The 288,358-nt window shown below is 39.0% G+C and overlaps 1 protein-coding gene across 4 annotated transcripts; it reads right to left on the bottom strand.

The window, feature by feature from the left end:
• Window positions 1-120,796: 120,796 nt before the first annotated feature.
• Window positions 120,797-267,881, bottom strand: ATP6V1H (ATPase H+ transporting V1 subunit H). Of its 4 annotated transcripts, none has more exons than XM_080801765.1 (14): window positions 267,669-267,881; window positions 266,191-266,346; window positions 257,850-257,952; window positions 256,802-256,891; window positions 245,882-245,995; window positions 244,896-245,000; window positions 241,335-241,388; window positions 220,461-220,558; window positions 212,784-212,976; window positions 199,406-199,584; window positions 194,903-195,028; window positions 178,894-178,995; window positions 158,591-158,704; window positions 120,797-121,154 (listed from the first exon to the last, which is right to left on the bottom strand). In XM_080801765.1, exons 2-14 carry the CDS (start codon window positions 266,301-266,303, stop codon window positions 121,094-121,096), a joined length of 1,452 nt encoding a protein of 483 aa, XP_080657891.1. In that variant the 5' UTR covers window positions 266,304-266,346; window positions 267,669-267,881; the 3' UTR covers window positions 120,797-121,093. The 4 variants fall into 4 exon arrangements, with proteins under 4 accessions (XP_080657891.1, XP_080657890.1, XP_080657892.1 ...); XM_080801764.1 differs by lacking the exon at window positions 267,669-267,881 and adding an exon at window positions 267,422-267,469; XM_080801766.1 differs by lacking the exon at window positions 241,335-241,388.
• Window positions 267,882-288,358: the final 20,477 nt, after the last annotated feature.

The following is a 288,358-nucleotide window of genomic DNA, read 5'->3' as shown; positions in this document are numbered from 1 at the left end:
ACCACTAAGGTACCTCACCTTATATCAAGATTCACACATATTCACATGTATATCAAGATTCACACATCTTTGCTTGGTCAAGTTCTGAAAGCATGACAGCGTGTAGCAAAGCTTGGTAACAGTTCCTCAGTATCCATTCTCCCTTTCTGGGCATGAAGATGTCAAAATAGAGACTACATTTCCCAGCCTTACTTTTAGGTAAGTGTGGCCATGTGACTCATGCTTAGCAAATGGAAGCCATGTGCTGCTCCTGCCTCCTATCAGGAAGCTGTTTATCCTCTTAGACCTATGCCGCTTAATTTGCCCAGAGCAGTCTGGCTATGTCGGGACTGTTATGTGAGAGAGAAATAAACTTCTATATTATCAAAAAACTCCCCTAAGTTTCTTTCTGTGCCAAAATTAATGCATAGTTGAAGAGTATTTCTTGATAGCTACTTATTGCTTCTGCTGTATTCACAAGTTCAACCCAGAATTTCAAGAGCTAATTAATCATCAAGAAGTAAAATCAATGGCTATTACAGTCTATCTCAAAGCACTGAGAGGCTGTTGTTCACAGTTCTTCATTTCCAAGTTTGGAGTGCTGTCCAAGAACTGAGCCCACTACTCTACCATAAGTACACATTTTTCCAATAGATACTTCTTCATTTCTCCATGGCATCTTTTGGCTATATAGTTTTCCGAATGCTTTAGGGAATGTAAAATGTGAGTAAGAAATTATTAGTAAGTCCTTAGAGTGTATTATGCTGAAGAAACCCACAATTTTTTATCCATTTCTAAAACTCCAAATCTGGAGGTTTAACTGAAGTACTTAATTTTTTTAACCTTTTCTTTAATTTTATTTATTTATTATTTATTAATAATTATAATAAATAATTATTATTTATTTTATTTATCTATTTAATTATTATTTATTTATTTAAATATATTTATTTATTTTAATTATTAAAATATTTATTTATTTATTTATTTATAAAATTATTTAAATTTATTTATTTATAAATAATTAATTTATTTATAAATTAAATTTATTTATTTATTTTATTAGCAGGAAGCAGACTCCCTGCTAAGCAGAGAGCCCGATGCAGGGCTGAATTCCAGGACCCTGGGATCATGGCCTAGGGCGACGGCAGAGGCTTTAACCCACTGAGCCACCCAGGCACCCCAGAAGTACTTAATTTTTGAAATAAAAACAGTGTTATACAGGAACTAGATATTACTTTGATATTTTTGACAAAGAAAAGCACAAACATTTAAAAATCTGTCAATCAAACTATGATTAAACAAACTATGGTGCAACCACTCTATGGTGTTTTATAGATATGTCAGGAATTAAACCATTAAGAATGTAGAAACATAACATAAACCATTAAGAATGTAGAAACATAAAATGATATACTGAATACAAAGGTAAGTCAGATAAACAGAATAGAAATTTCATTTTTACTATGATGTTATCTATGAAAAATAACACATACCCATTAGGACAAGAAATAGTAAAGAAACAGAAAACTAGAAGATAATGAATTATATGGTTGATACTCTAGGTGATTCTGTTTTCTCTTTTAAATTTTCTGTTACTATTGCTTTGATACTACTTGAGAAATACATGATTTTCCTTTTTAATTTTTTTTTAAATTTCTCTTCTAATTTTTTGAGAACATATGCTTACTGAAGAATACGTCTTTTAGTGGGGCACCACCCGCCTTCCCAATCCCCCCTGCTGGGGAAGCCAATATACATGCAGATAAGGACCCTTCCATGGTTTTCCCCATGTTCAAACAATGCATACCTGGAGTTGGTTGTAGGGAAGCTATGTTGCTGAAAGTTATTTTTACAAAAAAAGAAAAGGGGATAATATGAAATAAATTACCTGCCATGTGTTTGTCTTATTTAATGGCACATCCTTGATATCTCTTTAAATCTCTTTAAGTTTTTTTCTTTTAATAGCTGTATAGTAACATATTCAGTATTTTAAAACAAAAATAAAATAAAAGGCATTGCCCTCCAGTTACTCTTTGTGCCCCTCATCCCACCACCACCATTTTGAGTGAAGTATCACAAAGTGTACATAGCTCTCTTGACCTGCTCTTGAACTTTGCAGAAATCACATCAATAGCCCCAATGCATTTTGAGGATCTCTGTAACCAAGGAGAAATATTCAGTTCAGATATTGGCAGAACCAAGACCAGCTTTTTCCTCCACAGACCCAGGAGAGATATCAACAAGAGTGTCCTCCTGTATTAACAGTCTGCTCTGTGCTGTGACAAGTCTGCAAAGATGCAGGATCTTTGTTCTTGTTTCCGTATCTAGAATATCTACAGCACTTGACAGTGGGGAGAACTTTCAGGGCATCAGTAATTTATTTTTCTTTCCTTCTTCTGGTTTAAAATAGAAGTTTTTGGGACACCTGGGTGGCTCAGTCAGTTAAACGTCTGCCTTCAGCTCAGGTCATGATCCCAGGGTCCTGGGATGGAGTCCCACATTGGGCTCCCTGCTCAGCAGTGATATTGCTTCTCCCTCTGCCTGCATCTTCCCCTGCTTGTGCTTGCTCGCTCGCTCTCTCTCTCACATAAATAAATAGGTAAAATATATTTTTAATTAAAAAAAATAAAATAGAGGTCTTTGATGACTCTTAGATGACAGTCTTTCAATCAAAATCAAATAATTCAGAACTCCAACCTTACAAGCAGGTGATAGACTTTTTTTTTTAATTGCAAGATTCAATTTATCTTTTTACAGTTGAATTAAACTTGGCCATCTCAAATTTTGAATTTGTTTTATGAAATGATTCAGAAGATCTCTCAGATATTTCATTTACTAAGTTTTGTCTTTCTGCATCACCTCATCCAACAGAATTTATCGAGTCTTCAAATACCCCTTGCATGAACATACAAATATCCTTTTTAGGATTATTTCCTTTGTCAGTAAAATATCTCATTTGATTATAAACCATTTCTTTTTTCTCAGCATCATTTATTATTTGGAATTAATAGAATCCGAATTAATTGAATGGATGGATGTGAAGATGAAAGCCCAGAAAATTGGAAAGTAGAATAACCGTTTTCTTACAGTCACATAGTTCATGAACTCAAAGGCTTTGGGTAATGTATCATATAAAGTCACTCCCCCGAGACCAATATGAATAGAGAAAAGGCAAGAGAAATAAGACAGAAGTACCCAGATGCAGTCCATTTCTACCGCTCAAAGGAGCGGAAAAGGTTTTGACTAAAGGCTTTAAACTGTCTGGGCATGAAAGACAATACTTTGTAGAATCATTGATTCAGAAGAAAATTGGCAGAGACCACAAAAGATTATATAGCATGTCCACACAGTACAAAATCACATAGAGAACTACCTGGTTCATTTGATTCACAGAGAATTCCACATGAAAAAAATCTAAGGTTTTCTTTAAACCAGTTGGAGTCTTCCTCATCAATTGTTTTGATATTAGAGGCACCCATTATATCTTGCTCTCAAATCTCACATCTAATTAATGACCTTCTCTTTATCCATGAAGATCAACTAATGTGTTTCACTCAAGTGGATGATGAAATGGAGAAAAACTGAGCAGCCCTGCAAGATTGTGTTAGAGCTCATTCGGTTGTGCAATGTTGTATTGGTATTGGATGGGATGGGAGACAAGGCTGGTCCCCACTCTGTGCACCAATTATGCCCTAAACTGCTCTTACAAGGCCTTGCTCTCCAGCTAGGGACATGTTTCCCCACTCATGTCATGATGCCTGGTGACTTCCCCCACAGAAGCAATCCTTACTCACTTGAGAATTTGGAGAACCTTTGAAGACCTGTGGAAATATTCTCATGCACCCTAAGTACTCACATACATTTTTCATACAGTTTCAGGGATTTAACAGACCCTCTGAAATCCATTCCTAAATCTTTTGTAAGAATCACTGCCAACCTTCAGGATCATTGGGGTGGAAGGCAAACGGTTGACCTTCATATATAAAATTTTCCAGCTCGGGAAGCCCCCGTGTAACACAAAGTTCAGCTAAAGTAAGTACACAAGGAGAGACCTGGATAAGAAGCAAAGGCAGAAAGCAAACGTTGTCAGAGATCATTTCAGACAAACTTATCCACTCCCAGATGGAAACTGAGAGCCAGGACGTCCAGTGAACTGCTGAGGCCACAAGCAAGAAGGAATGGGTAAATAAAGATGGAGACCCAGGCCTCTGAACCTCTTTCTAAAGACTTTGCATCCTGCCACATGCACAGGAATCGCACATGGGTTGATGCTGGCATGTAGGAAACCAATAAAGAGCACTTCTTTTTTCCTTCTTTGCAGGTCATCAACTGAGAAATGAGGCAATGAGGCAACCACTAGATTACAATGTTATTTTTATTTTTGATAAGTCATTTTCAAAATATGGTTCTACACATGTGTCAAAGGGGCCTGCTCACACCCCAACCCACCAGTGAGGCTACAAAGCGTGCGTGCTCAGCCAGGATTTCAGGAAGAGAGAAGAAAATGAATCCCCGGTGCCTTCCTGTTTTTTGTGGATTAGCTCCACCCAGTCAAGGTGGATGGTTAGCTGCCAGTCAGAAAACTCAATAATTCACTGAGGAAGAGAGGGAAAGGAATGGGGCAGCAGACCAAGAGTTCCTTGAGTAGTGCACCCTTCACCTGGAAACACACACAGCTGGACATTGAGTGCATGTGTCTTAGTTACATCTCTAATTCATGGGGCTGGCACACGCCTTACCATGCCAGTGCATGACAGCCGCTTCCCAGTGAGAACTACCTCATCCCACCTGGATCCACATGCTGGGCTGTCTAACACATATATGTGAAACCTGCCATCACTTAGATGTAAGCAGGGACAGCATGTGCACGAACCACACATGGGAGTAATAGAGTAGAGTTTACTCCATATGGGAAACCCTGAGCTTCCATACCACAGCAGCACTGCTCTCCTCATGCCAGTGGTCCATTCTTTGCTAGAGGCCCATCCCTCACTCAGGCAAGTATTCCTGCCTGGGCCCACGGTGCAGTGGTAGTATCTCCTGCCACAAGGAGAGAGTCTCCACTCCCAGAGCCACTTATGGTCCATCAGCAGATAGACACTACCTACAGTTAAGGCCTTAGTTACTATGTGTCTGCCATAAAAGTATGTGTGTTGGGGGCGATGTTATCAATAGGAAGGTCTAGTTGAGATAAATTAGTTTTATATTAGATAATCTTTTGTTTTCAAGTAATTGTATTATAAATATAAATAATTTGAAAAGGCTGCCTCCAGTTGGTTTCTACACTGTTACATCTAAGCCACTGTAAGGAATACACAAATGATTAGCATTGGATTTTGTATTAACCACACTTTCTTATTTTCTGTATTCATGATGCTCTAACATCTGGGGCCTTGCTGACCCTAGATGGGCTGCCCTTCCCAGGGTTACCCAGTTTCTAGAAACAACAAATTCTTTCCTGGGACACCACATGGGATGCACAAATGAATCAACCCACAGCTCACACTCCCAACTACCTCCTTAATCTCACTCTGGGCCACCCTCCCTCTGCCCTAATCATCCCAGGGCCAAGTACTAGACACCTAGAGACATCCTTATGCCCAGAGCCCACTGAAATCATTCAAACTGGCCAGTCCTAAGCCAACTTAGCTAGCTTAGCTTGCTTCCTTCCCACAAAAATCACAATGAAGACTCCTGCTCACTAATAGTTCTCTCTGTGTGTCTGTTTTTCCCATGCTCTTGCTTTCCCACAAGGCCCCATGTGGAACACCATGCTTCCCCATGTCTAGGGGACTTCAAGTAAAATAAAAACATCTTCCTTCTAGGAATCATTTCCATGTCTGCATGTCTTACTATACCTGATTTTTAAAAATCCCAGGTACCATGAAACAGGTTATGACCCCCCTTGCACCCCCTTGCACCCCTGCTGTAGGTTTAACAAAAGGGAAAGGATCCTCCCTCTGCAAACCAGTCCAGGTGAAGAAATAGAGAGGGAAACTGTTAGTAAAGAGGTAAGAACCAGCATCAGGCATCAGAAGGCCTCTGCAAAGCTGGATGGCCTCTAGATGACAGAGAACCATACCAGGAATTAGAAGAGGCACGGTATTAATGAGAAACTGAGTTGTTCGGTCATTATGTTCTTTTAAAGTATAAGAACATCAAGACAATGCATTTCCAAGACACCCTCTAAAAGCAAAGCCTGTCATTAGAAAGTCCTGTCAACAGAGAAAAATGAGAGAGAGAGAGAGAGAACAGGACTGGGGAATAATACTTTACCCATATCTCCTTGTTTGGTTACAACCAACTTCACAATTTAGATAAATTTTTATAAGTTCATGGGTAAATTTTTACAATGTCTCCAACTTACCTAAATACCTGATTTGCTTTTCTCATATAGCACTGGTGGCAGAGATGGCAAGCTGTCCACTTTCAACAAGGTAGAGATGCTTTTGGACAGAAACTATGTTTCCATGCATCCCAGCATCCAGAGGTCAGATGTCAAGGGCTGAGTTCAGGCTTATGGAATATGGTGAAAGTCAAGTGTGCTCCAAATAAGCCTCCCACACGGTTCTCTTAGGCTCTCTCTTTTCCCTCCTTGCCCAGTTGAACATCAATACCAGACTATCTACAGGCACCATGTATGCAAGATGTTGAGCCCTCCATCAGCCTGAATACTTGGACCATGGGTGCATGGAACATCCTTCCTCATCTCCATTGGGCTCCATGTGGAAAATGTGTGAACGGCTAAGAGTGCGGTAGCACTATCGTGGTGGCTAGTGCTCTCTTAATTCATTGAAAAGCACATTAAAGGATTTTGAAGGTTAATACATATTTGAGAACACCATTCAAGTTACTCTTTTTGATAGGCAGCTTCATTTGTGCAAGGATAAAATAAAGGACAAAGTCTTCATTTCTAAATTGACTCATTCATATGTAAGGATGAAATAATCACAGTGATTACTTTGCTCTCAACTTGATCAGTAACTTCAGGAGTCACATATTTATAAAAGGTAAAGAATGACAGGACCAGTTCTGCCATGTTTGCATTGCTAGAGTAACCTTGTAGAATCAATAAAAAGAGCATTTATTATCAGGCATCTTTGTGCAAGCAAAACTGGGATAGGGAGAAAAACCTATTTAAATCTAATGGACCCTTTTCAGATAACAATCATTTACCAATCCTAAAATAATGTATCATTGTCTTACTTCCTCTCCTCCGAATCATTCATCACCAGCAATCACTGGAGATATACAGAGTCCCAGCCAGATGCAGTCCCAACTAGAAGGCAGTAACTCTGCATCCTTAGTTCACTTAGAGCAGCAATGACATTTGTACCATTCTTAAAAATAGTTTGAATCAGGAGCACCTGGGTGGCTCAGTCAGTTAAGCCTCCAGCTCTTGCTTTGGCTCAGGTCATGATCTCATGGGTCGTGATCTCATTGGTTGTGAGATCAAGTCCTATAACAAGCCCCATGTCCAGCTCCACACTTAGGGGGGGGTCTGCTTGAAGATTCTCCCCCTCTACTTCTCCCCCCACACACTCTTTCTCTCTTTCTCCCAAATAAATAAATAAACCTTTTTTTTAATGGTCTAAATCAAAACACTTTGCAACCTCTTATGTGTTATTATGCTACTGGTCACTGTCACCATTTGTATTTCTGGAGCCAGATGTTCCTACAGCACAAAGGAACCACATCATATTTGTGAGGGCAATCTCATATCTGCCTTAAATTCCTTCTCAAAAATCCAGAAGACACACCCTCATAGCACATTTTATTTACAAAATCCATTTAATGATATTTTTGAATTTTATGATTTTTTAAAATTTAATAACCATGTTTTATATCAATTATAGTACAGGGTCTTATGGGCATCACCACCTGCCTCCTCATTCTCTCAAACTCCAAAGACCACTTAGAGTCCCAACCACTAAGGTAGAAGCTGGTCTCTATTCAACAGACAAACTTGGCCTTGATTTCAATATAACTAGTAGAATCATTCATCCAAAATGTCTAATTCCTGACCCAAGATTTCTGGAACTGAGTCCTCTTAACTTCAAAAGAGAACAATGATTTTTTCAAGTAAAAATAAAAATTTTAATTTCAAAAGTTTATTTCTCCAAAAAACCCACGTAAACCTGTGAGATGTTATCACACCCCCCTGCCTTTCTAGACAAAATATGTGGCAACTACCTATGATAACCGGCACTATCCTGAATGTATGATTAGGTAGTTGCCTAAAAAATAACTCTAATAATAAAAATCTTGCACAAAAATCACAAGTCACTTATAATCACTATTCCAAAAAAATATGTTTTTAGAAATAATCTATTATAATTCACTAAAATTCTCTTTCTAATCAGGTGCCATCACAGAGTTGCAGTTTTGCAAGATGGAAAGAAGTCTGGAAATGCATACTGGTGAAGGTTGCACAACAATATGAATGTACTTAACACCACTGAACTGTATGCTTAAAATAGTAAGATTATATATTTTTTTTTCACAATAAAAAAAGCACAAAATCAGGTGTCATGAAATTTCCCAATGTGGGCCCAAATTAGAGCATCATAAAGGCTCAATTAAAAAAAATATACATTGTCAAAACTTTGGCTACAACCACACTTGATGCACTATTGCCACTTTCAACTTGTAAGTTCTAATAGAGTATTTTCCCTTTCCCCAAAACCTTTAGGTTTCCCTCTCTGTTGGTGAATAAGTGATGATCCACCACCCACTCAAGCCAGAGGCCTAGATGTCAGACTCATTTCCTCTCTCTCTTCTATATCCTTTTCATTTAAAAGACTAAACATTTTTTGTTTATGCTATATCCTTAGTATCTTCTTACTCAATATCCTTATCTCCATTTGCACTATAAGTCATCAGTAAATATCAAATATTTATTGAGCATGTAGTAATGTGGTGGGTAGATCCACTATCCAAAAATAAAGTAGATGTAATGTCTAACTTTAGGAAGATTACAACCTACTAAAGGAGAAAAACACACAAACAAAAATAAGCTCAAATGTAATCATCATCATCATCATCTTCACATTTACTATTTATAATATATCAGATTCCCTTACATTAAATCCTTCAAATTACCCTAACAGGTAGGGGCTGTCTTTGCCATCATATATATACAGTCACTGGGACTTAGAGAAGAAAGTTTAATGAGATTACAGAATACAAGAGCAATATATAAAAATAAATTGTGTGTCAGACTATTTCCAGACAACTGGAAATTAATTTTTTAACTTTTTTTTTCTTTTTTAGGAAGCCCAACACACAGTGTGGAGCTCAACTCGGAGCTTGAACTCATGACCCTAAGATGAAGACCTGAGCTGAGATCAAGAGTCAGATGCTTAATGTACTGCACCACCCAGGCACCCCGGACATTAATTTTTTTATTTTATTTATTTATTTATTTATTTGACAGAAAAAGAGGAAGAGAGTAAGCACAAGCAAGGAAGAATGGCAGAGGAAGAGGGAGAATTAGGCTCCCCACCAATGAGGGAGCCTGATGTGTGGTTTGAACCAAAGACCTAATCATGACCTGCAACAAAGGCAGACCGTTAACTGACTGAGCCACTCAGAAGCCCCTCAGGAATTAATTTTTTTTTTTCTTTCTCATTTTTTTTTCCAATTTTTTATTTATTTTCAGCGTAACAGTATTCATAGTTTTTTCACCACACCCAGTGCTCCATGCAATCTGTGCCCTCCCTAATACCCACCACCTGGTTCCCCCACCCTCCCACCCCGCCCCTTCAAAACCCTCAGGTTGTTTTTCAGAGTCCATAGTCTCTCATGGTTCACCTCCCCTTCCAATTTCCCTCAACTCCCTTCTCCTCTCCATCTACCCTTGTCCTCCATATTATTTGTTATGCTCCACCAATAAGTGAAACCATATGATACTTGACTTTCTCTGTTTGACTTATTTCACTCAGCATAATCTCTTCCAGTCCTGTCCATGTTGCTACAAAAGTTGGGTATTCGTCCTTTCTGATGGAGGCATAATACTCCATAGTGTATATGGACCACATCTTCCTTATCCATTCATCCATTGAAGGGCATCTTGGTTCTTTCCACAGTTTGGCGACCGTGGCCATTGCTGCTATAAACATTGGGGTACAGATGGCCCTTCTTTTCACTACATCTGTATCTTTGGGGTAAATACCCAGCAGTGCAATTGCAGGGTCATAGGGAAGCTCTATTTTTAATTTCCTGAGGAATCTCCACACTGTTCTCCAAAGTGGCTGCACCAGTTTGCATTCCCACCAACAGTGTAAGAGGGTTCCCCTTTCTCCACATCCTCTCCAACACACGTTGTTTCCTGTCTTGCTAATTTTGGCCATTCTAACTGGTGTAAGGTGGTATCTCAATGTGGTTTTGATTTGAATCTCCCTGATGGCTAGTGATGATGAACATTTTTTCATGTGTCTGGTAGCCATTTGTATGTCTTCATTGGAGAAGTGTCTGTTCATATCTTCTGCCCATTTTTAATATGATTATCTGTTTTGTGTGTGTTGAGTTTGAGGAGTTCTTTATAGATCCTGGATATCAACCTTTTATCTGTACTGTCATTTGCAAATATCTTCTCCCATTCCGTGGGTTGCCTCTTTGTTTTGATGACTGTTTCTTTTGCTGTGCAGAAGCTTTTTATCTTGATGAAGTCCCAGAAGTTCATCTTTGCCTTTGTTTCCTTCGCCTTTGGAGACATATCTTGAAAGAAGTTGCTGTGGCTGATATCAAAGAGGTTACTCCCTATGTTCTCCTCGAGGATTCTGATGGATTCCTGTCTCACGTTGAGGTCTTTTATCCATTTCGAGTTTATCTTTGTGTACGGTGTAAGAGAATGGTCAAGTTTCATTCTTCTACATATAGCTGTCCAGTTTTCCCAGCACCATTTATTGAAGAGACTGTCTTTTTTCCACTGGATATTTTTTCCTGTTTTGTCAAAGATTATTTGACCATAGAGTTGAGGGTCCATATCTGGGCTCTCTACTCTGTTCCACTGGTCCATGTGTCTGTTTTTATGCCAGTACCATGCTGTCTTGGTGATCACAGCTTTGTAGTAAAGCTTGAAATCAGGTAACGTGATGCCACCAGTTTTATTTTTGTTTTTCAACATTTCCTTAGCAATTCGGGGTCTCTTCTGATTCCATACAAATTTTAGTATTATTTGCTCCAGCTCTTTGAAAAATACTGGTGGAATTTTGATTGGAATGGCATTAAAAGTATAGATTGCTCTGGGCAGTATAGACATTTTAACGATGTTTATTCTTCCGATCCAAGAGCATGGAATGGTCTTCCATCTTTTTGTGTCTTCTTCAATTTCTTTTAGGAGTGTTCTGTAGTCCCTCGAGTACAGATCTTTAACCTCTTTGGTTAGGTTTATTCCGAGGTATCTTATGGTTTTTGGTGCTATAGTAAATGGAATCGATTCTCTAATTTGTCTTTCTGTATTTTCATTGTTAGTGTATAAGAAAGCCACTGATTTCTGGACATTGACTTTGTATCCTGCTACATTACTGAATTGCTGTATGAGTTCTAGTAGTTTGGAGGTGGAGTCTTTCGGGTTTTCCATATAAAGAATCATGTCATCTGCGAAGAGAGAGAGTTTGACTTCTTCCTTGCCAATTTGGATACCTTTTATTTCTCTTTGTTGTCTGATTGCTGTTGCTAGGACTTCTAATACTATGTTGAACAAGAGTGGTGAGAGTGGGCATCCTTGTCGTGTTCCTGATCTCAATGGGAAGGCTGCAAGCTTTTTCCCATTGAGGATGATATTTGCTGTGGGTTTTTCATAGATAGATTTGATGAAGTTCAGGAATGTTCCCTCTATCCCTATACTTTGAAGCGTTTTAATCAGGAACGGATGCTGGATTTTGTCAAAAGCTTTTTCTGCATCAATGGAGAGGATCATGTGGTTCTTCTCTCGTCTCTTATTGATTTGTTCTATCACATTGATTGATTTGCGAATGTTGAACCATCCTTGTAACCCAGGGATGAATCCTACCTGGTCATGGTGGATAATCTTTTTAATGTGCTGTTGGATCCTGTTTGCTAGGATCTTGTTGAGAATCTTAGCATCCATATTCATCAGTGATATCGGTCTGAAATTCTCCTTTTTGGTAGGGTCTTTGCCTGGTTTGGGGATCAGGGTAATGCTGGCTTCAAAAACTAATTTTTTAAATGCCATTTACAATAGCATGTTCAAGATAAGTATGTGAGAGACCTGTTATGATAGGTAGAATTCTAAAATGACCCCCAATGAGCCAAGTCCTTATGTTATTCCTTCCCCCTTGAGTGTGGGTAGGACCTTTAATTTACTTCTAACAAATAAGTACAGTAAAGGTGAAGGTACTTCACAGATATATTTACAATCATTAATCAGTTGACTAAGTTAACCAAAAAGGAAATTATTTCAGGTGGGCCTGAGCTAATCAGGTGAGGAAGAGCTAATAGGGTGACAAATATATTCACTATCTTGATTGTGGATCGTGGTGATGGCATAATAAGTGGTACACATATGTATATCAACTGTAAGCTATCATACGTGCAGCTTATTGCATGACAATTATACCTCAATAAAGTTGCTTTTAAAAAGTTCTACAATGATACTCATCACAGTCCAAATAAAATTCAGTCTCTTTTACTTGGCCCATAAAAGCACTAGGCCTATAAAATCAGGTCCTCAAAGCTCATCTCTCACCATTCTCCCCTTTGCTCATTCTTTTGTGTCACATTGTCCTTCTCCAGATTTTTCAATAGATCAAATTTATTTTCACTTGAAGGCTTTGCTTGGAACACTACTTCCCTGACTCTTCTCCTTCATTGTTCAAATCTCAGCTCTAACATCCTCTTCTCAGAAAATCCTTCTCTTTCTCCATCTAAAGTAGCTTCCTAGACCACCCACCACTGTTTGTTCCCTTTACAACACATGGCCATGCCTGTCCCAGTGTCTATAACATTGTCTATAAGAGTTCTAGGAAAGATCTACAACTCAGCTGAGTCTGGAGAGATTTTTAGGTTAAGAGTTGACAGTGAAGTGATAGGGAGTTAAGTACACATTTTAGATTTAAAAAAAAAAAAAAGCATAAGCAGAGATAGGGAGATGAAAACCAGCATGGCAACTTCCTGGGACTAAAAGCATTATGTGCTTTTGTGAAGCAATAAATGTCAACACAGGGTGACAGACACAAAGCAAGCACTAGATTATACAGAGCCTTATGGACAACGCTTAAGAGAAAAGACATCCCCCTGAAGTATTTTAAGTAGGATGTTTTAAGTAGGAAAATAAACTTTTTTGTTATGCATTCTGATGGCAAATGAGTAAGAAACCCTAGCAACCAGGTTAGAGAAAAGGGAACTATTTAAGATATACTTAAGATTTGAAGTAGACGCATTCAGTGATTAATGTTAAGCTTTGAGAAAACATCACCTCTATTCCCCATGCTGTTAGTTGGTTATTTTACCCTAATATTGGGTATCTGGAATAAGAAATATCCTATTTTTTTTAATTTATGTATATGCATTTGCTTTTAGAGCTTATTGTTTGACATTAAATGAGAGTTGCTAATTATATGGGTAAGGATTGTGTTTTTCCTCTCAAATATATCACTTAATTAACTTAATTAAGAACGTTATGGAGGTCTGCTTCTTAGGAGGACATGTACAAATTACTCTGAGCTTTAACAAATTAAGAATTTGTTCCATGAAGTCAGATTATTACAGAAACATCAAATTAAATTTTGGATGGGTTTGTAGTTTAATCATTCAGTGTGAGTTCATGATGTTTAATTTCTCTTGGGTTTGTTTAATTATGAACTTCTAAAGCATTTATAATTACCATGAATCTCAACTTGGCAATTGTGCATATACTGATTTCTTAAAACATATTACCATAAGGTCAGAGCAGACATTTTCAAAAATATCCATGTTTTCTGAATGGATTTTGGTTTTGTTTACATATCATCTGCTCTCTGCAAAACTATACTCTTATTGGTTGGACTTTACATTCACTATCTCAATCACTCTACAATACCACTTACAGGATTGTGTCATGGTCTACACCTTGTAGGGGTAAAATTAAAAAGGTTAGTGCAATTAGGGAACCTTTTCACATTCAGACACCAGTAATGGTAGAACCAAGATTTGCACTCATGCCTTCTGACTCCAGAAAACATGATTCACAAGTTTTAGTCACTGCTGGGCTGAAAGTATCTTTAGCTAGGTCAACCTGCCTACTTCAACACTGTGCCCTTCACCACTCACAGGACTATATCTGGCAAATAGTGACTGGATAAATGAAAGAGTAAGTAAATGCTTACAAAAAAAATTTATATGGGAACACATAATATAGAAATTCTCAAAACAAACCTGGGATATATATGGAATGATTATCATCCCAATTTTCAAGTGAAGAAACCAAGCCTCAAAAACTAACATGCCTGGGGTGCCTGGGTGGCTCAGTGGGTTAAAGCCTCTGCCTTCAGCTCAGGTCGTGATTCCAGGGTCCTGGAATCGAGCCCCGCATCAGGCTCTCTGCTCAGGGGGGAGCCTGCTTCCTTCTCTCTCTCTGCCTGCTTCTCTGCCTACTTGTAATCTCTATCTGTCAAATAAATAAATAAAATCTTTAAAAAAAAACTAACATGCCTCAGAACAAATTGTAACCAGGAGGTTTGATAATCACACTTGGAATTTTATCCCCACAACCATATCTGTCTACATGGCATCTCACTGGCCCGTGCTCCAGACAGAATAGGTCATAGAGCATGGTTCTGTGCACAGTGGTGATGAGTATGGATTTTGGTGTTAGCACAGACTCTGATCAATATCCAAATCTCCATTTATGGGTTATGGGATCTGGGGTAGTAAGCCTTATATTCCTCATTCGTGAAATGAAAATTATGAAAGTACCTGCATTATGGTATTATTTGGAGTATCATGAGGTATTAATGCACTAGCATCCAAACACACAGTAAGGACTCAATGCACATGACATAGTATTTTATATATTCTTTTTGCTAAAGGACAGAGCCTCCCAGTATAGGAAGCTCATGCCACCAGTAGCACACAAGTTGACTTTGGTTGAAGGAGGAACTTCTGGGCAGAGATCAGGAGACTTGGCTCCAAGTCTTATCTTGTCCCTAACTAGGAATAGGACTGCCACCTCTCTGGGCACTGATTTTCATATCTGTAAAATGAAATGGGTTACTAGGTACTAATTTGTGTCTTCAGTCTGCTGAGATAGGGGAGCAGTATAAGGGCCATCCTGACTTTATGATCATAGTAAACACTGTTGACTACTCTCTAACATTCTCATACTTCACAACAGAACCCAGATTTTAAGTTCTCCACCTCTTTCCCAGTAGCTGTGTTCTTCACAAACAGCTAACTCTGTCCTCACTTACTATGGGTGAGTTTTGGTTATTAAGACTCATGGAAATCCATCCCAGTGGTTGACATGGTAAGTGAACATGGGGTTCAATTTGAGCTAATGAGAAGCAGGAGACTCTGGTAAAGTCTCTTAAAGACAAGAGTCAGGAAAGACATTTTTTTTTTCTGGAACTTGCCCTTATCTGGTTTTGATGCCTAGAATGTTGTGGCCAAACTGAGGAGGAAGCAGAGCCAAGAGAATCTCTAAAAAGCAAATCTAGAGGCCTGAGGAAGCACACCCTACCTTTGGACATCTTGTTATTTGAGTTAATTTTCCTTCTTAGGGAATTTCACTTAGTTGAAACTAGGTATCAACATGAGGGCTCCTCTCTGGACTTGGTGAACAATGGTGTCTTGATTTGGCAATTCAGCTCAGTTCCCTATTTCATCATTGGAGATGTTCCCTTAAAGCTAGGGTTTACATTTCTCTCTGTGACATTCTAAGGTCAAGAGGAAAAAAGAGTAAATATTTATATATGTGGTTGAAACTAATTCATGGGCCAAGATAGACATGTTCTCCAAATCCTGCTGGTAATGAAAGGTTTAATGAGTATAGTTTGGGAGAGATTTTTAAAATTATTGTTCATATCTTGTTATACTAATCTTATAATCTGCAAACCTGGAAGCATTAGAGATGAAATCCTGGAAGCTAAAAGTAGTGTGTATTAGATTCAGGTTTAGCTGTTTCAGGCTTTGAGCCTAAAAGAGCCTTCTTTAGTTTTCTTTCTTTTTTTTTTTTTCCAGATATTTCTTCTTTAGTTTTCTTAATCCCTTTTTAATTAGATTTTGTGTTTAGTGAGCAAATTACTTTGCGTCATTTGTTTTTTCTAAAAGATTTTATTTATTTGTTTGACAGAGAGAGAGGGAACACTGGCAGGGGGAGCAACAGAGGGAGAGGGAGAAGCGGGCTCCCTGCTGAGCAGGGAGCTCCATGTGGGCCTCAGTTCCAGGACCCTGGGATCGTGACCTGAGTCCAAGGCCGATGCTTAACTGACTGAGCCACCCAGGCGTCCCTCCTATGTCATTTTAGACAGCAACTTGAGTCTTCTACAGAGATTTTGGAGAGCATCAGAAGTTTGAAGGTATGTAATCTAACGTGTTTCTTAACATAATGTTTATGAAAGGGGATTTCAGTTGAATAACCTTACTGATTAATGGACTTTAACTTTCACTGTAAAACTTGAACTATTTTTGAAGTGTTATTTTTGCAAACCAGTCAAGAATATGATTCCTTTTTTGATGGGGTCTTTGCCTGGTTTGGGGATCAGGGTAACGCTGACTTCATGAAAGAGTCTGGGTGTTTCCCTTCTGTTTCTATTTTTTGAAACAGCTCCAGGAGAATAGGTAATATTTCTTGTTTGAATGTTTGGTAGAATTCCCCACGGAATCCGTCAGGTCCTGGGCTCTTGTTTTTTGGGAGGTTTTTGATCGCTGCTTCAATCTCGTTACTAGATATTGGTCTATTCGGGTTGTCAGTTTCTTCCTGATTCAGTTTTGGAAGTTTATAGTTTTCCAGGAATGCATCCATTTCATCTAGGTTGCTAAACTTATTGGCATATAACTGTTGATAATAATTTCTGATGATTGTTTCTATTTCCTTGGTCTTAGTTGTGATCTCTCCCCTTTCATTCATAATTTTATTAATTTGGGTCCTCTCTCTTTTCTTTTGGATTAGGTGGGCAATGGTTTCTCGATCTTATTGATTCTTTCAAAGAACCAGCTTCTAGTTTCATTGATGTGTTCTACTGTATCTCTAGTTTCTATCTCATTGATCTCTGTTCTAATATTGATTATTTCCCTTCTTGTGCATGGGGTTGGCTTAATTTGTTGTTGATTTTCCAGTTCTTTAAGGTGTAAAGAGAGCTGGTGTATTCTGGATTTTTCAGAAAACATGAACAGAACTTGAAAGACTGATGGAACTATAACAAAAATCTAACATTTTGTTAAATGTAGAGAACAAACCATGGTTATTTTACCAGAGGGGAAGGGGGTGGGTGATGGGTGAAAAATGTGATGAGGATCAAAGAGTACACTTATCATGAAGAGTACTGAATAATGTATAGTATAAGTATAATGTATAGTATAAGAGGATCAAAGAGTACACTTATCATGAAGAGTACTGAATAATATACAGTATTGTTGAATCATTATATTGTACACCTTAAACTAATGTAACACTGTATGTACATATAATATGTATAATATATATACAATATATATTATTTATAAAATTACACTGGAATTAAAATAAAATAAAATAAAAAGGAAAAATCTCTATCATGAGAGTGTCAGAAGGAGAGGAAAAGGAAGTTAAGGCTGAAAAAATACTCAAAGAAATAATGGCTGAAATTTCCCAAGTTGGCAAAAAATGTAACATTGAATAAGCTGATTGAAAGTGAAACAGGATAAATGCTTTTCCCATAAGATCAGAAACAAGGCAAGCATGTCCACTGTAACTATTGTTACTCTATGTAGTGAAAGTTCTAGTCAGAGCAGGAAAGTAAGAAAGGGAAATAAAATATACACATGTTGGAAAAGAAGAAATAAATTGTCCCTATTTGCAGAAAACATAATGGTCTACACAGACAATACCAAGGAATCAAAAGGAAGGATGGAAGGAAGGAAGAAGAGAAGAAGGAAAGAAGGAAAGAGGAGAAGAAAACCCACACAAAGAACCAAGTAAGTTCAGCAGTCATAGGGCACAAGAGCAATATATAGAAAGCAACTGTATTTCTCTACACCAGCAATGAACACATGGAAACTGGAGTTAAAAGCACAATACCATTTACAGTAACTAAAAAATGAAATCTAATAAGTCATGTATAGAACTTTTGTGCTGAAAACTAATGAAAGAGAATATCTAAATAAATGGAGAGGCATACCATGTTCATTAATTTAAAGACTCAACAAAGTAGAGATGTCAATTTTCCCCAAACTGATACACTAGTTGAACACAATTTCTATCAAAATACCAGGAAGGTGTTTTGGAGACAAAATCATTCTAAAATATATATGGAAGGGCAATGGAACTATTTTAGTTCCAACAGTTCTAAAATTTGAAAATAAAGTGGGAGAAATCAATCTTGTCGATTTCAAGACCTGTAGATCCATAGCAATCAGTGTGGTATTGGCTGAGAAGTAGACATAAAGATAAATAGAACAGAATAAAAAGCCCAGAAATAAAGCCACACAAGTACAATCAACTGATTTTTGACAAAGGCGTAAAAGCAATTCAATGGAAGAAGCAACATCTTTTTAACAAGTGAAGCTAGAGCAGTCAGACATCCACAGGTCAAAACAACAACAACAAAATAACCCTCAAACTACACTTCACAACTTATACAAAAATTAACTTTAAATTGATCATATATTTAAATTTAAGACTATAAAAATTTTAGATAACAATACAGGAGAAAATCTTCAGGACCTAAGACTTTGTTAAGAGTTTTTTGACATAACACCAAAAGCATAGTTCCTAAAATAAAAACATGATAAGTTGGACTTTAAATGGAGAACATTTGCTGTATGAAAGATTCTGTTAAGAGATGAAAGGGCAAGCTGGACACTGGGAAAAAATCTTTAAAAGCCATTTAGCTGACAAATGACTCACATACTGAGACCCTCTCAGTATAATAAAACTATAATCCAATTAGAAAATGGGCAAAAAGCTTACTGTGGCCATTGCTGCTGTGAACATTGGGGTGCATGTGGCCCTTCTTTTCACTACTTTTCACTACTTCTTTATCTTTGAGGTAAATACCCTATAGTGCAATTGCTGGGTAATATAGGGTATCTCTATTTTTAACTTTTTGAGGAAGCTTGATACTGTTTTCCAATGTGGCTATACCAACTTGCATTCTCACCAACAGTGTAAGAGGGTTCCCCTTTCTCCACAACCTCTCTAGCATTTGTTGTTTCTTGCCTTGTTAATTTTTGCCATTCTAACTGGTATCTCAATGTAGTTTTGATTTGAATTTCCCTCATGGCTAATGATGTTGAACATTTTTTCATGTGTCTATTAGCCATTTGTATGCCTTCTTTGAAGTGTCTTCTGCTTATGTTTCGATTTGATTATTTGTTTTGGGGGTGTTGAGTTTGAGAAGTTCTTTGTAGATCTTGGATATCATTCCTTTATCTAAAATGTCATTTGCAAATCTTCTCCCATTCCGTAGATTGCCTCTTAGTTTTTTTTTTTTTTTACTGTTTCCTTTGCTGTGCAGAAGCTTTTTATCTTGATGAAGTCCCAAAGTGTATTTTTGCTTTTGTTTCCCTTGCCTTTGGAGACGTGTCATGAAAGAAGTTGCTATAGCTGATGTCAAAGAAGTTACTCCCCATGCTCTGCTCTAGGATTTTAATGGGTTCCTGTCTTAACATTGAGATCTTTCATCCATTTGGAGTTTATCTTTGTGTATAGTGTAAAAGAATGGTAGAGTTACATTCTTCTTTATAAGCTGTCCAATTTTCCCAGCACCATTTTTTGAAGAGATTGCCTTTTTTCCATCAGATATTTTTTCCTGATTTGTCAAAGATTAGTTGACCATAGAGTTGAGAGTCCATTTCTGGAGACTCTATTATGTTCCATTGAACTATGTGTCTGTTTTTGTGCTAGTACCGTGCTGTCTTGGTGATCACAGCTTTGTAATATAGCATGAAATCAGACAACGTGATATCCCCAGCGTTGTTTTTCTTTTTCAACATTTCCTTGGTGATTCAGGGTCTTTTTTGGTTCCATACAAATTTTAGGATTGTTTGTTCCAGCTCTTTGAAAAATGCCAATGGCATTTTGATAGGGATAGCATTGAAAGTACAGATTGCTCTGAGCAGCGCAGACATTTTATGGTAGTAGTTGAAAAGCCCTCCAACAGATGAATGGATAAAGAAGATGTGGCTCATATAGGCAATGGAATATTACTCAGCCATCAAAAATGATGATGAAAAGGATGAATCACCACCATTTGCATCGACACAGAGACAACTGGAGGGGATTATGTTAAGTGAAATAAGTCAGGCAGAGAAAGACAATTATCATATGGTTTCACCCATATGTGAAACATAAGGAATAGAACAGAGTACATAAGGGAAAGGAAAGGAAAACTGAAGGGGAAAATCAGAGGCGGAGACTAACCAGGAGAGACTATGGACTCTGGGAAATAATCTGAGGATTTCAGAGGGGAGGGGATGGGAGGATGAGTTAGCCTAATGATGGGTATTAAGGAGGGCACATGTTGTAATGAGTACTGGGTGGTATATCATGGAACACTACCTCAAAAACTAACAATGATATACAGTGTGGTGAATAACATAACTTAATAAAAATTAATTAATTAATTAATCAAAAAAGAAAAAAAATTAATGAAATTGATCATTCCCTGACACTTCCTTATTAAAAAAAAGAAGGAAAGAAAATGGGCAAAAGGCATAATAAGATGCCTCACCAAAAATGGCATAGAAATACAACAGAACATAACAGGATGTTCAACATCACTAGCCATTAGGGAAATGAAAATTAAGACCATAATGAAATATCTACTGCACACTCAGAACAGTTAAATAAAAAGTGCTAGCAAATACCAAATGCAGGTAAGATGCAGAGAAATTGGATTTCTCACACATTACTGGGAAGAATGTAAAAAGGTACACAGCCTCAGGAAAACAATTTCACAATTTCTTTAAAAACTAAACATACACTTACCACATAACACGCAATTGCATTCTTGGATATCAATCCCAGAGGTAAAACAAAAACTTTCATCCACACAAAACCTATATATATAATTGTTTATAGCAGTTTTAAATTTAGTGGCTCAAAACTGAAAATAAACAAAATGGTCCTCAGTAGATGAATGGTTAAACAAACTGGGATATCCATATTGTGGAATAGCACCCAGCAATAAGGTGAAACCAACTACTAATACACACAACTTGGATATATTGCAAGAACGATATGCTATTTAAAAAACAAACAAAAACAAAAGCCAATCCAAAAGGTCATATAAGATATAATTCCATTTATATAACATTCCCAAAACAAAAATAGAGATGGAAAACAGATTAGTGGTTGTTAGGGACAAATACTGTGAGAGGAAGAGGTAAGTATAATTATAAAAGATTAGTACAAGGGAGATCATTGTGGATAGAATAGTTCTGTATCTTAATCATGGTGGTAGTTACACAAATCTTCTCATGTAATAAAATAACATAAAACTGCACACATACATTTTACCAATGTCATGTTCCTGGTTTTGATATTCTGCTATGACTATGTAAAATGAACCACAACAAGCTTATGAAATTGCTGTAGATAAGTCATAGTGTCACACTGATCTACTGGTCACTGTTTAACCAGGGAGGCAATTAAGAGAAAGAATAATTATCCCAGCCCTGATTTGTATTTCTTTTTTTTTTTTAAGATTTTATTTATTTATTTGACAGAGGGAGAGATCACAAGTAGGCAGAGAGGCAGACAGAGAGAGAGGGGGAAGCAGGCTCCCTCTTGAGCAGAGAGCCCGATGTGGGACTCGATCCCAGGACCCTGGGATCATGACCTGAGCTGAAGGCAGAGGCTTTAACCCCTGAGACACCCAGGTGCCCCCTGATTTGTATTTCTATAGCAATCTTTCCTCCAAAGGACTTATCTCATTAATGCTCCCCAATTCCCACGAGGCAGGTAAATGATCTTATCTCCTTTCACAATGACATATAAAATTTCAGGTTCCACTGAGTCATTGCTTTAAAATGCAGCCGGTGACTGTGTGCTTCAAACTCCTCATGAATCTCCAGACCATGGAATCTGGTAACTGAGAAGAGCCGTAGGAGTCAGTCCATAAACTGAGGAAATGTGGTCAGCAGGACCCCTGTGTGGACATAAAAAAAAAAAAAAAATAGCAAGTGTGAGCAACATCCCTTATTTTTGCATTGACTGACACCTTCCAGAACTGTGGCCATGTCCCAGGGTGTTTAGCTTAGCCTAACCAGGCAGCGATAACAAAGTCTTCCTAATCACATTTGTTACTTCCCAGCCCAACTTACTCTTCCCCTCTTGCATCACCTATTTTCAAACACACTGACACTACCTCCACCTTTGCCCAGTTGCCACGGATGCATCCACTTCCCCCTGGAGCTCAAGTTTTCTCCAGATGTTGGCAAGCTTACTGAAGGACCTAGTATTGATAAAACTTGGAGCCCAGTTTGGTAATACTAATATGTTGTAGACCTCGTACTCATGTGGAGCACTTCATAATTTTCTGCTATAACAGAACAGCATAGACTGGATGGCTTGAACATTTTATTTCCCACAGTGAAGAAACTGGGAAATCTAAGATCAAGGCACTAGCAGATCCAGTGTCTGGTGAGGGCCCGTTTCCTGGTTATTGTACGTGATCCCTTCTCTCTGTGTCCTCACATGTCCGAGACAGAGAGAGAGAGAAAGGGCTACCTCTCTCCCTTTTCTTCTAAGGATGTGAACCCCATAATGGGGGCTCCACCTTCATGACCCCATCACCCCTTAAAGCCCCACCTCCAAATACATCACACTGGAGCTCCAACATATGACTTAATGGGTGGGAAGGAGTGGATACAAATACTCATTCCATAGCAACTGGTCTCATTGAAAAAATTATAGCAAACACTGTTATTATCCTCCTCATTATTATTGTATGCACACATATAAAAATGTGTATTAGTATTAGACATTATTTAATTCTTAAAAATGGAAACCAGAATCTTCCTGTCTCTTATACTATGTAGGATAGTCTAAACCACCATCTTATGTAGAGTCATTCATTTAATCATTGATTAAGCAAGTACTGTATGCAAGAGGAAACAGCAGTGCATAAGACCTGAAAAGTCCTGCTTTTCTGTATAACATATTAAGAGATAATTATGTTAAACTCTATATTGGTAAAATTTGATTGTACAACTTAATGAGTATGAACCTTAGTTCATTAGCTACAATGTGTGAGAAACATTACACAAATTTCTTTTTCAATAAATGCATTTAATTTCTGTTTTAAGTCCCCATCCCCACCAAGAAGGCAAAAGAAATTAACTTGAGTCATATGAGGAGTTTCTTCCCACCTTTCTGCAGGCTCAAGTCAGGGTTCTGAGGGTTGGGTCAATGAGCTGCCAGCTCACTGCAGGGGCCCAACCAATTCATCCAACCACATACATCACCACTGAAACACCCACTCTCCTATTTCTGTGTATTGATTTTAGGGGTTTTTTTGTATTACATTAAAATGGGATTTATCTTGATGACAGCATTTTTTGGCACTCTCCTTAAGTTTTGCTCTCAAGCGTCTCACTCACCACACCCCAGGCCCTGAAAGCCAACATCTGAAGGTCCTCCAGATTTATGGTTGGCACTTTCTCAGGATCACCGAGGCTCTGGTTGGAGACCCTTGGCTTGAGTAATTTTCTGAGAGTTACTATTTATTTCTCCAAGAGATTTTCTCTCCTTCTAAAGCATCAGTACATTATTTTATTTTTCTCAAATATATGACAGTAACTCACAAAATCATTGCTTCTGAGCAGATCTTTTCTAATTTCTGGTTTACCTGATTAAGATCTGGAGCCAGACTCTCAAGGGGTTCATCTGCATCCCATCCCCCTCCCTACTCCCTCAGCGGGCTGCTCTTTCTCCTGTGTCAAGGGCAATGTTCATGCTTTTTGGCCTATGGAACTGAGTCAAAGCTCAGAGCCAGAGCCAGTTAGCTGTGGATAACAATTTATTTTCATTTCTGAAAGACTGCTAATTGTCCAGCTAACTTCTTCATCCAGAAAATGCTCTTCCTCCAACTAAGCTAACTGCTTCCTGACGGCAGTAAAAATGTTAGAGCCCATCAGTAACATTGGCTGACACTCAGGATCAGTGCCACTTGAAGTTTACATTTTAAAAAGGCTCATGGGGAAAAAAATCATTCCAAAATCACTTAGACCATCAAATGTGTTCACTGCTTTCTAATTACTCTAGCAACTGCTTTGCATATAGAAACTTTTAAAACTTACAAATAAAAAATAAACAAGGACAGGGAATGTACAGCAGTTTCTGTACATTGATGAAACTGAAGAAATTTTATGTTTAGAGCAAGGTATTTTAAAGTAATATATATTTCAAAGAGGGAATACTCTTAATGAAACAAGCTTTTCCTGAAATGAAATATCTTTTTTTTTCCTCCAAGAGATCAGAAAGAGCATTCATAAAACCATACATCCTTTTTTGAGGTCTATAAATATCCGCAGCGGCAATAGCATGTGATTATCCAAATAAAACTAGTTTCAGAAACAGAAAGGAGAAGAGGATGTCCAAGTACAAGTGATCATTCAGCTGTGATCACTTTTATAGAATTTTTAAATTATTTCTTGCCTTGTTCCAGATAAGATTTAAGATGACCTAAAAGGAGGCATTAGATAATATAAATCAAAGGGGGAGGCAAAAAGAGAAAGAAAAACAACACTTCAGACATAAAATAGAGGCAGGAAAGAAATTTAAAAAGGCTTGTAGAAATAACTCATCATGAGCACAAGCATATTAATGTGCTCTGGCTTCACTATTGGCAGAAATGTTTGACTCCTTGGGCTCCTGGGTGGCTCTGTTGGTTAAGCGTCTGCCTTCTGCTCAGGTTGTGATCTCAGGATGCTGAGATGGAGTCCCACATCAGGCTCTCTGTTCAGTGGGGAGACTTTTTCCCTCTCACTCTCCCTCTGTGCTCTCTTTCTCTCACTCTCTCTCAAATAAATAAATAAATAAAATATTTTTTAAAAAAGACTTTTGGAAGTGAGATTTGGAAAGACTCTTAGGAGAGATACATTACTCAATGCTCATGGCATGGAAATTTGGAAGCCCAGAGGAAGCAAATGGTAGAAGTTGACCTTTTCCTCCAGCCTCTCATCCTTTCTCTCCTTTTGCTGCTTCAGACTCAAACCTTGTCTCTTTTTGTCTGGATGAGTCCTCAATGGTTCACCAAAAAGGAACAAGACCATGGATATTTAGAGGCAATGTAACATAACAAAAAGAACCGACAGAAGCTGGTTAACAGTAACTAATCAACAAATACTTTAAACACTTACTGTTCACCATTCACTGCGCTGATCATCAGGTGTGATAAGGATGGTAATACAAAGGAATCCAAAAAGATGTGTGAACGGCAGTAGAACCACTACTTAACTGCTGGTTCGTTCCTATCTCGCTGAACAGACAAAATTTCACAGTCCTTATGGATCCATTGTTGATCTTTTTTTTTTTTTAAAGATTTTTATTTATTTACTTTTTTGAGGGAGAGAGAGAGCACAAGCAGGGGTGGCAGCAGAGGAGAGGGAGAAGCAGGCTCCGCATTGAGCAGGGAGCCCAACATGGGGCTGGACCCCGGGACTCTGGAATCATGACCTGAGCTGAAGGCAATTGCTTAACTGACTGAGCCACCTAAGCACCTCTCCATTGGTGATCTCTGAATGCTGTTAACTTTTTCTTTTATTATCTTAGAAAGAAAATAAAGTATTCAATCTGAGCATTAAATTTTTATAATTACAACTCATATAGTCTTAGCACATTTAGTAAGACATGCTAGATGTGGAGAAGGAAAGTAGATGTTACCATATTTACTCAAGCAGACCACCTGCCTGCATCATGCGATCCCCGCCTGAAAGGGTAGGTGATGAAAGCTTATGTTTTTTAAAGCACCTTACTTTTTCCTTGTAATACATATTCCAAAATTGTAGGAGACCATATATAATCTTGTCCATTTATAGAAGCAGCAATCACCCAGAAAAATAGAAAAATAATCCTCCTGTTGCCATAGTGATCATGACTTACAGAGCCAGGCCACCAAAAATTAATTCAATTGAAAACTGAAGTCCCCAAGCTGAGAAAACTGTAATATCAGGTTCTAAGACACAGCAAGGCCCCTGGACAAGAAGTGAGTGCCTAAACTCCCTCTAACTCTTGTCACAGGTAAGGTGGACACTCTCACAGAAGTCTACCATTAAAAATCAGATAACTTGGGGCGCCTGGGTGGCTCAGTGGGTTAAGGCCGCTGCCTTCGGCTCAGGTCATGATCCCAGCGTCCTGGGATCGAGCCCCGCAACGGGCTCTGCTGCTCAGCGGGGAGCCTGCTTCCTCCTCTCTCTGCCTGCCTCTCTGCCTACTTGTGATCTGTCTGTCAAATAAATAAAATAAATAAAAAATCTTAAAAAAAATAAAAATAAAAATAAAAATCAGATAACTTCTACAGCTGAAAACTGTATCTGCTACATTTTTTAAAAGATAGGTCTCTAGGAAAGTGATGAAAAGACAAAGACATACTGGCATGGCAATGAAGTTGATCTTCTGCAGAACTGACCTTACTTAATTAAATGGTATCACCTCAAAATGTGGACATGATATAATTCATATGGTTAATAGTTGTGGTATATGGATTTATTAATACCAAATAAAGAAGAGGGTATTACCATTCAGGCCGCCACTGTGGACCAAGTGAACGATGCTCCCCAGAGGTATATAGCATGGTGGCCCTTCTGTGGGGCACATCTCCAAGACGTGAGGTTGCTTCCTCACCGCCATGTTGATATCATGTGACTCCCACTCCCTTGGCCCTTGAAGCGTACCTGAGCCTGAAGTATGAGAGTAAGAGTCAGCATATGGCAGAATATTAACACATGGACTTGGAAGCTGCTGGTGAACCTTCCATCCATCAAGTCAACTGAGGAACGGAGTAAGTTCTGCAGTGTAAGACTCCTGAATAAAAGCACAGAAGTAAACAAGAAATGGAGAGCTTTTCATATTTTCTTCACCAGTCTTTCCTGAGGCCCATCTGGGTCCCTGTCTTTGGGTTCCACAAGTCTTCTCTATATTCTTATAGTCAGCCACCTGTTTTATTTACACTAGCTGACACTTGAAATAAAACAGCTTAAACAACAAACTCCATCCACTGCAGAAAAGGCAAGTTCTTCAGCCCACCTCAGCTTAATCTTGGTTTTTTTTAATGTATTTTATTTATTTATTTGAGAGACAGAGGGAGAATGAGCACTGGGGAGAGAAAGGGGAGAGAGAGAGAGAAAGCAGACTCCCCACTGAGCAGGAAGCCTGATGTGGGGCTTGAGTCCTGGGATCATGACCTGAACCAAAATCAAGAGATGGGCACTTAACTGACTAAGCAACCCAGGTACCCCTCGGCTTCATCTTGTTTAAAAAAAAAAAAAAAAGTCTTTATCTCAGAGGGCATGAGTGTGGCTCAGTCAGTTAAGTGTCCAACTCTTGCTTTTGGGTCAGGTCATGATCTCAGGGTCCTGGGATGGAGCCCCACCTCTGGCTCTACTCTCAGCAGGGAGTCTGCTTGAGATTCTCTCTCTCCCTGCCCCTCTGCCTCCCCATCCCCTGCACACACTCTGTCTCTAAAAAAAAAAAATTTTTTTTAATTTTTTTAAGTCCTCATCTCTTCTTCCTTCTTTTTTCCTTTGACCTTAGGGAAGTTCCATAAATGTTGGCATTTTCTATTACCTGGTCACATCTCATGATGGTTCCTGCCTAGTGGAATATATGACATTTCCCTTAGTTACACTTGTCCAGTTTCAGCTTTAACTCTTAATGGCTGGCTGCCCACATCAACTTCCTGATATTTCTCAGTAAAAATAATACTGTCAGCTTATACTGTTGAGCACTTACTATGTGCTGCACACTGTTCCAGGTACTTTATAATTATTAATTGATTCATTCAATTCGTCCTCACAATAACCCTATTACAGCTGGGGGAAGTGAGGAAGTGAGTGGTTAAGCCATTTCCCCCAGGACATATCACAAGTCAGTTGTGGAGCAGATATTTGATTCCAGGCAGTCCGGCTCTGGAGCCCAAGCCCACAATCACAGGCAAGCACAGACTCCTTGCAGATTTAAGCTTGTATGTACTCAGAAAGGCAATCAGCAACATTCCTCAGGAGATGCTACACTTTGATGTGTTCCTGGCTTATGAAGAGGCAACTTGGGACAGTTTTAACTATTTCTAGTGATGTGCAATGCACATGCACACACACATGCACACACAATACACACACATAAGTATGCAAATAAATATGCACACACACACAGAGGCATGCACACACACACACACACACACACACACCCCTCAACACATGGCCAAAGTTGAACTGAGTAGTCACTTCAACTGAGGAAGCCATTAATGCTCTGAGTCTGGAGACTGAGACAAACCCAATCTGGGACAAATTCCTCTACAAACCTTAGTATCAAGGTTAAGTGAACTGCTTTTAACTGCACTAATGAATGGACTGGACCTTGAAGGATGAAAAGAATTCAGGAGGCTTTTTTTTCTTTTTACTTTTCTTTTTTAGCACAAACACATTTATTTCCTCACCAAAGGGATGATCCTAATTAAATCAACACTTTGAAATAGTTGCATGTAAAATGTTTGTTATAAAAATAATTGGACATAGTAAAGAGGAAAAAGCAGTATGGAGATTTGCTCACTGAACTGAGCTCATTCATCCTCACAGCTAATTCCTGTCCAAAAGGATGATGGAATTTTCACTCTGCTTATTCTTAGATCCGAGTATAGGTGACATTGTTCATGACACATTCCACTACTAATTTCCCATTTTCCAATTTTCATGTTATTGTGCTTTCCTTCCCATTCCATTCCTGATATTGAACCAATGCACCATTTTTGAAGTTGCAGAGTCAGTTTTTCTGCCATCAGCTGTAGTTTCTTCAAATTTCCCTTCCAGATTACATGAAAACGATGCTATTTTTAAAGTGCTCTAGTGTTTATGGTGAGTTGTTTGCCATCAAAAGAGATGACACAATCGGTTTGACCATGGCACTCAGTTTTTGCAGAGCCATTCCTACTCCTACTTCCTTCAAAGCCTTTGCTCTCCACTAAGCGCCATCTCCTTACCAATTGCTGAATGGTGGCCACTTTGGACTTGGACAGGAGGGCATTCAGAGCCAGCAGAGCAGAATGGGGCATAGGAAGCATGGCTTATTGCCTTTTTTTTTTTTTTAATGGAGGATTAATCTTATCTCAGAAAAGCCTCTTGCTTCGAAATCAGAGTTGCCAGTTGTTGAGCCTCGTGCCTGTGAAAAAAGGATGATGGAAGGCAGGCTCTAGGAACTGCATGTGTGTTCTGGTATATTCAAGTGCCCACAAAAGCAGTGTAAGTAACTCCAACTCACAGGGAAATACATTGAATTTCAGATGTATCTGGTCTACAGAAATCACAGGTTCATACAGAAATGAGGTTTGCAACCAGAAACATAAAATGTGTAGTAGGAAAAGTGAGTTTTGACAAGGAAGTGTTACATTTTCTCTTTAGAGTATTGGAAATAAACAGCTTCCCATCTAATATAGCATTCTCTTCACCATTACAGAATGCCTCCAATTACTCTTTTGTGCTAATGCTGTTGACATGCTGATATTTTTATTGATGTGTAGTTGACAATAATATATTAGTTTCAGGAGTATAACATAGTAATTCAATATTTATATACATTATGAAGTATAAATGATAAATCTAGCTGCCATCGTGACAAGCTAATTTTCATATCTTGTACAATCTTGAAAATGAGAACATAATATTTACCATCCCCCAAATTCTCTTATTTCCTCAGCCTTATATACAGAGAGTTAAAGAAATAAAATAATTACAAGTTGTTACTTATCCTCAACTCTACTGTTCCTAATTTGTATACCACTTTGAGAATGACTTGTCTAAATTCTTGGATGGGATTAATGCGCCACTAATGGCCAACCAAAGACTTCCAGTAGTCCTTGTTGCCCTCATTGTCTTCTGTCACCTTGTGTACCAGAAATTGAGGATTTTCCTCCAAAGCTGCGGTATTTTTCCAAATGTGCAATGCCAAGGGAGCTTGCCATCCCTGGAATTTTATTTGTGAGCTTGACCAAGAGGATTTCACCAGTTTCCAGACTTTCAAAGTCTAGCTTTCCCTCTCTCTCCCAGATCAACAAATGTGGGCAATTAAGAATAAACAATAAACAGAAAATCCAGAAATGTTAAAGAAGAGGGAAAAAACTGTTTAAAAAATCAACTCTAAATATATGAGAACAGAGATTGCCAAAACTTTACCACCTTCCACAGATTGTGTGGGTTTTACAGATAACCACACATGGGATTTTCACTGGAAAGCCAAGGAGACACTTACGGATCATAGCCCACGTTTCCATCTCTCCCACCATGACAGAAAGTAAATATTGCACAGGAGGCAGCAGAAGGAAGCACCAAAATCTCCAGAGAATGGTGAGTAATCTCTGTCTGAGAGGCTGACAGCAACTGCTTCAAAAGGCTAATCTAAATTTATGAGCCTTCACCCTTTGCCTATTCTCTGAACATTGATTCCAAAAGATGTGCCCCAGAGAAGATGTGTAGTTATTGAGCTTCCTAGATGGGTGTGGAAAGGTTGAAGTACTTATAGCAGGAAAAAGGGTTCTGGGATAAAGTCGACTTAGAAATTACATGTTGGCATTCTTTCCGTTTAGCCAGATAAAAACTTCTAGAATTTGGAAAGAGATGTAGTTCCACCTGGTTTCTTTTTCTAAGCCCCAGTTAATACTTGTAGCCTGAAAAAGGTCATTGGGAGTTATGGAATGTATCAAGCAATTTCCCCTACTAAGTGAATGGGGAGATCATTCTGGAAGAACCACAGAAGGGAGTTTGCAATAATTACAGGGAGGTTTAGGGGATAAAGTACTAAAAAAACAGACCTGATAATTTTCTAATCATTTATAGGAGACAAGAACTTACAGGTAGCTACTGATTATGCAACTTCCCAGGTGAGAAATTGGTGTGTCTGTCTTCCTGCACTTACATAAACCAAGTTGACACACAGACTTCTCATGTGTAGAAAGGACATGAACTAGTCATCCCTCCCACTATATTTTCCATCTCACTAACTTAATTCTCCCTCCAGGTTTTAAGATGAAAAACTTGCCCGGAGTCACCAAGTTAATTTCATTTTCTTAATTTCATTTCATGAATCCCAAAACTCCAAATAATTTTTTTAATTTCTTATGAGAAATATATAATTAGGAATCATCACTGTGATTGTTTTAAGATTATCTGAAAGACCCAAAGACCCTGATTTACATAATGTCATTCTTTATCCTGATTTTATAGAAGAAAAAATAAAACATCAATTTTCAGGCATAAAGAAGTGACTTCAAATCAACTCTAAGTTGTCCAAATAGTGGGATATAGGTTAAGACTCGGAAGATCCAAAATAGCAGATAAGTTTTTTAAATCTATTTACCTTTGTATTTCATTAAGATTAATCATTTTAAATCAATGCATATAACACATGTAATATGATTAAAAAATGCAAATTACATCGTAAATCCCTTAGTATTTACGGGTGAGTTAGTAGGACAACATGAATAAACAGAGAAACGAAAAAAAGTCTCTCAACTTTAGAGAAAACTACACTGAAGAGTTTTTTCTGTATCCAAAACTGAGCATAAGCCGTGGAGAAACTGCTATTAAACAGCAACCCAAAAACTACTAGCAAATACTGTGTCACCACTTCAGAATTTTAGCCAAAAAAAAAAAAGAAGAAAAATTCTTACTAAACATAGCAAAAGTAAAATGTTTTTGCAATTTAGGAAAACAATACTAATATGCTTGCTTGATAGCATAAACCATCGCAGCCTGCAAAGCAATCCTGCGTGAAAGACAGATCCCATAACATCCTCAGAGCATTTGCTGTCTGGCAGGGAGCACAGAGCTCAAAGTGCCCAGGCCAGGATTTAACACCAAAGCCTAAGACTTTGAGTCTGGAGATGGTGTGTTTGCATGATGTCAAGAACATTATCCTTCTCAACAAAGACATTTTTACATAAGAGTGTTAAAAGACTGTGGAGAAGTTAAGGTACTCTGCTGCTTCCTGTTTCATTTCTTTGTCCTGATTATGTTTTCTTCACCTGTGGATCTCAAAAGTAAAACGACCAGTAGTTTCACCAAAAAAGTGGGTTTATTTGGGAACAGTAGAGGAATAGCAATTTAGAACATGCAAGCTATGGCAAGCCTTAGGCAAGTCTGGAAATCAAAGGAAAAAAAAGTGTGTTTTTTTTTTAAGATTTATGTATTTATTTTAGAAAGAGTGCTCATGAGGGGCAGAGGGAGAGAATCTTCAAGCAGGCTCCTCGCTGAGTACAGAGCTCAAACTCACAACTCATGAGATCATGACCTCAGCTGAAACCAAGAGTCAGACTCTTAACTGAGCCACCCAGACACCCTGGAAAGGAACATCATAAAGGAGAAAAAGAAGAATTTGGGAGGCGGTACTTTGAACGGAAGTGCGTTGGAGAAAGGGAGTATTTCAGGTGGTCAAGAATCCTCAGTGGCTGAATTGTGGTATTTTCTTGTTGGCTGAGCCTGTCACTGGGCAGGGAGAAATTCTTCTTTCCTTCTTCTGAAGTAATAAACTAGGTTTCTCCCTGCTGGTAATACAAGGTACATCTGTTCCTGCTGGGGCCTGCAATAGACAGACTGAGCGCTCCCTCTTGAGGCCTCTGGATGCCATTTTAAATGGTTTTCTTTATTCAGTTTAACACATCCAAGCTCTAGGTTCCTGGCGTAAAAATAAATCAAGTGAATAACTTTCACAGAAATTCCAGTGAGATATCCATGAGAGATAACATGTCTCCAAGTCATTAAATATTACCTTAAGTTTGGGTGCATTTCTGAAAGCTTTTGTGAGGTTCAAGGGAGGATTACAAAGTTCTTACCTCAGTTCCCCAAATCAAGACAAACTGTCAGCATAATTCTTCCCCGTAAAAGGTTATATGTGTGGAGTGAATTTGTTGTCACACCCATTTCACTCTGCTGGAACCATTAGTTTCAGATTTCTTTCTGTGTAGTTTCACCCTTGGAGGGCAAAAGACAGAACAAAAGACAAGGCAGATGACGCAAATCCCTAAGATGCCCCAGCATCGTGTACATGTCTGGTGTTCCCTCTTGTGCTCCACCCACGTCATGGGTGAAATGTGCAGTTGTCACTCACCACAGGCCACCAAGTAGATCTCTGTTGTCTGCCAAATTGGCCGACCCTGCCCAGACATGAAGAAAATACAATCAAGACCTTCAAGAAAGTGGGATGGGCAGGAAAGGTCTCATGTATCCCCACAGGGAATTGCAGCCACCACCACCATAGACAGACCTGGAAGAGGTTTGTCTGAAATCAACTAGAAAAGACAGTCAATGAGGTTTTATTGAGATTGGATTAAGCTAGATTTTAGTCCACTCTCAAATACCACTTTGCTTCTGAGTTGACACGAGCACCTCACTCACTACTATTACACAAAATCCTGAGCCCTCTGAAGCGGGAGGAAAGGGAGGGATAGTGAGAGATTGCTTATTATCTCTGTGGGAAAAACAAAGGCAGAAGATGGCTGATGGCCCTTTTCTCCAAGACGGATGGTGGAATCTGTACTCTTCCTCCCCCTCAAGTTCAATCGCTGCAGTAGATAGCATGTGTAATTTATCATTTTTGAACAGCAGTTGTCAGAACACACGCAAGAACACATCTCATAATGCAAATTTGCCTAGGTTCATGACCTCAGCCTCCACATGACCTATTGTTTCAGAAAAACATTTCTCAGCTCTAGAAAAGGGTGATGACTTCACATGTTGCATCCAGATATCTCTCTTTTGTCATTTTTCAGCTTCCTGACCCCAGGGTCAGCCCTGTCCTCAGTCACCATCTCTTCTATCCATAAAGCTGTCTTAACCAGCCAAGCTCTACTTTTGAGGATCTTGCAGGAAAACTCTACTATAGCTGCTTTAAAAGAGGGAAAGGTCAGCAAATCATGACTTAGAGAAAATTTTTAAAGCTTAGGATTGTAGACAGTTTTTGCACCCAGAGATGTTAGGGAAGGAAGGGCAAGAGGGCCCAGAGAAAGAACTGCACGCAGGAAAGGATTTTTCTGGCTGATTCCTCCAAGCCCTTTATTTATTAAACTGGCATTCAACCCAAGCTGTCACACAGACTTGCTCCTTCAGTGTCCATGGGTTCTTGATAATGCTTTCCTGGTACAGGTGCTACTGCAGAAAGCGCAGAGCAATAGCTTCATAAAATCAAGCATTCTAAAGTGAGGAGGGAATTTCAAGATCATCTATTCAAATCCTTCATTGTAGGGCTAGGGAAACTGAGGCCATGAGGGACTCATCCAAAGTCACAGAATTCATTAGAACAGACTACCAACATGCTTTTCACCCTTATTAGAGTTGTTGGAAGAACTCCCTGACCATCTAAACATTGCCAAATAAAATTGATTTCAAGAAAGCTTTAGCTCAGATAGAACTTCCAGCAGCAACATGGTAGCCCCTGGGAGAAACAGAGCAAAACCCAGACACTGTGATCATACCCCTGCTTGTCAAGGTCAACCAGATTTTCAGAAAGCCAGACAAGAGCAGAGCCTGGAAGACTGCCCTTGTTTTTTGTTTTTGTTTTTGACTTTTCATTTTTTTTAGATACCCTCTGTTTGACCTGTTCTCCTGAAATAGGCTGCATTTTACCTCTATCCTTTTTATTTCTCCACAGTGAATTCATTGAGGTCTTTGACTGGATCTCTGTAGCTGTCCTTGAACATTTAACACCGAAGTGTGGTAGAATGAGACAATGTGCTGTTTGTGACTCTGGGACACCTCATCATTGGGCAGTGTCCTGACTCAGGAATCCAAAAATGAGTGACACCTGAAGATTTGAAGCCACTCGAGGAGAGGGACAAATATGACTAGAAGGAAAAATGAGCCATCAGAGAACAACCCAAGAAAATAGTTCTCTGTTGAAATATGGGGCTAAGGAGACTAAAATAGATGTCTCCAAAATGTTTTAAGGCTGGTGATGGGAAGCTATTTCTCATGCTACATACAGAAAGAGATGTGAAAAGAAAAAAGAACCGAGATAAAGAAAGAACAAGGACTGGAGTGGGAGCTTTATGACTTTATCTAATATGGGATTCTTAAAACTGACTACTATCCTGATTTTTAAAAACTTAGAGCTCTTAGAGCTCTATGATCACGGGATCATAGTGTCTCAGAGATGCGAGAAGCCAAGTTCTCAGCCACACTGTTCCCACCTGCACCAGAGATCCTGCCCAGGCTCTGCAGCTCAAGCACAAAGGCTTCTTCTAGAAGCCATGTCAGTTTAACCAGTTCTCTTGTTCATCAGGTGAACTTAGTCTCTCTCTCTCAATCTCTCTCTCTCTCTCTCTCACCCACACTCACATGCGTACCCTATTCCCTGGTGAGAAAACTACTGCATAAGAACAGAATAAACTCTATTTTCCTTAATTACATTTTTTACTGTACAGGGAAAAAAGATAAGATTGGAGCACTTTCACTTCCAATAAGTAGCTTTATAGTCAAAATAAAAATGACATGACTGAAAAAAAAAATGACATGACTGAATGAATGAATTAGAAGTAAACTATCATGATTTAACTAGAAAGATGCCATCCCAAAAATCCAGGAGTCAAGATTATGTGTTTAGATAATTCCATTGGGCATCAATCCACATAGCCACAAGAAAGTATACAGGAATCAAAAACCCAAAATCTCACCAGCCAAGCTGGAATATTTTTGGAGAAATTTAAGCAGTGTTAAGAAGAAAATTTAGATCTGTTAAAGTCCAATCATCCCTGGTTACTTCCCTGAAGAGCTCAATTCACCAAGCTTGCACACCCTCAGGAGGAGCACTGACATCATGCCCAGAACCCAACCAGGGGAAATGCACCAAACAATGTTACTCTGGGCCATTCTCCAGCTTTGTCTGTGCTGAGCTAAATTATACTCACTTCTCCAGTTCTAAAGAAAGTCTCACCTTTTCCAAAAGCGTTTCTGTGTCTGTTAAACCTTCTTTCCTGAAGCCCCTATAAACGTAAGAACTCAGAATACTATTTATGTTTTATGTAGTATTTGTTGTTGGAAATCTCATATCCTAAGAAGCAAGTTCTCTTGAAAGGCAGTAACCAAGTGTTATATGTCTTGTGTATCTCCTACCATACCTAGCATGGCATTGGGCCACAAAGTCTCAGTAAACACAGTAACCAATTGAATTGATTGACCAAAAGGATGAGGAGGCCAAAACAGGAAAGCTTAAAAAGTGAGACACAAAACAGAAGACAGGGGCCATTACAACTAGGAATGGCACTTAGGGGTGCTTGGGAAAGAAATAGAAGGCCCCAGCAAGTAAATGTGGAAGGATTTTGAGAGGAAACATGGCCTACAGGCCAGGTATAGAAGCTTAGTCTGTGCTCAGCACAAGTGCAAAGGCATCATATTTCATAACTCATCTAATCCTCACGCAACTCTATAAGGTGAGTGCACTGAGGCACAGGGAGCTCAATTAGCTTGCATGAGATGGAAAAGCTAAGTGTTGTGAAAGCCACAATTCAAACCCAAGCATTCCTTCTCCAAGGCCCCTGCTTCTTACCAACACGTTCCACCATCCCTTGGGAAAGAATGAGGGAGCGAAGCTGTGAGTATTCAAACCAGTTTTTGCTATAATGTACGATCACTGACGGAGTTTATAGCAAATCTTAAAATATTTTTACTCAGCCAGAAAGATGTACAAGCACAGAGAATCAAATACAGTTTGTTTTTCTTCATTCTCCTCACAAATAGAGAATGGAATGAAAACATGCATGCATGCACAGAAGGGAGGCACAAGTGCTTCCTGAGCCCATGTCACACCCTCTCAACCTTCCTCGGATTTCAGTCACAGCTCCCATGGCACAGATCATATCCCATTTCCAGTCCGCGCTGCAGCGTCCCTCTGCTTTTCTGCCTGAGATCCTCCAAAGCCTTGGAAACCAGTTCAGCAACAACAACAACACACCCCCTGAAAAACTCCCAATTCTGAGATAATTGCCTTCCCCTGCAGGCAAAAGAATCCCAGGGGTTCCATTCTAGGTGTCTTCAGCAATAATCGGCTCAATAATAAACACTTTATTGAATGTATTTCTGTCCCTACTCAATCTCCTTGTCTCTGATGCCTGCTTTCTAGGATGGCTTCCTGAGCTGATAACTATAGCAGACCGAGAAAGCAGAAGCTCAGAATGGGCTTCAGGAACCGGACTGCTCACCAGTCAGTAGGTGACAAGGACCCTATCACTGGTGGTCAACAGCAATAACTCTTAACATTATGGAGCTTGACGATGGCCGAGACTCTCACCTGACAGGACTGGAAGGGGTTCAGGATAAGAGGAAGTGCTGGTCTAGACAGGAACCCTCACACTGGTACAGGAGTAGATGTGTATCTTATGGAACTGACTGGCTTTTGTTACCTGCTGGTAGGGCCGGGATTTGGATTAGGCAGGCTGAAAATTTAAGGGGGAATCAAAATACTCACTAACCAAGTTAAATAATAGTTTCATTCACTTTAATTCTATCATGAATTAACATTTTTATACTTTATTCATTATAAATTGTTTGCATTGATTTTCATTTTTTATGCAGTTGACCCTTGAACAATGCAGGTATTAGAGGTGCCAACCACCCACGGAGTCAAAAATTCATGTATAACTTTTGACTCCCCAAAAACTTCACTACTAATAGCCTATTGTTGATGGGAAACCTTAATGATAACATAAAAAGTCAGTTAACACATGTTTTATATATTATATGTATCATATACTGTATGATATATGATATAATATGATGTATCATATACTGTATGAACCCGTGCTTTGGTTATCTATTGCTATATACCAAACCTCTCAAAAGTAAGGAGCCCAAACTATGCTATTTGTCACAATTCCATGGGTCAGAGTAGTTGATATTTTTGTATGGAGGTTCAGGGTTCCCAAAAGTACAAAGTAGAAGATGATAGGCTCTGATGATCCACATTGCCAGTAAACCCCCTCCCAAGGTATCTAAAAGTTTTAATCCAGACTCAATCTCCAGGTCTGGGATCTCATCATCTAAATTGGGTCCAAGTGAAGAGGAGGCTCTTTAGGAGCAGTTCCTCTTGATTGGAATACCTATGAACTCGAGAGACAAGTTACCCCAAATGCAAAGATGGGGCCAGGAGAGGAGAAAACAAGACACTCCCAAAGCAAAAGAAAGAAAATAGAAGATACGAAGAAGTTACTGCTCATCTATATCCATTGTGAAACCCTTCTGGGCACACAATCTTGGATTAGAGCCATAAGGATGGGCCCTTATGACTTCAGGACACAAGTACGTGGGTCTTTGTGTTCTCGCATCAATGCCCACCAGACAGCACTTGCCTCAGAGGAAAAAGCAACAGGTGGACAGATAACTCACCCAGAGGTGCCAGTTTCCATCCCCAACACCCAGTGCCTAGAAGGTGGCCCGTTAATGGAGCAGACGTTGTGGCAGGAGGGGGACTGCTCATTAGCCCAATTTCATGATCTCTCCTCACTATTGCTTTTCCAGACACCCAGTATGCCAGACCAGCCACTGGTAATTAACCTGCTACTTGGTTAATATGCTGAATTTTTTCCACTTTGGAAGCAATAGCAATGCATCCTTACAAAACTGACTCAAGACATTGGATTCCTTTCCCTGAATCCTGTTCTGTGGGAAGTGCCATGATTTGAAGACTTATGGAGTGCCCATTTATCAGTATCACCTCAGAATTAAGGGTTGGTCCAATTTATGGGGAAATAGGTGTGACAAGAATCTCATAGTGCATCACTCTTAAGCCATCAACTGGACTGGTCTCCCACCTGCATTGATCATATCAATGCCATGTTTTCTTCTAAATAAAAGTCTGATACTTTCCTTTCACAGCCTAAAATGCTTTGATAATTTCCCAAAGATCCCAGGATATGGACCAAACCTCTCAGTATGTTACATAAGGCCTTTGATAACCCAGCACCAAACTCCTTCCCAGCCTCATCTTCTGATGTGTCCACTGCCTTCATTCACCAAAAACCACATTGAACTTACCTTGTTTTCTGAAATCATCTGCCCTCTTAGGCCATAGCATTTGCATTTGCTACTCCTTCTCTGGCATATGCTTACTTTAGCTCTCCTTCTAGAACCACCACCACCACACCTCCCCTAAGATCTGTATGCTGCACCTGTGTACCATGGCCATGTAACAAATCATCACAAATTTAGCAGCTTGAAGGAGCATTTATAAACTCCCAGTTTCTGTGAATAGGAATGCAGGCACAATATACCTATGTACTCTGGCTCAGGGTCTCTCACAGGCTGCAATAAGGTGCCAGCTCTTGGCTCCAGAAAATTCTCCCTAGGAGCAGGAACTGCTCCATCTGGTAGGGTGTTGTGGTCTCAGGTAAACATGCTGAGAGCAGAAACCAGGGGGAAACATGAGAAGCTGGAGAACTGTCACTTATTTTATCAAGAACTCATAAGTACCTAGAAGTTCCTCTAATATCTTAGCTGCCAAATCAATTCTCAAAAGAATATTCATTTGATGGGATTCATTTACTTGCCTCAAAAGCAGTCTCTTGGGTGGGTCAGTTGGTTAAGCGTCTGACTCTTGGTTTTGGCTCAGGTCTTGATTGCAGGGGTGTAAGATCAAGTCCCTCATTTGGCTCAGCATTCAGGATGGAGCCTGCTTGAGATTCTCTCTCTCTCTCCCTCCCCTTCTGTCCCTCCCACTCATGTCCACACACACACACACACACACACACACACACACACACACACACAAATAAATAAGCCTTTTTTTTTTTTTAAAAGGCAGTCTCTTGGGATGCCTGGGTGGCTCAGTCAGTTTAGCATCTGCCTTCAGCTCCCATCATGATCCCAGGGTCTTGGGATCGAGTCCCACATTGGGCTCCTTGCTCAGCAGGGAACCTGCTTCTCCCTCTGCCTACTCTTCCTGTTCTGCCTGCAGCTTTCCATGCTTCTGCTCTCTCTCTCTGACAAATAAATAAATAAAATCTTGGGGGGAAAAAGGCAGTCTCTTGCTACAGAAATGCCTAATTACATGCAAAATTCTGGAACCCACTGACTTAATCTATTCAGCATATGGGGCATGGGATCACTGTAGGGAACAGAAGTAGGGAAGGCAGCCCACACTACTGCTGTGAGGTACATAGTGTTCTGCCTGTAAGTTTTATCCAGTAGAATTGAATGGTTTACCACCATTAGAGGAAAATCTTTGTCATGTAAAATGCCCTCAGGTGTCACTAGATCATTTGTTAAGATTCATTCCTTTCAAACACGTTTACTGAGCACCTGCTTGGTCCAAAGCGGGGGCTCTGTCCTGAACACAGAGCTGGTCTTCTTCAGCTCCCTCTTCATGAAGTGGCATGTGGTGTGAAGCACTAGAAAGTGTTGCTGAGTGCCCACTAACAAATGGCAGGACCCTAATTGGCTTATTTAGTTCCAATAGATGATCCCAGGGTTTGTTTCCACTCCCGAGAGCAAGCAAATTGAATAGTCTTTTTAATCCTTTTTACTATTTTAAAATATGACTATTACTAACTTAGAGCAGGTTAACTCTCTCTAGGCGGTGTTTAAAAGGCAAGCATAATAGCCACTCCAGGCTGGAAGAAACAAGCAAGCTTGCCCTTTCTTCAGAAATGTCATTTCACTGGAAATACCTGAAATTGCTCTCTCCCTCAAGAATTAATAAAATGGATTTGTATGAATTCAAAGAAAGTATCTGGATCTCACCCTGTGGAGAGGGCAAGAGGCACCAGCACAGCACAGTACTCACACCAGAGTGAACTTGAAGATAGGGTAGAAAGGACAGTGCAGGGGACAGTGCCCGGCACAGTTGCCAGACTATGGTGGACACTCAGAAGTGTTCATTGCCCAAGAGACTCGGGCACCAGTGGCATGCACACATCACTGACTTGCTCTCGAGGGAGAATCCCAGCATCACAGGAAGAACCACTGAGCTGGAAGGGGGACCTCCACTCTGTACCTCCAAACCCCCACTGTGCTGCTCTGGAAACATCCATGTAAAAAAGATGAGACTGCTGCGACTAAACCCCTCAATGTTCTGGGAACTTGGCAAGTGTCCATGTGTACACAGTGTATGACAAATGTCAGGCTAACCCTGACTCCCGGGGACCCTGAACTCATCTGCAGCCAAGGGCCCACCCACACCAGCTGAGGCATGAAGGGAGCCCACACAGTCAGGACAAATGAATCTGGGCACATGATGACTTCAGTTTCTGAGAGGGTCAGGAGAGATTCCCAATGTCAAAGCAAGATGCCCTTAAGGCCACTCACCGCAGAGATGACAAAACTTCCATGGCCCTGCTTTGGCTCAGAGGGTACCGGGGAAGCCAGCCTTCTAAGCTTTGTCACTTACTCGCTATAAACATTGGGAAAGTTACTTAGCACTGTGCCTCAGCTTCCACATCTATGAAATGGGAATCTTAACTGTACCTATCTCATTGAACTACTGTGACAGTTAATAAGTTACCACTTGGACGAGAGTCTGGAACATAACCACTGAGAAGTGATTAGTTTGGCTTATCTTCTGCTGGCTTGCCACTCCGTACCCCCCTGGAGTTCTGTAAATTTGTACCTTCTGCACATTGGGTGTCACCCCCATACTTCCACTCCCCAGTAATTTATAATCTCATTTCAGAGGACAAATGTGTTCAGATTTTTTAAACAGAGGTATAGCTTTAAAAGAACTTAAAAACTAACTTAAGGGGTGCCTGGGTGGCTCAGGAAATGATTTCAGGGTTGTGAAATGGAGATCCTCCTCAGACTCTGTGCTCAGCAGGGAGTCTGCTTCTCCCTCCTCCCTCTGTCCCTCCCTGGTACTCATGAGCTCTCTCTCTCTCTCTTTCTCAACTAAATAAATCAATCTTTAAAAAAAGATCTTACTTAGAAAGGATGGGTGGAGATTATACTGTGAGCTTTTATGTGTCTTCTCACACATAATCCCTGGTTATATATTGTATTTTAACTTTATTTTCCATTACAAATTATTTCTGTCTCCCCAAATTTTTTTAAAGATTTTATTTATTTATTTGACAGACAGAGATCCCAAGTTGGCAGAGAGGCAGGCAGAGGTGGGGGCGGGGGGAAGCAGGCTTCATGCTGAGCAGAGAGCCCAATGCGGGGCTCGATCCCAGGACCCTGAGATCATGACCTGAGCCAAAGGCAGAGGCCTAACCCACTGAGCCACCCAGGTGCCTCCCCCCAAATTTTATTCATTCCAAATACCTAGCAAAAATATCAAATACCCATTGGTTTCATTTATTTGAATAATAAATATTTGTTGACTTCCCTGAGGTTGTTAAGGAAACAAATGGCTTAACCTTTTTGCTCAGTAAATAGGATATCTGTATCAGGGGCTAGATACAAGAAGATAAGACTAAAAGTCAGACAACTTTGGACTACAGTTTCCCTGGGATCGAAGGTTGATTTTGGTGCTAGGCTTGCATGGATGTTGGTTCTGTTTCTTTATCTGGAACTTCAGAATTAATGGCTAAGAGGAATTTTAGCTTTCCCAGAGGAGTCTGGGGCATTTTCCTGATGGCTAACTCTTTTTTTTTATGGGAACAGGGTAAGATAAAATCACAGCAGCCCACAGATAAACTGTTTCCACCTCTGAGCAGTGCACAGAGATCCCTCTTCCTGAAGGTTCCTCTTGATAGTTCATGCAAGCATCAGCTAACCTGCATTGAACACTTTCTATGTTCCAGACTCTGGTCCAAGCAGTAAATCTGAATGAATTGCAGGTATATATTCTAGAGTGTGGTCCCCCATGGCTTTTCAATATTTTGCAACAAAACCCTCAAAGTTCAAAAAGCAAAAAAAAAAAATCTTTAAATGAAAATAGAAAAAGCACTGAAGATGGGGAGAGAAAGGAGCCCTCATGCATTGTTGGTGGGGATATGACATGGAGCAGCCACTGTGGAGAACAGTATGGAGGTTCCTCACAAATATTAAACACACAACTACTATATCACCCAACAACTCCATTTCTGAGTATTTACCCAAAAGAATTGGAAGCAGGGACCTGAACAGATGTTTGTACACCCACTTTCATAGCAGCAATATTCACAGTTGCCAAAAGGTGGAAACAACTCAAATGTCCATCAACAGATGAATGGGTAAACAAAATAGAAGATAGGTAGATAGTTATTATAGAGTATTATTCACCTTAAAGAATTCTGACACAAGCTACAACATGGATGAACCTTGAGGATATTATATTAAGTGAAATACACCAGACACAAAGAGACACATACTGTATAATTCCAAATGTATGAGGTATCTAAAGCAGTCAAATCTACAGAGACGGAAAGTAGAATGGTGATTGCCAGGGAATGGGGGAGGGGCTGGAACAAGAAGTTAGGATTCAATGGGTCTAGAATTTCAGTTCGGAAAGTTGGAAAAGTTCCGGACATGGATGCTGGTGATGGTTCCACAACCCTGTGGGTATACTTAATGCCCTCTGAACTGCATGTTTAAATATAGTTAAAATGGCAAATTTTATGTTATATGTTTTACCACAATAATATAAAGAAAAAGAATTACACACCAAAGATCATTAGATACAGCTCAAAAGGTCTTCTAAATGATATGTACTAAGCCAGCTCCCTCACCTGTCTCAAACCTCATGTTATGCCAGCATCAGTAAAAAGTTGGCTGTTTCAATAAAAGTCAAAGAAAGCCATCTTGAAAAAACTTTCTGCTATAATGTAGAATCTTAAAAGTTCTAACAGGGAGAATTATAAAACCCAATATGATGCTAAATATTTGTATAGAGTTTGATTATAGATACTATGTATATGTTTATACTCTATTTCCTGTACATATTATAAAATAAAAATGAAAGTATATTTTTGAGGAGAAAAAAATAAAGAGATGTTAGATATTATACTGGCATTATTTACTGAAGTTGAACTTACCTATACCTAAGATCCTACAAATTCATTCATAAATTTGCCATTTTTAAAAAATTCCAGCCAGAGTCATTGCTGTTCACTGAGAAGAATCATCTAAAAGTAACACTGAGTGCTCCCTCTGGACCATACGCCTGGGATCTGGGACTCCCCCTTCTTCCAGACAGAGGGTGTTGCAGTCAAGCTTAGCTTCCCATATTCTATGGGCTGAATGTTTGTGTTCCCCCAAAATTCATATGTTGACACCAAAGTTCCAATGTGATAGTATTTGAAGGTCCTTTGGAAGATGATTAGGTCATGAGAGTAGAGACCTCATGATGAAATTAATTCTCTTATAAGGAGAAAGGGACATGAGCTGCTCTCACCCAGGTGCTCACGTTCTCTCTCCCTCTCTCTCTCTCTCCCCCAAGTGAGAACACAGCCAGAAGGTAGCTATCTGTGAACCAAGATGGCCTTCCCAAAAACCTGATCATGCAGGCACCATGATCTCAGACTTCCCAGCCTCCAGAACTATACAAAATAAATGCTATTTAAGCCATCCGGTCTATAGTATTTTGTTAGAGCAGCCTGAACTAAGTCACCATAGAACCAGTGGCTTCTTCCCACCAGCAGGAGAGATTGCATGCCCTCATCGACTCAGAGGATCCTGACAGCCCCTGTTAATAACTTGAACCCAGTGGGGGAAGTACATATGCTTCAAGGTTGCCCTATAAAAAAGGAAGAATAAAAGGGACAATCCCTCCACTGATATACAAACGCAGTTTGAGAGATCTACCAGGGCCTGCCTCACAGTGGGTTGAGGGGTAGGGAGGGCTTTTATCTTCTTGACTACCCTTGGTCTGCTTCACAGTCCCTTTCTTTAAGCTGATTTCCTAATCTCTGCCATGAGACTGTGGAACTCTTCAGGCCCTCGTGCACAATACCAGGCTGTTTGGCCCTCGATTCTCTCCTCTTGTCAGTGGTGACAGCTGGGGAGAAGCACCACTTCCTGTGACAGGAAGTCCTGTGAGAAGGCCAAGTCCCTGCCTGCCGATTTCTGAATCCAACACGTACTCACCTGGCATCCCAATCAGTCCAGAACTGATGAGAATATTAATACTCTCTAATTCTGGCATGATTACTGCATGCTCTTCTCCCACTCTCCCTTCATTCATCATCAGACTTTAAATGGAGAATATATTGAAATTAAATATGCCAAGAAAGGGAAACACCAGGACAAGATAATATTTATAATATTGACTGTTAAATATAAGCCAAAAAGTAAACTACATTTTCCTGTTATTTTTTTCTTTTTGTCATTAAATATACATGCAGAAGAGCACATAGCAGAATTACAATTTAAAGAATAATTATATAAAGAATAATTATAAAGCAAACCCTCTGTAATTACCACCCAGGTCAAGTGATTGTGTGCCAGAGCACCGGAAGTCACCCCTCCCTCCTGCGTCCTTCCCAGACCACTACTCTGTCCACCTTAGAGGTCACCTACCCTTTTGTGATGTTAGTTTCCTTGCTGTCTTCCTAGTTTTATCACATCTGTATATATACCCCTACCTAACATACTCTGACTTTGCCTGGTTTTGGAAGTCATGTAAATGGAATCAGTCTTACCATATGATTTTTGTGTGCACATGTGTCTTGCTAGTTTTGTGCAATATCACGTTTGTGAGATTTATCCATTTGCTCATTCTCATTAATGTATAAGATTTCATTGACTGCATTTATTAATGAATTTGATGAGCATTGGTATGGATATGTCCAATTTCAGTAAATAATGCCAAACTAGGAACGTCTGGGTGGCTCAGTCAGTTAGGCATCTGCCTTTGGCTCAGGTCATGATCCCAGAGTCCTGAGATCAAGTCCTACATCGGGTTCCTTGCTCAGCAAGAAGCCTCCTTCTCTGCTTGTGCGCTTGCTCTCTCTCTCTCTCTCTCTCTGACAAATAAATAAAATCTTTAAAAAAAAAATGCCAAACTATTTCCCAACGTGGTTGAATAAGTTCATCTGCCAGCCAGCAGTGTCTGAGAGTTCCTGTTGCTTCATAGTTCATCAACACTTGGTATTATCATTCATTTGTTTTGACCTATCTATCCAATGAGTGTGTAATTGACTCTCATTTGAATTTGCATTTTCCTGATTACCATTGAGTTTGATTATTTTTTCATGTCCATTAGCTATTTACATATCCTCTTTTGTGAAATACCAGTTCAAGCTTTTTGCCCAGTCCTCCTTTGGGTTTTCCATCTACTCATTTGCATATGTCAGTAGCATCTTCTCCTACTAGGTGTAATTGTCTCTTCACTCTCTTTATTAGAGTCTTTAGATGAAATTTGCACTGAAGTATAATGTATCCAATTTTATCAATGTTTTTCCTTTTGGCTAGTGGATTTTGCACCTTTTTATAAAACTTTTCCCTATGCCCCAGGCTATAAAGACTCCATCTTAAGACTGTCTTCTAAGGTATGTGCTATGGTGAGTGCTGTGAAATATGTAAACCTGGCGATTCACAGACATGTACCTCTGGGGCTAATAATACATTATATGTTTATAAAAAAATTTTTTAATTAAAAAAAGAGACTATCTTCTAAATGTTTTTGTTTGCTTTTTACACTTAGGTCTTTTTTCCACCCAGAACTGATTTTTGTGCATTATGTGAGGTCCATTAGGTCCAATTGTCCCAGCATCATTTACTAAAAAGATTCTTCTTTCTCCCCAACTACTTTGTAGTACCAACTCTCTCATATATCAAGTGTCAACATGTGCCTTGGTCTCTAAGTTTTAAGGCCCTCTATTATGAATTTTTAGTCCAAGGTTCCTCTACATGAACATTTCTCTTATTACTTACCATACCTTTATAATGTCTAATACCTGGAAGGACTAGTAATCCCACCGCCTCTGTTTCACCAAGTGTGTCTTGGCTGCTCTTGGTCATCTGCATTTCCATAATAAATCTTCAAATAAGCCTCTCAGAATTTTTTTAATATTCTCCTAGATTTTTATTAGAATTATACAGGCTTGATATATCAATATTGAGTCTTCTAATCCATGACTACAGTATATTTCTCCATGGATTTAAGTCAATTTAAATCATGTTGTATAGTTTTTTGCATAGAGGTCTCAAACATCATTTACTATTTGACTCTTAGATTCTTCACACTCTTCAATGCTTTGAGAAATGGTTCCCTTTTTTATTTTTCTAATTCTTTAATTTGGTAAAAAGAAAAACAATTGCTTTTTATATTTTTTTAATTTTATTTTTTCAGTGTTCCAAAATTCATTGTTTATACACGACACCCAGTGCTCCATGCAATACGTGCCCTCCTTAATACCCACCACCCAGCTCACTCAACTCCCCATCCCCCTCCCCTCCAAAACCCTCAGTTTGTTTCTCAGAGTCCACAGTCTCCCCCTCCGATTTCCCCCAACTCATCTCCCCCTCCTATTTCCCCCAATTCACTTTTCCTTTCCTTCTCCTAATGTCCTCTGTGTTATTCCTTATGCTCCACAAGTAAGTGAAACCATATGATAATTGACTTTCACTGCTTGACTTATTTCCCCATTTCTTAATTGGATTATTTGTTTTGGGGGATGTTGAGTTTTATACATTCTTTATAGATATTGGATAATAACCCTTTATCAGATATGTCATCGGCAAGTATCTTCTTCCATTCTGTAGTCTGCCTTTTAGTTTAGTTGTTTCCTTTTCTGTGCAGAAGTTTTTTATTTTCATGAAGTCCCAGTAGTTTATGTTTGCTTTTGTTTCCCTTGCCTCCAGTGATGTGTCTAGTCAGAAGCTGCTACATCCAATGTCAAAGAGGTTGCTGCCTGTTTTCTCCTCTAGGATTTCAATGGTTTCCCATCTCACATTTAGGCCTTTCATCCATTTTGAATTAATTTTTGTGTATGATATAAGAGAGTGACCCAGTTTCATCTTTTACATCTTTTACATGTCACTGTCCAGTTTTCTCATCACCATTTGTGAAAAGACTATCTTTTATCCATTGGGTATTCTTTCCTGCTTTGTCAAATAGTAATTGACCATATAATTGTGGATCCATTTCTGGGCTCTTTATTCTGTTCCACTGATCTATGTGTCTGTTTTTGTACCAGTACCATACTTTCCTGATAACCACAGCTTTGTAATATAGCTCGAAGTCTGGAATTGTGATGCCGCCAGCTTTGGTTTTCTTTTTCAACATTCCTGTCTACTCAGGGTTTTCTCTGGTTCCACACACACTTTAGGAATTGTGCGTTCTAGTTTTGTGAAAAAAATGCTGGTGGTATTTTGATAAGGATTGCATTAAATATGGAGACTGCTTTGGGTAGTACAAACATTTTAATATAAATATTTGTTCTTCCAACCCATGTGCATGGGATGTTTTCCCATTTCTTTGGGTCCTCTTCAATTTCTTTCATAAGTGTTCTATAGTTTACAGAGCACAGCCATGAGGCTGTAGGATTCACTCAGCTAGTGAGGAACATGGACTTGACTGATAAGTACACCTCAATGTTGGCCCGTTGCTCTTTAAATCACAGACTGAGCAACTCTTGTGACGAGAGATTTGGTTTCTTTAGAAATAGTCTCCAAAAGTAAGTCAACTTTTAGGTTGTTGATGAAAAAGATGAGGTTCTAGTAGTGAGATGATTCGTAGTTTAGAGCAAGAAAATGAAAGTTTTAGATAGACAAATAAAATAGGATTGACACTGACCATGGCTTACATTTCTCCTCTAAACAAATTCACTACATTCCCTGTAAAGACAAGGAAATAGAATTATTGAAAGTGGCTCAAGAAGTCTTCAAGCCAAGGAAAAATCTTCTCATCAAATGAAAGATTAAAACTTCAAAACTTGGAAAGTTGTCCACTGCTGATATAAAGAAGCACATGACTTGTCAACTAGAATGTATTCCTGGAGGAAGTCAAGGACTAGGTGTTCTGAAATGTGGGGTTAATAAGTCTTCAGATGCATTATGATAGGAACTACATACCTGGCACTGTGCTATGGGCTCTCCTTGGACAATCTCATTTAAGCCTCCCAAGACATGCGACAGTTTTGTTACTATCATCATCAACAACAACATCATCATCACTTCTGATGAAGGATCTGAAGCTCAGAGAAATAAGTAATATTTCCAAAATTATGAAACTAATCATTGGTATAGCCAGGATTTCAACCCAGCCGGTCTATACTCTGACCATCACACTGTACTACCTCTTTTCACATATCTTCAAGTATTTCTAATGAATGTCAACTGTAGCTAGCTAGCTTTTTGGTTCATATCTAGTGTTTTTGCTGTAATTGTTAAGTCATTACTATCTTATACCTGAGACGAATATATTTTATGTTGATTATACCTCAATAAAAGAAAAATCCAAAACATTAAGGAAAAAAAGTGATGGAGCCTGTTTCTCCACATTGACTCTGAGCTGACCTTGTGACTTTGGGTCAATAGAAGTAGTGACATTTTACCAGGTCTGGGCCTAAGTCTTAAGAGCCCTTGCATATTTCTACCCACTCTCTTGGAAGCCTGCACCAGCTATCATGTGAACAAACCCAGGCTATCCTGCTAGATGATGGGATGCATCCCCCATCTTTCCAGCTGACAGCCTGACAATGCCAGACATGTAAGTGGGGCCATCCCAAGTCATCCAAGGTTGGCCATAATCCTGACCCACTGGTGGATGCAGGCATATGAGTGTGCCCAAATGAGATCTGCCAGGTGTGACTCAGATTAGCAGAACTTCAAAGCTGACCCATTAAATCCATGAACAATGATATGTAGTTGTTGTTTTCAGACACTTAATTTCAAAGTGATTTGTCACACAACAATGATATTGTGATATAGAAATATAATCAGAACTATTGAAACTGGCTCAAGAATAAAACTCCACTGATGCCACCTCCTCCCTCCTCCCTTTCCATTTTTGGTTTCCCCTCCTGTGGCTCTGGGAAGAGATTTTCAGACACCTTGCAGCCATAAGACAATACACTAGGAATGTAGGAGCAGGCATTGGTGGGGCTCAAGTGTTGAGTTATGTCATCTGCTCTGGACTTCCCACCTCTGAACATTATGTGAGACAAATAAAACCTTTTGTTTATTCAAAAAATGAATGGATAAAGAAGATGTGATGTAACATATATACAATGGAATATTACTCAGCCGTAAAAGAGAATGAGATCCTGCCATTTGTGGCAACATGAATAGACTGAAGGGCATTGTGCTCAGAGAAAGACAAATACCATATGATTTACTTATATGTGGAATCTAAAACCAACAAACAAAAGGAGAAAAACAGAAACAGACCCATAAACAGAGCAAAAAACTGTTGGCTGTTAGAGGGAAGGGGATTGAGGTAATAGGAGAATGGGTAAAAGAAAGTGGGAGGTACAGGCTTCCAGCTATGGAATGAATAAGTCATAAAGATGAAAGGTACAGCACAGGAAATATAGTCAATGGTATTGTAATAGCGTTGTATGGTGACAGATGGTAGCTACACTTGTGGTGAGCATAGTATGACATATAGAGATGTTGAATCACTATGTTATACACCTGAAAATAATGTAACAGTGTGTGTCAACTACGCTTCAGTTAAAAAAATCAAATCAAATCAAAATCATTACAATTAATCATTAATATTTTATGTCAATTATACCAATTTAACTTGTGTTAACTATTTAAGCTTTGATAAATAGATAACCACACAAACTGTGTTATTTTTAAGACTCTAGTCATTTAGGGGCACCTGGGTGGCTCAGTGGGTTAAGCCTCTGCCTTCGGCTCAGGTCATGATCTCAGGGTCCTGGGATCGAGCACCGCATCAGGCTCACTGCTCAGGAGGGAGCCTGCTTCGCCTCCCCTCCGCCCCCGCCGCCTGCCTCTCTGCCTACTTGTGATTTCTGTCTGTCAAATAAATAAATAAAATCTTTAAAAAAAAAAAGACTCTAGTCATTTAGATAGGGTTGCTGGGTTATAAACATTAGGGAGGGTATGTGCTATGGTGAGTGCTATGAATTGTGTAAGACTGATGATTCACAGACCTATACCACTGAAGCAAGCAATACCTTATATGTTAATTAAAAAATTAAAAATTTTGTAAGACTCATTTATGCATCCAGGTTAGTAGCTAAAATCTTTCTCTGGGGAGACTTTATCTTTATCCTGAGAGGGAATACTTCTATGATCAATTTTGCTCATATAGGTATAAGCAGATCCTAAAGTTTGGTGAAGTAATACAAATGCCCAAGCTTCCAACTATGTTCATTTAATTATGCTTAAATATGGAAAAATTTAACCTCTGTTGTGGTGGAATTCATCTCTATAGGGATGAATATGAGGTAAGAAGATTTGGGTTTCCCACTGACAGATGGATAATCAGGGAGTTGGCACCCAAGTGTTCTATGAGGAGGAAAGGTATGATTAGGAGATTACTCCATCCCTGCTACCCAGAGGAGGCATTCAAAGGGGAAAAGGGGCAGGTAGAGAAGGATTCTGAGGGTGCAGGCCATGACTATGAGGACAGAGAGGTGTGAACTATCTCCTCTTCTGGGTTATACTCCCACTGTGTCGTCTCCTAGCCTCAACACCATCCCTGTGCTCATTTACTCTGTCTTGTGGACTAAGGGGGATGGGACTAGTTCCGCACCCGGGGTGGGGATACAATGGATGGAGAGATTCACAGAAACAGTGACACCATGAGTGGCCAGAGATGGAAGGCAAGGCAAACAACTAGAAGTCACTGGAAGCTATAGGGAAAAAAGTAACAACCAGGAAAAAAGCCACACCATGACTTGGGACATTCAGAGACACTGTTTGGGATGGACTGAACTTGCTGCAGTCATGTAGGATGAGGACTGAATTATTTTGTTTAGAAATTAACAGGGCATGTATTGCATGGAGCACTGGGTATGCTGCATAAACAATAAATCTTGGAACACTGAAAAAATAAGGTAAAATTTAAATAAATAAATAGATAAATAAACAAACAAATAAATAAAAAGGAAATTAACAGGGAAGGATTGCCAAGGTAACTCAGTCAGTTAAGTGTCCACCTTCTGCTCTGGTCATGATCCAGAGTCTCAAGATGGAACCCTTCTTCAGGCTTCTTGCTCAGTGGGGAGTCTGCTTCTCCCTCTCCCTCTACCACCCCCCAGCTTGTGCTCTCTCTTTCTCAAATAAATAAATAAAATATTTATGAAAAAAAAAAAGAAATTAACAAGGAAGTTGGCTCCCAAGGGCTGGAGACACAGAGGTACATATAAAGCACAAGTTTGGGGGGGGGGGAGGCTAATAATGATAATAATTAAAAGTTGATTACCAAATTTGAGATTAAAAGTAACAAGTTTCAATATATTTTCAGATGTGTGACTGGGAAATAAGATTTTTAGAATTGAGTTTCTTCTAAAGCAATAATACTATGCCAAAATTCACTGCAATAACAAAATTCTCCTAAGTTATTGTTTTATTAAAGTATAATGTATATCCCTGAGGAGCTCTACAATAGCATTATGGCTAAAATCCCCACTTAGCTCTCATTTTCATTTGGCATTAATGACTACTGCTATGGGATAGATAATTTGTAACTCGAAAATATTATGGTTAGTCATTCTGGATTGTTTTATTAATGCGTCAAGACACTATGTGCAAATAAGAAATTGACTTTTTCTTATTTCCTCCCAAACTAGAATCACTCAAGGCACAGGGTTTTGCTATTGGAAGGATGATTTAAAAAAACAGGCAGGTCACCCAATGTCCTTTCATAGTGGGAGGGTGAGAGTATGAAAACACATACACACACACACACACACACAGAGAGAGAGAGAGAGAGAGAGAGAAATAATTAGAAACAAAACTGTGGAAAAAACCAAGATGCCCTTCAAAGGACGAATGGATAAGGAAGATGTGGTCCATATACACTGTGGAGTATTATGCCTCCATCAGAAAGGATGAATACCCAACTTTTGTAGCAACATGGACAGGACTGGAAGAGATTACGCTGAGTGAAATAAGTCAAGCAGAGAGAGTCAATTATCATATGGTTTCACTTATTTGTGGAGCATAACAAATAACATAGGGAGATGGAGAGAAGGGAGTTGAGGGAAATTGGAAGGGGAGGTGAACCATGAGAGACTATGGACTCTGAAAAACAATCTGAGGGTTTTGAAGGGGCGGGGGTTGGGAGGCCGGAGGAACCAGGTTGTGGGTATTAGGGAGGGCACGTATTGTATGGAGCACTGGGTGTGGTGTATAAACAATGAATTCTGTTATGCTAAAAAGAAATTAAAAAATTTTAAAAAAGAAACAAAACCATTTGTTTTTAGAAAACAATATGAAAGCCTGAATAAATAAACAAATGTCCCCTTCACTGTTCCTGCATAATCACTTGGAACACTTCATATAGTTTTTGAAAAGTGACAAATCTTCATTTAGAAAGGTCTTTGAAATGAAGACAGGACAAGCTATTGGAGGATGTGATCTCGGGCTTCAAATGTAAGAACACAGCTACGCAACTTTTTCCATTTGCTGTTGAACACTTTTCCACATTGTCTCCAAGGCTCCTACTGCCCTTTCTCTGGTTCCATGTTTGCCCCCTTTAAAGCAAACATGGTCTGGACACCTCCTTGCTGAAAACAGCCCTGCAAATCAGAATCTCCTACTAACCCTCTTCCTCGATATGGCAGCCAAGATTTGAGATGGGAGAGAAGGGCCTCCCAGACCATGTCGTGTTTCGGGAGCATCTAGACAGTTTTCATTAGAGACCACCTGATCTGCCCTGGGACACATGCATTGACCAGGCCCATAGGTAATGATTTAACTTCTGCTCCTACTACTTACTGAGAGCTCTCTGAGGGCCTGTCAGCACCAACTTTCAGTTACAAGTGGTGAAATAAAGCAATAACTTAGGAGAATTTTAACTTCATCCCACCACCCCTTGGAATGGGCAGGTCTCATTCCCTTCCTGGTCCTTCTGCAAAGGAGCTGTGAAAGCAATCACTTGCACAGTAAGATAAAAGGGCAAAGGTGGTCATATTTTAAATGCCTATCTCATCGAGAGTGTGCCTTCCTTTCCAAGCTGGGAAGAGATTCATAGATTCAACTGGCAATGTTTGTCATGCCTTCTGAGAGGCAGACAAAAATGAAATCCTGATACCAGATTATATCAGCAAGAATCTTATGAGCAGCCTCTTCTGTTCTTTTACTGTTCCCAAATTTACTTACCACTTGGAAGGTTTTAAATTCTCTTTTTGCCTTCCTCAAGATAGGTCCCAGGCAAGGGGGGGAATAAAGACATTTGCACACAAATCAAAGGAAGCCTAAATTAACCTCACTGGGTACCTAACATACAGGTACATAAAGTATAACTGACCATCTTTTTAGCGGGGGTTGAAGCCACAGAGCATGAAGAAGGTACACTAAAAGGAGAATTAGGGGGGTGCTTGGGTGGCTCAGTGGGTTAAATAAAGCCTCTGCCTTCGGCCCAGGTCATGATCCCAGGGTCCTGGGATTAAGCCCCACATCGGGCTCTCTGCTCCACGGGGAGCCTGCTTCCTCCTCTCTCTCTCTGCCTTGTCTCTCTGCCTACTTATGATCTCTGTCTATCAAATAAATAAATAAAATATTTTTTAAAAAAAAAAGAATTAGGTAAATCATTCTTACAAACAAATTCACTAGAGGAAACATTTACATTTTCTCTATATCGAGCAAGGGCATACTGGCGAAGTTAGAGAGAAGGCAAAAAAATTTAGATGAATGTGAAATAATTGAGAACACAAAGACTTTAACCTTAAAGAGACCCTCATTAGCTTATAATCTGAAAATGCACAGCTGATTTTTTTTCTCAAACATTGTGTTTTATTTTATTGAGGTATAACTGACATATAACATTATATTCATTTCCGGTGTACAGCATAATGTTTTGGTATCTGTATATACTGCAAAATAATCACCACAATAAGTCTAGTAACATCTTTCACTGTATGTACTTATAAATTCTTTTTCCTATGATGAGAACTTAACTTTAAGAAAAGCAAATGAGCCTCCTGCAATAAAGTCCAGGCACCTCTCCCTCAGCTGTTTCTGTGCTGCACCCTGGAGCAGATGAGCCCTTTGGAAGCCATTTCTCAGCTCCATATGGTCCTGTGGGTCTTGTGGACACAGGCCCCATAGATTTTTAAACCTGATATTCTAGGAGCTTGTCTCTCAGATATAGGTCTTAGAAGTTAGACCTTAGTTAGCCCCCAAGGTGTTCATATCCTATTCTCCTTGGGGAGAAGCTCAGGTTTCGAGTTTTCTCCCAACTGTGGGTCGCTGTGCCAGGGGTCCAGTTTATGGTAAGACTGTCAGTTAGCCTCCCCTACCCACTTCGATATTGTACACTAATTAATTCCATTAGTTTCAGGTGTACAACGTAGTGATTCCACAATTCTATACATTATTAATTAATTATTAATGGTCCTCATGATAAATGTGAATATGGATTTTTTTTTCATGTGCCAGATGTGTTGGAGTCACTCAGCTAGCTTTACGATATTTTTTCAGAGGAAATTTTTTTATGTGTATCTGTAGATTCAGTCTGTTCATAGAAGGAGGTGAGTTCAGGATTTTCCTATATGGTCATTTGAACCAGATCTCTGTAACTGATTTTTTACATGAGAACAGCCATCCTTGAGCAAAAAACTTCATTTGGACATCTCAGTAACCCATAAAAGACTGGGAAAATAAACAACAAAAGTTTTGGGAGGAGCCCAGGTGGTTCAGTCAGTTAAGCATCTGCCTTAGGCTCCAGTCATGATCCTGGAGTCTGGGGATCCAGCCCAGAGACTGAGGCTCCCTGCTTTTGCTCCACCCCCTGCTTCTTCTCTCTGGGTCACTTTCCCTCTCAAATAATTAAATAAAATCTTTTTTTAAAAATAAATAAATAAACAGGAAAAGTTTTTAATCCATTTTAATGGGTGTATTTCAAAATCTAATAGGCAAGTAAATGGTGATGTTTTTTAGATTTTAAATTTTAAATTAAATTAATTTTAAATATTCTAGAACCCACATTGAAGTAGGGAAAATAAAACAGCTGAAATTATTTTTAATTATATAGTTTAATTAATTCAATATAATAAAAATATCATTTCAGTGTGTAATTAATATACAAATTATTAATAAGCTATTTTATGCTCTTTCTTCCAAAGTAAGTCTTTGAATTTAGTGCATGTTTTACACTTACAGCACATCTCAGTTTGGTCCAGCCATACCTGTAGTACTCAGTAGGCATATGTGGCCAGTGACTACCCTTTTAGACAGTGTAGCCCAGATGACTAACGCAATCCATAAAATAACGTAGACTCCACTAGGGCTCAATTCTTAGATGCGACTGTTAACTACATTAATTACACAGGTGTGTTGCTTTTGTTTAAAATGAACAGAAATAATGATTCCTGAAATTGTCATTTTGCAAACTGTAATGTACATTTGCTTTGAGAATATTCAATTCCATCAGATGAAGAAATTTATAGATGGTCAAACAGACACAACATTTAAGATGGTTTAAATTGTTAAGCAGCTGATCAGCAACAAGTTCATTGAACATAAACAGAAAGTACAATGTGTGTTACACATAAAACAAGTAGTTAGTAAATAGACCTTGTGTGTTAAACCTAGATAGATGAAATTTCCAAGATATATCTAATATTTGTGAAGCACTTGGATACTAAATAGTCATAATATAGTAAATATACAAGAGTAACTACCAAAACTCCCAGCTAGCAGGATATACTAAATACATATGAGTACTTAATACTCATGAGGTCTCATTTGGTGGTCCGTTAGCAACCTATCCTGGCCCCAGGAGATAAGCACTGAATGCCACAGTATTCCAAGAGTGTGCCCTATCCTAAGTGTGTTAACTTGCCCTTCTCTTTTCCCTTGCTTCTCACTGTGATTTAAATTGATTGAATAAGCCATGTGATGGAGACATTTTAATTTGTTTATGAGCCCTTCTGTTCTGTGACCTCTGGACCAGCTTGTCTGGAAGGACATTTGAGTGATTTTCCACACACCACAAACAACGCTTCTTCAGCCAATACAAGAAGTCAGTGTGCAACACCACTTCTCCATGAAGTGCAGCTGACAAAATACTGTGAGCATTAAATGAGCAAGAAAGATTCATAAGAATTTGGAGGCCTATACACAAATACCTAGAAATTGGTGACAGCCTTATGTAAAAAAACAAAATTTTTTAAAGATGTTATTTGTGTATTTGACAGAGAGAAAGAGAGAGAGAAAAAGTAGGGGGAGCAACAGAGGGAGAAGCAGACTCCCCACTGAGCAGGGAGCCCAATGCTACACTCTATCCCAGGACCTTGGGATCAATGACCTGAGCCGAAGGCAGATGCTTAACCAACTAAGCCACCCAAGCACCCCTGTAAAAAAGAAATTTTGCAGCTTCTTCTCCCCTTCTCTCTTTTTCCTAAACCCCCACCTACCAGCATCTATATGGCATAGTGATTGGGTGCATGAAGATGGTACACAGTATGGACTCACTTTCACAGCAAGCTTTGTAACAGGAAAAACTGCTTTTGTATTCACTCAACAATTCTGACACCAAATGTATGGGTGTTTTTCCCCACACCAACCCATTCTCTAACATCAGCCGGGTGTCTTACAATGCAATTCAATTCTGACACTATCTATGTAGAGTTAGCGTCAAATCCCATGGGCTAAGGGCTCAGCCTCATGAGACTGACCCCAACTTCAGATGCCAATCACAGGGGATGAGTGGCCAGGATAACCACACTTCAGTCCAAACTGGCTGCAGACCAGAGGTTCCCAATTCCCCTTTTCAGTTTTAATAATTTGCTAGAATAATTCACAGAACTCGGGGAAAGCCTTACTTACATTCAATGGGACATTATATAGTAAAGGATACAATAAAGGACAAAAATGAACAACCAGATGAGGAGATAGGGAGCGCTCAGTCCAGAAGGGTTTTGAGCACAAGAGCTTCTGTTCTAATGGAGTTGGGGTGCATCACCCTCCCAGCATATGCATGTGTCCACCAACCCAGAAGTTCTCTGAACCCTGTCCTATAGGGATTTTTAGAGAGGATCCAGCATGCATGTATAAATTGTTATTAACTCATTCTCTAGCTTGTCTCTCCTCCCTCAGGATGAGGGTGAGGCTGAAAGTTCAAAGCTTCTAATCATGGCTTGGACTTTTAGTGGCCAGCCCCCAACAGGAGCCCACCAAGAATTGCCTCATTAGAAAAAGGATGTTTCTATCATTCAAGAAATTCCAACAGATTTAGGAACTCTGTGGAAGATGCTCCTATCACTTCCATCACTCAAGAGATTAAAGAGATTTTAGGGACTGGGATCCACGACTAAATATTAGCAGGAATCAGGGACAGAGACATCATATTTATTTCTTATTTCACCCCGTGAGATCTTCAGCAAGTTTCTTTACTAAGTTTCAGTTTGTGGGTATGAAATGAAAGCAAAGGTAGTAAGAACTTCACAAAATTGTTGGAAAGATTAAATAATGGAATTTGTATGAGCTTCTGGCACTTTAATAAGTGTATTTCTATACAAGAACACAAGTGGGCAACTAACATGTTATCTCTATTACTTGAAGTATTCTTTAGTATATTTCAATAAAGTTTTAAAATTTTATCACTAAAGGGTAAATTGATCCTCAGTATACTCACTAGAACAGCACAAATTTAAGAAGAGAAATATGACTGTATCAAGTTTAGAGAGGACTTAAACAAACCAGGATCCACACATTGCTGGTGGACATTGTGTACATTGCCACATACATTCTGGAAAATAATTTGGGTGTAGTTTTGAAGTTGAACATAAACATGCTGTACAGTCCACCAATTCCAAGTGTGTACCCTTGAGTCATGGTTCTCACTGTGTGCTTTGGCAGACACCAGGGTCACTAAAGATATGTTCAATTAGTCCTCCAAGTTAAACTTATTTCATAGTATTTTAAGACAAGTTTGCCTTTCTCACTGCATTGACTTTTGCACTGCAGCAATGGTGGGGTAATGGCAGATGCTTAGCGCAAATCAAGGCAATGGCACAGCACACACTAGTAGTCGTGTTCATCATGGCCAAGTGCTTGCAGCTAACAAATAGAAAACCAGGTTTACCTAAGCATTTTGCCTCATTGGTGAAGGGGTAAAATTTGTTCATTTTGCTAAATCTCAGCCCTTCGGTGCATGTCTTTTTAATAGTCTGTGTGACTAACTGGGAAGTATAAAGCACTTACGCTGCACGCAATGGTTTCATTAAGGAAAATTTCTTTCAAAATTGAACTAGCTGTTTTCTCATGCAGCACTTATTTCACTTGAAAGCATGTTGGCATCTTTTCAAAAATCACCCAGTGAGCCTGTCACTTAAAAATAAAAGTAACTAACAATATTTGTTACAAATAATCAAATTGGGCCTTTCAAGCAAAAATTAGAAATGTAGAAATTTTGTTTCTGCCACCATGAGCCCCATAGCTCCCCAATATTTAAAGACTTTTCTAGTGAGATTAGGCATGATATAAATTAATATAATTTTTTGGTATTGTTAACAAAATGTGTCAACATTTGGAAGATTTGCATACCTCAGTGAACTAATATTTTCCAAATGACTGATGTGTGAAAATAATGTTTGGGTATAAGATTGACTCAAAACACAATGTACTTTGATGTAATAAGATATAAAAGGTGTTTTTTTTTTTAAAGATATCTAGTTTTGGAGTCCTATCAAAAAATATCCACAATTCTCAAAAAAAGTTTAAGATGTTTTTCTCTTTTCCATGGGAAGCTGGATTTTCTCCATATACTTCAACCAAAACAACAAATTGCAACTGACCGAATACAGAAGAAAATAGGAGAATCCAGCTTACTTCTATTCAGACAGTTATGCAAGAGAGTCATAAAAACATAAAACAATGCCACTTCTCTCACTATTTTTTCGTTTTGAAAAATAGTTATTTTCAGGGTGCCTGGGTGGCTCAGTTGGTTAGACATCTGATTTCGACTCAGGTCATGATCTCAGGGTCCTGGGATTGAGCCCCACATTGGCTCAGTAGGAGGTCTGATCGTCCCTCTGTCCCTCCCCCCACCATGTGTGCATGCACATGCATGCTGTCTCTCTCTCAAATAAATAAATTAAATCTTTTTTAAAAAATTTTTTTACATGAATTCTGTGGGTGTATTTAAATGACATGCATTTACATTTTCATACTAAAGACCTACTCTGAACTGCATTCAGTCAATTTTTTGAAGAAAATAGAACTGTCATTCATAATCAAGGCATAGATGACAAATATTTTATAATTCAGAATGGTGAACATCATAATTATTAACCTTTGGTTTATCTCAGTCCATAATGTATCCTCATTGTGGATACCTGTCCTCACTTTAGGAAAATTCCATGTATAAAACCCAAGTTTCTTTTTTTTTTTATTAACATGCCTATATTATTTGCTTCAGGGGTATAGGTCTGTGAATCATCAGTCTTACACAATTCACAGCTCATCACCCAATCACCCTATCCCTCCTCCCACCCCCCAGCAACCCTCAGTTTGTTTCCTGAGATTAGGAGTCTCTTATGATTAATCTCCCTCCCAATTCCATCTTGTTTCATTTTTTCCCTACCTACCCCCCATGACCCCTGCCCTGCTTATCAAATTCCTCATTTCAGAGAGATCATATGATAACAGTCTTTCTCTGATTGATTTATTTTGCTTAGCATAATACCCTATAGTTCCATCCACATCATTGCAAATGGCAAGATTTTGGTGGTTTTTTTGATGGCTGCATAGTATAGCATTGTGTATATATACCACATCTTCTTTATCCATTCATCTGTTGATGGATGACATCTAGGTTCTTTCCATAGTTTGGCTATTGTGAACATTGCTATAAACATTTGGGTGCACATGCCCTTTCAGATCACCACATTTGTATCTTTAGGGTAAATACCCAGTAGTTGGATTGCTGAGTCATAGGGTAGCTCTATTTTCAACTTTTTGAGGAACCTCCATGCTGTTTTCCAGAGTGGCTGCACCAGCTCGCATTCCCACCAACAGTACAGGAGGGATCCTCTTTCTCTGCAACCTCACCAATATCTGTTGTTTCCTGACTTGTTAATTTCAGCCATTCTGACTGGTGTGAGGTGGTATCTCAATGTGGTTTTGATTTGTATTTCCCTGATGCTGAGGGATGTGGATCACTTTTCCATGTGTCTGTTGGCTATCTGCATGTCTTCTTTGCAGAAATGTATATCCATGTCCTCTGTCCATTTCTTGATTGGATTATTTGTTCTTTGGGTGTTGAGTTTGATACATTCTTTATAGATTTTGGATACTAGCCCTTTATTTGATATGTCATTTGCGAATATAGTTTCCCATTCTGTCAGTTGTCTTTTGGTTTTGTTGACTGTTTCCTTTGCTGTGCAAAAGCTTTTGAACTTGAAGAAGTCCCAGTAGTTCATTTTTGCCCTTGCCTTTGGTGATGTTTCTAGGAAGAAGTTGCTAAGGTTGAAGTCAAAGAGGTTGCTGCCTGTGTTATCCTCAAGGATTTTGATGGATTCCTGCCTCACATTGAGGTTTTTCTTTCATTTTCAGTCCATGTGTGTGTAGTGTAAGGAAATGGTCCAGTTTCATTCTTCTGCATGTGGCTGCCCAGTTTTCCCAACACCATTTGTTGAAGGGACTGTCTTTTTTCCATTGGACATTCTTTCCTGTTTTGTCAAAGATTAGTTGACCATAGAATTGATGTTCCATTTCTGGGCTCTCTATTCTGTTCCATTGATCTACGTACCTGTTTCTGTGCCAGTACCTTGCTGTCTTGATGATGACAGTTTTGTAATAGAGCTTGAAGTCTGGAATTGTGATGCCACCAACTTTAGTTTTCTTTTTCAACATTTCTCTGGCTATTCGGGGTCTTTTCTGGTTCCATATAAATTTTAGGATTATTTGTTCCATTTCCTTGAAAAAATTGATGGCATTTTGATAGGGATTGTATTAAATGTGTAGATTGCTCTAGGTAGCATAGACATTTTCACAATATTTGTTCTTGCAATCCATGAACATGGAACATTTTTCCATTTCTTTGTGTCTTCCTCCATTTCTTTCATGTACTTTATAGTTTTCTGAGTACAGATTCATTGCCTCTTTAGTTAGCTTTATTCCTAGGTATCTTGTGGTTTTGGGTGCAATTATAAATGGGTGTATCTTGGTCTGTTAGAAGAAACTACCTTCCAAAATTTTAAAGAAAGAAAAACTTCATACACACACACACACACACACACACAAGAGTAAACATGATGAAGGGATGGAATATGACTGTAAAGATGAAAATTTTAGAAGATTCTAAATAAGGAATTGATAAGAAGTTGGTTGAAAAAAGAGGAAAAAAAAGAGGAAAGAATGTGATCAGGCTGGAGACTAGAGCAAAGCCTTGTGCTAGATTTAGGGTATATTTTGATCTATTAGAAGAAACTATATCCTAAAACTTTAAAGAAAGAAAACCTATATGTAAACAAATAGGAATAAGAATACGACTATAACAATGAAAATTTGAAAAGATTTTTAAAATGGTATTTATAAAATAAAATACTGTAAAACATTAAAATAAGAAAGGAAATTTTTCAAAAATAGAATAAGAAAAAAATAAAATTAAAAAAATTTAACTTTGAAAGACTAAAGAATCATGGGGAAAAAAGCTATGAATTCTGTGTTGCTTTCCCCTAGCTCTGGAGTTCTGCAGTTCTCATTGAGCAGTGTATTTTGTCTTGGCTGGATATTCTTGCTAATCTTCTGGGGAAGGGGCCTGTTGTTGTGATTCTCAAATCTCTTTGCCAGAGGCAGAGTTGCACCACCCTTGCCAGGGACCAGGCTAAGTAATCTGCTTGGTTTTGGTCTCAGGAGCTTTTGTTCCCTGAACATAGAGCTTTGGAGGACTGGAATGAAAATGGCGGCCTCCCAGTCTCTGGCCCCATAGAATCAAGAGCTCAGGGACCCACTCCTCAGTGCACCCTCAGATAAAAGCTGTCAATCACTCCCATCTCCCTGGTCTCCAGCAGGTCTCCATGTTCACCCACCCTGTGACCAAGCATTTCTAACTCTGGTGCATGGTCCCATCTGGAGTCTCCAAACCCAGCAGATTCCTGCACTGTGCTCCTGCACCACTCCTCCCAGAGCAGGAAGGAGGGGGTCTCCCTAAATCTGCCACTTTTGGGGTCCCTGCTCAAAGAACAGTGGTCCTACTGTGCCTTGGATCATAGTTTAAGGTAATCCTGAGCTGAAAGCCCACTCCTTGGTTCCATCTCTGCAGCCAGCTTTCCCACTCTGAAACCTAGGAGCTCTGCCACATTCAGGCACCCCCAATCTTTCTGTGACCCTGCGGGTCCTGAGACCACACTCTCCCCATCAGGGCTCCACATCCCACTTCCCTGCTTAGCCTCTGGAGCTACATTCCCCAGTGGAACTGACTTCTAAAAGTTCTGATTTTGTGCTCCACTACTGCTCCACCACTTGCTGGGAGCCAGTTCCTTCCCCCCACAGTGTCTCTTCCCATACGTTGCCTCAGATTCACTTTTCCACATGTCTTACCTCCAGAAAGTGGTTGATTTTCTGTTTCCAGAATTGCTGCTCTTCTTCTCTTCAATCTCCCGAGTGGTGAGGATAGATGCCAAATTCCTTCCTGTCCAGCTTCCACAGAGCTAGGGCCAGCTGGAAGGGCTTCCCTCGTGGAGCTGCTGGTCTCCCTCACAAAGTGGTAAAAAATTTTTTTCATCAAAGTGTTATTCATGTTATCATGCAACAGATGTATGATAGTTATTTTAAATGACTTAATATTTCTCAATCATTCACTGTTCATTTTTAGTATGGTAAATACCAACAAATGCAGTATACATAAACAGAAGTCCTTTTAGGAGCATAGAATGGTCCTAGAACAAAATGTTAAAGAGCTGCCACCCTGGAGAAATTGTCACCTTGTGCACAGGAGTTGCAGAAATGTGTCCATGGCTGCCCTGGGTGTAGAAGCAAGAAAATGGAGCCAACCACAATAGCCATCAACCAGAGAAAAGGTAAGTACATTACTGTATAATTGTCCAGTGGGTCCAGTGGATTGTTATGTAGTAGAGGTTAAGAAAGAAGGAACTCAGCTAAAATCATCACTGTGAATCAATCTTTGGAAAATAACACTGGTATCTGAAAAATATGTTGCAGATGAATACTTTCAATGTGATTCCATTTATATAAAATGTAAAAGCAGGCAACATTAAATATACTGACTAGGGAAACTTCTGGAGTAAACCATAAAGAAAAGCAAGAACTGCTAAACACAAAATTCAAACTGGCGGTTGCCTCAAAGACTAGGGAGGAGAAGTGGTTACAGAGAAGCCCAGGGCTCCTTGAAGGGTCTGGTAATCAGCTTTTCCTTAAGCTAATGTGTAAAGTGGGGAAGTGTCCAGGTGTTCTTCTTATTATTATTATATTATTTATGTTTTTAAAATATATGTAAATATATGTTTATTGATACTCAATTTTGATAAACAAAAACATTATAGCTCAAAAACAGAGAGAGATCAGACCCCATGTAGGCAAAGGGGTTATGTTCATTCCCAGAGTGTTAGCTACAATATTAGGAAGGCAGAAAACACTAGTGCCTTCTGCTCAGCTGCCCCGACAGCGGCCTTTTCAGGCCTCTTGTTGTATAGACAAGTGAGATAGGTCAGGTGATCCTCCAGGAACAAGGGTAGCCTTGGGCAACGGATGTAAACCCATCTGACTAGTCACTGAGAACATCTGGAGTAAGCACCCTTTGGTGGCTCCTGATATTGGCCTCCCCTATGGTTTAGAGAAAATAAATAGTAGAACAATTACAACCTCAAAGCAACCTCTTTGCACAGAAAAAGCACTCCCATCAGTGTTCTGGAAGGAGGTGTGGTATGAGGGTGAGCCCCACTCAGCTCTCCTGCAGGCTGGAGTCCCATGGAGTGAGCAGACTCTCACCCACCACTCCCTGCCTGCCAGTAGCTCACTCAGAGTTTGGACAGAACCAAAGACACTCATTGCCTGTAGCATTTGTTTGAGTTCAGGCCACAACAGTTAGTTCCTGGGCTGAAAAGCTTTTCTATAAACTCATCAAATTCCAGAGACTTCTAGGCCAGGAGCCACACCAACAGGATGCCACCCTCCCCTCCCTCCTACTCACTCTAAGGCCAGGGACAGGACAATAGATGTGCAGAGATGGGGTGAGAGGCTAAGGCGGTTCTCAGCATTGCCAAGGTGACAGTACAGCATGTCCCGGGCTGGGCCAATGGATCAGAGCTTCTGCCAAGTCTCCTGTCCATGGAAACAACCTGCCTTCTGGATCCTCACTTGGCTGGCTCTCGCCTGGACCCTCAGAAGCTCAGGGCTTCCAAGAGTATAGGGCTAGGCCCATTTTACCTGCCTCGCCACCCTTTCATGCTCTATTATCACATGCCTTTGTGAACTGTGCCCTGACTGGTTGCAAAGGGGCTCCTTGTATTGAGCTGGATAGTCAGAAGAGCAAAAAAAGAACAAGAAAGTTCAGTAAGTGTTGCTTAGCAACAGAGAATCCAAACAAGCCAGTGTGATTAGAATAAATTATCACAGGAAGGATCATTCCCCGAGATCATGGAGACAAATTACTGATCTCAGATGTGCTAGAGGCAGACAGGCTTGAAAGCAGGAGACAGAATAAAACGGCTGACGGAAATTCTATATGGAAAAAAGGAACAAAACTTTATCTCCAGGTTAAACTCCTCAGATTTTTAGCTGGGGTGCTTTCTCAAATGTCGTGCATGCTGGAAACCTCAGCTGTTATTGATGTTGTGCATTTGGTCACACTTCAAGGAATCCAAAAACTGGCAGGGCTTTCAAGCACTAGGGATGGGATTTAACACTTCTTCAAGCTCTATTTGAAGGTCATATAAATATTATTGCATGTATTCCTAAAAACAGCACTGTGCAGTTGGTACTCTTATTATCACAGAAACTCCAGCACAGAGAGGTTAAGTAGTTTGCCCTAGGTCACAGAGCTAGAGAGCAGCAGAGCCAGGACTTGTGTCCAGGCTAACCAGCTCAACAGCCCAGGCTCTTACCACACCACTTTGGCAAAGGACAGAAAGAAAGTGCAATGATGCATGGTGAGAGTTGGGATGGGAGGTGGGCGGGCAAGCACTTCCCTGGTGCAAAGTCAGATGCCAGCCACCTGCAGGGCATGAGTCCCTGGATGTTAGGATGCCTGGTTGTTGCCCACAAATGCTTCTGATTGTCTCACCAGGTGGTTAACAGTGAGGAACTCCTTGCACAAGGCAAGTAGAGCATATCTGACAAGCTTCACTCATTACTGAACACAAAGACCCTAATCATGAACATACCAGCTGCTGTGACCAGGGAAGGACGCTGGACCTCCACCCTGGCCTTTTGAGCACAGTCATTGCACTCACCCACCCTTGCTGGGAGTCCATAGCAAACTCCAGAGGCAATGCCTGATCCTAGGTACCCTGTGTCTCCTTCCTGATTCTCAGTCTCTGGATTTCAAAAGCTGAATTTTCTATACATGTTTCCCTGGTTCTTTGAAGATCCATTTAGACTGCATTGCCTGGCTTATGTGATCTGTCCCTGGTGTCCTGTCTTTCCCAACTTTTCCTAACCTCTTAATGACAGTGGCACCTGCAGAACACCTCCACCCCTCCCCACTGCTGGCCTGGGGTCCCCAAAGCACATTTAAGGGAATAGAGGAGACAGCTCTGATGCTACTGAAGACACTCCAGGTGCCAAGTCTGGGCATGATGGGGTTATTTTATGTTTATGCTAGAAATTATTACTAGAAGGTAATGTGTACTTACTGACTCATCTTAGTATATCTGTATTATTTGTCAGCATAAATAATTGGTCTTTATGAGTTGTTCGCTTGTGTGTAAAACTGACGAACAGGAGCTATTAGAGCATTTCCAAGAATCTCAAGCCAGAACCAAAGGCTTCGGCCAAGAACCTGTTGTCTTCCCTCCACGTTTGTCTGCCTGTGGTTCTTTCAGCTCAAAACTGGAAGAAGGCAGCATGACCCAGACTCCCACACTCTTCTGTCTGTTTGCCCCACTTTTCCTTCTGTGCTGCTGCCAGCTTTTCTTCCTCTATTGTGAAGATTGACTTGACATTTCAGAAGATGTCGATCTTCAGTGCACCTCTGAAAGTGTAAGAAAGTGCTGCCTTCCACTCTGTTTTCAATGTGTCTAGATGTGCACATAAAAACAAGCAGAAGAGAGTACAAAGTGTCATTTTCACGTTGTCTCCATCCTGAAAGCAAGAGCAGAGACTTTGCTGTGGGTCAAGTTTCTAGAAAGAAACAAACCTGCGACTGGAAATGACATTTCACGATGTCCACGCACAAATCAGTGACCCAAACAAGACCATGATATTCAACTCTAGAAACCCATTTCATTCATGGAAATTTTTTAAAGAATCCATCTGTCTCATTCGTGTAATTAGCGAGCAAAGCAACATAATTACTGAGTGGTATTGAAAAAGTGGATATTGGCAGGTAACTGGAAAACAACCCCTCAGCTTGAAAATTTAGATCATGAGAAAGTGTAGAATAGACAATTATAGACCAGTGAGTGCTTCAGGATAATGGCTCCCAAATGTGATTCTTTTTTTTTTTTTTAAGATTTTACTTACTTATTTGAGAGAGAGAGAGAGAGAGAGAGAGAGAGAATGAGAGTGACAGAGAGAGAGCATGAGAAGGGGAAGGGTCAGAGGGAGAAGCAGACTCCCTGCCAAGCAGGGATCCTGATATGGGACTCGATCCCAGGACTCCAGGATCATGACCTGAGCCGAAGGCAGTCGCTTAACCAACTGAGCCACCCAGGTGCCCCCCAAATGTGATTCTAAACTGAATTGTGTGTGATAGTGGCAGAACACCGTGCAATATTGAAAGCCTCTCTCTTGTAAGGCGCCAACCCCACAAACTTGTTGCTGTTACTGGAGTAAGCGATTGAGCATCAACCATGTCAGAACCTGTTATAAGCCCTTAACTCAAATTCATTATTTGTCTCCATAGCAATGCCATCAAATAGGCATTATTCACAACATCATCTTATATATGGAAATCTCAGCTGGAGAAAGTGTTCTGCCCCTGGAACCACAATGTAAATTTCCATCCTTTATAGGAGGCATGCTACTAACCCAGCTCACACCATCTAGACCACCTGCCTGTAGAAGGAAGAAAGCAACTCATTCCCTACCTCTTGTCTGCTTAAAAAAGAGGCCAACGAGTACCTGGGGGGGCTCAGTCAGTTCAGCAGCAGACTCCTGATTTCAGCTCAGGTCATGATCTCAGAGTTGTGAGATGGAGCCCCTGTCAGGCTCCACACTGGGTGCGGAGTCCGCTTGAGATTCTCTCCTTCTCTGTACCCCTGCTTGCATGCATGCCTGCACATGTGCACGCTCTCTTTCTCTCAAATAAATAAATAAATTCTTAAAAAAAAAAAGGAGGCTGATTTTAATCTCAAAGTATCCCTTCTTTTTCCATGGCTCAACCTCTCTGCCTGCCATTCTGTCCAAGCCCAGGAGCCTTTGGGGCAACAGCAGCAGCCCAGCACAGCCTGCCCCTTCTGCACCTTATGGACACCCTGAAGCCCCCTCTTCAGGGACCACCCCTACCAAGATCTTCCTGAGCTCCTGCAAGGAATCCCTCCCCCCTCTACTAATGCCTCAGTGATGTGGCCTTCCTTTTTTTACGGATTTTCTCTGAATACAAAAGTAATTAATTCTCATTACAGAAAAATTGGATAGAACATCAATGTTTAAATAGGAAATTAAAAATCATCCATAACCCAACCTGTCAGAGATAAATACTGCTGAACAACATGATCATCTCTTCCTTGATAGGCTTTTTTATGGTTCATTATTCCACTTCTTGTATACATCATTCACACATAAATTGGGCACCTAGTGTTTATACCAAGTGCTGTGGGTGGGGCCAGGTGCAGGGCAGTGAGTCGGACATCCTGTGAGCTCTCAGCCTTGGGGAGAACCAAGCAAAATGTCCTAAAAAAAAAAAATAATAATTATAAATTGCCATCAAGTCACTGAGATTACGGTGAAAGTAGAGGGGAATGCACTAATTAAACTGGGGATCAGGGAGGCATCTTTGAGAAAATCAGCTGGCTCTGAGGAACCTAATACCGAGATCAGGATAATGAGTAGTTGTCAACAGGAGAGCAGCGGGAGATACCTAGAAGGAAGCTCTGGGAGTGGGTTGGGACAGGAGGCCAGTATCCAGTCAGGTCAGCTTTGGGACTGGATGCTTGTGGAGCAGTGACTAAGGAAAGCTTAAGCCAGGAGTGACCGCCCAGACAGACCCACACAAATGAAGCAGAGCGATGGAGTGGTAATGGAGATCAAGAGAAGCCACTGATTCAAAAAAGACTTTGTAAGTAAAATTGGAGGAATGTAGAAGCATAGAAAGAGGAGATTGTGTGATACACTTCCTCAGCCTTCGTTAAAGACATCATTAAAACCTGTTAAATTGGGGGGCGCCTGGGTGGCTCAGTGGGTTAAGCCTCTGCCTTCAGCTCAGGTCATGATCTCAGGATCCTGGGATCGAGTCCCACATCGGGCTCTCTGCTCAGCGGGGAGCATGCTTCCCTCTCTCTCTCTCTCTCTGTCCGCCTCTCTGCCTACTTGTGATCTCTGTCAAATAAATAAAATCTTAAAAAAAAAAAAAAACCTGTTAAATTGGTTAAACAAGGAGGTCGTTTGAACAAGATGCCTTAGCAGCCTGTGGTAAGCAAACCACAATCTAAGCCTATAAATGTCTCCGGGTTACAAAATCAAAACCTAGGGACCTAGGCAACAGCCCCTAGGCTTTCCGCTGTAGCCAGCCAATAATTTTCTTTCTTTGCTTTGCTCCTTGTCTATAAAACTCTTTCCCCAGCAACTGCTGGTGGGGCCCTCCTGACCACTTCTGGCTTGGTGCCTGATAACAATAGACTCTTTGCTCAAATAAATTCTTAATATGTTTAGTATGCCTCGGTTTGTCTTTTAACAAATCAAAGGCTGCAAGTTCCAAAATTAGGGTGGATGTCTGTAACCATGAGGGTGCATTGACCTGGCATGTCAGCCTGTTTTCAAGAGAAGGAGAACAGGAACAGCCAGATCCTTCAAACACACCAATAATCGTCAGATGTGCCAAGACCCGGGGTGCTTTGAAATCGCATTTACTTTGTATTTTTTTACTTTTTTACTTTTACTTTTACTTTACTTTTACTTTTGTATTTTTGTATTTTGTATTTTTCACCACAAAACGGAGTGACTTACTTACAATAAATAGAATAAATACTCTTATGAGCTTATAGTCTAGTCAAAATGGTTACTTGTTATATTTGTTATAAAAAATTAGGTCCTGAGACCTGAGACAATAACACCTGTTCTACTTCTGAGGAATTGTGTTTATCATAAAGGTGTCATCAATACTTACAGTTACTTATCAAACATGTGGTAGCTAATTCAATTTTGATTGGCCCAAATAACAGAATAGAACATATAGATAATATTCATATTATATATTCATATTCATAATTCATTCATATTCATAATTCTCTGAATTATGAAAAATAACTTCTTTCTCCCTGACATTGGTTGTATAAGTAAAAATAAATTGTGACAATAGCAGTTCCAAATTTCAAATACAATGCAAAATCTGGACCTGTTCTTTCCTATAAATACATGTATATAGACACACATAAATGAAGATACATATAGACACATAATTGGAATTACAATGTACAAGAATAAATGTACAATTGTACAATGTTCAAGAATAAAAATATATTCTTTTTTTACCTAAAATATCGTCAAAATTGCCTTATGTCATTAGGAATTCTTCAACAAATTTCTGTGTAGTATCCCAGCATGTAGATGTCTCTTGAATGATGTATTAATTTTCCTATTATTTGGATTTTTCTCAGTCTATTAGGATAGTTATTCCATGAACAGCTACGATGAATCTCTGTAAGCATCAATTAAAAATTTCTTTAAAATAGACTCCTATAAATGCAGTTACAAGCAAATGCTGTATGTATTTTTAAAGATCTGGAAATATATTGCTCAATTGTCTTCTAAGACGGGATCACTAATCACCCCCCACCCCAGCGGGCAGTCAGTCCCCTGTTCTCCTAACTTCTCTGCATTTCTCCCCTGGTCCTGTACTACTGGTCCATCTCTGAGAAGAAGGAGGCATGCTCTTCATCTTGTGTCTTGTAACAATTTTTTATAATCACACTGAATCCTGAATGGCATCATCTCTCCCGCATCATCAGTTACTCTTATGCCAGCAGCAGACAGACTGGCCAGTCTGCCCTGGTCATCCCATTTTAGGGGCCCCACTCCAGCTGCACTCAAACATGTGAAGTCTAGCTACCTTCTTTCACACCTACTCTAGCTTCTTTCCTGAGGTGATATCAACCATCTATCCTTCTCTGGAATAAATTACTCCATGTCCTGAGGCAGGAGTTAGGGATGGTTTCTGAGGCTGCTGAAGCACACCTCTCCAGCACTGCAGCAGTTTTGGGGGTGCTGGAGTCCCTCCCCCTGAAACAGCGACCACATGCTGGAGTTAGCACATGACATCGCCAACCCGTGGAGACCAGGCCCAGTTCCATAGTGACCCTGACCACAGGAGAAGCCAGGACCTTCCCAGGAGCACCCCACCCCATTCCTGTTGTCATTTTCCCAACAGAACTGGACAGGAGAAGTTTCTGATCCTGACTGGTCTGTGGGCCTTGACTTGTCTTCGGATGTTCCAGATATGCCGACACCAAAACCTTTCAGCGCCCACCACACCTCACATTATTCTCAGTGGCAGATATAGGGAACTTTGCCAACTTCTGCAAATACATCCTTGTTCACTGGGGGCAGTGGCTGATCCTGGGGCCTGGAGGGTCCCAGTCTTTTTCCACAGAGATATTCCGATGTCTCTTGCCTACCTGTGAATACAAACGGCCAGGAAAAGCATCCCCAACCTGACAAGGACCCAGGTCCCCTGGAGAGGAGCACCTGGGTCATATAACCAGGCATGCAGCTGAGGCCAGTAGGGGTGGCCCTTGAGTGTAAGAATCATCTCGGACGGGTAATGGAGGAAGAAGGTGACCACTATCAATTGTGCTCCATGGCCAACCACAGCGGCAGGGGCTCTCATCTGTCTGTCTTATGTACCTCTTTTGTTTCTTCTCAGCAAGAGAGATCCATGGGAATTCTGCTCCCTACACACACATATGGGAACATGGATCTGACTGTCCCAGGTTGGTCTGCAACAGACCCAGATGAACTGCCTGGTTTTTCTCCAGAGACAGCATGCAGCCCAGCTTCAGGAAGTGGGGTGAGCAGACAGCATCCAATTCTCTCTGTCAAGTCCTGGATCAGCCACAGACAGCCAGTGTCACAGTCCTCTGCAGGACCCACAGAGTGATGCAGAGGTGTAAGGGCCCAGGCATTTGGGGCTCTGCTTCCTTCTGCTGCTCTGGTAGGCAGGCAGGCTGTGAGGGGCCTACGTCACCACCCAGTTTTCTCCACTGCCCTGGTGGCCCTGTCTCTTCCCTTCATAGCTGTAGCTCCATAATAAATATCTTTCACCCCAAAATCTGTCTCAGTTACTACTCCCAGAAAATCTGACCTACAATGGTGAAACATGACCCAAACAAGAATTACACTCTTCTTATGGAGACTGGACAAAGGAAAGAAAGAGAAAAGAAAAGCAAGAAAGCGAGAGACAGAAGCAGAGAAGAAAAGAAAGGGAGAAAGGAAAAGAAAAAGAATGAGAGAAAGATATCAAGAAAACAAAAAAGCAAGCAAGAAAAAAAAAGAGAGAAAGAAAGAATAGAGAAAGAAAGAAGAAGGAGGAAGGAAGGAAGGAAGGAAGGAAGGAAGGAAGGAAGGAAGGAAGGAAGAAGTGGAGGAGAAGGAGGAAGGGAGGGAGGGAGGAAGGGAGGAATGAAGCAGGAAAGAAAAAAAGAAAGAAAAGAGAAAAGAAAGACAGAGGGAGGAAGGAGGGTGGGAGAAAAGGAAATAGTTCGTTAGTTAGTTCTGGTCTTACTTCTCGGATTAGAGAGAGTAACCAATAACTTAAGCAAGTAACCAGTCCAAGTGAACTAGTTCCAAGCAGGCAAGCCCCATCCATCTGGCAGGAGACCGTGCCATCCCTACCTGGAGACTGCTGTGTGGCCCAAACTGTACCGTTAGCATGCAGGACTTGTGACAGGAGCTGGAACACAGCATCCTTCCCCTGGGGCAGACATCTCTTGCTTTGGGCTTCAGTTTCTTTATCATCGAAATGAAGGCATCTAGAAGTCTATCCTATTACTTTCTGTTCTAATGCTCTATGAGTCTAATGCACTGCCATTTTCAGTACATTCTATTTTAAAGGGCCTTTTGTGTTCAGGACATTCGGGTAATGAAATTTCTGCCTGATGCATGATCAAGCCCAGCGACTACCATCAAGGACAAGGAAATGCTCAGTTTCAAAAGTCCGTAAAAACCCCCCAAATAGTGGGTAAGATTGTGAGCATGCGATTCCTTTGCACTTTCTGTGGAAAAGATCCTGAAGTTCATGAAATTCTTAAAGGGGTCTACATAACCACAAAACACTGAGAATCCCTGACTTAGAGCCACACATTCTACATCTTTACTAAATGGGAGGAATTGCCTTCGATAATGTGTACATAAACAACAGATGTAGGCAGCGTAGATCAAAAGACAGATGTAAAGGCTTTGCAAAGTGGGAAAGAAAAATCAGAAGGGAATGGAACAGCTGAGGCCAGAGGGACCCCTATCCTCTCAGCTACAACCCCAGAGTGACAGGAAAGTACCCAACCTTCTCACAAGCCCTCTCTGACCCTAGAGGGAAAGTTCATTTATTCAGCAAATAATTTTTGAAGTGTGTTGTGTGCCAAGTGGTGAAGAAAAAAGTGAGCACAAAATGAGGCTCCATCACAAGGACTTAGTAAGGGCGGCTGTCCAGGTGGCCTCCTTATCTGGACAAAGAGGACAAAGAGTGATGGTGCGAGGTACTGGGCAGAGACAGGAGGGTTGCAGGCTCATTTCAGCAGATGGCAGCACGGATAGGAAAAGGCATCCAAGCAACAGCAACTCCAGGAGAAAGAGAAGAGGAAACCCTGAACTGACCCAGAAAAGCATCAATTAACTGATTTAACCCAAATTCAACTTTCTGTCATCAGTAGAAGGTCTCAAAACAGAACTGAGTCAGGTTCTTTTAAAAATGCAGAATTTGTGCCTTCAAGGGACCTAATTGGTGCAGACCTTCACCCTGCTGCCTGTCCCATCTTTACAGAACTAAACTTTTAGCAACCTGAATCTAAATCAAAGATCCTCATTGCACAAGAGAAAGGTGAGTCCCAGGAATGTCAAATGATTTGCCCAAGGTACTTTTAGTGATGTACCAAGAGCCTTTCATTCAAAATGCATGAGAGGGGCACCTGGGTGTATCAGATGGTTAAGCATCTGCCTTCAGCTCAGATCATGATTCTGGGATCCTGGGATTGAGCCCCGCATCAGGCTCCCTGCTCAGCGGGAAGTCTGCTTCTCCCTTTCCCTCTGCTGTTGCCTCATTCTCTCTGTAAAATAAATAAATGAAATCTTTACCAAAAAATGCATGAGAAACTATGGACTCCGGGAAACAAACTGAGGGTTTCAGAAGGAAGGGGAGTTAGGGAGAAAGGTTGAGCGCAGTGATGGGTATTAAAGAGGGCATGGATCACATGGAGCACTGGGTGTTATACACAAACAATGAACCATGGAACACTACATCAAAAACTAATGATGTACTATATATGGTGACTAACATAACATAGTAAAAAAAAATGTATAGTATTTGCAGGACAATTTATATCCTCCCCATCACACACAAAACATAGCCTACCTCCTAATTCAGAGATGTGCCTCATACCGTGCTTCTCTCCACACCGTGAACAAGACCAAAACCTAACAATGATATTCACTTCTCAGATTGTGATCTAATGGTCTATCAAAGTCTGCCATTAAGCAGACATTTAATAACTGTTAATGAACAAGTGAATGAATTTCATACAAAGTATGTTACTTTTCCACTCTTCAACCTTTATTCCATACACAGCACTGATAGCTGAGTGTCAGTCTACACTACAACTGACTAATTTCCAAATCAACTGATTTTTCTGCCTCACTCTACAATATGTCTGAATTCAGAGCAGCCCAATAGTGACCAAAGTACTGTTTCTTATGTCATCTTCACTCTTCAGGGAAATATATGTGAGAAAGGAATGTCAAAAATCCTTACATGAGTTTATGGAACTTTGATGAGAAGAGCTTCACCAACACCAACATCTCAGATTGTTTCTGTGTTTCATGACATAGTTGAAAGGGGCAGTGAGGAAGAATGGTCATGACTTCCAAGGTGTAGTGCATGTGAAGGGAGCTGTGTACAGACAAAAGTGGATGGTTTGCTTCCTCCTTACTGCAAACTGCTGATGATCTTTCATCTGATGCTGTGCCGGCCTGGTCTGGATTCTCTTCTGTGGGTTCCATGGTGTCCTGCCCAGACAGTCTGCTCTTCTCTGGAATGCCCATTTCTAAGTGATGTATTTTTTTCAAGGCACCATTTTTTTAGTAGTTACATCTTTGCTAGATGATCCCAAGAGTGGTTGTGCAGGGTGACGATGTTAGCTAGTTCTTGCTCCCAAGTGGGTAGGCAAGGTCTCATCCTTCTGAGATCAGAGTTAAAGCTGAAAATGGATCCTCTTCAAAGAAAGCCAGGTAAGTAAGAATGAGAAGTGCTATGAATTCTGTTTAGATATGAATGGACAAGAACCTGTTCCATTTAGCAACAAGAGTGTCATTGGTAAAGTAATTGACAGCAGTTATGTTGAGAGGAGTGCAGGAGAAAGCCAAGTAACAATGAGCTGAGATCTTAGAAAAAGTCTCAAGGAAAAGCTACAGACCTCAAATCTCATCATTTTCTCTGTAATGCTTTTCCCAGTTTCTCCAAACCAAAGTAATACATCATTCCTGGAAACCACATGAAACATTTAAAAATTTTCTTGTAGTATTCATGACATTTGCCTTAGATTAAAGCATGACTCATCTCTCTTCCTATATCATAAACTCTCTGAAGAAAGAAAGTGGCATCTCTCACACATTCTCTTATTTGCCCACCACACACACACACACACACACACACCTATGCACAATAACTGCTTAGACCAGCCCTGCACATAGTAGTTTTTAATAACTGTTAGTTGATTTGAATTAAACTAATGTACTACACCTCAGAAATCTTACTAACATTTTTAAAATATTCTATTCCACTGATTTATTGTCAGATTATATGGTGATAACAGAAACTCTGTTCTTAATCATCTGATTTATTTCCATCTCAGTGTTATGTTTTCACCTCAAAATAAAACTTAAATTGACTAAATCTGCTCCAAACATTAATCATATGCTTATTAAATATACCTCTGAGGCTTGGATATGCATGACATGTCTTTTAGAGCTCAATGCTTGGGTCAGTTTTTACTTGGAATGTCAAATTAACTTTAATATGTTTGGCAAATAGGGATTTTGGATATAATGTAAAAATTTATCACACATGTCTCAGCTTCAAGCAATGCTTATTAAGGCAGATGGGCCTCTCATAAGTACACCTCTCTTGTGTACCAATGTTCTGAGATCCGTTCCTCAACTTTTTAGACCACAATTTTAGCAAAACACTGAAAGCCAATTAGACTTTTGGATGCTTGCACGTAAGCAAAATGCCAATTCACCAATTTAGAAAGCTGAGTGTCTAGGACTCAGACACCCATGATACCAGACCAGCACACTTTCTTCTTTGCACTATCATGTAACTCAATAGTTTTTCCATGACCTACACCAGAATTTCTCTTCCTCCTGGCATGGGACTGGGAGTAAGGAAAACCTAGCAGCAACCTCTCCCTAAAATTGGAGTGTGCAGTATCCTTGCCAGCAGACTGAAAAGTTGGTCTAGTGTCTGGTCAGGTGATGAAGCTACTCTCCCCTGGGCATTGCTGAGTAAGACATCCCTGTAAGGCATCCTAAAGTCTGTTCATTTATTCTCTCTGCAGATGCATTCAGACAAGTTCTATGCAGAGAACAACCCTAAGGTCAGCCAAGACTATATCTTGAACACTTTATTTTAGGACCAGTTATACATTATTTTCAAAATGTGGGGCTCTTTGTTTCTCTTTTTGTTTCCAATATGATTTTTAAAATTCATAAAATAATAATTATAAATTGTATGTTAATTAGCATACAATGTACAAAGATAGAATTTGTGATAACAACATAAAGGGGAGGTGGATGAAGCTCTAGAGGAGTAGTTTTGTTTTGTTTTGTTTTTACTATTGAAGATTAATTGGTATCAATGCAAACTACATTGCTATAAATTTAAGATATTAATTGTAATCCCCAGAGTAACCACTGAAAAACAAAGGAAATGAGGAGGGAGTCAAAATGATACACTACAAAAAAATCAATCAAACCCAAAAGGCTATATGAAGAAGTTGAGGAACTAAAAGATATAAGATATACAGAAAATAAGCCACAAAATATCAGAAATAAGTCCTTCCTTATCAACAATTCCTTTAAGTATAAATGATTTAGACTCTGCAGTTAGAAGAAAGAGATTGGCAGAATGGATGAAAACCATGATTCAAATATATGCCATCTACAAGAGATTCACCTTAAATCCAAAGAAGCAAACAGGTTGAAAGTCAAAAGATAGGGAAAATTTTTACATACAATCAGTACTATTTTTAGGATTTTATTTATTTATTTATTTATTTATTTAAGATTTTATTTATTGATTTGACAGAGAGACAGAGAGAGATGAAGTACAAACAGGGGGAGTGGGAGAGGGAGAAGCAGGCTTCCTGCTGAGCAGGGAGCCTGAGGCAAGGCTCCATCCCAGGACCCTGGGATCATGAGCTGAGCTGAAGGCATATGCTTAACAACTGAGCATCCCAGGCGTTCCAAGATTTTATTTATTTTTTTTAAGAGAGAGAGAAAGAGGGTGGGGAGGGGCAGAGAGAGAGGGAGAAGAAGACCCCTTGTTGAGCACACAGCCCAATGTAGGGTTCCATCCCAGGACCCCAAGATTATGACCTGAGTTGAAGTAGACACTTAACTGACTGAGCCACCCAGGTGCCCTAGTACTATTTCTTACCAGGCAAACAGAAACAAAAGAGAGCTGGGGGAGCTGTACTTTTATTAGACAAAATAGGCTTTTAATAAAAAATGTGAAAAAATGCATTATATGTTGATAATTATAAATATATACATCAAATAGTATAGCCCCAAAATACATGAAGCAGATATTGATAGAATCGATGGGAAAAAATAGACAATTCTAAAATAATAGTTGAAGACTTTGATACATCATTGTCAATATATGTAGAGAACATTTAAATTAAAGGTCAATAAGGATACTGAGTACTTGAAAAACATGCTAAACCAATGAGATATAACAGACAGTTATAAGGAAGTCCACCCAACAACAGCAGAACAAACATTCTTTTCCAGTGCACATGGAATGTTCTGCAGGATAAATCATGTTAATCTACAAAACAAGTCTCAATAAGATTTTAAACACTACAGTCATGCAAAGTATGTTCTCCAACGACAATGGAATAAACCTAAAAATCAATAACCATAGGAAAACTGGAAAATTCACAAATATGTAGAAATGTAACAACATACCCTAAATAATCAATGGGTCAAAGAAGAAATCAAAAAGGAAATTAGAAAATACTTACAGATTAATGAAAATAAAAGCACAACATAAGCACTAAATCTATAGGATGCAGCAAAAGCAGTGTTCAGAGGGAAAATTATAGCTGTAAACATAAACATTAAAAAAAGAAAGATCTGGGACGCCTGGGTGGCTCAGTTGGTTAAGCGGCTGCCTTCGGCTCAGGTCATGATCCCAGCGTCCTGGGATCGAGTCCCACATCGGGCTCCTTGCTTGGTGGGGAGCCTGCTTCTCCCTCTGCCTCTGCCTACCACTCTGTCTGCCTGTGTTCGCTCGCTCTCTCTTTCTAACAAATAAATAAATTTTAAAAAAATTTTTTAAATAAAAAATTGAAAAAAAAGAAAAGAAAGATCTGAGAGCATAACCTACCTTCACAACTTAAGGCAACTACAAAAACAGAGCAAACTAAAGGCAGAGTCAGAAAAAAGAAGAAAATAATGAAGATAAGAGTAGTAATAAATGAAATAGAGTATTGATGAAACCAAAAGTTGGTTCCTTGAGAGGACCAACAAAATTGACAAAACTTTAGTTAAACTGACTAAGAAAAAAGAGAGGATACAAATTAACAAAATCGGAAATTAAAGGCATTACTATCAGCATTATGGATATAAAAAAGTTAATAAAGAATACTATGAAAAATGTTACAACAACAAATGGGATAACCTAGATGAAAGGAACAAATTCCTAGAAATACATAAATTACTGAAACTGACACAAAAAGAAATAAAAACTCTCAACAAACCTATAACAAGTAAAGAGGTTGAATCATTCAAAAATTTCCCAATAGGACCAGATGGCTTCACTTATAAAGTCTGCAAAACCTTTAAAGATTCTCACTAATCCTCAAACTCTTCAAAAAAAAAAAAAAGAAAGAATAGGAAGGAATGTGTCTTAATCTACTCTATGAGGCCAATACTACCTTTATATCAAAGGCAAAGATACCACAAGAAAAGAAAACTAAAGACCAATGCCCCTTATGAAGGTGGATGTAATTATCCACAACAAAACATTAGCAAACTAAATCCAACACTATATTAAAAGGATCATACATACACTATATTAAAAGGATCATTATATTAAAAGGAACATGACTATGTGAGATTTATCCCCAGAATACAAGGGTGGTTCAACACTTGAAAATCAATAAATGTAATATACCACATTAATGGAATGAAAGAGAAGAAAACACATGATCTTCTCAATTGATACAGAAAAGACATTTGATTAGGTTTTCCTAATAAAAGCACTCAGAAAACTAATAGAAAATATCTTTATCATGATAAGATCATTTAAGACAAACCCATAACTAATATCACACTCAGTGGTAAAGACTGAAAGCTTCCCTCCTAAGGTCAAGGACAAGACAAGGATGTTCCCTTTCACCACTTCTAGTCAAAATTGTAGCAGAAGTTCTAGCCAGAGCAATGAGACAAGAAAAAGGAATATAAGGTATTCAGACTGGGAAGAAAGAAATGAAACCATCTCTTCACAGCTGACAGACCCTATATATAAAAAATCCTTGGGGCGTCTGGGTGGCTCAGTGGGTTAAAGCTTCTGCTTTCAGCTCAGGTCATGATCCCAGGGTCCTGGGATTGAGCCCCACATCAGGCTCTCTGCTCAGCGGGGAGCCTGCTTCCTCCTCTCTCTTTGCCTGCCTCTCTGCCTACTTGTGATCTCTGTCAAATAAATAAATAAAATCTTTTTAAAAAATCCTTTAGAATTCACACAAAAAAATTATTAGAGCTAATAAATGAATTCAACAAAGTTACAGACTACAAGAGCAACACATGAAAATAAGTTGTGTTTCTACACATTTGCAGTGAACAATCCAAAAAGAAAATTAGGAAAGTAATTGCATTTATAGTGACGTCAAAAAGAAGAAGGGGGGTGGGAGGGATGGGGTGGCTGGGAGATGGACATTGGGGAGGGTATGTGCTATGGTGAGTGCTGTGAATTGTGTAAGACTGATGAATCACAGACCTGTATCCCTGAAACAAATAATACATTATATGTTAATTTAAAAAGAAGATGAAGAAGAAAATAGCTAGGAATAAATTTAAACAAAACCATGCAAGACTTACACCCTGAAAACTACAACACATTGAGGAAATTAAAGAAAATCTAAATAAATGGAAAGACAGCCCATTTTCATGAACTAGAAGAATAAATATTGTTAAAATGGCAATATCCCCCAAAGCAGACCTACAAATCTAATGCAATCCCCATTAAAATCCCAATGACCTTTTTTGTGTAAATGGAAAAGCTGATCCTAAAATTCATACAAGATTATAAGGAATCTATAATGTATTATTTGTTTCAGGGATACAGGTCTGCGATTCATCAGTCTTACAAAATTCACAGCACTCACCAAGTGCAGATAAAAAATAAAAACAAACCAATGAGCAGAAAAACAAGAAAGAAAAATACACGAATTTTAAAAAGCTCACAGACACACACACACACACACACACACACACCATTATAAGGGACCCAAATAACCAAAAGAATCATGAGAAAACATTGAAGTTCTAACACTTCCCATTTTCAAAACTTAGTATAAATCAATAATAATCACAACAACGTGGAACTGACATTTGAATAAACATATAGATCAATGGAATAGAATGGAGAGTCTAAAAGTAAAACCATACATATATGATCAATTAATTGTCAATAGGAGTGCAAAGAGCATTCAGTGCAGAAAGAATAGAGAATAGTCTCTTCCACAAATGGTACTGAGATAACTGGATATCCACACACCAAAGAATAAAGTGGGACTTTATGTCACATAATATATAAAAATTAACTCAAAATGGACATATAAGAGATAAAATCATGGATTTGACAATGGTTTTTTAGATACAATAGCAAAAGTATAAGCAAAAAATGACAAAATAGATAAATTGAACTTCACTAAAATTAAAAACTATTTTGTATCAAGTGATTCTTTAAAAAATTATCAAAGACAAGTTAAGTTATACAAAAAAAACCCTACAATGCTTTATGAAGTGAGCAAACTCCTTTTGAATAACTGCAAAATGGGGCAGAAGGTCCCATTGACTTTTTATAGGATAAAGATTAAAGAATAAGGGAGACACCTGAGTGGCTCAGTCGGTTAAACATCCAACTCTTGGTTTGGGCTCAGGTCATGATCTCAGGTGTCATGAGGTCAAGCCCCATGGCAGGCTGTGTGCTCAGCACAGAGTCTGCTTGAGATTCTCTCTCCCTCTCCTTCTGCCCCTCCCCCAACTTGCATGCTCATGTTCTCTCTCTCTCTCTCTCTAAAAATAAATAAATAAATCTTTTAGAAAAAAACAGATCATAGAACAAGAAAGAAGAAAATAGGAAAGTTGAATTGGTTGGAGCCACAGAGTCAAACTTGCTTGGGATAAGAAGAAACAAGGAAATAAGTATAAAATCCAGAATTGGCTTGGTGTTTGGGAATTGACCAACTTGATGTATGGAGAATTGTGCTTAGTGGAAAAAGGCAAGCTCAATAGATTACATACTATATTATTCCATTTATACAACATTCCTGAAATGCAAAGTAATAGGAATGGAGGAGAGATTCATGATTGCCAGCAGTTAAGGAGGGAGTGAATAGAAATGAGTGTGGCTATTCAAAGGCAACATAGGAGACTCTTGTGATGAAAATGTTCTTGATCAACATTGGTCTCCTGGTTTTGATATTGTACTCTAAATTTGGAAGATGTTGGCCTTAGGAGAACTGAGCAAAAAGGACACAGCATCTCTCTATATTATTTCTCACAACTGTATTTGAATTCATAATTACCTAAAAATTAGAAGTTTAATTTAAAACAGCAGCCTTCCCTGCATGGGCCATTGGATTCTGACCAAAGCAGCTGCCTTTCAGCTTTCTCATGCTTGAGCCCCACTGCACCACTTCTCATCCCCTGACCATAGGATCATTCAAAATCATCTCATCCCAAAGCCTTTCAAGCCCTGCTTCATTGAGTCCCAAGAAATTATGAAGGTGCAGGAGGTTCAGCCAGCTTGGGTAGTCCAGGAAAGAAGGGGTACTGATATATTTCCACTTTAATACAGAGCAAATCCACTTCTGCCTGTAATAAATACTGGGATTCTATTCATTTTAAATAGGGTTCCACTACATGGTAGCATTTTTAAGTTGTTCATCTTATAAAATCTAAGAATTGTTTTGACTTTAGAACACCTTTGAGATGTGGCTATCCCTGGTCTCAACCAAGTAGTTGTTAAAGATGAGTTCAAATTCCATTGCTTTGGGTAAGTAACCTAACTGCTCTCAGTCCCATTTCCTCATCTCTGAAAGAAAAGTAACAACTGTATCCTCACAATAGGGCTATTCTATGCTTTAGATGAGATGAATAGAGCATTTAAAGTACTTAACATGGTGCCTTCCACAATGTAGGACTCACTGCTTTATAGATAACTTTAGAATTTCTACATCTCAGCAATATTTCATTCTATCTAACTCTAATAGAAAAATCTTTTGTTTATAAAGAGCCAAAAATCTATCACTTGACAACACAGGATGGGTCCAACTCACCCCAGTTTCTCTGATGTCTTTTCTTATGACCTACTTTTAGGTGCTGTTCACACATCACTAGATGTTCTCTGCTTTTCCATTTTTTCTCACAAGCCTGAACACAATGCTCTCTATGTCTCTGTGCCAGTATTCAAGAGGCTGGCTACCTCACCTTTCTCTGCAGCATGACTGTAACTCAGAAGGCACGGTAGTTGACAGCCTTGTGTCCTATTGACTCACAGTGGGAATGTTTGTGAAAGTCCCCAAGCCTGTTTCACACATCTTATTGTCAGCTGTCAATATCTATCCGGTGAGTGAAGCCATTGGGACTTGGGGGGCAATGAGTCTCAAATGGTAGCAATGGTTGCCTTGGAAAACAAACCGCATTCCACGAGTTTGCCTCTCTGACCTCATCTCACATACTTCCCTGTTCCACTTCATTCTCTAGAAATCTTGCATTATTTGTTCCTCACACAAACAGTACTGCTTCTTGACTCCAGACCTCTACCTAATAATGCTCTCTCAGACAGTCTTCACACACTCTGTTCCTGGGACACCTTTCCTTGAAATATCTTCCCTGGGCCCCAGTCTAGGTTAGGGGCCTCATCTCAGTGCTCCCATTCTTTCTGTTCTCACTGTGAATTATCTTTATCTATGAGGACTCTGATGAATGATACCTCTTTTTCCCTACCTGGTCCCAAAATAAAATCCCTGAAAATAAGGCCAAGTAGCATCTTTATTACTGACAGCTGCTGTTGGAGGGTACAGCGAGCAAGTTTCACAATACCAAATCCCAAATCTTGGCAGACTTGCCCACCATTCATGGCAGTGATGGACACCAACAGAGGCAGACTTCCCAACAGGTAGCTTAAATGGGGAGGAAGGATCTGGGATCCACAGGCCAAGTTACTCCTCCCAAATTCACCATTAGCTAAATCACTCCCTCTCCTGGACAAAGTGAGTGAGGGTTTGGGCCAGATGGGTTGTACTGCCAGAGCTCTCTTTACACACAAGGACACATCAAGAAACAGGAGGAATGTGGAATGGTGGTCCTGCTTCACTCTCCTCTAGCACTTAGCAAAATGGGTAAGCTTCACCTAATGCTAGTTCTCATCTCACTGAACTGTAAGCTACTTAAAGACAGTGTATCCATTGTCTAGAGTGGGACACACATAGGGAAGTTGCTCAGTAAAGATATCCTGAGCTTAACAAGCCTAGATTCACCCCCCCTGAGATTGGTCTCCATGCCACAACTCAACAGATACTGTCTGACTAGGGTCCTGGGTGAGACCACCCACAAAGAAAGAAGTTCATTAGCCTAATACATACCCTCTTGGAAGAGCCTTTGTCCACTATTTCTCTGAAAAATGTAACAAAATAAATAGATATTTATATATAATAGTGAAAGTAAAAATATCTGTTGACAAACAATATTAATTGCGATTGTAAGGTCAACAAATAATGTCAAGGTGGGATTCTATAGGCATGAAATGTCAATGGCCATTGAGATGTTATTTACGTTAATTCATTGTGCTAAAAATAAAACACCATTTAATGAAAACTTTGTAAATGTATTCATTGTGTTCCATATAAAGGGAGAAATGTATGAAATTCCTCTTACAGTTGAAATAAGATAAAATAGCTATGTGAGAGAACCATGAGTTCAAGAGAAGCTTTTTTATATTAAAGCTTAAATATGCTGAAAAGGGAAAGATAAAACAGTATTTCCAGAAATGGGGAAAAGTCATTTTTAACAAATTAGATTATGTTAAATTAGCACAGAATTTTAGAATGATGAATTGACCTCAATATTTAATGATGACATTAAGGAATTTCTTTTGCAATGTTCTGCATTAAAGGATGAAAAAAATATTGCTTGCGACACTATTTGGGGCTAAGAGCACACCCAGAGACCATATACATCATTGTACTTCTCAGCCATCTCTCCTTCCTGTGCCAAGATTCTGGATGTCAGAGGTCCTCCTTTTTCTCTTATTTACCACCTTCTAAGGTCCCAGGGGGAAAGGTAGGAACAAATTCAGGGACATAAGCACTGAGTCTAACTCCCTCTGAAATACTATGAGAAGTAGCAAGGAACACAAGTGAAGAACCCACGGTATGGACTATCAGAAAAAAACAAATCAGATTTTAAACATTCATTTAGAAATTTGTTGGTTTTAGGTTTTATTATTTTTTTTAGTATGTTATGTTAATCACCATATGGTACATCATTAGTTTTTTTTTATTTTATTTTATTTTTTCCGTGTCCCAAGATTCATTGTTTATGCACCACACCCAGTGCTCCATGCAATACATGCCCTCCTTAATACCCATCACCAGGCTCACCCATCTCTCCACTCCCTTCCATCTAAAACTCAGTTTTTTTCCCATAGGCCATAGTCTTTCATGGTTCCTCTCCCACTCTAACTTCTCCCCCTTCATTTTTCCCTTCCTTCTCCTAAAGTTCGCCATGCTATTCCTTGTGTTCCTCAGATAAGTGAAACCATATGATAACTGACTTTCTCTGCTTGACTTATTTCACTTAGCATAATCTCCTGCACTCCCATCCATGTTGATACAAAAGTTGGGTATTCCCCATTTCTGATGGATGAGTAATATTCCATTGTATAAATGGGCCACATCTTCTTCATCCATTCATCTGTTGAAGGGCATTTCAGCTCTTTCCACAGTTTGACTGTTGTGGACACTGCTGCTGTGAACATTGGGATGCATGTGGCCCTTCTTTTCACTACATCTGTATCTTTGGGATAAAACCCAGTAGTGCAATTGCTGGGTCATCGGGTAGCTCTATTTTTAATTTTTTGAGGAACCTCCACACTGTTTTCCAAAGTGGCCCTACCAATCTTCATTCCCACCAACAGTGTAAGAGGGTTCCCCTCTCTCCACAATTTCTCCAACATTTGTTGTTTCTTGCCTTGTCAAGTTTTGCCATTCTAACTGGTGTAAGGTAGTATCTCAATGTGGTTTTGACTTGAATTTCCCTGATGGCTAATGATGATGAGCATTTTATTCATGTGTCTGCAAGCCATTCATACATCTTCTTTTGAGAAATGTCTGCTCATGTCTTCTGCCCATTTTTTGACTTGATCTGTTTTTTGGGTGTTGAGTTTGAGGAGTTCTTTATAGATCTTGGATATCAGCCCTTTGTCTGTACTGTCATTTGCAAATATCTTCTCCCATTCTGTGGGTTGCCTTTCTGTTTTGTTGACTATTTCCTTTGCTGTGCAGAAGCTTTTGATCTTGATGAAGTCCCAAAAGTTCATTTACACTTTTGTTTCCTTTGCCTTTGGAGACATATCTTGAAAGAAATTGCTGTGGCCAATGTCAAAGAGGTTACTGCCTACATTTTCCTCTAGGATTTTGATGGTTTCCTGTCATGCAATGAGGTCTTTCATCCATTTAGAGTTTATTTTTGTGTATGATGTAAGAGAATAGTCCAGTTTAATTTTTCTGTATAGAGCTGTCCAATTTTCCCAACACCATTTACCGAAGACACTGTCTTTTTTTTCCATTGGATATTTTTTCCTGCTTTGTCAAAAATTAGTTGACCATAGAGTTGAGAGTCCATATCTGGGCTCTCTATTCTGTTCCATTGATCTATGTGTCTGTTTTTGTGCCAGTACCATGCTGTCTTCATGATCACAAGTTTGTAATATACCTTGAAATCAGGCAATGTGATGTCCCTAGCTTTGTTTTTCTTTTTCAACATTTCCTTGCCCATTCAGGGTCTTTTCTAGTTCCACACAAATTTTAGGGTTGTTTGTTCCAGAACTTTGAAAAATACCATTGGTATTTCAGGATCAGGATGGCATTGAAAGTATAGATTGCTCTGGGAAGCATAGACATTTTAACAAATTACTAGAACTCATACAGCAATTCAGTAATGTGGCAGGATACAAAATCAGTGTACAGAAATCAGTTGCTTTCTTACACACTAACAATGTAACTGTAGAAAGAGAAATTAGAGAATCTATTCCATTTACAGTAGCACCAAAAACCATAAGATACCTTGGAATAAACCTAGCCAAAGAGGTAAAGGATCTATATTCTAGGACCTACAAAACAGTCATGAAAGAAATTAAAGAAGACACAAAAAGATGGAAAAACATTCCATGCTCATGGATTGAAAGAATAAACATTTTTAAAATGTCTGTGCTGCCCAGGTTTTATTATTTAGGTATATGATCTAGTTTGGATCCATCTTTTTATATGATACAAGGTTTAGATGGAAGTTCATTTTTTTGCATATGGATATTTGATTCCTTCAGTAATATTTGTTGAAATCCTTTCTCCACTGGATCGTCTTTGCACTTTGGCAAGCAATTGTACTGTATATGAGGTATATGAGGTCTATTTCTGTACTAACTCTAAGAATAGCGATTTCTAATCCCATTGATTTCGATGTTTATTCTTATGCCCAGACCACCCCTACATGGTTATTCTACAATAAGTCTTTAGTTCAGGGACAGTCCATCTCCACATTTGTCTTCCTTTTCAAAATTATTTTGGTTGCTCTAAGGCCTTTACATTACCAAATATGCTTTAGAATCAGATAAACATGAATTTAGTCTATTTTAGTCTAATTTTTCCCTAATTCAATATATTCCATTTCTGAACCCTAACTTTCATACACAGTTTCATTAAGTGCTAATATGTGGACATGAATGATATCAAGGAGCTGACAAACTCTGAGGCCGTGTTCCACCATCCAAGATGCTGTACATACAGTATTTTCATTTAAGTGTCCTGAATTCAAAATCCAGGTGTCTGTTCAATCCAGACATTTTGCTGCTTTCATCTCCTCTGAAGCTCAGAATAACCATGAGCAGCTAGCATTGAGGGCATTGCTTGCTCAAAGGTGATGCTGCAAACCTAGGTACACTACATCTGTGTTGGTGCAGAGCTGGCCCCAGTGACTCCCTCTAGGGGACTTTATTATTTTTAATTTTTTTAATAACATATAATGTATTATTAGCCCCAGAGGTACAGACCTGTGAATTGACGGGTTTGCACACTTCACAGCACTCACCATAGCACATATCCTCCCCAATGTCCATAACCCAATCACCCTCTCCCTACCCCTCTCCCCCCAGCAACCCTCAGTTTGTTTTTGAGATTAAGAGTCTCTTATGGTTTGTCTCCCTCTGATCCCATCTTGTTTCATTTCTTTCCTTACACCCCAAACCCCCAATGTTGCCTCTCAAATTTTTCATGTCAGGGAGATCATATGATAATTGTCTTTCTCTGATTGACTTATTTCGTTCAGCATAATACCCTCTAGTTCCATCCACGTCATTGCAAAAGGCAAAATTTCATTTCTTTTGATGGCTGCATTGTATTCCGTTGCATATATATATCACATCTTCTTTATCCATTCATCTGTTGATGGACATCTAGGTTCTTTCCATAGTTTGGCTATTGTGGACATTGCTGCTATAAATATTCGGGTGCACATGCCCCTTCAGATCACTACATTTGTATCTTTAGGGTAAATACCCAGTAGTGCCATTGCTGGGTCGAAGAGTAGCTCTATTTTCAACTTTTTGAGGAACCTCCATACTATTTTCCAGCATAGTTTCACTAGCTTGCATTCCCACTGACAGTGTAGGAGGGTTCCCCTTTCTCTGCATCGTCGCCGGTATCTATCATTTTCTGACTTGTTACATTTAGCCATTCTGACTGGTTTGAGGTGGTATCTCATTGTGGTTTTGATTTGTATTTCCCTGATGCCGAGTGATGTGGAGCACTTTTTCATGACTCTGTTGGCCATCTAGATGTCTTCTTCGCAGAAATGTATATTCATGTCCTCTGTTCATTTCTTGGTTGGATCATTTGTTCTTTGGGTGTTAAGTTTGATAAGCTCTTTATAGATTTTGGATACTAGCCCTTTATCTGATATGTCATTTGCAAATACCTTCTCCCATTCTGTCAGTTGTCTTTTGGTTTTGTTGACTGTTTCCTTTGCTGTGCAAAAACTTTGGATCTTGATGAAGTCCCAATAGTTCATTTTTGGCCTTGCTTCCCTTGCCTTGGCGATGTTTCTAGGAAGAAGTTGCTGAGGCTGAGGTCAAAGAGGTTGCTGCCTGTGTTTGCCTCAAGGATTTTGATGGGTTTCTTTCTGACATTGAGGTCCTTCAACCATTTGAGTCTATTTTTGTGTGTGGTGTGAGGAAATAGTCCAGTTTCATTTTTCTGCATGTGGCTCTCCAATTTTCCCAGCACCATTTGTTGAAGGGACTGTCTTTTTTCCATTGGACATTCCTTCCTGCTTTGTCAAAGATTAGTTGACCATAGAGTTGAGGGTCTATTTCTGGGCTCTCTATTCTGTTCCACTTATCTATGTGTTTGTTTTTGTGCCAGTACCATACTGTCTTGATGATGACAGCTTTGTAATAGAGTTTGAAGTCTGGAATTGTGATGCCACCAACTTTGGCTTTCTTTTGCAACATTCCTCTGGCTATTCGGAGTCTTTTCTGGTTCCATATAAATTTTAGGATTATTTGTTCCATTTCTTGGAAAAAATGGATGGGATGTTGATAGAGATTGCATTGAACGTGTAGATTGCTTTAGGTAGAATAGACATTTTCACAATATTTGTTCTTGCAATCCATGAGCATGGAACATTTTTCCATTTCTTTGTGTCTTCCTCCATTTCTTTCATGAGTACTTTATAGTTTTCTGAGTATAGATTCATTGCCTTTTTGGTTAGGTTTATTCCTAGGTATCTTATGGTTTTGGGTGCAATTGTAAATGGGATTGACTCCGTAATTTTTCCTTCTTCTGTCTTCTTGTTGGTGTATAGAAATGCAACTGATTTCTGTGCACTGATTTTATATCCTGACATTTTACTGAATTCCTGTACAAGTTCTAGCAGATTTGGAGTGGAGTCTTTTGGATTTTCCACATATAGTATCATATCATCTGCAAAGAGTCATAGTTTGGCTTCTTTGCCATTTTGGATGCCTTTAATTTCTTTTTGTTGTCTGATTGCTGAGTCTAGGACTTCTAGTACTGTGTTGAATAGCAGTGGTGATAGTGGACATCCCTGCCATGATCCTGACCTTAGTGGAAAAGCTCTCAGTTTTTCTCCATTGAGAATAATATTCGCTGTGGGTTTTTCATAGATGCTTTGGTGATATTGAGGTATGTACCTTCTACCCCTACACTTAGAAGAGTTTTGATCAAGAACGGATGCTATACTTTGTCAAATGATTTTCAGCATCTATTGAGAGTATCATATGGTTCTTATTCTTCCTTTTATTGATGTATTGTATCACACTAATTGATTTGTGGATGTTGAACCAACCTTGGAGCCCAGGAGTAAATCTCACTTGGTTGTGGTGAATAATCCTTTTAATGTACTGTTGGATCCTATTCCCTAGTACTTTGGTGAGAATTTTTGCATCTGTGTTCATCAAGGATATTGGTCTATAATTCTCTTTTTTGATAAGGCCATTGAATGGTATTGGGATCAAGGTAATACTGGCCTCATAAAATGAGTTTGGAAGTTTCCCTTCCACTTCTATTTTTTGGAACAGTTTCAGGAGAATAGGTATTTGGTAGAATTCCTCTGGGAAGCCATCTGGCCCTGGGCTCTTGTTTGTTGGGAGATTTTGATGACTGCTTCAATATCCTTATGGTAATGGGTCTGTTCAGGTTTTCTATTTCTTCCTAGTTCAGTTTACGTCATTTATATGTCTCTAGAAATGCATCCATTTCTTCCAGATTGTCAAATTTGCTGGCATACAGTTGCTCATAATATATTCTTATAATTGTATTTCTTTGGTGTTGGTTGTGATCTCTCCTCTTTCATTCATGATTTTACTAATTTAGGTCCTTTCTCTTTTCTTCTTGTTAAGTCTGGCCAGGTTTTTATCAATCTTATTAATTCTTTCAAAGAACCAGCTCCTAGTTTTGTTGATCAGTTCTACTATTCCTTTGTTTCTATTTCATTGATTTCTGCTCTGATCTTTATTATTTCTCTTCTCCTGCTGGGTTTAGGCTTTCTTTGTTGTTCTTTCTCCAGCTCCTTTAGGTGTAGGGTTAGGTTGTGTATTTGAGTCCTTTCTTGTTTCTTGAGAAAGGCTTGTATCACCATATATTTTCCTCTCAGGACTGCCTTTGCTGTGTCCCAAATATTTTTGAGCAGTTCTGTTTTCTTTTCATTTGTTTTCATGAATTTTTTCAATTCTTCTTTAATTTCCTGGTTGACCAATTCATTCTTTAGTAGGCTGCTCTTTGGACTCCATGTATTTGGGTTCTTTCCAAATTTCCTCTTGTGAATGAGTTCTAGCTTCAGAGCATTGTGGTCTGAAAATATGCAGGGAATGATCCCAATCCTTTGGTACCAGCTGATTCGTGACCCAGGATGTGATCTATTCTGGAGAATGTTCCATGTGCACTAGAAAAGAATGTTTATTCTGATGCTTTGGGATGGAATGTTCTGAATATATCTGTGATGTCCATCTGGTCCAGTGTGTCGTTTAAGGCCTTTATTTCCTTATTGATCTTTTGCTTGGATGATCTGTCCATTTCAGTGAGGGGGAGTGTTAAATTCCCCTGCTATTACTGTATTATTGTCAATGTGTTTCTTTGATTTTGTTATTAACTGGTTTATATAGTTCAAAATTGTTAGATCTTCTTGTTGGACAGACACTTTTCTTATTAATTGGTTTATATAGTTCAAAAGTGTTAGACTTTCTTGTTGGACAGACCCTTTGAGTATGATATAGTGTTCTTCCTCATCTCTTATTATAGTCTTTGGCTTAAAATCTAATTGATCTGATATAAGGATTGCCACCCCAGCTTTCTTTTGATGTCCATTAGCATGGTAAATTGTTTTCCAACCCCTCATTTTAAATTTGGAGGTGTCTTTGGGTTTAAAATGAGTTTCTTGTAGACAGCATATTGATGGGTTTTGTTTTTTTATCCATTCTGATACCCTGTCTTTTGATTGGGGCACTTAGCCCATTTATATTCAGGGTAACTATTGAGATATTAATTTAGTGCCATTGTATTGTCTGTAAGGTGACTGTTACTGTATATTTTCTCTGTTCCTTTCTTTCTGGTCTACTACTTTTAGGCTCTCTCTTTGCTTAGAGGACCCCTTTCAATATTTCCTGTAGAGCTGGTTTGGTGTTTACAAATTCTTTTAGTTTTTGTTTGTCCTGGAAGCTTTTTTTTTTTTTTAAGATTATTTATTTATTTATTTGACAAACAGAGATCACAAGTAGGCAGAGAGGCAAGCAGGGGGGGTGGGGGAGCAGGCTCCATGCTGAGCTGAGCCCAATGCAGGGCTTAATCCCGGGATTCTAAGACCATGACCCGAGCCGAAAGTAGAAGCCCAACCCACTGAGCACCCAAGTGCCCCTCCTGGAAGCTTTTTATCTCTCCTTCTATTTTCAGTGATAGCCTAGCTGAATGTAGTATTCTTGGATGCATGTTTTTCTCATTTAGTGCTCTGAATATATCATGCCAGTCCTTTCGGGCCTGCCAGGTCTCTGTGGATAAGTCTGCTGCCAATTTAATATTTTTATCATTGTATGTTACAGACTTCTTGTCCCGGGCTTCTTTCAGGATTTTCTCTTTGTCACTAAGACTTGTAAGTTTTACTATTAAATGACACGGTGTGGACCTAATCTTAATGATTTTGAGGGGGGTTCTCTGTGCCTACTGGATTTTGATGTTTGTTTCCTTTGCCATATTGGGGAAATTCTCTACAATAATTCACTCCAATATACCTTCTGCCCCCTCTCTCTTTCTTCTTCTTCTGGAATCCCAATTATTCTAATATTGTTTTGTCTTATGGTATCACTTATCTCTTGAATTCTCCTCTCATGGTCCAGTAGTCGTTTGTTTCTCTTTTGCTCAGCTTCCTTATTCTCCATCACTTGGTCTTCTATATCACTAATTCTCTCTTCTGCCTCATTTATCCTAGCAGTAAGAGCCTCCATTTTTTATTGCACCTCAATAATAGCTTTTTTTATTTCAGCTTGGTTAGATTTCAGTTCTTTTATTTCTCCAGAAAGGGCTTTTATTTCTCCAGACAGGGTTTCTCTAATATCTCCCATGCCTTTTTTGAGCCCAGCTAGCACCTTGAGAATCGTCATTCTGAATGCTAGATCTGATGTATTACCAACGTCCTTATTGATTAGGTCCCTAACCCTCAGTACTGCCTCTTGTTCTTTTTTTTTCTTTTTTGTGGTGAGTTTTTCCACCTTGTCATTTTATCCAGATAAGAATATATGAACGAGATGGGGTGCCTGGGTGGCTCAGTGGGTTAAAGCTTCTGTCTTCGGCTCAGGTCATGATCCCAGGGTCCTGGGATCGGGCCCCACGTCAGGCTCTCTGCTCAGCAGGGAGCCTGTTTCCTCCTCTCTCTCTCTCTCCCTGCCTACCTCTCTGCCTACTTGTGATCTCTGTCAAATAAATAAATAAAATCTTTTAAAAAAAAGAGAGAGAGAATTATGAACGAGAGAATAAAATACTAAAAGGGTGGAAAAGACCCCAGAAAAATGTGCATTAACCAAATCAGAAGAGACCCCAAATTGTGGGAAGAAAGGGGGTAAAAAAGAAGTTCAAAAAAAAGAAGAAAAAGAAAATATATATATTAGGCTGGTGAATAAAACAGAACCACCCACTTGATTTTGGGTGTATTTTGATCTCTTAGAAGAAAGTACCTCCCAAAATTTTAAATATACACACACACACACACACACACACAATAAGGGCAAACATGATGAAGGGATGGAATATGACTGTAAAGATGAAAATTTTTTAAAAAAATCTAAAAAAGGAGTTGATAAGGTAAGTTGGTTGGGAAAAAAAAGAAAAAGAAAGTGAAGAGAATTTGCTCAGGCTAGAGACTAGAACACAGCCCTGTGCTAGATTTAGGGTATATTTTGATCCATTAGAAGAAGTTGTACCCCAAAATTCTTTAGAAGAAAAAACCCTGTGTGTATACAAAAAATAAAGTTAGATACAATGAAGGATAAAATATGACTATAATAATGAAGGTTCAAAAATATTTTTAAGAAAGGTATTTTTAAGATAAACTAGTTAAAAAACATTAAAAGAAGAAAGAGCAAAATTAAAAAATTAGAATAAGAAAAAAATAAAATTTAAAAAATTTAATAAACTTTGTAAGACTTAAGAATCATGGGGAGAAAGCGATGAATTCCTTGCTTTGCTTTCTTCTCCTCTGGAATTCCACTGTTCACTCAGTGAGCTTGGTCTTGGCTGGATGTTCTTGCTGATCTTCTGGGGAAGGGGCCTGTTGTAGTGATTCTCAAATGTCTTTGGCTGAGGCAGAATTGCACCACACTTGCCAGGGGCTAGGCTGAGTAATTTACTCAGGTTCACTCTTGGGAGTTTTTGTTCCATGAACACTTTTCATAGAGCTCTGGAGGATGAGAATGAAAATGGAAGCCTCCCAATCTCCAGCCCAGAGGAGCTGAGAGCTCAGGGACCCACTGCTCAGTCCACCCTTGGAGAAAAGTGCTCAATCACTCCCGTCTCCCTGGTCTCCGGCCGTGCTCCAAGCTCACTTGGCCTGTGAAAGTTTCTGTCTCTGTCACACAGTCCCATTTGGAGTGTCCAAACCCAGCAGATTCCTGCTTCCAGAGAAGGAAGGTGAGTCTCCCCAGATCTGCCACTTGTGGAGTCCCTTCTCAAAGAGCAGTGGACTGACTGTGTCACAGATCACGGTTTAAGGTAACCCTGAGTTGAGAGCTCACTCCTCAGCTCTGTCTCTGTAGCTGGCTTCCCCGCTCTAATACCTGCGAGCTCTGCTACACTCAGACACCCCTGATCCTTCTGTGACTCCATTGAACCTGAGACCACGCTGTCCCCGTAAGGGCACCACCCCTGCTTAGCTTTTGGAGTGATGTCCCTCAGTGAAGCAGACTTTTAAAAATTCTAATTTTGTGCTCCATTGCTCCGTCGCTTGCAGGGAGCCAGCCCCTCCCCCATGGTCTATCTTCCAAGGCTTCGGATTCACTTCTCCGCATGTCCTACCTTTTCAGAAAGTGGTCAATTTTCTGTTTCTTGAATTACTGTTCTTCTCCTTTGATTCCCTGGTGTTCAAAATGGTTTGGTAACTATCTAGCTGAACTCCTGCGACCTGATGTCAACTCAGCCTGCTACTCCTCCGCCATCTTGACTCATCTCCTCCCTCTAAGGGACTTTAAAGAATGCAATCAAATTTGTTCAGAGCTAGTAATTGGCTTTCAATAGTATTCTTCATGCTCCACAGCGAGAGTCAGGCTTGCTGTCTGTGGCAATGCATATCTCACTTTCTTTTCCAGAAACTGCTGGAAGGTTGTAATCACCCAGCAAGTCTAAATGACAACAACAAAACAAAAAACAGAAACCCAGCCTCCCAGGCCTGAGACCAAATCTGTTAAATCTGAGTTTTGGAGGATAGTATCTAAGACCCTATTTTTAAATATGTTCGAGCCCTTTAGGAATGACTGTTCCAGTCACCAGAGGGAATAATTCACCAGAGGGAATAATATAAACTTGTTTTCTTGTATTCTAATCCCTTTTTATGCCAAGATAGCAAATTTTAGACAGAATTCTATGCCCTAAATCTTGAATAATCATGGATTTAATTTTTAAATTAAAAAAAAATAGTCATTTGTTTCTCTCCATAGTTTTTTTTTTAATTAAAAGAAATTGACATGCCAACAAAAAGCAATTCCTGATCTTAATCTAGATTTGGTACTGAAGGGGGAAAGTTGCAATATAGGACATTAAGTCAACAAAAAATATTGGGGTATGGACAGTAAATAAGAGAAAAGTAAATGTACACTTACTTAATTGATAAGTGTACTGTGGTTTTATAAGGAAAAAGTCCCTTTTAGGAAATACACATTTTAATATTTATGGACAAGGAGACATGTATGTAACTTACCATCAAATGGTTCAAAAAAACAAATGTGTATGTTTGTGTGTGTATCCATTTGTGAAGAGAGACAGAGAGAGAAAAGGCACAAGGAAATAATGAAAAAGCAAATGGGATAAAATATTAGCTAAAGGTGCATCTATCTATAAAGTTCTTCACATTATTTTTGTTTCTGCAACATTTTGAAAACATGAAATTATTTCCAAACAAATATTAAAGAAAAAGTTTTTAATTATATGTTGATTTTTAACAGCCTTTTGCCTTAGTCGGACTCTTTACTTTGTAACTCAGACTCCCTGGGACTTCTCTGCATCCTAAAGGAACAGCACAGAACCACAGACTCCCAGGCATGTGCTGTATAAATAGGATGGTGTGAGGTTACTAAGCAACTCAAGGCACCTTTCACTGCCTCTATTTAAAGAAGATTTCTTTTTAAAGTCAGATTCCTTTTTAAAACTGATTTAAATAGAAATCCAACTGCTTCATGCACTTCATTTTTTTTCTTATTTTCAAATCCTCTAAAACCCTTAGAGAGGACTGACTGACAGATAAGCATAACCAGCAGTATTTATCAAGCCACTACTATATGTAGAAGACACTGTTAGGTGTTGGGGCTGGAACCTGTCAATGGTTCTCCTGTGTGCTCTATGGGGAATGAATGCAGTTTGCTGTCTGCCAGATGCAACAGCTGTGCCAGGAGTGACAGGAATGTGGGTGCACACACACACACAGAGACAGACACACACACACCAGGCAGTAAATATTTGGTAAAGCTGGAGAATTAGCACTCTGCTTTCATCTACCAAAGAATCCTGGAAGGACCCCGGTGACTCAGAAAGCAGCCTGTGCAAAGAAAGCCACAGATAACACCAGGAAACTGGCCAGAGGGTCAGCATTTACTGGACACTGAGCATGAGGCAGATTCTGACCTAAACCCTCCCCCTCAGGTGATCTCACAGAACCTTCAACAGCCTATGAAATAAGCACCAATACACATGCAGATGCTAAGACACAACATGTATATGTGACAGAGGTTGGGTTTCAACTTACCTCCCTCTCATCTCTACATCATGGTTTGATTATTCTAAGAGTTACTCTAGGGGCACCTGAGTGGCTCAGTCAGTTCAGCATCTGCTTTCAGCTTGGGTCATGATCCCAGGGTCCTGGGATCAAGCCCCACATTAGGATCCCTGCCCATTGGGAACCTGTTTCTCCCTCTCCCTCTGCCTGTCACTGCCCTCAGTTTGTGGTCCTCTCTCTCTCTCTTTCAAATAAATAAATAGAATCTTAAAAGAGAGAGAGAGAGAGGGTTACAATATATATTTCACCAGGAATACTTAACTTATAAAACTCAAAATTAAGCAGTATCTTTCCCCTCCTCCCAAGTAAAGCAAGGACCTTAGAACACAAACTCATATCATGACCCACACAAACCACACTCTGCCACACCTGATATTTTCATTGTGTCTTGCTTTTATTTTAATCTCCCAAAGAAGGCATCGTTTGTTTAGTTTTGTTAACCTTCACAATAAAACAGTCCACTATTTTACCAGCAAAAATAAGTTTTTCAGGAATAGCAGAGAATTGCAATTCAGGTTATGGAAGCCACAGCAAAATCATAGACAAGTCCAACAAACAAAGGAGAGGAACATTTTATGGAGAAGAAGGAGGAAGTTAGGAAGGTTTATTCTGAAAGAAAATCCCTTAGAGAAAAGCAAGAGTTCAGGATGATGACGGTTTCTCATTGGCTGAGTTGCTGGGGTAGGAGAAGCAGTGTACACCTTTTCCTGTTGGGAGCTCTAAATGGTGATTCCTTCCTGTTGATTATTCTGTGGGAGTCTATAACTGGCAATAGGTCCTATCATGGACATTAGGTGATATGACTCCCCCCTCTGCCCTCCCAACTTCATTTTTTTTAATTAAATTTTTTATTTATTTTCAGCGTAACAGTATTCATTGTTTTTTCGACACACCCAGTGCTCCATGCAATCTGTGCCCTCCCCAATACCCACCACCTGGTTCCCCCACCCTCCCACCCCCCACCCCTTCAAAACCCTCAGGTTGTTTTTCAGAGTCCATAGTCTCTCGTGGTTCACCTCCCCTTCCAATTTCCCTCAACTCCCTTCTCCTCTCCATCTACCCTTGTCCTCTATATTATTTGTTATGCTCCACAAATAAGTGAAACCATATGATACTTGACTCTCTCTGTTTGACTTATTTCACTCAGCATAATCTCTTCCAGTCCTGTCCATGTTGCTACAAAAGTTGGGTATTCGTCCTTTCTGATGGAGGCATAATACTCCATAGTGTATATGGACCACATCTTCCTTATCCATTCATCCGTCGAAGGGCATCTTGGTTCTTTCCACAGTTTGGCGACCGTGGCCATTGCTGCTATAAACATTGGGGTACAGATGGCCCTCCTTTTCACTACATCTGTATCTTTGGGGTAAATACCCAGCAGTGCAATTGCAGGGTCATAGGGAAGCTCTATAATAAATGGTGCTGGGAAAACTGGACAGCTATATGTAGAAGAATGAAACTTGACCATTCTCTTACACCGTACACAAAGATAAACTCGAAATGGATAAAAGACCTCAACGTGAGACAGGAATCCATCAGAATCCTCGAGGAGAACATAGGCAGTAACCTCTTTGATATCAGCCACAGCAACTTCTTTCAAGATATGTCTCCAAAGGCGAAGGAAACAAAGGCAAAGATGAACTTTTGGGACTTCATCAAGATCAAAAGCTTCTGCACAGCAAAAGAAACAGTCAACAAAACAAAGAGGCAACCCACGGAATGGGAGAAGATATTTGCAAATGACAGTACAGACAAAAGGTTGATATCCAGGATCTATAAAGAACTCCTCAAACTCCACACACACAAAACAGATGATCATATTAAAAAATGGGCAGAAGATATGAACAGACACTTCTCCAATGAAGACATACAAATGGCTACCAGACACATGAAAAAATGTTCATCATCACTAGCCATCAGGGAGATTCAAATCAAAACCACATTGAGATACCACCTTATACCAGTTAGAGTGGCCAAAATTAGCAAGACAGGAAACAACGTGTGTTGGAGAGGATGTGGAGAAAGGGGAACCCTCTTACACTGTTGGTGGGAATGCAAACTGGTGCAGCCACTTTGGAGAACAGTGTAGAGACTCCCAACTTCATTTTAGTGACATTGCCCTTCATTAATTCTCACAGTAGTATTTAGCCAAGCTCTATTTCTGGACTGTATTCTGTCTTCCTGGTTGTCCAGTGATTTTCACATGAGTACAACACTGATTTGGTTATTGTCTTTAAACCATGTACTGGTGGGGCACATGGGTGGCTCAGTTGGTTAAGTGAGCCTTTGGTTCAGGTCATGATCCCAGGATCCTGTGGTCAAGCCCCACGTCAGGATCCCTGCTCAGAAAGAAGCCTGTTTCTCCCTCTCCCATTTCCTCTGCTTGTGTTCCCTCTCTCACCGTCTCTCTCTCTCTGTGTCAAATAAATAAACAAAACCCTTTAAAAAAAAACTTTTAATAAATAAATAAACCAAGTACTGTTAAGTCCTCCAACTTGGTTCATTCTCTCAAAATTGTTTCTGTTCTTCTAGGTCCTTTACATGTACATTTTTAATTTAAATTGAATTATCTAACATATAATAAATCATTAGTTTTTGATGTAATGTTCAATGACTCATTACTTATGTATAACACCCAGTGCTCATTTTAAAATCAGCTTGTCGGGGCACTAGGGCAGCTTAGTCATGTAAGTGTTCAACTCTTCATTTCAGCTTAAGTCATGATCTCAGGGTCATGGAATCGAACCCCACATGGGGCACGGAGCCTGCTTAAGATTCTCTCCCTCTCCCTCTGCCCCTCCTCAACCCCCCATCCCGAGATAGACAGATAGATAGGTAATTAAATAAATAAATAAATATCAGCTTATCAATTTCTACAACAAAGCTTGATGGCATTTCTACTGTGATCATATTGAATTTATGGATCAATTGGGGAGAATTAGTATCTGAATCTCCCTATCCATGATCATGGTATATTTCTTCATTAATTTTGTATTCTTTCATTTTTTTTCACAGCGTTTTTTGGTTTTGTGTACAGTCTTAAACATATTTTGTCGAGCTTTTAAAGTATTTTTACACTATTTTAAATTTCATTTTTCAATTGTTGGTTACTAGCAAAGAGAAATGTATTTTTATATTGACCTTGTATACTGAGATCTTATTAGTCTCATTGATTAATTCTAGGGGTTTTTATACATTTCTTCCAATTTTCTACATGGTGATGGTGGTGTCATCTGTGAATAACTAAAATTTTACATTGTGTTTTTCAACCTATATACTTTCTTTTTTCTTGCCATAGTGTGTGGACTGGGACTCTGTTACAATGTTGAATAGAACAGAAGTCAGTGTTTCCTTCCTAATCTTATGGGAAAAGCATTCTATTTGTCATCATTTAATATAGTGTCAATGGAAAGTTTTTAATAAGTATCCCTTACCAAACTGAGGAAGTTTCCATCCTAGTTTGCCAGGGATTTTTATGTGAGTAGGCACTGGGTTTTGTCAGGTTCTTTCTTTGCATATATTGAATGATGTTTTTTGCATATAATGAAAATATGTTTTTCATTCATCCTCTTTTAGTCTTTTAGTCTGTAAATTCGGTGAATTCCATTGATTGATTTTTGAATCTTAAATCCACTTAGAATTTCTGCAATAAACCACACTTGGATGTGTTATGTTATCCTTCTTATATATTGTTGGATTCAGTTTGCTAAAATTTTGTTAACAGGTTTACATCCATGTATGTGAAGGACATTGGGCAATAGTTGTCTTTCCTTTTCTTTTCTCCTCATAATACTTTCTCTGGTTGTGGTGTCATGGTAATTCTGTCCTCTGAAAATGAGTTGGAAGGAACAGGTATACCTTGATATTTTTTTGCCCTTAAATTTTGGTATATTTCACCACTAAATCTTGTTGGATGGAGAGTTTCCTATTCTCTATTGGAATGCTTTCATCTATAAATTCAATTTCTTTCAGAGGTGAAAGGCTATTTGTGGCTTTTTTTTTCTGTCAAGGTTCACTGGGTTTCTTGGGTTCATGGTTTTATGGTTTTCATCAAGTGTGGAAAATGTGTAGCCATTGTTTCTTATTTGGTAGTCCTTCTCTTCGTATTTTAATTGCCCATATGTTAGTGCACTTGATATTATCCCACAAATTTCTGAGACTTTTTTCAGTTTTTTCTCTCTGTGTGCTTCATTTTGCATAGTTTCTATTGCTGTGTACTCAGGATTCCTGTTATTTTTCCTATTATTCCTTCTAAAGTATCTAATGTGCTGGTAATCCAATCAAGTGTGTATTCCATTTCCAATATTATTATTTTTTAATCTCTAGAAGTTCCATCTGGGTCTTTTTTAATATTTTTGATTTCTCTCCTCATCACATCCATGTTTTTGTCTACGTTCTGAGCATTAGAGCATATTATAATAGCTGCTTTAAGATCTTCATCTGCTAATACTTTCATTTTATCATTTCTGGTTTGTTTTCATTAAATGGATTTTTCCCTGGTTTTGGGTCATTTTTTTTTTGTCTTTGCGTGTTTTATGATTTTTTTTTAATTGGATGCCAGATGTTGTGACTTTAATGTTGCCATTTACTGAATTTCACTGCATTCTTTCAAACGAAGTGGGCACACAGGTTACCTAGGAAATTTTAAAGCTTGATTTAAGCCTTGTTAGGGCAATCTGGAGCAACCTTTAGTCTAGAGCCAAGTTTAGTCAACTAGCTTAGTTCAGTCAACAAAGGTGTGACACTGCTTAGGACTCTGTCTGATTTTCTGTGTATTATGAGCTCTCTCCCTCCTGCAAGAGGGAACACAGACTCTTCCTGGTCCTGTGTAAGCTCTGAGAATTGTTTAGCTAGTTGCTTTTCAGCCCTTTGGACAGGTACACTGTGCCCACACAAGCCAGTATTCAGCCTAAGACTTGAAGGGATTCCTTTTTAGATCCTCAGAGTTTGCTCTGTGTAAGTCCCTCCTCTTTGGTACTTAGCCCACAAACCCTAGCAGCTTTGGTCCCTACAAATGTTCATCTTTCTCTTCAACTGAGTAGAATGACTCATCTATCCACTGTTCTGGCAACTACCTCTAGGCAGTCAGCCAAGACGACCACAGGGTGTACCTTTTTCCTTTGTCCCAGGGGATCATACTCTTGCGCTAGCTGTTGTCCAATGTCTGAAAGAGCTGGTCCCTATAGTTGTCTATGGTGGGAAAGTGTGGCAGCAGGACTCTCAGATGGCCTCCATGACTCCCACATCATCCCATGACTCCCCGGGTGTTCGTGCCCTTGAGTGTAGATAGCTCCTGTGACTTCCTTCTAACCAGCAGAATGTAGCAAAGATGACAGGCTGTATGCAATTACATGTGTATGTTACATAAGATTGTAATACTCATGTCCCTGGGGTGCTTGGGTGGTTCAGTAGGTTAAGCCTCTGCCTTCCACTCGGGTCATGATCCCGGAGTCCTGGGATCGAGTCCCGCATCAGGCTCTCTGCTCGGCGGGGAGCCTGCTTCCTCCTCTGTCTCTGCCTGCCTCTCTGCCTACTTGTGATCTCTGTCCAATAAATAAATAAAATCTAAAAAAAAAAAAAAAAACTCATGTCCCTAAGAAACCCTGATGGCTTTGCCAAAATAAGTTGCTATATTGTGATCTACCAGTTGGAGAGGACCTCATGTCAAGGAGCTGGGGATGGCCTCTGGCCAAAAGCCAACAAGAAATTGAAGGACTCGAGTCAGCAGCATGCAAGGAATTGGACTTTTCAAAAAATCATGTGAGTTTAAAAGTGGATAGTTCCCTGGTCAGACTTCAGATGAGACAACTGGTCTGGCCAACAGCCAATTGCAACTTTGTAAAACTCTAAAGCAGAAGGCCCAGCTAAGCCCTGCCCAGACACCTGACCAACCCACAGAAACTGAGATGTAATAAAGGTGTTATTTCAGCCTGCCAAGTTTATGGTAATATTGTTGCACAGCAATAGGTAATTAATATAAAATTCAATTCCCATATCAACATTTCAGAGACAGAAGTAGAACTCCTACTCTACTTTTAAGAGGAAAGGAAGTATATTTGATTTTTATTTCATCTAAAATAATCCAATAATTTAAAAATGTAATTTTTCCAGAGAAAATGTAATGAATCTCATTAAAATAAAAACGGTAAGAATGAGAAAGTGATTGATGAATACTCCAGATATAAAGAGGGGATTAAGAGCCTAGGGACTTGAGTTTAAATCCTGAACTTGCCCTTATGACTTGCTACATCCTTACCTCAATTAGCTCTACTTCTCTCATCTGTAAGGTAAGACTCACTCCTGCCTCAGCATTCTTGTGGGATATAGTTGGGTCAGTTCTCATAAGGCACCTATCACGGTGCATTTTAGTTTCTATTTTTGTTGTTTCCAATGAAGTTAACAAAACTGTTTATCCATTTTCATAATTGTAGTAATCAATAGTAGGGATAGGAAAGATCCAGAGGAGAATTTCATAGCATTTATGTAGCAAATATGTATCAGGTTTCACCTAGTACCAGTACTGGCTGAGACTTAGATATACTTTAGTGAATAAAACAGACTGTCCTTTAATCTCAGGATGCTTACACTCTACTGCAGAGAATATTGAACAGATAGATAGATGATAGTTAGATAGACAGATGATAGGTAGATAGATAGATAATAGATAGACGGATAATAGATCGATAAAACAAGTAATTTGTTTGATTGGAGAATCCCATTGAAATACATAGGTAGCTGATATTTTTCCAGAAATTGTTCTTACATTAATTTGTTCCATCAAGTTCCCCCTTTCTCTCCAATATTTCCCTTATTGGGGTTTCAGTATGATTATCTATTTTTAGTCACTTTTAACTATTGAAACAATCTGACCAACATGTCAATCTCATAGTCCATTAAAATGACCCTCTGTTCTTCCCAGCACTGCCCTGCTGCGTGCACAGCTCCTGTTGCTGGAGGGGCAGGCATGCAGAGTTTCTGGTACATCACCCCTTTCAACTGCTTGCCCCTCTGTAGTTGAAAAGAGGAGGAAGAGGTTGAAAAATGATATTTCCTTACCTGATTCTGCTCATGTTGAGTGTGCTGTGTTAGTTATACTGTCTAATCCATTATATAAGCAAGAACATGGTGAGGGAGAGACACTTGCTGTGTTTTTATTGATTATAATTGTCTGAAATTAGTTAATTTTCTGTAGAATTGATGAGGACGGGTCCCCAACGAGACCCACTGACAACTGAATGCTCGGCAGCTACCCTATGTATAAAGTGGTCCCTTGTAAGATATGATGTGCCCTTCAGCCGTCTCTGCCTGGTGGCACCTCGCAAAAATGCTCTACTTTTGGATCTACCTTCTTTCCCATCACTGAGGTGATCATCAGCAAACCTGCAATCTCATCTCACCTGCCTCCATGACTCCAGCTCCCTTACTCCGAGGAAGACCCTTGCTCCTCTTCCTCCTAAGCCAAATTATCACTCCCATCTCTCATCAAGCCCTTTTCTCAGGTCCAATAGCAAAAGGGCAAATCAGTTAGTGCGACAGTTCAGGGAATATCCAAATGGGAAATAAAAATATTCCCTTCTTCCAGCATGCACATATTTTGGAGCTTTATCTAACTTGGCTTTAGGAAAGGGAACAAGTAGAGGGATCTTCTCAGCGGTTCTATGAGTTACCCTGTATTCATAAACATGGAAATCTTCCTAAAGGCCACCTTGTGTCCTGTGTCTTCCTGTCCCCTTGTGTCCTCTTCCAGACCCCCATTTTTATCTCTCATTTCTAAGAGCTATAATGTGGCCTTCTTGGTGCCAAGATAAGGGAAGTGAGACTAGAGAATCCACTATGGGCTTTGTACATTCTCAGCCTGGGAACTGAAATGCCTCACTTCCTCTCAGCCCATTTCCCTGAACTCTCTTAGGATAGGCAGTCTTCCCTGTGCCCGGAATCAAAGAATAGTATCCTCCTCTACCTCCCACTTCTTCTTCTTCTTCTTCTTCTTCTTCTTCTTCTTCTTCTTCTTCTTCTTCTTCTTCTTCTTCTTCTTCTTCTTCTTCTTTCTTCTTTCTTCTTCTTCTTCTTCTTCTTCTTCTTCTTCTTCTTCTTCTTCTTCTTCTTCTCTTCTTCTTTCTTCTTCTTCTTCTTCTTCTTTTCTTCTTCTTTCTTCTTCTTCTTCTTCTTCTTCTTCTTCTTCTTCTTCTTCTTTTCTTCTTCTTTCTTCTTCTTCTTCTTCTTCTTCTTCTTCTTCTTCTTCTTCTTCTTCTTCTTCTTCTTCTTCTTTTTTTGGTTGTGTATAATTTTTTTTATTTATTTTATTTTATTTTTTCAGTGTTCCAAGATTCATTGTTTATGCACCACGAGTGTAAGTAAGTCTTTCAGGGAGTATTTTTTATAAAAGAAAGCTAAGAAATTTGGTGGTTATTGGTGAAAAAATGGGTTCAAGGATACATGGGTTCTTTATTTATTTGAAGACAAGACTTTTTTTCCCAGCAATTAAAAGTATTCAAACGTGTTTTTCTACATAACTTGTTGTAAGGTGATCAGTGTTAAATAAAATATTAATCGTCAAAAAAAAAAGTGTCCACCTCTAAAAGGAGAAGAAAGTGAGATTTTCATGTTAAAGGCCCTGGATTGGTCAGTCTATAATTTAGGTAGCACTGACTGATATTCCTAAACTCTAATAATTGATTTCTGACATTGTAGACTATTTTTCCAGACTATTTGCTAGGATTCCAGAAATAGATAATTACATACTTTCACAGAGTTCAATCATTTTCACAGAGACAGATTGCTTATTTTTCTTTGTGGGTAGTTAATTTCTCATAATATAAATGTTCACAACATCCTAACAGGTAAGAGTCATTGATCCCCTTGTTGAGGAGGATGCCCAAGTGTCCACCAGAGTTGAGACCCAGCATGGTAGGCAGACCCTAGATACAAAAAAAGTCAAGAATGTGAGATCCAGAAAAAGGGATGGATCAAAGAAAGTGTGGAGGTAGGGGACTTTCTCAGTGTTCACTGTCGATGAGGCACTTCTAGTAACTTCCAAGAGTGGTAGCATCCAGAAAGTTGAGTCATACACACAAGGGGAGGTCTCTAAATGTCTCACAAGAGAATGACCCAGGTTTTTTTAAAGCCCTGGTCAATAACCTCTTACTTTCTTTAATCCATGGCTTTTCTTCTGGAAAACCATGGATCTGAGGTGCATGCACACTCTCAGTGTCAGTGCTTCCAGAACACCTAACAGCCTTGAAACAGGAGTTGGGCATAAGCTTTTTGACAGTACCCTGGACTCTGGTCCAGCCATCTGCATGTCACACCTGGACTACCTTCAATGTTTCTTCACCTGTCCATCTGTGTATATCACACCTAGACTCCTCAGGTGCCTCCTCACTGTCTCTCTAACAAAAAGGTGCTATCTAAAAAACTGTTATTCTTGACCACAGTCCCTGCTACAGGGCTGCATTTGAAATATGTTACATTTCCCTGTGTTCACACCCCCCACCCACCCATCCTTGCACCACTGATTTTTCCCCGACTCCCAACCCTCCTCCAGCTGATTCTACACAATCTCATGTATAGCATGCCCGCAGCCCTAGTCAAGAGCCACACGCTCCACTACCATGATCTTGTGGAATATCCCAACAATTCTGCCCTGACGGGTCTTCTTGGGTGGGTTCCAGCATATACATAGCCCCTACAGAGATGCAGGTTTGCTCTCCCTTACATTGGAAATGCGTCTACAAGTTGTCTATCGCTGTTCCTTTAAATGTCACTGAAACTCTAAATCCCCTGAAAATATGCCCCATACTCTTTTTTTCTTAATTTTACTAGTGCTTTTTAATTTTTTTAATTAACATAAGTGTATTATTTGTTTCAGGGATACAGGTCTGTGGATCATCAGCACAACACAATCATCAACACAATTCACAGCACTCACCCAACCACCTTATCCTTCCCCCCACCCCCTAGCAACCCTCAGTTTGTTTCCTGAGATTGAGTCTCTTATGATTTATCTCCCTCCCAATTCCATCTTGTGAACGCAGTCCTGCGTGGAGGAGTTTGGGTATAGTCAGAACACATGCAAGTGCATACAGATGCAAACAACCACAACATCAATCCCCTGCCAACCTCTGAGCTCGAGTTCCTGAAACACTGTGACACAAACGTTAACTGGTAAGATGTATGTTTTAAAGAAAGGGAGGTTGGGGCACCTGGGTGGCTCAGTCGGTTGAACATCTGACTCTTGGTTTCCGCTCAGGCTGTTATCTTGGGGTCATGAGACCGAGGCCCCCACCTCCATCACCTTGGCTCTGCACTCAGCAGAGAATCTGCTTGGGATTCTCCCCACTCTGCCCCTCACATTGTAAGCACACTCTCTCTCTGAAAATGAATAAGTAGGGTAGGGACAAATTTTATATTATATCACATATACACATACTTTACATATGGCAAATTAGATTTGCCAGTTCATGAATATTTGAACTGGTACTATCTGTAGAGCACATGCTAGCAAATACACCAAGAGGCATTTCTGTCATCTATGAAACCCATTCTTGTAATGGTAATAGTAATTCTTGTCCTGCATTAAATCTGTCAAATCTCCCAGAACATGGGAGAAGGGATGACTCCCTCCCAGCTTCTCTTCGATGTAGACCTTTTTGGAAAGTCTCTCCACCAAATCTTTGTTTGAAATTTCATTTCTTTTGCCCTTTTGTTCTATTTTGTTTCTTTTCCCAAATATTTCCAAAGTGACTGTCAAAATGGAGAGTCCAAATGACTCTCCAAAATGATGCCCTGGAGGAATGTCCTGGGCTGTGGGCAGCTTGGACAAATAGCCTCTTTCTTCACTGTCCTCAGACCTGCAATGTGTGGCAAGGAGGAGCCCTGACCCAGGAGGGCAGTAATGTGACTTACACAAACAAAAATCTCTGAAGTTCACATTTTGGCATGCAAATCCTTCAAACCTGCAAAATTCAAGGACAGGCACTGGGGGCTCAGAAGTGTTCCAGAGAGACGAGTCAACATGCACCAGACGTGTGTGTGTGTGTGTGTGTGTGTGTGTGTGTGTGTGTGTGTGTGTGGTTAGGGGACACAGAAGGCTCAGCAAGGAACATGAAGTTCAACGGCCCCCACAGTCCACCCAAATATCAACACAAAGCAAAATCAACATTGAGACTAGTGTATGTAGTATTTAATGGAAGAGAGCAATAATGTCATCATACACATGGGGGGAAAAACATGATTTCATTTCTGAAGTCAGCTTAACATTTCCAGCTGAATGGGTGCCCCCAACTCTGAAAAGTTGAGTACTCTGAAAAGTACACTAAGGTAATTCATTGCCTTTTTCTCTTCCCTGCCTCCTGAGGGTAAGGTTGGGGGGAGTAGGATTGAGGGGATGGAGAGGATGTGGTTATAGTTTTCTTAAAGAAATGGTTGTTTTCTCAATTTTTTCTCTTTTCATTTATTATTATTTTTATTGAAGTATAGCTGACATACAATGTTATATTTGTTTCAGGTGTACAACATAGCAGTTTGAAGATTCTATTCATTACTCAGCGCTCACCACAATAAGTGTAGTCACCAATCTATCAACAAAGTTATTACAATATTAATGACTATATTGCTCATGCTGTACTTTTCAACCCCATGACTTATTTACTTTATGGTGGGAGTGTGTCCCTCTTACTCCCCTTCACTGATTTCACCCATCCCCCTCCACCCTATCTCCCTCTGGCAACCACCACTCTGTTCTCTAGTGTTTTGTCTGGGTGTTCATTTGCTTTCTGAATTTCTTTATATGCCATGTGGTTTTCGGCACAATGAGGCAGTGGGGGAGTTTCTGAAACTGAAGCCCCACTTTCAGAAAGCCACTGCTGACTATGGATGACTCGGCTTCAAAAGTCAAAGTACAGGATGGGAAAATGGCCCAGTGGTCATCCTCTATGGACGAGCCCATGCCCATTCTCTTCTCAGGCCATCGGCACATATCAGGGCAACCCTAGGCTCACCCAGAACTTGTAGGCTTGGCAGCACCCAGCTCTCCCCTGGGAGCCAGTTTCAACACCTCTCCTGAACTCTAAGCAGGGTACTTCTGGCAAGGGAACCTATATAGGTGCCAACAGATACTCATGAAAGTCATCTTTTATGGCCTTCCTCATTCATCTCATCTTTAGGAAAAATGTCTGAACATGCCTGGTATTTTGGGAGGCTAAACACAACCAATTTTAGGTTCATCAGTATTGGAAAGAATTTCCAGCCTCTTTGTGTGGTTTTTCCTGTCCAGCCTCAGCGTAATGCCTAGCATATCATACATATTCATTCCTTGGTAGTCATTTATATTTAGCAGCAACTTAGTAGGAAAAAATAAGATAAGCGGGAGTTTAGGAGACTTATTTCTTACAAATTTTGTTCTAAATTTAAATGCACCAATAAAAACTTCACGGTAACTGCATAATTTGAATATGTAGAGTCACTCAGACAACCTTCCTCTCAGAACAATTTTTATTAAAATGCCATTTTGTAAAATTGGATTTTTATACATAAGTGTGGCTCTAGCATTTATATTCTAAGGGAGTGATTTTTGAAGGACTGTTTTTTTATTCACATAGTCTTATTAGAAAGCCTGTAGCCCCTGTGGAAGGAGACCAAGCTCACACACCTCTCTGGTCCCTGGGCATCGTGCTGTGGCCCTGGGGGTGTCTGCTCACTGTGGCACAAGGCAAACATCTGAGAACAGTATCCAGGGCAGTAAGGAGGAGGGATCCATTTAGAAGAAATCCATCAAAGTCATACCTTCCAAGGACATTATGTGCTCTCTTTGCAGCTACAGATACTAAGAGCCAAATCTGGTGAAACACCTTCATGTCCAAGGATTAAATTCCCCAAGCTTGAAATATACCTCTGAGTTCTTCCCCAAAAGCCAGGGAATAGGTTTCCCTCCGTGGATATGTAGTATGTCAAAGACCAAAAGTTTAAACTAGTGCTTACAATGCAAAGCCTCTAGGCTCAGCCACCCCTCAAAGACCAGACTCATGGACCGTCCTCTGGAGCTGCCTACTGTGGGAAGATGCATTTGGCTGAGAAGAGCAGGGCCCATGGCATCCGCTTCTAGGACTGTGGCATCGGGTTCTGATGCTGGTGAGGAGGGTACTTGGTATCCCCAGGCCAGGTTGGCTGCAGTCTACACTCACTTTCAGGATAAGCTTTCTCTATGGCCTGATCCACTTTCATTTGAGGCTCCAACTTCTCAGGGCACTTGGCTTATTCAATCACTGGTTCCCCGTAACTCTTCCTGAGAGAAACTCATGATGGAAAGTAGCTGTTGGAAAGCGCAAGTCACCAGTCTGATGGGTTGTTCCTTACACCAGTAGTGGTAAAAACTAAAATTCCAAGCTTATGAGCATAACCCCAACAAGGGTCCTGATTCCTCCCTATCCTCTAAGGGTTTTGTGGGGATCACTCTCCCTTGCCTTTCACAATCAGAAGTCCCGCTTTACCATTCATGGTACAGTGGACATGGGGGCTAGCTCCATTCCCCCTACTCTCCTTTGCCAGTGGAAGCCCCATTGTGTTCAGCCTCCTCCCTCCTCTTTAGGAGAAGATGGTGGTTATAAAGCAAGCAAGGTCATCCCAGTTGACCCTCCTGCCCAGCCCTTGGCTCTGCACTGCTTTTGACCATGAGAGGTGTGAGGATGTCTGCTAGGGACTTCTAACGTGTGGAAAGCGAGTCTGGTATGAGGCCTGGGGAGCCCAGCCTAAGGGTGAGCAGATACATAGCAAGGGATAGAACTCAGAGAGCTAGGGAACAGGATTTCCCTATGCTTCTCACATGGGACACGGACACTGATTTAAAGCTAGCATGAGGCAAGTTTTATTTTACTTGCAGCCAGAGCCAAAGGACACACTGTGTAAGGTCTCTGTATGATTAAGCCTCATCACTCAACACTGAACACTTTCGCAGGGCAAAGTCATTCAAACTAAAGTTCCAAGTCTATTCACTATGACCTTTCAGTTACTAAAGTGAGCAACATGGAGTAATCAACCATAGAGCTGAGGTTTCGAATGGAATTTGGGGTTCCTTCAATCCATTTCCAGGATCTCAACCTGATCGTGGTCTGAGCATCACTTTTATCAAACACTAGCATGAGGACATAACGTTATAGTTATGAAATTCTTAGGTGGCCAAAGCCAAGAGGAATTGCTAATAAACTAAATAACAGGTGAAGGATTCAAAAATATGAACGTCATTTACTTGCATATTAAAGAATAATTTGCCATGACCAATCCTGAACTACAAAGACATTTTAGCTTTGAGAAATCCATAGATTAATTTGGGGGTGACCTTAGAAGATCACATCCATAGGTCAAATACAAACTTTCATGGGTTGAGTCCAATAGCTGACACGAAGGTACGGACAAAATTCAACATCTACCACTGACTGGGGAAATCTTGGAGCAGACCAGCAACATGTGTCTCTCCTGATTGATTGATTTATTGATTGATTGATTTGCAGGAGAGAGACTGACCGAGAAGACAAGCAGGGAGAGTAGCAGGCAGAGGGAGAAGCAGGCTCCCCGCTGAGCAAGGAGACTGATGCAGCACTGGATCCCAGGACCCGGGATCATGACCTGAGCTGAAGGCAGCTGCTTAACTGACTGAGCCACCCAGGTATCCCAACACGTGTCTCTTCTGAACATGGCAATCCTCCCAGGCCAACAAATGAATGTCGCATAAGATAGAAATACTGGAGATATTACCTTAAAAATTAAGATCTGCCAAGAATACCCTATTAAGTAGTACTGTCCTGTGAGTTCAACCAACACAATAACTAAAAAGGAGCATTTTAAGTGCTCAGTATATACAGGCTCACACATTCTCTCCTTTAACCCTTGTGACTCCATCAAGCAGATACTACCAGTTATCTATTTTACAGGAAACAAAACCAAAGCCTAAAGAAGTTTGATAGTATTTAATTGAGAGTATGAAGCAGAGCTTATTTTTAACCTTGATCTCCCCTTTACAGATGTGGAATAGAAAGGGCCTGCACAGCTACTGGAAAGGATAAAATTGTCATTACATGTGATTATACCCAGAAAAACTATAGGACTGAAAGATTGTTAAAGTTCATAACAACATGGTGAAGCAACTAAACACAGGATAATGATATACATTCATAAATTATGTCCCTATATACTAGCAATAGTGGTTAGAAAAGATAATGGGAGAAAAACCCTTTTCACAAAAATTAAATTAAAAAAATAGGTGGAAATAATTTAACAGAATTTGTAGGCTCTGTATGTTGAAGCTATCATCGCTTTAGACACACTGACTAAATGGAGAGAGCGTTTAATTTTTTTGGATGGGACAAGTTAGTGTGACAAGAGCCTTCCCAAATTAATATGTAGATTAAAATAAATTACATAAAAATCTCAATGGTCTCTTTTGAATCTAAAGAAGTGATTTAAATCTCATCTAGAAAAATCTAGGGAAAATCTAGAGAAATCTAAGGAAAAAGGAAAAACCTACAAAGTGAGCGGAGGAAAGCATCACTCACCTGCCAGTACCAGATATTACAGTGTATTTTAAAACATCAATAGTCAAGCCAGCATGAACTGGAGCTGAGACATAAGAGAGCTCTTTGTACTATTCTTGCTACTTTTCTGTATGTGTGAAATTACATAAAAATAATGAATAGTATTATGTCAAAATAAGTCAGCACCTGAGCTTGTTATGCTTCCAAGACTAATCGGCTATGTCCGCATGTATTCCAACTCCATGGTCCCTGGGAGGGGATCCCATTGGAGCCAGGCTACCTCTGGGAGGGAACAGGAATGTGGAGTGTCCACTTGGAGGCCAGTGGTCCTTTGCTGGGTCAGGTGGGAGACTGTTCCTGGAGGATGAAGCTGGAAGCCATTGCAACAGCGTATTTGATGAGTCAAGTAGACTGAACACTCACTGCCACAGAGCTCTGTATTCAGGAGTTTCAGCATCTGCTGTGGAGAATGGAGGCCAACAAGTCCATCTTCATAATCACTGCCAAGTCTTGGAAGCACTTAGGTCTCAGTGGAAACAAACCTCAGTAAGATGATTCAAGTGATGGATGGGTAGACGGACAGATAGGGAGAGAGAAAGATGGATGGACATGGGAATAAACCTCCCTTGATGGCAAGGAAGAGTTCTGAACTTTCTACCATGCCCCTAAAAAGTTCCCTTTCCTTCAAAATCATCCTGACTCTGCAAGTGACACGTTGCAAGTGACAGAAACCTGTTTGCCCAGGCAAGTTCATCCCATCATGCAAACCTGACTGCACCAGCCTTTTGTCCACCTAATATGGATTGAGACCACAAACAAGACACTTCGAGGGCATCCTCCAGTGTGTGCTTCAGCCTCCTTCAGAAGGAATGCTCAGGTTAACCAGCCAATGAGAACAGGTAAGTATACTCTGGGGAGCAAGGGAGGCAGAAGCTCTTCCAGCACATAAGAAGGACCCTGTGCCAGCAGTGCTCCAGGTCCCCAGGGCCGCCGGTTTTCAGCCAGGCGAAGAAAGGGCCACCTCTCTGCCTCCCTGCTGCTCCCACCTAGCTGTCACCCAACTCACCTGTCCACTCTTCACCCCCTCTATCTTCCTAACTCTTCTGTCTGTATCATCTCACTGCCTGTTACTTCTATCCATCCTACATGCCATTGGCTCAAAAGAGAGGTCTGAGTCAGCCGTGATGGTCCTGCTGGGCCCCACACCTGGACTGGGCTGCCCCAGCCCCCACCACCATCTCCCTACTTGCTGCTTGTGGGTCCAGTCAGCTGTGCTGATGCACAGGGCGCCTGAGCACCACCAAGGCAACATCCCTGCACAAAGCCCCTGTCCAGACCACTCCTTTTGTAGTGACTAAGGGCACAGCCCAGCTGCTCTCTAGAGGACTACCTCTAACACTTGCAAATGCCTTCCTTTAATGTGGTTTTGGGATAACCAACCAACTCAAAACTTCACTTCTGCAATGGTTTCTCCAGACAGTTCCTGATGTCTAGGCTGCTGGGAGAAGGGCCACATGACACCTGTTTTCTTCAACTTTCTACATCAAAACATGATCCAGAATGTTTAGCATTCAAATAGAAACATTTTACATGACAAGGAGTTATTATTTTAGAATGAATGCTTTTAGAAGAAAGTTGAGGGGCACCTGGGTGGCTCAGTGGGTTAAGGCCTCTGCCTTCGGCTCGGGTCATGATCCCAGGGTCCTGGGATTGAGCCCCGCATGGGGCTCTCCGCTCAGTGGAGAGCCTGCTTCCTCCTCTCTCTGCCTGCCTCTCTGCCTACCTGTGATCTCCGTCTGTCAAATAAATAAATACTTAAAAAAAAAAAAAAAAGAAAGTTGAACCTGAAAGATCAGACTTGTTCTATTATTCCAAATACTTGGCTCAAATGTTGAGAATTACTACAAACTGATACTGGCTCAGACGGAGAAAATACTCTAACTAGAGCTGTTTGCAATAAAGCAGGTTGCCTGTTGCTGGTATTAATCACGAAGAGGCAGGATATCCATCTGTCTATGATGCCAGCTAAAATAATCCCATGTAGTGATTACAATGTTTTCAATCCTTTACACTAACACAAATTTGAATTCTCACTTCAGATAGTAAGCGTTGTTGGAACAGACTCTAAAATCCTTCCAGCTCTGAGCTATACACTCTGGCAAATCTGCCCTCTCACTCCCAAATTTAATCTGTCTATTCTCAAATGAACTTTACACGTCAACTGTGATTAAAAAATACCACTTTAGGGACTTTAGGTTAAATATAGTGAATGTTCTAAACACACACATTTGGGTGCCTGGGTGGCTCAGTCAGGGGTAAGAATCTTCCACTAGATACTTGATCCCGCAGTCCCAGGATCAAGCCCAGCATCAGCTGCCTGCTCAGCGGTGAAACTGCTCCTCCCTCTCCCTCTGCCTGCCACTCCCCCAGCTTGTGCTCTTTCCCTCTCTCTCTCTCTCTCTAATAAATGAATAAAATCTTAAAAAATAGATAAACACATACATTTATCTCTGCTTCTTCCCCAACCTGGGCAAACAGGTTTCTGTCACAAAACAGGTTTCTGTAGCAAAAGGCTACAAAGGATCAAAAAAGGAATAAAAAAAAATAAATCAAAAGGAATAAACCCACAAAGAGACAACAAAAGAGATCATAGCCAACTCTATCATGAAAATTTTGGAAGCTGTACAAATGGTAACTAACTTCAGTGTCTGCTTTTCTACTCCCCTAACCGCCTGCAAAGGGGTAGATGAGAGGAGGTGATAGCAACCAGCCACACAGCACTCTAGGACACACCCTCTTCTCAAATCTTGGGAACTGGAAGCAGTGGGGCTTCCTGCACGTAGTAGCGCTAAAGAGTTAAAATTCTGGAGGTATATAGAGGGGTGGGAGACCCAGACTCCTTCTGTGAATGTAGTTATTGTTGGGTTAAATCCGTTTTCTTGCTGTTTACATTCTGTGTCCCTTCCTTGTTCCTCCTCTCCTGACATCTTTTGGGTTAATCAAGTATTTTTTTTTAAGATTTTATTTATCTATTTGACAGATAGAGATCGCAAGTAGGCAGAGAGGCAGGCAGAGAGAGAGGAGGAAGCAGGCTCCCTGCTGAGCAGAGAGCCTGATGTGGGGCTCGATCCCAGAACCCTGGGATCATGACCTGAGCCGAAGGCTGAGGCTTTAACCCACTGAGCCACCCAGGTGCCCCTAATCAACTATTTTGAGTATTCCATTTTATCTTCACTAATGGCTCCTTAGCTATACCTCTTAGCTTATTGTTTCAGTGGTTGTTCTAAGGAATTATATATGCATCCTTAATTCATCATGGTCTATATTCATGTTACACCACCTCACGTGTAATGTAAGAACCTTACAAAAGCGTAATTCAATTTCCACCGCCCTCATATTTTCTTTCTATCTGTTATTCAGTAATCTTTGTGCATTGGTTCTTTCAACCAAATTCCCTGATACTTTCTTCCTTTGAGAGGGAAAAAAGACAATGACATAGATGGTTACTGGAAGGTAAAGTATCTAGAACCAGTATTCCTCAGTCATAAAAGTGGCTATTCCACTTTTATTCCATTTTTGGAAAAGTAGTCAACATTCTCTTCTAAAATCTGAAAGAGAATGTAAATTCCATGTCAGCTTTGCATCTATGAAGTAACATTATTTGTAGCTCATTCATCTTTCTGACTTTTCCATTGGGACCTTGTTTGGAAAGTTCAAGGAGCCACATCTCTTAACCAGAACAGAACATTTTGTACAGCAAAACAAAAGAGAACTTTGAAACTAAAAAGTGATTTCATCAGAAGGTTTAGATTTGGAAAATAACTTTGACACCTACTAACATTGAATGGTTTCAAAATTCAGTCTCAAATATTCTCTATTTTCAAAGGCAAAGATAAGAAGAGAGAAACTTTTAGGTGATTATAAAATAAATCAAAAGCATTAAAACTTGGCTCTGAGCTTTCCAAGATTTGACAGCTAGAGGTTACAAAATTATTTAAATTTTAATTACATGAAAGTTAACTTCAATTATTCTGCTGTGGCTAAACAGGAAGGAAAGGAGTTTTTTCTAATTGGACATATTCTATCAATCTGATACGTGGCCTGGTACAATGTGTAGAACCACGCTTCACCTGTCAATGGGAAGGCTTTTCCCAAATTTTAAAATATAAGGGTCAACAAGATCCCCACAAGAGGAATTTTCCAGAAGAACAAGATATTATTTCATTCTCCCTTTAATGTGAATGTCTATATACCTCTTGAGATCTGAAAATCAGGTCTTTTTTTTTTTAATTACTGTGCATACCTACTCAGGTTAAATTTACTATAAATGATGAATGTATGATAGTTTAGAAATTTATTGAGTTTTCTCTCAAAACTTTGTAGAACCTACTGTGCCCTCAACAAGAAAACCAGTAATACCTGAATTCTATACCAACTTTTTTCCAATATATTTTACTTTTAGTAAAATTATTTTTCACAAGTTGAGAACAGACTGATAGCCAATGAAACACAAAAGAATTTTTAAAACTACATAAAAATAAGTACAGAGAAACTGATGAAATTATTCAATCCTGTATTTGATGACATTGTGTAAACTGTGTTTATTTAGATGGATTAACAAATTCTATAATCATCATGCTTTTGTTTAGGCTATTTTTAAAGATGTTTAAAAACGCTTAACAAAATTCGTTCTACTAAATGTATGCCTGATTAGATTTATAAGCATTAACTACTATCTGTTTGTCACATTTATAAGTCTACCCTGTCAGGTGTTTGCAGTTTTGTTGAACATACAAGTGGTATTAAAATTTTAGGTGGATTTAGTCAATGAATGTTAAAAGCCTTAAGCAAAGAAAAAAAATGTTTTGTAATTCTTAGAAATAAGTTCTATAAGCTGAATGTAAAGATATGAAGGAGAAAAAGGTGCCTAGAGATCATTTAAATACATGGGATAATAATTAAAATATGAGGACATGGGAGTATTGCTTCCCATGTCCAAAATCATTTCTTGGGAATTAAAGCATTAACAATTTCCATCAGAATGACTGTCATTGAATCTACTTTAGAATTTATGCAAAATGAAACTAAAATCAGAATGTATGCATTGAACAATGTGCTCTTATGAAATTCAGAAAACTGTACTGTCTCATTACCAGAACTTCTGAAAACTGAATGCTTTCAAAACCTAATAATGTTACAGACCATTATGTTAATATGAAAACTGATCTGCTGCTGATGCAAAATCTTTAATTACTACATAGAAAAAATTTTTCTCTTGTTTTTCCATGTTTGGGGAAGTAAAAATATCTAGGTCAAAGCAATTTAGAAAACTTTCAGTCAAAAAAATTGGTTTGGGGTGCCTGGGTGGCTCAATTGGTTAAGCATCTGCCCTTGACTCAGGTCATGATCCCAGGATCCTGGGATCAAGCTCCGCCCTGGGCCCCCGGCTCAGCAGAGTCTGTTTCTTCTTCCTCTCCCTCTGCCCCTCTCTCACTCTTCTCTCCCTCAGATGAATAAAATGTTGAAGGGAGGGTGGAAGGGAGGGAAGGAAGGAGGGGAAAGGACTGGTTCAATCAGACTACCTATTTTCTTGGCAAATATGAAGTCAACTCTCAAAGAAAACCCTTTCATCTTCTTTATCCATTCATCTGTTGAATCTTGGCTCTTTCCACAGTTTGGCTATTGTGGACATTGCTGCTATGAACACTGGGGTACATATGGCCCTTCTTTTCACAACATCTGTGTCTTTGGGGAAAAAATGTGTCCATATATACAATGGATATATACAATATATATATATATATATATATATATATATATATATATATATATATATACACACACACACACACAAAGCCATCACAAAGGATGAATATCCAACTTTTGCATCAACATGGATGGGACTGGAAGAGATTATGCTGAGTGAAATAAGTCAAGTAGAGAAAGTCAATTATCATATGGTTTCACTTATTTGTGGAACATAAGGAATAACATGGAGGACATTAGGAGAAGGAAGGGAAAGTGAAGAGGGGTAAAATCAGAGGGGGCGATGAACTATGAGAGACTGTGGACTCTGAGAAACAAACTGAGGGTTTTAGAGGGGAGGGGAGGTGGAGGGGGATGGGTAAGACTGGTGGTGGGTAGCACTGGTGGTAGGAAGAGCACGTATTGCATGGAGCACTGGGTGTGATGCATAAACAATGAATCAAGGAACACTACATCAAAAACTAATGATGTGGACGCCTGGGTGGCTCAGTTGGTTAGGTGACTGCCTTTGGCTTGGGTCATGATCCTGGCGTCCCAGGATTGAGTCCCGCATTGGGCTCCCTGCTTGTTGGGGAGTCTGCTTCTCCCTCTGACCTTCCCCCTCTCATGCTCACTCTCTTATTCTCTACCTCTCTTTCAAATAAATAAACAAAATCTTTAATAAAAGAAAAACACTAATGATGTACTGTATGGTGACTAACATAATAAATAAAATAAAGTTCTTCTCACTAAAAAAAAAAGAAGAAGAAGAAAAGAAAAACCATTCTGGCACACGAAATCACTAACCAAGAAAAACATCCATTATTTTAACTAACTTTTCCCATAGGATCTCTATGCTGAAAAGAAAGCAATATTCAATCGTTGAACACTACATCAAAAACTAAAGATGTACTATATGTTGGCTAACTGAACATAATAATAATAAAAAAAGAATAAACACAAAAGAATAAATTAATTAGTTGATTAAAGACAAAAGGCTCAGGTTTGGGGGTGGGGGGGGGACGTGTATGCTAGGCATGCCCTGCTCAAGGCCTGTGGTTCCAGAGTAAAGAGGGAAGAGGACAGAAATAAATATCTACTGGCAATATTGAAACCAAAAAGTATTAAAAGAAAACAGACTTGAGGGGCGCCTGGGTGGCTCAGTGGGTTAAAGCCTCTGCCTTCGGCTCAGGTCGTGATCCCAGGGTCCTGGGATCTAGCCCCCAATTGGGCTCTCTGCCCAGTGGGGAGCCTGCTTCTTCCTCTCTCTCTCCGCCTGCTTGTGATCTCTCTCTGTCAAATGAATAAATAAAATCTTAAAAAAAAAAGACAGACCTGAGGTACTAAAACCCAAGAATGAAAGTACAGGAAATCAATGAAATAAAAATAACTCTAGGGGCACCTGGGTGGCTCAGTGGGTTAAAGCCTCTGCCTTCAGCTCGGGTCATGATCTCAGGGTCCTGGGATCGAGCCCCGCATGGGGCTCTCTGCTCAGCGGGTAGCCTGTTTCCCCCTCTTTTTCTGCCTGCCTCTCTGCCTACTTGTGATCTCTCTCTCTGTCAAAAAAATAAATAAAATCTTTTAAAAATAACTCTAAAGCTCAAATTCTTCACTGAGCTCCACTGGCAAATCTTTTGGACCACAGCATTGTGTTAAAAATGTATTTAAAATTTTAAAGTTCTTTAAATATTAGCAGAGGATTGCTGTAACGTGTATGTGCACATGGACAGATGGGCAGATGGATGGGTAGATGGACACAGATATGCAGAATTTCAGAATATTTACTTACCATTTGCTACCTTACAACAATTCTCCCAATTTGGCTAGGAAAATAGATGCTTTTGTTATAGTTCGAGTAAGGAATAAGTAAGTAGCAAAACCTTTTTGAAGCAAGAATCCTTTAATAACTATACTCATTTCCAGAGAACAATAAATACAGAAATTACAAGCGGTACATGTAACAGTAATCTTTTCCTTAGCAACAGAAAGCACCTACTTTTATACAACTTACAGGGCAAACACGTTTAATGAAAATCAGCACTGGGAAAAGCGACACAACAGAAGAAAATTGCAAGTAAAATGAAAAATTACTTGTTCTTGACACTAACTAGTGAGATTCATACTCAGGTACTCCATCCCAGGTGAAACAGGAAGGCTGGAGATTCTGAGGTTGGAGGGCATGTTCAGCTTCGGGCAGCAGCAGTCTGGGGCTGCTCAGATTGGAGCTGTTTACCAAGATATTCCCTAAAACAGTAGAAATAAAAAAACAAAGTTGTTTAACAAAGCTTAAACAAAGTTTAAACAAAGTTTCGAAATCAAAGCACAATACACCATGTCATCTATACTTACTTTAACATCTAAAAATTAGTGAAATATCTCCAGAAAACTAAACTTTTCCAGATCTGAAAGGTACCTGTACTGTATGAATCTGAAACACTCTCTTTACCATGCATAAGTCATTACACACACAAACAGGTGATTCTGCATGCAACTACAAGGTAGTGTCTACCTCCCTGTCTGGGTCAAGTTTTGTTTACTGCAGTCATACTTTTGCAATCGAAGAAGTTCAAAATCAACTGAAGTAGGATTCCAAGTAAGTGGACTGATACATGAAAAACACATTTCCTGATACTAGTGAGTGAATATTAAGTATCTAGACCTCTGGATGAAAATAAATCACTAAAAAATACCAACCAAATTGACAACACGTAACGAAACTTCTTGTTACTGAGCACTTTCTCTGCACCAACGTAGTCTAAAACCTTCACAAAGATGGTCATACTGAATCCACAAACAATCCCAAGAGCAGAGAAGTAGTATTCTCATTGTACAGGTAAGGCAACTGAGGCTTAGAGCAGAGGTTTCCAAACTACTTAGGTCACATTTTCCTTTAAGAAATGAACATCTGCCCAGAGAACATGTATACTTAGCTCTAAATTACACACAGGTTTCATTGTTAATTCCAGGAAAAAAAAATAATCTCTTTCCTATTTTCCTGTGAATGACTTGCCCAAACGTTTGTTTCTGAACAAAAGAAGAGATTTTGTGAATAACATTTTAAAAAGTCCCCACTATGAAAAGGAAAGAGCATGAGTTTTGGATAGAGACCTGGATTTACATTCTGGGTGCATGGCCTCCCGTGGACATACCGGTTCCAGAGGCTGTGGGATGAGGGCACCTGCTGGGGACGAGCAGCAGGCACACACAGGCACACTGTCATCTTTTCTCCTCATCAGCTGACATTCAACCTCTCCTTGTCTAAGCACCTCCAGGAAATGACCTGTGGGCCACCAGCATGGACCAGTAATGTGACCTTACCTTTCTCCACAGAGGTCCAGAGAAAGGGCCGAGAGGTGGTCCAAGGATTTTACTATGTTGCTCTACTTCCACTATCATGGCCTTAGTCCAAAGCTATCAAAGATATGAAGCAAGACTGAGAAAAGGAAGACGTGTTTGACATAGGAACCAGACATAGGAATTCTGTGGACTTGGGCCAGTGAGGGTTTAGGGACCCCCCCAGCTCACGAAGGTAAACTAGGACTGAAAATACTGAGGGACTGACTGAAACCTCCTATAGCATGAACATGATTTATGTGGGGTATTTTTAACCCTTATACTGACTTATTAGTTTTGGATGTCATACTAAAGCATATAACATATTTTTGTGTCAACTAGGAGCTACACAAACATAATCTAGACAATGGTTGTGGATCTTACCTTCAACCAACAGTAAGGAAGTAGTTCTGTCTAACTCACGCAAGGGCAAAAAGAGAAACCACCTATAAAGTTTATTAGGAAAAAAGTAAGTTTATTGTCACTATAAATGCCACCACTCTGGGGAGGCCTGCAACTATGGAGTATGTGTGACTGCATAAGTTTAATGTGCTGTGCTATATTGCTGTTCTTGGGGGGTGAGGGAAGATGAGAGGTAGGGTATAACAACATTTACCACAAAATTTCCAGATCTTATACATATATTATACATGCATATATAATATATACATGTGTTTGTTTTTTCCTATATGTATCTAAAAAATCAAGCCTGAAATTAGACAGGCTTCATTACAAGAGGGCCCTCTAATATGCCAATTTTAAAAGTTAGACTCTTTAGCGTAAAGGATGAGCAGAATATGCCACCCCAAAATATGCCACTTTGGTGTACTATTGTGAACTGTAGATACTTGAAAATAGCCAAGTGCAGAGAGAGGCTTTCTCTGAACTCCCCTTATCTACCTAAAGACAGGTCCTCCAAAAGGAACTCAGTTGTCCTAACTCCTCTCCCTGGGAGTTTCATCAAAAAGGGAGGACTGACTCTTATCACAAGAGAACAGTCTTAAAGTCCACATTACATCCAGAGAGACTTGACAGACCATGTCACAGTCTTGTATCTCCCACCTACTCTGCTATGGGCCCAGCCATCATTCCTAAAAATCACATACTCTCTTATAAGAGGCCTACATCCCCATTCCTTGTTCCCTATTAAGATGGAATTTAATCTTAAATTCTAAAGCTACAACTTTAAGTTACCCATTTTTTCCTGGGTATCTCCCATGTGTACCTGAGGTATACATATTAATCAATAACTTTTTTCATGTTCATCTGTCATTTACTACAGGGTCTCAGCTAAGAACTCAAGAGGATAGAAGGAAGTTTTCCTGCCTTCTTAGAAAACATTTAAAAAGTGTACCTAAAGATACCATGCCACCCTTCAATTATAATAAGCTGTGGTACTTTCAATAAGGACTAGTGCAAAGGGCCATGTTCTAAAAAGAAGTTTCCAAGACAAATCACGAGAGAACAGAACAATGCCTTCCAGAGCTCAGTGCTCTGAACTGCCAAGAGATGGAAAAGGGTCTCGCTGGATCTGGTCACACACAAAGGCTCCCATCTGCTCCACACCTTAGAGAGACATGAAGGGTGGTTCATTTCCCATACCAGATTTAACTGATACTCAGGGATGAGAGTGAACACTTGGGAGGTGAAAAAGCTAACTGATTTCTTCACAAAAAAAGACATCGTTGCAGTAAGGGTCGAAGAGGAATAACAGAACAAAACAAAGATGAGCTGCTCTGGCAGAGAATATAAAACATGTCCAACCATGGCTTTTTGCCCACTGGTTTTCTGCTTCTTTGTTTTTCCTGGTCAAAGGTCTTTATTATGGATGACATGCTCTACTATACTTTCATTTTTTTCCTACATACAAAGTGGCCCTGAGGCATCTACTTCTTTTTTACAACCTTAGTGCCTGGGATGCAGAAAACACAAGCCTTCCTTTGTGTCTGTTAAATAGAGTTTATGCAACTTAAAGATTCAGACAAAGGACAAGAAAGAACACACATAAAGGGGTTCAACTGTGAATGTGTACATCAAGAGTCGCAGAGGAAACTCTGTGAGCCTAACTTGTAGGTCACAAAATGCTGAAAGTCTAATAGGGGAAGAACCCAAATGGGACCCAGGGAGAGAAGAATCAAATCTCCTCAGGCTTTTCTGAAATTACTGTTTACAATGGCTTACTGAGTTGTTAAAATACCTGAGAGAGCTGACTTGAGGCCCAACTGAAAAAGATACTAACTGTAGAAAAAGGACCTAGCATACCCAAAGCTTTGGCAAACATCTACTCCTTTGAACTTAGCTTATAAAATGTTATAGTGTGTTTCCCTCATGTCAATTGGCAATGTGCAGTCCATTAAAATATTCCCCAAGATTCATCTAAGCCTGCCTGTGAATTCCCCATGACCCCCCAGCCATAGGGAAGTCTTGGCACTAAGTGCCTGGGGCAGAGAACACAGGACGGTTGTCACATTCCACACATTATTACAGCAATCATGGACACTTGCTCATAGGTATACCCACACATTATCCTCCTATGTTTAAAGCATCCGTGTGAGATGAGTGTTATCTCCACTTACAGCGAATCAAATGGAGCCTCAGAAAACTTCAAGTAACAGGCTCAAGGACAAACTGAGCAAATGGCCTGGACAGGGCTCAGATCCTATTCTCTTTAATACCGTGAAGCTGCCGGGCCCCCAGAAAGAGCCCCAAAAGGTGTGAAAAGCAGCCACTATTCCTAATTTTACACATTAGAGAATAACAAGAGGGTATGAATAATTTCTTCAGGTTAAGGTAACATTACTGTCAGGCAAAAGGTAAAATAATTATGGATTTTACTTCAAGGGATTATAATGGGTCCATAACAAAGGACTCAAGAAGAGTTATTTAAAGTGAATTATCTATGTATTGAGTTGGTCTTTCTCTCTGTACCTGAAAATCAATACAAAAATAAAATTCAACTTATAATTTGTTCAGAAAGTACCCAATTTGTACCAGCAATCCACAGGAGTTTGACATTAAATCTTTACTTCTACTAAGAAGCAAAATTTGAGAAGTATAATATTTTCTCCTCTTTAACTTCATCCATAATTTACATCATTTGGGATTCTAAATCTCTGAAACTGAAAAAAGAAAGGATCTGAAGACCTACTCCCCTTTTTAAAAATCCAAGTACAAAATTTCTCACAAAAGAAACCATGCTGCATGCTGGGAAAGCATTGACATCTGATTAAGAAATACCTATTTTAAGGGGCACCTGGGTGGCTCAGTCGGTTAAACATCTGACTCTTCATTTTGACTCAGGTCATAATCTCACGGTTGTGGGATTGAGCCCTGGGTGAGGCTCCATGCCCAGTAGGGAGTCTGCTTGAGACTCTCTCTCTCTCTGCCCCTTCTCCCAAGGGTGCCCAGGCACACGCACATGCTCTCTCTAAAATAAACAAATCTTTACCCCCTCCCCCCAAAAAGGAGGGGCACTTGTGTGGCTCAGTCAGTTAAGTGTCCCAACTCTTAATTTTGGCTCAGGTCATGATCTCAGAGTTGTGAGACTGAGCCAGTGTGGTGCTCCATGCTCAGAAGGGTGCCTGCTTCAGGCTCTCTCTCCCTCTCCCTCTGTATCTACCCCTGCTAACACTTGCTCACATGCATGCTCTCTCGCTCTCTCTCTAAAATAAATAAATAAAATCTTTAAATTAAAAAAAAAGAAACACCTATTTTATTCTCTTGTCAATGGCCATAAAAGATCTATACTTTGGCACCGACCATAATACTGAAAAATCACTTTCCAATTCCTGAGAAAGCTACATAGGGCTTGAAAGAGGCAGTCTAAAGATGACATTAGCTACCTAGGTTCCAAGCTGTTAGCAGCTAGCATATCAAGAAGTGTTTACCTGGTGTATTTTTAACTCTTAGAAGAGAAAGGCCTTCACCATATTATAATCTTCACTATACTTAGGGCTGTGTAAGTAGTAGAACATTTTTATTCTTTCTTTAAAACTATAGTTGAAAAAAAAAACCCATAGTTGAAGACACTATGATATCATCCAATATGCTTCACCTATATATAATTAAACTAACAGTGACTTCACCCATACAATTTTGTGCCCAGAAAAAAGAGAATTTTCTCCTGACAAACATATTAATCTGTGAAAACTACAATCTCCCCTTTTTTCCCTTTTTCCCTTGGTCGCCAAAAAGCTCAGTAGAAATTCCACGGTTACTATCATTTTTACATTATTTTTTTTAGTCTCCATTTGATGTGTAAGCTTTCATTACTAAAATTATGAAGGACGTACAATTCTATATCCCACATCCTTCTGTGAGTTTATTACAATAATTATTAAAACTACAACTGTGAATGATAATCCTTCTGCTGTGTAGCTGCTACAGAACATCACTCAACACAAATAACTATCCAGCCCCAACTGTGAAGTGTGAGAAGGAGAGGCCCAAAGATGGCGGAGGAGTAGGGGATCCTATCTCAACCAGTCCCCTGAGTTGAGCTGAATATCTACCAGACCATTCCAAACACCTATGAAATCAGCCTGTGATGTAAGAAGATATATCTGGATTCCTACAGAGTATCTCCAAGGTTGTTCTAGAGATACAAAACAGGGAGCCAAGATTCTGCAGGCAGATATCAGAAGATAAACAGAAGGAAGAGGGAGCCTCCAGGATTCCTGTGCCGCTGGAGCACAAAAGCCTCCTGTGCTGGGGACCAGGTACAGACTGGCAGACTGGTAGCAGTGGGGAAAGGACTTTAGGTCAGCTACCCAGCCTTCCAGTCTGAAACCTGGAGATTGTGAACTGGGGGGCGGCTGGCGGTTTTAGAAGCATAAAGGGCAGAGATGTGCCTGGACCTGGAAGCGAGGGCTGATAATGCTACCGTGGGGCGCACAACCCAGGATCCTGCCATTTTTAGCAGCACAGACAAAAATGGAGACAGTGTGGCCTGGAGAGCTCACTGAAGAACAGACTGTGATCTCTCTGTTCTGAAGAGGTTTGGATACAATCACTTCTGCTCTGACTCTCAAAAGAGATAGGGAAAGCTGCCAGAGAACAGACGTCCCAGAAAAACTGTTTTCACTGACCCCATCGCCCCCCGCAGAGGAGGCAGGGCAACTCTGCCCAAACAGAGTTGCCTGAGTAACAGTGCTGCAGGCCCCTCCCCCAGAAGACAGGGTGGAAGTACAAGAGGCTGACAACCCTAAAGTCCCTATAAAACAGGTGCATCTTGCTTCTGTTGTGGTCAATAATCTGGAATCTATACATTCTCTCAATCACCCCTCAACAGAGTAAGAGGAGGAACCCCCAATGTGACCTCTGCCACAGAACTAACTAATATGGATATAAGCAAGATGTTGGAAGCAGACTTCAGGGTTCTGAAGACAATAGCTAAGATGGAGAAAACTATTAATGGCAACATAGATTTTCTAAGGGCAGAAATGAGAGCTGATCTGGCAGAACTTAAAAATGCTATCAATGAGATGCAATCTAACCTAGATACTCTAACAGACAGTGTAAACAAGGCAGAAGAACAAATTAGTGATCTAGAAGACAAACTGACAGAAAAGAAGGAACAGGAGGAGGCCTGGAACAAACAGCTTAAAATCCATGAAAACAGAATTAGAGAAATAAATGATGCCATGAAACCTTCCAATGTCAGAATTACTGGGATCCCTGAGGGGGTACAAAGGAGGGGGGTGAGGATCATTAGATATATTTGACCAAATCACAGCTGAGAATGTCCCTAATCTGGGGACTAAAACAAGCATCCATGTCCTAGAGGCAGAGAGGACGCCTCCCAAGATCAAGGAGAACAGACCAATACCCTGGCATGTAATAGTAAAACTTACAAATCTTAGAACCAAGGAAACCATCTTAAGGGTAGTTAGGGGGCAGAGATTCTTTACATACAGAGGGAGGAACATCAGAATAACACCAGACCTGTCCACAGAGACCTGGCAAGCCAGAAGGGGCTGGCTGGCTAGATATATTCAGGGTACTAAATGAGAAGAACATGCAACCAAGACTTCTTTACATGGAAAGGCTGTCATTCAGAATGGATGGAGAGATAAAGAGTTTCCAGGACTGGCAGAAACTTGAAGAACAGGTAACCACTAAGCCGGCACTATAAGAAATATTAAGGGAGGTTCTATAAAAGGAGAAAAACCCCAAGAGTAATACAGAAGAGAAATCTACAGAGACAGTCTACAGAAACAAGGACCTCACAGGAAACATGATGACAATAAAATAGTATCTCTCAATAATCACTCTCAACGTGAATGGCCTAAATGCTCCCATAAAGTGGTACAGGGCTGCAGATCGGTTAGAAAGACAGGACCCATTGATATGCTGTCTACAAGAGACTGATTTTGAACCTAAAGATAGATCCAGACTGAAAGTGAAGGGATGGAGAACTATCTTTCATGCCAAGGGACCAAAAAAGAAAGTTGGGATAGCAATTCTCCTAACAGACAAATTAGATTTTAAGTTGAAGACTGTAGGTAGATACACAGAAGGACACTATATCATTCTTAAAGGATCTATCCAACAAGATCTAACAATTGTAAATATCTGTGTCCCCAACATGGGAGCAGCCAACTACATATGCCAACTATTTACCAAAATAAAGAGACAAACTGGTAAGAATTCATTAACTATAGGGGATCTTAACACTCTACTCTCAGCAAGAGACAGATCATCTAAACAGAAAATCAACAAAGAAACAAGAGCTTTGAATGACATACTGGACCAGATAGACCACATAGACATATACAGATACATACATAGATATATACACATAGATATATACAGTCCACCCTGAAACAACAGAATACTCATTCTTTTCAAGCACACATGGAACTTTCTCCAGAATAGACCACACTGGGTCACAAATCAGGTCTCAACTGATACCAAAAGATGGAGATCATTCTCTGCATATTCTCAGACCAAAATGCTTCAAAACTGTAATTCAATCACAAGAAAAAGTTTGGAAGAAATTCAACCACTTGGAAGCTAAAGACCATCCTGCTCAAGAATGTCTGGGTCAACCAGGAAACCAAAGAAGAAATTATACAATTCATGGAAACCAAAGAGAACAAAAACACATTGGTCTGAAACCTATGGGATACAGCAAAGGCGGTCCTAAGGGGGAAGTATATAGCATCCAAGCGTCACTCAAAAAAATAGAAAAATCCTGAATACACAAACTATCTTTACACCTTAAAGAACTGGAGAATCAACAACAAATTAAACCTAATCTATGCACAAGAAGGGAAATAATTAAGATTAGACCAGAGATCAATGAATTAGAAACCAGAAATATAATAGAACATATCTATGAAACTAGAAGCTGGTTCTTTGAAAGAATTAATAAGATCGATAAACCACTGGCCAGATTTACCAAAAAAAAAAAAAAAAAAGAAAGAGAGAACGGACCCAAATTAATAAAATTATGAATGAAGCGGGGGAGAGCACGACTAACACCAAGGAAATAGAAATCATCATCAGAAATTAGAAGCAACAGCTATATGCCAATAAGTTAAGCAACCTAGAAGAAATGGATGCATTCCTGGAAACCTATAAACTTCCAAAACTGAATCAGGAAGAAACTGACAACCTGAATAGACCAGTAACTAGAACAAGATTGAAGCAGTAATCAAAAACCTCCCAAAAAACAAAAGCCCAGAACCTGACGGATTCCCTGGGGAATTCTACCAAACTTTCAAAGAAGAAATAATACCTATTCTCCTGAAGCTCTTTCAAAAAATAGAAACAGAAGGAAAACTTCCAGACTCTTTCTATGAGGCCAGCATTACCTGATCCCCAAACCAGGCAAAGACCCCATCAAAAAGGAGAATTTCAGGCCAATATCCCTGATGAATATGGATGCCAAGATTCTCAACAAGATACTAGCTAATAGGACCCAACAGTATATTAAAAACATTATCCACCATGACCAGGTGGGATTTATCCCTGCAATGCAGTGGTGGTTCAACATTTGCAAATCAATCAATGTGATAGAACAAATTAATAAGAGAAGAGAGAAGAACCACATGGTCCTCTCAATGCCGAAAAAGCCTTTGACAAAATACAACATCCTTTCCTGATTAAAATTCTTCATAGTATAGGGATAGAGGGAATATTCCTCAATTACATAAAATCCATCTATGAAAAACCCATAGCGAATATCATTCTCAATGGGAAAAGCTGAGAGCCTTAAGATCAGGAACACAACAAGGATGCCTACTCTCACCACTATTGTTCAACATAGTATTAGAAGTCCTAGCAAAAGCAATCAGACAACAAAAAGAAATAAAAGGTATTCAAACTGGCAAAGAAGAAGTCAAACTCTCTCTATTCGCAGATGGAAAACCCAAAAGACTCCACACCTCCAAATTACTAGAACTCATACAACAATTCAGTAATGTGGCAGGATACAAAAATCAATGCACAGAAATCAGCTGCTTTCTTATAGACTAACAATGAAACTGTAGAAAGAGAAATTAGAGACTCGATTCCATTTACAATAGCACCAAAAACCATAAGATAACTGGGAATAAACCTCACCAAAGAGGTAAAGGATCCATACTCTAGGAACTACAGAACACTCATGAAAGAAATCGAAGAAGACACAAAAAGATGGAAAAACATCTCATGCTCATGGATCAGAAGAGTAAACACTGTTAAAATGTCTATGCTGCCCAGAACAATCTATATTTTCAACACCAATCAAAATACCATCCCAATCAAAATACCAATGGCAGGGAGCCTGGGTAGCTCAGCTGGTTAAGCAACTGCCTTCAGCTCCTTCAGTCCTGGGATCAAGTCCCACATCAGGCTTCCTCTGCTCTGTGGGGAGCCTGCTTCTCTCTCTCCCTCTCCCTCTGCCTGCCACTCTCCCTGCTTGTGCATATTCTCTCTCTCTCTCTCAATCTGTAAAATAAACAAATAAAATGTTTAAAAGAAAAATACCAATGGCGTTTTTCAAAGTGCTGGAACAAACAATCCCAAAATTTGTATGGAACCAGAAAAGACCCCAAATCACCAAGGAAATGTTGAAAAAGAAAAACAAAGCTGTGGGCATCATGTTGTCTGATTTCAAGCTATATTATAAAGCTGTGATCAGTAAGACAGCATGGTACTGGCACATAAACTGATGCACAGACCAATGGAACAGAAGATAGAGCCCAGATACGGACCCTCAACTCTATGGTCAACTAATCTTTGATAAAGCAGGAAAAAATGCCCAATGGAAAAACAACCGTCTCTTCAATAAATGGTGCTGGGAAAATTGGGACAGCTCTATACAGAAAAATGAAACTGAACCACTCTCTTACACCATATACAAAGATAAGCTCTAAATGATTGAAAGACTTCAATGTGAGACAGGAATCCATCAACATCCTAGAGGACAACATAGGCAGCAACCTCTTCAACATCAGCCACAGCAACTTCTTTCAAGACATGTCTCCAAAGGCAAGGGAAACAAAAGTGAAAATGAACTTTTGGGACTTCATCAAGATAAAATCTTCTGCACAGCAAAGGAAACAGTCAAGGAACAAAGAAGGAATCCATGGAATGGGAGAAGATATTTGCAAATGACAATATGGATAAAGCGCTGATATCCAAGATCTATAAAGAATTTCTCAAACTCAACACCCAAAAAATAAGTAATAAGTCAAAACATGGACAGAAGGCATGAACAGCCACTTCTCCAAAGAAAACATACAAATGGCTGACAGACGCATGAAAAAAATGTTCATCATCATTAGCTCCTAGGGAAATTCAAATCAAAACCACATTGAGATTCTACCTTACACCAATCAGAATGGCAAAACTTGACAAGGCAAGAAACAATAAATGTTTGAGAAGTTGCAGAGAAAGGGGAACCCTCACACTGTTGGGAATGCAAGTTGGTGCAGCCACTTTGGAAAACAGTGTGGAGGTTCCTCAAAAAATTAAAAATAGAACTACCCTATGACCCAGCAATTGCATTACTGGGTATTTAACCCAAGGATACAGATGTAGTGAAACAAAGGACCATATGCACTATGTCCACAATACCCAAACTGTGGAAAGAGCCAAGATGCCCTTCAACGGGTGAATGGATAAAGAAGTTGTGGTCTTCTCTGGAATACAATGGAATATTACTCAGCCATCAGAAAGGATGACTACCCAACTTCTGCATCAGCATGAATGGGACTGGAGGAGATTATGCTAAGTGAAACAAGTCAAGCAGAGAAAGTAATTTATCATATGGTTTCACTTATTTATGGAACATAAAGAATAGCATGGAGGACATTAGGAAAAAGAAGGGTAAAATGAAGGGGGAAAAATTGGAGGGGGAGGCGAACCATGAGAGACTATGAACTCCAGGGAACAAGCTGAAGGTTTTGGAGGGGATGAGGTTAGGGGAATGGGTTAGCCCAGTGATGGGTTTTAAGGAGGGCATGGATTGCATGCAGCACTGGGTGTTACATGCAAATAATGAATCATGGGACACTACATCAAAAACTAATGATGTACTGTATGGTGATTAATATAACAAAATAAAAAAATACTAAAACAAAAAAATAGAAAAATAAAGCTACAACTGAGCCATAATTGTATTCCTCCTAACCTCTGCATATCCCATCAGAAAACAAATGGGTATAATACAAATAAAAAATGATATTAAAATTTTAAAAATGAAATATCTTTCTCTGGATGTATAAAAACAATTTTTTTAAATATTAACTTTATATTGGCTTACAACACAGATTTCTATTGGGTAAAGAGTAAACAATATTTAAATATTTTATACAGACCTGGGTTTTTTAATGCTAGTTCACTATAGTTATAAGTTGAGTTATTCCTCCAGCTTTTATCATGATTTTCCGTATCATACACAAAGCAAATTTTGTGTTTACAAATCAGTTTTCCTATGTAACTACTGAACTATGTAAAAAATCACAGTGCTCTCTCCCATCTGCATCTGATTTACATAGTTAGAGACACAGAGTCAAACTGTTTCCACAATACTTTAAAAATCTCAACCTAGGAATAGTGACCACGATGATGTGCACCATTTCCTAGTGCCTGCTATTTACTTAGCACTGCACTAACAGCTCGATGTACATTTTCTTATTTACTCTCCACCATAATATTCATAAAAGCTGTGGATGAGCCCCATTTTTATAAATAAAGAACAGGAATTTAGCAATGAAAATGACACGCTGTAATGTTAGGGTAACTAGTTAATGGCTGGAGGGCATTTGTATCCACGTCTGTCTGATTTAAAAACTCAAAGTCTTAATCAATATATAGTACCGCCTCTTGGTACACTATTTTACCTCCCACTGACTGAGGCCATATTACTGTGTAGATGTGAGAGTAAAGAGCTTAAGAACATCACAATGTGAGTCCTCAAATTTATTTCTCAAATATATTTTCCTAACCACCAGCCATTTTATTTCCTAACGGCATCTAAAATCAAAGATTAATAGATTAGCAGTATCTCTAAAGAGGTCAGTGATTCTAAAAGTAGAATCTGTTTATGTGAATTCTGGTCCTAAGAAACAAAGATGTACATTTTAAAATCAATTGCATTAGAGTCTATTACAAAAGCAATTTAGGCAAAGTTTGCAATAACAAAGTTATTTTTCACAGAGGAATTCCAACAATCATTTTAAACTAGCTATTTAATCTAAAACATCCAGCCATAAAATCTATAAAATCTAAATATCCAGAGTTTCTTTAGCTCCAGCTTATTTTCAGACCAGTTCCTCTTTACCTATTACCACCAGCTTTATCATTAGATCAGCAATGTCTTTCATACTTTATCATTTTTCCAACATATGGCAACTATATGCAATGCACTGAGCCACTCAAAGTATCAGAGTTGGCAGCAGACACTTCTTTTCCTTTTATCTTTCTTTTTAAGACTTGTTTTAATAGAGCAGTTTTAGGTTCGCAACAAAACTAAGAGGATGAGACAGAGATTTCCCATATACACCCAGCCCCAACGCGTGCACAGCCTCTCCTACTATCACATCCCACACCACACTGGTACATTTTTTTTACCAAGGATGAACCTGCATTGACACATTATAACCACCCAAAGTCCAAAGTTTACTACAGGGTTCATTCTTGATGCTGTCTACTTTATGCCCTTGGGTGACTGTATAATGACATATATCATCATACCAAACAGTATTTTTAGTGCCCTCAAAACCTTCTATAGTCCAGCTATTCATCCCTTCCTCCTTCCCCACACAATTGATCTTTGTCTAGTCTCCACAGTTTTGTCTTTTTGGATGTCACATGGCTGATTTATACAGCATGTAGACTTTTCACTTTGGCTTCTTCCACTTAGTATGCGTTTCAGGTTCCCTCATACCTTTTCATGGCTTGACAACTCATTTCTCTTTCATGCTGAGTAATATTCCATTGCCCTGATGGACCCAAGTTTGTTTATGCACTCACCTACTGAAGGACAGCTGGGTAGCATCCAAATTTTGGCAATTATGAGTAAAGCTTCTATAAACATCCCTGTGCAGTTTTTCGTGTGGATGTAAGTTTTCAACCCCTTTGGGTAAATACTAAGATGCATAATTGCTGGATCATAAGAATACATTTAGTTTGATAAGAAACCACCAAATAGTCTTCCAAAGTGGCTGTACTATTTTGCATTCCTACCAGCAATAAATGAGACTTCCTATTACTGCACACCCTGGCCAGTATTTGGTTTTTGTCAGTGTTCCAGATTTTGGCTAATCTAATAGGTATATAGTGGTATCTCGTTTTTGTTTTAATTTGCATTTTCCTGATGACATATGACATGCATCTTTTCATATATTTATTTACCAACAGTGTATCTTCTTTGGTGAGGTGTCTGTTAAGGTCTTCGGCTCATTTCTTACTGAGGCTGTTTTCTTATTGTTGAGTTGTAAGAGCTCTTTGTATATTGCAGATAATAGTCCTTTATCAAACGTGTCTTTTGCAAATAAATATTTTCTCCCAGTATGTAGCCTGCCTTCTAATTCTCTTGACATTGTTTTTCATAGAGAAGAAGTTTTTAAATTTCATGAAACCCAACTTCTCAATTATTTCCTTCACAAATCATGCATGCCTTTACCATTGTATCTAAAAACGCATCACTATACCCAAGGTCATCTAGGCTTTCTCCCATATCAGGTTCAAGTAGTTTTGTAATTGCACATCCTGCATTTAGGTCTATGATCCATTTTAATTAATGGAGTTAATTTTTGTGAAGGGTGTAGGGTCTATGCCAGATTCATTTTTGCATGTGGACATCCAGTTGTTCCAGTACTGAGACTATCTTTGCTGTACTGTATTGCTTTGCTTCTTTGTCAAAGGTCATTTACCTATATTGGTGGGGGTCTATTTCTAGGTTCTCTATTCTGTTCCATTGCCCTACTTGTCTGTTCTTTCATCAATACCACGCTGTCTTGTGTACTGTAAGTTCATACGAAGTCTTGAAGTCAAGTAATGTCAATCCTCTTAACTTCATCCTTCCCCTTTAATACTGTGTTGGCTATTTGGGTGTTTTGTTCTGCATATAAATTTTTGTATCAGTTGGCTGAAATCCACAAAATAACTTTCTGGGATTTTAACTGAAGTTGCACTGACTCTACAGATCAAGCTGAGAAGAACTAACATCTTGATAATATTGAATCTTCCCATTCATGAACACAGGGTCTCTCTCCATTTACTTAGTTCTTTGATTTCATTCATAGAGTTTAGTAGTTTAGTAGTTTTCTTCATGATATAGCTTATATAGATATATATTTTTTGTTAGATTTATACCTAAGTACTTCATTTTGGGGGAGGGAATGGCTTTTTAATTTCAAATTCCACTTTTTCATTGCGTGTATATAGAAAAGTGATTTACTTCTGTATACTAACCTCGTACCCTGCAATCTTATTGTAATCATTTATTAGTTACAGGAAAGTTTTTCTGTCAAATCTTTAGGATTTCCTACATAGACAATACTGCCATCTGCAAACAAAGTTTTATGTCTCCCTTCCCAATCTGTATACCTTTCTTCCCAATATTAGTTCCAGGAAAGTTTTTCTGTCAAATCTTTAGGATTTCCTACATAGACAGTCATGTCATCTGCAAACAAAGTTTTATGTCTCCCTTCCCAATCTGTATACCTTTCTTCCCAATCTGTATATCTTTCCTTTCCTTTTCTTGCCTTATTGCATTAAGCAAGAATTTCAAGTTTGATGTCAAAAACGGAGCCACACGTGAGAGGGGATATCCTTCTTTGCACTTGATCTTTGTGGGAAAGCTTCCAGTTTCTCAATATTAAGTAAGATGTTAGCTATAGGGTATTTTTTTAAGATTTTATTTATTCCTTTGAGAGAGAGGGAGAAAAAGCAGGAGCAGGGAGAGACGCAGAGGGTGAAGCAGATTCCCTGCTGAGCTGGGAACCTAATGCAGGGATCTATTCTGGGACCTAGAGACTGTGATCTGAGCCAAAGGCAGAGGCTTAACCATCTGAGTCACCCAGGCACCCCTATAGGGTTTTTTAATAGATATTTTTTATTAAGTTGAGAAAATTCATCTCTATTCCTAGTCCACTGAGAGTTTTTATCACGAATGCGTGGTCGATTTTGGTGAATGCTTTTTCTGCATCTATTGATAAGATAATGTGATTTTTCTTCTTTAGTTTGATGTGATGGATTGCAGTAATTGTTTTTGTTCTACTGTGTTACGTTAGTCACCATACATCATTCGTTTTTGGTGTAGTGTTCCATGATTCATTGTTTGCGTATAACACCCAGTGCTCCAAGCAATCCGTGCCCTTCTCAATAGGGAGGCTCACCCAACCTTTCCCCCCCCTTCTAAATCCTTCCGTTTTAGAAGGTTCATCTCCCACTCCAATTTCTTCCCCTTCATTTTTCCCTTCTCCTAATGTCTTCCATGCTCTTCCTTATATTCCATAAATAACTAAACCATATGGTAAATGACTTTCTCTGTTTGACTTATTTCACTTAGCACAGTCTCCTCTAGTCCTATCCATGTTGATGTAAAAGTTGGGTATTCATTCTTTCTGATGGTTGAGTAATATTCCATTGTATATATAGACCACCTCTTCTTTTTTTTTTTTTTTTAATTTTCAGCGTAAGAGTATTCATTGTTTTTGCACCACACCCAGTGTTCCATGGACCATATCTTCTTTATCCATTCATCTGTTGAAGGGCATCTTGGCTCTTTCCACAGTTTGGCTACTGAGAACACTGCTGCTATGAACATTGGGGTGCATATGGCCCTTTTCACTCTATCTGTATCCTTGGGGTAAATACCCAGTAATGCAATTGCTGGGTGATAGGGTAGCTCTATTTCTCAATTTTTGAGGAACCTCCGCACTGTTTTCCAAAGTGGCTGTATTCCCACCAGCAGTGTAAGAGGGTTCCCCTCCCTCCACAACTTCTCCAACATTTGTTGTTTCTTGCCTTATCAAATTTTGCTATTCTAACTGGTGTAAGATGGTATCTCAATGTGGTTTTGATTTGAATCTCCCTGATGGCTAATGATGATGAACATTTTTTCATGTGTCTGTTAGCCATTTGTATGTCTTCTTTGGAAAAGAGTCTGCTCATGTCTTCTGCCCATTTTTTTACTTGATTATCTGTTTTTTGGGTGTTGAGTTTGAGAAGTTCTTTATAGATCTTGGATATCAGCCCTTTGTCTGTAGTGTCATTTGCAAATATCTTCTCCAATTCCATGGGTTCCCTCTTTGTTTTGTTGACTGTTTCCTTTGCTGTGCAGAAGATTTTATTTTGATGAAGTCCCAAAAGTTCATTTTCACTTTTGTTTCCCTTGCCTTTGGAGACATGTCTTGAAAGAAATTGCTATGGCCAATGTCGAAGAGGTTACTGCCTATGTTGTCCTCTAGGATGTTGATGGATTCCTGTCTCACATTGAAGTCTTTCAACTATTTAGAGCTTATCTTTGTATATGGTGTAAGAGAATGGTCCAGTTTCATTTTTCTGTATAGAGCTGTCCAATTTTTCCAGCACCATTTATTGAAGAGACTGCCATTTTTACACTGGATATTTTTTCCTGCTTTGTTGAAGATTAGTTGACCACTGAGTTGAGAGTCCATATCTGGGCTCATTAATTGATTTTTTAACATTGAACTTTTTAACATTGAACGTTGAATTTATCTGGGATAAATCTTACTTAGTTGTGGTACAGAATTCTTTTTACACAAACTTTTAGATTCAATTTTTGTTGAGGATTTTTTGCATCTATGTTCATGAAAAATACTGGTCTTTAGTTTTCTTGTAATGTCTTTGTCTTTGGTTCCAGTATTTAGGTAATGCTGGCCTCATAGAATGAGTTATGAAGTATTTGCTCTACTTACATCCTCTGAAAGAGACTGTGGAAAGCTGGTCTAATTTCTTCCTTAAATGTTTGGTAGAATACAACAGTAATCCCACATGGGCCTGGTGCTTTCTTGTTTTGGAAGATTATTAATTGTGGATTCAATTTCTTTTAGTAAAGGCCTATTCAGATCATCTGTCTCTTCTTCTGTGAGTTTTGGCAGATCGTGTTTTTCAAGGAATTTGAAATTTCATCTAGGTTATCAAATTTGTGTGCACCAGCTATTCACAGTATTCATTTATTATCCTTTTAATTGCCATGAGATCTGTTGTGCTGTCCCCTCTTTTGCCTCTGATATTAATTTGTGCCTTCTCTTTTTTTCCTTACATAGCCTGGCTGGAGGCTTATTAATATTATTGCTTTTTTCAGAGAACTAGTTTTTGGTTTAATTGGTTTTTTCTATTTGCTGTTTTCAATTTCTTTGATTTATTCATATTATTTCTTTTCTTCTACTTATTCTAGATTTAATTTTCTTTTCTTTTTCTCATTTCCTAAGTTGGAAACAAGATTATTGAGTTTTCTTCTTTTCTAATATATGCATTCGATGCTATATATTTTCCTCTAAGCACTGCTCTCAGTGTATCCTACAAATTTGGTCAGTTATATTTTCATTTTCATTTAGTTAAAAATATTTTTTAATTTCTCTTGTGATTTCTTCTTTGACCCATACATTATTTTAGAAGTATGTTGTTTAATCCCCATGTTTGGTAATTTTCCAGTTATCTTTCTTTTACTGATTTCTAGTTTAACTCCACTGTAGTCTGAAAACAGACAATGAGTGACTTCTAGTCTTTTAAATTTGTTAAGGGGGGTTTTATGTCCCAGAATGAGTCTTACTGATTGTTCCCTTAGCTTGAGAGAAATGTATATTCTGTTCTTGGTGGGTGAAGTAATCTATAGATGTCCATTATATCCAGCTGACAGTGTTGTTGAGTTTAACTATGTCCTTAGTGATTTTCTGCCTGCTGGATCCATCCATGTCTGAGAGGGATGTTGAAGTCTCCAACTATAAGTGTAAAATTCATCTGTTTTTCCTTATAGCTCTATCAGTTTTTGTCTTGCATAGTTTGATGCTGTTGTTAGGTGTATACATGTTAACAATTACATTATCTTCTTGGAGAACCCACCCCTTTATCATTTGTAAAGCCCTTCTTTATCCCTGATAAACTTTCCTTAATTTGAAGTCTGCTTTGTCTGAAATCAATACCCAACTCCTGCTTTCTTTTGATTACTGTTAGCATGGTATATTTTTCTCCATCTATTTACTTCTAATCTATATTTGTCTTTATATTTGAAGTGGATTTCTTATAGACAATATAAAGTTGGATCATAATTTTTGATCCCCTCTGACAATCTCTTTGGTACAGTTAGACCACTGACATTCAAACTGATCACTGAGACAGCTGGATGAATATCTACCATATTCATTACTGTTTTCTATGTGTTGCTCTTGTTTTTTGCTGCTCCTAGTTTTGTCTTCCACTCTATTTTTTTTTTTTTGCCTTTTGTGGTTTTAACTGAGCATTTTGTAAGATTCCACTTTCTTTCCTTTCTTACCATTATCAGTTTTATATATATTTATATATATAAATATATATATATATATTTTTTTTTTTTTACTTTTTTAATGGCTGCCCTAGAGTTTGCAACACACATTTACAATTAATCCATGTCCATTTTTAAATAACACTATATCACTTCATGGGTAGTGTGAAAACATTGCTGTCATCTATTTCATTTATGTATAAGGGTACATAAGCATATACAGACACAAACACATAATCAAATACAATGTCGCTATTAGTATTTTTGAACAAACTGCTGTTGCATCAATTAAAAAGTAACATTTTTATTTTACCTTCAGCTATTCCTTCTTTGATGTACTTCCTTTCTCTACGTAGATCTGAATTTCTGACCTCTAATATTTTCCTTCTCTCTAAAGAACTTCTTTCCATATTCCTTGCAAGGAAGATCTACTAGCAACAAATACCTACAATTTTTGCCTGAAAAAAATCTTTACTTCTCCTTTACTCCGGATAACTTAGAACACAGAATTCTAAGGCGGTAGGCTTTTTCTCTCAACACTTCAAATATTACACTCCACTCTCTTCTTCCTTGCATGGCTTCTGAGAAGTTTTGTTCCTCTATAGGTAAAATGTTTCCACCACCGCGCTGCCACCCCCACCCCAGCAACTTTTTTTTTTCATTGACTTCGATTTTCTATAATTTGAAAATTATATGCCTCAGTGTAGGTTTTTGGCAATTATCCTGCCTGGTGTTCTCTGAACTTTGTCGATCCATGGTTTGGGGTCTGCGATTAATTTGAGGGAACTTCTCAGTCATTACTATTTGAGCATTTCTTCTGTTCCTTTCTTTCTTCCCCTTCTGACGTTCCCATTACATGTATTTTACACCTTTTGTAGATGTCCCACAGTCCTTGGTTATTCTGTTTCTTTCAGTCTTTGTTTTCTTTGCTTTTAGGGTTTGGAGGTTTCTACTGATATTTTTTCTAGCTCAGAGATTCTCTCCTCGGCCATGTTCAGTACATTAATAAAGTCATCAAAGGCATTTTTCACTTCTATTATGGTGTTTTTTTTAACTACAGCATTTCTTTGTGGTTCTTTCTTAGGACTTCTAGCTTCCTGCTTACACTCTTCACCTGTTCTTGCATGCTGTTTATTTTATCTATTAGAACCATTAGAGTCCTTAGCATAGTAATCATAGTTTTTTAAAATCCCCCGCCTGATAATTCCAACATCACCACCATGATTGGTTCTGATACTTATTGCTTCTCCAAACTGTGCTTCTTGCCTTTTGGTATGACTTGTAATATTTTCTCGGTAGCTGAACATGATGTTCTAGGTAAAAAGAACTGCTACAAATAAACCTTCAGCAATGTGGTGGTGAGATGGAGGGAGGGGAAGCATTCTATTGTCCTATGATTAGGTCTCGGTCTTTTAGTGAGCCATGGCCTCTGGACTGTGAACTTTGCAAGTATTTCTCAGGGGTTTTTCTCTCCACTTGGGTGGGACAGGATGGCTGGAGTAAGCTAAAGTTGGTTATTTCCCCTCCCCAGGCCAAACAGACTCTGATAATATCCCAGCAGATAAAGCTCTAGTTAGCTAGTTTCCCCTCAGGATAGGCTTTGTTAAGAAAAACAGGGTACTCAGGCATATTTCAAGATGGTCCTTTCCCCCTGCTTCTGCCAGAAGCATAAGGGGATTTTTCTCAGATATCTACTGTGGGAACCTGTTCTAACTTCTGGAGACAAATCTCACTGTATGGTAAGGACTTACTATGACTGGGTCCCCCTGGAGTTTTTAACTCTCAGACCTGCCCACACTGAGCCTCCTGAAATTCAGTACAGTTCAGGTTTTCCAAATCAGGCACTGGTTCCCTCACCGGTTTCTGCTTATGGGTCTGCTCCAATATGCTTAAACTCTGTATGTTACCTATTTGTCTCTCCAGTCTTGAGAGCTTCTGCTAGCCCTATGTCTGCCTCTCTCTTACGTATCCAAGAAGAGTTGGTTTTTCAATCTGTTCAGCTTTTTACTTGTTAGGATGGAGTGGCAACTTCCAAGCACCCTACATGCAGAACCAGAAATCAGAAGTCCTTCCTTTTCCTTTTAAATGCTGGTCCGAATCAGCACGTGGTTATAACCAAAAGTAATCTGTGCAATGCAGAGTATATACCCTAAATGACCTTAATACATACAAATCTAGTTATGCACCATGCAATGTGGGAGAAATGTCTGTGTTGATATAGGCACTTTTAAGAGAAAAGTTTATTTTTTTATTAGTTATCAAAATAGTATGTAGCAAAGTCCTTATTTAAGGCTTATTACAGACTCTTTTTTCTTGAATTATATTTAGAATGTCAAGACTTTTAAGTACATGACAGTAGAGAAAGTGTCCTTAGTCAGTACCTGGCATACTCTAAGAGGTCAAAACTGTTGAATGAAAATAGCTGAGGAAACCCTACAGGGAAGTTAGAACCTGAAAAAGAATGCCTTTTTCTCATAACAAGAAAATATTCTGAAACACGAGATGAGACAAAGATGCCAGCAGTTAAACCTACCAAATACTTCATAACCTAAACCAGTTCATTACTAGCAGAAACCTCAAACAAAATTTAAGACTTTTAGAATCTGCTTAAAATACAAGAAGGCTCAACTAAATCCACAGTAAAGAAACAATATTTTAGAAGGCAAGTTCAATGTTTTAATGGTATGTAGCGGAAAATGTATTAAATTAGCTTTATAATTAAGCTTAAAAGATCCTCTAAACCTAGAGAATTATTCTTTAGAGAAGCATTTCCCTGCAATATATGCAAAAACGAAAATAAACCAAAACATGTGGGCCAGTTGTTCCTCCAATATGAATTTATAATCACCTGAAATGAATCTCAGAACTATTTAGAGAATAAAGTAGATTATGCAAATTTGGAAAACAACATTCACGGAAATAAGAGGTTTTTGATTTGCTTGTCTGTTTCATAACTAAGAATATCAACTATAAACCTTTAGTGTCACGGGTCTCCTCCCTCTTTTTCCCCCATATCCAACTTACCTCTAGGTTTTCTAGATTCTATTCTCTCCAACCCCTGACCTGCCTTACTAAATGGACATCTTTATAACCCACCACCTGGCTTGAATCTGTAGTCTCCTTACTGATGTTTTTCCCTCCAGCCTTACCCTTTCAATTCCACCAGTCCCTGCTGTCTCTAAAATGGTCTTTCTAAAATGACAGTGTGATTATTTTTACTAACCTCTGTCATTTTCCACAGTCTTCAGAAAAGAGTCCAAACCTAGCACAGCAAAGATAACCATCATCTGGCCACTACTGTCTCCAACTATATTTTCGGCTTCATAACCAGACTCCAGTTGTCTGGAACCAGTGGAAATTCCCCAAATGGGTCAGGATCTCAATGTAAATGCACACATAACTCTCTCCCTAGAATCCACCACACACATCCTGCTCTCCCCCTCCCCTTCATTAGCTACCACCTCTTCATCTAAGACCTTCCCAGGCCTGGACTAGGGCCACTCTCCACATGGCTACACAGCCTTTCCCCACATTGCTACAATGAAGCATGTACCTGTCACACTTTATACACAGGAGTGGCATTACATTACTGTTCAATGAACAGTCTAACTTCCCTTGAAAAATACCTGTAAAGTTAGCTTTCTTCAAATTCAGAAGTCCAGTATAAATTTTTTAAGTATAAGATTAATGGAGTTGCCAATTATCATCATCAACCTTCTCTGTCAAAAACTAGCTTTCAAATTAAAGTAAAACGAATTTCATTTAAATAAAAACTACAACAAGCTAATTTTTTCGTTAATAAATCAGTAGTGGTAGTATAACTACTTCAGTGGTTTTAATTTCATAAACATTTCAAACATCAAATTGTAAGTTCTGGCAATGCCTATTACCATAAGTATTCCCAAACATTAACTTTCAAGGGATTACAAATAATTTTTCTAAAACCCTTAAAGGAAGAAGGGATTTTAAAAGAACATCAACCCCAAACATAATCACAGCTTCCTCAATTAGCTATGACAATGGAGGTAGGTCATATGGGTCCCAAAACCTAATAATCCATAACAAAGCACATACTTATCATTTTAACACATAAGATTATATAAGTAGATTTAACTTTTTGGAGTTAAACTTCTTGTTCTCCAGCAGCCTTTTTCTCTCCTTCTTCCTCAAAAATAGAACCAATGAAGTTTTTTAGTAGGACATGTGACTTTAGCAAAGCCTTCATTTTCCAGTACCTTGGCCACATAACTAAGTACTAACCAATAAGGAGAAGTGTTGGGAGTGCAAATTCTAGGAGACTCCCCGTTGCCTGGCCCATCCAACACCACCCACAGTGATGAGAATGAGGGCCACACCCTCAGAATGGCAGCATGCAGAGCAATACCTCTGAACTATCAGTACTGGACTACCTAGCCCTACCCTTTTTTTTTTTTTTTAAGATTTTACTTATTTATTTGACAGACAGAGATCACACATAGGCAAAGAGGCAGACAGAGAGAGGAGGAAGCAGGCCCCCCGCTGAGCAGAGAGCCCGATGCGATGCGGGGCTTGATCCCCAGGACCCTGGGATCATGACCTGAGCTGAAGGCAGAGGCTTTAACCCACTGAGCCACCCAGGTGCCCCTAGCCCTACCCTTTCATGAGAGACAGTTTAGAACAAACATCTATCATGTTTCAACTACTGTTATTTTGGGTCTCTGTCATATCATTAGCTTATCATTAACTTATCCTTCCCATTATTTTTCTTCTTGAATAAAAATATGATTTTCTATACTAGATACACACTGGCTTTAACACAAGTGTATGTGACTAGGTCAATTAACCTGGCATGTAAAATATGTTAAAATAACAGTTCACAGTGTGAACTGTTATTTTAACATAAATCCAGACAGGGGCGCCTGGGTGGCTCAGTGGGTTAAATAAATCCGGACAGATGGCAGAACTCAGATTTTTTCCAAATACTGAAATTCTGACATTTTCTTCAGTGTCCTGCTTCAATACATAGTGGTCTCTGACACCATTTCCACCTGATAGCTCATCATTTATGTGTTGCCTGTCCTAATTCTCACCCATGCAGAGATGAACACAAAGGCTGACTGAGATATCAAGCCAGAACTAACAAAAAAAGATTTAACAACAAACAAGTTAGAAAGCCTTAAGCACCACAGAAAATAGCAAATTATGACCATATAATATGATCATCTATCCCAACTGAGAAACTAGCACATTATTCAAGACTAGTTAAGCAAAGAGACAGAAAAGCAGGAATCAAACAAAAATAGCTACAAAAAAACGCCAGAGTGCGATGACTTGCTTTTATATTATCCTTTGGGAAAAGTTCAAGGTTTCAAGTTGAATATTAATGATGTTTCTAAAAACATGATATTACAAGCATCTTGGTCTGAAGAGCATTAATCACTGATAAGAAATAATTTAGTGGAGAAAACACAAAGTAAATTATTCATTAGCAAAATGAAGGGGAAATCAAAATTCTTTGTTTTAAACATTTCAGGCCACAAATTATATTCAAAACTGTGCCAAAAATCATTCAAGTAAAAAAACAGCAGCTACTCTAATAGCTACCTATTTTCTAGTGCTCTGCCACAAATACTTTTGGCAGTAAACATTCCATTCTACAGACAGACCTATTTGTTTGTTTTTATTTATTTGTTGACTTTAAAGATTTATTTATTTGAGAGAGAAAGAGAGAGGGCAGGGGGAGGGGAAGAGAAGGAGAGAGAGAGAGAAAGAATCTCAAGCAGACTCCCTGCTAAGTGCAGAGCCTAACTCAGGGCTCAATCTAATGACCCTAAGATCATGACCTGAGCTGAAATCAAGAGCAAGACACTCAACTGACTGAGCCACCCAAGCACCCCTACATTTGCTTTTATATTTAATAATCAACCTAATGCCTACTATTTATTACACTCACCCTAATTTAACATGATATTAAGGTAAAATAACTTCTCCTAACAATTTTCTCCAAGTTGGGAGCTTTGTTCTAAAGCTTCAACTTAAAAACTGATTTCAGGAAAGTAATTGGTCTCTTTTGTCACAATATAAGAAGTCTATTCTTACAGTCCCAATTTTTTAAAGTATATATTTAATAGTTTAAATCTAAGGTACTTAAATTTTTTTATTTCTACAGGGTTAAAAAATCAACAACTTTAACCTTGTTAAAGTAAATCATGGCTACCAAACAGTAAATAGATACTATTCCATCATGATACCTAGAGGAACCTCAGAATATTATTTAGGAACAAAGGCCCAAACAACTAACGTGTTCTGCTATCACCCAACAAATAACTTCTGTATTCTTGGAATCCTCAAGCATTAAGAGAAGCATAAAAAACATTACTTCAAAGAGACTATAAATGATAAAAAGGTGTTCCAAAAATGTATGCTAAGAGGGGCGCCTGGGCAGCTCAGTTGGTTGGGCATCTGACTCTTGATTTCAGCTCAGGTCACGATCTCAGGGTCATGAGATCAAGCCCTGTATTGGGCATTGCTATGGGCATGAAGCTTCCTTGGGATTCTCTCACTCTCCCTCTGCCCCTCTCCTCCTGCTTCTGTGCATGTTCCCTAAGGAAGGAAGATAGGAAGGAAGGAAAAATGGGAGGGAGGGAGGAAAATGTATGCTGATATATAATAAAACACACACAGTTACTTGGGGGAAGAAAAATCAGGTCCTGAAATGGCTACTGGGGCTGATCCATGAGTTCCTGTGTGTAGGAAAGGAGTGTCTCATTGCTGGGCGAGATCTACACACTGCTAGCCTTTCTGCACAAAAGACAGGGTGTGGAAGGAACAAAAGGAATGAAGAGATTCCTGTAATTAAGTCAGTCAGCAAACAGACCTGGTTTCTGCAGTCGAGCCAAACATAGCAAGGACTTGGGGGCAATGGGACAGGGGCGGGGGGGGGGGGGTGCGGGGAATGATCAATACTGACAATGTTGATTGTCAATGACATTGATCAATGAAATAGACAATAACAATGAACAGGCAGAGAGGAGACAGAAGGTGGGCTAGTGGTACAGCAATGTCACCTGAACACCAAAGCAAAGCCCTGCCAAGTGTCTTAAAAAGTGTCTTACTGTGTAGATGTAATGGGTAAGTGTACACTCATTAGGCCCCCAAGTATGCTTTACACAACAGAATGACAACTTGGAATTTGAATTATACAGATGCATGTTCAAATCTAACTCCATAAATGGGAGAACCTGGAAAATCACTTAACCATCCTTATGCACTGGACTTCACATCTGTAAAACTGAGAACAGAAATGTCCATCTTGCAGAAATGTGTGAAGACTATGTACATCCCTGGCTACTGCCTTCAGAGTATTAATTCTCTTCTCTCTCACAGTTGGGAATAGGACTGTTTCACTCCACCTTCATCTATTATCTATAAAGCACACCCAATAACTGGTAAGAGTGGGAAATATTCTGAACACTTAAACAATTGTGTTGCTTCCTAGCCACTTCCTAGTGCCCCCTTAAAATATAAAGTCTAAAACATTCAAAGTGAAATCTTTAGCTAGGAGGAAAACGTGTGCTTGGCACAAACTGGACACCTACCCTCCCCAATTTACCAATTCATTTCAATAAATATTTATTTGCTAAATGGTTCGGACAAGGGTTTTAATCTCACCAAGAGAAGAGGTACTGGCAGGGAGGTTTGTCTACACAGTTAGGAGTAGACAATCCCCACCGAATTACCTTTCCAAGTAACAATCCCATCCTGCCTCTTCAGGGCCTTCCCTTTATCAGTTTCTCCCAATCTAACTCCCCCCTCCCCACCACCACCAATTGCATTTAAACATTTCTTGATACAGAAACAAGTGATGACAGCAAACATCCACTGTCTACCTCAGGCCCCCCACAAAACGCTGTCTTTCCTCCTCTGTCTCCTAGAGGGAATGACCACTGTGACTTGCTTTAATTCTTCACCATCTCTGGGGCAATTTGCCTGCTCATGGCCACCAAGTGCCCTGGCCCAGGGCACGAATGATTTTCTTGCTGTCACATCCAAGATGCATGTTCATGCCTCCTTGCCCTGGTCCCCTTGGTGGTATTTTACACTGCCTAAAACTAACCCAGTCTTGCTTGAAATATACTTTCTTTTTCTTCCCTAACAGCATATGTTCCTGGTTTTCTCCTAACCCCACTTCTCATTAGAATCAGTCTTTCTCCCATTCCCACCCTCCTTGTGTAAAATCTATTGCTATTCTGTCGACACCTTAATACTTTTGTCTCAGTCTCTAACAGTGGTTCTTAACCTCTTCTGACCCCAGACCCCTTTGCAAATTTGAGGAAAAGCATGTACCCTGCCCACAGAAAGTATTTATACACAGGCTTTTGCATACAATTTCAGGGAGTTAATCCAAAACACCTCCCAGAGAAGAGTCCCACTCTTACATATGTTTTGGGGGTAATCTCATCTACTGCCATGACTTCAATGCTCTAATGACTGCTTTAGCTCTATAAACTCTAGCTCACATCTTGCTCTGGAACTCCAAACCTGTATTTCTATCTTTTGAATTTGTCCTTGGATATAATACAGGGACATCAAATTTGTGGGTCCAAAAAATCAACTCTTCACTGCCATTCATGAATCCTATTCCTCCTTCATCAGGTACAGAAGAAACAAGTGACCAAGGAACAGGCCCAGTAGGAAGCAGGGAATCTGGAAGGGCATACATATAGTCAGCTCACTACAGGAAGCTCAAGTAGACAATTATGAAGACACTGAGGGGTTAGCCTGCAACCGTGGAGAAACCCTGAGAGGACCCTAGGCAGAAAAGCCAGCCTACAGAAAACAACTAAGCAGATGGGCTACAGATGTGAGGATCCATGTGGCCAGAAGCAAAAGGAGGTAGAAAAACTTGCTGCCTTGCCCCTCCCCCACTGAAACTGGTTCCCAGTTTTAGTGAAACTGTGTGACTTCACCTACTACTGGATTCCGTGCGCTAAGCCGTCATCCCTCCAATAGTTTCTTTTATTTTTTTTTTTTTTTAAAGATTTTATTTATTTATTTGTCGGAGAGAGTGAGCACAGGCAGACAGAGAGGCAGGCAGAGGCAGAGGGAGAAGCAGGCTCCCTGCTGAGCAAGGAGCCCGATATGGGACTCGATCCCAGGACCCTGGGATCATGACCTGAGCCGAAGGCAGCTGCTTAACCAACTGAGCCACCCAGGCGTCCCATAGTTTCTTATATTTATACTAACTTGAGTAGATTTTTGTTTCCTGTAAATAAACCACTCCTGGTGAAGTAAAGCACACATACACAGAAGTTCAGATCATAGTTTACAAAGGTACTCTCACTAGTGTACTAGAACCAATCACATTCTTATTTTGCTCTCACAGAAACTTCTAGTGGCTAATTTGTTTCTATAATTTTATCATTTATATTACTTCTTGTGCAGCTCCTATTTAAATGTGCGACCTCTATTGGCAATCCACAAAAACACTGCAAATATTTTTCATTGTCATCTAAGAATAAATTTTTACCACCCTTCAATTTTATCAGAAATATAAGTTAACAAGTTAGCACACATATTCTTACTTAAAATAACTTTAAAAAATAGTAAAATTGCTGTAGGTTGTCAAAACATAATAAACTGGTATACTTGATTCTGAACATGCAGAATATACAGAAAATATCCTAGAAAGTAGGTGTATATGATACATCTATACACACATACATATACACACAATTCTCTTATGTAGGCAAAACAAAATTAGACAAATGAAAAAGTAGTCTCAAAATAATGTTTTGGGGCACCTGGGTGGCTCATAAGCCTCTGCCTTCGGCTCAGGTCATGATCCCAGGGTCCTGGGATCGAGCCCCACATTGGGCTCTCTGCTCAGCAGGGAGCGTGCTTCCCTTCCTCTCTCTGCTTGCCTCTCTGCCTACTTGTGATCTCTGTCTGTCAAATAAATAAATAAAATTTTTTTAAAAAATGATGCTTTACTAACATTATTAACACACTAACCATCAACATATAACCACCTTATCAAATAAGACATCTCATTAATTTATATGTCTAATATGTCTGAAGAAAAGAGATGTCTGCTGTCATCTAAATACCTTATGACTAAACTTTCTTAAAACTGTGTTAATGTTTGAGTACATTAAAACAACACATCACTCGGTGTGCCAAATAAAACGTCTACTACTAACATCTGATGAAAGGTATGGTTAGGAAATGTTTTTTGAACAGCTTTGCAATGTCTATTATAAAAACACTCCTGAAGAGATCAAAGACATAATGTCATTTTCAGAAAGTAATAACTAAGATAGGAAGCTGTTATCAAGTCACATTTCTCTCAAGATCACTACCTGAAGGGAAACTTATCAAATAGTACTCAGGTGCTAGGAAAGAAGCACTAGATATAACACAAAATTCTTCCTGGCTCAGGAGTGCTAACTTCTGGAATGTCAAGTGCCTGACTATATTCTCTCCTGCTACTCCAGTGTCCCAGCACAACCCACACAAGATCCTCATTGATTGTTACATTATCGTTTCTCCAGATTCAGTGTCCTACACACTGATGAATAAGACAGACTGCTGGCTCCAGAGGCATTACATTACACCTATAAAAAATAAAATCCCAAAATGCATTTTGCAATTACAACAGTAATACTTGACTCTTGCAAGAAGCACCACTGGATGCTAAAAAAAAATGAGTGAAAGTTTGCTGGGAAACAGAACCAGTATTTACAGTCTCCAAGTACTTCCCCAAAGATTACTTACTAATTACAAGAGGGAGAGAAGCTCAATATAGTAGAGAAACCTTATGCCACTTTAAGCAGGTGGAAATTAACACTACCAATAGTAGGGTAAATTGACTCAAGTGCTTCCTTATGAAAACACTAAGAAGAACATGACATCACCTCTGTGGTGTTCCTGAGAAAAATGCATACCCTAAAGCTAATCGGGAAGAAAGAGCAAACTGAAATTGAGGGATATTCTACAAAACAACTGGCCCTGTAGTCATTAAAAATACCGATGCTAAAAAAGACAAAGAAACAACAAAGAACTACTCTATTTAAATGACACTAAAGAGACAGAATAATTCAATGCAATGTATGATCCTAGACTGGACAAAACATATTTGCTACAGACAACAGTGCAAACAATAGACAAGCAAATGTGAATATCAACTATGGATTACAGAAGCATATCATTGTGCTATGGTGATATAAAAAATCCAGGTCCTAGGACTTATGTGCTGAAGCATTTAAGGCTAAAGGATCATAATGTCTGTCACTTAGTCTCAAATACTTCAGAGAGAGAGACAGGGAGACAGAGACAGAGACAGAAATAGAACATACAAATGCAGCAAAAAGTCAACAAGTGGTGAACCTAGAGAAAACAGCACTAGTTCACTGCATTGTTCCTTAACTTTTCAGTAGTTTAAATTCTTTCCAATTAAAATGTTTTAAAAAAATAGAAGTTTTTTTTCGTATCTCCCTTCTCCTTTGCAACTGGGGGGGTGAAAACTACATCCGAGGGATAGGGGAGCAGGAAGCTGAACAATCCTGGTTCTTTTATGACCTCGTTCACTCACTCAGTGATTATACCAGCTCTGGATTTGCCTTGCCAACAAGTACAGTTCACATTCCACGAGAAAGATAAATCCCTGATGTAATCCCTTCTGTAGGTACAGAGAATTACAGGGAAATGTTCTAGAACTCTGATACTGTGTATGTCTAAGGAACCTGAAGAAATAAAATTGGTATTCAGATTACTGTGGTTGCATTAAATCTTCCTGCAATACTAAGGCATATGACCTCAAAGGTGACCTTTTAGCAAAAGCTCAGCCACTCCCAAGCTCCCAATTTCCTTTCTGGTGACACAGCTGGGGCTTCCCATATGCAGCATGCTGACAGAGTGCCTCTGCCTAGAAGTGCTCCCTATCTAGACTCATCTTCACCAGCTAACTCCTTCTTGATCCTTAAGAATAAGCCCGGGCATCATCTCCTCAGGAAAACTTCCCTTTTGAAGGCCCGGGAAGAATGAGCCACAGTTCCCCAGCTCCGATGGCACCTACTCATACTTCTGCCCCAGCCCTCATGACACTGCACTGAAGGGGTGCTATGTCATGTGTGCTATGCCCTTATTTTCTACTTCCTATCTATTTTAGCACATATCCAATCATCTAATAAGTATTCCTGTCCATGTCTAAATCAGAGACAAGAGTAATAACTACAGAGATAACAGTAAACACTCCCTCAACTGGGAAAGTAACTGCTACAAATAGAATAGCACAGTGTTTAACCAAATGCTAAAATATTTTCTCATAAGATATTTCTGGGCTGTTTAGCAAGGCAGAGGAAACTGTCATTCAAGACACTATTTTTGTTCAGGCATCTCGAAAAACCTGCCCTTAAGGAAAGTGGGGCAAAAAGCTTCTGTAGGTGCAGAGAATTACAGGGAAATGTTCTAGAACTCTGATACTGTGTATGTCTAAGGAACCTGGTCTTTTAGGAACACCACTGGCTCCTATACTAACTCTTTTTACTGAATTCATTTTTAAAAATAACAAGTGAGGGGGCGCCTGGGTGGCTCAGTCATTAAGCGTTTGACTTCGCTCAGGTTATGATCCCAGGGTCCTGGGATTGAGCCTCACATTGGGCTCCTTGCTCGGTGGAAAGTCTGCTTCTCCCTCTCCCTCTGCTTGTATTCCCTCTGTTGCTGTCTCCGTCAAATAAATAAATAAAAAATCTTAAAAACATTTTTTTAAAAAGTGAGGACTGGTGATGAACATTATATAATTCACGGTGAGGGTTAGATATATAGTAGGTACCTAATGCATCACTGTATAATTCTTTTAAAAAGTAAATCTAATAAAAATTTAATTAAAGGAAATTTACATCAAAAGCTGTCTTTGTTTAGACGACAGACTTATCACCATCTTTTAAATGTATACCTCAAAATTTCAGTGGTGATGAAAACTTACCAATTCATTTGTTACCCATAAGATTTTGTTCCCCATCAAGAGAACATCTGGATGATATACTTAAATGGAAACTAAGAAAATAATTCAAAAATTTAATTAAATCTCTAAGATGAATAAATATAAAGTTTGCTAAGTCTTTATCTAATTTTTAGCATACTCTATTCTATGGAGCTTTGATTATTTAACACACACACACAAAGCCCATGAAACATTCATGTGACCACAAACTAACTGCCCCACCGGCTGAAAGAGAAAGGAGAAAAAGCATTTAAAAGCCAAGCATATTAGTTCATTTTTCTCTGCCTTCCCTTACTAGACAAGACTTTTCTTTTCTCCACACTTAACTGATCCTTCAAAACCCCAATCAGGTGTCTGTCTGTCTGAAAAGCCAAGCCTAATGGAACAAAACAACAACATGAATTTGATCCACAGATACACTAGTCACATGCCCTTAAATGTGAAATCTGTACTTGATTTTACACTTAATTATAAAGTACAGCGACTCCATTGTCTATCAGTGGTTTCATACTCTTTACTGTCTAAATGTTCATTGTCTACCTCTTCTAAATGTTTACTTAGGCTGGTACTTTGCAACAATTTAGGATTTATGTTATGCTGCCATCTCCAAAGCAATTGTAATTAAGTGGTACATAGTGTCCAGACAAATTAGTACAGCCTCAAAACATCTCTAACTAGCAAAGCAGAAGCAATTTTAGCCACCAACTTCACGGTGAGAAAACAGGCTATATAGAATTCTTCTTTACTTGGAATTGGTTTTGATATATTTTCTAATTGAGTTATATTTGTTTTTGAAAAATACACAAACGTGATACTGAAGACATTTTCAAAGATTCTTCCACTAAAAATGTTGTATGAATAATGTGGAAAATTCCAGCACCCAAAGGGTGGCCACAATTTTCTGAATTAATCCTGGAAAATGTTAAATCTGGAAATGTTTTATGCTTATTAAAAATCTCATGGAATATTTTAGTAACATGATTATTAATGCTAAAAAGCTAATGTAGATTTTTTTTTCCTTCAGTTCAGTTCAGTTCATAAGTAACTATTTTAATCACTGTATTTATGGCTATGTACTTACAGAATAATATTCTAAGCAGACATAGACATTAGAGAACAAAGTTGTATCACTCATACACTTGGCTTGGTGACGTCTCTGTTACATTATTTACCTACACATAAAATAACTGGAGGGAACAACGCTCTTATAACTTATTATTCAGCTAAAAAAAAAAAAAAGACTGAAAAATAATCTAGAAACAAATGGAAAATTCTACACAAGATCCTCTACCTACAAAATTCAGTGTTTCTTTCCTGAAGTCCTGAGCTGTCCATATGCACACACTGTTGCTTCTGAATTAGAGGCTGATTACATTTAAAATCATTCTGTAGGAGAAAAATGATGACATTTTATGATATTGAATTATAAAGTATAAACTGAGGGTATATATAAAAGTTCTCTAGAGTATGTTGTTACTGTTTATATATTTTGGCAAATTTATTAATATAAAAATCTGGAGCTGTTCAAAGAATAAGAGGCACAGAACGAATGCACAGTGGGTATGGGAAGAACATTTAGAAGGAAGGCTGTTCAGTGGGATTCACCTGCTCAAGACCTCCTAAACTGAGGAGACATGGGTATATGCCTACCATCCCCTGCCTCCCTGGCAACTCGATTCCAGCCCCCATCCACTCCCCAACCACATCAATGAGCGTTTTTGTATTCCATCCTTCTAAGTAAACACAGGATAAGGGGAGAAACACCAGCAACGCTAAGAACTGCAATTCATGATACTTTTGAAATCAACCATAAAATCGTGAAAAAGAATTAAGAATTTTCCCATGATATACAACTCTATATAGTCCCTGTTACATAAACTCAAATCCATCCCTATATTATCAAAAACTTATATTTAACTCCTTAAAATTAAGAATCAAAACCAAAATCCATAGACAGCTCAGTTCTATAATTTCAAAAGTATCCAATTTATACTTAAAATGTAATTTTAAACATATTTAAAACCAAAAAAATTCCATGTAGTAAAAAGTAAATATTATTTTACCATATCCAAAATTATGATTTAGTCTCATAAACAGAAGCTTTAGAAGGAATGCAACATCAAAAAAAAATCTAAAAATCACATAGGGTAGAAAAGTGAAAGAAAATCCAGAGTGTGTGGGAAATCTGAAAGTGTGGCCTAGGAGCAAACAATGAGTACAAATAAACATGCAAAAATGTCATGAAAAGCTGCTATTGCCATTGAGGCAGATTTCCATTCTACCTTGATCTATGATTATATTTTAATTATGCTCAACTAATTTCTTTCACTACACAGTACTAACATAAATCATTTATAAAACGCATTTTAATTAAAACAAACAAAATGCCAGAAGGAAACAAAATCAACTCATTTTTCATGTTTGTATCTGTGTGAAAATAAAACAATTCCAAGAGAATTTTGTAAGATTCAATCAATAAACATCTTTAAGACACCAGTGCCATATTTTCAGGCAGAAAAAAATCATTTACTTTAGGCAAGTAGAAAGGCAGTCTCCACCAGCATGATTTAATGAAGACAAATTAGATACCTGCATAAAGGCATAAGCTCAAAATCCTTTTTACACCTGGGGATATACTTTGTGGAAGATTTACTTTCCAACCTGCATTCTATTTGATCTCATGTTAATCTGACATTTAAATAAACTGCTATTACTTGAGCAATTTTCATACTTTGGCACAAAGAGACATGGAAATGTATATGTCACAACAAAATACATGTCACAAAAAAAATTTTCTTCATATGAAAATTTTTTTCAAAAAGAAAAGTGTAGGAAAATACTGACATTAAGCTTCTCCATCAAAGGAGATTTGTCATAATTAAAACAAAGTTAAAAGAGCTTAGCACATAATTAGAGAGGAGGAAAAAGGATATTCTCTCATCAGCTAGTCAGTGATACAGAGCAAATAACCAGTTTCTGGCTATAAAGACATTTATTTTTTTCTTTTGTAATCATACACTGAAAAATGTACCAAGAAACTAAATCAAGTTCCTAAATTCAAGGAAAATATTCCAATTGCACATGTCATCTTCAATGCATGATCATTTAAACAACAAAAATTTTCAACCAAAAAATTTTCTCCACTAGTAAAGAAAAGAGGTTAACTAACATCTTATCTCATATCCATCTTTTCTTCCACATCAGAAGCATATATCAAAAAAAAAAAGATAAACCCAACAATAAATCCTTCATGAGAAAAACTATTAAAATAAATTTTTCTTATTGGCAAAGCAGGATTTATACTTCAGCAACCTTAAATTCACCAAAAAGAGAAAGTAAAATTGTGTTTTACAGAAGGCAAATATAACTTTGCTGGTTGCAAAAGCCTCAAATTCTACTAAATGCAAACATTCTTTAAACTAATTTAAAGAAAGAGGCACAAAGAAACCAAGAGATATAAAATTACTAATGAATTCATTTTTGTTGAAAATGTGGCCCATGGTAAAGTGAAACAAGGAGAGAAATCCAATGGAGTATTCTGTTTTTACTGATAGCCTTGAAAAGTTTTTTCCTCCTGCTAAAGAGATAAAAACCATTTCTAGTGCCCTCTGCCTTGATTCCCTTCTTCTTGCACTGAGTATATGAAAACAAGTAAAAACACCTTCAGTCCATCAAGTGCAGATAGCACTAGCTCTGAAATCTTTCCAAGTTCACCCACTTGTTATCTCAACTTTCAGTGTTCTAGTCCAAGCCACTAGTCATCTCTACTTTCAACCACAATGAGAACCTACTAAAATAGCCCTTTGCTTTCACACCTACCCATGTATAATCCACTCACCAGAGAGTAGCCTAAGTGATCTTTTTAAAACATATATCAAATATTCTCATTCTCCCATTTTAAAATTTTTCAATGGCTTTCAACTCATCTTGTAAAAGGAAGAGCCAAATGGTAGCCCACAAGACCTACATGATCGGTTCCCTGACAGCATCTTCTTTCCCATCTTGTTCCATGCTGGCCCTCATACCACCCTCAAATTAAAGTCTCTCACGCCTGGCACTGTTGACAGATTGGGCAGGACACTTCTTTGTGATGGGGGCTGTCCATGCATTTTAGGATATTTAGCAGCACCCCTGGCCTCTCCCCACTTATACCTGTAGTACCAGCACCCCCCATTGTCTCTGGACAACCAAATATGTCCCCAGACATTGCTTTTAAAGAAGCCAAGCTTCATGGACCTTTCCCTCTCATCCCCTTTACCTGAAATGTTACCCCTAAGACCTGGATTGTATGGCTAGTTCCTTATCATTACAGTGTCAGCTTAGCTGTTTTGGCCTACGCGGAGAGGCCTTCTCTATTCATCCTACGTAAAGCTGCACCTATTTCCATCATATCTATAGCCCAGCATTTCATACAGGGTACAAAGTCCTCAAAAGGTGGTTATTGAAAAAATGCAAAATGTATTTATGAAAAAAAGTACTTAAGTGGCAACATCTTAATATTTCATGTGTGATGCCACAGCAGCGCTCCTGGATAGTCCCCTATACTGTATTGCCTGCATCTTTCAAATGTATGTCTTCCAAAGCACCATTAATTCTTTCCTTGGAGGTACTGGTAGTGTTACTGCCAGTTACAAGGAATGTGTATTTGTTCACTGTGCCTTAACAAAACAGCCCAGCCCTAAAGCATCCTTCCAAATGGTGAAGAACAGAAAGGTACATGACCTCTTCAGTAGAGCACTGGAAGCACTCAACACCCAACTCACAGTGAAAAATAGCCACAGCAAAGGGCATTCTGGTTTGTTCCATCACGGACACAAAAGGCTCACCACTGTATCTAAACAATCACTCTTCAATTTATCTTATTTTAGGTAGGTACAAAAGGTCCATAACTTTTATTTGGAAAATAAAAACAAATGAGAGGAAACACATGACTTCCATTACTTCAAAAGCAAAAGGCTATAATGAATGAGATGTGAGAGAGAGGAATCTTAGTTGATCTATCAGCTTTTAGTGTTTTCTTTAGTGTTTTCACATGAACCAGTAAAAACCATTCAGGTTAACCATATGCTGAATAGTTACACCGTGCAAAACTGTAAAGCCTCTGATTAGTAATCCAACTGGATTCCATTCAACTCCAAAAAAGGTGGATTCCCTTAAGCCACAAATATCCTTTTAGTTAATTCTAGAATTGTTTTTGATATTAGTACTGTGAATACACATTTTTTGAGAACACCAATGCAGTTAGTCTTCCCAAAACATTATCATTGCTCTTGATTACTAAAATATATTTCTAGATATTTCATCAGAACTGTTGATTTAAAAAACTATCATTCGTCAGTGCATTTATCAGAGAACTTTTCAAAGGGACAAGTGAGAGCTTGCAGATCAGTATGGGAGAGGAAAGAAAAAGCCAGCACATACCAGTTGTGCACCATGAGTTTCTGCACAGCCAGAAGAGCATTGTAGCGAACCTGCTGGTCCTCGTGGTGCATGTGGTTCATGACCAGCTGCTTCCCACCAAGCTGTTCAATGACCCTGTGGAATAGAAGCCACTTTGTGAAGATGCTGCAATTCCTTGCTAACTCACATTGTTAGTCAGCAGAGAGCCCATATACCAGAGTGCCAAGGGATTTTAAAGAGAAAAGTTCCAATATAGGTGAGTAAACCAACACGTCTTTTTCAATATCATTTTTCCTAACTCACAGATTTAACATATTCAAGTACTTACTCTTTTGAATTCTTACTGGGGAATCCAGCTGTTATTCTCATTTCCTAATCCAGGCAAGTATCCTCTACCTACTACTCACAAACTACTGTAGTATTCTAGAGTACAGTTTTCTAAGTTGTTGAGTATTAAAACTGATTACCAATATTTCTGGCCTGCTTAAAAGCAGTATACTGAACACCACCTAATGTCTGTAACAGTATCAGATCAGCATTAAATCCACCAGTTGCCGTGCTGTGAGCGAGGCTCAGATGACAACTGCAGGGAACACAGGGTTAAAAAACACCTAGCAGAAGTCGTGTTAATTTCCTAAAAAAGACTTGATTTATAAGATATCTGCCCTTTCTTATAATGATGAAATATGCCACATGACCTCCTGGCCAGTGAAACAGAGGAGAAAATTCCTACTGTCAAGAGCACCAAGGTGATTGACAACTGACACTGCTTTTTATCACTGTGTCCTGTAACACCCTGAAAAATCTAGTTATCACAGATGCAAATATGAAGCGAAAATGGTGATTTGCTTCATGAAAAGAGGTTCTCTGTTCGTTGCAAGGGTGCAGCTGCGGCTAGAGCTGTGGAGGCTTTTAACCCAGCCCAACAGTGTGGAGTCTTCAGCCCACACCCTCTAATGGGCACCACCATCACTACCACACAGTGAGCAATAATGCAGGCGGGGCTTTGGTGGTTGCAGACAGTCTCAAGGACAGGTGGATGGCAGTCAAGAGTGTGAGAGAGAGGCTTTTGTCTGTAAAGCTTTTTATACTTTATTATTAAAGCATCTTTAAAAAAAAAATACATTGAATTGAGGGGGAAAATACAGTATAAGTATACCCGAACATCAGTTGAGTGCTTGTTATGCACCAAGTACTATGCTTTAAAACGTTACTTATCTAACACCAGCTCTGCTCATTATTGGATAGATTACATTAAGTCATTTAACCTAGTGAACTCCTTCCTGCCAAGTGAGGGGAACAAAGACACCTCTTTCATGGCATTTCTGTGAAGACCAAAGGCCATAAAGCCCTGGTCCCTGCAATATGGTATGCCCATGTCTGTTGTTAAATGACACTGGAGATGGTGATGGTGGTAATAAGGACATGGGCTGCTTCCCTTCAATCCATTCTCCTCCAAGCAATCTTTCCAAAAATCTGAATTATCATTTTCCCTGCTTAAAACAATGCCTGACTGGGTCCTTCACAGTCTGACTTGGAGTCACAGTCACACACCTTTGTTCTCTGCACTGACTCCCAGGCCTTCTTCCAGGTCCTTCAACCACAGGCTCTTGGTACATGCCGTTTTCTCTCCCAGAAGCTTTCCCACTTCATATAACATCCCACTATATAAAGATAACTTCTACGCACCTATAAGATCTTGCCTCAATTGCCACTTACTCAGAGAAGTCTTCTCTCTGCCCATATTAATCCCTCGAATACGCCCTTTCATGGCGCTATGTATCTTTCCTTGTACTCATCTGAGTTGCAATTTTACACCTGAATGACTTTATAAACTATTAAATTTGTCTTCCTCATTATACAAGAAGATCCATGAAGGACAAAATATGCATGGTGTTGCTTACCCTTTGTTCCCAGGGCTCAAGACAGAAAGTCCTCATCAAATATCTATTAACTAGATTATTGTATTTTTTTAATATGTACTACATTAATAACAATATCTGTTATCATCCAGTTTATTTTTGTCAAAATGACATCATTAAAGGACAAATAAGCCTTCAAAAAAGATAGCCTTTTATTGTAGCAAAACTGCCTAATGATAACCCTCCCTCAATTGCATACTATTACCAGAATCCCAACAGCGAACATTTACGCAGCACTTACTATCTGCCAGTTATTCATCTTTGCACTTTCCATTATTAACTCTTCCAAGAGTTTTAAGTAGCCTAGGATGGCAATTGGGATTACTGATGGAAAACAGAAATTTAAAAGAAAAACATACAAATCAGGAGTAACATTCAGGAAAAAAGTCACAAGGTCCAATATGCCTTTTTCTCGCATGTGCTTAGAATTATCCATTGCCACACTAGAAAATATTGATCTCCCTAAGGGGATGATTTAACTAGACATCAGTTTACCTAACATTTTTGTAATCACGTTAACTTTGTGGAACTGCTAAAACTCATAGGTATACATGTACACATGGGATGATGATAATAATATGGAATTCCTTCTGCCTCAATATCACTGAGATGCCAAATCAGTAGATATCAGACACTAAAGTGAATCTGTGAGAGAACATCACATACAGAATTCATAAAGAACTCTAATAATTTTTAATCCCCTTGGGGAATTCTATGTCAAATATTAAAGGATCCAGGAAGGAGAAGGGTGATTTGTATGTGCTCTGTGGAACGTGATGAACCACATGGTAAGTCCCTCCCCAGCAGAAAAGAAAAAGGTGATGATGGCTTCTAACCCCATGCCAAGGAAGCCACACAGAGACAGGCACATATTCCCTGCAGTGGCCCAAGCCTGAGAGGTCACGGTAACCCACAGCAGCAAAGTAGAGGGAGCAGCGTCAGGATCAGCCAACATTCCCAGAGCCTGGGGGTACAAAGAAGTTTGAGTGGCACCACGAGCCAGATGAAACACAACAATGGCTCACCCCAGCCTAGGAGAGCTGTGGTGAATGGCCCAGAAGAGGTACCTCCAATATACCCAAAAATGTGCTCCAAAGAGAAATTATCAGCTTCAGACATCCACCAAGGTGGAAAAACATAAAGCAGCCATCAATAATACCAAGTAAAAAAATCCCTGCTTCTTCCTGTTGCCTCCTCCTTCCCCATTCACAGCCTCAGGAAGACTGAGGCAGCAGTAGGTAAGCTCAGAGTAACAGAGCCAGGGGGCGCCTGGGTGGCTTGGTGGGCTGGGCCTCTGCCTTCGGCTTGGGTCATGGTCTCGGGGTCCTGGGATCGAGCCCCATGTCGGGCTCCCTGCTCAGTGGGGAGCCTGCTTCCCCCTCTCTCCCTGCCTACTTGTGATCTCTCTCTCTCTGTCAAATAAATAAATAAATCTTAAGGAAAAAAAAAAAAAAGAGCCAGGAAGAAAAAGGACTGTGGGCCTGCACCTGTGTGGGCATCACAGATAAAACAGAGAAGTACTACTTTTGAACAAGTAGTGTGAAGGGCTACCAAATGTCTTCAACCAAATCATTTTTGTGATTTAAAATGATCATGGGGCTGTGAGGGGAAAAGTCATAACCCACCTAGGTTTTCATCCAAAGGCATGAAAAGATTATCGTCCCTGAATAAGTTTTTAAAGGGGTTTGGGGGAACAAATGTGAAGACATTCTTATTTCACCACAACCTCTTATTAGTATGTATGAGCTACTTTGGGGGGGGGGGGCTGGTATAGCTGGCTTCTTACTCCCCCTAGTTAAGGTAATGCCCCTGTCTTCCCCTGCCTGTGCCTACTCCTTCCAGGGGATACTTCTGTGCGTGGTGATTTTGCAAGCAGGAATCCATGACACACAAATCCACTCTCTTTTCTTTTCCACGCTGGCTCAGTGCCACCTAGGGCTAACGGGTCCAGTAATAGGAAGGCCATCTGTCTATTATTGACTTTCTCAGGGAAGATTCTATTTTGGCTCTATCTGTTATCTCCTTTGTCAAGTTTCTCAATAGTCTGGAATTCAGACAAGTAGGAAGGGAATTATTTATTGGGCCCCATCTGGATCCTCCAACACATGGAAAATAAGCCGATTCTCATTATTTATGGAGGTTGTGTTCTGTAAAGTCACCATGAATGCTGATTTAGTGAATACTGAGATTCTTAGGGGAAATACAGGATTATGGTCTTGCAAGCCTCTGGTCATGACATTCCACCAATTTATCAATACATAGCCTTGTTTTACACGTTTCTGTTTAGAGACAACTTAACATCTATTGTTGATTCATCAACAATGAACTCATAGCCAAGAGCACCATAACTCACGCTGGAATGAGCCTTATCTAACACATGTACTTCCTCCCTAAGGTACACCCCAGCCTTCATGTGCTCAGGACACCAGACAGCACTTTAGCTTGGAGGCCATTTTACACAGTCACCAAAAAAAAGCACAAAAATGCAAAAAACATGGCACTAAACAAATCTCAAAAAGGGCACCAGTTTATAGTATAAGAGCTAAGACAAGAAGGCTGAGCATTGCCTTCTTGGACTTTAGTTGTGTGCCCAGCAACTCAAACTTTCCTCTGCCCTGCATGTGTCTACAAATGATCTTGAAAGCATGAATATTAATTTAGGGATTATCCATAAATTTTATTTTTTTTCAGTGTTCCAAAATTCATTGTTTATGCACCACACCCAGTGCTCCATGCAATACAAGCCCTCCATAATACCCACTGCCAGACTCACGCAACCTCCTACCCCCCTTCCCTCCAAAACCCTCAGTTTGTTTCTCAGAGTCCACAGTCTCTCATGGTTTGTCTCCCCCTCCAGTTTCCCCCAACTCACTTCTCTCCATCTCCCAAAGTCTTCCATGTTATTCCTTATGCTGCCTAACCCTCTATACACTGGTGTTTTTGACATTTTAAACCCTTGCCCTTTATACCATCTTCTCATATTACCAGCAGCAAGTAAATTTTTAAGAATTTTGCTTTTAATAATTTACATTATTATATTTATTCATTAAGCCTTCATTTCCAAACTCCAGAGATTCCAACAGATCTCACAGAGGGATGGACAATCTCCACTCCATGGAAATTCAGTGCTATAAAATGAAGACATTTCCTGTCTTCTAAATTTAATTGAAACACCAATTACTTTCAGATTATACAGATGTCCAAAATCATTGATACATGAAAAAATAGTGAGAAAAGAATATTCCCAGTTAGTATATTAATACAAGACATCATTAACACAAGACACCATTAAAAAGACAGGATAGTTGAATGATTTAATTTAGGACTTAGATCCAAGTACCTTATTCACAAGGTATTATCTAATAACGGAAAACTTGCTAACTGTATTCTGAAGCAAGTCGAGTCACTAGCACATTAGGCTTTAAAGACTTGCAGTATTTAACAAATTCAGTACTGGCAAGAATTTTTTTTTTTTTAAGCAACTGAGAGAGGGGTTGGATAGAGAGAGAGAGAACACACACAAGTGCATGAGTAAAGGAGGGGAGGATCAGAGGGAGAAGCAGACTCTCCACTGAGCAGGGAGCCTGATGTGGGGCTGATCCCAGGACCCCAGGATCATGACCTGAGCCAAAAGCAGATGCCTAACTGACTTAGTCACCCATATGCCCCCCTGGCAAGAACTCTTAAGAAATGTGCAGCTGGTGAACAGAGAAATGTAATTTTACAGTAAACTTTAAATATCCTAAAAAGCATAGCACTATTTTTGTTTGTTCTAAAGATCTTTTCCCCTCTTAATGTAGTTCTACAATATATAATAGAGTTACATAAAATATCTTGATAAGGATTCTACTGTTCAGTATACTACTCATGGTTAATGAAGTTATATCACACTATAACATATTATGATTCCACAACATATTGCCAAAAATGGTTAAGTTGCATGTTTACACACAAGTAGATACTTGCGTATCTATGAAAATAATGCACCCTCTAGAGTTTGTAAGTTTAATAACACAGAAATCACTATTTTGTTCACTATGCTGTATTATTCCATTTTGTTCCCCTTAAAGAAGATCATTAACATTTCTAAAAATAAAAATAATTTAGGTAAATATTTACCAGGTTTCTAAATGGGAACATTCCTTCGAAGCTTAAAAGTGGAAGAAAACACAAAGATTTTTCACTGCAATGTAAGCTCCATGAAACAGTACTGAGAATGGTGTCCAGCACACAACTGATGTCAAATAAAGCCTTAATGCCTAGTGAATTAATGAATTTCACCATATGGCAACTGACATTTACATGATAAAAATTTTATGAAAAAAAAATGAGGTAAACAGCAAACTTTGAAAATCTCTATCTCAAATGTAGCAGCTAAATTCCCAATAAGTCACATAAATAATTAAAGTACAAATTAAAAGCACCAGGTACTGGTTTCCCCCATGAGAGCTTAAAGAGAAATGGTTAACACTCATTGATGCAGAGAAGGTGGTAGAGATGCTATTCTCACACACTGCTGCTTGGAGCTTGAAGTCCTCTCTATTTAACAATGTTTTTAAAATCTCAGGGCGCCTGGGTGGCTCAGCCATTAAGCGTCTGCCTTCGACTCAGGTCATGATCACAGGGTCCTGAGATAGAGCCCCAAATCGGGCTCCTTGCTCAGCAGGAAGCCTGCTTCTCCCTCTCACACTCCCCTTGCTTGTGTTCCCTCTCTTGCTGTGACTCTCTCTGTCAAATACATTAAAAAAAAAACTTTAAAAAAAAAGTAAAATAAAATAAAATTTCAGAAGTACTTATATACTTTCTCTCAGTGAAATGTATTTAAGGGACCAGAAAAAAAAATAAATAATCAGAAATGTCTGCAAAGACGTTCACTCTGTTTTTATAATAATGAAAAATTGGAAACATACCAAATGGCCACTAGTAAAATTTAAGCACACTGGAATAAATTTATCTATAGGCAGCATTAATATATATGTTTTAAAATTTGTAGATGGGAAATTCCCATGAAAAATGAATAAAAATAGGAGATAAAATAGGAGATATAACATGATCAATATTCTGGAAGGAAAAAAATGTACGTATAGAGGAAAAAAACCTGAAAATAAATAAACTATTACTTTTACCTCAAAACTACAGTCTTGTTTTTTTATTATTCTTTTCTGTATTTTTCAAGTTTTCTATAGAAAGCTTGTTACTTTTCATGATAACTCTAACGTAGAAAAGATAAATGAACAAGTTATTAATTTTTATTTGTATATACTATGCTAGGTTTTGTACAAAGGGAAACAGAGCTATTTACCTCATATAAAAGTGTGCATTTTAAGAAAACAAGCAGGAGTTCTTTTGATAGCTCTTTCTCTCAACATTTACTCAGCCCTACTATGGTCAACAATATGCCTCATCAGATATAGTTCCTCTTTTTGAGAGCTCAAGACCAGTTTCAGTGGGGAGAGGGGAGATAACGAGGCGATCATTATGTATAAGCTGAAAAGGGCTATGGACATATATACCGAACACCGGAAGCACAGAAAATTGGACAGATACTGTGTTTTGTTTTAATGGCAATATACTAGTTTGCCAGATTAAAAAGAGAAGAATTTTTTTATCAGTCAGTATTTTTACTTGAAGAGATAGAAACTTGCCTACCTAATTAAGACAGTGAAAGAATCCCTGAAAGGCAAGTACAGCTTGGAAAGCTGGGGAGCCAAGCGTGAAGGCTGCCCAGACTGATTCACAAGCAAGCGACCAAATTAGCAGTCCAGCAAGTGTGGTACTGGGGCGAGGCACAGAACCTTGAGTTTCCTCTGCTCATCCCCAGACACCAGGTGCTATGGTCTCCCATCTTCATGGAGCCCAGCCACAGCTGCTGCCTGAAGGCAATGCCTGCCGTACCCACTTCCCTCCACTCCTCATTCCTGCCAGAAGTCTGGGGCAGCAAGATCTGATTTGCTGACTGAGGCCATAAGCATGTGGCTGGAAGCAGAGGAGTTTAGAAAAGCATGCTGTTGGCATTTTTATCTTCTACAACGAAAGGGAGCACATGCTTTGGAAGGTGGGAATTCCTTGAATATAGGAAAACTATTTAGATGTTGTACTACTTAAAAGGAAAAAAACAAACAAACATTCACTATAGTATTCGAGGCAGAGAGAGGGGAGTGCACTTGCACAAGCCCCAGGAGGGTTTGATGGGGCTCTGGGTTGCTGTTGCAATGTTCTGCTGCCTGGAAAGATGTTCACCACACCAATTGCACCAGTGAATTATGCATGCAAAGAGGGAACACTCTCTTCGGGACAACTCTCAGGTGCTAGTCATCAAAGTGTGATTTCTGGGTGTTCAGCAGGGCCACAGGTGGTCTTGTGCTTTTCAAGGACAAAGCAATGGAACAGTTTTATTCACATCCCATCATACATACACATTTGAAAAATAAGATTAATGAGTGGTGTTTGTTTCCTGGAAATTGTATCACAGTCTTAAAGGCTGTGGGTCCTTCATAACAACTGAACTAACAAGTACAGTTGACAGAATAAATTCATTTGGATAGTTTACTTTCATCTTATTTGCATTTATTGAGGGCACTTATTAAATTTGTGGTTTGGGGGGAAGTTATGTTCTCCACCTGAATTTACAAAAACAAGTTACTGAATTGAAAGGGTTTCTTTAAACTACAAAAGGAGTCATGAAAATAACAACAAATAGGTAAAACAACAGTAAATAGAACTCCATTTTGAATATCTCATGTAAATCTGCACGCCAAGACAAATCTCAGTGTGATGAAAGAGAATGACAGATAGGAAATACGGCTGTATTGCTACCTAAATATTCATCACTGGACCAGCAATATATTCACCTATAGTCTCCAAAACACTTTTGATATGAAACTTTGTCAACTGATCGATTTTACTGTTTGAGATGGAGAAAGGGACAAAATTCAAAAGGAAACAATGCCTGCTTTGTGATGAGGAGTACAAATCATTCCCAAGAAACTTGTAAAAAGAAAAAAGTCCACCACAAGAATACTATACTCTTAGAGAAAGCCAAATTTCCTTATTAAGTAATGTTTAAAATCACATGGTATCAAAAACATACAGTGGAAAAGAGTACAGTTGAACTTTGAACAACATTGGAATGGAGGAGGTTAGGGACACCAACCTCTCACACAGTTAAAATCCACATATAATTTTTAACTCCCCTATAAGTTAAGTACTAATAGCCTACTGTTGAACAGAAGTTTTACCAGTAACATAAAGAGTCAATTAGCACATATTTTGTGTGATACACCATATACTACATTCTTACAATAAAGTAAGCTAAAGAAAAGGAACTGTTACTAAGAAAATCATAAGACAAAATACATTTACAGTACTGTATTATAAAAAATCCACATATAAGTGGACCTACACAGTTCAAATCAATGTTGTTCAAGGATCAACTGCAATTGCTATCGTGCAGGATAGCAGATACTTAACAAATGGACAAAATTACTCATTTAACTGGTACTTACTATGTGGTAAGTGGTGTTTAAAGCACATTACATATGAACTCATTTAGTTCTCATATTTACAGAGGAGGAAACTGGCACAAAGAGGCTATATGCCAAGGTCGTACAGTTACCAGGTGGCAGGGCTGAGATCTGAACCTAAGCAGACAAGTTTAGTCTGTGCACTTAACCACCGGTAATTCAGTACAGATGACTGTGGTGCCCATTAGCTATTAGCATATGTACTGTGCATGTATGGAGGAGATACTCCTGATTTCTCTGGAGGGTATAATGTGGACAAGAAGTTGTTGGACTTAGTACTGACAGAGGACTAGTTAGGTTTACCAGGGAGAATTAGTGCTACATGGACAAAGAGATTAACTCAGTTGGACCTTGCCTGCCTACTAATCTTGTTAGTGTTAAAAGAAATGCAAGTGCGAATTTGATCAAGTTATAAGAACTGAGTGAAGAAAAACATGGGGGAGCATAAGACTGCCTTTCCAAACATAAATATGTCATTCTTTTTTTCTGGGGGTGGGGAACTTACTTTCTTTGCTCGTATTATTTTTCCTCAAGAAGTAGTAAAGGATAATTATTGGTTTCCTCAGTATGTGATACATAAGACAGCACTTTCAGTGATAAATACCAGTAAAAATCCTTTCCATTATTCTAAGCAACTTAGCAATGTAGTAGTCATCATCTGAATAGGTTAAAAAATATCAACATCAGAGTGCCAGGGTGGCTTAGTCGGTTAAGCATCTGACTCTTGATTTCAGCTCAGATCAAGATCTCAGAGTCCTGAGATGAAGCTCCACATCAGGCTCTGCACTCAACGCAGTCTTGCTTCTTCCTCTCTCTTTGCTCTTAGCCCGCCTGCATTCTCTCCCTCCCACCCCTCTCTCTAATACATAAATAATCTTAAAAAAAAAAAAAAAAGGAATATTGGGATATCTGGGTGGCTCAGTCAGTTAAGCATCTGCCTTTGGCTCAGGTCATGATCCCAGGACCCTTGGATCAAGTCCCACATCTGGCTCCTTGCTCAGTGGGAAAGCCTACTTCTCCGTCTGCCTGCCACTCCCCCTGCTTGAGCTCTCTCTGTCCCTCACTCTCTCTCTCTGACAAATAAATAAAATCTTTAAAAAAAAAAAAAAAGAGAGTATCGACATCAAATTTAAGATACCAATGTAATTATTTTAGGGTGACTGATTTGTAATGAAAATGGATATATCATTGAAAGTTTGAATTTTTCCAAATCTAAATGTTTTTATTTTATTCATGAAGGGAAAAAAATGAGGACTATAGTTAAAAACGACATCTACAAGCTACAACTGAATTTAAAGAGATACTTTTATATGGCCAACTGCAACCACAAAGTAGACTGGGAATTGTTTCGCCTCTGTCTCACAAGTAGCAACATTCAATTTCCCTGCTTTTACATGGAATGGACCAGTCAACTTAATATATGATGAACTGTTAAAGCATGTTTCAGGGAGAAGTCCTTTGAGTCCACATATGATCTGAATATCCAGAACTATCTGCAAGAGGCTTTAAACTGTTGTAGCCATTCCTGCCAACTTACTCTAATGAGTTAACATTTTTTTAAATTTAGTAGCAATAAAAAAGAGGAAGTGAATAGAGAACTTGACTTATGCACAACTCAAGCATTCTATTCTTGATACCTTGGTAAAAGATCATGAACAAATAATTCCTATAACTGACAAGAAAGAGTTATCAGTACTTTAAACTATAATCACATTTTTTGAGTATTGATTAATTTTATTACTGTTTATTTCAAAATGTGGGTCTGCAAAACCACCAACAGTCTATTTATTACGTTTGAGAAACATTCCTATGTAGGAAGATGTGGGAACGACTTCACAGAGAGAATGAGTCTTCAAGGGACTATGTGATAAGGAGAAAATAATTTGAAAATATGTTTCAAGGAAGGAGGAACAGAAAACTGTACAGAAATTAAGTTACTCTGAGATAATCCTGGTGAGTGACTTCAAAAAAGAATGAATATACTGGTCCATGGATCCATATAAGCCACTGGAAGGACAAAGAAAAATAGTAGCATTGCCAGAGTTGCAGGCAGGCAGGCAGGCAGGCATGAATGAATGAGTAACTGTTTTAGGAAGTGTTTTAGCACTGAGGATTGATGCAATGTATGATACCAGTGATATGTAGTCTGAAGAAGTTAAGCATGGTGTCCAAGATAATCCTTAACTGGGGGAGACACTTGGAAGGGGAGAAAAGAAGGGATGTGGTAGAACTGGATGATGTGAAGGCATAACAGGTTTCTGATTAGCAGTAGATACGGTGTAAACAGTGCATCCATAAGACACATTTGAAGCCCTAGGGTTCAAGATGTTGGTAACAAGTCAGTACTGTAAGAAAGAAAGTTCTTAAATAAGCTTTTCACCAGTTTTATGATTTTAGAATGAGGATATTTTATCTATATTTGCTTTTTCCCTTTCTAAAAGTACTGTAAGTAAGCGATTACATGATTATGAAGGATTCACCTATCCTCTCTCTGTTTTTCATGTTAAACACATCTTAGGTGTGCCTGGATGGCTCAGTGGGTTAAAGCCACTGCCTTCGGCTCAGGTCAAGATCCCGGGGTCCTGGGATCTAGCCCCACGTCAGGCTCTCTCCTCAGCGGGGAGCCTGCTTCCTCCTCTCTCTCTAGCCTGCCTCTCTGCCGACTTGTGATCTCTGTCTGTCAAATAAATAAATAAAATCTTAAAACACACACACACACACACACACATCTTAGATGGGCTAGGGACCTGGGTTATTAGCTATATTTATATAAAAGTAAAGTTCATCTTTGTCTTATCTGAAAATTCTCAACTTTTCATAATAAAATGGGCTATTTTAAAGTGGTATTAATGTTAGATAGTTCTTAAAATCAAAGTGTCAAGAACTACAAAAGGTCTTAGCTTTCATCCCACTTGCAAGCTAGCAAGTAAAGCTGCCATAGTTTCATGGAGACCTGTAGAAGACACTGAGACTCCTGGGTCAAAGATAAATGCTAGTTTGTTACTCAAGGCAATTGCAGTAGCAAGAATATTAGAACTTTGCGCTGGTTCCCCAAACCACAATTTCACAGGAAAACATGAAGAGAGTTCAATGAGCCCTGTACATACAGTGTAAAGAAGAGGAACCCTAAACTTAAGGAACCCAAATCTCTCCTAATGGACAGTAAGCATCCTGCCCTTTGCTCCCAGGAAGACATCTATTTGAAAAGAGCATTCAACGTGCAAGAAGGACAGAAAGCTGAGAGAAATATATCCCCACATATAAAATCTTCATTTATACTTTACCTTGCTTTCTGGCAAGTTTACCTATGAATATACATCACTACACTGGTCACTGTGATTAATCTGGCTGATGCAGGCTGGAATCAAATCCATAGCACCAGGATAAAGCACAATGATCTTATCCAAGTTCCCCAAGGTCCTGGATCTAATCAGCTGGAAAAATGCCATAAACCACCAGGGTCTACTTAAAATTCACAGGCTTTCCCCTTAAGTTTCTGTAGTGACCTTTACACTTGGCATTAATTCAAGTATAGATGGATACTTTATAAAGAATGTGCAGATTCTTCCTTGGCGCAAGAAGGAAGTCTAGGGCAATTCTGTCAACTATAACAAATGCTGGCCAGTGAGTTGAGGCTAACTTGAATGTCTTCCAGGGTTAAGGTATCACTAATCACTTGAATGTCTTCCAGGGTTAAGGTATCACTAATCACTTCTTTTTGGGAAACACCACCAAATCACCAAAGGTAGTTCCTTTTATAGAGATCTCCATGTTCACCTGAGGACTGTATGATCTACTGGTAGTGTTTCCTTAAATACACAGAGGCTACTTATAATGTGTAAGTTACCACTCCTAATGTGTAAGTTACTATGGTTTGGGGAGGGAAGCAAGTTCATGCCTGGCCTTCATACAGAAGGTCAAGGACATACCAAGGACACTCACAGCCCCTGGAAAGAAAGTGAGATCTTCATCAGTGGTGGTGGTGGGACAGGGGGGAGGGCAGACAAGTTGACAGTGCCCTCATTGTCACTTCCCAGATGGATGGGTGAACCTTAGGGGTCTCAGTTCAAGTTAAATACCTGAGTCTAGTCCCGGTTTTAGGAAAGAATGACCTATTTGTCTATGGTACCAGATAGGTAATATTTGTCTGCCCTGTGGAATGGTTAAGGGAGGCTCCAGGATGGAGGGTGTGGCAGACAAAAAGAGCTACTGACAGGTATTTTGCATGGAAGGTGCAAAAGCTATTATTATCCCTTCTGTTTCCAACAGACTTCTCAAGAGGTTAAAGGGAATGGCCATCAAATTGTGGCAGTACTCTCTGGAGGTAGATGACAGACCCAGCAGTCAATTAAATATAAAGTGTCCAACAGTGGAGAGATCTCTTGTGTCTTTCTCCATGAGAAAAGCCACAGGGACAATTCACTGAAAAACAAAGATCATTAATATTCTCCCTCTCCTGTGTCTCTATTTTTCTCTTTGCACGTGCTAAAGTTGTTACCCTTCACTGCTACAAAATCAGCAACTATAACTTCACCTGTTTTACAGTCATTGACTGAATGTATCCAGACCTCAGTTCACAAGAAGGGCAAGAGCACTGCTATAAAACTTGCAGAGATGGGCTACGGGAGTGACGTCTGCAAGATGGCTGAATAAGACATCCTTCACATGTATCTCTCCTCCTCAAAAGCAGTAATTTTCTATCCATCCATGGAAAACTGCCTTCCTGGGAACTCTGGGATACAGGTAGGGACTGGGAAACCCTGGTACTCTCTCCAACTGAAGAAAGACATTTTGAGACGGCAGGATCACACCCAGGCAGCTGATTCACTGACTGTGGCCCTGGCTACAAACCCAGAAACAGCTCTAGAACCCTGAGAATTCTACCATCCCCACTGGCTCTGATTCTGCCAAAATGAGGAAACTTGAAAGAGTCACACCTACCCATCCATCAGCTAGTAGGCACAGAGACCTCAGTCCCAGTTGTGTGGACCCTGAAAGAGCCCTTGAACAGGCTCCAGCATCTCTCTGCTGAGTTCTGGGAGTCCCTCCCTTACCCAAGAAGTAAAGCCTGATAAACTCTGTCAAACTGCAGATTCTGAAAGGGCCCTATAACTGGTCTCCAGCTCATTCTGGCCAGTCCCCAAACATACTTGCTGGCACAGAGACCCAGCAGGAAACTTCTGGCTGCACTCTTATAGATTCTGAGGGGTCCTACACATGGCTCTAGCTCCATCATAGATGGCCTGCCAGCAGGCCAGCCAGCTTCAGGGACCTAGCAAGAGATGCTCTGACAATACCCCAGAGATGTTAGAAAGGGCCCTATATTCAGGTCCATCCCTTCCCAGCCAGTCTATAAGCAGTACTGCTGGCCCAGAAAACCAGTGGGAGACACTCCCATCTGCACCCCAAGATCCTGGAAGGGTCCTATACTTGCTTCAATTCTCTTCAACCTGCAGTTACAGGCAGTCCTCCAACATAGGGACCTGGTGGAGGACACTAACATCTGTGCCTCAGGATATCTTTTTTTTTTTTTTTTAGATTTTTTATTTATTTATTTGACGGAGAGAGATCACAAGCAGGCAGAGAGCTAGGCAGAGAGAGAGGAGGAAGCAGGCTCCCTGCTGAGCAGAGAGCCCGATGTGGGGCTCGATCCCAGGACCCTGAGATCATGACCTGAGCCAAAGGCAGAGGCTTAACCCACTGAGCCACCCAGGTGCCCCTGTGCTTCAGGATATCTTGAAACGATCCTATACTCAGCTTCAGTTCCTCCAGCCAAAGTCAGGGAGTAGTTCCACCTGCCCAGGGACCTGTGGCACAAATACCCATCTGTACCTCTAAAACCAGATATGCAGACTTCAGCTGTGGCTGGGACACCTGAATCAGCCCTGGAGCTTGGTTCTAGTCCCTCTCAGCCATGGCCCAGGGCCTATCCTGCCCACCCAGGGACCCATCAGTGACCAGGTAGCCGTGCTCCCTGGGACCTGCAGGAGCTACACCCATCCATACACCTGGTAAGGGGATAGCTAAGGACACAACTGTGGAGCCTGAAATGGACCCTTGTCCCAACACGACCCTACTAAACAAGGTGCTTGAGGCAGTCCCAGCCATCTGAAGACCAGACAGGAAACACACCTACCTAAGACCCCAGTAACAAACCTGCCAACCACGGACACCCCTGCAAACTCATATCCGTGCATAACCCACTCCAACTCAGCATGAATGTAATTTCAGAGGCAATGCCACCCATTATCCCAGGCGACAGAGAAGAGTCCATTATCTGCTGAAAATGGTCTTAAAGACTAGATGAGGTATTTACTTCTTCAAATGCACAGACATCGATGTGAGGCTACACAGACCACAAAGAATCAGGTAAATATAACACTACCAAATGAAAATTAATAAAGCTCCAGTAACCAATCCTATAAAAAATATATCTAAAATTTGCCTAATAAAGGATCAAAATAATCATCTTACAGAAACTTAATGACATGAAAGAGAACACAGACAACTAAACAAAATTAGAAAAACAACACATGAACAAAATGACAATAAAGAAAGAGAAATAAATAGAACCAAACAGAAATCTTGGAGCTGAAGAATACAAGGACAAAACTAAAAAATAAAACAGAGATCTTGCACACACAGACTTACAAATCTGCTGTATCTGTGCCATTTGCTTCTGACATGCATCCGGAATAAAGTTCTATGTAAGACCAGTAACAGCTCTATACAGAAGAATGAAACTGAACCACTCTCTTACACCAAACACAAAGATAAACTCTAAATGGATGAAAGACCTCAATCCATCAAAGACAGAAATCCATCAAAATCTTAGATGACAACATAGGCAGTAACCTCAACACTGGCTACAGCAATTTCTTTCAAGACATGTCTCCAAAGGCAAGGGAAACAAAAGCAAAAATGAACTTTTGGGACTTCGTCAAGATAAAAAGCTTCTGAACAGCAAAGGAAACAGTCAACAAAACAAAGAAGCAACCCACGGAATGGGAGAAGATATTTGCAAATGACACTACAGATAAACGGCTGATATCCAAGATCTACAAAGAACTTCTCAAACTCAACACCTAAAGAACAAATAATCAAGTCAAAACATGGGCAGAAGACATGAACAGACACTTCTCCAAAGAAGACATAGAAATAGCTAGCAGACACATGAAAAAGTACTCATCATCATTAGCCATCAAGGAAATTCAAATCAAAACCACACTGAGATACCAACTTATACCAGTTAGAATGGTAAAAATCAACAAGGCAAGAAACAACAAATGTTGGAGAAGGTGTGGAGAGAGGGGAACCTACTTACACTGTTGGTGGGAATGCAAGTTGGTGCAGCCACTTTAGAAAACAGTGTGGAGGTTCCTCAAGAAGTTAAAAATAGAGCTACCCTATGAACCGGCAATTGCACTACTAGGTATTTACCCCAAAGATACAGATGCAGTGATAAGATGGGCAACATGCACCCCAGTGTTCATAGCAGCAATGTCCACAACAGTCAAACTGTGGAAAGAGCTGAGATGCCCTTCAACAGATGAATGAATAAAGATGTGGTCCATCTATGTAATGGAATATTACTCAGCCATCAAAAAGGATGAATACCCAAACTTTTGCATCAACATGGATGGGACTGGAGGAGATTATAATGAGTGAAATAAGTCAAGCAGAGAAAATCTATTACCATATGGTTTCACTTACTTGTGAAACATAAGGAATAGCATGGAGGACATTAGGAGGAAGGGAAAAATGAAGCAGGGAAAACCAGAGGGGGAGACAAACCATGAGAGACTACGGTCTCCAAGAAACAGACTGAGGGTCTGGGAGTGGAGAGGGGTGGGGGGATGGATTAGCCTGGTGAAAGGTATGAAGGAGGGCACGTACTGCATCAAGCACTGGGTGTTATACACAATGAATCCTGGAACACTACATCAAAAACTAATGATATACTGTACGGTGACTAACATAACATTAAAAAAAAAAAAAACAGTAATGAAGGCTTGTTGGGTCAGAATGAAAACATCCTGCAGTTCAAACACTGAGTGATTCAGTAGCTACACTCAAGAATCTTCTATTTTTCCTAAAGTAGATATCAATATCTTGAGTAGTTTCCCATGACATTTGCCTAATGTTCTCTCATTTACCCTCCATAAAAGAGGCATTTTGCACATTTACCCATCATATGGAGTTCAGAGATGTTCATGCTCATTATTCCCACCCAGAAAAAGTGCAAGAGAAACTCTTCACTCCAAATGGACATGAACAACCTCTTCTCATTTCTGAGAGCAAAGGTAGGCTGTCCCCTACTAACCTCAAGCCTACTTCTCCATATAGCAATGTCAATCCTCACAACTCAGTACATGATCCATGTGATATCCCACAGCCCTGGCAAATTCTGCTCCAGATGAAACTGTCATAATTTTGGAAATGGACTTTACCAAGGTCCAATACAAAGCAACCTGAGCAGCCAAATCAGATCTAGATAAAAACAAGGTGAAGATCAAAAATAATATAGGTCAGAGACACTTGGAGAGAAAAGATAATTTCTCTCATCTGGATCCAGTCACTGACATGATGTTTTATAATGCTTAAATATTTATACACTATAAGGAGAAGAGAAATTATGAAGTAATTGTGGAACGTTAAACTATGCAATTACTTCTGTGGCTCTGCCAATTTTTCCTCACATTCTAAGATGTTCTGAGCTTACTTGACACTGTTTTATAATAAATAAGATTAATACTGTCATGTCTTCCTTATAGATAGTTTTGATGAATATAAAATATCCATATTAGTAATAGTAAAAGTAGCTAATACTTACTGAGTACTTGCTGTGTATCTGCTGGCACAACTCTGATCACTGTATTGGGTTAACTCATTTAATCCTTACATCAGCCTCATGAAAAAGGACTATGACTATTGTCCCAATTTTACTCATTAGGAAACAAACTAGCAAGTGAAACAGCAACAATTCACACCAAGGCACCATGCATTTCTGCTTTTCCAAATAACAGAAAACACCCCTTTCCTACCTTAAATGTTTTCTCCCTTGATATAATATTGGTACCCTGATTTCTTATTTTTCCCAGAAAAAGCCTAACTTTTCATTGTTGATATATCTAAATGATTTTAAATTCTGTGGCTACCATCACCACCTCTGTAAAGTCTTATCTATCTCATCCCACATGGAATTCCTCTCTTCTCAATACTCTGAAATACATAATTTTATCACTATACACCTACTATAACTTTCTTTACAGGTATTATATTTTCTTCAATATCGTGAATCTAAGAAGAGAACCTAAGACCTTCTCTCTCACTCTCTCTCTCTGCCCCTCCCCACCATGCACATGTATGCACTCTCTATCTTTCTCTCTCCGAAGGAAGGAAGTAAATTTTTTTTAAAAGATTTTATTTATTTATTAGACAGACAGAGATCACAGGTAGGCAGAGAGGCAGACAGAGGGGGAGGGAAGCAGGCTCCCTACTAAGCAGAGAGCCTGATGTGGGGCTCAATCACAGGACCCTGAGATCATGACCTGAGCCGAAGGTAGAGGCTTAACCCACTGAGCCAGGTGCCCCAGTAAGTAAGTAAATCTTTAAAAAATAATAACAATAGGGGTGCTTGAGTGGCTCAGTCGGTTGGGCTCTGCCTTTGAATCAGGTTGTGGTTGTGGTCTCCCGGTCCTGGGATTGGCATCAGGCTCCCTGCTCAGCGGGGAGCCTGCTTCTCCCTCTCCCTCTTTCCCTCCCTGCTCAGCTTGTGCTTGATTTCTCTCTCTCTCTCAAATAAATAAAATCTTTTTAAAAGATTAAAAATAATAATAATAATAATGTCTCATCGTCTCTGTAACTAGCAAGACAGGAAACAACGTGTGTTGGAGAGGATGTGGAGAAAGGGGAACCCTCTTCCACTGTTGGTGGGAATGCAAGTTGGTGCAGCCACTTTGGAGAACAGTGTGGAGATTCCTCAAGAAATTAAAAATAGATCTTCCCTATGACCCTGCAATTGCACTACTGGGTATTTACCCCAAAGATACAGATATACTGAAAAGATGGGCCATCTGCACCCCAATGTTTATAGCAGCAATGGCCATGGTCGCCAAACTGTGGAAAGAACCAAGATGCCCTTCAATGGACAAATGGGTAAGGAAGATGTGGTCCATATACACTATGGAGTATTATGCCTCCATCAGAAAGGATGAATGCCCAACTTTTGTAGCAACATGGACGGGACTAGAAGAGATTATGCTGAGTGAAATAAGTCAAGCAGAGAGAGTCAAGTATCATATGGTTTCACTTATTTGTGGAGCATAACAAATAACATGGAGGACATAGGGAGATGGAGAGGAGAAGGGAGTTGAGGGAAATTGGAAGGGGAAATGAACCATGAGAGACTATGGACTCTGAAAAACAATCTGAAGGTTTTGAAGGGGTTGGGGGTAGGAGGCTGGGGGAGCCAGGTGGTGGTTATTATGGAGGGCATGTATTGCATGGAGCACTGGGTGTGGTGTATAAACAATGAATTCTGTTATGTTGAAAAGAAATTTTAAAAAAATAATAAAAAGGAAAAAAATTAAAAATAATAATAATAATGTCTCATCGTCTCTGTAACTACTAGTAGTAGTTGAAAAATAACGAGTACTCACAAAATGGCTACTAAATTAAAATCATAAAAACCAAAGAAAATCATGAATGTGAAATTTCTAATGTGATCTCTGCTAGCCACCACACAATAGTGTTATAGCTGTACTGATACTTTTATACTACCCATTTTTAATTAGGTTTATTATAATTCCCCATATTAATTGGGCATCTTGATTTCACTTACCGCATTAGTTTCTCTGCTAAACTACTTTTCCCTTACCGTTTGCCTCGTGGATAATGCCGCACATATTCTCCAACATCATGAGCAGCAACAGCTAAGACTTGTGGATCATCCGACACCTCCAGAAGTTTTGTCAAAATTCTGAAATAAATTTAATCCAAAGAGAGACTGATTTCTAGTTGTTCTAGAGCGCACAACAGAGCACAGTGTATTTTCAGGTATCTCCTGAAAATAGACATTTACAAAAGGATTTTCTACAGCTCTTACTATTACACATATTACATATGAGTTAGCAGTTTTCAAATCTTTACACATTATTATATCAGGTTACTTTCAAATTCATAATGTATACCACACACAATCCCCAAAATAACTTTCCTGCTCTCTCAAAAAAGACAACTAGAATGTGAGTTAATATTATTTTAATATACAGTTACCAGTGAATCCTTGCCAACTATATTTTGAAGACTAATCATTTGTAAGCCTTTTGTTAGTATTAAGAAGTTGCTTTAAGTTGTGATCAAGATGGAACATGAGCCCTCAGCATAGACATTCCCTGCGCCCCTCTCTCCTGCCTTCTTTCTCACTACAAGTCTCAGGAAGAACTTGAACCTGAACTTCACAAGTAAAACAATGCAAAACAGCAAGTGAATGTTTCTGAGAAGATGGGCACCCAAATTCATAATCCTGGTTCCCTTGCTGTCCTTTCTCCCCAGCAACTGCACAGGCAGAGTGAAACCACTGCAGGAGCCTGACGGTGTTTCTGAGAACAGGAGCCAACCAGACACAGAGAAGGCTCCCTTCTGCTGGGAGCTGGAGCCTTGACCACAGATTTCTGCTTCCCCAAGGACCTTCAGGAGAAGGGTTCATCTCACCCAGGAGATGTTTCTGGGTGCATGTTTCCTCAGGAGTGAAGGGAAAGAGGGAAATGCGCTACCCAGAACCCAATCCAGTGGGAGAGAGAGTCTTCAGCATGAGTGTGAGGGAGATCACTCAAGGAATAGATCATTCCTGTGTTACTGAAACTACTCAAGGGCACAGAAATGGAAAGAAAACTCAACTCATTCCACAAACAGAACATACTGGGATAATCAATCAGAATCTGTAATTATTTTAATTGCCAGGCAGAAGACCAACATATTAAAAAACCTGCTTTCTAATATGCCAGCAACAGTCACTCCCTTAGACACAGATACACGAAAACCTTACAGAACTAGCTAATTGAACCAGTAGAATACTGAGAGAGTATCTTTTCAGTTCTCAGCTCAAATATCACCTCTTGCTTAAGAGTCTCTGATCCCAAAATAATACCCTTCCCCTCATCATTTTCTGTCCTCATTTCTTGATTTATTTTTCTTCACAGGACTCATCACCACCAGCTATGGTATTATGTAGTTTCTTGACTATCTGTTTAGTCTCTTTCTCTACAAAATACAATATAAGCCTAATGACAATAAGAAATTAATTTTATTTGCCATTGTGTTTGCAACACCTAGAAAAGTACTGACCATACAACAGATGCTCAATACATACTTGCTGGAAAATATGAATACACAATTTAAGTATAAAATGGTGATGCCGCCAACTAGGGAAACAATGTGACAGCTCCTAATGGAATTTAAAATGCACAGACCCTTTGATCCAGCAATTCTACTTCTAGGAATCTAACCTACAGAAATGCCTTCACATTTCTCCAAAGATAACTATGTACACTAGCTTAAAAAATGACTAAGAGAAAAGGTTAGGGGGTAGAGTCCACATGCAAGAGTTAGGCTTTTCCCTCCATTTTTTCTTCCGTGCTGGTGGCACCTGCTTTGTCCTCTGTAAACCAACTATATCAAGTACAAAGCAGTTTCACATTCACCATTTTATCAAAATCTCTACAACTTAGGATTATTGATTCTTCCTATTTTACAGAGAGGTAACACCAGAGGCTCAGTGGAATAAAGTGGCTCAATTAAAAAGAAAATAGATTTCAAATTTTAAAAAATAATAAAACTAAGTCATTTTACCAGACCCGAAGCCATAATTAGTGAAAAACATAAGTCACAGACTAACATATTTAGATGGAACACATATAAATAACTCTACATAAAGATACAGATACAGCTATGTCTATGAATGAGAGAACACTGGAGAGTATATCACCTGACTCTGGTTACCACTGGGGAAGACTATGAGAGAGAACAGCAGTGAAGAAACCTTTTCACTTTACTTCTGTATGCCTTCAAGAGTACTTAAATGACTTGGCCCAGGCTGTTCTATATAACTTAGAATTCAAAAATTCAGCACACACATTTTTTTAAAAAGTTACTTTATTTTACTAAGATGCTCAAGAGGTTACTATCCCTTAGAATTTCTAATTTTTTTTTATTTAAACTCAATTACCCAACAGATAGTACATCATTAGTTTCAGATGTAGTGTTCAATAATTCATCAGTTGTGCATAACACCCAGTGCTCATCACATCACATGCCCTCCTTAATGCCCATCACGCAAGTACCCTGTCCTCCCCAACCCTCCTTCCCTCTAGCAACCCTCAGTTTCTTTCCTATAGTTAAGAGTCTCTCATGGTTTTTCTCCCTCTCTGATGACTTCCCATTCAGTTTTCCCTTCCTCCCTATGATCCTCTGGGCTGTTTCTTATATTTCACATATGAGTGAAACCATATGATAATTGGTTTTCTCTCACTGACTTGTTTTGCATAATACCCCCCAGTTCCCTCCACACTGATGTAAATGGTAAGTATCCATCCTTTCTGATGGTTGAGTAATATTCCATTGTATATATATACCACATCTTCTTTATCCATTCATCTGTGGATGGGTATCACTTGGCATCAGGGAAATCAAATCAAAACCATAATGATATACCACCTCACTCAGTCAGAATGGCTAAAATTGTCATGTCAGGAAACAACAATTGTTGCTGAGGACGTGGAGAAAGGGGAACCCTCTTACACTGTTGGTAGGAATGCAAGCTGGTACAGCCACTCTGGAAACACTATGGCAGTTCTTCAAGAAGTTAAAAATAGAGCTACCCTATGGTCTAGCAATTGCACTACTGGGTATTTACCCCAAAGTAAAATGTATTGATCTGAAGGAGCACCTGCAGCCCAATGTCCACAACAGCCAAACTACAGAATTGCAAATTTAAAGTTCAAAATATTTAACATTAAAAGTTTTGAAACTATTTAATTGCCTGTTTGCATACAAACTCTTCAATTACAAAATACAAACCGTATTACTTAAGATCTGTATTAGAAAACATCTTGAATCACGATATCTGCTCATATCATTTGCATTAAAACAAATACTTAAATACTTAAAATACTTAAAGTAATAAAAATCTACTTTAATAGTTCAAAAACCTGTACAAGTCTATGAAGCTTGTGTACTTCAGTTTCTGCAGCTCATTTATTTGGTAACATCTCCTAAGAGAATGGCTCATTTCTTTGCCTACCTTTTTCTATCATCATCTCAGCATGTCACATATCTAACTCTATAAACAACAGGAAACACTAATAAAAAACCTAACTGTAAATCAGGGAATTATTTCTTTAGAAAGTACTTACATGCCTTTTTTCTTCCAGACTAACTGAGATATCTGCATTTCCAAATAATAGAAGAGATAAAATGAAGATTTATTACATGCATATATGTTCCAAATTCGATGTAAACATATACCTCACAACAAGAACCCGTAAATGAGAAAATGAGACCCAGAGAAGTTCCACAGTTTGCCTACGGACACAACAAATATTGAAACAGATTTGAATCACTAGCTGTTGTTGACTCTAGTCCACACTAAGCACAACTGCACCATGATGGCAGTTCACTGAACTCAAGCACATGAAAACCCACAAAGAAAAAGCAAGACATATAGTCAATCTCCCATACATTTACTTTTTTTCATTTCAAACTTGCTCTTTTTAAAAGGCCAATTTGCAAAGTATTCTAAAATTACATTTAATTCAACTGAAACATTTTAATAATTTCAAAAGGTTGAAGTACTTTGATGTTATTTTTATTATTTTGAATTTTTACTAAGATATCATTTTAGGAAATAAGAAAATATCAACATAAGAGTCCTTAAAAGCATAACAGAATATTTGTTCTGAGTACCTTAAACCAGAAACTAGCAAATTATAGCTGAAGTCCAAAGCCAGCAGCTTCCTGTTTTTGTACATAAAGTTTCATCAGAACAAAATCACACTCATTAGTTTACATACTGTCCACAGTTGCCTTAGCACTTCAGTACTGATGCTCAGTAGTTCTGACAGAGAACAAATGGCTCACAGAGTCTCCACTGTTCACTTTCTGGGCCTTTACAGAAAAAAGTTTGCCAATGCCTGCCTTATACAACATTCAGTGACCTGAGCCATTCTTCATATAGCAGAGACCTTTGATACTCAAAATATGGCCTGCAAACTCACAGCATTGGTATCAGCTTAGAAGTGCTGAATTACAGACCAAATCCTGGATCTCCAGAGCTAGAATATGCATTTTTTTTTCCAATTTTTTATTTATTTTCAGCGTAACAGTATTCATTGTTTTTTCGACACACCCAGTGCTCCATGCAATCTGTGCCCTCCCTAATACCCACCACCTGGTTCCCCCACCCTCCCACCCCGCCCCTTCAAAACCCTCAGGTTGTTTTTCAGAGTCCATAGTCTCTCATGGTTCACCTCCCCTTCCAATTTCCCTCAACTTTCTTCTCCTCTCCATCTACCCTTGTCCTCTATATTATTTGTTATGCTCCACCAATAAGTGAAACCATATGATACTTGACTTTCTCTGTTTGACTTATTTCACTCAGCATAATCTCTTCCAGTCCTGTCCATGTTGCTACAAAAGTTGGGTATTCGTCCTTTCTGATGGAGGCATAATACTCCATAGTGTATATGGACCACATCTTCCTTACCCATTCATCCGTTGAAGGGCATCTTGGTTCTTTCCACAGTTTGGCGACCGTGGCCATTGCTGCTATAAACATTGGGGTACAGATGGCCCTTCTTTTCACTACATCTGTATCTTTGGGGTAAATACCCAGCAGTGCAATTGCAGGGTCATAGGGAAGATCTATTTTTAATTTCCTGAGGAATCTCCACACTGTTCTCCAAAGTGGCTGCACCAGTTTGCATTCCCACCAACAGTGTAAGAGGGTTCCCCTTTCTCCACATCCTCTCCAACACACGTTGTTTCCTGTCTTGCTAATTTTGGCCATTCTAACTGGTGTAAGGTGGTATCTCAATGTGGTTTTGATTTGAATCTCCCTGATGGCTAGTGATGATGAACATTTTTTCATGTGTCTGGTAGCCATTTGTATGTCTTCATTGGAGAAGTGTCTGTTCATATCTTCTGCCCATTTTTTAATATGATCATCTGTTTTGTGTGTGTTGAGTTTGAGGAGTTCTTTATGCATTTTAACAAGATCTCCATTAACATTTGAAAAATATAGTCTTAGGGGTGCCCGGGTGGCTCAGTGGGTTAAAGCCTCTGCCTTGATCTCAGGTCATGATCCCAGGGTCCTGGGATTGAGCTCCACATCATCAGCTCTCTGCTCAGCGGGGAGCCTGCTTCCTCCTCTCTCTCTGCCTGCCTCTCTGCCTACTTGTGATCTCTGTCTGTCAAATAAATAAATAAAATATTTAAAAAAAAAAAAGAAAAGAAAAATATAGTCTTAGACTCAAAAAAATGGTGAAGGAACTAAAATTAAATCTAGAATATACAGAAATGATTTTAATGGCTATCCTTTAGGACCATTTAGGCCACTGAATATGTTCATCAACAATGAAAATATTTTTGTATTATTATCTGTAAACTGAGCATGCTTTCCATTTCTATATTCAAGTCATCAATGAAAATTTTCAAAAGAATAGGTTCAAAAAAAGAGATTCTGTGGTAAGCAAAGAAAGAGCTCCCTCCAACTCTTCTCTGAATACAGTTTTTTTAATTGTATTTTTTTACATTTTTAAAATTTTTTATTATGTTATGTTAGTCTCCATATGTTACATAATTAGTTTTTTTTTATTTAATTTTTTTTCAGTGTTCCATAATTCATTGTGTATGCACCACACACAGTGCTCCATGCAATACGTGCCCACCTCAATACCCACAACCTGGCTCACCCAACCCCACACCCCTTCCTCTCCAAAACCCTCAGTTTGTTTCTCAGAGTCCACAGTCTCTCACGGTCTGTTTCCCCTCTGATTTCCCACAAATCACTTCTCCTCTCCATCTCCCCATATCCTCCGTATTATTCCTTCTGCTCCAAAAGTAAGTGAAACCATATGATAATTGACTCTCTCCACAAGTAAGTGAAACCATATGATAATTGACTTATTTCACTCAGCATAATCTCTTCCACTCCCGTCCATGTTGATACAAAAGTTGGGTATTTATCCTCTCTAATGGCTGCATAATATTCCATGTATATATGGACCACATATTCTTTTTTTTTTAATTTCTTTTCAGTGTAACAGAATTCATCGTTTATGCACCACACCCAGTGCTCCATGCAATATGTACCCTCCTTAATACCCACCACCTGGCTCCCCCAACCTCCCACCCCCTGCCCCTTCAAAACCCTCAGATTGTTTTTCAGAGTCCATAGTCTCTCCTGGTTCATCTCCCCCTCCAATTTCCCTCAACTCCCTTCTCCTCTCCATCTCCCCTTGTCCTCCATGTTATTTGTTATGCTCCACAAATAAGTGAAACCATATGATACTTGACTCTCTCTGCTTGACTTATTCCACTCAGCATAATCTCTTCCAGTCCCGTCCATGTTGCTACAAAAGTTGGGTATACATCCTTTCTGATGGAGGCATAATACTCCATAGTGGGGGGAGGGGGACATTTTCCTTATCCATTTGTCCATTGAAGGGCATCTTGGTTCTTTCCACAGTTTGGCGACCATGGCCATTGCTGCTATAAACATTGAGGTACAGATGGCCTTTCTTTTCACTACATCTGTATCTTTGGGGTAAATACCCAGTAGTGCAATTGCAGGGTCATAGGGAAGCTCTATTTTTAATTTCTTGAGGAATCTCCACACTGTTCTCCAAAGTGGCTGCACCAACTTGCATTCCCACCAACAGTGGAAGAGGGTTCCCCTTTCTCCACATCCTCTCCAACACACGTTGTTTCCTGTCTTGCTAATTTTGGCCATTCTAACTGGTGTAAGGTGGTATCTCAATGTGGTTTTGATTTGAATCTCCCTGATGGCTAGTGATGATGAACATTTTTTCATGTGTCTGGTAGCCATTTGTATGTCTTCATTGGAGAAGTGTCTGTTCCTGTCTTCTGCCCATTTTTTGATATGATTATCAGTTTTGTGTGTGTTGACTTTGAGAAGTTCTTTATAGATCCTGGATATCAGCCTTTTGTCTGTACTGTCATTTGCAAATATCTTCTCCCATTCCTTGGGTTGCCTCTTTGTTTTGTTGACTGTTTCTTTTGCTGTGCAGAAGCTTTTGATCTTGATGAAGTCCCAAAAGTTCATTTTCACTTTTGTTTCCTCTGCCTTTGGAGACATATCTTGAAAGAAGCTGCTGTGGCTGATATCAAAGAGGTTACTGCCTATGTTCTCCTCAGGATTCTGATGGATTCCTGTCTCACGTTGAGGTCTTTTATCCATTTCGAGTTTATCTTTGTGTACGATGTAAGAGAATGGTCGAGTTCCATTCTTCTACATATGGCTGTCCAATTTTCCCAGCACCATTTATTGAAGAGACTGTCTTTTTTCCACTGGATATTTTTTCCTGCTTTGTCGAAGATTATTTGACCATAGAGTTGAGGGTCCATATCTGGGCTCTCTATTCTGTTCCACTGGTCTATGTGTCTGTTTTTATGCCAGTACCATGCTGTCTTGGTGATCACAGCTTTGTAGTAAAGCTTGAAATCAGGTAACGTGATGCCGCCAGTTTTGTTTTTGTTTTTCAACATTTCCTTAGCGATTCAGGGTCTCTTCTGATTCCATACAAATTTTAGGATTATTTGCTCTAGCTCTTTGAAAAATACCGGTGGAATTTTGATCAGAATGGCATTCAAAGTATAGATTGCTCTAGGCAGCATAGACATTTTGACAATGTTTATTCTTCCGATCCAAGAGCATGGAATGGTCTTCCATCTTTTTGTGTCTTCTTCAATTTCTTTCATGAGTGTTCTGTAGTTCCTCGAGTACAGATCCTTTACCTCTTTGGTTAGGTTTATTCCCAGGTATCTTATGGTTCTCGGTGCTATAGTAAATGGAATCGATTCTCTAATTTCCCTTTCTGTGTTTTCATTGTTAGTGTATAAGAAAGCCACTGATTTCTGCACATTGACTTTGTATCCTGCCACGTTACTGAATTGCTGTATGAGTTCTAGTAGTTTGGGGGTGGAGTCTTTTGGGTTTTCCATATAAAGAATCATGTCATCTGCGAAGAGAGAGAGTTTGACTTCTTCCTTGCCAATTTGGATACCTTTTATTTCTCTTTGTTGTCTGATTGCTGTTGCTAGGACTTCTAATACTATGTTGAACAAGAGTGGTGAGAGTGGGCATCTTTGTCGTGTTCCTGATCTCAGCAGGAAGGCTGTGAGCTTTTTCCCACTGAGGATGATATTTGCTGTGGGTCTTTCCTAGATAGATTTTATGAAGTTCAGGAATGTTCCCTCTATCCCTGTACTTTGAAGCGTTTTAATCAGGAATGGATGCTGGATTTTGTCAAATGCTTTTTCTGCATCAATTGAGAGGACCATGTGGTTCTTCTCTCGTCTCTTATTGATTTGTTCTATCACATTGATTGGTTTGCGAATGTTGAACCATCCTTGCAACCCAGGGATGAATCCCACCTGGTCATGGTGGATAATCTTTTTAATGTGCTGTTGGGTCCTGTTTGCTAGGATCTTGTTGAGAATCTTAGCATCCATATTCATCAGTGATACATCTGGTCTGAAATTCTCCTTTTTGGTGTGGTCTTTGCCTGGTTTGGGGATCAGGGTAATGCTGGCTTCATAAAAAGAGTCTGGAAGTTTTCCTTCTGCTTCAGTTTTTTGAAACAGCTTCAGGAGAATAGGTGTTATTTCTTCTTTGAAAGTTTGGTAGAACTCCCCAGGGAATCTGTCAGGTCCTGGGCTCTTGTTTTTTGGGAGGTTTTTGATCACTGCTTCAATCTTGTTATTAGATATCGGTCTATTCAGGTTGTCAATTTCTTCCTGCTTCAACTTTGGGAGTTTATAGTTTTCCAGGAATGCATCCATTTCATCTAGGTTGCTTAGCTTACTGGTATATAACTGTTGATAATAACTTCTGATGATTGTTTCTATTTCCTTGGTGTTAGTTGTGATCTCTCCCTTTTCATTCATAATTTTATTAATTTGGGCCTTCTCTCCTTTCTTTTGGATGAGTGTGGCCAATGGTTTATCAATCTTATTGATTCTTTCAAAAAACCAGCTTCCAGTTTCATTGATGCGTCCTATTGTATCTCTAGTTTCTATTTCATTGATCTCTGCTTTAATCTTGATTATTTCCTTTCTTGTGTGTGGAGTTGGCTTAATTTGTTGTTGATTCTCCAGTTCTTTAAGGTATAGAGACAGTTGGTGTATTCTGGATTTTTCGATTTTTTTGAGGGAGGCTTGGATGGCTATGTATTTCCCCCTTAAGACCGCCTTTGCTGTATCCCATAGGTTTTGGACCGAAGTGTCTTCATTCTCATTGGTTTCCATGAATTGTTTAAGTTCTTCTTTGATCTCCTGGTTGATCCAAGCATTCTTAAGCAAGGTGGTCTTTAGCTTCCAGGTGTTTGAGTTCCTTCCGAACTTTTCTGTGACTGAGCTCCAGTTTCAAAGCATTGTGATCTGAGAATATGCAGGGAATAATCCCAGTCTTTTGGTATTGGTTGAGCCCTGATTTGTGACCCAGTATGTGGTCTATTCTGGTTCCATGTGCACTTGAGAAGAATGAGTATTCTGTTGTTTTAGGGTGGAATGTTCTGTATATATCTATGAGGTCCATCTGGTCCAATGTGTCATTCAATGCTCTTGTTTCTTGATTGATTTTCTGCTTGGATGATCTGTCTGTTACTGAGAGAGGCGTGTTAAGATCTCTTACTATTAATGTATTCATATCAATATGACTCTTTATCTTGGTTAATAGTTTTCTTATGTAATTGGCTGCTCCCATATTGGGGGTATAGATATTTACAATTGTTAGATCATCTTGGTGGACAGTCCCTTTAAGAATTATGTAGTGTCCTTCTATATCTCTGACTACAGTCTTCAGTTTAAAATCTAATTTATCTGATATGAGAATCACTACCCCAGCCTTCTTTTGAGGCCCATTGGCATGAAAGAGGCTTCTCCATCCTTTCACTTTCAGTCTAGGTGTATGCTTAGGTTCAAAATGGGTCTCTTGTAAACAACATATGGATGGGTCCTGTTGTTTTATCCAATCTGCAACCCTGTGTCGCTTTATGGGTGCATTTAGGCCATTCACATTGAGAGTGATTATTGATAGATACGTTTTTATTGAAATCGTGTTACCCGTGAAGTCTTTGTTTCTATAGATTGTCTCCATATATTTCTGTTCAATGATATTCTTAGGATTTTTCCTCTTTTATAGAACCCCTCTTAATATTTCCTGCAGTGTCGGCTTGGTGGTCGCATACTCTTTTAAACCTTGCTGGTCGAGGAAGCTCTTTATCTCTCTATCCATTTTGAATGTCAGTCTTGCGGGATAAAGTATTCTTGGCTGCATGTTCTTCTCATTTAGTGCCCTGAATATGTCTTGCCACCCTTTTCTGGCTTGCCAGGTTTCTGTGGACAGGTCTGATGTTATTCTGATGGGCTTTCCTCTGTATGTCAGGAACTTCTTTGTCCTAGCTGCTTTCAAGAGCTCCTGTCTATAATTATGATTCATCATTTTCACTATTAGGTGTCTTGAGGTCTTTTTAGATTATATAATCTTGGTGGGAAACCATTCTGCTTCTAGTACATGAACGCTGGTTCCATTCACGAGACTGGGGAAATTTTCATGGAGAATTTGTCCAACTATATCTTCTAGTCTTCTTTCTTTCTCCTCCCCCTCAGGGATTCCAGTAATTCTGACATTGGAATGTTTCATGGCCGTCATTTATTTCCCTGATTCTGTTTTCGTGGCTTCTAAGCTGTTTGTTCCAGGCTTCCTCCTGATCCTTTTTCTCTGTTTGTCCTGCAGATCACTAATTCTGTCTTCTGTCTCAGTTACCCTAGCTTTTAGAGAATTTAGATTAGATTGGAACTCATTAAGAACATTGTGAACATCATCCCTGGTGGCTTTCACTTCTGCCCTAATCAATTCCATTTTGTCATCCATGGCTTCTACAACCTAGCTATTGCCTGGATAACTGTTAGCCTGAATTCCCTTTCCAACATATTGTCTATGTCGATAGCCATTGGCTCTGTTGCAGAAGGCCCAGTCTCTGAATTTTTCTTCTGTTGGGCATTCCTCCTCCTAGTCATTTTGGTGAGAGATGGCTGAATGGATGTAGCTGAATGTATCGACCGTGGTGCAGGCAAGATGCACCCTGGAATGCTTCTGAGCAACCAAGAGTCCCCACCAAAAAGAAAGAAAAAAAAAGAGCGAGAGAGAGAGACAGGAAAAAAAAGAAAGATAAAATAAAAGAGAAGGCCCAGCCCAAATGGGCCCCAAGGTAAGATTTATGAAGTATACAAACAAAAACAGACAAACAAAAAGACTGATAAAAGTAGATGAGAAGAGATAAAAAATAAATATATAAAAACAAAACAAAACAAAATAACCTCATCAAAAAGAACCCAAAAGAATACACAGAAATACTGGAGGAAGAAAAAGATGGAAGAGTGGTTATAAATTCTCAGTGTGGGCAAGGAAGGTTATTTTGATTCTTCCTGGATGTATCTTGATATCTTTGTTAAAGGACTCAACTTTCCTAAGATAAAGGGGGATTAAAAACTGGTTTACCTATAGGGGTAGCATTGATTGGGGCAAGGGGATTACCTTGAAGTTTAAATCTATATGAATATTAAAAAATAAAAATAAAAAAAAGAATAAACTAATAAAATTAAATTAAATTTTAAAAAATTTAAAAATAGAAAAGCAAAAGAAAAACACAGGTATATTTATCAAAAAGTTCAAGTTAAAAGGTTATTATGGAATTTGATGTACCGGAATTTGATGTAGATAATTAAAGAATTATCTATTAAAAAAAATGAACCAGAATAGTGGGAACGAATTAAAAATAAAAGTTGTATCTATGAAGTAGTGGTGGTTGTTCTCTTGTCTTTTGTTGTTGTTGTTGTTGTTGTTGTTGGCTTTCTGGGGGAGGGGCCTGCCATGTGGGTTTTCAGGCAGTGTTCCCTGAGTTAAGTCCTCCTGCCCCCATCAAGGGGGTGGGCTCTGAGGAAACCGGTTTTTCAGGCTTTTGTTCTCTGGAGGTTTTTTTGTTTGTTTGTTTGTTTGTTTTCTCTCCCCTTGGCAGCTTTTGATGGTTTTTGGAGGTTTAAAGGAAAGTAAGCTGCCCCCAGACCTCCCTCTCAGAGAGAAGCCTCAGTCTGTTCCCCTCTGGGTGCTCCAGAGCACATAAATTCCCCCTCAGCCGCTGGCAGAGCACGTTCCCAGTCACGGTCCCTGGGGACACAGGAACTCCTGCTTGTACCCAAAACCATGATAGCCGTGGCTGTCTGGGCAGCTCCAGACTGCCAGAGAGGTTCCAAGCAGCAATCACACACTGAGATTTTCCCAATGGCCCGGGTTGGGAGTGCTCAGACTCTCCGGATCTGAAAGAGTGCAGGCTGGTGCCCGCACACACCTCTCTCAGGGGAGGGTGTGGGGCGCAACTCAGACTCTGGTAGCACAGCGAGCAGAGAGTGCAAAAGGCTGTGGTTTTGCCGGATGGCGAGACTCCCTGAACCTCACAGGAGCTGCCACCCAGACGCTCGCTCTCAGGTGTGCTGGCGTCTCAGGGACCAAGACCTGGTTTCTTCACCGCACTCTCTCTGGCTCAGCGCCAGGGGTGGCTGTCCTGGGTCTGGGGGACTTAAGCCCCTGTCCCTAACCACCTCGATTCCCACAATTCCCCCCCATGATCCTTTGCTCTTTTTGAGTGCTTTCAACCAGACTCCAAGTTAATGCTGGTCCCCAGTCGCAGGGCACTCTCATACTTGGGGATTACTTTCCAATGGGTCGCTTCTGGTGGCTCCCTCCCCCTTTTGTTTATCTTCTGATATCAGTCCAATGTTCCCACTCCGCTTTACCTGCCCACTGCCATCTTCTGCCCCTGCAGAGATCCAGAAGTGTATAATTCCAATCTCAGGCTGATTTCATGGGGGATCGGAGTTCTTTGGTAGGTAATCAGCTCACTTTAGGGTACAGGTTGAAATGGCGCCTCCTCCTACTTCCCCGCCGTCTTGTCTCCCCTCCCCCAATACAGTTGTTAAGTCAATGATAGATTCATTAATCATGAGCCAAATCTCAATTACCATATTAACCACAGCTGAGATTCTTTCAGACATTCCAATGGGACCAAGACAGCAACATAGCTTTGGAGTTAGAAGAAATGTGAATTCTGACTCTGGCATTTGCTCAAAATGTAATCTTGGAAAGTAGGCTAGTTCAAATCCAAAACAGAATTTATATTATTATTCTGACTGATCACTCCACCAATTTGTTCTTGTTCACTTTCACAATGTTTTTCCTCTGTTTTAAAAACTTGTTTGCTTCCTCAGATTCTGCTTTTATTTTTTAACATCTTAATTTTATTTTTTTCAGTGTTCCAAGAGTCATTGTTTATGCACCACACCCAGTGCTCCATGCAATACATGGCCTCCTTAATACCCACCACCAGGCTCACCCATCCCCCACCCTCAATCCCTCCAAACCCTCAGTTTTTTTTTCAGAGTCCACAGTCTCTCATGCTTCCCCTCCGATTTACCCCACTTCACTTTTCCTTTCCTTCTCTTAATGCCCTCCATGTTATTCCTTACGCTCCACAAGTAAGTGAAACCATATGATAATTACCATCTGCATGGTTTCTTATATTTCAGAATATTTCCTTATTCAAAATACATAATTATTGGGGCACCTGGGTGGCTCAGGGGGTTAAAGCCTCTGCCTTCGGCTCAGGTCATGATCCCAGGGTCCTGGGATCGAGCCCCGCGTCGGACTCTCTGCTCGGCAGGGAGCCTGCTTCCCCCTCTCTCTGCCTGCCTCTCTGCCTACTTGTGATCTCTCTCTCTGTCAAATAAATAAATAAAATCTTTTTTAAAAAAAACAATTATTTCAAAATTATAACATGGAAGATTACAAAGTACTTTCTGTATACTATCATACTAAAATTGATGGAGGAAAAATGAATTTACACTGTATACTTGCTAAGTTTGGAATTACCTGGAAAAAATAGGTCAGAGCCTCAGGCAAGTACAGTTCTCCACAGATAAAAAGAAGGCTAGTATTCACTGTTTTCTTTTTTTTAATAACAGAATGAAGATTTCTTCTGTATGTATTTTATCAGCTAGTTTGAAGGGTGGCACTAGCATGCCCCTCCTTGCCAATCATCTCCATGCAGACAACTTATAAGAACAGAAGCTGAGGGGGTGCTGGGTGGCTCAGTCAGTTAAGTGTCTGACTCCTGATTTCAGCTCAGGTCATGATCTCAGGGTCATGTTAAGCCCCATATCAGGAGTCTGCTTGTCCCTCCTCCGTCCCCCCCACACCCTCCCAACTCACACAAATATACTCATGCTTTCTTTAAAATAAATAAATTTTTAAAATCTTTAAAAGAAAAAAAGAATGGAAACTAAGAACAAACAATGACTTCAAATTTCTCTAAAACTAAAGTGCAACATGTCATTGTTTCTGGTTATTTAGAAAAATCATGAAGGCTCGTAAGAAGGTAAAGAGTACTATGAAGGAACCACAAAATTTAAAACCTAATGACAGAAAACAGAACATGCAAAAGGCTCTTTAAGGGTATCATAATAAAAATACATGTAATGCTTTAGTAATAATTTATAAAACAGCTCCCCTCTGTTATATTCAAGTTCTCCAGAAACTAGATTTAAAAGGCATTATTCAAGCTCATTTAGCTACTTTTAAAAACTCAAAGGAGCACAACAATGCTGAAAAGATAATCCACTTCTCCCCCTATCTATTCTCCATCAGTCGCCAACATCTATCAATCACTTACTTTGGTTTGCCAAATGTTTAAATAAGCATAATGTATCCTTTTTGGTAATACATGGAAAATAAGTATAAACAATAAGGATAGGTCTATGTAAGGTCTACATAAAACTGCCCACTGGACACTTGTATATATTTCGTCTCCTCCTTCTAGATATCTCATTAAAATGACAATAAAAGAATTTTCTTTTTTTTTTTTTCTTCAAGTTTTTATTTCAATTCCAGAGGAGAGTATGCTTATCTTGAAAGGTCCTAGGGGTACCTTTTTGGCTCAATGGTTATGTGTTTTGCTCTTGGTTTTGGCTCAGGTCATGATCTCAGGGTCTTGAGATGGAGCCCTGCATCAGGCTCCAAGCTCAGAGTGGAGTGGGCTTAATATTCTTTCTCCCCTCTCTCCCTCCTCCTCTGAGCTCCCCCACCCTGCTTGCAGGAACACTGTCTCTCTCATTCTCTCTTTCAAATAAATAAATAAATAAATAAAACCCTTTAAAAAGGGTTTTTTTTTTAAGATTTTATTTATTTATTTGAGAGAGAGAGTGCCCACAAGAAAAAAGAATGAGCAAGGGAGAGGGACAATCAGGCTCCCCACTGAGCAGTGTTCATGACCTGAGCTGAAGGCAGATGCTTAACTGACTGAGCTACCCAGGTGCCCCTAAAAAAATTTTTTAGGTGCTTGAACAGTCGATTCTGGAAAAACATATATCCAAATGACCAATAAGAATATGACAATGTATCCAACCACAAAAGGAAGCAAGAAAATACAAATTAAAATCATGAAATGGCTAAAAATTTTTAAAGACTAACAAAATCATGTTGGCAAGGATGTGGTACAACAGGTATTAAACAGTGTAAACTGGAATTTAAGACTTACTTTAAGAGCTCATAATTCTTCTCATTTAACCTCACAGCATTTTCTCTCCAAAATTTCTCAGATTTGTGCACAGGACTCCACTCCAATCTTCCAGATTTAAGTTCTGAACTGTATTCATCAAATGAGCTAAAAAAATTTTTAAAGAATTCAAAGTTTAGGAGAATCTAAGAGTTACTCGAAACTTAAGCAAAATAAAACATTTTACCATGTCAACTATACCTCAGTAGGAAAAAAAAAATCTTCACTGATGATTTAACTGCAAGGACTGGCAAACCTTTGTACATTAACAAACTACCACTAAACAGTTTCAACAGCCTGAGTAATCTTTAATAAATCATGTGAAATTTACTCAAGGTCCTAATGTCCAATACTCCAGTCAATTTGAATGCTCATCATGAGATATTAAAGGGAGCACCTGCTTTCAAATCTTTATCCTAATAAATAAATGTATACCAGCAAAGTATCTGATAATCTAGCAGTTTCCACCATGCCACTTAAAATACTGTATCTGCCAGCCCACTAGATACATTAATGGAAATTTATATAAAAGTACATTACCTAAGTATAAAATAAAATAGCATTTTCTTATACTACAAATGTCATAAACCATACACCACACTATACAAATAAAAATACACATATGAATATAATATTGCATGATGTGATTACATACACCGCAAAGGTAATTCACTAAATTAACACATTACAAACACATTTGTTTTTTGTTTTTGTTTTTGTTTTTATTTTCAGCATAACAGTATTCATTGTTTTTTCACCACACCCAGTGCTCCATGCAATCTGTGCCCTCCCTAATACCCACCACCTGGTTCCCCCAACCTCCCACCCCCTACCCCTTCAAAACCCTCAGGTTGTTTTTCAGAGTCTGTAGTCTCTCATGGTTCACCTCCCCTTCCAATTTCCCTCAACTCCCTTCTCCTCTCCATCTCCCCTTGTCCTCTATATTGTTTGTTATGCTCCACAAATAAGTGAAACCATATGATACTTGACTCTCTCTGCTTGACTTATTTCACTCAGCATAATCTCTTCCAGTCCTGTCCATGTTGCTACAAAAGTTGGGTATTCGTCCTTTCTGATGGAGGCATAATACTCCATAGTGTATATGGACCACATCTTCCTTATCCATTCATCCGTTGAAGGGCATCTTGGTTCTTTCCACAGTTTGGCGACCGTCGCCATTGCTGCTATAAACATTGAGGTACAGATGGCCCTTCCTTTCACTACATCTGTATCTTTGGGGTAAATACCCAGTAGTGCAATTGCAGGGTCATAGGGAAGCTCTATTTTTAATTTCCTGAGGAATCTCCACACTGTTCTCCAAAGTGGCTACACCAGTTTGCATTCCCACCAACAGTGGAAGAGGGTTCCCCTTTCTCCACATCCTCTCCAACACACGTTGTTTCCTGTCTTGCTAATTTTGGCCATTCTAACTGGTGTAAGGTGGTATCTCAATGTGGTTTTGATTTGAATCTCCCTGATGGCTAGTGATGATGAACATTTTTTCATGTGTCTGGTAGCCATTTGTATGTCTTCATTGGAGAAGTGTCTGTTCCTGTCTTCTGCCCATTTTTTGATATGATTATCAGTTTTGTGTGTGTTGACTTTGAGAAGTTCTTTATAGATCCTGGATATCAGCCTTTTGTCTGTACTGTCATTTGCAAATATCTTCTCCCATTCCGTGGGTTGCCTCTTTGTTTTGTTGACTGTTTCTTTTGCTGTGCAGAAGCTTTTGAACTTGATGAAGTCCCAAAAGTTCATTTTCACTTTTGTTTCCTTTGCCTTTGGAGACATATCTTGAAAGAAGCTGCTGTGGCTGATATCAAAGAGGTTAGTGCCTATGTTCTCCTCGAGGATTCTGATGGATTCCTGTCTCACGTTGAGATCTTTTATCCATTTCGAGTTTATCTTTGTGTATGGTGTAAGAGAATGGTCAAGTTTCATTCTTCTACATATGGCTGTCCCGTTTTCCCAGCACCATTTATTGAAGAGACTGTCTTTTTTCCACTGGATATTTTTTCCTGTTTTGTCGAAGATTATTTGACCATACAGTTGAGGGTCCATATCTGGGCTCTCTACTCTGTTCCACTGGTCCATGTGTCTGTTTTTATGCCAGTACCATGCTGTCTTGGTGATCACAGCTTTGTAGTAAAGCTTGAAATCAGGTAACGTGATGCCACCAGTTTTGTTTTTGTTTTTCAACATTTCCTTAGCAATTCGGGGTCTCTTCTGATTCCATACAAATTTTAGGATTATTTGCTCCAGCTCTTTGAAAAATACTGGTAGAATTTTGATTGGAATGGCATTAAAAGTATAGATTGCTCTGGGCAGTATAGACATTTTAACAATGTTTATTCTTCTGATCCAAGAGCATGGAATGGTCTTCCATCTTTTTGTGTCTTCTTCAATTTCTTTTAGGAGTGTTCTGTAGTTCCTCGAGTACAGATCTTTAACCTCTTTGGTTAGGTTTATTTGTTTTTAATTAAAAACAAAACCCCTGTGCATATGGCAAACTGCAATGCAATTTAACTCAAAAATCATTCACTATGTATCAAGCAACTTAACTACTCAAAATTTTATAATATAAAAAATGTTCAATGTTGTTAGCCAGTGGACAGTGACAGGACAAGCTTGAATATCCTTTCAAGTGAAAACTTAAAAAAGAATTAGCCATTTCAATACTGATTGGTAATTCGTAATAACCAGGATTTTACTGGTCAAGTTGAACAGAGTGTCTTGTTGAATAAAGTAGTAATTTACTTTAATGTAAAGCCAGTCAGTGTAAGAAGTAAGATAATATCATTTAACATCAATATCCTAAACCTATAACAGCAAACCAGAGACAAAGCACTTTCACCTGCTCCCATCACCCTACTGGCATTAATGTAAATACCAGTATTTTTCAAATTATCAAATTCAACATGAGAAATCAGTAAGTATTAATAATCGGGTAACATTGACTAAATAATTTAGAAAGCTAAGTATCACTAATATTATTTATTTTTAAAAGAGATCTTAAATCATTATTATAGGAGAACTGATAATAAATTTTTTAAATGAACTTATAAAATATAATTTATAAAAACTGCAAGTCTACTGCTGGCCGGACTACTTTATTACAATCAATTTATTCATATTTAAAATTATAGACAAACAAAAAATCATTTGCTTCTCTCCACAAAACTCATTACAAATCACTGATGTGAGTGATACTCCCCTCTCCATAAAAGCATTTGGGCCTTGGGATTACAAACTGTATTGAATTATCTGGTAAATTTACATTTCTGGAACATATACTATACTGAAGTCATTTGCTAGACACTTGAAAACTCACAACAAATCCAAGGTTAGAATTTTTATTGCTATTTTACCAAAAGGAAAACTGACACTTTATAAAGTCAAGAAGCCTGTGAAGGCTACACATGAAGAAAGTAGTCAAACAATTCAAACTTGGCTCAGCCTCACTCCCAAACCCAAATCACCTACAAAGAAAGATCTACTTCTAGATAGTCATTCCCTTCTAAAGATGTATCGATAGTTTAAAAACAAAGAATACATAGGTTTATGGGAAAGACCACCAATACATTATGAAATAAAAAGGAACAAGGTCCAGAAGAATATACAGAACTCCATTTGTATGTGTGTTTATCATGCTGGAGGGGCAGGGCTAGGTTTTTTGGAAGCAAACATAGGAAATGAGGCTGGGGACAACTACGTGGAAGAGACATGAAGTCCCTTCTGAACTAAACCAGGATTCTTTCTTTTTCTTATTGTATTGTACATCATTTGAATAATTTTTAATATAAAAAATAAATAGAGGCACCTGGGTAGCTCAGTTGTTTAGGCGTCCAACTCTTGATTTCCACTCAGGTCATGATCTCAGGGTCTTGAGATCAAGCATCATACTGGGCTCATGCTGGGAATGCAGCCTGCTTAAGGTTCTTTCTCTCCCTCTCCATTTGCCCCTCCTACCCAACCACCCCCACAACTGCCCCCACACACACAAACACAAACACACTGCGTGCCCTCCCTCTCTCTAAAAATAAAAAATAAAGGATACCAACAGGAACTTACAAAAGCAGGGGAAAAAATACTCATTTCATTTATGGCCAAACGTCCTCCACAAATTAATAACCAGTACTGCTTAAAAAGATTCTAAACCAGGGGGAGATTCTTAAGGGGTTCTAGAGTGACACCAACATCCTGTGGGAGTACAACCAGTCAGATTTCAGATAAGAGAATGGTGGGAATTTCCCCAAAAGAGAAGAGATAATACATAGCTATAATTAACTGCTACCATATAGTGATGATCCAGTCTGCTGTGAGTTTTTGTCCCTCATATCCCCCAATCCTTAACAGAAGACACAATGTTTTAGTGAAATCTTTTGAGTTTATGGTTAGTAACAAATTTAGACTTTCTTAAAATACTAGGAAAGTCAAACAAGGCTCAATATATCCAGCCTGCAAGAATTTTTAAAAATTACATACCTCAGATCTTGGACACTCTCACCAAGTTTTTCCAAAAGAAATTTTATATCTTCACTGATATCTTCATCATCATACTTCTGCTGTTCCAAGTTCTCCAACTGTTTCAGAACTTTGCACTGAATCATAGCCAGAGCATATTCTTGGCGAGTTTCTCTTTCAGTCGATTTTTCCAAAAAATTCTGAGTTAGACAAAGACATGAAAAACTGTATAATTTCTTATATGTGATAGTCTCAGGCCTCTGAACTTTCTCTTGCACCTTCTCTCCTCCTCCATTCTCAAGTTAACTATCACCTTTACGCAATGAATATATCACAGATCCTTATTTCTTTGCTGTACACTTGTCCCGTAACAGAATCGAACTTCTGATTCCTTGCTTACTTCCCGGCTTAACTAAACATTTTAAATTACTGACCCAGACAAGTCTCAAAACACTGAACATGTTTACAATTAAATCCATCAAAGCCTTTCTCACAGCCTGTTCCTGAGCTCCTGAGAGTTCCCAGTGAACTCTCTGTTTGTTCATTAGCCACTTAGAGTACTCAGGATACTAAGAGAGTTTCTTCAAGTATCTCTATTAGAGGTTCTCAGTCAGTCACCCTTTTTTCCCTTCCAATCAACCTAAAAGGCACAAAGGCAGTAATAAAAAAAAATAAATAAATAAAATTAAAAAATAAAAAAACCTCTCTTGCTTGAATAATTATCAGAAGAGTTTTGTGACATCCTAGAAAATCCCCTAGTTTTCTTCTGTGATTTTGCTATTTATTAAGTACTTACAAAAAGAGCAAAAGAATCCTCAATACACTTGACCCAAAACAACATGGTTTTGTCTTGTGCAGGCCCACTTATATGAGGATGTTTTCAATAATTACAGTACAGTACTGGAAATGTATTTTCTCTTCCTCATGATTTTCTTAACACTTTCTTCTTTTTAGTTTACTTTATTGTAAGAATACAGTAATATAGTACATATAATACACAAAATATGTATACTTGGCCATTTATTTTATTGGTAAGGCTTCCAGTCAACAGTAGGCTATTCATTATTAAGTTTTGGGGGAAGTCTAAAGTTATACATGGATTTTTAACACCACAGGGAGTCAGCACTCTTACCTCTACATTGTATAACTGTATTTATACAAATAAACTGTTCATTAAATTGACCAGTATTTCTAAGCGAAGGCCATGCTCAGGCTTAGGGACAAAAACAAGCTCTGAAGAAAGCTACTTTCACCAAGATGGTAAAGAAGACCTGTCAAATGCCTCCCCTCAACCCCACCAAAAAAATCCTATAATAACAATTTCAAGTCAACAATACCAAAATATGAAATTTTTTAAATTTATTTTTGTAGGCAAATTATATTCCTAATAAATATACTAAATAAACGCAGAAGAAGATTTAACTTAGCATATGGAAATTAGTGAAGTCAATCCTTACCAAAATTCCGATGATGTTTTTCCTAGGAGTAGAAAAAACAATCCTAAAATTTGTGTGGAATCACAAAGGACCCTGAATAGCCAAAGCAGTCTTGAGAAAGAACAACGAAACTGGAAGCATAACACTTCCTGATTTAACTAAACTACAAAGCTATATTGATCAATACAGTATAGCAGTAGCATAAAATAGACACACAGACTAGATGAACAGAATAGAGAACCCAAATAAAAAAAACCCATGTATAAAGTCAGCTAATATTTGACATGGGAGCCAAGAATACTCAATGTGGAAAGGATAGTCTTTGCAACAGCATTAGGAAAACTGGATAACAACATGCAGAAAAATGAAAATGGAGCCCTATCTCACACTACTCACAAAAATTAACTCAAAATGGATTTAAAGACTTAACCATAAGATCTGAAGCTATCAAATTCCTAAAAGAATACATAGGGGGAAAGCTCCCTGACCTTGGTCTTGGCAGCAATCTTTTATATATGACACTAAAGCACAGACAACAAAAGCAAAAATCAAGAAGTAGGTAACATCAAACTAAAAAGATCTGCATAGTCTCCTGGATCCACTACATTTAAGAGATTCTGCACAGGGGAAAAAAAAAAAAACAATAAACAAAATGAAAAGGTATCCTATAGGATGGGAGAAAATATTTGCAAAATATGTATCTGACAAGAGATTAATATATGAAAACTCCTACAACTCAATAACAACAACAAAATTTTAAAATGGGCAGAGTATCTGAACAGACATTTTTTCAAAGAAGGCACACAAATGACCAAAAGATACATAAGAATATCACCAGTCATCTGAGAAATACAAATCAAAACCACAATGAAATATCACTTCACAGGGTGGCCTGGATGGCTCAGTCATTAAGTGTCTGTTTTCCACTCAGGTCCTGATCCCACAGTCCTGGGACGGAGCCCTGCACCAGGCTCCCGCTCAGCAGGAAACCTGCTTCTCTCTCTCCCACAACCCCTGCTTCTGTTCCCTCTTTCACTGTGTCTCTGTCAAATACATAAATAAAATCTTTAAAAAAAAAAAAAAGCAAGAAATACCACATCACATATGTTAGGATGACTATTATCAAAAAAAACAAAAAACAGGTGTTGTCAAGGTTATGGAGAAAAGTACACACTTGTGCACTGTTGATAAGAATACAAACTGGTACAGCCACTGTGGAATACAATATGCAGGTGCCTCAAAAAATTAAGAACAGAACTACCATATGCTCCAGCCATTCTACTCCTAGATATTTATCCAAAAAAAGTGAGAACAGAGTATATTTGTATTATTATCTGCAGAGATTATCTGCATTCCCATGTTTATTTCACCATTATTCACAATAGCCAAGATTTGGGAATAATCTAACTCCCCATGGAAGAAGGATGAGTGGATAAAGAAAATGGGGTGTATGAGTGTATATATATATATACACAAATGGAATATTATCCAGCCATTAAAAAAAAAAGGAAATATTGCCATTTGTGACATCATGGATAGACTTTCAGGGCATTATGTAAGTGAAATGTCAGAGGAAGACAAATGCTGTATGATCTCATTTATATGTGGAAGGTTAAAAAAAAAAAAAAACTATAGTTAAAAAAAAAAACAAACTCAAAGTTACAGAAAACAGATTGGTGATTGCCAGATTGGGGCTGGGGCGGTAGGGGGAGAAGGGATGCAAACTAAGTGAAGGGGATTAAAAGGTACAAATTTCCAGTCACAAAATAAGTCCTGGGTGCCTGTGTGGCTCAGTTAGTTGGGTATCTGCCTTTGGCTCACAACCCACTTCAGGCTCTCTGTGTGGCAAAGAGCCTGCTTCTCCCTCTCCCTCTGCCTGCCACTCCCCCTGCTTGTGTACCTGCACGCACTCTATCAAATAAGTAAATAAAATCTTTTGAAAAATAAAATAAAATAAGCAAGTCTGGGGATATAATATACAGCATGACAACTGTAGTTAATAATACTATATGTATTCCCATATACTATATGTATATAGCACCGAAAGGTGCTAAGAAAGTAGATCCTAAAAGTTCTCATCACAAGAAAAAAATGTTTAACTATGTGTGGTAATAGATGTTGTTAATTATTAATTAGACTTATTGTGGTGATCATTTTACAATATATATAAATATCAAATTATTATTTGATAATAAAAAGTTGTATGTCAATTATATCTCAATTTTTAAAGAATAAAGGTAAATAAACAATTTTTAGATATTGAAATTAAGATAACTGGTCACTAGCAGACCAGTTCTACCAGTGGTAGAAGACATGCTAAAGCATGGGTGGGCAAACTTTCTAAGAACGGCCAAATAGTCAATATTTTAGGTGTTGAGGTCTCTATCACAGCTATTCAATTCTGCAATTACAGTGCAGAAGCTGGCATACAAAAGATAAAAAATAAATAAATAAATAAATAAATAAGCACAGCAGTGTTTCAACAAAACTTTATTTATAAAAACCGGTGGTGGGCCAGATTTGGCCCATGAGCTACTATAGACTGATAAGCTCTGAGCTAAGGGAAATTCTGCAGGTGGCAGAAAATGACACTGTAAAATGGAAAGATGAATCGACAGGAAAGAAAGAAAGAACCGCAGATATGGTAAACAGCTGAATAAATATAAAAAACGATTTTTCCCTCTTCACTTGGTACATTCACCATGAAAGACCATAAGATGAGCCATAAAACAAGTCTCAAATTTCCAAGAATTGAAACTTATTAGAATATGTTCCCTGGCCATAATGAAATTCAATTAAAGACCTTATTCTGTGGGGAGCCCTAAATTCTGATACCTTCTCCCTCTATGAAACTCTTCCCTTCTTCCTTTGCTTTTAAGACTTTACCATTATTTTACTGAATTTTCTGTTACTTGTTCAAGTTATTTTTCTTACTACTTTCTTCTAACTTTAGAAACATACCAAAACTCTTGCTCATATGATCCTTTGTTATTTTTACTATCTACCTGCTGACTAGAGAATTAAATTTCATATTTGAGGTATTATCATAACTAGTGATTTCAACTCTAACCTCAACACAGTCAATACAATAACTAACATAGAACACCACTATTATATTCTTCTAAAACCACCTCTTCTCTCAATTCTTCAAAATAATAGTACTCTACAACTTAGTTGTACTTGATTCTCCCCTTTTCTTCAACCCTATGTCGAATCAGTCAATAAGCCTTATCATTTTCCCTTTATGTTTTAATTTCATCTTTCGATCTCATTGTAAAGAATGAAAAGGATTGAATGAATTATGAAAAGCACTTAAGAAACTGAACTTGCCAAAAACAAACCTAGATAATCCAGCAGCAATGTACTCTTTAAAGGCCCTAAAATTCAATGTCATCTTCACCTTAACAAACTCAAAAGTATAAATATATCATTTTTATCTTTTTGTCCAAGTAAAGGTGCAGAAATCTTCCCTAAGAGCACAGAGGAATCATGTGACAATTCAGCTCTTTCCTTCACCAGAACCGCTAGCCTTGTGAAATTATATAAAACAGGGCTTATATATTATATTATATTATATTATATCATATCATATCATATCATATCATAACAGGACTTCTCAAACCATCTGTGGTGAAAACCAGTTGTGTTTGTTTTTTAACTTCCAATTAGTCATGAACAAATACTTTTATAAAATACAATAAAAATTACTTTCTAGGAAAATGCATTTTAAAATACACACAAAATATAAGCTCAAATTTCATATTATTAAATTTGACAGATATGCAACTATTCCATCAAGTTACTGTAAGCTTCTAACAGCTTACTCTTACCTTCTATACGTACCCACTGCAGACTGCTAACAGTTCACAGCACTGCACTGACATGCACACCACACTTGAAGTATCACTGTATAAACAGTTACCCTGAGATTAAAAATTGTCTCAGTATTACTATAACTCATTCGAACTTGGTACCTAATGAGCAAGATAGATAAATCCCTGAAATAAGGAATGAGGTACAGACTTGGGAGTAAAATTTTTTGATAGCAATACTTCCATGCTAAAGCAGTAGGCAAAACAGCACCCACACACTTGAACTAGGGTGGACCTACCTGAAAGGGCGACAACTATAAACAGCCTGCACAGAAAGATATAGGTAAGTACAGGTCTGTGTCTGCATGTTCACGTGTGTGGGTGTAAATTAAATATCATGACTACTATAGCCAATAAAAATCCAAGTCCAATTTGGTGGTATTTCTTTTGAACTAAGCCTTTCTGCTGAAAACCACTGAGTTGTAAAAATACAATTTATCTTATTATCTGACGTATTACATAGGCTCTTGACTAAGTGGAGCCAGAAAGAGAAATAATATTCACAACCGATATAAAACTCTAGACAACAACAAATATGATCTTCGATGTCTCTTTCAGCCACAGGCTCAAAACATACTAATTTATTTTAGGAACTAAAGATTGACAAATCAATTTAACCAACAGAATAACATTTGCAGAGACCTGGAGTCCAGCACCTGCTATGAATAAGTGAGACTGACATTTTCAAAAATAAAATTCACCAAGCCAAATGGAAAAAAAAAATAATTAGCCATTTTTTCAGCTCACAGCAACTCTGCAAGCTTCCTAAAGTCTTCAGCACAAAAATTTCCTTCCTGAGTTAAGATGTGGGAAAAAATACATGACTAGACCATCCTTAAACAACCTCATCAGTGAATCTTCTTTAACAGTTACAGGAATGTGAGAATGATAAAGAAAAAAAAAGACACATCTTATTTTCACCTACTGATGGTCTAAGTCAAACGACTTAATTTTAACTTAGTTGTGTACATTAAAGTTACGGATGTCTGAAGATATTCTTCTGATTTTCGGCCCTTAGAATATTCCCCTAATGATTGTACTGTCCCAAATTTAGCACAGCAGAGTCTAAAAAACCAATATTCTTGCCAAGAGATTGAGTCTATTTTACATAATCTGAAATCCAAATTAGATAATAGAAGCCCAGGAATTAGCCTAATAATTAGTTCCATGTGCTGTGAGTACAAAATTGAAACTGTAAATAAAGTTTAAATAAGGTTTTTAAATCTTGTTACTAGCAACTGATTTCTTACTATAAACTCACAGAAGTTACTATGTTACCTAAATAATATTTTATTAGAAAATACAAGTTTATTGGGGCACCTAAGTGGCTCAGTCGGTTAAGCATCTGCCTTCAGCTCACATCATGATCTCAGTGAGGGTCCTGGACTCAAGCCCCACCTCCGGGTCCCTGCTCAGTGGGGTGTCTGCTTCTCCTTCTTCCTCTGCCTCTCCCTCCTCTTGTGCTCTCTCTCAAATAAATAAAAAAAAATTTTTTTAAACAAAGTGTAAATTTATGAAAACTGAGGGGAAAAAGTTAAAAGTGTAGAGATCTACTCTTTCAAACAACAGAAGAGCTAATAAATTAAGACCCTGACTTTTAGACCATTCTCTCTTCCACATCTTACCTTTAAAAAACAAGTTACCTTATTATCAAATTATAGGAAGAAATAACTTTGGATAAATGTTTACAATCATCAACATTTAGAACAAACATTTTAACTTAAAATATATAACTAACATACAAAAAAGGGTAAGTAGACATAAACTGAAAAATACTACTCATTTGCAAGTTAATTACTTAGATAACTGTTGATTTATTTCCCAGAAAAGAAAGTCATACAAAGAAAAAAGTAAATAATAATGATCCAAGTCATCTTTCTAGGATAATCTAATTGCAGACATTGAGCTAAGGGTAACTAACTTTCTGAGCAATTTAGCAATTACTAAATATATCTCATTTTCAAAAACAGTTTTCATGACAACTTAGGAAGAGTTTCCAATTTAGAAAAAAGTCTGTGCACTAACAGAAAATAGGGACTCTCTCCCTCCAGTCTTGCTTTCCACGGTAAGTTTTATTAAGTAGATTATTTTAATAAAATTCTTTTTTTTTTCAATAAAATTCTAACATATCAGTAATCTTAACATACTCATGAACACTAGAGTAGGAGACTCATGGGTAGATTCATTCTCAGTGCAAAAGTATTTGCAAGTAGATATTCTGTCACTGAATTTTATTATCATATTTTTAAACATGAGAACCAAGCAAAGCAGCCAAAAATTTAAAAAGGAATTTAACTCAGTCAATAAAGAAAAAATAACAATAAAAATACCAATAAATTCAGGCGCCTGGGTGGCTCAGTGGGTTAAACCTCTGCCTTCGGCTCAGGTCATGATCTCAGGGTCCTGGGATCAAGGCCCGCATCAGGCTCTCTGCTCAGCGGGGAGCCTGCTTCCCCACCGCCCCCCGCTCTGTCTGCCTCTCTGCCTGCTTGTGATCTCTGTCAAATAAATAAATAAAATCTTTAAAAAAAAAAAAACCAATAAAAACCCACTCTTTATACTCATACAGTCACAGATACTTGTAATACTTATCGAGGGCCTACTATGTGCCAAGTACTCATTTAGCCCACATTTATTTTTTCAAAGGGCATTATCATATGAGCATAAAGTCCAATGAGAGACTTAAGACAGATGATATTACTCTCATCAGACACATGAAAAAACCTGAAGCATGGAGAGGCTAAGCGAATTTGCCAAAGGCACAGAAGCCAGCCCAAGAGCCCAATGAACATGAACAAGAACCCACTGTGCATGCTGGGCATACACACTACCACCAATCTGAGTGCACACACTCTTCGTAGAAACTGACACCCAGCGTGTTCTGCCCAAGTGTGATCTGTGAAGAGATGATAATTCAGACCCCCTCTTAACCATTGTTTTCAGTGCCCACTACAATTCATCCAAAGTTGATCCACCATGTAGAAAGGGAACAAAGATCATAAATTACAGGTATTAAAATACCAATAGGCTTAGGTGCCTGCGTGGCTCAGTGGGTTAAGCCTCTGCCTTTGGCTCAGGTCATGATCTCAGATTCCTGGGATCGAGTCCCACATCAGGCTCTCTGCTCAGCAGGAAGCCTGCTTCCCCACCACCCGCCTTTCTCTGCCTGTCTCTCTGCCTACTTGTGATCTCTCTCTGTCAAATAAATAAATAAAATCTTGAAATATATATATACATAGATAGATAGATAGATATATCAATAGGCTTCCATTTCTGGGAGTGAGACTATGTTTAATTTTTATAATTTTTCTTAATATTTTTCTACATTACCTTTTTTTAACCATAGAGCATATTATTTTCATAAATAGGAAAAAATCAATTTTTTTCATTTTCTTAATTACAGGTGCTTAATTTGGAACAGGAAGTTTTAATAAATTAAAGACTCCTATAACTACCACAGGACAGAAAGGAAGAGAAACAAGGGAGAAACTCAAAACAAAGACAAACAGAGGAGCTTTAAGCCTTCAGAAAATAAATACATGGAGTTGAAAAGATATAATCCGTATTCAGCCACAATGAATAGAGTTTAAAAATGCAATCAGCTCTGCCTCATGTCCATCAGAGTAGGCACAATATACAATAAAGTAGCACGAGCAGATCTGACAGAGCCTTGTTCAGACGCACTGGGCTTTGGTGCGTAATGCTCCAGAGCATGAATACACCTTAGGGTGATGAAGTGACAGGATGGCTGAAGGATTTACGTTGGCCCCACCAGTTCAATGCCCAGAAAGGTAATACAGATCAGCAAAGCAAATGCTCCATTTTACAGAGCACGTCTGTTCCTTCAGAAAGCAAATGGTCACAAATCAGGATTGTATCTTCAACGGCCAGACTTATGTGCTCCATTTATTCCCTTAATATTCACTTCAAGGTGGGGACAGGGGGCGATCAATAATCAATCTACAAGAACAAATTACTGACAATTCCAGAAGTCAGCCTCTTTATTTTTTAACATTCATCAACCTCTCTCCACCTTTGCACTTAAAACATCCTTCCAAAATCTCTAGGAGCCTTCTCTTCTCCGAAGCTTCTCCTCAAACCCACCATTCTCACCCTCCACCTTTTTTTTTTTTTTAAGATTTTATTTGACAGAGAGAAACACAGCGAGAGAGGGAACACAAGCAGGGGGAGTGAGAGATGGAGAAGCAGGCTTTCCTGCCAAGAAGGGAGCCCGATGTGGGGCTCAATCCCAGGACCCTAGGATCATGACCTGAGCCGAAGGCACACACTTAACCGACTGAGCCACCCAGGTGCCCCCCCCCACCTCTTTTACATTACTTTTTTTCTTGTACGTTACTTGATGCTCCATTAAACTGACATTATTTATTTACATATTCTGTCTTCACTAAACTACAAGCCTTCCAGTATCAAGCTATATCTCAGGCCTTTGTGTTCCCTATTAATTATATAATGGCTGAAATATAAAAGGTACTCAAAACTTGGTTTTTGTGAATTAAATTGAGCTCTAGCAATGAAAGGAGACTGTTGGAAGATCCTAATTCTAGAATTCTTCATCTTTATTAAATAAATAAGACCATGAATAATGAAACACTCAAGTAGAAAAAAGAAGTATATTCAACTTAGCGACTAAAATACTTCAGGGTGGAGTCTTATTAATACACCTACTCTGATTTAAAACTGATTATTACCTTATCTGGACTTAACTGAAATTTACCTTGACAATTCACATAGTTTGCTAGACAATCTAAAGGCAGAGCCAGTATGGTGAGGCACAGGAGGTACCACATTTACCTATTTAAGAGTAAACTACAGAACAATTTCTACATGAAAAAGAATGTATTTTCTTTTTTTTTTTTAAGATTTTATTTATTTATTTGACAGACAGAGATCACAAGTAGGCAGAGAGGCAGGCAGAGTGAGAGAGAGGAGGAAGCAGGCTCCCTGCTAAGCAGAGAGCCCAATGCGGGACTCGATCCCAGAACCCTGAGATCATGACCTGAGCTGAAGGCAGAGGCCCAACCCACTGAGCCACCCAGGTACCCCAAAAAAGAATGTATTTTCAAGTAAGCAATCTGAATTCCTCTCTCAGCAGGACCTACAGTTCTCCTTTTCATGGTTTCCCTCCCTTTTAATGCCACTCTTAAGATTCCTGAGAAAATGCACCAAGAAAAGAAACAAAAGAGATGACAGAGTTCTTAAGATGGTGGCTTTGGAGCCAGACAGCACTCACTGAAACCTCAAATTCCAATCCTACTGCTTCCTAACTGAGGAATCAATCTGCAAGTCTTGGTTTCCTGATCTATAACATTAAAATAATCACAGAACGTATTGGATGATCATGAAGATTAAATAAGGCAATTCATGAAAATCATTAATAAATTACAACAGTTATTATTCTCAGCATCAAAGACAGGTTAGCATGACGGTTGAGAGCATGAGTCATACTGCCTGAGACTTAATTCCTGCTCTGCCACTTCCTAGCTATTTTGGCAAATTACTTAACCTCTTGAGGCCTAATGCCCATTACATGGAGTTCTTGGAAGATTAAATGAGTAACACACTTAAGGCAATTAGAACAGCGCCTGACATTGAATAAGCTCTCAATAAACATTAGTTATTATTGCTATTAACTATAAACATCTAGAAAAGAGTTCTTACACATCAAATTTTAAAATTTTAAAGGTGACAAATGCTATGAGTAAGCAATTTATAGGAAGAACAGAAATAGCTGATAAAGATATTAAACAATGCTCAGCTTCATTCATTATTAACAGAATACAAATTTAAAATAATTATTTCATTTTTCAGCTCATCTTTTGCAACAATTAAAAGAAATGCAAGTGAAAGAAAGGAAAAGCATGCACTCTCAATATGTAGCTAATGGAAACGTAAATTTGCACATTAATGAAAGGTGATTTGATGTTACCCTAACAAAACTGTAAACGTTTATTACTTAATTCAGCAATTCCATCTACAGAACTATATCTCAACAGAAATATTCATCAAAGTGGGTAGACATGTAGAAGAAACTGGAAACACCCCACATGCCCATCAATAGGACACTGGTTAAAGAAACCACATTATATCAACATAGAAGAATGCAAACATTTAAAAAATGATGTGGAGAAAGGGGAACCCTCTTACACTGTTGGTGGGAATGCAAACTGGTGCAGCCACTTTGGAGAACAGTGTGGAGATTCCTCAGGAAATTAAAAATAGATCTTCCCTATGACCCTGCAATTGCACTGCTGGGTATTTACCCCAAAGATACAGATGTAGTGAAAAGAAGGGCCATCTGTACCCCAATGTTTATAGCAGCAATAGCCACGGTCGCCAAACTGTGGAAAGAACCAAGATGCCCTTCAACGGATGAATGGGTAAGGAAGATGTGGTCCATATACACTATGGAGTATTATGCCTCCATCAGAAAGGACGAATACCCAACTTTTGTAGCAACATGGACAGGACTGGAAGAGATTATGCTGAGTGAAATAAGTCAAACAGAGAAAGTCAAGTATCATATGGTTTCACTTATTGGTGGAGCATAACAAATAATATAGAGGACAAGGGTAGATGGAGAGGAGAAGGGAGTTGAGGGAAATTGGAAGGGGAGGTGGACCATGAGAGACTGTGGACTCTGAAAAACAACCTGAGGGTTTTGAAGGGGCGGGGTGGGAGGGTGGGGGAACCAGGTGGTGGGTATTAGGGAGGGCACAGATTGCATGGAGCACTGGGTGTGGTGAAAAAACAATGAATACTGTTACGCTGAAAATAAATAAAAAATTTAAAAAAAAAAATTCAAAAAAAAAAAAAAAAGACCCACATATATGAAAATGAACACATATTCATTATATATTGTTAAGAATAAAGTTATGGAACAGTATTTATAATATGATGTCATTTTATTTTTAAATACAAAATAAAATTACACACCTATTTATATATTTATCTCTATGTGCTTAGAAAAATCTGGAAGATGTTAGTCACTATGTTCGGCAAATGTGACGTCTATGCTATTTAAATTTCTGCAACACATCTGTACTACTTTCTAGTTTTGATTTGCTGTTGTTTATTTAAAGAAAGAATAAAGAGCAAATAATAGTTAAAAGCAGACTGTGAAGCCATTAACTTGGATTTGCATGTCTATCAGCAATGTGCCTTCTCTGTCTCAGTATCCCCATTTTTAAAATGAGAAGACCAATACTAATACTAATGATATCAATATACTAACAATAACAACGATAATCATCATGTTATAGGGCAGTGGTAAGCATTAAATGAGTTAACAAATGGAAAGCCTTAAAACGGTGCATTGCACAGAGTAAGCACTCTCTGAACTGCCCACTATTATTACTCTTGGGTAGCATCCTTAAAAGACACTAGGTCAGCCAAGTCATCCCTCAGAAACCCAATTAAATCCTAAGGTGACCAACAAAATAATCAACACACAACTGCTACAGCAAATACACTGGGTCTGGACAACCGATTAACAATACTTTATTTCTGTGTTATAGCTTCATGGCAGCCAGAAGACCTAGAATTCCGATTCTAACTCTGGTCCCCCTCTTGTCCTCAACTCCCTCAACTGTTCAAGAGAGGAAGCTGACACCCAAATTCTAATATCCTAACAGGAAAACTTTACTAAACAAAATGATTACAGATCTTTGGAGTTGCTTCAGAAATATACTCATCAGCTCATCAGCAGATCCAGAATCTGAAATACAACTCTATATTAAAACAAGGGCCCCTTAAAAGAAAAGCTTCCATAACAGCGTCTTGGAACACACTGCAATGAAAAAGAATTTCCTCTATGTGAACATCATACAATTACATACAATTACATCTCCTACACATTTTATCCACTTAAATGGCTATGCCCCAATCCCACTCCCCAATGCCACAATGAATTAGTGAGATTTTACTCTGTGTTCACCAAGGCCCCATAGTTTCATAACTACATGGAGAACAAGCAATTTTTTCCTACCTGCTAAAAGCCCTCAAATGTACTTCACAGGAAAAATGCCACACACACACAACTTAAAAAAGAAAAAAACACAATAAAACACTTACACGGAATGCTGCAAGAATAATTCTTGTCACTTTCTCTTTGACAGATTCTTGAAGAATATCAGACAGGACAGGAATGATATTATAGCGCCGCAGGTGTTCACACATTTGAGGACTGAATGCCAGGAGCCATATTGAAAAAATCATTTGATACTGGAGTTGAAAGCCACACTTGTTACTCAAAACTCCCATGATGCTGAAAAGGAAAACACATTAAGAAGACATTTACTATAACAGTGCAATAAGAAAGAAAAAATAATTGCTTATTCTCTTTCTGCACTAACAGAACAAGTCTCTCTGAATTACGTCCTCAGTTTCTTTTCTGCCAGATATAAGCAAGAAGGTCCCTACTTATAGAGGCCCATTTCCAGTACAGCCTCACTTAAATCTCTCTCCAAAAATCACAGGACTTCAGTGTTCAGCAGCAGCTGCTGCAGGGAAGCAATGAGAAAGGAAACATAGACTTGTAATACAGTGGAAGAAATGGTAAGACAGACATTTAAAAAAAATACATAAGGATTTGTTAACACAAATGGATACACACCTTGATGAAGTCAGAAGGTATATCAAGATTTTGAGTCTGGATAACCAAGAGGATCATTTGTAGACTTAAAAATACTTAGGAACCTCCCACAGAAAAAAGGGGATGATTGGGGGAAAAACCTGTCATGAATCTGAACTGGACACAGCCAATCTTTAACTCTGGGGGTTAAAACCTCAGAAGCTTCTAGATGAGCCTCCCATTTTACTGATAAGGAAACTGGGAAAGCCATATGGAAATGGTTACATCAAGGAAGAAGACTAAGGAAATTTCCCTGGGGAATGCCTACATTCAAATAAAAAAGAAGATAAACCACTAAAAAATGACCACTGACATTAGTGAATCCTAATGTAAATATGGACCTTAGTTAATAAGAATATATCAATACTGGCTCATCAAGTGAAAGAAATGTACCATACTAATGTAAAACGTTAATACAGGAGAACTATGGGAGGGTAAGTATATATGGGAATTCTGACTTCTGACTTCTAAACATAAAACTTCTCTTTAAAAAGTCTAGTAAGGGCACCTGGGTGTCTCAGTTGGTTAAGCAACTGCCTTCAGCTCAGATCATGATCCTGCAGTTGCAGGATCAAGTTCTGACTCTCTGCTTCTCCCTCTGACCCTCCCCCTTCTCATGCTCTCTTTCTCTCTCATTCTCTCTCTCAAATTAAAAAAAAAATTAAAAAATTTAAAAAATAAATAAAAAGTAAAAAATAAATTAAAAGTTTATTAATATAGCTACCCTACGACCCAGCAATTGCACTACTGCGTATTTACCCAAAGACACAAATGTAGTGATCCGAAGGGGCACCTGTACCCTAATGTTTATAGCAGCAATGTCTACAATTGCCAAACTATACAAAGAGCCCAGATGTCCATCAACAGATAAACAGATAAAGAAGATGTGATAGATATTTACCATGGAATATTACACGGCCATCAAAAAAATGAAATCTTGCCATTTGCAACAACATGGATGGAACTAGAGGGTATTATGCTAAGTGAAATAAGTCAGTCAGAGAAAGACAATTACTATATTGCTCTCACTGATACGTGGAACTTAATAAACAGGGCAGATCAAGGGAAAGAAAAGAAAAAATGAAACAAGATGAAACCAGAGAGGGAGACAAAGCCTAGAGATTTTTTTTTTTTAATTTTCTTTCAGTGTTCCAGAATTCATAGTTTATGCACCACACCCAGTGCTCCATGCAATACATGCCCTCCACAATACCCACCACCAGGCTCACCCAACCTCCCACCCCCTTCCCCTCCAAAATCCTCAGTTAGTTCCTCAGAGTCCACAGTCAACCCTAGAGACTCTTAATCTTAGGAAACAAACTGAGGGTTGCTGGAGGGCAGGCTGGTGGGGGGGAATGGGGTAACTGGGTGAGGGACACTGGGGAGGGTATGTGCTATGGGGACCACTGGGTATTGTAGAAGACTGATGAATCACAGACCTGTACCCCTAAAACAAACAATATATTATATGTTAATAAAATAAATGAATTTTTAAAAATAAATAAAAATAATAAAGTCTATTAATAAAAATAGATTTTTAAATCTAATCTTACAATCTACAACTACTAACTTATCGGAAGGCTTATATTTGTGCCATTTCTCCATTTTTGTGATTTGTATACAGTTACAAATCTACTGAATCGCCCTTAATTTTCTCAGGCTTAATTTTTCCCTTACCTCTTTTCTATTTGGGGTTGTTATTTAAGACTTGCTTTTACTTAATATTGATGTCAGTGTTTCAAAAACTGTAAAATCAAGTCATTTTATACTATTAATACCCTAGTACCTAATTTCCTTTTGCTCTCTGACTGTTCCACTTATTAAGGTAAGCCTTCTACACTTTGCTTTGTGACAATGTGGCTGAGACTTTAAGCCACAGTTCTGCTCTGCCAGCTGGCTCTGCCAACAGAAGCAGCTAGAAGCTGACTGCCAAGATGGAAGAAGAAGAGGCTTTGTCTGTCAGCTTCCTGCTCCTGTGGGTATCACTCCAGCAACAGTCCTGCACTTCCACAGCAGCGACTGCTTTCCCATGGCAGCAGCTGAATTCAGTCTGCAACAGCGCTGGCTGAACAGCCTCACTGCACACGCTCAGAGAGAGCAGCACCAGCCGAGGCTCTTCCTCTGACTTCAGGAACACAAGCCCTGGATTAAATCTCAGTTGAATACACATGTCTTGAAGCAGGTAAACTTTAGTAATTCCAATCTCTTACCTTTGCTCCCCAACTGTAGGGGAAGCATCTCTACTTGCTACCTCTCTTGACACTTGAGAGTACTTTTGTTTTCAGAAACCTAGTTAATAAATTTATACCTAGTTAACTGTTCTTTATATTAAATTATCTCTGTTAACAAACCAAGTAAATGTCCAGAGGGGTTATACGGAGCTCTGGATCAATACACTATTGCTGAAACCAAAACAGAAAGATTCCAAAGGAAGCAGCAGTCAACAATGATGAACACTGCAGAGAAATTTCAGGGTTCAAAATTTGTCTACAATATATATGATTCTACTGAAAAAATAAGGAAGTCTTCTATACCCAAATATTAACCACAAGAAAAATCCTAATGAAGCAAAATAAAGTTCCTAGTTAACAGAAAAAGGAAGGGTTTCCCCTAGGGGTAGGAACCCTAACTCTGAAGATAGTGGAGCATGAATATGCGCTAAGGGGATACAAAGGACACAAAGGCCCAAGATAAACCTAATTTAGTAATTTAACAACTATTTGTTGAAGATCTGTATGGCAGGTACAGTGCAAGGCACAGGGGACATAATGGTGGGCAAAAATAGACACTGCCCATGTTCTCAAGGAACTTACAATCTAGCAGAGTAGGAGGGAAGGATTCTTAAAGGAAGTAACCCTTAAGCTGAGACCTGAAGAATGAGTCGGTATCCAGTCCCATTTAGGTCTCCACTATCCTTCTTAAACTGATGAGTTTAGTGTTATTTTTAGTCATTGAAAAAGCTACCAAATGATGCTACAGAATCCTGAATGCTACCTTTGTTAGCTATGCAATACTTTCTAACTAGATTATAATTTTTTAAAGGAAAGGGACCATATGTTTCTTTGTATTTCCTATAATATATAGTACAACATTAATCAGAGAGCTCAAAAAATACAAAAAGTCAAATCCAAAATTTGAAGGCTAAGGTCCATGTGCCAAAATAATTATTTAGTGTTCTATTTTGTTTTTAATTGAGGTTTAAAAAGAAAATCAAACCAATGAAGAGCATAGGGAGACAAAATACCTGATGTACTGGTTGACTGATACACTTCTAGCTAACTGCTGCTCTTCAAACCTATGAGTACCTTGCACCTCATCACACAGTATCACCCAATATTATTAATGATGGTATTTTGATTATTTCGATGCTTAAAATAAATCTTACCTTTCATCTACATACTACTTACATTATATACTTACTTTATACTTCCAAATACTTCAATCCCAATTGAATCTGTGGAGGCAATTATCCCAGAAAAGCCTCCTTTGTGCCAGTATTTAATGAATCAATGCTAACTTTCAGACTTTCTAGAAAGGTCAATATGCAAGACAATGCAAAGTACATTTTTGGTGTTATATAGGTATATAAGCATTCAGAAATAGTATTGTATCGTTCACATAAAAGGCTTTTTTCTTAAGACTTTATTTATTTAGCGAGAGAGAGAGAGAGAGAGAGCAAGCACAAGTGGGGGAAGGAGCGAAGAGAGGATCTTAAGCAGACTCCCTGCTTCATCCCAGGACCCTGAGATCACAACCTGAGCTGAAATCAAGAGTCAGATACTCATCTGACTGAGTCACCTGGGTGACCCCACCTAACAGACTTTTTAACAAAAAAAAAAAAAATATGTTACCTAAAAATGTTCTAGAGTTTTTAAAATAGCAGTTCCATTCTCTTCAAAAAGCCTATTACTTGAGTTTTTCCCTCCTCACACGATTCCTGCTTGTGATTTAAGGAATACCAAAAAGAAAGAAACAAAGGAAACTTTCAATCCTAAACAAAAGAAATGGACAAGTAGAAAGTACACGTTTTGCTTCTTCAAAAACGAAAATATTAAAAGAGCTTTTTGATTGTGACAGTAAGTTACCATACCCTTATTTATGCCTGCTCTCAACCTAAAGGTCTCTATTTTTTTTATCACTGTTAATCTAATTAGCAGTCGTTAGTATACTGAAATGTATAGGTTGAACATGAGTATTCTAAACTACATTTGTCCCTGTGTTCGTTGCTAAACTGAACAGTTAATACTGCTTCCTGTCCTCCAAAATACTAAGTGCCAGTAACTAGAAGAGCTGCATTTGGTTAACTTCAGTATACCATTAGGGTCCACAGGACCAAATTTTAGTATTTGAGTTTATTTTTTGACCAATTCTAACTATTTGTAGAAATTGCTGATTCATGACTTTTATTCTCTTTACAGGTCTTCCAAAGAACAAAATAAAGTGTACATTTTGTGTAATAGAATGAAATTCAATTTATTTTGCAATTACTATACAGGTCTATTGGATCCATTCATAAACCTAAGATATACTATGGGATTTCAGTGATTTTATATTATCCATAATTTGAAGAATTACGCTACTTCATTATCCAAGATATTATTTCATCAGTATACATTCATTATTCCCAACTATGCTAAAAAAATTAAAGACTAAAATTATAAGAAAACTGGAGAATAATGGAATCATCTAGGAAGATGATATAATAATGAAACATATAATTACCCTTTCTTATTGTACTGCCCAAAATATTGCATCATTTTTACAAATATGCATGTCATCCTTGCTCAAGGGCCATGCTATTTTTCTCTGTATTGTTCCATTTTTAGAATATGTGCTGCCGAAGCGAGCAGTGCATCATTATTAAAAAATGTAAAAAGGCTGGAAACATCAACTCTGTAGTCTACCTTTAGATTTCTGTGCAATAAAATAATTAACATACAGTCAGTCCTGAAGCCACTGTTCTTAGAAAAGTTACAAAGTGAGCCTTTGGCTGGCTTCTGAGTATCTGAGCAGTAAACAGTCCCCTATACTGATATAAAACTTTCCCTAAATGATAAAGGTGGCTCACTATATCTATACTGTACGCTCAAATAATATGCTTATGTTTATACTGAACACATGCTGTCCTTCTAGAGTCTGGAATTCTCCTGTATGCGAGGCAAAGGGTCCCTACCTGACAAACTTCCAATAAAAACCATGGGTGGTGGATCTCCAGGGAGATGCCTGAGCAGAAAAAAAATCACACAAATGTTGCTACATTCTCACTATTGGTGAAAAAGTACATTGTGTGACCCCCCACAGGAGGGATACAACATAAGGAAGCCTAACATGGATTCCTCCAGATCTACTGTATCTCTGAAATAAATCCCAGCCATGAGAATGATTACATGCTGAGTCCCATGAGTCCTTATGCTGAGTCTTCTGACACTTCCGTGAACACAGAAATTCAAAGAATTCAGAACTTCTTATTTTCCATCCATAATGGCAATTACCTGAGGAAGGCACTTCATAATTATTAGAAGAATCAGAAGTTGAAAGCAAAGAGAGAGCATTCTGTTCTAAAAAATAATGATGAAATTGGTCATATAAGTGAAATCTCAAACTGTAAGTCTTCAGATGACTGTATCATAAATGCATTTTGCCAAATTCAAGAATCAGTAAGTGAAAATATATCTCTAAGGACAAAAAAAAAAAGGAAATACAGTATTCTCACTTATTTAGCTGTTCAACATGAAGGCCTTCAACACAGTATTTTGCAAAAAGAACCTGGACCATTCCATTTTGCTAAAAGAACATATGATGGTTTTCCTTCATCTTTTAGGATGTTTGTGCACCAAAATTCACTTACTACAGAAATATTTATCATGAAAAACTTATTTTTATTTGAGAGAGAGTGTACATGCGAGTTGGGGGAGTGGAAGATGCGGGAGACAGAGATGCAAAGAATCTCAAGCAGACTCCCTGCTGAACATGGAGCCTGACACAGGACTCAATCTCATAACCCTGAGATAATGACCTGAGCAGAAATCAAGAGTCAGATGCTTAATCAATTAAGCCACCCAGGTGCCCTTACCATTAAAAATTCTTACTAGAATTTCTAGTGGTTGTTTTCACTATTTCTTTTTTCATAATTCTGTTAATTATACATAAAATGGCCAAATATATGTTTTCCAAAAGATCCATGTGGCAAATTGTCATGACTATTTTTCCTGACAAACTGAAGGTTAAGTAAGTATAAACAGATTGAAATTTTGCACAAGAAATACAAGATTACTAATTTACTGAGTCAACAGTAATTGAGTATTTCATTACAATTCTATGAAAGTCATAAGAAAAGCCATTTGCAGAAGTAACCCAGCTGAGGAAGTTGCATGCAAATACTGGCTGAGGAAATCCCTCTGGCAGATGTATCCCTACACTGGAGATGGAGGAATCAGCCTAGTGGAGTCTGATGACACAGAATCAGGGCTCTTCAATCAACTCTTTTGGCTCACCAAGCAATTTTCTGTTGACGAACTAATTTCCTGTATAGGTTTTCCAACAGATAAACAACGTCTTCACTAACCAAAAAGACTATTTGGTTTAAGACTAGAAAGATCTCTCATTATGAATAAATAAGTTGGCTTTCTGGTAACAGAGAATTTTGTTTGTTTGGGGTGGGGGGAGTTGTTTGTTCTGTAAGTACATTTGTTGACCTCAGAGGGTAGCTCCTCAAAGTTTCTGGACCTGAAAATTAGGACTCCACAGAGAATGGTCTAATTACATTATGAAGAGTGGATTATATTTATTCTTGTGGATAAGAACTTGTTGATTTCTGCCTACATTTACCACAAGATACTTTTATAATTGTTCTTCTATTCTGAATACCTAGAATTTGTTCTATCAAGCGTTAGGCCTTTCAGAGTTCTTAACCTCTTAAATAGCACAGGCCAAGTGAGGTTAAGGGGAAACATTCCATTTAGTAGTTACTGACTTCCATGAAGGTTAGCATAATCTATGGTTAAACAGACATGAAAAAAATATATATTTTAGATGATTAAATGTATTAACTTCCTTGAAAATGTCAAGGAGAGATGCATTCAAATGTTACTCTACATTAAAAGTAAAAGGGCACTCACCAGTTTACCCCATCTGCTTCTACCCAGGCAAAGCGGTACTCATTGACCCGAAGCATCAATTGCAGACACCCAGCAACACACTGCACATACTGAGAACTCTATGCAAGAAGAAGCACAAGGTTTTTAAAATTGGAAAGCATTTAAAGACATGAGATCATGCATATACAAAAAGTCTGCATTTTTTTTACTGAGTTTCTTATCATAAGACATTCCAAAAGTTCCCGCTACTTTTTCAAAATTAAACTCCACTTTTGTTTTCCTCTCCACCTCTTAGAAATGCAGTTGACTTTCTCTGTCAAATTAAACCTACACAGTTCAAGACTACTTAACACACAGGGAAATCAAGCAACAAAGTAACTATATCCTTGATAATGGCTTGATAAATGTTATCATCTTGCAATGTTTCACTTAGTCCTGAACAGAGGCACTACAGAGATAATACTGCTCTCCATAACTACAGAATATCAAAGAATGACAATAAAATTAAAAAGATAAAACTGTATGCTTTGAGATGAGTCTGTATTTAAATGGTCTAAGGTTAAGTCTCTGATCCTTTCCAATACTCAATTTCTTTGTCCATAACAAGGGTGATGCCCCCCAAATATCCCAAAGGGGTACTGTTAGGATTAAGTAAAGTCATTCATTTAGCACACAGCTAGCTACATTTTGTAGAAATTCAATAAATAGGAATTTAGAAATATATATATAAAGCATATAGGAAGTCTAATTAAATATTTGAAAAAGATCTTTGCTCTAGAATTTTTAACAACTATTAGTTCAATAGTACCATTCTAGGGAAACTGTGGTTAAGTCTGGAACCTGAAATAAACAGGAATAATATTCCCAGGAATAATGCAGACACCTCCATTTTAGCAAAGCTAATAGCAACACCTGGCCTGGGCTCTTCTCTAAATGTTTACCATGAGCCTAACATCTATAAGAACAGAAACAAGAGGGATTTTCAGATTCTAGCCTTAAAGAACATGAAAATAAATTTTAATTTAATTTAATCTAAAAAATAAAATGAAAAGGAAGGAAGGAAAAGAAAGAAGAGAAGAGAGGAGAGGCAAGAAAGAAAGAATAAGTAAGTAGGGAGGGAGATAATCAAGAATGTTATAAAAATTCACAACACCTAAAGTATACGATGATATTAAGTTCTTTGTTTTAACTCAAAGTTCATTAAAACCTAACACTTCAGGGAAATTCTAGGCACTCAATTACAAAACACAATGATATAAGTACATTTGGTGGAATTATCAAAAGTTATCAAGAAAAGGTTATCTTAGATTTTACCTAGAAACTAGTAAACATAGATTCCCAAAAGCATTATGTATCCAGTAATATAACTTCTCTAAAAACTCAAAACATTAGCAGAAATGACCAAAAAAAAAAGTGAATTTTCAGCTCTAAAACAACCTTCCATTATGGGAAAAATAACGTTATTTTTCCAATTACATCAGCAGGTTGTAATCCTTTGTGAAAGAGGAATTCCATTCTTTCTTGTTTAGAGAGATAACCTAAGCAAGGTTTCTACATATAATGAATAAAAATGCAACCTAGGGCACTCTCTCCTCTTCCATTTATCATCAATTTCCTCTCAACACAAAAATATCTTCGTTCACTGGAAGTTTTTCTCTTCTCTGTCCATTTTACTACATTACATTGAAATACACGATACATTTCAAATATGGATTATTCACTGTCACAGAGCTTCCAGATTTGCATTATAACTGTGCATGTTAAAGATCCTGGTTCTAGGGGCACCTGGGTGGCTCGGTGGGTTAAAGCCTCTGCCTTCGGCTCAGGTCATGATCCCAGGGTCCTGGGATTGAGCCCCACATCGGGCTCTCTGCTCAGCGGGGAGCTGGCTTCCTCCTCTCTCTCTGCCTGACTCTCTGCCTACTTGTGATCTGTCTGTCAAATAAACAGATAAAATCTTTAAAAAAAAAAAAGATCCTGGTTCTAAAATTGTATTTGCACCTATTATACATAATGAAGTAGTCCAAATACCATCCCAGAAATCACTTTCAAAGTATACAGGGATAGCAACACTGGCAAATGTTGAATTATTGCCTTCAATTAAACAAAGTAAATCATATCACTTCATTATCTTTCACTCACATGTGTCCTATTACTCTCACGTATAAAATTACTCAACAATTTTTTTTCTAAAAAATCAGTCTTCAATCAAGCCATCTCTACTCCCAGACTAAGGTAATTCAATACTGCTAAATTATACAATCCTGCAAAGCCTTCAAGCAATTCTGGTCTGTTCTCTCTGCCATTCCCCAGGCACCCATACTCACCACTATCCTCCTGTCCTACACTGTTCCCTCCCTCTCAACAGTTTGAGAAAATATACATACCATTAGTTCGAGATTTGCCAGCGGCCAGCATCTCACCCCTAAACCAAACCACATTTATAGCCATTCTTGCCTCTCTCTCACCTAGGAGACCAGCAAACTTACTCCTGTCCATGACCCTCAGCCCCAGAAAAGTCTTAATCCCATTTCTCCTACATGATGCTCTGTCCATCAGACCCCTCTCTACATCCTCAGTCTCTGTTTGATAGGTTTCCTCTCCTCAGCCTCCAAATATATTCAAACCTTTCCCACCTTAAAACTGTCCCTAAACCTTGTACCGATCTCTGCATCTTTCTTCCACCCAATACATGAAGTTTCTTGAAGGAGTTATCACCAAACTTTTACCTCTTTTGTATCGTATCAACCCATTAGTATGGCAAATTCTAGGATCACCACTGAATTTAATATGTCAGTTCCAAAAGTTATTTTCAACTGAGAACCAGACCTCTATCTCCAACTACTAACTGAACAACTCTGCCCCATTCTCTTCACTTTCTGAATGGACTTACCTGCTGCAAGTTTTACTTAGACCAATTGTTAACTCCCCCACCATGAAAGAAAGGCAGTAGTACGTAGTACGGTAATCATATAGTAGTATATAGTATATAATCTTTAGGAACAAAGGCTCCGGAACCAGCCTCCACACTCAGCCACTTGCAAACTATATAACCTTGAATGAGCTTCCTATCTATAAAATGGGGATAACAGGACAAATCCCATGGACGTTGGTATAATTTCATTAGTTAATGTATGAAAGAGTTTTCAATGGTACCTATCATACAATATTCAACAAATGTTTGCTGCTGCAACTACTACCGTATTCTGATTTCTCCATATGGAATTAATCACTTCCATGTGTCACATATAAATCTCTATTTGTAAATCCCTTTGCCTAAGTGAGTGTGTGTGTGTCTCAGTCATCTTCATTCAACCAGAGAGCAAAAGAGGAGTCTTTCTTAATCTCAGCATTTAAGCATAGTCCCTGGCAAAAGGAAAAAAAAAAAAATCAACAACAAAAATCCAGCACTTTAAAAACGTTTGTTGGCTAAATGAATAATGAAATATTCATTCCATTCATTTGGGTTCTTTTTATCATGCCATGTGGTTTCAGGAAGAAAAAAGTAAAACTTAAAAAGTTTTAAGATATATTTAGTGATCAGGAGGACAAACAGATAGAGAGAAAGGATCAGGAGGAAGCCTGGAACAAACAACTTAGAAGCCACGAAAACAGAATCAGGGAAATAAATGATGCCATGAAACGTTCCAACATCAGAATTATTGGAATCCCTGAAGGGGAGGAGAAAGAAAGAAGACTAAAAGATATAGTGGAACAAGTTCTCCATGAAAAATTTTCCCAATCTCGCGAATGGAACCAGCGTTCATGTACTAGAGGCAGAACGGTCTCCCCCCAAGATTATAGATTCTTGAAAGTCCTCAAGACACCTAATAGTAAGAATGAAGAATTATAATTGTAGGCAGGCCCTCTTGAAGGCAGCTAGGACAAAGAAGCTCCTTACATACAGAGGAAAGCCCATCAGAATAACATCAGACCTGTCCACAGAAACCTGGCAAGCCAGAAAGGGCTGGCAAGGTATATTCAGGGCACTAAATGAGAAGAACATGCAGCCAAGAATACTTTAGATGGAGAAGATAAAGAGTTCGAAATAAAGACATTCGAAATAGATGGAGAGATAAAGAGTTTCCAAGACCGGCAAGGCTTAAAAGAGTATGTGACCACCAAGCTGACACTGCAGGAAATATTAAGGGGGGTTCTATAAAAGAGGAAAAATCCTAAGAATAGCATTGAACAGAAATACAGAGACAATCTACAGAAAGAAAGACTTCAAAGGTAACATGATGTCAATAAAAACGTATCTATCAATAATCACTCTCAATGTGAATGGCCGAAATGCGCCCATAAAACGACACAGGGTTGCAGATAGGATAAAACAACAGGACCCGTCCATATGGTGTCTACAAGAGACCCATTTTGAACCTAAGGATACAACCAGACTGAAAGTGAAAGGATGGAGAAGCATCTTTCATGCCAATGGGCCTCAAACGAAGGCTGGGGTAGCGATTCTCATATCAGATAAATTAGATTTTAAACTAAAGACGGTAGTCAGAGATATAGAAGGACACTACATAATTCTTAAAGGGACTGTCCACCAAGATGATCTAACAATTGTAAATATCTATACCCCCAATATGGGAGCAGCCAATTACATAAGAAAACTATTAATCAAGATAAAGAGTCATATTGATAAGAATACATTAATAGTAGGAGATCTTAACATGCCTCTCTCAGTAATAGACAGATCATCCAAGCAGAAAATCAATCAAGAAACAAGAGCATTGAATGACACACTGGACCAGATGGACCTCATAGATATATACAGAACATTCCACCCTAAAACAACAGAATACTCATTCTTCTCAAGTGCACATAGAACCAGAATAGACCACATACTGGGTCAAAAATCAGGGCTCAACCAATACCAAAAGACTGAGATTATTCCCTGCATTTTCTCAGATCACAATGCTTTGAAACTGGAGCTCAATCACAAGGAAAAGTTTGGAAGGAACTCAAACACCTGGAAGCTAAAGACCACCTAGGCGGTCCTAAGGGGGAAATACATAGCCATCCAAGCCTCCCTCAAAAAAAATTGAAAAATCCAGAATACACCAGCTGTCTCTACACCTTAAAGAACTGGAGAATCAACAACAAATCAAACCAACTCCACATGTAAGAAGGGAAATAATCAAGATTAGAGCAGAGATCAATGAGGTAGAAACCAGAGATACAGTAGAACGTATCAATGAAACTAGAAGTTGGTTTTTTGAAAGAATCAATAAGATTGATAAACCATTGGCCACACTCATCCAAAAGAAAAGAGAGAAAGCCCAAATTAATAAAATTATGAATGAAAAGGGAGAGATCACAACTAACACCAAGGAAGTAGAAACAATCATCAGAAATTATTATCAACAGTTATATGCCAATAAGCTAAGCAACCTAGATGAAATGGATGCATTCCTGGAAAACTATAAACTCCCAAAGTTGAAGCAGGAAGAAATTGACAACCTGAATAGACCGATATCTAATAACAAGATTGAAGCAGTGATCAAAAACCTCCCAAAAAACAAGAGCCCAGGACCTGACGGATTCCCTGGGGAGTTTTACCAAACTTTCAAAGAAGAAATAACACCTATTCTCCTGAAGCTGTTTCAAAAAACTGAAGCAGAAGGAAAACTTCCAGACTCTTTTTATGAAGCCAGCATTACCCTGATCCCCAAACCAGGCAAAGACCACACCAAAAAGGAGAATTTCAGACCAGATGTATCACTGATGAATATGGATGCCAAGATTCTCAACAAGATCCTAGCAAACAGGACCCAACAGCACATTAAAAAGATTATCCACCATGACCAGGTGGGATTCATCCCTGGGTTGCAAGGATGGTTCAACATTCGCAAACCAATCAATGTGATAGAACAAATCAATAAGAGACGAGAGAAGAACCACATGGTCCTCTCAATTGATGCAGAAAAAGCATTTGACAAAATCCAGCATCCATTCCTGATTAAAACGCTTCAAAGTACAGGGATAGAGGGAACATTCCTGAACTTCATAAAATCTATCTAGGAAAGACCCACAGCAAATATCATCCTCAGTGGGAAAAAGCTCACAGCCTTCCTGCTGAGATCAGGAACACGACAAAGATGCCCACTCTCACCACTCTTGTTCAACATAGTATTAGAAGTCCTAGCAACAGCAATCAGACAACAAAGAGAAATAAAAGGTATCCAAATTGGCAAGGAAGAAGTCAAACTCTCTCTCTTCGCAGATGACATGATTCTTTATATGGAAAACCCAAAAGACTCCACCCCCAAACTACTAGAACTCATACAGCAATTCAGTAACGTGGCAGGATACAAAGTCAATGTGCAGAAATCAGTGGCTTTCTTATACACTAACAATGAAAACACAGAAAGGGAAATTAGAGAATCGATTCCATTTACTATAGCACCGAGAACCATAAGATACCTGGGAATAAACCTAACCAAAGAGGTAAAGGATCTGTACTCGAGGAACTACAGAACACTCATGAAAGAAATTGAAGAAGACACAAAAAGATGGAAGACCATTCCATGCTCTTGGATCGGAAGAATAAACATCGTTAAAATGTCTATACTGCCCAGAGCAATCTATACTTTTAATGCCATTCCAATCAAAATTCCACCAGTATTTTTCAAAGAGCTGGAGCAAATAATACTAAAATTTGTATGGAATCAGAAGAGACCCCGAATTGCTAAGGAAATGTTGAAAAACAAAAATAAAACTGGTGGCATCACGTTACCTGATTTCAAGCTTTACTACAAAGCTGTGATCACCAAGACAGCATGGTACTGGCATAAAAACAGACACATGGACCAGTGGAACAGAGTAGAGAGCCCAGATATGGACCCTCAACTCTATGGTCAAATAATCTTTGACAAAACAGGAAAAAATATCCAGTGGAAAAAAGACAGTCTCTTCAATAAATGGTGTTGGGAAAACTGGACAGCTATATGTAGAAGAATGAAACTTGACCATTCTCTTACACCGTACACAAAGATAAACTCGAAATGGATAAAAGACCTCAACGTGAGACAGGAATCCATCAGAATCCTCGAGGAGAACATAGGGAGTAACCTCTTTGATATCAGCCATAGCAACTTCTTTCAAGATATGTCTCCAAAGGCGAAGGAAATAAAGGCAAAGATGAACTTCTGGGACTTCATCAAGATAAAAAGCTTCTGCACAGCAAAAGAAACAGTCATCAAAACAAAGAGGCAACCCACGGAATGGGAGAAGATATTTGCAAATGACAGTACAGATAAAAGGTTGATATCCAGGATCTATAAAGAACTCCTCAAACTCAACACACACAAAACAGATAATCATATCAAAAAATGGGCAGAAGATATGAACAGACACTTCTCCAATGAAGACATACAAATGGCTACCAGACACATGAAAAAATGTTCATCATCACTAGCCATCAGGGAGATTCAAATCAAAACCACATTGAGATACCACCTTACACCAGTTAGAATGGCCAAAATTAGCAAGACAGGAAACAACGTGTGTTGGAGAGGATGTGGAGAAAGGGGAACCCTCTTACACTGTTGGTGGGAATGCAAACTGGTGCAGCCACTTTGGAGAACAGTGTGGAGATTCCTCAGGAAATTAAAAATAGATCTTCCCTATGACCCTGCAATTGCACTGCTGGGTATTTACCCCAAAGATACAGATGTAGGGAAAAGAAGGGCCATCTGTACCCCAATGTTTATAGCAGCAATGGCCACGGTCGCCAAACTGTGGAAAGAACCAAGATGCCCTTCAACGGATGAATGGATAAGGAAGATGTGGTCCATATACACTATGGAGTATTATGCCTCCATCAGAAAGGACGAATACCCAACTTTTGTAGCAACATGGATGGGGCTGGAAGAGATTATGTTGAGTGAAATAAGTCAAGCAGAGAAAGTCAAGTATCATATGGTTTCACTTATTGGTGGAGCATGACAAATAATATAGAGGACAAGGGTAGATGGAGAGGAGAAGGGAGTTGAGGGAAATTGGAAGGGGAGGTGAACCATGAGAGACTATGGACTCTGAAAAACAACCTGAGGGTTTTGAAGGGGCGGGGTGGGAGGGTGGGGGAACCAGGTGGTGGGTATTAGGGAGGGCACAGATTGCATGGAGCACTGGGTGTGGTGAAAAAACAATGAATACTGTTACGCTGAAAATAAATAAAAAATTAAAAAAAAAAATGTCTATGCTGCCTAGAGCAATCTATACTTAGAATGCCATTCCGATCAAAATTCCACCAGTATTTTTCAAAGAGCTGGAGCAAATAATCCTAAAATTTGTATGGAATCAGAAGAGACCCTGAATCGCTAAGGAAATGTTGAAAAACAAAAACAAAACTGGCGGCATCACGTTACCTGATTTCAAGCTTTACTACAAAGCTGTGATCACCAAGACAGCATGGTACTGGCATAAAAACAGACACATAGACCAGTGGAACAGAATAGAGAGCCCAGATATGGACCCTCAACTCTATGGTCAAATAATCTTCGACAAAGCAGGAAAAAATATCCAGTGGAAAAAAGACAGTCTCTTCCATAAATGGTGCTGGGAAAATTGGACAGCTATATGTAGAAGAATGAAACTCGACCATTCTCTTACACTGTACACAAAGATAAACTCGAAATGGATAAAAGATCTCAACGTGAGACAGGAATCTATCAGAATCCTGAGGAGAACATAGGCAGTAACCTCTTTGATATCAGCCACAGCAGCTTCTTTCAAGATATGTCTCCAAAGGCAAAGGAAACAAAAGCGAAAATGAACTTTTGGGACTTCATCAAGTTCAAAAGCTTCTGCACAGCAAAAGAAACAGTCAACAAAACAAAGAGGCAACCCACGGAATGGGAGAAGATATTTGCAAATGACAGTACAGACAAAAGGTTGATCTCCAGGATCTATAAAGAACTCCTCAAAGTCAACACACACAAAACTGATAATCATATCAAAAAACGGGCAGAAGACAGGAACAGACACTTCTCCAATGAAGACATACAAATGGCTACCAGACACATGAAAAAATGTTCATCATCACTAGCCATCAGGGAGATTCAAATCAAAACCACATTGAGATACCACTTTACACCAGTTAGAATGGCCCAAATTAGCAAGACAGGAAACAACGTGTGTTGGAGAGGATGTGGAGAAAGGGGAACCCTCTTCCACTGTTGGTGGGAATGCAAGTTGGTGCAGCCACTTTGGAGAACAGTGTGGAGATTCCTCAAGAAATTAAAAATAGATCTTCCCTATGACCCTGCAATTGCACTACTGGGTATTTACCCCAAAGATACAGATGTAGTGAAAAGAAGGGCCATCTGCACCCCAATGTTTACAGCAGCAATGGCCATGGTCGCCAAACTGTGGAAAGAACCAAGATGCCCTTCAACAGATGAATGGATAAGGAAGATGTGGTCCATATACACTATGGAGTATTATGCCTCCATCAGAAAGGACGAATACCCAACTTTTGTAGCAACATGGACAGGACTGGAAGAGATTATGTTGAGTGAAATAAGTCAAGCAGAGAAAGTCAAGTATCATATGGTTTCACTTATTGGTGGAGCATAACAAATAATATAGAGGACAAGGGTAGATGGAGAGGAGAAGGGAGTTGAGGGAAATTGGAAGGGGAGGTGAACCATGAGAGACTATGGACTCTGAAAAACAACCTGAGGGTTTTGAAGGGGCGGGGTGGGAGGGTGGGGGAACCAGGTGGTGGGTATTAGGGAGGGCACAGATTGCATGGAGCACTGGGTGTGGTGAAAAAACAATGAATACTGTTACGCTGAAAATAAATAAAAAATTTAAAAAAAAAAAAAAAGAAAGAAAGGACGAATGCCCAACTTTTGTAGCAACATGGATGGGACTGGAAGAGATTATGCTGAGTGAAATAAGTCAAGCAGAGAGAGTCAAGTATCATATGGTTTCACTTATTTGCAGAGCATAACAAATAACATGGAGGACATGGGGAGATAGAGAGGAGAAGGGAGTTGAGGGAAATTGGAAGGGGAGGAGAACCATGAGAGACTATGGACTCTGAAAAACAATCTGAGGGTTTTGAAGGGGCGGGGGGTGGGAGGTTGGGGGAGCCAGGTCGTGGGTATTAAGGAGGGCACGTATTGCATGGAGCACTGGGTGTGGTGCATAAACAATGAATTCTGTTACGCTGAAAAGAAATTTAAAAAAAAAAAAAGATATATTTTGTCCAAGCAAAGTGATTTTTGTTTTCTACCTTGTGAAATACGGTTTCTTTTTTCAAAAAAAAAAAAAAAAGGACAAAATATAGAAGCCCCCAAATTCCGTATTATCCATTCCCTTAAGCTCATTTCCATGAGAATAATATAAAAATGTATTACTATCCTCCACATTGTTCAATGTAAACACATTCTTGATCTTTTCCTGCTGCATGTATTTTTCTTTTTGCTAGAATTTCCTATTCTATTAGGACTTTTAAAAGCATTCTTGAAATAGTTGTAATTGCTAATAGAAAATCCTGAAATCTTACAAGATTTCAAAGACAAACTGAACAAGAAGTGAATGACAGAGAAACAGTCTATCATACAGGACAATATCAAAAACTGCCAAACTGATGAAGTAGTATTTGAGATAATCAAATCCTGCTCCTTCCAAACAGAAATGTCACAACAAAGAATCAAATAAGGAAGAAAAAAATCTCTGTGCCTTCCCTTGGAGCTGTACTGGAGCCTCACCTTTTCCAGCTGACTCCCCTTGACTCCTATGAGTCTCTGAGTCTCCCTGACTCCTATGCTCAGAACTCCAAAGGACATCGCCCATGCTCAGCTTCTGGGTCCTAAGTATAGTTATGAACTAGAAGTATGACTTGACAAGTAGTATGGAACCTCATTAATATTTGTGTACATGAATTTTACTGACCTTAATTCTACATGAAATTCTTTGTACATATTTATGACAAAATCAATGGGCACACAGGTGGTGCAGTCGGTTAAGCACATGACCCTTGGTTTCAGCTCAGGTCATGGTCTCAGGATTGTGAAATCAAGCCCTGCGTCAGGCTCAGTGCTCAGCAGGGAGTCTACTTGAGATTCTCTCACCCTCCTCCCACTTTCTCTATAGAATAAATAAATCTTTTCTAAATAAATAAGTAAATAAAAATAAAATAGAGTCTTTTTAAAAAAATAGCCAATCAATATAGAATGACATAAAATAAAACCTCCCAGTTATCACCCCTCAGTACCACTGTGTAAAATGCAGATTCTATGCATTATATGTACATCTTTTTTCAAAAAATACAAAGATTATACCCTAACTTTCACTTGTAATTTTCTTTTTCCATTTAAGAAATCTTATACTTAGAGATCTGCCACATTTTTAATCATCAATATAAGGATTTTAAATCCACTGTGCTCTCTCAACTTTGAAGAAGAATTCCTTCATTCAACAACATTTACTCTGTTGCTTACATTATCTGGTATGCGGAAGGAACTCCACTTTATTTTCAAATATATTTGTAGTTGGAATCCAACCGAAGATGAGGAAGCCCATTTGCCCTTGCAGTTCTAATAAACTGTTCGACAGCTACAACCCCAGACTGCCTGGAATGTCAGAAACTAATAAGGAACATAAGGCATCCGTCATTCTAAGTTCTCAACTTTTCCCCAGAAAGGTTCTACTAGTCTGTATTCAGCATTGATTCAACAAATATTTACTGAGTGACTGCTATGTGTAAGACACTGTACTTGCACTGAACACACAACCATGCAAACAAACCTCAATCCCTTCCATCAGGGATCTTACAGTCTAATGGAGAAAGAGGAAAAGCACTGAATTACAGAGCGTACTGGAGTTTGACATTGAACTGGAGTGCAATACAACAAAAATACCATTAAGAAAGGGAGCAGGAAATGCGGAGGAGATGGGTGCTCTTTTAAATAGGATCCTTGGAGAGGAACTCACTGCTAAAGAGACAAGTGACAGAATCCCAGAAAAGTAAAAAAGTAAGCCATGCAGCAATTTGAAGGGAACAGCACTAATGCTGCAAGATGGCAGAACGAGGGCCATGCACTTATAAATGCTGCCCTCCTTCCCGTGGCTGCTCTATGCCATGTGACTCCTTAATATTCTTAATATTCTTCAATGGCTTCCCCCTGCCAAGGAAAAGTCCTAAAACCCTATGTGATCTCTAAGGTCCTGAATACCCTGGGCCTGCCTGTCTTACTTCCTCACTCTCCCCACACCTGCACCCCTACAGCACCACTCGCTCTCCTTTCTCTGCCCATGCTCTCCAAACACTTCCCTATAGTGGAGGCACAGGCCTCATCCCTCTGCTTCCTCAGTAAAGCTGAGAAAACTTGCCCACATGAGACCCCTAACTGTAAAGGACCTGTGCTTCTCTCTTACAAGCACTGCCAGAAGGGTACTAAAATAATCACAGTGTGTAATTACCTATCTAATGTTGTCCTAAGATGAAGCCCTGCCCATCCCATTCAGTGCTTTTGGCACCATGCACTGTTCCTGGTAGGTACTCAATATATATTTCTTGACTGAATGAGCAAACAAAAGAAATACAACCAAATTTCATTATATCTTACACAAATTCCAAATTGAGTGGGACTTTAATAGATATGGTCCCATAATTAACATTTTTATCCCCGTAACAATCAATACTGCAGATATATATACAATACAGCACCATTATCTTATTTCTTTTTGGAGCTGAAACTAAATCTGTCTGGTAGTATGGATTTTATGTAACTGTCTAGTACTTTCTTTTAATTTACCTCAATTTGAAAACTACTATAAGGGGTGCCTGAGTGGCTCAGGTCCTGATCTCAGGGTCCTGGGATCAAGCCCCACCTCGGGCTCTCTGCTCAGCAGGGAACCTACTTTCACCTCTCTCTCTGCCTGCCTCTCTGCCTACTTGTGATCTCTCTCTCTCTGTCAAATAAATTTTAAAAAATTAAAAAATAAGAAATAAAAAAATAAGCCAGTCATAAAGAGACAAATACTGTATGATTCCAATTATATGAGGTAGCTAAAGTAGTTAAATTTACAGAAACAGGAAGTAGAATGGTGGTGACCAGTGGCTGGGGAGAGAGAAAAAAAGGAAGTTATATAATGGATATAGAATTTCAGATTTCCAAGAAGAAAAAAAGGCCTATAGATCTGCTTCACAGTAATATGAATATATTTTACACTACTTATTTAATTATACACTAAAAAAAGGGGGTTATGATAAATTTCGTAGGTTTTTTTTTTACATTATTCATTTATAAGGAGTTATACACCATGGCCAATAATGTAATCTGCCATATTAACAAGCAAAAGATGAAAAATGCCATAATCTTATTAACTTGTTTAGAAATAGCATTTGACCAAACAATACCCATTCACAGGGAGCCTGCTTCCCACCCCCCCACTCTGCCTGCCTCTCTGCCTACTTGAGATCTCTGTCAAAGAAATAAATAAAATCTTAAAAAAATAAAAGCTCACCATCTTTAAAAAAAATTTTTTTAAAAAGAAAACTAATATAAATTGCTAGTCAATTCTGGCTGTACCTCATATCGCCCTATTTTACTAGAAAATATTTACGGTAAAAGAGCTCACTTAAGCCAGATGATAATTTTCATTTAAATTACTAAAGTAGGGATGCCTGAGTGGCTCAATCCATTAAGCATCTGCCTTTGGCTCAGGTCATGATCCTAGGATCCTGGGGTCCTAGGGTAGAGCCCTGCATCAAGCTCTTTGTTCAGCAGGGAGTCTGCTTCTCCCTCTCTCTCTCTGCTCCTCCCCACTACCCCCCCACCCCCATGCTCATGCTCTCTCTCTCTCTGAAGTAAATAAAATCTTTTTTATAAATAAATAAATAAACAAACAAACTGCTAAAATAATTCACTTCTCCACTAACAAAAGTATCACCCATATGGGCAATTTGGACTGACTTAATAACAACAACAAAATACATACACACAAAAAAGATATTTTAGGTACTCATTGCATTGTTTCCTAAATTCTATTTGTTTAAATGTCATCCAACCAGAGTTCTTCCTTAAGGTAAACTTTGTTTTTTCAAGAGTCAAAATGTATCTTCTAACCTTCACAACTAATCAAAAAACCGTCAAAAAAGAAATTTAAAACGTTTTATAAAAATAATTTATTAACATTTTTCAAAGGATTTTTAAACAATTAAAATTAAAAATAAAAGGGAAATATTATGATACCCAATTTTTCAGATGAGCCTTAAAAAGGAGATGTAATTTGCTGAAATTAAAAGAGTGAGTTAATCTTGGACTAGTCCTAGGAATCCACTCTTTTCATGGTTGAGCCAGAGTTCTCTGTGCTGTACCAGACATCCTGGGCTGAGAATTGGCCACAAGATGACCTCTCACTGCAGCAAAACTCACTGGTAAAGAAAAACTATTTTTACTTCTCAATACATCTAAGAGAAATTTTCCAGTGTTGCTGAAATGCAAACTCTCCTACTTTATGGTGGAATAATCACATCACAGGAAAAATAGCAATCGGTAAAATTCCCCTTCGTGGCAAATATGATCTCAGAGATCCATATGCTGCAGAATTACAAAGTAATTCAAGAACTAAGGAATCAGAAAGCAGGCAGGCAACAAAAGATAAACATAAAAAATAGTGATATTGTACCAAAATAAAACTAATGTTATAAAAATATTTATAGACATCATTTTCAATATTCACCTTCATAATGCTGGGATTTAAGTACAAACTAAATGAGAAAGAGCAAAGATAATATTCATTTAAACTTTGAAATCGTGGGCACTTGAAAAGACATGTCTGCATTACAATAAAATCACCTGTCCCACAGAGTAAAAATGCACAGTATAGTGGAATTGGTGAAGCACCAAGTTGAACTTTTCAAACACATATGTGACTAAAATAGACTCCAGAAGCCAGGTTTACATGAAATGGAGGGCTGCTGATTTTAACAGTCCCAAAAGTATTTAATGTTTCATGAATATTGTACAAATATTTTCTTGTAGAACTAAAAAGTGAGTGTGAGCATATATGTGTGTCATTCTTAATTCTATCACAGACATTCACTTTAAAAAATAACACAAGACAGAAAAAATTACACAAAACAATGCAAGTGTCAGTCGGGACTGGAACAACTGAAATTCTCCATAGTTTGTTGAGGGACACATAAATTGATTGAGAACAATGATTTGTAGTATCTACTAAATTTACATATACCTTACAACCCAGCAATTCCATTCTAGAATTAAGTGCCCCAGACACAAGTGATTACAGTGATCACATCTATCCAAAGACAGGTACAAGAATGTTCATAGCAAGATTATACATAATAGACAAAAACTAGAAGTAACCCAAAATATCCACTAATAACAGAATAGAGAATATTCATTTAATGGATTACTACTACTACGGCAATAAAAAGAATGAATTTCTGTTAAATGCAACATGAATGAATCTCACTAGCACAATACTGGCAAGAGAATTCATATACATAAGAGCATACTGTATATGATTCCACTACAATGAAGCTCAAGATTAGGCAAAACTAATCACTGGTAATAGATACCATGAAAACAATAACCTTGGTGAGAGTTTAGTCAAAGGGACGTATTGAGCAGGAGGACACAGGACATGTAAATTCATTTAGCTGAACAGTTAAAATCTGAGCATTTTACTTTGTGTGAGTTAAGACGTAATTATAAAAACACAACACAGTGGCTAACTGAAGATAATAAAAAAATTAAATTAAAAAAAATTTTAAAAAAACAAGAAAGAAAAGAAAAAGAAAAAAGACAAAGGAAGGAAGGGAAAAGAGAAGAGGCTTTGCCTATCAGGAGTTTTGCCAAATTATCTTTGGCAAATCACTCAAAATCTTTAAAACTGTTCTATCATCAATAAAGGGAAATACCAGCCCCAACAAATTAAAGGGAGAAAATCTCCTCAAATCTGAACTCTAATCAGTTCTACAAAGCACAAAAAAACCATAAGGTATATTATTATTACCTCATATGCAGGAACTAAAATACATATATAAGCTCAAGAATTCTCTTGAATTTGGCTCACTCAAAGAGATCTAGTCAATACTCATAAAATACTAAGATTAAGTTAATGCCTAAATTAAGATAATTTAGTCTTACACTTGTTTTACCCCAAAAAAAGTAATTTCATTATTAATTTACAAATTTCTAAATCTCCTTCAAGCAATGCTTTCAACCTAATTGGCTCAGTCACGTAACAAGATTCTTTACTATACAGAAAAATTGTGAACTTGAGAAAATATTACTTACTTTATAAATTATTGCTTTGTATACAACTTCAAAGAACACATCTAATGCACCATATTAGATTACTTATTGTTATTATCAGTTCTGTGCTTTGGCAATGATTTGTAAAAGAAAATCTTATACTGAAATACCTTATCACTTAAATTTCTTTTGTATTGCCAGAATATACCTCCAGACAGTCCTCCCAAAAAATCTGATCAGAAAAACAAAACTCACAGATTCTTATCTTCCTCCTTAATGTTCATTCTGTGCATTTATTTTAATGATCCCCAATATTTAAAATGCATTAATTTTGTGGCAAGAAGATGAAAGGCAATTAAAAATGAAAATCCTCCAGGAACTGCTTTAGGTAAATGACAATGCTCCTGAAACTTACACAGACGCCTGATTGTGAATTACTTTGAGTCGTCACAGACTTCACAGTTCACCAGCCAGAGCAGACCACAGTTAAATAACAGGCCTGAGCTGTATGAATTCCTGACACAGCCTACTTATTTCTGCTACCTGGGCATCACTTTCAATGTAGTTAACAATGAACTAGTAAAGAACTAAATCATTAAAGTACTCTAACTCTTCCAGAAGACTGAAAAGTGCTGTATCAGTGCAGCATTAAATTAAAAACAAAGTCAAAACAGTAAAACTATCTTCATATTAACAAGGATATTAGAACTGCCACAGAAAACAATTTAAGAAATTTGGCCAAAAGCCAAAAAGACTATCATTTCTCTTATTCTAAAATGCCATTATGTGCTAAAACATGCATGAATCCTAAAGACATTATGCTGAGTGAAAGAAGACAGTCAAAGTCAGGAAATGACAGATGCTGGCAAGGATGCGGGAATGGAGAACCCTCCTACACTGTTGGAGGAAACACAAGCTGGTGCAACCACTCTGGAAAACAGCATGGAGTTTCCTCAAAAAGTTGAAAATAGAGCTACCCTATGACCCAGCAATCACACTACTGGGTATTTACCCTAAAGATACAAATGTAGTGATCCGAAGGGGCATGTGCACCCAAATGTTTATAGCAGCAATGCCCACAACAGCCAAACTATGGAAAGAACCTAGATGTCCATCAACAGATGAATGGATAAAGAAGATGTGGTATATATATATACAATGGAACACTATGCAGCCATCAAAAGAAACGAAATCTTGCCTTTTGCAACCAAGTGGATGGAACTAGAGGGAATTATACCCAGCGAAGTAAGTCAATCAGAGAAAGACAATTATCATATGATCTCCCTGATATGAAGAATCTGAGAAGCAACATGGGGGGCTTAGGGGGCAGGGAAGGAAAAAATGAAACAAGATGGGATCAAGAGGGAGACAAACCATAAGAGACTCTTAATCTCACAAAACAAATTGAGGGTTGCTGGGGAAGGGGGGTAGGGAGAAGGTGACTGGGTTATGGACACTGGGGAGGGTATATACTATGGTGAGTGCTGTGAAGTGTGTAAACCTGGTGATCCACAGACCTGTACCCCTGGGGCTAATAATACATTACATGTTAATTAAAAATTAAAAAAAAAAAAAAAGAAGCCAGTCATAGACAACCACCACACACCATGTGCTTTGCTTTTATGAAGTGGTCAGAAGAGACAGAAAAAGAAAAAGAGACAGAAGACCAGTGGTTGCCAATTGGGAGTGGGGAGCAGGAATGAGGAATAACTGTTAATGTGTACAAGGTATCTTTCTGAGGTGTTAAAAATGTTATAAAATTAGATTGTGATAATGGCTGCACAAGTCTGTAAATATACTAAAACCTACTGAACTGCAAATGAATGGATTTTATGGTGTGTGACATACATTTTGATTTTAAAAAAACTTACAATTTAAAAAACTAAACAAAACTGAAAATTTATTTCCTCACTTGCCACCTTTCCAAGTCCTCAATAGCCACACAGTGGCTACCACAATGGAAAGTTCCAACATTATGGAAAGTTCTGATGGATGGAACTGCTCCAGAACATTAAAATGCAAGAAGAAATAATAAGGAGAACCTGGCAACTTCATCAACTTACTTACTATCAATGAAACAATGTTTATCTAGTAGTAACTAATGCCAAACTGTATCCACAACAAAACAGCCAGAGATCAGGAAACAGTCAGATGGGGAATCACCTTGGTCCCTCCTACACAAGTATAAGTGAAGCTGGACAGAAGAAAAAGAAAAGAAACAAACAAGAAATTCCCAGATTCTTTCAAAATGCTGCAAAGATTCTGAGAGATCACCGTATTCATCTTCTTATCAGGGCATCAGCACTAATCAATGTCCACAGCTGTGCAGCTTTCTCAGAAGACTTGAGTACTAACATTAGACAGTTAGTAAAGAACTGAACAGCTTAAGGCAAGTGTGTTAAGATTTGGTATCATTTATTATTTTTATCTCCAGGCAAAGACAACATAATACATGCTAAGGAAAAGTCTACTTATATAACATCACTTAAATAAAAACGTTTTTAATGATCCACTCATAACTTACAATGGTGCTTCTGTGGCCATTTTAAAGGTAAGACTGTTGAATCATTCTTATTTCACATTTTGCAGTATAAAACTTGTGTTTGTTTTACACTGACATCAAGTGGCAATATCGTGTAATGCAACTTCCCAAACTGCTTTTCTATGCTCTTGGAAAACTGAAAGGGATTTTTAAAATATAATACCAATATTTTTACATGGCTGAGCAGGCTATGCGACTTGGAGAATGCCTAAAGACCCACCTACAACTTCTATTGCCTCAAAAGGAATTCTCTTGGCAAACAATTCCTTCCTTTGGGGTTTTTGCCACTCATTAATTGAATGACTTCATGAAAACTGGTATTGCCATTCTGTGCAGCCTCACTGCCCACATCTATACAATGTGGCTTACAGTAAGACCTAAGTCAGAGAGGCAGTATGAATATTTCAAGGAGATGTAAATGAATAAACCTGTGCCAAGCACATAGTAAGAGCTCAATATTAGTTACCAACTCAGATTCCCCTATTAAATCATATCAGAGCAGAAGCTACCACATTACACTCAACTTATTAAAGTCTGCTTTCCAAGTTGAGAGCCATCTGAAAAAGTAAGAACCTTCAGGACGAGGCAGCAAGCATGTTTAAAGTTTGAAGGGTATGAAAGGGAAGAAGGTCAAAAATCAAAGGTCATCTTTTCCTTACCCACTATTACCTCTGATGCTAATTCTGTTTGGGATGTATGTGCAGGAGTCTAACAGGTAAACCACTTTGACTAATGTATGCCAATTCAATTAATTAGTTTTATTCTTCGAATACACTGGACGGACAAGAACATCATGTCACCAGAGCTTACAACTCATTATGTAAGCTTTAATAATTTACAAACATGTTAATCACTCAAATAAGTTTATAAGATATATAATTCTGTAAACATCTTTTTAAAAATTTATCAATAACTCCAAAACATGAATTAAATAATTTTTCAGAATTTCAAACCCGTAAAAATTCAAGTCATGAAATAAAAGATTCTCAATTTAAACATGTGCTTATGACTGAATATCTAGACTTCCAACCTGTCACCTCTGACCCCAAGATTGCTCATCTAGTTCTACACCTTGTTGTGATTCCTTTTCAGAAGGTTAACAGCCATTTTCTGGCCTAACACACTATTTGTGAAGTCCTTCAACACCTGCCCCAAGAGAAGCCCTGCTCTTGGCTTTGAAAATGGGTTCTGCTGTCACCTCCAGTGTCAGACCACACAAACAGATATATTCCATGCTGATTACAAAAGTACTGTTAATTAATATGGATATGAAATGGCTCCTACACAGCTTCATTTAGGTCTACCACACAGGCGGGTGGGAGACACCACCCTCTGAAGATGCCTTCCAGTTTCCCAGAGATATTTCCCAGTAATGAAGATAGATGCACCTCACCAACATTTCTAACTTTCTTTTTTCCCTATCTTATTCTCAATTAGCTCTAATCATGCCAACCCTTACTTGTCCAAACTTATTGCCAGTTCTTGAAGTATTCAGAATATAACAAAGATAAACTGCTCTCAAATGGGGAAGATAAGTCCAACCAAGAAGGAAACCTGGGGAGACGTGATTAATTTTAACCTTTACCCTACAAAATGTGGGGAGAGTTTGGCCAAAAAAAAGGGCAGGTAGGGGTTCCGCCCAATATATATCCCCACATAAAGCCTTGAACAACACTGTGCAAGTAACCAGCTTTATCCCATCAGGAAACTGAAATGTTTTCAACTCCTTGACACACTGTTCACATATCTGTTAAGCAGATGTTGGACAGGTTATCAAACAACGAAAGCGTGAAGAGAGTAACTTTATGATTTTTCACTCCAGCTGTATATCTGAATTCAGACTCTTGCCTTGATTCTCAGGTCTAAGATAAAGGGACCTGAAAAGAAGAGCAACAGGGAAGAGCAAGTCTCCTGTCTACCAATAGACCATAAATATTTATATATACATAAATATAGAGTTTTTACAATGCTATTAACCTAACTGAAGGTTAATATGGATTTACATTTGGGGAACTAGTAAACATCTTTAAAATTTTAAATGACTCAAAATAACTTATACTCATGGTGTTAGGAGGCCAGTGAATTAAGAAGGAATATACTTACATCACTTGAAGAGACTGTTCCTGTTTCAACAGCGACACCGCTACCACGCAGTTTCTATTACGAAATAAATAACTTATTACTTAGTTTTGTTTTTAATTTTATCCTAATTTATCAGCTTATGAAAGGGAGCTAAGCAAATTTTATAATTTTTTTTCCTAATCCTACTTAATGGAGTATCATCAACTAATAAAAAGCATGGGGATGACACAAAATATTCTAAATATTACACTCTTCCAGACAACTTAATTAAAAATGGAACAATAATAAACTGAATACTAAGCTCCACTAAATTTCATAAGTGAAGCTGGTACAAATTTCCAAGTCTCAGAATTTACTTACTGAATTGTTTTTCAAGTAAGAGGACTATCTTAAACTGAACCATCTACAATATATTATGTGGCAAAGCTTTTAAAATAGGTGTCTAGTAATGGGAAGATTCTACACAGAACTTAGATTATCGACAGCAATCCTAGCAAGTTATAATGACAATCAGAATTTCACATGTTATATAATGTCTAAATGATACATAAAAATGACTGAAGAAAAGTTAAGGTAGAAAGCCAAAGGTTGAATGTACAAGAGAAAAGCAGTAACGAATTTCTGAAAGGAAATTTTTATTTAGTTTTATTCAAGCTGATTTTATTTACTATCTACTAATTGCCAGGCATGAGGCCACCTGCAACCCATATAGAATGCTTAAACTACCAAAAAAGGAAAAGCTCTTAAATGTCACTACAAAGTCAACAAAATATCCAAACTTGCAACTAATTTGGACTTTTGAAAGTTTATTTCTATTAAAATTATGAAATTGTGGTTCTTGTTATGAGGGAGAAAACACTAACAATAGAGAAAAAGAGATCTAGTGCCATCACATGACACTTAAGCAAAACAGCAAACAGAATGCCAAATAATCCTAGGTTTCATTCCTTAAACAAGAAGTCTGTAATTTGATCCTGATAGAAAGCTATGGAATAAGTGTCTGCCCACAGCAAAAGAGACAGTGCAATTCAGATCCTAGTAGAAGCAGTGACCAGACTCTGAAAGGCAAAGCCAGAAGGGGCCTAAGCATCCTGAAGAGTCACTTTGTAGCAGGACTTGCAAAGCAGAAACACAGAACCAGAACTACTTAAAGCCAAAGACTTGGTGATAAAAAGAATGCACCAGAAAGATAAAGAAAAGGTCTTTTAAAGCACTTATCTAATACTAAGAAGCTCAGTTCTAATGAAGACTGTTCTAGACACTGAAATATTTTGTTTCCACTAGTGATGATAAGGATATTTCCCCCAATTCTTGGACAGAGTTATAACCATAGTTAATCATTCCAAAAGTAATAAGTCATCTGCAAGGCACAATATAAATGTTATTCTTGTGAGGTAAAATCTAAGATGAAACAACCCAAAATGTTAGTGGCAAACTACAGCATACATTCTTTCCTACCCATTTTCATTTTATGAATCCAGTTACAATACAGCCTCACTACCATTACCATAAAGCTAATGCTAAAACAGACTGAAGTGGTCCAAAGGAAGAACTAATTTCAAAAAAGGAAAAAAAAAAGGGGGGGAGGGAGGGGGAAGGGAAGGTTAAGCATTCTGACCCTAAATGATACACACCTAGAAATTTAAAAGCTCATCTTCACACACCTATTTTTCATGTTCTAAATATGTTTTTTAAATACCTCACAAATTCAGTAAAATCCACAAATTTGTGGCTCTTGTAAAAATACCTTTGAAAACTACGCCATGGGCGCCTAGGTGTCTCAAGTCAGTTAAGCATCCAACTCTTGGTTTCAGCTCAGATTGTCAGATCGAGTTCTGCAACAGGCTCCATGCTCAACAGAGTTTGCTTCTCAACAGAGTCTGCTTCTCCTCTCCTTCTCCCTCTGCCCCTCCCCCTGCTCTCAAGTTCTCTTTCTCTAAAATAAATAAATCTTAAAAAAAAAAAAATTAAGCCATACAGACTGTTAAAATTTATGCTATTGACATAAAAAATAATAATATTCAATACACTCCAAAATATCCCTATCCAAATATAAAAGACAATTAGATTTCCCCAAAAAGGCAAGCAACGATAAGACAAAAAGTAAACCCAGGTAAATGTCATGGTGTCTCTCCTATGTCTCAAATTAAAATCGATTAAAATGTCACCTGAAATCTGAATTACAAAAATTTATTTCAAATAGACATTTATTTGAGGCGCCTGGGTGGCTCAGTGGGTTAAAGCCTCTGCCTCCGGCTCGGGTCGTGGTCTCAGGGTCCTGGGATCGAGCCCCGCATCGGGCTCTCTGCTCAGCAGGGAGCCTGCTTCCCTTCCTCTCTCTCTGCCTGCCTCTCTGCCTACTTGTGATCTCTGTCTGTCAAATAAATAATAAATAAAATCTTTTAACAAAAACAGACATTTATTTGTAATCAAACACTATTATAATGCACTAAGTACCTATATTATTTTCCTGGTCCCATTCCTCACATAAGACATTCCCACACCAAAATCTCATTCTCTTTTATGCTTTCTTCCCCAGAATACTCCTTCCCCACCCACCTTCATTTCACTCCCTTTCTGAGGATCACTCCCAGTCTCCCCCTTACCACTAATATCAGTCACTGGAAGCCTAAAGGAAAGAACCACTGAGCCGCCATAAGTGTCCTATCTTTTGCCTGTCCTAGGGAACCAGGAAGACAAAAACAGAAAACCTGTCATTTTCCCCATCATTTAACCAGCAAGTTATTTTCTTCATGGAGAAGTAGAGCTAGAGAGGTCTGAAGGCAACCAAGATGACCACTAAGCAGGCTTCATGTTTACCAGTGACAGTAAATCCTGGGAAGGTGCCACTGTGCAATGGTTACCTCGCAGCTGTACCCAGCAGCTCCAGGCTTACCTGGGGGCACCTGGAAGCCTGGTATGGACTCTTGAGAAAGACCAGAATAACTGGATTGATTGATCAATGATCTGTGTAATGTGCTGTCTGTAAAACTCCCCTGACAGTACCCAAAGACAGTTTGTTTACTGGTGTAACAAGTCAGACAGCTTGGCCTGGTTTTGTGACCAGAAGGACATAAACGATCCCACTAGAAACTTACGAAGAGCTCTCCCCAAACCCAAGATTTCCTGCACAAATCCTGAAAGTTCAGAGTCTCCAAGGCAGACATGGGAGCTGCACCTGAAGTCTCTCAGTCTGAAGTTTGCCTACACTCTGTATTCTGCTATGCTGTTTCCTTTTCTCTTCTTACAAGCCTTCCATGAGTATGCTGTCTGGAATGTGCCAACTCCTCTCAGTTCTTCCACCTATGTGAGCTTGGTAGCCACCTGGAAGGAAGAGACTCCTTGCCCACTGAAAAGCATGAAAGGAAAATCCCAAGTGGCAGAAGGACAGAAAGGTTTGAGTTGAAGCTAGTCAATGAAAGAAAAAGTGAAGCATACTACCATACCTGAGAGTAGTTTGACTTACTTATCAAGTTCAAAACGGCATAATTTTAATATAACCTTTTTTGTAATTTCACTAATAGCTTAATATGGGTGTCACATTCCCTTCAAAGATACTAAAAAAAAAAAAGTGTCTTTTACCTGTGAACTCAGCTGAGTTTTTATCCAATTGAAATAGTAATTTAAGTCACTGCCTTCCATTAGTTCTTTCCCCCAAGCTGCTAACTTTGCAATAATTCTTGCTGCCTGAAAAATAAGAAATGTATTTGAATATTACATTGATTCTAAAAGCACATCATATACCTTTAAAAGCAGGACTCAAAACCACTTTGCTGTGATTTTTTTTTCAATACTCAACTCCTCCCAAATAAGTTTGTATTTCATTTTTAAAAATATATTTTGCAATACAGTCAAAATGTATTTTTAAATAGTTCCTTTCGCATGCTCAAAAATGTTTTACTAACAGCAGTTCTTGATTTGAAAAGTTTAAAGACATCTACTGAAATGAACAGCCTCAGGAGCTCCACTACTACAGCCCACTCCATGCTGGGAATAGAAAAGGCTTGTACAAAGATTTACTCTCTCAACTCTCCTCTCATACCTCCTCTATACTCCATAAAAGACTGTTCAGTGTTAAGGCTTCCAAAGACAGTCTTTCAGGGTAAGTTTAAAACGGGAGTGTGTTTAAGATATTAAAAAAACAAAACAAAAACAAAAACAAAAACAAAAAAAAGATATTAAAAAACAAGTAATTACTAAATTAAAATAAAAATTAAGCACAGAAAAAAAATTAAGCACAGTGGCTACTTCTAAACAAAATTTTATTTCTATAGCAAAACATGGGTTAATCCTATCACAATCTAAAGCTCTTTTTGCATGCAATCTAGCAAAGACTTTTATGCTAATGAACTCTACAAATACTCTACAAAACTTAAACTGTATCAAAGCAACTCTATCTCCTTTGTCTTCCCAATATCCCCACATTACTAACCATCAATAAGGAAACACTGCTTTGAAAAATTAACATTACAGCCTTTACTCCTCTGGGAACTGGGACATTACCAAGTCATAAACAGCCCAAATGTGTTTCTTTCCCAAATCAGAAATTTGATCAATTCAAAATTTACCATATGAACAGTAAAGAGATCCTGCCGATTCAACATTGGCAGAAAGTAGGACCAGGCAGTGTTCTTGTTGCGTTTAGCATAGTCAAAGAAAATACTAACCCGCTGGTGATTTTCCTAAAAAAGAAAAGAGGTATCATTAATCGGAATGCATTTTACTACTGTGCACTGCTTCTCAACCTTCCATTCTGTGTCCCATCAGTCAGTGTGATTTTCTTCCTCCAGTTGTTATTATGGGTCCAGGGTGATGAGGGGGGCAGGCATACGTACTTTAAAAATAAAATCACCTTTGGGAGGGGCCTAGGTGGCTCAGTCAGTTAAGCACCTGACTCTTGATTTTGGCTCAGGTCATAATCTCAGGGTTGTGAGATCGAGCCCTACGTTGGGCTCCACTCTCAGTGGGGAGTCTGCTTGAGATTCTCTCTCTCTCTCTCCCTACAGCCCTCCCCACCAGCACAAGCACATGTACAGGTGCATGCTATCTCTCCTTCTCTAATAAACAAATAAAACTTTAAAAATATAAAATAAAATAAAATCACCTTTAATTATTGTGATTAGCTTTAAGTCAAGTGAGCCAAGCTAGCAGATCCCAACCCTGCAGGATGTAGCAATCTAAGTTACATTTAATCTGAGCCTGCACCTCTGACCTAACCCTTCCCAATGTTTTTTCCACACAAATAAAATCAGGTTACTCCTAAATATTATGATAGAAAAATCAGGGCAGATAAAGATATCAAAAAAAACAGCATATAACACAAGCAGAAAGACAGAGGATTTGAAAAACAATTAATTCTTAGCTCAAAACAAGCATACTCTACCTCTCACCTAAATTTTACCTGCATTTCACTGGCTCAAATATACTTTCTGATTCACTAAATGAATATGGTTCTAAGTAGCAGTATTTGGTAAAAGCACAAAAAAAAAACCCACATAAACAATAATTTTTCAGATCAACACTTAATTCTTTTTAAATACATTGTTTTTAATCTTGGTCTGCTAACAGTTACTTATTTGAGGAAGAGACTAACATCTCTAAGTAATGAATCATTCATAGTTCAAAATAACAATTGCAAGTTACAATGATTTTATCCAGGACTCAAAATTTGGATAGGTCATTTACTCCATTGGCGGGTTATTTCCCAAGCTAAAACTGTAATATCATTTAAATGAACAAAGTAGACTACATACAGAAAGAACAGAAAATATTTTTGCATTTTAAATAAGTTTAAAATTCATCTCCCTTGAGGTGTCTGGGTGGTTCAGTCAATTAAGTCTCTGACTCTTGGGGCGCCTGAGTGGCTCAGTCATTAAGCATCTGCCTTCAGCTCAGGTCATAATTTCAGGGTCCGGGCATCAAGCCCCACATTGGGCTCCCCACTTAGCGGGAAGCCTGCTTCTCCCACTCCCCCTATTTGTGTTCTCTCTCTCGCTCTGTCTCTGTCAAATAAATAAATAAAAACTTTTTTTTAAAAAAGCCTCTGACTCTTGATTTCAGCTCAGGTCATGATTTCAGAGTTGTGAGATCGAGCCCCACGCGGTGCTCCCCACTCAGCAGGGACTCTGCTTGAGATTCTCTCTCTCCTTCCCCCTCCGCCCCTCCCCCTGCTCTCTCTTGCTCGCTCTCTCAAATAAGTAAATAAAATCTTTCTTTTAAAGATTTTATTAATTTATTTGACACAGAGAGATCACAAGTAGACAGAGAGGCAGGCAGGGTGGGGAGGGGAAAGCAAGCTCCCTGCTGAGCAGGACTCGATCCCAGGACCCTGAGATCATGACCTTAGCTGAAGGCAGAGGCTTAACCCACTGAGCCATCCAGACGCCCAGTAAATAAAATCTTTAAAAAAAATTCTTCTTTCTTGACTTTGTGGTCAAGAAAGATGTTTTGTAGTTTCAATTCCTTTGTGGTTTCAATTCCTGCTTTAAAACGTATCACAGCAACTTCTTTCAAGATATGTCTCCAAAGGCAAAGGAAACAAAAGCGAAAATGAACTTTTGGGACTTCATCAAGATCAAAAGCTTCTGCACAGCAAAGGAAACAGTCAACAAAACAGAGGCAACCCACAGAATGGGAGAAGATATTTGCAAATGACACTACAGCCAAAAGGTTGATATCCAGGATCTATAAAGAACTCCTCAAACACAACACACACAAAAAAGACAATCATATCAAAAAATGGGCAGAAGACAGGAACAGACACTTCTCCAATGAAGACATACAAATGGCTATCAGACACATGAAAAAATGTTCATCATCACTAGCCATCAGGGAGATTCAAATTAAAACCACATTGAGATACCACCTTACACCAGTTAGAACGGCCAAAATTAGCAAGACAGGAAACAACGTGTGTTGGAGAGGATGTGGAGAAAGGGGAACCCTCTTCCACTGTTGGTGGGAATGCAAGTTGGTGCAGCCACTTTGGAGAACAGTGTGGAGATTCCTCAAGAAATTAAAAATAGAGCTTCCCTATGACCCTGCAATTGCACTACTGGGTATTTACCCCAAAGATACAGATGTACTGAAAAGAAGGGCCATCTGCACCCCAATGTTTACAGCAGCAATGGCCACGGTCGCCAAACTGTGGAAAGAACCAAGATGCCCTTCAACGAACGAATGGATAAGGAAGATGTGGTCCATATACACCATGGAGTATTATGCCTCCATCAGAAAGGATGAATACCCAACTTTTGTAGCAACATGGACGGGACTGGAAGAGATTATGCTGAGTGAAATAAGTCAAGCAGAGAGAGTCGATTATCATATTGTTTCACTTATTTGTGGAGCATAACAAATAACATGGAGGACAAGGGGAGATGGAGAGGAGAAGGGAGTTGAGGGAAATTGGAAGAGGAGGTGAACCATGAGAGACTATGGACTCTGAAAAACAACCTGAGGGTTTTGAAGGGCCAGGGGGTGGGAGGTTGGGGGAACCAGGTGGTGGGTATTAGGGAGGGCACGGATTGCATGGAGCACTGGGTGTGATGCAAAAACAATGAATACTGTTATGCTGAAAAGAAATAAAAAATTTAAAAAATAAATAAATAAAACAAAAATACTGGATGAGTTAAAAAAAAACAACATATCTTACAGAGGAGGAGTTAAGATGGAAGAGCAGCAGGGCACTCTGAGCTAGCCTCACAGCTCAAACACAGCTGAATCAACCAAATCATTTTGATCTGAGGATTAAGAAAATCTGCACAACTTAAATTTTTTTTTAAGATTTTATTTATTTATTTGAGAGAGTACAAGAGAGAGCATGAGGCAGGGATGGAGGGAGAGGGAGAAACAGGTTCCTTGGCCGAGCAGGGAACCTGATGTGGGGCTCCAAACCAGGACCCTAGGATCAGGACCTGAGCCCAAGGCAGATGCTTCGTCAACAGAGCCACCCAGGTGCCCCCAGGACTCTGTGATTTAGAGTATTTTAGAAATGGAAACTATAACTGAAGGAAACACAAACACTAAATTTTGGGATATTTAAAGACCAACCCTACCAATTTTCTCTCCTCCCGATCAATACCCTCTTTGCTGATTCCCTTGGTGACAGATTTAAGGCTCCCAACCCTTGAGACTGGGGTTTTAAGGTTCTGTCATTTTAAATTGTATCGAATAATTTATAATTAGTTACGAATAATTTGGTGGGAGGTAGCTCCTACACCCTCTTCAGTTGTAGAACTCTTCAGACAGAACATGGCTGATGCAAAGTTCAAAGACATGAATTAGGGGAGAGAAAAGCCATGGTCCCCTGAAGGGGAGGCAGCCCTTTTAGTATAGGGAAGTCAGAGCAGGGGAGCAAGCAGTGTGTAGGGTTTGCAAAAGATGCTGCAGTGTGGGGATCCCCTGGGTTGCACTAAGAGAGAATACTCCCCATCCTGAGTACACTTGGAAGAGGCTATGTATTGACTCTAAAGAGGAAAGGCCTACCAAGCAACACTCATCAGGCAGACAGATGTGTACAAAGAGGACAGAAAACCTGGTCTTCAGCTTTTCCTGGGGCGCAACAGATTCCAGCCACCCTGCATAAGCCCTGAGACTGCTTTTCTGGGACAGAATGGAACAAGGCGTACCAGGAAGCTCTCTACTGTGGGGTAAGGGAGAGGGTCTGAGTCTTGCCTGGCCCTTTAAGATTTGGAGTTTTGAATCCCAGTCCCTGGCCAGAGCTAAAACACAGAACCATGATACCAGGCATGCCCGAGCACAGACAGGTTGAGGGCAGGGGTCTGACAAAAGCCAGGGACACACAAGGAGAGGCTGTTCACTTCGTAAACTTCAGTGGCTTCGTAAACAACGGTGGCTGTGAGTTCCCCTTCTGGGGGACAAGAGGGTGGGGTAGCACCATTTTTCCAAACATATACACTTACACACACCCAGCCCACCAGCACCATAGGACTTCAGAGAGAAACACACTGCCTCCAGTGGAGGCCGGAGTCCCCTACAACAAACCCCACACCCCTGCGCCCAGCAAGGGCATCCTTATAATGGCAAATCTGACTGTGAGCCAGCCCACCAGGCCTCTCTCTCAGAAGACTAACACGGGCCCTGGTGTGTGACAAGCCTACCAGTCACAGAGTACTCCAAAGAATCAGCTTCAGTTCTGGTGGAAACAGAACAAGGCTTTCTTTTTATTTTTTTATTTTTTTACTTACTTTACTTTTTATTTTTTATTTATTTTTTTCTTCATTTTCTTTTCTTCTTTTTTCTTTGATATCGGGTTTAGGTTTTTTGGTTCATTTGTTGGTTTGTTTCTTCCCTTTTCTCATCTTTTGGATCATGTTTCTTTCTTTTTCTTTTTCTTTTCTTTTTCCTTCTTTCTTATTCCTTAGAATCAGGCTTATGGTTTCTATTTGTCTGTTTGCTTTTTTGTTCCTTTTCCTTTTCTCTCTTCTTGAATCAGAATCCTTTTTTTTAAATCAGACTTAACAAACAAATCAAAGCACACCTAGTTAAAGGTCCAAGCAGGAGGAACTCTACTGAGTACCAACCTGTGGTATAGAGCTACCAAAAGACAACATCAGAGTCCACACAGCATACACCAGAATCACCTCCTGAAGCTCCAGGCCCTCAACGGTGTATGACTCCTTTCTAATACAGTATTACTCTCATGAGCAGGAAACATAACAAGCTTTCATAATATGCAAAAGACAGAAACCTAGACATAATGACAAGATGGAGAATTCTCCCCAACAGAAAGATCAAGAAGAAATCACAGCCATGGAATTGCTCAAAACAGATATAATCAATATATCCGAACAAGAATTTAGAACAACAGTCATAAGGATACTAGCAGGGTTTTAAAGAAGCATAGAAGACACCAGAAAAACCCTGGCTTCAGAGATAAAAGACCTAAAAACCGGTCAGGCAGATATAAATGCTATCACTGAGATACAGAACCAACTAGATGTAATCACAATGAGGATGGAAGAAGCAGAGGATCAAATAGATAATACAGAAGATGAAATTAAGGAAAATAATGAAGATGAAAAGAAGAGGGAAAGAAAACCATTAGATCAAAAATATAGACTTAGGGAACTCGGAGATTCCTCAAAGCACAGTAATATCTATATCTGTATCACAGGAGTCCCAGAAGAACAAGAAAAAGGGATAGGTTTATTTGAACAAATCACGGCTGAGAACTTCCCTAATCTGGGGAAGGAAATAGTCATTCAAGTTGAAGAAGCACAGAGAACTCCCCTCAAAACAAACAAAAACAGGTCAACACCAAGATACATCATAGTAAAGCTTGCAAAATACAAAGATAAAGAGAGAATTCTGGAAATCAGTTAGAGACAGAAGGTCCTTATAACTGACAAAGTTGGACACATAAGGTTAGCAGAGACCTATCCATGGAAATCTGGCAGGCCAGAAAGCAATGGCATGATATATTCAATGTGCTGAATGGGAAAAGTATGCAGCCAAGAATACTTTATCCAGCAAGGCTGTCATTCGCAATAGGAGAAATACAGAGTTTCCAAGACATGCAAAAACTGAAGGAGTTCATGAACACTAAAGCAGCTCTGCAAGAAATATTAAAGGGAGCCCTTTGAGTGAACAAGAGAGACCAAAAGCAACAAATACTAGAAAGGAACAGACAAAATCCACAGGAACAGCAACTTTACAGGTGGCACTAACTTTATATCTATCAATAACTACCCTGAATGTAAACTGACTCAGTGCTCCAATCAAAAGATACAGGGTATCAGAATGGATTAAAAAAAAACAAGACCTATCAAAATACTGCTTACAAGAGATCTCATTTTAGACCCAAAGACACCTCCAGGTGAAAGTGAAAGGGTGAACAACAATCTATCATGCTAATGAATATCAAGAGAAAGCTGGGCTAGTCATACTTTTAGCAGACAAACTAGATTTGTAAATCAAAAACTGTACCAAGAGATGAAGAAGAGCACTGTATCATAATAAAAGGTTCTATCCTTCAAGAAGATCTAACAATAGTAAATATTTATTCCCCCAACTTGTGAGCAGCTAAATACAGAAATAAATTAATAACAAACATAAAGAAACTCACTGATAACAATATAATAATACTAGGGTACTTTAACACCCCACTCACAGGAATGGACAAATCATCTAAGCAGAAAATCAACAAGGAATCTATCTATGGCTTTCAATGACACACTGGACCAGATAGACTGAACAGATATACTCAGGGTATTTCATTCTACAGCAGCAGAATACACATTCTCCTTGAGTGCACGTGGAACATTCTCCAGGACAGATCACATACACATCTGGGTCACAGATGAGGTCTCAACCAGTACAAAAAGACTGAGATCACGCCATGCATATTTTCAGACCACAACTCTGTGAAACTTGAAGTTCAACCACAAGAAAAAATTTGGAAAGACTACAAATACATAGAGGTTAAAGAATAACCTACTAAGGAATGAATGGGTTCACCAGAAAATTAAAGAAGAAATAAAAAAAAAACACATGTAAGCAAATGAAAATGAACACACAACAGTCCAAAAGCTTTGGGACATAGCAAAAGCAGTCATAAGAGAAAAGTATATATAGCAATAAAGGCCTTCCTCAAGAAGCAAGAAAAGTCTCAAATACACAAGCTAACATTACAACTAAAAGAGCAGGAAAAAAGAACAGGAAATAAAGCCTAAAACCAGCAGAAGAAGGGAAATAATTAAGATGAAAGCAGAAACCACTGATATAGGAATCAGAAAAACAGTAGAACAGATCAATGAAATCAGGAGCTAGTTCTTTGAAAGAATTAACAAAACTGATAAACCCCTAGCCAGCCTTATCAAAAAGAGAAAAGAAAGGATGCAAATAAATAAAATAACAAATGAGAGAGGAGAAAGATCACAACCAATAGCACAGAAATGCAAACAATTGTAAGAGTATATTATGAGCAGTAATATGCCAACAAATTAGGCAATCTGGAAAAAAAATGGATAAATTCCTAGAAGAAACAGAAAATTTGAATAGACCATTAATCAGCAAAGAAATTGAATCAGTAATCAAAACTCCCCCCAAAAAAACAAGAGTCCAGGACCAGACGGCTTCCCAGGGAAATTCTATCAAACAATTAAAGAAGAATTAATACCTATTCTTCTGAAGCTAGCCCAAAAAACAGAAGTGGAAGGAAAACTTCCAAACTCGTTTTATGAGGCAAAAAACTTGAATTTGAATAAAACAAATAAACAAAACTTATCTTCCACCAATCACTGTTCCAGGTACTCAAGTCACAAACCTTTAAGAGAATAAGAATAAAGCCCTTCTTCTCAAAGCCATTTAATAATTGCTGTTGATACCTGAGCACCAAAAAAAAATCTTAATCTTCAAAATTATGTACCTAAAACTGAACAGGTAAGAAAAAAACAAGCAATTCTGTCCAAAACTATTCTATCCAGAAGTGTGAAGAATGAAATAACTGAATCACAAACAGGAAACCATTTGAAATTACGGAATTTTTTAAAAAGCACAAGAAATCAAACAAAGTTTGTGCAAATTTCTCAATGTAACTAAAATGTTACCAATAAAACCAACTGTTAAAATGTATTTAATCAATAGCTAAGGATAATGTCAGCTACCTAAATCTGAATCCCTCATAAAAAATAGGTCAACAGAAAAAGAAAAAAAACTGTATTTGAACAAGTTCAACTTTAGATCCATCTTGCTTGGCAAAAATGTGAAAGTCTGACAATGCCCTCTGTTGGCAAGGTTGCAGAGACACAGGCATTCTCGTATGTCAGTGGGACTGCAAAATGGAATTTTATGGCAATATCTTACCAAAACTATGTATGTAGTACTCTTTTACCCAGCAATCCTATTTCAAGGCATTTACCATGAAGTACACACCCAACCCATATGAAAATACATTTGCACAAGGTTATCTTGACTTTATTTCTAATTACAAAATATCGGAACCACATTTTGGTCCAACATCTTAGCGAGGCTGCTCCCCACACCTCGTGATGCACCCAAGGACAATAAGAAGAGATGACAGAAAGTAGGCCAAGAAAGACAAAGACCTAGTGAGCAAATCTGAAGGCAAAGCCAAAAAGAAGCAGCAGTCCAAAGGCAAAGTTCAGCACATGCTCAATAAGCTTGTCTTGCTTGACAAAGCCACATATGACGAATTCTGTAAAGATGTTCCCAACTATAAAGGTTATAACCCCAGTTGTTGCCTAAGACTGAAATTCATGGTTCCCTGGCCAGGAAAGTCCTTCGGGAGCTCCTCATAAAGGACTTACCAACTGGTTTCAAAACAGAGCTCAAGTAATTTACACCCAAAGCACCGAAGGTGGAGATGTGCCAGCTACTGGTGAAGATGCATGATCAGGCCCAACCCAATGAACATTTCAGAAAATAAACCTTTATTCAACTCAAACAAATATGTATATGAGCTAACCTCAACGTCATCACATGAGAGACTGAGTAAGTAAACTACAGTACATCTGTACTTTGTTGTAAGGAGCCTGGCTGGCTCAGTCAGTGGGGTGTGCAATTCTTGATCTTAGGGTTGTAAGTTTGAACCCCACATTGGGCGTAGAGAATACTTAAAAATAAAGTCTAAAAAAAAAAAAGTATTTTGTTTTTATCAAAAAAGAGTATCTCAGAATGGATATGGAATGATTTCTGGCATATTTTGTTAGGTGAGATGAGCAAAATAGACAATCTTTGGTACATGTTTTTTGTAAGAAAGAGAAGGAAGTATGTATCTGCCCATTTATGCAGGGGGAAAAAACAGGAAGAATAAACCAGAAATCAATGATATCAGTTACCTAACAAGAGTTAGCTGGGAATAGGGAGGAGTGAGGGTTTGGTGACATTTGTCTGAGCATTATCTTTTCTGTACAGTTTCGACTTCTGGAAGCATGTTAGTGTTTTACATAATCAAAAATAACAAAATAAAATCTGTAAGAATGAGAAGAAAATAAGTAGAATACCAAAAAACACAAATGAGCCTTACTGTATTTCAAGAAAAATTATATAACCACTCTGAAAGAAACCTGAACACAATACGCTGGTTACATACTCTGAGCTTAAAGAAAAGTACTGCAAACAAATACTGAACTCTAGGTAAAGGGTTCACTCTTCACAGCTGTATGGGTCAGCCATTTGGAAACTCCTTTCCTTGTGCTGGGTGGAACAGACAAGTAAATATACAAAGAATAAGAGGAACTCACAATTTCACTGTCACAGAAGAGTTACAAATACAGAAAAGGGAGATTAGAATGAACTGGTGTTGAGCTGAAATGAAACTGAACATAGTATGAACTCATGGTTTCTAATTTACAGATATATGTATAAAAAGTGAGGGTATTTGTGGGGCACCTGGGTGGCTCAGTCAGTTAAGCATCTCTTTGGCTCAGGTCATGATCCCAGAGTCCTAGGATCAAGTCCCTCATCAGGCTCCTTGCTCAGCGGAAGGAGTCTACTTCTCCCCCTACTCCCCACCGCTGTTCTCTCTTGCTATCTCTGTCACTCAAATAAATAAAATCTTTTTAAAAAATGAAGATATTTGTGTGTGCATGCATGTATGTGTTGTGTGTATGTATACACATATAAATAAAACCAAAGTCTGCATGCCAATTCAAGCCTGCTCATTCTAGGTACAATCCCATGTAGTAATCAGGATAACCAAAGCAGACCACAACATTCCCCATTTTTCTTAACTTTACTAAAGGAAAAAATGCTAAGAGAGACCATGATCATTCTCAGACAGGCCTGTATCATCCCAGGCTGGATACTGATCCTTACTCATATTACAAAATCACTACATTACTATAAGTGACATGAGGGTCCTTCAAGTCCTGAGACATGCAGTCAGGTACTGGATTTGGCAGCCAGGTGCCCTGTCTCAAATAGAACCACTCTGTACACCAACATTTTAAACCTAGATTATACTCTGGTGTAAAATACAAAACTATGAATAAGGGAGGCCCCTCTGTGTTCAGAGACAGTAAAACAGTAAATAGAAACTTTATGCAACTGGAAAAGTCTCAGATGATAAGCAAAATGTTCTCCAAAGAGACAAGACTTTTGAGGGCAAGCACCTTGCCTGCATTCAGCACTGAAGCCCCAGTGCTTGGCACTGACTTGAAACATAGCAGGGGCATTGAAATCTGTTGAATGACTGAAAGGGAAAAAGCCACATCACCTGTAAGTACAAAGAACACCCAGAAAGCCTCAAGTGATTCACCCAAAATTGTTGATATTCGACATAGAACTCCTAAGGTATTATGGGGGAAAAATACAGATTGATTACTAGACATCCTAAAGAACAAAAATAGCCCGTGTGGGGGCAATTCCCATCTTTAACACTATCAGCAATTACAACTCTAAAAGAGAACCCATGGTATAAGTGAAACCATAAAAAATACTGTTACTGTGTGGAATACAAAACAATGAAGTCAGCAAATGTATTAAGTAAAGAATATACCTACCTGCAGCATATCATCCACCATAGTTAATATGTACTGAACTGTCTGTTCTTTGGAGATATGGGTCATCAAATTTATAAAGGTTTTAGCACACTGAAAAAGAAAAAGTAATGTTAACTTATTTTCAACTACAAAAAACATTTTAATGGAATTTCAGTAAAATATTATTTCTCTTGCATAAATTCTAATACAAATGCTATTACCAAAAGATCTCAATTACAAAAAATGGATACTTTTTACAAATACTGTGATAAAGTATGAGAGAAACATACTATGACTTGCGTTCAATTTTTGACCATTTTTAATGATAAATTTCGAAGTGTTTACTACTTTTAAACAGACCTAGTAACTATAACTCTTGACTGATCATGATAACATAAAGATTAAGTTACACAGACAACCAAAAATTATCAGTGATTTTGATTTGGGGTTATATTTTTGGTTTTGGTGGGGTTTTTTTGTTTGTTTTTTCATTTGCTGGGAAGCAGAACACTACAGCAACAAGGGATTAGGATTAGAATCAGAAGGCCATGAACTGTCTCCACCCTGCAACATATCAACTATGTGATAATCTCTGGAATTCAACAAAAACTGGAGCTAACAGTATATTTCCTCACAGATTCCCCAGGATTTTTGTGAGAATCAGACTGAGTTGCATACAGGCTCTTTCAGGCCATCAGGACCCCACATCAGAAAATCTGATGGTCATATTCTAGAAATTTTCTCAAATTTCTTAAAAAATGTTCTTAAAAAGTTAAGCAACTTTAAAAGCAACATATACTTTGAAACTTAATTTCCCTTCTAGGAATCTATTCCAGAAAGATTTTCAGAAATGCAGAAAAGGATAGAGGAATAAATATACCCAATATAACATTTTTCCAAAATGAACAAAGAGAACTGGAAATCATTCAAATGTCTTCCAATAAAAAAGGATTTTTAGCTAAATTATGATGCATACCTACAATGGAATGTCATAAAGTCATTAAAACTCTTTTCTAGTATTGTTAATGACACAAGGAGGTGTTGATGACATAATGTTTATATCCATCACCTGACTGCCTTCAGTTTGGAGCATCTCTTGCTTCTCTTCAGGACTTCTTTTCATTTCAAACCTTTGAATGAATTCACAATCTTCAGCAGAAATCATCTGCCCCCTAGAAAGTAAGAGTAAGTTGGGTTTTCTCAATAGGAGTGGAATCACCACTGTAAGCAAGGGATACAGGAATTCCCCATCTTTCTCCTCTCTCCCTGGGAGTTAACCACTAGGGTGGGCACACAGGTCCTGGCATCAGACAGACCTGAGTGAAAGCCTGGCTCCACCACATACTGATCATCCAACCTCTCTGGACCTGAGTTAATTTATCTGCAAGGTGGGAATAATATCCACATTGCCTTTAGAAGCTGATCTGAGGATGATTTAGATGATTCATTTAAGGTGGTTAGCATAGTGCTTAGCCCATAGGAAGCACTAAATAACTGATGCCTCTTAGACTGTCCAAAGTCTCACCCTATCCCAGCCAAACAATTCACTTGGTTTTCTACTCCATCAAGACCAAAGCCACTTTATATGAACTTCTACAATCATTACCTCCAGCATATTCTCATATTCCCTCCAGACTCAAAAATGTGATCTTCCTCCTCTCTGAAAAAATAACCTTTCCACCCTGACCACTTGTCCTCCCACCAATCATCCCACACTATCCTGTTTTCCTCTTACTTCTTTCAGGGGTCCCTTCTTCAATGGTTCTTTGCTCCCCAAGGCTTCTTTCCAAGCTCAATCCTTGGAATATTATTTTTCTCTCCCAAATTCTTTCCTTCAGTGAGATTCAAACCAAGAGAGTCTAGTCTTCTCTCTCTGCCAAACCATCTATAACTATCTTCCACCTCTTACCATTTTCACAAATTCAGCATCATCACAACTAAACCATCATCATGGGTGGCTCTGTGAGTTAAAGCCTCTGCCTTCGGCTCGGGTCATGATCTCAGGGTTCTGGGATCAAGCCTCATGTCGGGCTCTCTGCTCAGCAGGGAGCCTGCTTCCTCCTCTCTCTGCCTGCCTCTCTGCCTACTTGTGATCTCTGTCTGTCGAATAAATAAAATCATTTTTAAAAAATTTTCTTTAAATTAAAAATGTCTTATAATATGCTCTGTCATTCAAATAGCATCGATGTATTTTTTTTTAACTCAGTAGTTTTAAAAACTGCCCTTCCCCACTCCCTGCCCCCAAGTATATCGAGAAACTAATGTACCACAAAAGCCCAACAGTGGAAACAATGAATTTGAAGCAGGTTTCCCCTACATGCATAGTTACATGTAGTCCTTTCTCAGATCGGTCTTTGATTGGATTCCTGGTGGCAGGCCCTGACATGGAGATTGGTGTATGGGCAATCTATGTAGGCAGTGCTCCCTAGAGAGCCCAGGGAAGGGGTGGAGAACACCGGACGTGGAAGGTAAAGAGCCCAGCCCGGATTCAGGCAAAGTCCTGAAAAGAACAGGTCTCTGACCACACAGGAGAGTCTGGGAAGGTGAGGTCCTCAGACCTATGCCCTCCCCCAATACAAGGGAACCAAACTTTCAAACTTCCTGATACTCCTCCCCACAACCCCACCTTCCTCCAAAGATCTTGACTTTCAGGTATTCAACATGTCAGTGTTTTATTTCACCCCTTCTGGGTTTTCTATATACTACTACTATATACTAAACTATTTTATATCCTGTTAACTTGCTTCTGGATTTTGTAATCTACTGCTGTCATTCTTGTATCAGTTCCACAGTTTGAAGCTTGTAACCTTGTTTTCACATATGCTACTTTTTTTTTAACATGGCTTTTTTTTGTAAACTATTCTCATGCATTGGATTTTTTTCAACAAACCTTTCCTTACCAACCCAAAGGGGAATTTCAAGTCCTTATCTTTCTAGATTCCTAAGGTAGGTGAAAACATGACCATTTCCTGACACTCTCTTCCTGAGCTTCCAGATTCTTCTTGTCCTCCTCAAGAGACTCATTAGTGTTCTTCACAGACTCCTTATCTCCTATCCTGTGCCTCAGGTTCTATGGAAAGCTCTCTCCATTTGCACTCCCTGAAACCTCCCTGAGTGCTCCCCACTAGCTCTGCATAGGTAGCTCACAGTCTGAGCTCTGGCCCAGACTGCCCTCCTGCAGTCCCCACTCATACATGGGGACCTCTCCTTCAACAGAAGAAGCACATAGGCACTCCAGACCTTCCGGGGCAGAACTGAGATCACTAACATAAATCCCTACACAAACTCCACCACAGCCTGGTTAATGGGATAATGAAAGTGCAAAAAAAAAGGGGGGGGAGGCATTTTGCCCTGTTTTCTCCATGGCTAAGCACTTCACATACCAGGCAGGAAAAAATGCACTTTGTACCCTGGGATAGACCAGCAAGGTCATCCCATCCAGCTATGGCCCCAAAATAAACACAGTCTTTTTCATAAACCTGAACTTCCTAGCTAAACTAATTTCAGCCCCAAATTTTGCTATGCTGATGTATAAAAGCATATCATAACCTTTGCAGACAGGATAATCATGTGAAAAAGTTGTGGTTTTTCTACCATGACTAAAGCGTAAAATGAAGGTTACACTTGGTAACCTTATCAATTCTATGGCTTTCTTTTCCATTTAAATAACTGTGGTTTTTATTTGGTAAGCCAGTTCTTCTGAAATCTGTCTTTCCTGCATTCGTTTCAAGTAACCTTCTTCTTTTCCTGCTTAAATTATTTTGTCTCTCAATCTTCCTTTGACAGTCCCATAACCTAGCAAGTTAGGGACTCTGGTCTCTTTTCTAATGACCTGAGACCACTCAGACACCAGTCCTAGCCATCCTTCCACCTAGCATCAGTCTCCTCCTGACTTCCCTGTCTCTGGAGTGGCTCAGGCCTAAGGTAACAATCCACCAAAGGGTTTCCCTGCTTTTGATCCACCCCTCCTCCACATCCCTCTTACCTACCACCAGCCAGCTTTCTCAAGCACACATCTAACAGTATTTCGCCTTTCATATCAGTCAGACTGTGAATTTGAATGTCAATTCTACCTAGCACCTAGGTAAAGGCATTCAGGAAAAATTTTTTGAATCAACTGATTAATTAAAACCTGTACCAGGTTTTAATAATATTTATTTATTTATTTATTTTAAAAATAAATTATTTATTTTAAAAAAATAAATAAATAAATAAGGCCAGAAAAACAGATCCTACTGTTGACATGAAAGCAAGATGCAACAGTCCATGACTTACCAAGTACATTACTCCTTTCCCAAACACTGTCTCTACCACTGCCCAACATCTACTCTACCCATTAATGATCTAATCACCCAAGATCAACCAGCAGCCTGTGTGTCAGGCACCTTTAAGAACAGGTGACACAGCAGTGAATTAAACATTCCTCTTTGAGCTTGCATCGCAGGAAGGAAAACAAAAACACACAAATACAAAAATTAATAATTTTTTAAACACACACATGCATACCATAATGCCAGGACACTAAATGCTATGAAAACAAAACTGAAGCTTGGTAAAGAGCTAGAAAATGTTAACAGAGGAAAGAATATATTCTCGGAGGATTACAGTGAAGCCCTTTCTTCTTTTTTTTTAATTAAGATTTATTTAAGAGTCAGAGGCTTAACCAACTGAGCCACCCAGGTGCCCCACAGTGAAGGCCTTTCTGAAAACACCTGTGCAGACAACTGCATGAAGTCAGTTAATGAGCCAAGTGATCTAGGGAGGAACTTCCAGACAGAGGTATAAGTCCAAGCACAGCGGGGCAGCAGTAGCTTCAAAGAACAAGAAAAGCAGAGTTGCTGGATATCTGTGACCAGGGTGGCATAATCTGATTTATATTTTCAAAATGACTGTCAGAGCATTGTAAAGAACTGCTCTTCAATTCCAGTTCTAGATATTTATCCCTGGAAAACAAACACTAATTCAAAGATATGTGCACCCCAATGTTTACTGCTGCATTATTTACAATAGTCAAGATATAGAAGCAACCTAAGTGTCCACCAACAGACATAAGAATAAGGAAAATGTGGTATATACACAAAGGAATATCATGCAGCCATAAAAAAGGGATGAGATCTTGCCATTTGGGACAACATGGATGGACCTAGAGGGTAATAGTAAGGGAAGTAAGTCTTGGTAGGTGATTCTTGGTTTTGGCTCAGGTCATGACCTCAGGGTCTTGAGATCAAGCCTTGTGTCAGGCTCCCTGCTCAGTGGGTAGTCTGCTTTTCCTCTCTCTTCCTCTGCCCCTCCCCCTGCTCGTGCACTCTCTGTTTCTAAAATAAATAAATAAATCTTAATTTTAAAAAAAAAGAAGAAAGGCCTTCACTATAATCCACCTAGAGGGGCGCCTGGGTGGCTCAGTGGGTTAAAGCCTCTGCCTTCGGCTCCGGTCATGATCCCGGGGTCCTGGGATCGAGCCCCGCATCGGGCTCTCTGCTCAGCAGGGAGCCTGCTTCCTTCTCTCTCTCTCTCTGCCTGCCTCTCTGCCTACTTGTGATCTCTATCTGTCAAATAAATAAATAAAATCTTTTATAATCCACCTAGAATATATTCTTTCCTCTGTTAGCATTTTCTAGCTCTTTACCAAGCTTCAGTTTTGTTTTCATAGCATTTAGTGTCCTGGCATTAAGTCAGGAAGTAAGTCAGACACAGAGACAAATCCTGCACATTTCACTTATGTGTGAAGTCAAAAAAAAACAAAAACAAAACAGAAACACATTCATAGATACAGAGAACAAGCAGTGATGAGGAGAGGAGAGGGGTGTGAGGGGAAGGGCAAAATAGGTGAAGGAGATTAAGAGGTACAAATCTATAGTTACAAAATAAATCAATCATGGGGATGAAAAGTACAGCACAGGGAATATGGTCAATCATATTGTACTAACTTTGTGTGGTGACAGATGGCAGCTAGACCCACCAAGATGATCATTTCATAATGTATAAAAATATCCAATCACTATGTTGTACACCTGAAATTACCATAACATTGTACTCAATTAAATCAATTTTTTAATTTAAAAAATGCAGAGTTGCTCCTGTGGGGGACAATGAAACCTGATACAGCAGGCAAGGGTCTGTTAAGAAGAGAGCATGAGAGAGATAATGACAGCTTACACATGCCAGTGAAAGTGGAGCTAGAGAAAAAGTGGTAAGATCTGGGATGGGTTCTGACACAGAGCTAAAAGAATTTGTCTGGATATGGTTAGTTATGGAAGAGAAGTGTCAAAATGCCTGATGGGTTTGGGCCTCCAAAGCCAGTGAAGGAAGGTGCCACAAACTGGCCTGCAGCAGCCGGGAGAAAGCCCCACCCAACTACCCGAGGCTCCCCTAGTGCTACATGTTCTTCCCCAACTCAGCCCCCAGCTAGCAGTTTCCTTCACCACTGCCTACAGCTCCTCTGTTTGGCCAACTCCCACGAGTATCTTCATATATTCTGTGAAGTCATTCCTAAAGCTCCCAAATAATTATTCATTCCCTGCTTTTGCTATTTGAGAAAACTTCACATATATTTCCATTTTAATGCTCCCCACTTTTTATTACTGAATTTTTTTTATTTAAAGTTCTGTTTCCTCATCAGATCTTATACTCAAGTGGAAGAATGATATTTTACAGTATTTTACGATTCTTGGATCCTCTGGATAGAGTTTTACTAGATTCTAGCTTGACTAATAGATAGCCGTGTCCATTCACTTAAGTACGATCTAGTTCAATTACTAAGAAAAAGTTTAATCAAACAAACATACATTTTTAAAACACTGTATTTTCATAATAATGTGTTAGCCCATCTGGGCTAGAGCATATTGGCCTTTTGACATTAGAGGGCTTTTCCAAGGGTTTTATTTTTATCAGAACAAGATGTGATACAAGATTCCCTGAGAACTCATGTGTCATGGATGGCCCCAATGACTTGTAAGCTCTTTTGGGTACATTTAACATCCACCAATGTCCCCAAAACAGTTGGCTCAACAGCAGGCACACAGTAACATTTGATGAACATTTGAATACAGAGTAGAAAGGCTTTATAAAGAAATGCATGAGATGGACAACAAAGTAAAGGACAGAAATAGGAATGAGACTACAACTTAGTAGTACAGAGGCCTTGGAAAAGGAGGAACAGAAGAGAAAGCAATTAAAAATCTACATAGTGGGGCGCCTGGGTGGCTCGGTGGGTTAAGGCCTCTGCCTTCCGCTCAGGTCATGATCTCAGGGTCCTGGGATTGAGCCCCGCATTGGGCTCTCTGCTCAGCGAGGAGCCTGCTTCCCTCTCTCTCTCTCTGCCTACTTGTGATCTCTGTCAAATAAATAAATAAAATCTTTAAAAAAGAAAAAAACTCTACATGGAATTAAAAATGTTCCAAATGCCCATGCTAGGGAACTTCTGCAGTCAGCCAGTGCCTTATGGTCAGTAACAATATCATTCTATTTAGGTTATAAACAAAATCCAGCTTTATAAACATGAAACTCCTTGTCCTCTAGTCTAAACACACTCTGGACTAAAATTAGGAAACAGAACTCAAAATCCTAATTTTACAGGGGCTTTAAACAACTACACAGATAGAGATAAAGAGAGAAAACATCACAAAGTCCTCCTCCTCTTGCCCTTGAATCCATGGCCCCATAACAATCCAGTCCCTTAAAGTAGGAATCCAGACTCATCTTAGATTTTTTTTCTCACCCTCGTACATTAAATCAATCACTAAGACTTTCTCAAATCTATCCAATTCTATCCATTCCAATAATCTGGATACTGCTAAAGTCTCACCCCTAGCTCTAGGTTTGTTTCCACAAATCTACCCTCTACTTTGACAGTAGAACAATCCAACCAAAAGGTAATCTGACATCTAACCCTCACTTACAAACATTGGTTGTTCCCAATACCTACAACAGCAATTTTAAAACTCTGTTCCTGGACAAGCCTTCACAACTGGCTCCTTGCTGCCTCCAGCCTCAGCCCTCCCCACTGCCTGCCTCCAAAACATGTATTATTCCCCAACTAACATCCTGCTTTTAATTCCCTACCTTTGAAAATCCCCCACAGGAAAACCTCCCAGAGGTAGGATTAACTGTCATTTTTCTGTCCACCTATCGTTCCCTGTGCACCTTTCTACTATCTCAGTTAACATAGCAAATTTAAATGATCTGTTTATATATTTGACTACCTACCAGATTATAAGTTTATCTTTTGAAGCCTCAAAGCCTAGAAAAATGCCTCACACTTGAAAGGCAGGAATAAACATTCGATAAGTGACTAAATTAACAGAAATAAATGCATCATTTTTATACACTGCATGTCACTCTTACAGCAAAGAAAACTGCTAAATATAAAATTAAAGATTCCTCAATTTGTTTTTCAAAATGTATATGCAAATCTTGGGGCGCCTGGGTGGCTCAGTGGGTTAAAGCCTCTGCCTTCGGCTCAGGTCATGATCCCAGGGTCCTGGGATCGAGCCCCGCATCGGGCTCTCTGCTCAGTGGGGAGCCTGCTTCCTCCTCCCTCTCTCTCTTCCTGCCTCTCCGCCTACTTGTGATCTCTGTCTGTCAAATAAATAAATAAAATCTTTAAAAAAAAAAAAAAAGTATATGCAAATCTTAACTGAATTTCCTTAATAAATCACTCATAAGTATACCAAAATAAACAGATATGAAGTAAAGTCTGTATGATAAACTATGACGAACTATGGTTAAGAATAAACTCTTACTTTACAGATAAATACAGAACACCAGCATGCTAAATCTTAATGCATACAAGAAGGGGAAAGAACCAAAATTTATTCAGAGTATATTCAACATACTGTTTGTATTCAACTGTGTTAATACTTTAAGTACACTATTTGAACAACAACTCTGAGATATCTATCCCCATTTCATATTTACTTCAGTGGACCTCAGAGAAGTTAACAGATTTACCTAAAATTACCAGTCTAGTAGACAGAAGAACCGGAATTCCTTAACCCAGGTCTTGAAATTCAGAATCTACACTGTTTTTACCAGTTCTATAAGCCATTCTGCAACACCTATGTCCCTACATTGATCACTAAGGCACAACAAGCCAGTCTGGAAGGCTTTGCCCATTATCCCTTTCCTTGGCTACAGATCCCATGAACATGCTGCCCACATTTCCCACTCATTCAAAAAGTACAACTTTCCAGACAGAAAAGATCAAAACTGCTATGAGCGGCTCTGTTCCCCTGCTAGACCCTCAGGCTGTTTCCAGCACTTCTTATGTCAAGCAAGAATTCTAAGGAGGAAGTGTTTTCTTCCACATTTATTAGCATTTTTCCAGTATTCCTCTCATAGAAGCATGATCATGAAAAAGTCTGATGCGAAAGCACGTGATTATCCATGATTCACAGCAAATCAGTACTTACTGAAGATAGGACTGCCAGTTCACTTTATTTGCACGAACCTCTGCAGCCTTGGCAGCAATAATGTTTGTTGGAACAGCAGCATCTACAGCACCTCGGATATCCATTTTGGTCATCTAGATTTTATGATGTTAGATGTTTTTCAACAGATCTTCAATTCTGATGCAAGATGAAACCAGAATACCAGATGTTATCATTTTTTAACAACCACTACTATCATTGCTGTTATAATTAATATCATCATTACCTTACTCTCCCCAGACAACCATTCAACTCAAATATTGAATATCCTAAATATTAAATATTATATTTCAGATCTTGCCCAATTACACCACACCCCATAAGAGTGTTGCCTAAAGATTTTTTCACTTCCAAGAAAAGTTTTTTAATCATTAGGTCTAGTCTTGCAGTAAAGTTTTCAAAGTAATTCTTAAAGATATTGACATCAGAAATCATCCTTTAATAAAAGAGGCATACAGTTTAAATGTATACAACTGGGATCATACTTCCTTCTGACAGAAAAAATAACTTGCAGAGATAAGACCAATTATTTCATTTACATTTACTAAGCATCATTTTTAAGTGACATATATATGAAAAACCTACAAGTACCTTCTAAAATGACTCATTCAAATTAAAAACCTCAAAGTGGGAATGTCATTTCTTCAAAGACAGAGCTTTCTTTCTTCAACCAAGTTCACAGCATTTTCATAACCAATTTTGGGAGAAAGTTTTGGAACGAATACCGATTACAGTTTAGGTACAACTGACAATGGGAGTCTGGTGTGATGACAAGAACCTACAAAATGAGCTTTCATGTAATTCTCACTTCTGAATTCACTAGTAAACGCTTACTCCTGATTTTATCTCAATACAAAATATGTAGGTTCTGGTTCACAAAATGTTAAGTTCACGCCACGGCCACAAAGAAACTAAAACCATACACAAAATTCTATTTAGCAATTCCAATGACCTTAGTGTGTTTGGAACTTAATCTCTACATCTGAGGATTTGCTGCCTAAACAAGCAAAAGCAATACACACAGGTATGGCGGAGATAAAACTGGCTCTGTCCGGGTCAGGCTGGAACCCTGGTACACCCAAGCGGACTCAGGCCCAGCAGCCTCTCCTGGGGTAGGTGAAAGTGCCTCATTACCGTCCTCTAAATCCCTGAACAACACGAATTTTCAGCAGGCCACGGCCTGCCCCAAACCTGGGGAAAGTATACTTCTTACCTTTCCTCCCCCTCCCCCTGCTCCTCTGCAGTGGAGGAGCTCCAGTTCCGTAAACCTACTGGCGGCCTGAAAGGAAAGAAATCTGGAGACCCCGGCGAGAGGAGAGCAGAAGGGACCTGCGCGGCGAGAAACCAGCGCGCGCGAGGGAAGCTGGGGAAGACGCAGGGGTCGCCTCACTTGGGCTGGGGCAGGCGACAAAACGCGAGTGCGGCCTTACTTCGCGAACCCTGGGGACCCCACAACTCACCCAAAGGCGGCGGGGACGATGCAGCGGTTCAGGCCGTTGGGGCCACAGCCCGGCTGGGGCGCCTGAAACAGCGTCAAGTCGGCGTCTCCTGCCCGGTAAAGAGACCTGAAAGGCGGAGCGAGCTACAGATCCCGGGAAATGCAGAGATTCCCGCACCCAGGAGACGTTGGGGGTGGCACAGGCAGAAGGAAGCAGGAGCGGCCGCCTTAGAATGACAGGAGGGTCGGTCACATGACCAGAGGCACGTGACAGCCCGGAAGCCGGAAGCTGGAAAGATCCAAAACAGCTCGCCGAGCCTCACAGCCCTTAGGAGGGTCTTGCACACGGAGGGGAGCTAGAGTTCAGGTGACTGGCAACGGAGACTCCGGAGGGGCGCAGAACTTAAGCCCAGGCTGGCCCGTCAGGAGGGAGGGAAACAGGATGGGTACGTGGGGACCACCACCCCAAAACCCAGAGCCCCGCTTGGGGACAGCCGGCGTCCCCACCCCAAGGCTGAGTCAGGCCAAAATTTGTATCTCTTAACCGTCATTCTTTTGAAGTGTTTTATTTAACGTTTTTAAATAGATTGACTTCCATGTAGATTTAACAGCTCAATGTAATAGGCGTTCTTACTCTGATTTTAAGTATTAAATTGATCCTGCAACGTGGATCACAAAAGTTATCTTGCCCTCGGTTGCAGGTTTAGCAAATTATGCTTCATGTAGTATTTGCAGTTACATTTTAAAAAGTTTTCGTGTTGGGTGCCTGGGTGGCTCAGTGGGTTAAAGCTTCTCCCTTCACCTCAGGTCATGATCCCAGGGTCGTGGTATCGAGCCCCATATCCGGCTCTCTGCTCAGCGGGGAGCCTGCTCCCCCCCCCGCCCCCCCCCGCCCCCGCCACACCGCCTGCCTCTCTGCCTACTTGTGATCTCTGTCTGTCAAATAAATACAAGTAAGTTTTCGTGTTTAGTGAAAATGCAAATTTGACAACCCTGCCTTGAGCCCAAGTTGCCCCAGTCCAGGCCTCAGCTATCTATCCTCCTTAAGATAATAATGAGTGATATTACTCAATACTACAACTAGTGAACAGTCAGGTATATGTAATAGCATGTTTTTGCTAATCAGCACTGAGAGGGATGTATAAGTAGAACCAACACATTTCTACTAAAAATGTTACATTTCAGTCAAGTTTTAAACACTTACGAGTAAACACATAGTGTATAATTTTTTTTCCTATTGCTGTTTTAACAAATTACCACAAATTCATCAGCTTAAACCAACACAAATTTATTCTTTTATAGTTCTTGAGGTCAGAAGCCTGACATGGGTCTCAATCCATTTCCCTGCCTTCTCCAGTTTCTAGAAGATGCCTGCATTCCTTGGCTCACTCCCCTTTCCTCTATCTTCAAAGCCAGCAACATCACAGAGTGAGTGTGCGCCCTTTCCCTTTTTCTCTTTCTTCTTCTATTACACCTCTCCCCACCCCCCACCTTCTCTCCACATAGCTGAGAAGCCTTCTCTGATTTTATGGCCTCATATGATCAGATTGGGTCCACCCGGATAATGCAAGCAACTCTCCATCTCAAGGTCCTTAACCTTTTTTTTTTTTAATTTATTTATTTGACAGAGATCGCAAGTAAGGAGAGAAGCAGGCAGAGAGAGAGGAAGGGAAGCAGGCTCCCTGCTGAGCAGAGAGCCCCATGTGGGGCTCGATCCCAGGACCCTGAGATCATGACCTGAGCCGAAGGCAGAGGCTTTAACCCACTGAGCCACCCAGGCGCCCCTCAAGGTCCTTAACCTTAACCACTTATGTAACCCTGTTTCCCTTCTGCTATGTAAGTTAACATATTCACAGGTTCCAGAGGTTAGAACATAGACATCTTTGGGGAAACATTATTCTGCCTATCACAAATATAGAGTGAAAGATCCACACTAGTGTAACTGGTTGAATAAACATACAGAAGGGCCCTACATGATATCTACGTTATATTTCTAAAGTAAAATTTTTTTAAAAACTTGACCTAATACTGCAAAATGTTAACCTTTGGGTTTTTTTTTTTTGAAGATTTTATTTATTTATTTGTCAAAGCACAAGCAGGGGAAGTGGCAGATGTAGAATCAGGCTCTCAGCTGAACAGGGAGCCCGATGTGGGGCTTAATCCCAGGACCCTGGGATCATGACCTGAGCCAAAGGCAGATGCTTAACCAACTGAGCCACCCAGGCACCCCAAATGTTAACCTTTTTAAATCTAAATAATGTACATGGATATTCCTTATGTTGCTCTTTTTATTTGAAATTTTCTTTTAAAAAATTTGATGCTATGGATTGAGTACATTTATATGTGAAATTCTAGCCCAAATTAATGTAGGACTTGCTTAACTAAGAAAACTGTGGAATTAGAATCAAAAAAAGATTGCAGATGCTAACCACAATAATAGCTTGGTAAAAAGATAAATTCTTTGTTAACAAAGCTATAGGTCACAAAACTGTTTCTTTTAACTATAATATTTTTTAATTTTATTTATTTATTTGATAGACAGAGATCACAAGTAGGCAGAGAGGCAGGCAGAGAGAGGAAGGAAAACAGGCTCCCTGCTGAGCATAGAGGTGAAGGCAGAGGCTTTAACCCACTGAGCCACCCGGGTGCCCCACTAACTATAATATTTTAAACTTGCTATATGTTTCAGAGTTTCTGGTAGTGGGAAAGTAACCCCTCAGGCGTGGGACTTTTGGGCTTACAGCAATGACATGTCATCAAGTGTTGCTGGCATTTGGTTTACAGTGACTCGAGATAGTAAGTGTTGGGGAAAGATACCAGCTCGGTACCACACACAAGACATTTTCTAGACAAAAATGTCAGCAACACCCCATGGAGAAAGCGGGATGATGACTACCTCTACCTGATCAATCTGTAATTCCAAACATGAAGGCATATTCTAGACTGTCATGAGAATACATGGCCTTACCATTACAGAATGACATCATTGTGGTACATCTGAACACTAAGAGGCATTGCCAGAAAGAACAGCATAAGTATCTACTCAAATGTTACATGTGCGCACACCATAACCAAGCAATAAAACTTGCAGGAATCTCTTGTTAGTAAACCTTCAGCATAAGTGTGTGAAGATAACTATACAGGGATTTTCAGTGCAATATTTCATTATAATAGCAAAAAAATAGAAAACTCTGTCAGGTCAGACTGCCAGAACAAAATGCCACAGATTGAGCGGCTTACACAATGGGACTTTATTTCTCCCAATTCTAGAGGTTGGAAGTCCAAGATCAAGGTGCTGGCTATTGTATTTAGTGATGAGGTCCCCTCCTGGCTTATAGATGGCCACCTTCTTACTGTGTCCTCCCATGATGGAGGGAGAGAGAGAGAGAGTGCACACATTTACAATTCACAAGGTATTCGTTATTTTTTATTAGTAGTAAATGCCAGAACTGGTGAACTTTACCTTCTTGGGTGCAGGATATTTTTTTATTCCTATAAATATTCTTGGGTTAAGTTCCAAAACATGCTTATATTACCCACAGTTTAATCATTTTGGGTCTTGCTTTTAAGCTTTGTTAGGCAGAACTAAAGCAGTGTGTCATCTAGGATTAATTTTCCCCAATACTGAAGCAAAACCCTCTGAGTTCTGAAATACCCAATACCTTGTGAGTGTAAGTGTTCCCACTTTGAAGACAGGTGCTAATCCCAGCCTTTTATAAGCCACAAGGATTGTTTCTTCTATCCTTTGGGTGTATCTTTCCCCAGCCTCAACTCATCTCCTTACACAAGTACAATGATCAGTACTCAGCTTAACGTTCAAGAGGGACCCTGTGAAGATCCCCAAAGTCTCACTCTATGCAGCTCTTCCTCACCAGTACTCAGCCCTAGGAACTCTACCTGCCATGGCCTCTCCAAACCCCCTGCTCCATCTCCTTATCTCAGGGAGACCACCATTCCATACTTGGGCCCCCACCCCTAAATCAGAGCCTGAAAACTCTCTCAAAGCAGTAATCCAGGGCATCCATAGGACTCACTTCATTTTTTTCCTGTCTCTTGGGGATTGGTGCCCTTCATTGCTGACATCCAATGTCTTGAGTACTGGGTTGTTTTTTGTTGTTGTTGTTGTTTTCATATACTTAGTCGAGTTTTTAGTTGCTTTGGTTGGAAGGGTAAATTCATCCAGTCATTCTGCCTTGGCCAGAAGCAAAAGTCTGGGTGTTTCCTTTTGAAAGCAAATATAAGGGCTTTCATAAAAAGAGTAGAAGCATGAAGTAATCATGTACTAATAAATTCCCAAAAGGTGAAAAGTGGTAATATTTTCTTAAATCAGCAAAATATTTCCTGCTTTATTTCCAGCCTGAGAGGTAAATGATAAGTTAAGCTTTCATCAAAATGTTTTCAGTTCCTTTCTTCTTAAAATGACCCTCTTTTGAAAAGCATTTGACAAAGTACAACATCCAGTCATAATAATATCCCCCAACAAAGTAAGTCTAGACAGAACATATCTCAACATAATAATGACCATATATGAAAAACATACAGTAAACATCATACTCAATGGGGAAAAAACTGAGAACTTTCCCCCTCAGGTCAGGAATAAGACAAGGATATCCACTTTCACCACTTTTATTCAACATAGTTCTGGAAGTCCTGGCCACAGTGGTCAGACAACAAAAATAAAAGGCATCCTGGGGCGCCTGGGTGGCTCAGTGGGTTAAGCCTCTGCCTTCGGCTCGGGTCATGATCCCAGGGTCCTGGGATCGAGCCCCACATCGGGCTCTCTGCTCAGCAGGGAGCCTGCTTCCCCCTCTTTCTCTGCCTGCCTCTCTGCCTACTTGTGATCTCTCTCTCTGTGTCAAATAAATAAATAAAATCTTAAAAAAAAATTTAAAAAAAAAAAATAAAAGGCATCCAAATCAGTAAGAAAGAAGTCAAAGTTTCACTATTTACAGATGACATGATACTCTATTTACAGATGACATGATACACAGATGACATGATACATGATATTCAATAAGGTTGCAATATAAAATCAATGTGCAAAAATGTTACATTTCTATATACTAATAAGCAGCAGGAAGAAAAATTAAGAGAACAATCCCATTTACAGCTGTACCAAAAATAATAAAGTATCTAGAAATAAACCTAACCAAAGAGGTAAAAGACCCATACTCTAAAAACTATAAAACATTAATAAGAGAAGTCGAAGATGACACAAGGAAATGTTCATGGATTGGAAGAACAAATATTGCTAAAATGTCCATACTCCCAAAGAAATCAATGCATTTAATCCAATCCCTATCAAAATAACAACAGCATTCTTCACAGAGCTAGATAAAACAATCCTAAAATTTGTATGGAACCATAAAGACTCCAAATAACCAAAGAAATCTTGAAAAAGGAAAGCAAAGCTGGAAGCCTCCCAATTCCAGACTTCAAGTTATATTACGAAGCTATAGTAATCAAAACAGTATGGTACTGGCAAAAAACAGACACATAGATCCATGGAACAAAATAGAAAACCCAGAAATAAACCCACAATTATATGGTCAATTAATCTTCAACAAAGCAGGAAAGAGTATCCAATGGGAAAAAGACAGTCTCTTCACCAAATGGTGTTGGGAAAACGGACAGCAACAAGCAAAAGAATGAAACTAGACCAACCACTTTCTTACCCTGCACACAAAAATAATCTCAAAACTGATTAAAGACCTGAAACCAAAAAAATTCTAGAAGAGAGCACAGGCAGTAATGTCTTTGACATTAGCTGGAACAGCATTTTTCTAGATATGTCTCCTGAGGCAAGGGAAATAAAAGCAAAAATAAACTATTGGGACTGCCTGAAAATAAAAACCTTCTCCACAGCAAAGGAAATAATCAACAAAACTAAAAGGCAACCCATGGCATGGGAGAAGATATTCGCAAATGACATACCCAATAAAGGGTTAGTATCCAAAATCTATAAAGAACCATTCAAACTCAAGACCCAAAAAACAAATAATCCAATTAAAAATTGGGTAGAAAACAGGAACAGATATTTCTCCAAAGAAGACATCCAGAGAAACACACGAAAAGATGCTCAACATCACTCATCATCAGGGAAATGAAAATCAAAACTACAATGAGATAACACTTCACGACTGACAGAACTGCTAAAATCAACAACACAAGGGATAACAGTTGTTGGATGTGGAGAAAGGGGAGCCCTCTTACATTGTGGGTGGGAATGCAAATTGGTGCAGACACTGTGGAAACAGTTTAGACCTTCCTTAAAAATAGAACTACCCTACAATCCAGCAATTGCCCTACTGAGTACCCCAAAATACAAAAACACTAATTCAAAGGGATACATGCACCTGAATGTTTATAGCAGTATTATTTACAATGGCCAAGATATTGAAGGAACCAGTGTCCATCCATAGATGAATGGATAAAGAAGATGTGAGATCTCTCTCTCTTTCTCTCTCTCTCTCTCTCTCTCTCACACACACACACATATTAGTCAGCCATAAAAAATGAAATTTTGCCATTTACAACAACATTTATGGAGCCATAAAGTATAATGCTAAGCAAAATAAGTCAGAGAAAGATAAATACCATATAATTTCCCTCTTATGTGGAATTTAAGAAACAAAACAAATGAGCAAAGGCAAAAAAAAAAAAAAAAGAAGAAAGAAAAAGAAGCATGAGAGAGAGAGAGAGACTAACCAAGAAGCAGAGTCTTAACTCTAGAGAATAAACTTGTGGTTGCCAGAGGGGACGGGTGATGGTTGGCAGAAGGATGGATGAAATAGGGAATGGGGATTAAGGAGTGCACTTGTTGTGATAAACACTGGGTCATGTATGGAAGTGTTGAATCACTATATTGTACACCTGAAACTAATATAACACTGTATATTAACTATACTGGAATTTAAATAGATAGAAAGAAAGAAAGAAAGAAAGAAAAATTTTAAATTTTAAATAGTTAATACCAATAAAAAAATATGATCCTCCTTTGGTTCTCCAACATCCTGAGTTTCCTGATGTCATCATTATCTTTATTATTCACTTATAGGGGAACTAGTTTCCACTACTGAGATATAAAATATAGATCTCCACATATTGCATGGAGCACTGGGTGTGGTGCATAAGCAATGAATGCTGGAACACTGAAAAGAAATAAAATAAAATAAAACGAAAAAAACATAGATTTCAGTGCCTCTGACATTGGAAGAAATGCTCTTGCAATTCATGTCATCGTGGGTGCCTAAAGGACAAAGATTGGATGTAGAATTCTGGAATTTAAGCAATGTAATATTGTAAGTCATGAGATGGCAAGAATTTCTGAGAAAAACAAGGATTTGAACTACACATCTGAAAAAAAAACAATCAAAATCCTCCCTTATCACTTTTGTTAATAACCTAGTTATTGAATATGGGTTGTTATGCAAATAAAAATGAACTAGGATAAAATCGGAATGTATTCTATACTATGCCCACAGTTTCATATATATTATCCATGTAACGTTTCTCTTTGTAAGTCAGTTTGAAAGCAGGACATAAACTATTACCTCTTAACGCCTACAAGCAAAATATATTTGAACAAAACTGATCTCTATTTTCTGAAGGCAGTCCTGGAAGTCTAGATACGATAGACCTGCTGGTGCCAGTAACATGACATGTTTGAAATTCATATAGAAACCCAGGTAGAAATGTCAAGGAATCAGTTAAACAGATCTTTCTAGAGTTCAGGACGGAGTCTGGACTGGAGATGTGATGTGGGTATCATCAGTGTGGAAGACAAAATTCCAGTCTCGAGAGTGGATGCAGTCAGCCAAGAGTAGGAAGTGAAGGAGGCTAAAGACAGAATCCTGAGGACATACTATTTATGGGGGGATCAGGAAGAGGAAAAAGAATAATGAAAAGAAATGTTCAGATAGGTAGGAGGGAAAAAGTCTATGGAAGACTGACAACATTAAGGGGACAGAAAGTTTCAAAGCAGAGGGACTGGCTTACTGTGTCAGATGCTATAGGCAGGCCACATGAAGGAGGACAGACAAGGGACCAAAATATTCCATTACTAGTGACTCCTGGCATTGGTGACAGAAGTTTCAGGGCCGACTGAAGGATGATTACAGTTTTATAGAACTTTTTTTTAAAGATTTTATTCACTTAAGAGAGAGAGTGCAGGGGAAGGAGGAGGGGAGAAGCAGCCTCCCCACTGAGCAGAGAACGGGACACAGGGCTTGATCCCAGGATCCTGGCCTGAGCTGAAGGCAGATGCTTAACCCAGGTGCCCCAGGTTTTATAGAGCATTTTAAAAGCTGAAGTTAACATGATCAAAGAGCAACTCATTTAACTTGCCTGTGATTAAATTCCAATAACTAATCTTTTAACTTCAAGGAGCTATCTGGACTATTAGCTCCCTAAAATTTTATGAAGATAACTTCTCACTACCATGAATTAAACTTACTTATTCACATGGATGGAACAGGAGGGGATTATGCTAAGTGAAGTAAGTCAAGCAGAAAAAGACAATTATCATGTGGTTTCATATGTGGAACATAAGCAATAGCATGGAGGACCACGGGGGAAGGGAGGGAAATCTGAAGGGGGAGAAATCAGAGAGGGAGACAAACCATGAGAGACTATGGACCTGGGGAAACAAACAGGTTTTCAGAGGGGAGGGGGTTGAGGGGATGGGGTAACAGGATGATCTGTATTAAGGAGGGCACGTGTTGTGATGAGCACTGGGTGTCATATGCAACTAATGAATCATTGAACACTACTTCAAAATCTAATGACGTACTATACGGTGGCTAACTGAACATAACCAAACACACACACATTCACAGGCCAGGTTTCAAAGTAAACCAAGTGGAGAAATCAAGAAATTTTTCATTTTATTCATGCAGAATTTTTTTTCCTGAGGCATCCAGATAAACAGGATTTGCATTCACCCACCCTAACACACATCTCCTCATTATCCTGTTAGCTCCGATGGTGAAAAGGGGCCGAGGGCTCAGGGCCAAATGCATGTCTTCATCTTCAAACTACTTTTTAATTATCATACTTCAAGATAGCACAAAAAATGAATGTTTAATGCCATTTTACAAAAAGGAGTTGAATGTCATTGGTAGACCTAGGAATTATTCAAAATATAATACATACTGTATACAATTTTTGGTCAGAGTGAGGAAATAATAAAGAGAACTCTCACCATGGGTAATTTTCATATTTTGATTAATTAACCAAAAATTAAACTTGATAAAAATCAAGTAATTCAAAGTATTTTGATTATAATAAAATATCTTTGATTAACACATATAAGCAAAGGATATAATAAGCTGGCATTTTCAACAAAAAGAAATAAAAGGCATCCAAATCGGCAAAGAAGAAGTCAAACTCTCACTCTTTGCGGTGAGATGATACTTTGATATGATACTTTATGTGGAAAACCCAAAAGACTTCACTCCAAAACTGCTAGAACTCACACAGGAATTCAGTAAAGTGTCAGGATATAAAATCAATGCACAGAAATCAGTCACATTTCTATACACCAACAGCAAAACAGAAGAAAGAGAAATTAAGGAGTTGATCCCATTTACAATTGCACCCAAAACGATAAGATACCTAGGAATAAACTTAACCAAAGAGGCAAAGAATCTGTACTCAGAAAACTATAAAGTACTCATGAAAGAAATGGAGGAAGACACAAAGAAATGGAAAAATGTTCCATGCTCATGGATTGCATGAACAAATATTGTGAACATGTCTATGCTACCTAGAGCAATCTACACATTTAATGCAATCCTTATCAAAATACCATCAACTTTTTTCAAGGAAATGAAACAAATAATCCTAAAATTTATATGGAACCAGAAAAGACCTCGAATAGCCAGAGGAATGTTGAAAGAGAAAACTAAAGTTGGCGGCATCACAATTCCAAACTTCAAGCTCTATTACAAAACTGTAATCATCAAGACAGTATGGTGCTGCCACAAAAACAAACTCATAGATCAATGGAACAGAATAGAGAGCCCAGAAATTGACCCTCAACTCTATAGTCAACTAATCTTCGACAAAGCAGGAAAGAATGTCCAATGGAAAAAAGACAGTCTCTTCTACGAATGGTGTTGAGAAAATTGGACAGCCACATGCAGAAGAATGAAACTGAACCATTTCCTTACACCACATGCAAAAATAGACTCAAAATGGATGAAAGTCCTCAATGTGAGACATGAATCCATTAAAATCCTTGAGGAGAACACAGCTGGCAGCAACCTCTTCCTAGAAACATCGCCAAAGGCAAGGGAAGCAAGGGCAAAATGGGACTTCATCAAGATCAAAAGCTTTTGCACAGCAAAGGAAACAGTCAAAAAAACCAAAAGACAACTGACAGAATGGGAGAAGATATTTGCAAACGACATGTCAGATAAAGGGCTAGTATCCAAAATCTATAAAGAACTCACCAAACTCAACACCCAAAGAACAAATAATCCAACCAAGAAATGGGCAGAAGACATAAACAGACATTTCTACAAAGAAGACATACAAATGGCCAACAGACATATGAAAAAGTGCTCCACGTCACTTGGCATTAGGGAAATACAAATCAAAACCACAATGAGATACCACCTCACACCAGTCAGAATGGCTAAAATTAACAAGTCAGGAAACAACAGATGTTGGCGAGGATGCAGAGAAAGGGGAACCCTCCTACACTGTCAGAGGGAATGCAAGCTAGTGAAGCTACGCTGGAAAACAGTATGGAGGTTCCTCAAAAAGTTGAAAATAGAGCTACTCTATGACCCAGCAATGGCACTACTGGATATTTACCCTAAAGATACAAATGTAGTGATCTGAAGGAGCATGTGCCCCCGAATGTTTACAGCAGCAATGTCCACAATAGCCAAACTATGGAAAGAACCTAGATGTCCACCAACAGATGAATGGATAAAGAAGATGTGATATATATATATACAATGGAATATTATGTGGCCATCAAAAAAACAAAAATCCTGCCATTTGCAATGACATGGATGGAACTAGAGGGTATTATGCTAAGCAAAATAAGTCAATCAGAGAAAGATAATTATCATATGATATCTCTGATATGAGGAATTTGAGAGGCAGCGCAGGGGGTTGTGACAGGTAGGGAGCGAAAAAATGAAACAAGATGAGACCGGGGAGGGAGCCAAACCAAAAGAGACTCTTAATCTCAGGAAACAAACTGAGGGTTGCTGGGGGGTTGTGAAGTGGGGATAGGGTGGCTGGGTGATGGACATTGGGGAAGGTATGTGCTATGGTGAGTGCTGTGAATTATGTAAGACTGATGATTCACAGATCTGTACCCCCTGAAGCAAATAATATATTATATGTTAATAAAAAAACAAGTTGTCATTTTTATAAATAGATGAAAACACTAGTTTCCTTCATTGTAAAGCTGAAAGGAGATAGAAGGAAATATTATTCTATTATAACTTTCTTGTAAATTGAGTCTGAAAATATCTAAGTTTCATATCAATGTGTCAAGAGTACAGATGCTGAGAAGAAGAAATTAAAAAGAATAATTAAGAGTGAATTTATTTTTATTCCAGGGAGAAAAAACATTAAAAACTCAGATGTAACAAGTTAAACCACTGGTATAAAATTGATTTATATAATTATTGTTATGGGCCAAATTATATCCTTCCCCCCAAATTTCACAAGGTGAAGTCCCAATCCCTCCTCAGAATGTGACTGTATTTGGAGGTAAGGTCTTTAAAAACATTATTAAGTTAAAATGAAGCCCTTAGGGTGCCCCAATGCAATCAACTGGTGTCCTTATTTTTAAAAAGAGAGAGAGAGAGAGAGATTAGGATATAAGCATTCATGAAGAATACGCGCCACCTCCCTATTAGCCATAGAACAAAATCCAGACGTCCTGGTCTAGCATTCAATGCTCCCTGCAATATGGACCCAACATCATTACTTCCCCTGGGCTCTAATCCAGCTGTTATCATAAACTGCACCAGACCAGATGAGTTTTGTGTCCTCTCCTTCACTCCATCTCTCTCCTTGTACCAGGAATGCCCTCTTGTCTCTCCTCCACTAATCACCCACATTCATGAATCAAGGCCCAGGCCATGACTTACCTATAACACTATCTGTATCATTCAGTTACTACTTAATCTAAAACTTAAGTTTTAAAGTTTTAATTTGGATTGCATACTGACTTTTAGTAGCTTTTTCTCCAAACATATCTTTTTTTAAACTAAACTATTAAACCTAAATTTCCACTGATTCCTTCCACATATTGATGATTCCTTCCCTAGTAATTGTCTCCTTTTTAATCATATCCTATATTTCTAGACTTGTACTCTCAATGGAAACTGAGAGATAATATTGTCTTCAAGGTGTCAAAATGGTCCTTGAGGTTGAGAAACCCATAGACTTTACAAAGGTCTGTGACCCACAGTGACTCAACCCTACCCACCAAAATTTCCTTAAATGTTTAACTTCTCTTGTTAGGGAGAAACCAAATTCACTTTAAAATTTGGTTTACCCTGGGGTGCCTGGGTGGCTCAGTTGGTTGGGCGACTGCCTTCATCTCAGGTCATGATCCTGGAGTCCCGGGATCAAATCCCACATCAGGCTCTCTGCTTGCCAGGGAGTCTGATTCTCCCCCTGTCTCTTTCCTCTCATGCTCTCTCTCTCTCACACTCAAATAAATGAATAAAATCTTTTAAAAAAAAATTTTTTTTAATTTGGTTTACTCTGTCTTCGGCTCTGGTCATGATCCCAGGGTCCTGGGATCAAGCCCCACATCGGGCTCTCTGCTCAGCAGGGAGCCTGCTTTCCTTCCTCTCTCTGCCTGCCTCTCTGCCTACTTGTGATCTGTCAAATAAATAAATAAAATCTTTAATAATAAAATAAAATTTGGTTTAATTTTTTTTTCTCTTCTGGACTAGGCAAGAATGGAGAAAACGTTGAGAAACACTGCTTTTGTCTAAGAAAAAGATTTCTGGCAGTATTAGTTCCCCAGGACTGCTGTAACAAATTTGTCACAAACTTGGGGGCTGACTAAAAAACCCCAGAAGTTTCAGAAATGTATTATTTCTCAGTTCTGGAGGCCAGAAGTCTAAAATCAAGGTAACAGCAGGACTATGCTCCCTCCCAAGGGTCTGGGATAGAATTCAATCCTTGCCTCTTCCAGCTTCCGGTGCCTATAGCATTCCAATCTCCACCTCCTTGGTCATGATGCTGCTTCCACCTCCATGCTTTATGAGGGCCTTGTCATTGGATTTTGGATTTGGGGCAATTGAAAGATGATCTCCTCATCTCAAGATCCTTAATTACAACTGCAAAGACCTCTTCCAAATAAGGAAACATTCACAGATTCCTAGGAGTTGATGTAGACATATCTTTTAGGGACCACCAATTGGTCACTACCCTGAAAAATACAGATCCTAATTATAGGAAGACAAAGGGTAGGAAACAGAGCATGGCCAAGTGCTGCCTGGATGGCTGCCTGATTCCCTGACTTGTTAGGAACCATGTATCAGCCAGTTGGTCCTCAGCAGTGTGTAATATAATATGCTGTTGTTAAAGGAGGCCATTAGACCCCAATGGAAGTAATGCCTGGGTAGCCTGCATAAACAAACCTAAACCTAAGCCAGAGTTAATTCCTGTAAATGCACTTGTATTCCAGAAAACAAAATTTAAGAGCAACCAACCACAGGGCACCTGGGTGGCTCAGTTGGTCGAGCATCTGCCTTTGGCTCTGGTGATGATCCTGGGGTCCTGGGATTGAGTCCTGAGTCTGCTTCTTCCTCTCCTTCTGCCTCTGCTTCTCCCCCACTCCACACCGTCTTTGCTCCCCCCCCTTCTCTCTCTCTCTCTCTCTCTCTTACTCTCTCTCGCTCGCTCTCAAAATAAATAAATAAAATATTTTTTAAAAAGAGCAACCAATACCAAACAGCCAGCAAGGTTTTCTTAAATGAAGCACTTGCTTAAGCTGTGGCCAGTCAAATAATCCCCTTGCTTTGCTTCTGCATCTCCTCCGTAAAAGCCCTTTCCCCAACTCCTGTTCACAGAGTGCCCCTAACTACTTTTGGTTTGGCACTGCCTGATTTGCATCTGTGTTCTATTCTCAACATAGAATCACTCAAACAAACTCTTCAAAGTTTTAATATGCCTCCGCTTGTCTTTTAAAAGTTCTGGTGTCAGTCATACACAAAGATAAACTTGAAATGGATAAAAGACCTCAACGTCAGGCAGGAATCTATCAAAATCCTAGAGGAGAACATAGGCAGTAATCTCTTCGACATTGGCCACAGCAAATTCTTTCAAGACATGTTTTCAAAGACAATGGAAACAAAAGTGAAAATGAACTTTTGGGACTTCATCAAGATCAAAAGCTTCTGTACAGCAAAGGAAACAGTCAACAAAACAAAGAGGCAACCCACGGAATGGGAGAAGATATTCGCAAATGACGCTACAGACAAATGGGCTGATATCCAAGATATATAAAGAACTCCTCAAACACAACACTCAAAAAACAGATAATCACATCAAAAAATGGGCGGAAGACATGAGCAGGCACTTCTCCGAAGAAGACATACAAATGGCTAACAGACATACGAAAAGATGTTCATCATCATTAGCCCTCAGGGAAATTCAAATCAAAACCACACTGAGATACCACTTTACACCAGTTAGAATAGCCAAAATTAACAAGTCAGGAAACAACAAATGTTGGGGAGGATGTGGAGAAAGGGGAACCCTCTTACATTGTTGGTGGGAATGCAAGTTGGTGCAGCCACTTTGAAAAACAGTGTGGAGATTCCTTAAAAAATTAAAAATAGGGGCGCCTGGGTGGCTCAGTGGTTTAAGCCTCTGCCTTCGGCTCAGGTCATGATCTCAGGGTCCTGGGATCGAGCCCCGCATCGGGCTCTCTGCTCAGCAGGAGCCTGCTTCCCCCTCTCTCTGTCTGCCTCTCTGCCTAGCTCTGATTTCTCTCTGTCAAATAAATAAAATTTAAAAAAAAATTAAAAATAGAGCTACCCTATGACCCTGCAATTTCACTACTGGGTATTTACCCCAAAGATACAGATGGAGTGAAAAGAAGGGCCATAGGTACCCCAATGTTCATAGCAGCAATGGCCACAATCACCAAACTGTGGAAAAAGCCAAGATGCCCTTCAATAGATGAATGGATAAAGAAGATATGGTTCATATATACAATGGAATATTATGCCTCCATCAGAAAGGATGAATACCCAACTTTTGCATCAACATGGACAGGTCTGGAGGAGATTATGCTGAGTGAAATAAGTCAAGCAGAGAAAGTCAATTATCATATGGTTTCAATTACTTGTGAACATAAGGAATAACATGGAGGACATTAGGAGAAAGAAAGGAAAAGTGAGTTGGGGGAAATTGGAGGGGGAGGAGAGCCATAAGAGACTGTGGACTCTGAGAAACAAACTGAGGGTTTTGGAAGGGAGGGGAGAGAGGGGATGGGTGAACCTGGTGGTAGGTATTAAGGAGGGCACGTATTGCATGGAGCACTAGGTGTAGTGCAATGAATCTTGGAACACTGAAAAAATAAAATTAAATTTTAAAAAAAAGTTCTGGTGTCAGGAACAGGATCCAAAGGAAATCTTTGACCTTTCAGGGAGCTATTAGGCAAAGGCACCTGCTGAGCCCACTGTGTCCACTTCTTTCTTTGAGGGTACAGAAAGTTTCACTCACATCCGAGCTCTGCAGCTTTTGCACTGTGAGCTCTCCAGCTTTGTTTGAGAATTTTTTCCTCCAGACTGGGTCTAAAGTTGGAGATGGTCTGGCTTAAACTGGTCAGGGTCCATTATGAGGCCTCCAGTAGGTGAAATTCTCTCTTAATGGAAAAAGAGACAGAGCAAAACAAAAGGGGTTCCTCCAAGCCCAAAGAGTCTGGAACTCCTCCAACTAGAATTCTCCCTGAGTGTAGATAGAAAAATTACGAGCCCAGAGCCTGTGTTTGTCTGAACAAGTGGATGAAACTTACCAAAGATAATCTTGAATCACATTGACCACAATGGGGAACTTTAATCTAGATAAGATTATCCATTTATAAGATGCCATAGAGAAAAAGGTGTTCCAATCCCAAGTCTCCCAAAAAAAAATGGGATACATCTTTTGATTTGTATGCAGAAGCTTCTAAGAGACTAAGTGAATTAGAAATGGCCTCTCAGAAATTTCCTTAAAAAACAAATGAAACATAAGTAATAACACAGGAGACATGGGAAGATGGAGAGGAGAAGGGAGTTGGGGGAAATTGGAGGGGGAGACGAACCATGAGAGACTGTGGACTCTGAAAAACAATCTGAGGGTTTTGGAGGGGTGGGGGGGTGGGAGGTTGGGTGAGCCTGCTGGTGGGTATTATGGAGTGCACGTATTGCATGGAGCACTGGGTGTGGTGCATAAACAATGAATTCTGGAACACTGAAAAGAAATTAAAAAAATAAATAAATTTTTTTTAAAAAATGAAAAAATCATACATTGTCTCCATAAATATTAGTAAAAAGCTTTAGGCAACAGAACGAATAATCTTAATTTATTCCAACTGCAAGAAACGCAATTTGGATCCAAGAGTTCTTTTAAAAACTAGTGAGTTTTGTATTATAATACTTGTCTCATGGATAAAATTTTAAAAGTGTCTGCTCTACATTTATTCATGTCTATATATGTGCTATAAATGTGTGACTTTTCTATCTCCAGATGGTATTGGCAAAATTAATTTGTAGAACTCTGTTTAATTGGCTTAAGGAAAAATGAAGTATTTATATAAATTAAGTATTCTCTCAGAAATATAGAAAATAACCCAAATGTTCAAGTTCACATGATCTGGCATAATCTGGGTATTTAAAAGCTAGTCTAAGTTTGGTTGGTTTAATTAAAACATTCATGTCTTCAGAGTTATCAACATTAAATATAATGCAGACATACAATTTCAGTTCTACCTAGGTTTACTAGTCAAATAAGCTGATATTATGGCTTTTGCAAAATATTTCAGCAAGAAAAATAACTTGAGATGATGGATAGCTGATTGATATCTTGTGAAATTTTCAGGAGTAATCTCAACATCATTGTTTAGAATGAGCGCATTGAATAGATGTAAGTACAAGTTTGTAAACGCACTTTTCAACAATTATGTTTTATGTTACATCTACTTAAAAGTGGTATCTCTCAAGAGTCTTAAATAAGAGGGCACCTGGGTATCTCAGTTGGGTAACCATCTGGCTTGACTTAGGTCATGATCTCAGGGTCCTGGGATCAAGTCCCACATCAGGCTCTCTGCTCAGTGGGGAGTCTGCTTCTCCCTCTCCCACTGCATGCCACTTTACCTACTTATGTGCTCTCTCTCTGTCAAATAAATAAGTAAATAAATAAAGTCTTAAATATGTACATATATATCAGATGGTCTGTCCTGAGCTGGGAAAATGAGAAACAAGACAAACAAGGAGATGAATAGCAAAAACTTTTCACAAACTGACATCATAACCTACGATGTAGCAAAACAACTTAACCCTGATAGTGATTGAGGGTGACACTAATACTATTTTTGTGGTCAATCCATCATGTACAAGAAGATGGCCAAAAGGGAAATTAACCTAGGAGGCCATTAGACTGAGCTGCCTCTAATGCCTTGGTAGACCATGTGACCCATAGTCAATTCCTATAAATGCACTTATACCATAGAAAATGACACTAAACAATCACAGCCACCTAGATTTCCTCAACATAGTCAACTGCCTAAGTTGTAGCCCATCAAATCATTTCCTTGCTCTGCTTCCACATCTGTTCTCTACAAGCCTTTTCCCAAGCTCCTGTCAAGCACCTTCAGTTTGGTGCTGCCTGGTACAAATTGATAGTAACTCAAATAAGCTCTTGAAAATGTTTATGTGCCTCAGTTTATCTTTTAACATTAGGAACTCAATGTTTGTTTTCCTCAAAATCCATGTGTTGAAGTCGTAAACCTCAAGTGATGGTATTTGGAAATGGGGCTTTCAGGAGGTAATTAGGGTTAGATGAGGTCATAGCGATGCCTTCATCATGGGATCAGTGTCTCCATAAGAAGAGACATCAGACACAAAGAAAGCCATCTGAGGACACAACGAGAAGGTAGCTGTCTACAAGCCAGAAAAAGGGCTCTCGCCAGAACCCGACCATGGCAGCATCCTGTTCTCAGACATCTAGCCTCCAAAAGGATAAGAAATACATTTCTGTTGATTAAGCCACACAGTCTATGGTATTTTGTTATGGGAGCCCAAGGTGATAATACACAATACCAATGAAGCTGCTCAATCCCACCACCAAAACAAAATATGATTAAACATCATTGGCAACAGAGACTAAAATTCCTGTGAACAGTCAAAACACAAGAGCAAGCATGTTTCATTCCTCTCTCTCTCTCTCATCCCATTGGAGACACATCTGCAAAATTTGCCAGGCACTCCAGTGGGGGTGGGGGTCTGTTCTTCAGAGTTGCTCAGAGTCAAGTTGAGGAGCACAAATGCAGACAGATGGTTTCAGCAAGTGCAATGACAGAGATTCATCTCAAACTGCTCCACGCACCTGGAAGTGGAGGCTGATGCTGCAGCTCACAGAGAGGAGAGAGAGGTCTGGTGCTCCGTCTTACAAGGGACGCTTGTGCCAATCTTAGGCAAGACAGGCAAAGCACATTCCAGGCAAAAGCGAGAAAGAAGGATTCATAGATTCTGAATGAGTCCCTTTCCTTATTTCCACTCTTGACCCACCTGAAAATGTTGTCATTTTTAAGATGAAGCTGTTCACTTCCTGGCAACATGCAGAACATGTCTCTCTGCATCACTGAGCCAAGCTGGTGACCAGGTCTGCTGTGCGTGGCATCTTCTCTGCACCACTCCAGCCCCAGACCTGTCATTATGCCTCAGGTTTCAGCAGATTCCATGAGTGCTCTGCTTTTCAGAGAGGCACAAAGGCATGAAAAAAAAAATCAGGAACAATGCACTGAGCAGAGGGAAGATGGTAGGTACTCAGGTCACCTGGGATGGCCTTCTCCAAGCATCACCAGGGGGTCTATCTGGCATTAGGGAGAAGAGGCAGGCACCCCCTCATGATACATCCCTCACATTATCTCATTAATACATCTGTCGGTAACCTCAAATTGCCTGATTATCAGTTATAGCATATGCAAGATATCCTTTGAGCTCCTTTATAATTTCTTGACAATTAAGCTCCAGAATTGCTATTTAGAAATGACACAAGGGTGCTCGCTTCGGCAGCACATATACTAAAAATAGAAATGACACAAGGGAAATAAGATAAAACTACATTGACAGGAGAAAAATAATGGTAATAATTAATGTGTTCTTTAAATTAAGTCAATATCCCATATGTTTAACTTTTTTTTCCACTAGAATAGGATCATGTTATATGTTTGAAGAAAATATACTACTTAAAAGTCATCAGAAATAGAAAAAATATGAAATTCCAAAGGAATATCTTCAGTCTAAAACATAGTAAATGTTATGAACCTCATCATTTCCAATCTTTTCTTTCCAAATGAGGGTTAAACTTATATTTGCCCATAGAGATAGAGGAGTTCCAGTCAAAGCAAATCCTATTCTAAAAGATGATTTAACGTGAAACACTTACTGCCCCTCGTGAACATTATGCTACCAGCCTGCCTTCATCTGGGGGAGGACTTCAAGAAGTTTTTGCAGCTCACTAAATAAACTATTAGTTTAATGAAAGAATCAGTTTTTCCATTGTCTTTCACACAATAGCCATTTGCGGGAAGCTGACCTACTCTGGCCTAACAGTAACTCTGACTATTGATACAATGACACCTTTACAAAGTCCTCTAACTAACTATCCCAATAGCCTCTGTGTTAGTATACCAAAGCAGACCTAACGTCAGTCACACAGGATTTCACGTATTTGTGATACCAGTGCCTAAATTCTTACGATAACTGAGCTTCAGGATTTTCCAGGTAGGTCAATTTTATTTTATTGCCCTATTGGCCCCATAATGACAATCTCCCATAATTGGAAAATTTAAAAATAGCTTCTAAAGTGGCTCAAGTAATCCTGCCTCCCAGTGATTCCTGCCCTTCTGCAATCCTCTCTGCTTGAGTACAGGTGAGACCTACTGACTTTCTTCTAAGAAACAGAATACAGCAAAGGGAAGGGGATGTCCCTTCTGACATCAGGTTACAGAAGACTGTGACTTCCATCTTGCTTGCATTCTGTTGGGTTGTTCTCACTTACTTGCACCAATGAAGTAAGCTCCCAGGTGGTAAACTGCCCCGTGCAGAGCCTGATGTGCCAGGAGCTGAGCGTGGACTCCAGTCAGCAACCAGCAAGGAACTGGTGCCCTTAGTTCACTTGAATTCGAGGAACTAAGTCTTGTCAACAGTCATGTGAGGAAGCCTAGAAGTGGAGCCTTCCCCAGTGGAGCCTTGAAATGACTACAGCCCCAGATGACACCTTGACTCAGCAGAGACCTTGAGCCCAAGGATGCAACAAAACTGAAACCAACTCCTGTTACCGTCAAACAGTAAAAGTTTTCTTAAATGGCTAAGTTGTGGAACACTTGTTATGCAACAATAAATAACTCACCTGTTATGCAACAATAAATAACTATCAAGTCACAGGAGCCAGATAATAATAATAGCTCATGTGTAGCAAGAGTTTATTCTGTGTTGAGCACTCCAATGAGCC

Source organism: Martes martes (genome assembly GCF_963455335.1).
Source record: "Martes martes genome assembly, chromosome: 4".
NCBI classification, from domain to species: domain Eukaryota; kingdom Metazoa; phylum Chordata; class Mammalia; order Carnivora; family Mustelidae; genus Martes; species Martes martes.
Note: the sequence above shows the minus strand (reverse complement) of the source record. Positions and strands in the feature narration are given on the sequence as shown.

Bases quoted from the DNA above. Each gene is read 5' to 3' on its own strand.
- ATP6V1H (XM_080801765.1), bottom strand. From the start codon at position 266,303: ATGACCAAAATGGATATCCGAGGTGCTGTAGATGCTGCTGTTCCAACA. The intron at 245,996-256,801 runs GTAGGTATATTC...TTTCTTTTTTAG, and splicing joins TGGTGGATGATATGCTGCAG to GAAAATCACCAGCGGGTTAG. The intron at 158,705-178,893 runs GTAAGGGAAAAG...TCTATTCCACAG, and splicing joins CATTATCCACGAGGCAAACG to GGTCATTGAACAGCTTGGTG.